At 38.2% G+C, this 288,358-nt stretch overlaps 2 long non-coding RNA genes and 1 pseudogene across 2 annotated transcripts; all 3 read right to left on the reverse strand.

The window, feature by feature from the left end:
- Positions 1-41,213: 41,213 nt before the first annotated feature.
- Positions 41,214-161,840, reverse strand: LOC133229852 (uncharacterized). Its single transcript, XR_009730661.1, has 2 exons — positions 161,722-161,840; positions 41,214-41,617 (listed from the first exon to the last, which is right to left on the reverse strand). It is a non-coding gene; the product is annotated as an uncharacterized LOC133229852 (long non-coding RNA).
- LOC133229901 (flavin reductase (NADPH)-like) lies at positions 125,544-126,195 on the reverse strand (annotated as a pseudogene).
- Positions 148,509-153,549, reverse strand: LOC133229853 (uncharacterized). The gene is made up of 2 exons (XR_009730662.1): positions 153,261-153,549; positions 148,509-148,659 (listed from the first exon to the last, which is right to left on the reverse strand). It is a non-coding gene; the product is annotated as an uncharacterized LOC133229853 (long non-coding RNA).
- Positions 161,841-288,358: the final 126,518 nt, after the last annotated feature.

The raw sequence follows: 288,358 nt of genomic DNA on the forward strand, positions 1-288,358 counted from the left end.
ACAGTTCAGCTGAGTTCATATTAAACAAGTTCATTAAAGACCAACTTGGACATTACTCTCTTCAAACAGAGTACTGGACAAGTTGAAGGTGAATGGAAGTTTCTGTAACCTGTGAGCAGTCATCGGTAAGTGAGGACAAGAGGTTGGGAAAGAATTTAACATTGACAAAGTTTGTTTGATTTCCTTTGGTCACTGTGGGTCTTTGGAATCTCAGATGACTATAATGAGTGAGGACACTGCATCGGGATGGCTTGTGAGAGCATGTTCATCTGAGCAGTGGTTGCCTGAGTGAACCACGCTAGGAAATGCTGGAGTGAGCACTGCCACTTAAAACAGGAGGCCACTGGCGACAAAGGCATCAGAAAAGTGGTTTCTAAAAGAGATATGGTTGCCACTAAGACTGAAATGGTTGCCACGGTAACAGTGGTTTTAGAAGAAACATCATGAAGTTATAGAACTATCAATATTTTAAAAATTTTAATGTAAAAATTACCTGAAAGAGCAGTGCCTTCCCAATACTAGGAATGATGATTGGCCACATTAGTTAACAGCAAAGAAATCATCAAAACACCAGGTTGAAGGAGGATCAAAGATTGGAGCAAAGACTTGGAGGTTGGAGCAAAGATTAACAAAAAAAAGATATTTCTTGGATGGAATAACAATGACTACAATTTATTCTAGTTGCAAGTTAGAGAGTTGTTTGTGGTTGCCTTCAACCATTCATAGACGATATAATAATAATATTAAAGATGATAAACAGACAAAAGAAAACAAACAAACAAAAAACAAATAAGCCATGCTGGGTTTCCCAGAGCTGTGGCATCTTTCTTCTACAAGATTTCTATTCTGAAAATTAAAAGTATTCTTCAACAAATTCCATCAGCATACAAGGGAAATGGAATTATTAAAAACAGATCACATTACATTGTAAAGAAACTATACGCCAATACCAATTAATTTAAAAAGAAAAAACAGATCATATTTATTTATTTATAGCCCTTCTAAATCACTAAAAGATTACTAAGATTTAAGATTTGTTTACTCCACAAGATATAAAGAAAACATGGGTTAATTTAATGGAGAGATAATATATAGTATGATATGATCTTATGGATGAAAAATATTGAATGAGAGGTATACAGAAAAATGATTGTATGCACTGTAAATATAAATGTTTACAGGGAGCACAAATTCTGCACATAATTGATCTAGGAATACAGAGAAAGAGCTTGAGGAAATAGCTCAGGTAGAGTGAAAGCAATCAGAAATGAAAATAGAAAATCAGAAGTTTACTTATTTATTCAGTAAGACTTACTGATTGGAAGGATAGTTAATGGCCAGTCAATATTTATACAGAATGTTTTCATTTCTTACAGAAAAATTAAAATCTATAAACAAAAAAGCATACAGGATATCTGGTAACACAGCTGCCAAAAGACTTATCACACTGATACCTCATAATGAAAATTTTCAAACCATGGTAGAAGAAATACTCTGAAGTCAGTTTATTTCAAAAAATATTATATGTCAAAAAAGAAAAAAAATCTTGCCTTAAATGAGTAACTTTTTTGATTGTTATGATGTGATTTGACCTCAGCCAAATTTTTCATTCACATAGAAGGGCATTACAAAGATATTTCTGAGCCATTCACTAACCTCGAAAATGTGATCAATACATATTTTTTAGAAAAAATAAACTAACATATTTCATCCAGCTAATTGATGATTGAATCAAATTTATTACCCAAGAATAAGGTAGGGAACTTCTGTATGAAAAAGTAACAACCCAGAATGAAGCTGAGTAATAATGGCTATGCAATTCTATCACTGAATATTATTATTATTTTAAAAGATAAAAATATAATTAATAAGATTTGGAAAAAACACACTTTTAGGTACAATAATAGCCCACAATAATAATAGTAGTTGAGACACATTTCTTATTTTCTCTTTCAGATTATAAACATTATGACAACTGTATAGATTTGCAATGTATGGAAATAATAAATCAATACATTGCCCATCAGAAACTAACAAATTTGATCTAACATAACCATAATTTGACCAAACAATATAATTGAATTATATGTGAAAAACAAACCCTTAGGAAAAGAGACAAGATTTGTGGCTACCAGAGAAGGGTTTGGGGAGGAGGTAGTCAAAAGAAATAAATTTATATTATGAGATAAGCAAGTACTAGGAATATAAAATGCAACATGATAAATATAATCAACACTGCGATGTTATATATAAAGTTAAAAGAGTGGATTCTGGGCATTCTCATCATGAGGAAAACTTTTTTTTCCTTTTTATTTGTATCTATATGAGATAATGGATTTCCCATGTGGTGCAATAGTAGAGAATCTGCCTGCAGGAGACGCAAGAGACGTGGGTTCAATCCCTGAATCAAGACGATCCCCTGGAGTAGGAAATGGCAACCCACTCCAGTATTCTTGCCTGGAAAATTTCATGGACAGGGGAGCCTGCTGGGCTACAGTCTGTGAGGTTGCAAAGAGTCAGACATGACTGAGCAACTGAACACGCACATATATGAGACAATGGCAATTCAGTAAACTTATTGTAACCATTTCATGATGTGTGCAAGTCAAATCACACTGTACAGTTTAAACTTATACTTCATAAACCTGGAAGAAAAAAATATGACAAATCTATGAAGATGGAGTTGGCGTGTGGGAAGCTTTTGTTGTTCATCTTTTCCAGGGTCGTATTTTCTTAATTACACCACTATGAAGAAGCAACCTTTAAACACCATTTCAGGAAACTTAGCTTCTTTGAAATCAAGATGTTAAATTTGGCTCTAAATGTTAGAAATTGTTCTAAACCTGATTCTAAGGTCCTATCAGAGTATGCATATCGTGAATAGAAGAAAGACCTAAAAGGTCACTTTAAATCAGTGGAAGATCTGTATATAAGCTGATGCTGGGACTTATAAACAACTTTGACTTCCCTGGTGGCTCAGACGGTAAAGCGTCTGTCTACAATGAGGGAGACCTGGGTTCGAGCCCTGGGTTGGGAAGATCCCCTGGAGAAGGAAATGGCAATCCACTCCAGTACTATTGCCTGGAAAATTCCACGGACAGAAGAGCCTGGTAGGCTACAGTCTATGGTGTCACAAAGAGTTGGACACGACTGAGAGACTTCATTTCACTTCACTTTGCCTAAACTATCGATAATATCTCAGTATTTTATAAAAGACACTTGGAAGTTTTCCCACTGTTGTTGACTAGATATTTTAATTCTATTAACTGAGAAATGTTTTATAATAGAAAAAAATATAAATACCTTAAATTTCAATGGTATGATACTAGGATACTTTTTATAGGATTTTATTGTGTGCAGGGGAAGACAGAGGATGAGATTGTTGGATGGCATCACTGACTTGATGGACATGAGTTTGAATATGTTCTGGAAGTTGTTGCTGGACAGGAAAGCCTGGCATGCTGCAGTCCATGGGGTCACAAAGAGTTGGACACGACTGAGCAACTGAATTGGTTGTGTGCATATGTTGTTATCTCTCTTGGAAGTTACAGTAGGATCTAAAACAATGGATCTGGTCTCTAATATGGTTTGTGTGTGTGTGGAAGGGGGGGAGGGTATAGTAAAAAGAAATTGCATAAAGTTCCACTGAAACGGGGATCTTCATGCAAAGCTCCGATTTGGCCAAAACATAAAAAGGGAAGTAGGCATAAAAGAGAAGCTGGCAAATGTATACATAACTTGGGCTTCACGTTTGAAGGAATAAGAGACAAATTTAAAAGAAAAAATGGGACTGGAGTTTTACAGACTTTAAATACAAGCCATTGAATCTGGATTTTTATCAACTCTATGCCAATGTTCCTACCCACATCTTCCACCTCCACCCTGGAAACATACCTGCTGTATAATGTCCCATGTTTGACTCACTTTTATGAACATACAGTGATATATTTTACATGGGATAAATATTATAATAAATATTTGGTTACTCACACCTTGTTTTCTATCTATAATTCTTTCCTTTTCCTCTTCAACTCATCTTGAAACCTTACATAATCATAGAGAACTGCTGTTGTACTCAAATTAAAACCTTTGCAAAGCAACCCCTTCATAAAAGTCATCATTTTCAGGAAAAAATAAGCTGACTGCATTATTTGAAATGAAATGGGTAAATGGATAGCCAAAATGGTCGTGTTTGGTTTTTCAGTTATTTGCTGTCCCACACTGAGTGGTAGGAACATCACAAAGCAAAGGCCATTGTATGGATTTGTAGGCAAACTTGAAGGTGAGCATTGTTCATAGTTTGCCTGAAACACTTCTGATTCTTTTCTCTTTTTCTAGGATAATTAATGATAGTGCCTGTTTTCACCCTCAAAATTCTGGACTATAAATTATGTAGTCATTCTAGCAAAATCATCTTAATAAAATTTCAGGGTATTTTGATATAGACTCTAAAACTAAAATGCAAAAGCTATGTATATGAACATTTAGGTAAAAATATTAAAGGCCCAAATAAGAGGATTAAATATATGAAGACACAATATATAGAAATCTAACTAATAAGGAATGTTCAGTTTATGGTTATTTTCTTCATTTTAACGTGTCTTTGGAATGACTATTTTTTTTTTTTGGAATGACTTTAAATGATCAACTTACAAATGGCAATACTATTATTGCTGAAAAAAAAAAAAAACCCACCACAACAAAATAATAACAGCCAGTGACAACTCTGTACCTAGAATTTCAACTGAGGGAAAAGAATTGAGTAGCACCCTAAGAATTTTCTGGGAGAAGATGAATCATAGTGAATGTTTTTTAAAAGCAATAAAATGAGAGCTAGAAAAGTTAAAGGAAAGGGGAGAAAATGGGAAAGAGAGAGAGAGAAGAAAGGGAATATGTTGAGATAATTAGTGTGTGTGTGTGTTTAGTCACTAAGTTGTGTCCAACTCTTTGCGACCACATGGACTGCAGCCGCCAGGCTCCTCTCTCCATGGAATTCTCCAGGCAAGAGTACTGGAGAGGGTTGCCATTTCCTCCTCCAGGGGATCTTCCAGACCCAGGGATCAGACCCATGTCTCCAGCATCTCTAGAATTGGCAGGTGGATTCTTTACCAGTGAGCTAACTGGTAAGCCTGAGATAATTAGCAATAACATTAAATGTCTTCAATAGGGACATTTTATTGAATAAATCTTAATTTTATAAGGAATGAGAATATTAAAAACACCACTAATGACATAAATATCTCTGCCTCTGCAAAGTTAATATGAAAATGTAAGTTCACATTGTCTATATACCAACTACCTAAGAATTTTCAAGTCTTCTAAATGAGCATTAACTTCATAGTCAAAATTCTAAATATTATTTACAACATAGGTATATTTCATAATACAACTCTATAAAGAAGTGACATTTTATTGTCCCAGAAATTTATTGTAAACCAGCCTGCCATTTACAACTTAAATGTAGGGAAAATATTCCGTCCTGTTGAGTTCAGCGTGATTGAGTTCACCTGAGTGATATAAAATGCATTTTCTATTAGTCTGTGTGGCTATAAAGTCAATAAAAGGAACAGCAGTCTTCCCCATAGAATGCTCACCTACTGTAGTTTTTAGCTTATTATATAGCAAAGAGGGACAAAATACTCATAGTAACAATGTATTTTTAATAGGTTCTCAAGCTGTCCCTTTCACAAAGAGTTGTGGCTGAATACAGATGTGACTGCTGTGAGGTTTTATATTGGTGGATAGGCTGAACAAAAACCAGGTGGGGAGACATTTATCTAACACAAACGCGTGGGCTTCTCAGGCATAAAGCCTACTGATTTTGCCATGGGGTTACTAGCTCTGCTTTCTCTGAATGTGGCTCAAATTTCAGGGGCAAAATGCTTTCTGGAAAGCAATGCAAAGATTATCAAATCTAAGTATTAGAAATAAAGGAGCTATGTAAGGAGACTGACTAATTCACAAAGAAACAAAACAGAGACAAATGATAAATATCGTGATGAGGTAAGTACTCATCAATTTAAATTTCACATTTAAAGTGTAAATATGAGTTTAATATAAGGCATGAAAAGTGAGAAAGTGAAAGTGCTAGCTGTTCATTTGGGTCCGACTCTTTGTGACCTAATGGACTATAATCTGCCAGGTTCCTCTGTCCATGGAATTTTCCAGGCAAGAATACTGGAGTGGGTTGCCATGCCCTTCTCCAGGGAATCTTCCTGACCCAGGGATCAAACCCACATCTCCTGCATTGACAGGCAGATTCTTTACCCACTGAGCCACCAGATAAGCCCAAAATTAGGCATAATGACACACAGTTACATTTGGAAAGCGTGTTTCCTCCTCCTAGTCCAATGGCACCCCACTCCAGTACTTTTGCCTGGAAAATCCCATGGATGGAGGAGCCTGGTAGGCTGCAGTCCATGGGGTCGCTAGAGTTGGACACGACTGAGCAACTTCACTTTCACTTTTCACTTTCATGCATTGGAGAAGGAAATGGCAACCCACTCCAGTGTTCTTGCCTGGAGAATCCCAGGGACGGGGAAGCCTGGTGGGCTGCCGTCTGTGGGGTCGCACAGAGTCGGACACAACTGAAGCGACTTAGCAGCAGCAGCAGTGGCTGGATATAACTAAAAAATGTCCTTTGTGTCAAACCTGACAATTACAGAACTCATTCTAATATTTTCTATGACTCAAAGATGGTGCAGAGTTCTTAAATCCAATTAAAGAATGGCCTTTAGGTAAAGCAAAAGGTTGCCAACCAAAGTAAATATCTAAGACCATCAGGAAATTGGCAAAATGAAGGAGGAGGACTTAATGTTTGCTGTCCACAGTTTCTAATTTGCTCTGATAAGTGCAGGGGAAAAAAGTCTCTACTATAAGAAAACACAACAGTGTTAGTGAGGTACTTCATGGTTACAGACTGTCTCTTTTAATATATGGCTGACAACAGGAAGTGGCCGGGATTGTGGCAAATTAGAATTTCTATCTAAGGGCAAGTGGGGAGAATACTATTCAGCTTGTTGCTATAAACAAATGAGAGTTCAGTGTCGTCAGAGCTTCAATATTTCAAGAGATTCTCAAATTCTAAGTCTACATTGAGAATCAAGAATTTTACATTGAAATATAACAAAATAGATTTTAGAATTGCAAACAGAGTATCATACATGAAACATCTGTTTGTATTCTCTGGTCTGACACCTAAATATAGAACTTAGCTATGATAGGTTAGAGTCAGTACATGCTATGGTTAAAAGCATAAACTCTGGCACCCAAGTGCTTATGATGGTATTTTAAGTTTGCCAAGTACAACTGGAATGACCTTGGGGATTATAGCAGCATTTATTTCATAAGGTTATTATGAGGATTAAATTAATTAACATATGAAAAGTCCTTAAAAGAGCACGCATAGTCAGTCAGTCGTGTTTGACTCTTTTGTGAACCCATGGACTGTAACCCATTAGGCTCCTCCGTCCCTGGAATTTTCCAGACAAGGATACTGGAGTGGGTTGCCATTTCCTTCTCCAGGAGATCTTCCCGATCCAGGGATCAAACCTGTGTCTCTTCAAGGGGATTCTTTACCACTGAGCCACGTCAGAAGCCCCTTAAAATATCACATAATAAGTATTAGGGATTATTCAATTTCTAACTGATCGGGTAAAGAGGAACCAGCTAATGTTTTAATTCCTCAAGAGCAAAGGAAAACATGATTTCTTTAGTGAAAGTCACTCAGTCACGCCCAACTCTTTGCAACCCCATGGACTGTACAATCTATGGAATTCTCCAGCCCAGAATACGGGAATGGGTATCCTTTCCCTCTCCAGGGGATCTTCCCAAACCAGGGACGAACCCAGGTCTCATGCATTGCAGGCAGATTCTTTACCGATTGAGCTATCAGGGAATCCCTGATACATATTTCTTTAGCATTATAGTAAAAATACTGGTGCTCATAAAGCAATTATTGATTGTGCAATTGTAGAAAAAACCACTTTACAGTTTGAAAGACCTGGGTTCAAATCTTTGCTCTGATGTTTAACAATTCTGTGATCTTGAATCTTAAAATTTCTGAAAACTAGGAATAGTGATACCTAATTTAACAGTGTAGTGATAAGGGACTTCCCTGGTGGTGGAATGGTTAGGAATCTGCCTTCCAGCACAAAGAACGTGGGTTCCATCCCTGGTTGAAGAATGAAGATCCCACATTCCTTGGGAAAACTACTGAACCCACGGGCCACAACTAGAGAGAAGCTGGGATGTTGCAGCAAAGATCCCAAGTGCCACCACTAAATGCAGCCCAAAATGAATAAATAAATCTTTTAAAAGATACTGTAGTAATTAAAATTAGAGCTAAAATACAAGAAATAGGAGTAATCTGTATGGCTTTTACCCTCTGTTATTATATTTGTGATTATGGTACATGTCAAAGGGATTTTGCAGATGCAATTAAGGTTACTAATAAGTTGTTCTTAAAATAGGAAGATCATTAGGGGGTGTCTATTTACCCAAACTCCTTAAAATCAGAGTTTTCTCCTTCTGGTGGCAGGAGAAGTCAGATTTGAAGCATAAGGTGGACTTGACATCCTTTTGCTGGCTTTTAAGACGGCAAGATGAAGGGCTCCTATAGGAAGGAATTCAGGAAGTCTCAAGGAGCTGAGAGTAGCCTCCAGCTATTAATATAAGCTGATAATGAAATGGGGACCTCAGATCTGCAGCCACATGGAAAGAACTGGTTTTGGCCAGTTACCAGAATGAAATCGAAGCACACCTTCCCCTGAGTCTAGATAACTGTGCAGATGGCCTGAGACCTCGACTTCAACCCATGAGAACCCTGAGCAGAGAACTCAGCTGAGTCCATCCAGACTTCTGACATCCAGAACTGTGAGCTGATTATCTGTGTTTTTTAAGCCACTAAGTTTATGGTAATATTTTACACAGATGTAGAAAACTAATATAGCATGTAAATTGTATGACACTTAGTGGCTACATATGAAATGTTAGTTAATGTTAGTTAAATATTTGTTCAGTGAATTATATTTGTTCAGTGAATTAAGATGGAAAGTTTTGTGTTAAAATTCTTCCCCTAGGCAGAATTACCCTAGCTGTAGTCTCATACATTTCTCCTCTTTACCTTCTGAATGGCTGAGATTAAAAATAGATATTTTGCAGAGGCAAGATATCAAGAGTGTGGAAGAAGGAAAGTAAGTAAACTATTCCTGAGACATTAAAAGTTGAACCACTCAAGGCTCATCCCTGTAGATCTTTAGTGGCAGAGCTAATCAATACTTTTGGGGGCTCATTTTTGACACATCTGGTCCTTCCTGAATTGTTTGGAAAGATACCAACTTCAGAATTTTAAGTTGCATTGCTCTTTTGAAAATGAAAATGCTCTTTAAAATTGAAGGTGGTCCACAAGACCTGCTGAAGTAAGAAATGGCAACCCACTTTGGGTTTTTTTCAGTATCCTTGCCTGAAAAATTCCATGGATAGAGACCTGGTGGACGACAGTCCATGGAGTTGCAAAGAGAGTTTGACACAACTGAGCAACTGAGCAAGCACACAGAACACAACTACTCAAGGCAAAGACTGTACACTATGTGCAGATGTGACATTTTTCTACCTTCTCATGCCTAGGACATAGTAGATGCTCATAAATATTCATAAATATTTATGAGTAGGATGCATCCTGTGACTGATATTAGGCTCATGGCTTTGGTAACATTTTTAATGTCTGGTGTCTAGTTTAATGTCTGGTGAAAAAATGTCCTCCAAAATCTTGAATGAATGAGTCAAAGCCTTAAATGAATTAGTGAATAAATGGATGAAAATTTTCTGTGGCTTCTTAAAACCATGATGTTCTCCCATTTTTTCTTTTTTTTTCAGATCCACAACCGATTATCTTCTCCCTTCTGCTATTCATTTTCCAAATAATGTTTCTCTCCATATAGCTGAAAGCAATTGCTTAGAATTGCTTCCTATGGTCATATTTTCTGAGTTTATCTTGTTATTTTTTGTAAGGGTTCTTATACTTTTATGCTAGTTTAAACATGACAGTGTTTTTCATGTCAACAAAACTTACAAGTGTGATACTTGAGCAGAATGTGCGAATGACTGGTATAAACTACCCAAAGCTGTACCATTTCACTAATTTGAAATGAAATAGTAATAATTTGGTAAAATATGTCACCACAAGTTCTAAAATATGTTTCAACTGAATATTTTTCAGAATCTTCAGATAAAGGGAAAATAATGATATAGGAAAAATACTAAGGAGAGGAAATAAAAATTTCATGTGTACATGTCAAATTACTTGCTGAACAATTAATTAAAATAACAGATGTATCAAAAAGACATATTGTTAATATTTTTGAACAAGAAGAACAAATAGTGAGATCTTTGCTTCAAAGAATAGGAGAATATGTTAAAAAAATATAGGGGGCCAAGATTTAGCCAAAACTGTATTTGAAAGATTAAAATATTTGAAAATTATATATGTGCATGGATATTTGTGTGTGTGTGCAGTGAGGTGGGGTGTGTGTGTATGAAAGACCGAAGGAGCAAGATGTGTGTGTGAGTGTATGTGAAGGACAGGAGAGAGAGCTAGGGAGAAGGAGGGAGAGCTTAAGATTGTGTGGATCTTTTCTTTGGTCTTTTAGATAAAATTGGATCAGTAGTTATAAAATCGTGATGTTTACACATTTATTTTCACCTGGCTGTGTTGTAAATGCTGATGGTTTTATAACTATAATTCTATAATTTAACACAGAATTAACTATAACATGATGTAGATGTTGTTTTAAATTCGAATGACAATATTTCTTCAAGGAAAAAACCCCCTCCCCTCATTCCACCTTGGCCAGACCTACCCAGTTCCCAAGCAGCACCTACGCTAATGCTTACTTGGAAGTATTTATCCCAAGAAGCTAGTGTTTAATTGAGTCTTTCTATTTTTTAATAGCTTAATAGCTACTGGATAGCATTTGGAGCAATGTTTTGCAACACTGAGTATACTTTGGAATAACTTGGGAAGGTTAAAAGAAGCAATGCCTGGGTCCCGCATCAGACTGAATACATTAAGATCTCTGTGGGTGGGATTTGAGCATCAGCAACCTTTCATATTGGTGGTTTAATGGGGAGTCAAGTTTGAGAATTGCTGCTTTATAAGCAGTTTACGATGTATCCATCGAAAATCCCACAAAATTGGTATGTTTGGCTTGTATGGATACTTTGCCACTTGAAAACAGTTAAAAGCATTTCAGTACTGATGATGAACTAAAGTTTAAAAATGAAGCCATGAATTCAATTTTTATATCACACATATATGATCTGGAGATAGCATCCAAAGAGGAAACCAAATAACATATTTCTCCTAAAATTTTACTATGAAAAGTATACAGAAATAAAGAAACAATGGTAAATTAAATTCCCATAGGCTATGAATTAAATTCAATAGTTGTTAATATATTATTTGTGCTTTTCTTAATTTATCTATCTATCTAAATAGCTGTTTAGGTACCCAGGTTACTGCACAATAGAATTACATATAAGAGATAATAGGATTATGTAGGAAAATAGCCCTATAAATAAATATATATATATATATATATATATTTGTATTATTTATTTAAAGTTTTAAAGTCATTGTTTTAAAGTCATTCAAATTTAAAACAATGAACATATATATTTATATTTAAAACAAAGAACATATATATATATATGTTCTTTGAAGGAGGCAATATTCATTTGGATGATTATATTGTAATCTATACATGTATACATGTATATTATGGCTTCCCTGATGGTTCAGTGGTAAAAAAATCTGCCTGCCAATGCACGAGACCTGGGTTTGATCCCTGGGTCTGGAAGATCCCCCAGTGAAGGAAATGGCGACCCATCCCAGTATTCTTAAATGGGAAACCTCATGGACAGAACAGCCAGCAGGCTACCTACAGTCTAGAGGTCACAAAAGAGTCAGACATGACTTAAAGACTAAACAACACCAACAAAATATGTGTGTGTGTGTGCGCACACACACACACACATACTCATTCATAAGACACTTGCTCCTTGGAAGAAAAGCTCTGACAAACCTAGACAGTGTGTTCTGAAGCAAAGACGTTACTTTGCCAACAAAGGTCTGTATAGTCAAAGCTATGGTTTTTTCAGTAGTCATGTATGGATGTCAGTTGGACCATAAAGAAGGCTGTATGCTGAAGAAATGATGCTTTTGAACTGTGGTGTTGAGGAAGATTCTTGAGAGTCCCTTGGACTGCAAAGAGATCAAACTAGTCCATCCTAAAGGAAATCAATCCTGAATATTCATTGGAGGGACTGATGCTGAAGCTGAAGCTCCAATACTTTGGTCAACTAATGTGAAGAACTGACTCATTGGAAAAGCCCCTGATGCTGGGAAAGACTGAAGACAAGAGGAGAAGAGGACAACAGAGGAGGAGATGGTTGGATGGCATCACCGACTCAATGGACATGAATTTGAGAAACTCTGGGAGATGGTGAAGGACGGAGAAGCCTGGGGTGCTAAAGACTATGGGGTCCCAAAGAGTCTGACACAACTGAGAAACTAAACAATAGCAATTGTGCACATTATAAAGTATATATGAAATAATATATCAACAGTGCATATATGAAATTACCATTTAGAGAGGTCTGAATTAAGGAATTATGTCTTCGATTCTCACAAATGCCAAAGGAGGTAGTTTTACTTTGCAGATGAGATGAAGGAGTCACAAAATTTGTAGTTATCTTAAGCTCTTTTTTGGACATCCACTGTTGTCCACTCTGTGTATCTGTGGGTTCTGCATTTGCATCCAACCAAACTTGAATCAAAAATGTTTTAAAACATTTTCCAGAAAGTTCCAAAAGCAAAACTTGAATTTGCCACACGCCAGCAACTATTTACATAGCCTTTATATAGCTGTTGTTGTTCAGTCACTCAGTCGTGTCCGACTCTTTGCAACCCCATAGTCTACAGCACGCCAGGCTTCCCTGTCCTTCACTAATTCCTGGAGCTTGCTCAAACTCATGGCCATTGAGTCAGTGATGCCATCCAACGGTCTCATCCATTGTCATCCCCTTCTCCTCCTGCCTTCTTTCCCAGCATCAGGGTCTTCTCCAAGGAGTCAGTTCTTCACATCAGGGGGCCAAAGTATTGGAGTTTCAGCTTTAGCATCAGCCCTTCCAATGAATATTCAGTGATTTCCTTTAGGATGGACTGGTTGGATCTCCTTATAGTCCAAGGGATTCTCAAGAGTCTTCTCCACCTCAGCCCTCTTTATGGTCCAACTCTCACATTTGCATGTGACTACTAGCAGTTACATAGAATTAGGTATTATAAGTAATTTTGAGGTCAATTAATGCATATGAGAGAATGTGCATATGTTATATGCAAATACTATGAAATTTTACATAAGGGACTTGAGCATACCAGGATTTTGGTATCCACTGAGGTTCCTGACTGTATATTAGTGGTTCTCAAACCTAGCCTGTGTCAGAACTTGGAGAAAAAGTTAATGCACACATTGCCGGTCCTTACCCCCATAGTTTTATGAGCCACTAGGTCTGGGGTGGAAACAGACTTAGCATTTGTAATAAGTTATAGTTGATGCTGACACTCCTGGTCCATGTCCACACTCTAGGACTGATTTTACTTGAGGGCCAAGACTCAGCTCAGAAATCTTTGTTCCCCCAAGGTTTTCTGTGCCCCTCAATATCTCTGTGCCTCTAGTTTTCCTCATTGTTTGAGTTGCCTGAAATACCTTTTCCATACTTTATCACTTTTTTAAGGAAATAGGTGATATGTGATTTCTAACTAACTAACATATATATATATATATATATATATATATATATATGTATGTATGTATGTATATATTTTTTCTGGCATAGCGTTCCCAAAGCCCTTGGAATTTTCTAAGTAATGAGAGAGGGAAAGGTGTCTTTTATTACATTAGTGAGGTGATTTTAAGGATGAAAGCTGGTCACCAGTGGAGCTAACTGCCTGGATAGAGGATTAAAGCTTTTCAGCCATGTCCCCCAGTCTCTGGGGAGGGGAGGGTTATCAGTGGCCTACCCTGATTCAATCAACTGTGCCTACATTAATCCCAAACCCCCAATTCCTCCCACCCTCTCTTCCTCCCTTGGTATCCATAAGTTTGTTTTCTATATCTGTGTCTCTCTTTCAATTTAGCAAATAAGGTCATCTATACCATTTTTCCAGATTCCATATATATGTATTAATATACAATACTTGTTTTTCTCTTTCTGACTTACTTCATTCTGTATGACACTCTCTAGGTCCATCCATGTCTCTACAAATGACCCGATATCATTCATTTTTATGGTTGAGTAATATTCCATTGTATGTATGTTTTGTTGTTGTTGTCATTGTTTAGTTTCCCAGTCGTGTCTGACTCTGCAACCCCATGGACTGCAGCACAACAGGCCTCCCTCTCCCTCATCATCTCCTGAATTTTGCCCAAGATCGTGTTCATTGCATGGACAATGCCGTCAGGCATCTCATCCTCTGACATCCTCTTCTCCTTCTGCCCTCAACCTTTCCCAGCACAAGGGACTTTTCCAATGAGTCATCTGAGCACATCACTGGACCACAATACTGGAGCTTCAGTTCAGCATCAGTTCTTCAAGTGAATATTCAGGGTTGATTTCCCTTAAGATTGACTGGTTTGATCTCTTTGAAAGTCCAAGGGACTTTCAGGATTCTTATCCAGCACCTTCTCCAGTTCAAAAGCATAAATTCTTTGGCATTCTGCCTACTTTACAGTCCAGCTCTCACAACTGTAGTGATCCCTGGGAAGACCATAGCCTTGACTATATGGACTTTTGTTGACAGAGTAATGTCACTGCTTTTCAACACACTGTCTAGGTTTGTCATTGCTATCCTGTCAAGATAATCAGAATCATCTTCTGATTTCATGGCTGCAGTCACCATCTGCAGTGACTTTGGAGCCCAAAAAGAGGAAATCTGTCACTACCTCCACCTTTTCCCATTCTATTTGTCATGCAGTAATGGGGCCAGATGCCATGATCTTAGTTTTTTTTTTTTTTAATTTTAGTCTTAAGCCAGCTTTTTTACTTTCCTTCTTCACCCTTATCAAGAGGCTCTTTAGTTCCACTTCACTTTCTGCTATTGGCGTGGTATCATCTGCATATCTGAGGTTGTTGATGTTTCTCCCATCTATCTCAACTCCAGCTTGTAACTCATCCTGTCCAACATTTCTCATGAGGTGCTCAGGGCATAGATTAAACAGGGTGACAGCCAACAACTGTCTCAGGTATAGTGGTTGTTGTTTAGTTAATCCCTATATTGTGTCCAACTCTTTTGTGACCCCATGGACTATGATATAGTCCTCCAGGCTCCTCTGTCCATGGGATTTCCTAGGCAAGAATATTGGAATACTGGAGTGGGTTGCCATTTTCTTCTCCAGAGAATCTTCCCAACTCAGGGATCGAATTGTCATCGTTTGCATTAGCACACAGATTCTTTATCACTGATACACCAAGGAATTATTGACAGTATATAAAAGAGATAACTAATGAGAACATACTGTATAGTACAGGGAACACTACATAATACATTGTGGTGACCCGGAATGGAATGAAGTCCAAAAGGGCGGGGATAGAATACAGAGAACTATACAAACAACTATACAGACAACAATGATGGTGTGATCACACATCTAGAGCCAGACACACTGGAATGCAAAGTCAAGTGGACCTTAGGAAGTATGACTATGAACAAAGCTAGTGGAGGTGATGGAATTCCAGCTGAGCTATTTCAAATCCTAAAAGATGATTTTGTAAAAACGCTGCACTCAATATGCCAGCAAATTTGGAAAACTCAGTAGTGGCCACAGCTCTGGAAAAAGTCAGTTTTCATTCCAATCCCAAAGAAAGGCAATGCCAAAGTGTGTTCAATCTACCTCACAATTGAACTCATCTCACATTAGGCATTAGGAAAGTAATGCCGAATGTTCTCCAAGCAAGATTTCAACAGTATGTGAACCGTGAACTTCCAGATGTTCAAGCTGGATTTAGAAAAGGCAGAGGAACAAGAGACCAAATCTCCAACATCCATTGGGATTATAGAAAGAGCAAGAGAGCTCCAGAAAAACATCTACTTCTGCTTTATTGACTATGCCAAAGCCTTTGACTGCATGGATCACAACAAACTGTGGAAAATTCTTAAAGAGATGGGAATACCAGACCACCTGACCTGTCTCCTGAGAAATCTGCATGCAGGTCAAGAAGCATCAGTTAGAACCAGACATGGAACAACAGACTGGTTCAAAATTGGGGAAGGAGTATGTCAAAGCTGTATATTGTCACCCTGCTTATTTAACTTCTATGCAGAGTACATCATGAGAAATGCTGGGCTGGATGAAGCACAAGCTGGAATCAAGATTGCCGGGAGAAATATCAATAACCTTAGATATGCGGATGACAGCACCCTGATGGCAGAAAGAGAAGAAGACCTAAAGAGTCTCTTGATGACAGTGAAAGAGGAGAGTGAAAAAGCTAGCTTAATACTCAACATTCAAAAAACAAAGATTATGACATCTGACCCCATCACTTCATGGCAAATAGATGGGGAAACAGTGGAAATAGGGACAGACTTTTTTTTTCTTGGGCTCCAAAATCACTGTGGATGGTGACTGCAGCCATGAAATTAAAAGATGCTCACTCCTTGGAAGAAAAGCTATGACCAATCTAGACAGCAGAGACATTGCTTTGCCAACAAAGGTCTGTCTAGTAAAAGCTATGGCTTTTCCAGTAGTCATGTATGGAGAGTTGGACCAGAAAGAAAGCTGAGCGCCAAAGAATTGATGCTTTTGAACTGTGTGGTACTGGAGAAGACTCTTGAAAGTCCTTTGGACTGCAAGGAGATCAAACGAGTTAATCCTAAAGGAAATTAGTCCTGAACATTCATTGGAAGAACTGATGCTGAAGCTGAAAATCCAATTCTTTGGCCACCTGATGTGAAGAACTGACTCACTGGAAAAGCCCTTGATGCAGGGAAAGATTGAAGGCAGGAACAAAGGGGAAGACAGAGGATGAGGTGGTTGGATGGTATCACCGACTCAATGGCCATGAGTTTGAGCAAGCTCCGGGAGTTGGTGATGGACAGGGAAGCCTGGCATGTAACAGTCCATGGGGTTGCAAACAGGCAGACATGACTGAGTGACTGAACTGAACTGATGTCTATACGTATGGTGATTCATTTTGCTATAGAGTGGAAAGCAACTATACTCCAATAGAAATTAATTTTAAAAAGCTATGCCTATATTATGAAGCCTCCATAAAAATCAGAAGGATCGGGTTCAGACAGCTTCTTTACTTGTGAACGTTTGCAGGTGTGGGGTGAGTGGTTCACCTGGAGAGGGCGTGGAAGCCCTGCACCCTTTCCCCAAACCTTGCCTTATGCATCACTTCCATCTGGCCGTTTCTAGGTTGTATTCTTTTCTTAGAAACTAGTAGTCTAGTAAGTAAAATGTTTCTCTAAGTTCTATGAGCCAATCTAGCAAATTAATTGAACCCGAAGAGGAAGTTGTGGGTATTTATAGCCAGTGGGTCAGTATTACACGTAACAGCCTGGGTTTGTACTTGAGATCTGAAATGTGGGGCTGCTGTCTTGTAGGACTGAACCAATTATCTCTGGGAAGATAATGTCAGATTGAGATGAATTCTCAGATACCATGGTGGTAATCAAGAACTACTTGTTGTGTGTGGAAACCCCCACTCACACACACATACACCTTGGGATTAGGCCCAGGAACTCCAAAATAATAGTGCAATATGATATTTCAGTAAAGAACATCTGAAACCTTTTCTTACCACACTACAAATTATATTTCTAGCTCCTCATGGTAGGGGGGAGGAAAACATGTCTGACTACCTTATGCAATCAGTGAGCCTAGTCCCATAATTTTCACCTATGAAACACTCATCAAAATTCTGTGAGTTGAATAAATAAATGGTTTCCTGGAATTACCATGATTTATACACAGATTATTGCTAAAACAGGGGTTCTGAAACCTCAGCTTTTGCTACACTTCAACACGGTGATTGGCATGTAAGGAACATTCAGTAACTATGTTACGGTGGACAGACAAATAAATGGCTGTAATGACTCATCTTCAAATGTGCCTGTCCTTTCAAAACGTCTTTGAAACAGGGTATGATCTCCCAGCACACTTAAGACACATATCCTCAGAAAGCTGTGTTGGAGAAATAAAAATTTTAGACTAGCTTGTAAAGGAAAATAAAGTGTGTAGAAAATACTAACAACATGAAGCACATAGCTATTACTATCTGATGAGATCAAAGTCCATTTACATTCGAGGTGGTCGTGTCCAGCAACTACTCTAGATTCCAAGTATGAACCCCTCTGTAAATTGAGGACAATCAGACCAGCAACCTTGAGAATTTGTTATGAAGGTGAGGAGAGAGAAAAGATCTAAAGTACTTCAAGAATTCTCTGAGATTTTGGAGATGGAGCTGTAATACTCAAAGGATGTAACATTTATCATATACCTAGTAGGGGTCAAATTTTGTTCTATTAAAGACCCCTATTGAAAATGTCTGTGAAGTTGGAAGAGTAAAAACAATTGCCTCTTGTGTTCCTATATTTTTCCTACTCTCCACTTTAATTTTATGAAACAATTGATATGGACAGATGGGCCCATTTATCATCCTTGGAAATCGACACCATTAAGCATATAAACTGTTTCTTGAGTCTAGTGTCAGAGAGGAAAGAATCAGATTTGAGATATATTTTTAAAAGACTGCTTATGGCAGTTTAGAAATGGTTATTACATCCTAACACTTTCAAAAGATAGAAGATTAAAAATGCAAGCATCTATGGACCTATGAAGGGCAGGTAAAACATAGAAACAAAAATTCTAAAATAGAGGCAATCATATCTAAATATCTCTTTCCCATCTCTGGGTACCATGCTGTTATTTATCTTGACTAATGTGCCACCCTTCTTTGTGAAGAAAAGCAAGAATAGATGAATAATTGATGTACATATAACTAGGCAACCTCCTTAACCTTCCTGCTAAATAGAAAAAAAATTGGCTATCAGTACTTAGCATTTAATCAGATAATATACAAAAATTTGCCATATAATCAAGAAACCATTTCTATACCACTCCCGGTATGATTTCATGGCAAAGTCTCAGACATCAAATAAACAAGCACTATTGTTTTCACTGTATCTTTTTTGTAATGAACCCTCTCAGCAGCCTCTAACAGGTCACTTATCCTCTTGGAACCTCAATTTTCTTCATCTGCAAAATGGGGATTATGATCTTGTCCTTCCTCCAAGAGTAATTTCAAGGCTCAAAGCACTTTTTTATTAAAGAGGTATTATATATATGATAGTAATATTCCAGACATCAAAAATATTACAGTGTTAGAAGTCTGCTATCTATTCTCAATTTTTCTTAAATCCCTTGGATCTGAGTGACCATATTCTGAATATTTGACACCAAGGCTGCAATTTCCTTTTAAAAAGAGCTGCAGGGATGCCCACTCCCATCCCAATCAAATTAAAATAAAGTTAATATTGTGTTGAAAGTCTTAGTTACTCAGTCGTGCCCAACTCTTTGTGACCCCATGGACTGTAGCCTGCCAGGCTCCTCTGTCCATGGGATTCTGCAGGCAAGAATACTGGAGTAGTTGTCATTCCCTTCTCCAGGGGAACTTCCTGACCCAGGGATCAAAACCAGGTCTTCTGCATTGAGAGGCAGATTCTTTACCATCTGAGCCACCAGGGAAGCAATGAATATGAAACACAGCATATTGTCCAGATGTCATAATTCTATAGTTAAATGAAGGATAAGACTGAAAGAGCTGGAAACTTACCTGTCAGAGTGAAAAGAGGTCATATTGGGTTTCTGGAGGTCAGGCTGACTGAAAGTTCTTAGAGAAGACTCAAAATTTCTCTTAACCAGAGGCTCTTGATGTCATCTCTTAATCAAGCTCCACGCCAGAGACTATGACATACAAAAAGCAGAGATGTCATGTTTGAGAAAAATAAAGCTGACTACATTTTCTTTCTTTTTTTATCGTCTTTCTTCTCTATTTCATTAGTCCAATTTGGCATTTGTAGCTCTGTCAGCATCTTAAGGTTGCCAAGTGTACCTGCAGGTAGCCTTGGGAATTTCTTCTCCAGGTGACTTGCTTTTGTTTAGATCCTGTGCTTTCTGATGCCTCCGTGCATTGTTCCCAGCCATTTCCTGATGTCCATGTGCACCACAGCTGCCAAGAAGGGACGCTTCACTCAGGCTCCCAGAACCCCATACCAGAAGGGTGGGTGAGATTGCTTGTCCCCAAACCAAGCCATTTAAAGAAGATGATACTGCATTTAGCTGCCTACCTAACTCTATTTTATGGGTCACTATTCTCCTTAGTACCAAGATCCTGGTGATGGTAACAACTCAGCATGAAGGTCCCATGTTTTTATTTATTTTGTTTTGCGGCCACGCATGGCATGTGGGATCTTAGTTCCCTGACCAGAACTGTACTAACTGAACTAACTGTCCTAACTGTAGAACCTGTACTAACTGCAGTGGAAATGCAGTCTTAACTGCTGGACCACCAGGGAAGTCCTGAAGTCACCATGTTTAAATTCTTCTACTACTTACTGTATGAGCAATTATCTTCATCTATGAAATGGAAACATGACATCTCACAGGATTATTTGGAAGTTTAAGTACGGAAAATACATACAGTTCCTTGTAACAATAATAACAGTAATAATAATAACAGCTCACTTTTTAAAATACTTGCTACTACTTCAATGAAAGTGTCATTGGGCAGTTGGCACCTTAAAATATCATCTTTATTGGGCAGACTTTCAAATTCCCTTTTAATGCAAGTAATGCAGCAGTGCAGAGTTTTCTAGGAAAAAAACTAATATGAGTATGGTACATATTTAAAAAAAAAAACCCTTATAATGTATCATGTGATTTTTTATAGCAACTTTAGGTTGTAAGTCTTACTATTCCCATTTTACATAAGGAAACAGATATGAAGAAGATATTTAAAATGTTAAGGCATGAAACAGCACTAGGGTAACAATGACATTAATAACAACAAGCAGTCAGTCAGTTCAGTCTCTCAGTCATGCACAACTCTTTGCGACCCCATGAATTGCAGCACACCAGGCCTCCCTGTCCATCACCAACTCCCGGAGTTCACTCAAACTCACATCCATCGAGTCAGTGATGCCATCCAGCCATCTCATCCTCTGTCGCTCCCTTCTTCTCCTGCCCCCAATCTCTCCCAGCATCAGAGTCTTTCCCAATGAGTCAACGCTTCGCATGAGGTGGCCAAAGTACTGGAGTTTCAGCTTCAGCATCATTCCCTCCAAAGAAATCCCAGGGCTGATCTCCTTCAGAATTTTGGAGCCCCAAAAAATAAAGTCTAACACTGTTTCCACTGTTTCCCCATCTATTTCCCATGAAGTGATGGGACCAGATGCCATGATCTTCGTTTTCTGAATGTTGAGCTTTCAAGCCAAATTTTTCACTCTCCTCTTTCACTTTCATCAAGAGGCTTTTTAGTTCCTCTTCACTTTCTGTCATAAGGGTGGTGTCATCTGCATATCTGAGGTTATTGATATTTCTCCTGGCAATCTTGATTCCAGCTTGTGCTTCTTCCAGGCCAGAGTTTCTCATGATGTACTCTGCATAGAAGTTAAATAAGCAGGGTGACAATATACAGCCTTGACGTACTCCTTTTCCTATTTGGAACCAGTCTGTTGTTCCATGTCCAGTTCTAACTGTTGCTTCCTGACTTGAATATAGGTTTTTCAAAAGGCAGGTCAGGTGGTCTGGAATTCCGATCTCTTTCAGAATTTTCCACAGTTTCTTGTGATCCACACAGTCAAAGGCTTTGGCATAGTCAATAAAGCAGAAATAGATGTTTTTCTGGAACTCTCTTGCTTTTTCGATGATCCAGCAGATGTTGGCAATTTGATCTCTGGTTCCTCTGCCTTTTCTAAAACCAGCTTGAACATCTGGAAGTTCACGGTTCACATATTGCTGAAGCCTGGCTTGGAGAATTTTGAGCATTACTTTACTAGCATGTGAGATGAATGCAATTATGTGGTAGTTTGAGCATTGTTTGGCATTGCCTTTCTTTGGAATTGGAATGAAAACTGACCTTTTCCAGTCCTGTGGCCACTGCTGAGTCTTCCAAATTTACTGGAATATTGAGTGCAGCACTTTCACAGCATCATCTTTCAGGATTTGAAATAGCTCAACTGGAATTCCATCACCTCCACTAATTTTGTTCATAGTGATGCTTCTAAGGCCCACTTGATTTCACATTCCAGGATGTCTGGCTCTAGGTGATTGATCACACCATCATGATTATCTGGGTCATTAAGATCTTTTTTGTACAGTTCTTCTGTATATTCTTGCCATCTCTTCTTAATATCTTCTGCTTCTGTTAGGTCCATATCATTTCTGTCCTTTATTGAGTCCATCTTTGCATGAAATGTTCCCTTCGTATCTCTAATTTTCTTGAAAAGATCTCTAGTCTTTCCCATCCTGTTGTTTTCCTCTATTTCTTTGCATTGATCACTGAGGAGGCTTTCTTATCTCTCCTTGCTATTCCTTGGAAATCAGATTGATTATATTCTTTGCAGCCAAAAATGGAGAAGCTCTGTACAGTCAGCAAAAAGAAGACTGGGAGCTGATTGTGGCTCAGATCACGAACTCATTATTGCCAAATTCAGACTTAAATTGAAGAAAGTAGGGAAAACCACTAGACCATTCAGGTATGACTTAAATCAAATCCCTTATGATTATACGGTGGAAGTGAGAAATAGATTTAAGGGACCTGATCTGATAGATAGAGTGCCTGATGAGCTATAGTCAGAGGTTCATGACATTGTACAGGAGACAGGGATCAAGACTATCCCCATGGAAAAGAAATGCAGAAAAGCAAAATGGCTGTCTGGGGAGGCCTTACAAATAGCTGTGAAAAGAAGAGAAGCAAAAAGCAAAGGAGAAAAGGAAGGATAAAAGCAGCTGAATGCAGAATTCCAAAGAATAGCAAGGAGAGATAAGAAAGTCTTCCTCAGCAATAACAGCAGTAGCAGCATCAATAATGGCAAATCATAATAATAGCATCAACAACCAATATTTAGTGTCCTTACTAAGACCCAAATCTCTTAAATTTTACAGCATTGCCTAATTGTTTATCTGTGTCTTCGTAAGAACAAAAATAACATTTAGAGCAGTGGTTCCCAGCCCTGTGTGCACATTAGAATTACCTTGGAACCTGAAAAGTATATTGATATTGTACACCCATCCCCAGAGACTGTGGTTTAATTGGTCTACAGTGGGGCCCAAATATTGGTATTTATTTTAAAACTTCCCAGGGGATCCTAACTTACATCCAGCATTGAGGACTACTGCCTCTGAGAGTTTAAGTAACCTGCTCAAAGTTACTCAATGTACAGAATTGGAATCCTTCTCTGAAATTGCCACTTGAAAACTCTCAAACTCAGTAATTCTAACTCCATCTCCTCTTCACCGTATCAGTTGCTGTCCCTCTTTCCCAAGCACATATTGTCTTGGCTTTGCTACAGACTTTGGCTTCACACTGAATTCTTTTAACACCTGTTTCCACTCCTGCCCCTCTCCATTGAGCAGAGGGAAAAGGGAGTAACTCTGAGCTTGAGCAGAGTTATTAGCACCTCCCTGTCATACTGTAGCTCACACTTTCTTGCTTATAATGTGTCTCTGCTCCTCAACTGCAGGGTGTGAGTCTAATAGGGAAGCTGGCTGAGAATAAGAGGAGTGACTAAACATAAGCAGGGTAAGTGTTCATAGCCAGAGCTATTATTACGCTGACTTCTCAAACCTTTGCACTCCATAGCCCATAGTATTAGATAGAGCCGAGATATAGCTGGAGGTTTTCTATCTACAGTGGCACCTACGAAACCACTTACATCACAATGACCTGAAGGTGGAAGTGGTTGGAGAATGTAGATTTCTAGGATGAACTCGAGCCTTTAAAATCAGAAACCCTGATGGACTTCTGTGTGGTTAAATTGTGAGATGATTCTGGTAAACATAAAAATTTGAGACTTTTCTTTAAGCAGACCTATGTCTGACTTAGCATGACAAATTAAAATTGTGAGATGACAGCCCCGAGTGACTTGGCAATGACACTTGCTATTTCAGACTGCATAACTTTTTGCCATGAGGGTTGATGCCTACTATGTGTATTGTAGGACAGCTTGCAATGTCCTGGGTCTCTGCTCATTAGAGGTTAAAAGCATCCCATTGGTCAGGACAATCAAAAGTTTCTCTGGACATTGCCAAGTGTCCCCTGGAAGAGAAGGCAAGATTGTTTCCAGCTGAAAACAACTGACATGGATGAAAAGAGGACTACACAGTCTCCCTGAAGATTCGGGCCACTTTTACATGATAATGATTCTTTATAGAACTTTTTTTTTTTTTTTTACTTTTTCATCCATCTCACACAAAGAATACTTTCATTGTTTTTTCTTAAGATTTTGTTTCGTTGTGGACCATTTTTAAAGTCATTATTGAATTTGTTACTTTATTGTTTTTGTTACATGTTTTGGTTGTTTGGCCAAGTGGCATGTGGGATCTTAGCTTCCTGACCAGGGATAGAACCCACACCTCCTGCATTGGAAGGCAAAGTCTTAACCACTGGACCACCAGGGAAGTCCATTCATTGTTAAATATCATACAATTGATGCATGTCCATTACAGGCCAGGAGTGTTACTAGGTAGTCATATCTACTACCTCATTAATCTCCTCTGCTCTGCAGGGCAGTATATTGGCCTACACAGCACAGGCTGTAGCTCCAGTCAGCCAAGGTTCTAATCCTGCCTCCATCACTTTACAACTATATCATCTTGAGAATGCCATTAATCATTAATCATCAGTTTGAAGAACAATGACAACAACAAGGTAGAAGGTAGAAAAAAGTAACATGGTCAATAAGCTAAAAAATAATAACAAAAAATTTAAAGGCTAATAATACCATCTGCCTTGAAGACAGATGTGTAAATTGCAGATAAGGTGCTTCTGCATGTATGTGTGCTCAATTATGTCCAACTCTCTGTGACCCCATGGACTACTGGAGCCCGCCAGGCTCCTCTGTCCATGGATTTCCCAGGAGAGAATACTGGAGTAGGTTGCCAATTCCTTCTCCAGGGCATCTTCCCAACCCAAGGATTGAACATACATCTCCTGCATTAGCAGGCAGATTCTTTTAGCACTGAGCCACCAAGGAAGCCCTAAGGTGCTTCTAGTGGCAGTTAATATTTAAAATAGCTAACATTTACTGACTTACTAGTATGTTCCACACAGTCAAAGAAAATCCTGAAAGAGATAGGAATACCAGACCACTTGACCTGCCTCTTAAGAAATCTGTATGCAGGTCAGGAAGCAACAGTTCAAACTGGACATGGAACAACAGACTGGTTGCAAATAGGAAAAGGAGTTCGTCAAGGCTCTATATGGTCACCCTGCTTATTTAACTTATAAGCAAAGTACATCATGAGAAACGCTGGGCTGGAAGAAGCACAAGCTGGAATCAAGATTGCTGGGAGAAATATCAATAACCTCAGATACAGAGATGACACCACCCTTATGACAGAAAGTGAAGAGGAACTCAAAAGCCTCTTGATGAAAGTGAAAGTGGAGAGTGAAAAAGTTGGCTTAAAGCTCAACATTCAGAAAACAAAGATCATGGCATCTGGTCCCATCACTTCATGGGAAATAGATGGGGAAACAGTGTCAGACTTTATTTTGGGGGCTCCAAAATCACTGCAGATGGTGACTGCAGCCATGAAATTAAAAGACGCTTACTCCTTGGAAGGAAAGTTATGACCAACCTAGATAGCATATTGAAAAGCAGAGACATTGCTTTGCCAACAAAGGTCCGTCTAGTCAAGGCTATGGTTTTTCCAGTGGTCATGTATGGATTTGAGAGTTGGACTGTGAAGAAAGCTGAGCACCGAAGAATTGATGCTTCTGAACTGTGGTGCTGGAGAAGATTCTTGAGAGTCCCTTGGACTGCAAGGAGATCCAACCAGTCCATCCTAAAGGAGACCAGTCCTGGGTGTTCATTGGAAGGACTGATGCTGAAGCTGAAACTCCAAAGTTTGGCTACCTCATGCGAAGAGTTGACTCATTGGAAAAGACTCTGATGCTGGGAGGGATTGGGGGCAGGAGGAGAAAGGGACGATAGAGGATGAGATGGCTGGATGGCATCACCGACTCGATGCACATGAGTTTGGGTGGACTCCAGGAGTTGGTGATGGACAGGGAGGCCTGGCGAGCTGCAATTCATGGGGTCGCAAAGAGTCAGACACGACTGAGTGACTGAACTGAACTGAACTACAGTATGAACCCCATTTTACAGGTGAAGAAACTGGAGCACGTGCATTAAGTAATTTGTTCCAAGTCACAAATTTATCAAATCTCACAGCTTGGATTCAAATTTAGGATTGTCTCTTTTAAGAACCTTATCACTTTTTGCAACATAACGCAGCACTGCCTAAGTTGCCAGACAGCATGGGAGTGCCCTTCTGGAGATCTTTTGTAAACTGTATTCCTTTCAAATCTTCAATCCTTTTTCTTTGGCATTAATGGCCCATTGGTCTTGTCCAGACTGGTATTGCCTGCTTAGATTTTTAATACCCTCAAGAACACAGTACTTAACAAATTATCAAATAAATACATTAAAATCTAATGGAACCTGCCATTTATTAAAATGAAATAATTTAATTCATTTGTGGCAGCCCAAGTTACTAGGGGGAAAATTCTTGAAAACTGGGTTCTACTCTCGACTTGGGTATTAACCATCTTTAAGCCCCAGATATTTGGAGACAACATGATGAAGTTCTCTATCTTTTTTTAGTTCTAGCCCACCTAGTCTCAGTGCATCTTGATTCTCTTGAATGGATACTGTATATGATAGTGAAAGTGAAAGTCGAGCCATGTCCGATTCTTTGCAACCCCATGGACTGTAGCCTCCCAAGCTCCTCTGACCATGGGATTCTCCAGGCAAGAATACAGGAGTGGGGTGCCACTCCTTTCTCGAATCCAGTATACAGTGTGTGCTCAATTAATATCTTTAGAAAGAATGAATAAATGACTTGATTACCAATTCATATTTTCTATAGCTGATCTTGACCTTTTTTTCCTAACTTCAACATGTTTATGCTCAACTACTTTGGCATCTAAACTTAAGTTACTGATAAAAAAGACTGTTTCAATATCCTTGGGCCAAAGTATTCAAATTCTAGTTAGAAAAGGATTTTCTCTCATTGAAAACAGTGATCTGCAATACACTTTATTTTTTCAGGGTTCATTTGGGTTCACTGCAGAAGAGGGAAAAAAACACTTATTACTAGAGATAAATAAATTTGGTGACTTTAAGATTTGGAATGTATTGTTTTACCTCCTGGGGAGCTACAGCAAACAAGAACAGGCATTACTCTGTCTGAATAATTTGTTTGCCCAATGAAATCCCCACCCAACAATTAATATTGCAGGTTCTTTGAGAGTTTAATATATTTATAGATCATCTGTAAGTACTGAATTTCTAAGTGGTTTTAAATATCCAAGTAAGCATTGTGAGCCTGGCATAATCTGCATGTTCATTTGCTAAATAATTTTTGATAAAAATATTGCTACATTCTGATCCCATGTTTTAATTTTATCATTAAGGCTTCTAAACTGCTGTTCAAGATCACAGAGGAATTTCAACCTGTTAGTGTCAGTAAGTCTCTAAAGAATTATAACAATAGTTATCAATTATAGGGAGAAATAATTTCCTGATTAAACAGCACTTGATGAAAAGGATCATTAACTTTTTTAGTATTAACATGACTCCCCATCACTATTACTATAAGTGCCCATGCATGGCCACTGTTTTATTGACGAGAAGAGCTGGGACATACATCAACTGGTATTCTTGAAGGCAAAAGCATTATAGAATTAGAGTCATGATTGCTATCTTAAAGCAACTCTGATTTAGGGAACAGATGGGAATACTGGAATAGATTTGATTAATATTTTTAAATGTTAAAAAAGTTCTGACTCTAAAAAAAAAAAAATAACAAATTGAAAGCATTAACTTATCCAGTCCCCTGTTAAAAATAAGTAGCACTGCAGTTGAATTGGATTTATACAATGGCAAGAAGGTGCTGAAGCTGAAGATCCAATACTTTTGACCACCTGATGCGAAGAGCCGAATCATTAGAAAAGACCCTGATGCTAGGAAAGATTGAGGATAGGAGGAGAAGCGGACGACAGAGAATGAGATGGCTGCATGGCATCACTGACTCAATGGACATGAGTTTAAGCAAACTCTGGGAGATAGTGAAGGACAGGGAAGCCTGGAATGCTGCAGTCCATGGGCTTGCAAAGAGTCACACGTGACTTAGAAACTGGACAACAACAAGAAGGGATATAGTGTTTTTATTAAGACAAATTCTACCTGATAATATATAAGATAAAATATTCCCTTTTGGAATGTATACGATGTAGAGGAACCTTCTAATAATAAGTTATTTGGTAATAATTACTGATAAGACAATAAAAATTGACAGAAGGGTTGGATTAGCAGCAGAATAAGCATGGGTTATGGATATAGATGTTCCTGAGTTTGCTTGCTAACTTTGCCATTTCATTTTGGCATGTCTTTTGACAAGATATTTATTTATTTATTTTTAAATTTATATACAATAAAATTTACTGTTTTTGGTGATCAGTCAGATCTATGAGTTTGGAGAAATCCCAAATGTGGCTCAACAACCACCACAATCCAATCAAGATATGTGAAAGTTGTGTTATGCCAGAACTGTGTTGTTCCCTTTGCAGTCAATGCCTCTCCCATACCCTGGCAACCAGTAATCTGCTTTCCACTGATCTCTGTCATTTTCCCTTTTCCAAAATGTCACTTAAATTAAATCACACATACTTTTTTTCAGTTTGGCTTCTTTGACTTATTAAAATGAATTACCAATAAAAATGAAAACTCATGTTCACACAAAACACTGTAGTTGAATTTATATAGTGGTGGTGCTTCTCTGGTGGCTCAGATGGTAAAAAATCTGTCTGTGATGTGGAAGACTCACGTTCAACCCCTGGGTTGGGAAGATCCCCTGGAGAAGGGAATGGCTACCTACTCCAGTATTCTTGGGGCTTCTTTGGTGGCTTAGATGATAAAGAAAATGCCAGCAATGCAGGAAATCTGGGTTTGATTCCTGGGTCAGGAAGATCCCCTGGAAAAGAGAATGGCTACCTACTCTAGTATTCTTGTTGGGAAAATTCCATGGACTGAGGAGCCTGACTGGCTACAGTCCATGGGGTCTCAAAGAGTTGGGCACAACTGAGTGACTAACAATTTCACTTTCACAACTGCCCCATTTCATAATTGCCCCAAAGCGGGAATCAACTCAAATGTCAACTGAAGGATAAAGGAACTCTAGTACATCCAGTGGAATAATACTCAATGAACAAATATGTAGACTTACCTCAAATGTTTGACAAGTTTTTTAATCTTTGTGATCCTCAGAATTCTTATCTGAGAAATAAAGATAATGCCAATATTGCAAGTTTATTTTGAGAATTGGGATATTTAATGTAGAATGGGTGTTAAGTTGCTTCAGTCATGTCCTAGTCTTTGCTACCCTACGGACTGTTGCCCATCAGACTCCTCTGTTCATGGGATTCTCCACAAGAATACTGGAGTAGGTTGCCATGCACTTCTCCAGAGTATCTTTCCCAGCCAGGAATGGAACCTTATGTCTCCTGCTTTGGCACGCAGATTCTTTACCACTAGCACCACCTCAGAAGACCCTTAATGTAAAATACCTTGTATTAAATTCAGTTCATTGAAGTTGGTTCAACTTTTCAGCATTATTATTATAACTTAACTATGGGGTACTTTGATTAATGAGTATATTAGACAACAATGGCAATAAAAGGAATATAAGTCTAATCAAAGTTATCCCAATGGTATAATTAGAATATGCCCCTGTCCTTCTTATGGCAAGAAGGAATATTATATAACTTCAGGCAATGAATTTTATTTCCCTGGCTCACCCCTCTAGAGGGAGATATTCTCCATAGCCTAAGAAAAAGTCTCTTTTTACCAGCTGTAATTTCTGTGCTTCAAAAATTATAACAGAAATAATAGTAATGAAAAAATCAAAACAATTACTATAAACAATATAACACACACATATAGAACTTACTATCAGCCACCACTTTAGGAAAAAAAAAAAAAAGAACCCATTAGCATATCTCCATACTTTGGTAGTTATCATTTTCATTGTATCTTTGAAAGTTGTTTTAGTAATATCATATGTAAGACAATCATTCTAAACTACTTCTTCATATCATTTTATTTAATACTTACAACAATCTACTAGGCAGATCACTGTATCCCAAGTTTATAGATGAGGAAACTGAGATTAGAGTGATGACACCATTAAAGAACTGAATTTAGAATGCAAGTATTTGGGATCAGAACCCAAGGTTTACATGCAATGCTTCTTGAAATAAATGGCAATGTTTATTAAATACCCAGATTTTAGCATTTTCATATAATAGATTTTGGAAATTATGTAGAAAGAGCATCTCATTTACAGCATATTATTTTACCTTCTACCATCTATTTTCATCCCATCTTTAATTTGAACAGTTGTTGCCAAACACACACTAGAATTTAGATTTACCAGAGCTAGATTATAAATTATGTGAGGGCACAGAATAGATTTCATTAATTTCCAAAAAATAAATTTAATTAAATATGTAACTTTAGTCTATCTCTTTATAAAGTATAGCTGCAAATAAAATTGCCAAGTTTATTTAATTTATAATTACTATATAACTGTATTTGCTTTTACTTCTTAGGAATATGAGTGTAAGGAAGTAGAAATTGGAAGAAATGTAAGGTACAGTTTACTGTATAGTTGCAATTTACTGGTTTAAAATTTACTCTACAATGCTTTTACCTGCCCGCTGCGATACAGCCTTTCCTTAAATACTGAAAGGTGACTTCCAACCAGCTGCCCCTCACTGTATGTTTTTAAGCACATATTTTTCAAGTTCAATTGCAGGAAGACTCCAGTAGCTGATATTTACAGAGTTTTTCCTCAGTCTGTAGGGACACAACCCAGCATGCAATTTTGTAGTTAACCTAGCAAGGGGTACTCCCTCTGAGGCTTAGTCACTGCCAATCAGCAAAGAATAAAGGTGCAAAGGATTTTGGGAAATAAAAGGATATTATTTTAAAACCAAACAAGTGTAATTCAACAAAACACTTTTCATAGTCATATTTTTCTTTTTCAGTCATACCATGCCATCCATACACATTCCATTATTGGGAGAGAGGAAATATTCTTTATGCATACATAAAGCCAGAGCAATAGAACAAGATACTCAATGATGTGGGATGAAATAAGAACCAAAATCTTTCTCAAAGCCTCGAACTATGAACTTGGCCAAGGAAGGAAATGAATTGCATAATGAGAGACAGTATGTTAGAAAAATGCATTATATCCAAAGCAGGAAGGGACAGTTTGAAAATACGGCTTTATACAACAAAGATTAATTCCAAAGAAAGTCATGTACAGTATCTACTAAAATTTAACATATGCTCATTTTGCAATGGGCTTCCCTGGTGACTTAGAGGTAAAGAATGCTACTGCAATGCAGGATACATAAATTTGATCCCTAGGTTGGGAAGATCCTCTGGAGAAAGAATGTCAAACCACTCCACTATACTTGCCTGGGAAATCCCATGGACAGAAGAGCCTGGTGGGTTACAGTCCATGGGGTTGAAAATTGGACATGACTTAGTGACTAAACAACAACATTTTGTGATATAGCAATTCCACTCCTTGATATATACACAGTGAAAATATTAAAATATATTTATTTTAAAAAATGTTCTAGAATGCTTATAACAACTTAATTACAGCCTGTGTGCATGCTCAGTCATGGCAGACTCTTTGTGAACCCGTGGACTGCAGCCTGCCAGGCTCCTCTGTCCATGGAATTTTCCAGGCAAGAATACTGGAGTGGGTTGTCATTTAATAGCTAAAAGTCGGATTATCAAAATGTTCATTATTTATATAGTAGATAGATAAATAGATGCATATCTACGTGAATACAACACAATGAGTAAAAATGTTACACAACTATATAACAAAATGGATGATTATTGGAAATATAAAGCTAAGCAAAAGGGGCCAGACACTATATGATTCCAAGTACATGAGGTATCAAAGCTGGGAAAATAAGGTAAGCTGCAAGAAGTCAGAAAAGGCTTACTCATGTGGGCAGAGTGGGAAAAGTGATGGTAGAGAGCATGAGGAAGGTTTTTGGAAGATCTTTGCTTGATCTGGATGTTACATGATCTGGTGCTTAGGACACACACACCTATTGAATTTATGAAAATTCATCAATTTGTGTATGTCTGACAGATACACTTTTTTATATAAATATTACACTTCAACATAACAGTCAAGCTTAGGTTTTGGTGAAGAAGAGAATACCATATGCTTATGATGTATCTCAGCAGGAAAAAAAAAAATGGAATCTCAACCAGCGGAGACTCAGCAAGAGCAGGAATTGTCTGCTCTAGCCATGTTTGTCAGATGGGTGTCTAGTGCCTAGGTCTCATGGTAAATCTTTCCATTTAAATCGCTTTATTCAAAATGTCTCAGAGTTGTCATACAACAGGGGAATCACAGGCTGTCATACTAAGTCAGAGCTGAAGTTCAATTCCTGTTCTATAATTCTCTAGCCAAGTGAACTTGGGTGAGATTTTGGATGCCATTCAATGCTCAAAGAAACAGTATGAGGCTGTTACTGGCATCATGGATATAAATAGATAAAAATTAACTGTGGCATGTAAAGTATCTGGTGAAAACACAAGTCTCTTCCTCTCCTCATATACACACAAAAATAGGAGGGAGAAGAAGTTATGCTAATATTCATAGTAATGTATATTTTAAAGATGTATAAAATTTTTTACTTAAGTTAGAATTAACCCATCTCGTTGTCCTGGGCTTCAACAAATTACAAGTGCTTTAGAAATAGATAATAGAAAAAAGCAAGTGCAAAAATAGTGTTCAAGCTGTGAGGCTCCAGGCATAAAAGACGTGGAAGTGAATGAGCACCTGGCAAGAATATGATGCAGCTGTCAGTTAGCCAGAGTTTTAAGTCTTATGAGACACTTTTGGGAGATTTTTAAATGCTTCTCCAGAATAATATATCAAAACTCATTAATTGCTATCAGGTAACTAATAGTGACTAGTTAGGAGAGAGTAATTTCTGCCCGCTTTAGGTAGAATGAGTAATAAATATTAAGTAACAAATATTCAGAAACCTTAGCTTCTTTTTGCTACATAAACAAGATACAAAGAGTTGTTTAAAATTTTCAAATATAACTTTCTGTGCACAGGTGTGGTAAATCCCATGAGGGCAAGACTATTATTTGCGTTGACCTTTTAACATTAGCAAAGCTCCTGATTGATATGAGGTGTTTAATATTCACAATAGAAACAAATACATAGATTACACATGAGTCAAATATTCTAAGCAAAGCTTTAAAATGATAAAATAATGCCAAAAAATTACTCTCGTCATGTGCACACTTATCATCAACTGTGATCTGTGCCTCCTCTCCAGCTTCTCCATTGGCCAATCATAGGTCAGTTTCCTAGTTCATAAGTGTATTTCATGCATATTGTATACATAGTAAGATAATATTTTGATAACTGATCACTGATTACCTTTATACCTCTATTTCACAACAGGAAAGGTCATTGTTTCCCTTTACTCACTTGACTTTTCATAGATTTTAAAGCTTTCACTTATTAGAGGACTTTTCCCTTCATTCTCTCTCTTTTCTGGTTAGAACGGTGTGTATGCGTGCGTGCATGCACCATTGTCTGACATACTTAGACGTGAGTATAAAGGAATGAAACAGGTTTTTTCTTTAACCAGTTAGTATCATACTAGAAGGCAATGGCACCCCACTCCAGTACTCTTGCCTGGAAAATCCCATGGATGGAGGAGCCTGGTAGGCTCCAGTCCATGGGGTTGCTAAGAGTCGGGCATGACTGAGCGACTTCACTTTCACTTTTCACTTTAATGCATTGGAGAAGGAAATGGCAACCCACTCCTATATTCTTGCCTGGAGAATCCCAGGGACAGGGGAGCCTGGTGGGCTGCTGTCTATGGGGTCACACAGACTGAAGTGAGTCGGACACGACTGAAGCGACTTAGCAGTAGCAGCAGCAGCAGAAAGGTTCAGAAATTCTGAATATTTTGCACATGCTATGTAAAAACTCATATATTAACTATATGAAATAGACTTTGTCACATGATAGTACCATTGGTCTGGTAAGCAATGGTTCTGTAGTGTCTGCATACTACTTTGCATTAATCCAGTCCACCCCTGACTTATTAAAAGAATTCCTGCCCTTTGACATTCACATTAGATTCACTATTGCGCCTTGTATAACTCACATTTGAAAGATAGTTCTTTATAGAGTAATTTATAGCACCTGGTGAATCACTGTTACTGCTCTAATATAATTTTTGGTATAATCATAGCAATGCCAAAGAATGTTCAAACTACTGCACAATTGCACTAATTTCACATGAGTAAAGTGATGCTCAAAATTCTCCATTCCAGGCTTCAACAGTACATGAACAGAGAACTTCCAGATGTACAAGCTAAAGTTAAAAAAGGCAGACACAGAAAAAGCAAGGGAATTCCAAAAAAACCCATCTACTTCTGTTTCATTGACTAAAGACTTTGACTGTGAGGATCACAGCAAACTGTGGAAAATTCTTAAAGGATGAAAATACCAGATTACCTGACCTGCCTCCTGAGAAACCTTTATGCAGGTCAAGAAGCAACAGTAGGGACGGGACATGGAACAAGAGACTGGTTCCAAGTTGGGAAAGGAGTATATCAAGGCTGTATACTGTCACCCTGCTTATTTAAGTTATATGCAGAGTACATCATGCAAAATGCTGGACTGTATGAAGCACAAGCTGGAATCAAGGTTGCCAGGAGAAATATCAATAACCTCAGATATGCAGATGACACCACCCTTATGGCAGAAAGCAAAGAGGAACTAAAGAGTCTCTTGATGAAGGTGAAAGAGGAGAGTGAAAAAGCTGGCTTAAAACTCAACTTTCAAAAAATGAAGATCATGGCATCTGGTCCCATCACTTCATGGGAAATAGATGGGGAAACAATGGAAACAGTGACAGACTTTATTTTCTTAGGCTCCAAAATCACTGCAGATGGTAACTATAGCCATGCAATTAAAAGACACTTTCTCCTTAGAAGAAAAGCTATGACCAACCTAGAGAACATATTAAAAAACAGAGACATTACCTTGCCGACAAATGTCTGTCTAGTCAAAGCCAAGTTTTTTCCAGTAGTCATATATGGAGAAGGAAATGGCAACCCACTTCAGTATTCTTGCCTAGAGAATCCTGTGGACAGAGGAGCCTTGTGGGCTGCTGTCCATAGGATCACACAGAGTTGGACACGACTGAAGTGACTTAGCATGCATACATGCATTGGAGAAGGAAATGGCAACTCATTTCACTATACTTGCCTGGAGAATCCCAGGGACAGAGGAGCCTGGTGAGCTGCCATCCATGGGGTCGCACAGAGTCAAACACGACTGAAGCGACTTAGCAGCAGCAGTAGCATGCATAGATGTGAGAGCTGGACCAGAAAGATGGCTGAGTGCCAAAGAAATGATGCCTTTGGACGGTGGGGTTGGAGAAAATTTTTGAGAGTTCCCTGAACTGCAAGGAGATCCAACCAGTCCATCCTAAAGGAAATCAATCCTGATTATCCACTGGAAGGACTGATGCTGAAGCTGAAACTCCAATACTTTAGCCACCTGATGTGAAGATCTAATTCATTTGAAAAGACCCTGATGCTGGGAAAGATTGAAGGCAGGAGGAGAAGGGGACAACAGAGCATGAAATGGTTGGATGGCATCACTGATTCAATGGACATGAGTTTGAGCAAACTCCAGAAGATAGTGAAGGACTAGGGAGCCTGGCATGCTGCAGTCCATGGGGTCACAGAGAGTTGGACATGACTGAGTGACTGAACAATAATAACACATTAACTTTCACTGGTTTAGATTTTTTCTTTAATGTCAGATAAACAAAGCAAAGCAGCCACAGCCTCACACTGAAATATGAGTCATTGTTTATCATTAAGTGCAGATATATTCTATAGTTTAGCCTGTTAGAATAGAACATATAGAGCTTACATGCTAATGGATAATTTGGTCCTACCATGAAACTGAAGAAAATAATAAAATTGTAATTCCTGGAAGTAATAATATTCATTTGGTCACACTGAAAGAAAGAAAGTGAGTCATTCAGTTGTGTCTGACTGTTTGTGAGCCCATGAACTATATGGTCCATGGAATTCTCTAGGCCAGAATCCAGGAGTGGGTAGCCTTTTCCCTTCTCAAGGGGATCTTCCCAACACAGGGATCGAACCCAGTCCCCCACATTGCAGGCAGATTCGTCACATTATTGAGAAATAATGTATATTCCTTTCTTTGTGATATTATTATACATATGTGGGAACTTCTTTTAGAAATCTGTGTTTGATTATTCATTGCCATGGCCATAATGCCCTCGAATCTTTAGTATACAGCTGTAACACATTTTGTTTTTACCAGCTGATGACAGCATTTCTTTCATTGGGGAAGCATGCCTTTTTCATTCAATTTCCTCTAATTCCTGAGATAGCTACTGACCTAATTCAGGTTAATTTGAGTCTTAGTACCTTTTGGGAAATAATCTTTTTTATCAGGTATCGTTCAAAGTATCACTAAAGCTAAAGCTACCATTGACTGTAATCTTTCCAAAGAGGAGAGAAGTGTGTTTGAGAATGAGGCACCACAGAGCAAAAGGGCATCAAGAAATTGGAAAACAAAGAGCTACGACCTTGTTAGCTTCTCCTAAACCAATAGTGCTTTAAGCACAGCCAAGTATCATAGTTTCCCTTGACTGTGAATCATGACTTTACTCTTCTCTAAGCTTTTTTTAGGCAGTCATAACTTTCTGGTGCATGTGATAATAAAGCAATACAGTGGGGTGAATGTGTGTTTCTTAGTAAATACTAGAAAAGCATGGAAAATCACTCTAGGGTCTACCTTCCAGGGCTTGACAAAGCCCCCATATAAAGCAGAACTCGTAGAAATGTTTTCTTAATTGGACCCAAACTCCTAATTTAACTGGAGGAAAAACAAATAAATCCCAAAATCTTGGAAGAACTTACACACCACCTTTGAAGTTTAATAATACCCCTTAACAAATAGTCACATTCCAAGAATACACTTTATTGCCTGGATAATTATTTCCAGGTTGGTAAGAGGCAAAACAATCAGTTCAGTTCAGTTCAATCGCTAGGTCACGTTCGACTCTTTGCGACCCCATGAATCACAGCATGCCAGGCCTCCCTGTCTATCACCAACTCCCGGAGTCCACCCAAACCCATGTCCACTGAGTCGGTGATGCCATCCAACCATCTCATCCTCTGTCGTCCCATTCTCCTTCTGCCCTCAGTCTTTCCCAGCATCAGGGTCTTTTCAAATGAGTCAGCTCTTCACATCAGGTGGCCAAAGTATTGGAGTTTCAGCTTCAACATCAGTCCTTCCAATGAACACCCAGGACTGATCTCCTTTAGGATGGACTGGTTGGAACATTCTGTTTAAATGCTTTGGTCACATCCATCTTTTTATTTTTACCAGGCAAGGATAGTGGGTATAGATTTTAATCTATACACAATTATGCCAGAAATATATCTGATTGGCAGAAAATTAAATCCCAAGCATTTTTGTGTCTTCCTGGGTCATTTGAAGGGCCAGTGGGTCTTAAATTGAGTAGACAGGAAATGTCTCAAATCTCTAGTCCATACTAGTCACCACTGATACATGCTTTAATATAAGGAAACCTATTTTTTGATGGTGGAGGTTTCTTCAGATTTTGCTAACTTAAATAATCAGAATCATACAGATTTCTGTAAGACCAATGATCTAAAATTCATCATCTTAAAGTGCACCAAAAGCCATTCCTCTCTAAAATTTTACTTTCCCAGAACTGATAAGTGGGAGAAAGTCATGCGTCCTCTCATTTTGCTTAGCCTCAAAGCATTATTCCTATTACTAAGGGAGAAAACACAAAAGAAAGCAAGATGAGGAAAACAGAATTAACAGGAAAAAAAAAGTAGTAAACTTAAATCCAAACATGTTAATAGTCAAATGCAAGTGGTTTAATTGTTCAATCCAAAGTCAAAGAAACACTGGACAGGTAGAGAGGGACACTGGGTGGTGGTGGTTTAGTCGCTAAGTTGAGTCCGACTGTTTTGCAACCCAGTGGACTGGAGCCTGCCAGGCTCCTCTGTCCCTGGGATTTGCCAGGCAAGAATGTTGGAGTGAGTTGCCATTTCCTTCATCTTCCTGACTCAGAGATCAAACCCGCATTTCCTAAATTACAGGCAGATTCTTTACCACTGAGTCACCAGGGAAGCAGAAAGGGACCTTATATATGTCCCTTTGCCAAGAAAACAAAATAAAAATGAAAAAAATAATTTGAATAGACACCTCAGCAAAAAGCACCTACAGATGGCAAATAAGCATATGAAAAGATGGTCAGTATCATTATCCATTAAAGAAATACAAATTAAAAGCAGGATACTGGCTGCTTGGGGCTGGTGCACTGGGACGACCCAGAGGGATGGTACAGGGAGGGAGGAGGGAGGAGGGTTCAGGATGGGGAACATGTGTATACCTGTGGCGGATTCATGTTGATATATGGCAAAACCAATACAATAATATAAAGTTAAAAAATAAAATTAAATAAAAAAAAAGAAATTAAAGGTTAAAAAAAAAATAAAAGCATGTTTGGTACCACCACATATCCATTAGAAAGGCTGCAAATTAACAAGCAAATCAAGATAAATCTGAAAATACCAAGTCCTAGTGAGGGTGCAGAGCAACTGGAAATCTCACCTGTGGCTGTCAGAAATGCAAAATAGGACTGCCATGCTGGAAAATAGCCTGTCAGAAAATAGTGTCTTAGAAAGGTAAATATACATTTATTATATTGCCTGGCAGTCTTACTTCAGATCATTTATCCTAGAGCAATAGAAATATATTCACACAGGAACTTATAAACAAAACCTACAGCTCTTCTATTCATAACTGCTCCAATCTGGAAACAACTCAAATGTTCTTTGATAGAAGAATAATTCTGGTATGTCCATACAATGGTGTATCATTCAGCAATAAAATGGAACAGATGAAAATAGAACACAAAAACTTATATGAATCTCAAAGGTATTATGATGAGTGAAACAAGCCAGTCTCAAAAGGTTTCATACTTTATGATCCATATACATGACAGTCTTGAAAAGACAAAAGCTGCAGTGATAGAAAAAAAATCAGTGCATGTCACGGGCTAGGGACGAGGGGAGGATGTGGCTGTAAAAGGAGATTTTTAAGGGATCCTTTAGGAATTATCTTGAATCTGGATTTTAATGAGGGTTACATGAATCCATGGCATGTGTTAAAGTTCACAGAGCTATAGTTAATAAAAAGAGTTAATAAAATTTTTAATACTTAAAAATCAATCATGATGCATCAGTGTAGGTTAATTGGGACAAATATACCATTCCAATGCAAGATGCTGAGCAGGTTTATGCCTGTGCAGTGATTCAAGGTTGTATGGAAACTGTACTTTTCTTTTGATTCTACTCTGAACCTAAAACCACTGCAAAAAATTAAGTCCATTTACACCTGGGCTTCCCAGGTGGCACTAGTGGTAAAGAACCCACCTGCCAATGCAGGAGCCATAAGAGATGTGGGTTTGACCCCTGAGTTGGGAAGATCCCCTGAGGGAGGGCATGGCAACCCACTTCAGTATTCTTGCTTGGAGAATTCCATGGACAGAGGAGTCTGGAGGGCTACAGTCCATGAAGTCACAGAGTCGGACTGAAGTGATTTAGCACGCATGCAAGAAGGAGATGAAGAGATACAACCTTATAGTTATAAACTAAATAAGCCATGGGGATGTAATATACAACATAAGGAATGTAGTCAATAATAGTGCAATAATTTTGTATGGTGACAGATGGTTATTAGACTTGTCATGGTGATCATTTTGTAATTTATTTGATTTCAGATTACTATGCTGTACACCTGAAACTAACATAATATTGTATGTCAACTATATCTCTATCAAAAATAAAACTACATTCGAAAAAGATGCAATTAAAAACAAAATGATTACTTTAAAAACCGGTACTTCTTTTACTTTACCACATGGGCTACACCAGCATTAATTTCCTCAAAACAGAACCATTAAGTGACAAATACAGTCCTGTATGAAAGTTTCTTCTATTTTTAAGTCCTAGAACATAAATTCTGCCAGGCACGAGGGCACAAGACATAGCTGCTTATGTGTATTGAGAAAGTAAATATAAATACATTTATACTCAAAACATAATTTGTGGTCTCAGTGAAACATCCTGCCTCTCAAGACTTAGAAGACTTCCCCAAATCACTGTGCTTACAGGCATGTTTTTACAGGAAGCCCTGCCAGTCATTTTTTTTTTTTTTTTTTCTCTACTACAGTCATAGTCATGAAAAAAACCTGGAAGTGGAATTCTGTCTTTTTTTATTTCTTACCACCCCTGCTGTGGATTCAGCCAGCTTCACAGCCCAGGACTTTCTTCAACTAACTTAGTGCCCAAGTTTTCCTTATGTTTCTCAGATTCATTCCTAAAGATAACTGTGCAGTAGCTCAGAATCCCAGGAAAAGAATCAGATTTTGAAAAAGCCTGCAATAGGCCAGGCATCACATAAGGTACTTCATAGTCATCTCTGTTTATCTTTGAATCCATCGAGTGAGTACTTAGGTTTGAAACCACCATGGAAAGCAGGAATTGTGTTGCTGGTGGAATCTTGGTTTAGGATGGTTTAAGTCAGTTGTTTGTGGTCAATGCCTTACTGTAAAATCTTGTAGAATTCCTCTTTCTAGTCTCTGCTGAGATTTTAAAGCACAGGGTAGCAGTGTACAAATAAAGCACAAACAAACCAAAATGATAACCAAAGTTACTTGCCATTTAGAAACATTTCAGTTCAGGTTCATTTCTTTGGTTGATAGTTTTTTCCATCACCATTATAATACAATTACTTCCCCAGTTGGAGGTTAACATCCCATTCACTAGTTAATTTTTTTAAAAACCATAATCTACATTTGTCTCTCTGTCCATGGAATCTTGCCTATAGCTACCCTCTCCTTCCTGAATTAATTTTATCCTCTCCAAATGAGCCAGAGAATCTTTGTTAATATTCTGTTTCACTGCAATAATTTAGCCAATCTTGTTTTTCTTTGCCAAAGTTCAGATACATCGCCACGTTTTCTCCTTTCAATGGTCACTCCTGGTATCATTGGCCATCTGTGAAGAGTAGGCTTGGCAAGATTCAGGTATCCTGGGCAAGATCTGTTAATGATTTTAAGCAAAGAATATTTAGGAAGTGTCATAGTTAGAATTAGAGATTCGACAACGTCATCAACAGATATTACTAAAAAAACTTTTTAAAACATCCATAATCAAGTACAAATCCTCAGATATATTAAGAAAGTAGAAATATTCAATAATTTATTTTAAATTAAGTTATCTCATACTTATTTTAAATTTCTCACGTTTTTCCTGCCAAGAATCCTCAATTAAAACTTTACATTTGTTGTGCTTTCATTTTTCCTTTGCTAACTGGTCTTTGTATATCCAGCTTTACCCTCCTTTAATCTATCCTTCTTCAAATAGTTATCAAAGATTTCTCTAAAATGCTATCTCATGCCATAAACTCTCTTTTAAAAACCTTTGCCATGAATCCCCTTTCTGAAAGGGGGATTTGGCCATTTGGAATTGGTTCTTTGTCCTATATTTCTCAGTTCAGTTCAGTTGCTCAGTCACGTCTGACTCTTTGCAACCCCAAGGACTGCAGCATGTCAGGCTTCCTATCCATCATCAGTTCCCAGAGCTTGCTCAAACTCATGTCCATAGAGTCGGTGATGCCATCCAACCATCTCATCTTCTGTCGTCCCCTTCTCCTCCTACCTTCAATCTTTCCCAGCATCAGAGTCTTTTCCAATGAGTCAGTTCTTCACATCATATGGCCAAAGTGTCAGAGCTTCAGCTTCAGCATCAGTCCTTCCAATGAATATTCAGGACTGATTTCTTTTAGGATGGACTGGTTGGACCTCCTTGCAGCCCAAGGGACTCTCAAGAGTCTTCTCCAACACCACAGTTCAAAAGCATCAATTCTTTGGCCCTCAGCTTTCTTTATGGTCCAATTCTCACATCCATACATGACTACTGGAAAAACCATAGCTTTGACTAGATGGGCCTTTGTCGGCAAGATAATGTCTCTGCTTTTTAATATCCTGTCTAAGTTGGTCATAGCTTTTCTTCTAAGGAGCAAGTGTCTTTTAATTTCATGACTGCAGTCACCATCTGCAGTGATTTTGGCTATATTTCCAGTCTTGTTTATTTCTGGGCTGGATGACACATTTGTTGCCCTCTAATGATATTGAATATTTTGCCAGTCTGCTTCTGCCTTTTTTTTTTTTCAACTTGTGTGCATTTATACACATGCTACTAACTTCCTTTGCTGTGATCTGTCTGGAGATCTACCTCTTACCCTCTCACTTCAGCTCAGTGGTAACCCTACGACTTTTCTCAGCCTCTCCTTATAGAGTTCATAACTCTTTCCTCTGCATTCTCACAAATCAAAAACACCTGTATGTCATAATCCCATAATGTTCCAACATTTCTCCACTGAATTGAATTCAGGAAAAGGATGAAGGTGTGTCAATCTTCTGATAACCATCTGTGCTACAATTTGGCATCCTGACTCTGTCTACAGAGCTAGCAGCATGTCATGCAGTGGAGGATATTAAAAAGCAGTCGAGACCCAGCCTCAGGGGTTGGAGCCTCAGTCAAGTATGTTCCAGTTACATTTCTACTGTGGATGAGAACTGCAAGATAGCAGTAAAATGAGAGCCTCAGTTTCAGGCAGCTAGAAAGGACCTTCTCATGGACACAGACTGGAGAAAAGTGCCTTTGGGCTGGGGCAGTGAGGGCATACATACTCAAGCAAACTGAAACAATGAAAACAACAGGATCCAGCAGGCGGTAAAGACGCCCACTTTAAGGCGTTATTCCAGGTGATAGCAGCCTGTATGTCCAGAACACTCACAAAGCATCCTTCCACATATTTTCCCTATTTTAAAAATTTATTTATTTTTAATTGAGGGATAATTGTGTTACAATATTGCTTTGGATTCTGCCATTCATCAACATGAATCAGCCATAGATATACATGTCCCCTCTTTCTTGAAACTCCCTTCCACCTTCCCCACCCCTGTAGGTGGTTACAGAGCCCAAGTTTGAGTTCCCTGAGTCATGCAGCAAATTTCAGTTGGCTATCTATTTTACATATGGTAATGTATATACTTCCATGCTACTCTCTCCACTTGTGACACTTCTCCTTTGTCCCCCACCTGTGTCCATAAATCTGTTTTCAATGTCTGTGTCTCCATTGATGCCCTGTAGATAGGTCTTTCTAAATTCCATGTATATGCATTAATATATGGTATGTGTCTTTCTCTGACTTACTTCATTCTGTATAATAGGCTCTAGGTTCATCTACTTCATCAGGACTCACATGCATTCCTTTATATGGCTGAAGAGTATTTCATTGCATATATGTACCACAGCTTGTTCATCCATTCATCTGTCTATGGACATCTAGGTTGCTTCCATGTCCTACTGCAAAGAATATTGGGCTACATGTGTCTTTTTCAGTTTTGGTTTCTTCAAGGTATATGCCTAGAAGTGGTAATGCTGGGTTGTATGGTAGTTTTATTTCTTGATTTTTTAAAGGAATCTCCATCCTGCCTTCCACAGTCAACCTTCTATATATGAAAAGATTTTAATTTTTCTTCTTTTGCCCCTTTATCCTATTTTTTTGAGGGGGGAGGTGGGCATGATCTGCCTAAATTTTGATAGTGAGATTAAATATATGAAGAAGATAGTTTCTAATATTGATAGGTATTATACTTTAAAAGATGGAGAAGCTCTATATAGTCTATATAGTCAGCAAAAACAAGACTGGGAGCTCACCATGCCTCAGATCATGAACTCCTTATTGCCAAATTCAGACTCAAATTGAAGAAAGTAGATGACCTAAATCAAATCCCTTACGGTTATACAGTGGAAGTGACAAATATATTCAAGGGATTACATCTGATAGACAGTGCCTGAAGAACTATGGATGGAGGTTCACAACATTGTACAGGAGACAGGGATCAAGACCATCCCCAAGAAAAAGAAATGCAAAAAGGCAAAGCAGTTGTCTGAGGACGCCTTACAAATAGCTATGAAAAGAAGAGAAGTGAAAGGTAAAGGAGAAAAGGAAAGATACACCCATCTGAATGCCAGAGATCCAAAGAATAGCAAGGAGAGATAAGAAAGCCTTCCATAGTGATCAGTGCAAAGAAATAGAGGAAAACAATAGAATGGGAAAGACTAGGGATCTCTTCAAAAAATGAGAGATACCCAGGGAACACTTCATGCAAAGATGGGCAGAAGAAAGAATAGCAATGCCATGCACCTAACAGAAGAAGAAGATATTAAGAAGAGGCGGCAGGAATACACAGAGGACTACACAAAAAAGATCTTCATGACCCAGATATTCACAATGATGTAGTCACTCACCTAGAGCCAGGTATCCTCAAATGCAAAGTCAAGTGGGCCTTCAGTTCAGTTCAGTCCCTCAGTCATGTCCAACTCCTGGCTACCCCAAGAATTGCAGCATGCCAGGCCTCCCTGTCCACCACCAACTCCTGGAGTTCACTCAAACTCACGTCCATCGAGTTGGTGATGCCATCCAGCCATCTCATCCTCTGTCGTCCCCTTCTCCTCCTGCCCCCAATCCCTCCCAGCATCAGAGTCTTTTCCAATGAGTCAACTCATAGCATGAGGTGGCCAAAGTACTGGAGTTTCAGCTTTAGCATCATTCCTTCCAAAGAACACCCAGGGCTTATCTCCTTCAGAATGGACTGGTTGGATCTCCTTGCAGTCCAAGGGACTCTCAAGAGTCTTCTCCAACACCACAGTTCAAAAGCATCAATTCTTCAGCAATCAGCTTTCTTCACAGTCCAACTCTCACATCCATACATGACTACTGGAAAAACCATAGCCTTGACTAGACGGACCTTTGTTGGCAAAGTAATGTCTCTGCTTTTGAATATGCTATCTAGGTTGGTCATAACTTTCCTTCCAAGGAGTAAGTGTCTTATATTTCATGGCTGCAATCACTATTTGTAGTGATTTTGGAACCCAAAAAGATAAAGTCTGACAATGTTTCCACTGTTTCCCCATCTACTTCCCATGAAGTGATGGGACCAGATGCCATGATCTTAGTTTTCTGAATGTTGAGCTTTAAGCCAACTTTTTCACTCTCCTCTTTCACTTTCATCAAGAGGCTTTTTAGTTCCTCTTCACTTTCTGCCATAAGGGTGGTGTCATCTGCATATCTGAGGTTCTTGGTATTTCTCCCGGCAATCTTGATTCCAGCTTGTGCTTCTTCCAGTCCAGCGTTTCTCATGATGTACTCTGCATAGAAGTTAAATAAGCAGGGTGACAATATACAGCCTTGACATACTCCTTTTCCTATTTGGAACCAGTCTGTTGTTCCATGTCCAGTTCTAACTGTTGCTTCCTGACCTGCAAAGAAATTTCTCAAGAAGCAGGTGAGGTGGTCTCATATTCCCATCTCTTTCAGAATTTTCCACAGTTCCTTGTGATCCACACAGTCAAAGGCTTTGGCATAGTCAATGAAGCAGAAATAGATGTTTTTCTGGAACTTGCTTGCTTTTCGATGATCCAGCAGATGTTGGCAATTTGATCTCTGGTTCCTCTGCCTTTTCTAAAACCAGCTTGAACATCTGGAAGTTCATGGTTCACGTATTCCTGAAGCCTGGCTTGGAGAATTTGAGCATTACATTACTAGCGTGTGAGATGAGTGCAATTGTGCGGTAGTTTGAGCATTCTTTGGCATTGCCTTTCTTTGGGATTGGAATGAAAACTGACCTTTTCCAGTCCTAGGAAGCATCACTAAGAGCAAAGTAGTGGAGGTGATGGAACTCCAGATGAGCTATTTCAAATCCTAAAAGATGATGCTGTAAAAGTGCTGCACTCAATATGCCAGCAAACTTGGAAAACTCAGCAGTGGCCACAGGACTGGAAAAGGTCAGTTTTCATTCCAATCCCAAAGAAAGGAAATACTGAAGAATGCTCAAACTATCTCACAATTGCACTCATCTCACACTCTAGCAAAGTAATGCTCAAAATTCTTCAAGCAAAGCTCATAAGTAGGTGAACCATGAACTTCCAGATATTCAAGCTGGATTTAGAAAAGGCAGAGGAATCAGAGATCAAATTGCCAACATCTGCTGGATCATCGTAAAAGCGAGACAGTTCTAGAAAAACATATACTTCTGCTTTATTGACTATGTCAAAGCCTTTGACTGTGTGGATCATAACAAACTAGAAAATTCTTAAAGAGATGGGAATACCAGACTGACTTACCTGTCTACTGAGAAATCTGTATCAGGTCAGGAAGCAACAGTTAGAACTGGACATGGAACAACAGACTGTTTCCATCTTGGGAAAGCAGTACATCAAGGCTGTATATTTTCACCCTGCTTACTTAACTTTTAACTCAACATTCAGAAAACTAAGATCATGGCATCTGATCCCATCATTTCATGGCAAATAGATGGGGAAACAATGGAAACAGTTACAGACTTCATTTTTTGGGGCTCCAAAATCACTGCATATGGTGACTGCACCTATGAAATAAAAAGACATTTGCTCCTTGGAAGAAAAGTTATGACCAACCTAGACAGTGTATTAAAAAGCAGAGACATTACTTTGCCAACTAAGGTCCATCTGGTCAAACGTATGGTTTTTCCAGTGGTCATGCAGGGATGTGAGAGTGGGACTATAAAGAAAGTTGAGCACTGAAGAACTGATGCTTTTGAACTGTGGTGTTGGAGAAGACTCCTGTGAGTCCCTTAGACTGCAAGGAGATCCAACCAGTCCATCCTAGAGAAAATCAGTCCTGAATATTCATTGGAAGGACTGATGCTGAAGCTGACACTCCAATACTTTGGCCACCTGATGTGAAGAGCTGACTCATTTGAAAAAAACCCTGATGCTGGGAAAGATTGAGGGCAGGAGGAGAAGGGGATGACAGAGGATGAGATGGTTGGATGGCATCACTGACTCCATGTACATGAGTTTAAGTAAACTCTGGAAGTTGCTGATGGACAGGGAGGTCTGCTGTGCTGCAGTCCATGGGTTCACAAAGAGTCGGGCATGACTGAGTGACTGAACTGACTGACACTTTTAAATTTTAGTAACTAATTAATATTCTGAATGGAACTAGCCAAGGGCCCTTGACTATGAATATTCTATGATGATGTGAATTTAGATCAGTGCTACATTTCTAGTTATTTCTTCATGGACAAGTAGTAGTCAATCAGAAAAAATAACCCACCAAAGTGATGGAATTAATTCAAATAGGTGATCCAAAGAAATAAGTATGATTCTGTTTCATTTCTGGGTTGATAACAGTGCAACAACATAAGATCAATATATTTTCATTGCAAATACCCCATTAGCTAAAAGATTCCTGTACCTCTAGAACAGCACTTCTCAACCTCAGCAATATTTACATTAGTGCTGGAAAATTCTTTGCCATAGCGGGCACTCCTATTCACCATAGGATATTTAGCAGCCTCCCTGGCTTCTGCTCATAAGATGCTAGTAGCGCCTGCAGTGAGACAACCAAAAATCTCCCCCCAAACTCCCAGGTGTCCCCAGTGGAGCAAACCTGCTTTCACTTGAGAGTTGCTATGCCAGTTCCAAGAATTTTGTGAGAAAAAAGTGAGATAAAGCATTATGTGAGCAAAGTTTTTTCAAACACTAGAATTAGTTGTGATTTCAATTTTTATTCAGAGATAAACTATAAATCTCATTATCCAAATAAGAGTTTTTCTTCTATTTGGAAATTTTTTATTTTGTGCTCAAATACTTTAATGGAATATGCCTATTTTACTCCTATGTCCTGGAAGAAATATCTGAAGGTTTTGAGATGTCAAATAACTTGCCTAATGTCATGGACTTATACGTGCCTATCTGGAATATTAATCCAGGTCACAAGGACTCTGAAGACAATGTAATATGCAGCTACACTATCTTTTACAATCTATATTTCAGGAATGATTATATGCTCTTTTTCTCATCAGTTTCCTTAACTCTTGTATTTATTTATTTGTTGTTTTTATTGAATGAAAGATGCTTTAATGTCTATGCTGCTGCTGCTGCTAAGTCGCTTCAGTCATGTCCGACTCTGTGCGACCCCATAGACGGCAGCCCACCAGGCTCCCCGACCCTGGGATTCTCCAGGCAAGAACACTGGAGTGGGTTGCCATTTCCTTCTCCTTAATGTCTATAGTGCTTTACAATTTTCAGAAGTCTTTCACACGTGATTTCATGTAATCCTATAATAACCTTTTCCCCCCTACCCATTTCTAGTGACCCTCCTCACTTAAATTTCATATTTAAATAAGTTTGTGCTTCTTGTCTTTGTGTGTCTAATGAATACTAAGGCTTGATTGGGAATTTCCTGCTCACTATGAAAGTAGGTATTGGGAATCGTGACTTGTGTGTGCATCTATATATTTTCCCCCCTCCCTTTTCAAATATGGATCAATCATGGGACTAGAGTACTTCCATAACTCTTATTTCTCATCTTCATTCTTTAAAAAAATTAATTTATTTACTTTAATTGGAGGCTGATTACTTTACAATATTGTGATGGTTTCTGCCATACAATGACATGAATCAGCCATGGGTGTGCGTGTGTGCCCCTAGCCTGAACGCCCCTCCCACCTCATCTTCATTCTTTTAAGAAAAGCCAGGATTCATTATTAAAGTGGCTACAGTTTATTGAGTACTTTCATTAAATATTCATTATCATAACCTCCAAACTACCTCATGAGGGCAGTACCCTTAGCATCCCCAGTTCATTGCTGTAAAATCTGAGACGCTGAGAGTGGAATAAAATTTGCACATACAAGCTGGATGCAAACTTAGATCTTTTTGATGGCAAAACGTGTATATGAATATATGTATATGTACAACTGATTTACTTTACTGCACACCTGAAACTAACATGACGTTTGTAAATCAACTGTACTCCAATAAAATATACACAATGGAATATTGCTAAGTCGCTTCAGTCGTGTCCAACTCTGTGCTACCCCATAGATGGCAGCCCAACAGGCTCCCCTGTCCCTGGGATTCTCCAGGCAAGAGTACTGGAGTGGGTTGCCATTTCCTTCTCCTATGCATGAAAGTGAAAAGTGAAGTCACTCAGTCGTGTCCGACTTTTAGCGACCCCATGGACTGCAGCCTACCAGGCTCTTCCGTCCATGGGATTTTCCAGGCAAGAGTACTGGAGTGGGGTGTTATTGCTGCTAAGTCGCTTCAGTCGTGTCCGACTCTGTGCGACACCATAGATGGCAGCCCACTAGGCTCCCCCGTCCCTGGGATTTTCCAGACAAGAACACTGGAGTGGGTTGCCATTTCCTTCTCCAATGCATGAAAGTGAAAAGTGAAAGTGAAGTCACTCAGTCGTGTCTGACTCTTAGCAACCCCATGGACTGCAGCCCACCAGGCTCCTCCATCCATGGGATTTTCCAGGCAAGAGTACTGGAGTGGGGTGCCATTGCCTTCTCAGCTATAAAAAGGAATGCATTTGAGTCAGTTCTAATGAGGTGGATTGACCTAGAGCCTATTATACAGAGTGAAGTAAGTCAGAAAGTGAAAGACAAATATCATATATGAATGTGTATACATGGAACCTAGAAAGATATTATGGATGATTCCATTTGCAGGGCAGCAAAGGAGACACAGACATTTGGACATAGTTAGGGGAGGAGATAGTGGGATGATATGAAAGAATACTATTGAAACATATATATTATCATATGTAAAACAGATAGCCAGTGGGTGCTCTAAGTATGTTGCAAGGGACTCAATGCCAGTGTTCTGTGACACCCTAGAGGGGTGCATTCAAGAGGTAGGGGACATTATGTATACCTAATGCTGATTTATGTTGATGTATGGCAATAACCATCACAATATTGTAAAGTAATAATCCTCTTAATTAAAAATACAATAAAAATTAAGAAACCCAACCTTCAAATTGAGTCCCACAAAAAATAATAATAATAAAATAAGCTTATATAAGAAAACTATATTCTTAAACTCCTGTACTAATTTTTTATATAAAGGTAGTCTACAAAGATAGACCACTGGGGGAAATTCAAATTCATAATAGCCACGCAAAAATGTGCTTCCGGATGCAAATAAGCAAGCAAAGGCACAATAACTTTATTTTTAAAAGGGAGTTAAACAGATATGATGTCATCTATGTCTCTTTTTTGCTTAACATTTGGTAATTCTTATTTATTTGTATCATAGAAATCTTCTTTGGTCAAAGCCCCAGTGAATACTCCCTAAAGTGAGCAATTCTGATAAATACCTTTGCTGGATACAAAAAAAAAAAAAAAAGAAGAAGAAGAAGAAAAGAAAGGAATAGGCTCAAGATGATTGCCAATAAATGTGATTTCATTTATGATCCATAAGAACTGTGGGTCAGAGAACAGCTCCTAAGGAGAAGATATATAGGAGAGATTTTAATATTTTCACTTTTACTTTAGTGAGTATTCAGACAGCATGTTGCTAGGAAGTAGTAAAACATCATACACACGCACATATGTTTTGGGGGAAAAAAATCACCTACTAAAAATAGAATGTGCTTGGTCGCTCAGTCATGTCCAACTCTTTGTGACCCCATGGACTGTAGCCCACCAGGTTCCTCTGTCTATGGGATTATCCAAGCAAGAATACTGGAGTGGGTTGCCATGCCCTCCTCCAGGGAATCTTCCCAACTCAGGAATCGAACTCAGGTCAGGTCTCCCACATTTCAGGTGGATTCTGTAGTTACAATAAATTCATTTATGGATAACCAACAAGGGCTTACTACACAGCACATGGAACTCTGCTCAGTGATATGTGGCAGCCTGGATGGGAGGGGAGTTTGGGGGAGAATGGATACATGTGTATGTATGACTGAGTCCCTCTGCTGTTCATGTGAAACCATCAAAACATTGTTTGTTAATCTGCTGCTGGTGCTAAGTCACGTCAGTCATGTCCGACTCTGTGCGACCCTATAGACGGCAGCCCACCAGGCTCCTCTGTCCATGGGATTCTCCAGGCAAGAACACTGGAGCGGGTTTCCATTTCCTTCTCCAATGCATGAAAGTGAAAAGTGAAAGTGAAGTCGCTCAGCCGTGTCTGACTCTTAGCAACCCCATGGACTGCAGCCTACCAGGCTCCTGCATCACTGGGATTTTCCAGGCAAAAGTACTGGAGTGGGGTGCCACTGCTATACAACATAAAAAATTAAAAGTTAAAAAAATATTATTGAGTTATCTTCTAATTTATCCAACCAACTTGTTTGATCACCTCCTAAATATCAGAATCTGTTTTACAACCCAGGGATTTAAAATAAAGCAGAAGAGTAAGACATTCAAAAGATTAAATTTTATTCTATTCTTTTATTTGTGTTTTAGATTTGAGGGGGTATAGATATTACACACCATGTAACTTTTAGGGTAACTGGGGGAGGGTGAATTTGACTGTCAATTTATGAAGTCACTTTCTACTAATGACTTGTTAGTATATACTCCGTCATACCAATACATTCCTTGCATAATGAAAGCATTTTAGCAAAGTGTTTGAACCAGCAATTTAGGGAACAGGTGGTAGTTGGGAATGGAAAGAGTTAAGTTTTTTAACATAAAAGTGTGATTACTGAAATATGAAAATAAAATAATTTTCTCCTCTTTCCTCTTTAGGAACACAGCATGCAGAAAAAATAAATCATCATCATGAACCCTCCCTCCCTTGGTCAACATTTTATGTTATTTTATCTTTATTTTCACTGTGGATGTGTCTCTTTCTTTTTATATATCATCAGCAGATTGTATATTTGATGAAGAAATCCAAATAAATATGAATGTCAAGTTCTCTGAAACAGGTTTTTTGGCTTCAATTCTTGTTTCCACAGTTGAAAACATTTGCCAAATTTGTGTCACAAATTAGACATCAAGAAGCAGGCAGCAAGTTTGTTAATTATTTGGATAAATTTAATGAACTTATTCTCATTAGGTTTTATGAGCCATGCTGTACACAGTATTGTGTGAAAGTCCACAACCAACACAGTGATGTCAGGAGGTAATTAAGGGCACTGATGAGAATTTTTGCAGAAAAACAAGGTGCAGGAAATGCTTTGTGTATAAGCACATTATTAGACAGAATTAAGGATTGCTAGTTACAAAGAATTAAATAGAGATCATTTCAATTGCAACAAATTAAGAGAGAAGTCAGTTTGGCTCCTAAAACAAATGTTGAATATACACATAAATCATAGTGTTTTGCAGCCGGCACTTCATCCTGGGTGTGATGAGCTATGTAATAGTGTGTTACTGCCACATGATCTGGAAGTAGGCACAGTTTGTCTTCAGAAGGATTTTTAAAGTGTTGATCTTTTAGAAAAAGAATCTCACTTTAGATGGCCTCCTGATGGAAAACGCATGAAACAGACATTCTTTTTTTTTTAGTCTATTGGCACTTTATTGTTATCACTCCTGATAGGAAGAACTCCAAAGATTGACTATAAATAAACTGTGAAAATACATGTGTCAACATATATTCCATTCACCTCCACTTCTCCAAAAAGAGAGACCTGTGGAGGATTATAATGGGTCAGAGTTTAGTAAGAAATCAAAAAAAGAAACTATTTTAAAAGTCAAACATGAGTTAATGATGACCTAGAAAAAAACAACTGTGTCTACTATAAGATCAGATCTATACCAATCTCATTTCTAACCTATTAAAGCTGTCTAAGTAAAATCTGGCATATTTTCCAGTGAATGAGAGCTTAGAAAACAGGAGTTAAAGACAACTTTAAAAGGTCTGAATTGTTCTTAATATTATCCTGTGTATTAAATGTACCATATTAATTCAAGCAATGCCCATATAATTTTTCTGCATCTCAACTTAAAAAATATATTTACAATATAGAAATCTAATATTATTGCCAAGTAAGATCTTAAATATTTAAGTTCTTTTAAACAAATGTAATATAAATCAATGAAGTCACTGATAGTAATGGTGATGATGTTGATGATACTGTGGTTATTATTATTATTTATAATGAAACTCTAAACTGGATACACATTTAAAAAATGGGCCTTACTTTGCCACCATCCATAACCTTGACAATGACCCCTTGATACAGTTGACCTTAAACAACCTCAGGATTAGAAGTGCCAACCCTCCCTATAGTCAAAAATTTGTGTATAACTTATAGTCCGTCCTCCATACCAGGTTGCTCATAGCCATGGTTTCTCATCTGGGGATTTAACTGACATAGTTCGTGTAGTGTTTACTATTTAACAAAAATTGTGTGTTAAGGGAACCATCACAGTTCGAACGTGTTGTTTAAGTGTTAACTATATTAGTAATTTTTGTTTCATTATATTTGTAAGAAAAATAATCTGTCTACTCAATTTTAAGATTACTTTTCTCTTTCCAATGGTTGGATGAGAGAATTTGGCTTGATGTCAGAACTGATTCCTACACAAGGAAAAGTCTTACAGGGTATATGAGAGGGGCAAGTCAGTTTTTGTAGCTGTGGGGATTCTAATATGGCCTGCAGAAGAATCTGTATGTATTTGCATAAATCTAGTCATACAGTGAAGTGTATCTTCCATGTGATTCAACTTTACAATTTAAAATAAATTTAAATATTAAAAGCTTGACTCTCTAATTAGATGTTTCCTGTCATGTGTCTTTTTCCCAGTTCCTCTACATTTGCTAACTTGCTGTTGGATTAGATTATCTCTTGAGGGTGCTCATCTTTGTGTATGTGTATATTTTCTGTGTTTATATTTTTGTCTTCTTTGTTTCACTGGGAGTGAGAATACTCAGAATGGGTTTCTTAATTAAACTTATAGATACTCATATCCTAAGTCTACAGAGATGTGTTCAGCTAATAAATTAGGTATAAATAAATAACAATAAAGAAGCATGGCATTTAAGTAGCAGGCTTATAGATTTCCTGTGAAATAGCTTCAGTGTACAGCTGAAAGTTTCAGTAGGATTAAGGAAATTTGATTAATGCTATTTTGAAATGGAATTTCTAGACCCATGGGACTTCTGTTAATGAAATCTTCTCAGAAATCTAGTTCATTCACAGGTGAAAGGATGAGAAGACAAGAGAGTTCTCCATGATAATCTTAAAGATTGCAAATCTCTGGAAATCAATTCCAATCAAAACAGTCTTATTTCAAGGTGTTTTTGAATATTGAATGAGTAATAGTTATCTTTGACCTTACAAGTACTGAGTTATAGTGATGGGTAAGTGACTCAGAAAGTGTGTACTAGGCCACTGGTTCATAAAGTGGTCACTCTAAATGCTCATGGTTGTGATCCATGTAGTAGAAAGTGTATTTCTTACTAGGTATTCATTCAAATAATTTTTTTTACTGAATTTGTTTCATTTAACTCTGTTTTGTTATGTTTTGTTTTACTCTGTTTTATTCTACTCTATTCAGTTTTATTTTAAACATACTTTAAAACTAGACCTCTATGAAACCTACTTTGACTAACTCTGATCTATTGGGTAGACAAGCATTCAGGCAATAAAATCATGGTAATTATAACAGATATGAACACCATAAATGGAACATGGAGAAAAAAGTTTTGACGCTTTCCCTGGGGACTAAAGGACAGTTTCAGAGAGGAGTTGTACACTGAGATAAATTTTGATGAAAGAGTAATCTTTTATGGTAGAAAATAAAGGTAATGTGGAGTGGGCCATTCTGGAGAGAAAAGTGAACAGAAAATGAGATCTAGAGTTGGGTTGTCTAGTGTTGAGTATCAGTCTCTATACTAACTAGCATTCCTACCTTGGGCAAGTTATTTACATTCTCTTATTCCTACTTACCTTATGTATAAACAGGGATTACAATAGAACTGTGAAAATAATATCAGGAAATCTATATAAAATACTGACCCAGTATCTAATAGTAAATACTCAGTTTGCTGTAATAATATACATTTTTCTCAGTGGTGGGTGTATTAATAGTATATGTATCATCTGATATTAGTGGCATGAGATATGTGAAAAAAATCATTTCACCAGAAATGAGAGATGTGACTGGACAGATGGAGAGTAGACATATAAATGTGTTATATGGAATCTTTTCACTATCTTAAAAACAATGAAAAACCCATTGAAGTGTTTACAAATATTAATAGAATCAAAATATGTTGTTCGTATATGTGGAATCTAGAAAAGTGGTATAGATGATCCTATTTGCAAAGCAGAAATAGGGACACAGACATAGAGAACAAATGTATGGATACCAAGGGAGAAAGAAGAGGATGGAAGGAATTGGGAGATTGGGATGGACACATATACATTATTGATACTATGTATAAAAAATAATTAATGAGAGCCTACTGTATAGCACAGGAAACTCTACTAAATTCACTGTGGTGATCTGAATGGAAAGGAAGTTCATTAGGGAAGGGATATATGAATATGCACAGCTGACTCATTTCACTGTTCACTGAAACTAATACTTGCTACACATGCTAGCAAAGTAATGCTCAAAATCATTTAAGCCAGGCTTCAACAGTATATGAATAGAGAACTCCCAGATATACAAGCTGGAGTTAGAAAAGGCAGAGGAACCAGAGATCAAATTGCCAACATGCATTGGACCATGGAAAAAGCAAGAGAATTCCAGAGAAACATCTACTTCTGCTCCATGGACTATCCTGAAGCCTTTGACTGTGTAGATCACAACAAACTGTGGAAAATTCTTAAAGAGATGGGAATATCAGACCACCTTACCTGCCTCCTGAAAACCCATATGCAGGTCAAGAAGCAACAGTTAGAACTGGACATGAAACAACAGATTGGTTCCAAATAGGAAAAGGAGGACGTCAAAGCTGTATATTGTCACCATGCTTATTTAACCTATATGCAAAACACAACATGCAAAATGCTGGGCTGGATGAAGCTCAGCTGGAATTAAGATTGCAGGGAGATTTGGGGGCACTTTGCTGATGGTGTCAGTGAGCTCATTTCCCTCCTGAGTGAAACTAGGGGTAGGTCGTCTAAATACAACAAATATACAAGCAAAACAAAATTACAAACCCAATCATCAGCAGACAGGATTACCACCTCAATCAGCCTTGCCCATCAGAGGAAAAACAAAACAAAACAAAAACTGAGCACAAATCTCTGGTTACACAAACCACTGGACCAACCTTAGGGCAGAAACCAAAAGGAAGAAAGAATTCAAGCTTGAAGCCTGAGAAGAGGAGACCTCAAACACAATAAGTTTAAAAAAAAAAAAATGAAAAGGCAGAAAAATACTACACAAATGAAGGAACAAACTAGAAACCCAGGAGTCCAAATAAATGAAGAGGAAATAGAACAGGCTTATGGACTCTGTGGGAGAGGGAGAGGGTGGGAAGATTTGGGAGAATGGCATTGAAACATGTGAAATGTCATGTATGAAACAAGATGCCAGTCCAGGTTCAATGCACGATGCTGGATGCTTGGGGCTGGTGCACTGGGACGACCCAGAGGGATGGTATGGGGAGGGAGGAGGGAGGAGGGTTCAGGATGGGGAACACATGCATAATTTTTTTTTAATTAAAAAAATTAAAAAAAAAAAAAACAGATGAAGAGGAAATAGGCAAATTACCTGAAAAAGAGTTCAGAATAATGATAGTAAATATGATCAAAAACCTTGACAACAAAATGGAGAAAATGAAAGAATCAATTAACATTGACCTAGAAGAATTAAAGAATAAATCTACAGAGACAAACAACACAATTGCAGAAATTAAAAACACTCTAGAATAAATCAATAGCAGAATATCTGAAGCAGAGAATGAATCAGTGAGCTGGAAGATAAAATGGTGGAAATTAATTCTGAAGAGCAGAATAAAGTAAAAAGAATGAAAAGAACTGAGGATAGGCTCAGAGATGTCTGAGACAATATCAAATGCATCAACATTTGAATTATAGGGCTCTCAGAAGAAGAAGAGAAAAAGAAAGGGTGTGAGAAAAATTTTGAAAAGATTACAGTTGAAAATTTTCCCAACATGGAAAAAGAAATAGTCAATCAAGTCCAAGAGGCAAGAAGAGTCCCATACAGGAGAAACCCAAGGAGAAACAAACCAAGACACATACTAATCAAACTAACAAAGACTAAACACAAAGAAAGAATATTAAAAGCAGCAAGGGAAAAGCAACAAGTAACATACAAGGGAAACCCCATATGCTTAATGACTGATCTTTCAGCAGAAACTGTAGGCCAGAAGGGAATGGCAGGATATATTTAAAGTACTGAAAGGGAAGAGTCTAGAACCAAGATTACTGTACTTAGCAAGGATCTCATTCAAAATTGATGGAGAAATAGAAAATTTTTCAGACAAGCAAAAGTTAAGAGAATTCAGTACCACCAAACCAGCTTTACAACAAATGTTAAAGGTACCTATATAGTCAATAAATACAACAGAAGAAAAAAGATCTACAAAATCAATCCCAAACAATTAAGAAAATGGCAATAAGAACATATATATCAATAATTACTTTAAATGTATTGGATGAACTGCTCCAACCAAAAGACACAAACTGGCTGAATGGATACAAAAACAAGACCCATATACATGCTGTCTACAAAAAACCCACTTCAGCCCTAAAGACACATATAGACTGAAAGTGAGAGGATGGAAAAATATATCCCATGCAAATGGGAACCAAAGGAAGCTAGAGTAGTAATCCTCATATCAGACAAAATAGACCTTAAAATAAAGAAGATTACAAAAGATAAGGAAGGACACTACATAATGATCAAAGGATCAATCCAAAAGGAAGACATAACAATTGTAAGCATCTATGCACCCAACATAGGAGCATCTCAATACATAAGACAAACATTATCAGACATAAAAGGAGAAATCGACAGTAACACAATAATAGTAGGAGATTTTAACACCCCACTCACACCAATGGACAGATCATCAAAACAGAAAATTAATAAGGAAACACAAGTCTTAAATGATACATTAGATGAGATGGATCTCATTGATATCTTCAGGACATTTCATCCAAATGCAGAAGAATACACCTTCTTCTCATGCACATGGAACATTCTCCAGGATAGAACACATCTTGGGTCACAAATCAAACCTCAGTAAATTTAAGAAAATTGAAACATGTCAAGCATCTTCTCTGACCACATGCTATGAGACTAGATATCAATTACAAGAAAAATACTGTAAAAAACACAAACACATGGAGATTAAACAACGTGTTTCTAAATAAGCAAGGGGTTGCTGCAATCAAAAGCAAAATCAAAAAATTTATAGAAACAAATGACAATGAAAATATGACAACTCAAAATCTATAGGATGCAGCAAAAGCAGTTCTAAAAGGGAAGTTTATAGCAATACAATCCTACCTCAAGAAACAAGAAAAACATCGAATAGACAAACTAACTTTACACCTAAAACAACTGGAAAAAGAAGAAGAAAAAAAAGTCAGTGAAGGAAAGAAATCATAAAGATCTGAGTAGAAATAAATGAAAAGTAAATGAAAGAAAAAATAGTAAAGATTAATAAAACTAAAAGCTGGTTCTTGGAGAAGATAAACAAAATTGACAAGCCTTTAGCCAGACTCATCAAGAAAAAAAGGAGAGAAGAGTCAAATCAACAAAATTAGAAATGAAAAAAGGAGAGGTTACAACAGACAATGCAGAAATATAAAAGATCGTAAGAGACTATTATGAACAACTATATGGCAAAGAAATGTATAACCTGGAAGAAATGGACTGATTCTTAGAAAAGTTCAATCTTTCAAGACTTAACCAGAAAGAAATAGTAACTATGAACAAGCACAGAGATTGAAGCTGTGATCAAAAATCTCCCAAAAAACGAAAGCCCAAGACCAGATGGATTCACAGGAGAATTCTATCCAACATTTAGAGAAGAGCTAATGCCTATCCTTCTAAAACTCTTTCAAAAAATTGCAGAGGAAGGAACACTTCCAAACTCATTCTACAAGGCTGCCATCACCCTTGTAGATAAAGGGTGACAAAGACAACACAAAAAAAGAAAACTACAGGCCAATATCCCTGATGAACATAGATGCAAAAATCCTCAACAAAATTTTAGCAAACAGAATTCAGCAACACATCAAAAAGCTCATCCACCATGATCAAGTTGGGTTTATTCCAGGAATGAAAGGATTCTTCAGTATACACAAATCAATCAATGTGATATACCATATTAACAAATTGAAAGATAAAAACCAGATGGTCATCTCAACAGAGGCAGAAAAAAGCCTTTGACAAAATTCAGCACCCATTATTGATTAAAACTCTTCAAAAAATAGGCCTAGAAAGAACCTACCTCAACATAGTAAAGGACATATGTGATAAGCCTACAGCAAACATTATTCTCAATAGTGAAAAACTGAAAGCATTCACTCTAAGATCAAGAACAAGACAAGGGTATTCACTTTCACCAGTATTATTCAATGCAGTTCTGGAAGTCCTAGCTATAGCAACCAGAGAAGAAAAAGAAATAAAAGGAATCCAGATCAGAAAAGAAGAAGAAAAACTCTCACTGTTTGCACATGACATGATACTGTATATAGAAAACCCTAAAGATAGTCAGAAAATTACCAGAGCTAATCAGTGAATTTAGCAAAGTTACAGGATACAAAATCAATACACAGAAATCACTTGAATTTCTATATACTAACAATGAAAAATCAGAAAGAGAAATTAAGGAATCAATCCCATTCACCACTGCAACAAAATGAATTAAATATCTAAGAATAAACTTACCTAAGGAAACAAAAGAACTGTACACAGAAAATTATGATACTAATGCAATACTGGCTGGGTTCGATTCCTGGGTCAGGAAGATCCCCTGGAGAAGGAAATGGAAACCCACTCCAGTATTCTTGCCTGGAGAATCCCACGGATAGAGGAGCCTGATAGGCTACAGTCCATGGGGTCACAAGAGTTGAACATGACTTAGAGACTAAGGGAGAGAGAGAAAATGAAAGAAATCAAAGATGACATAAAAAGATGGAGAGATATTCTATGTTCCTGGGTAAGAGAATCAATATTGTGACAATAACTATACTACCAAATGCAATATACAGATTCAATGTGATCCCTATTAAACTATCAATGGCATTTTTCACAGAACTAGAACAAAAAATTTCACAATTCATATGCAAACACAAAAGATCCTGAAGAGCAAAAGCAGTGTTAAGAAAGAAAAATGGAACTGGAGGAATCAACCTTCCTGACTTCAGGTTATACTACAAAACTATAGTCATCAAGACAGTGTGGTACTGGCACAAAAGCAAAAATATAGACCAGTGGAACAGGATAGAAAGCCAAGAAATAAACCCATGCACCCAGGGGACCTTATTTTTGACAAAGGGCGCAAGAATATACAATGGGGCAAAGACAGTCTCTTCAATAAACTGTGTTGGGAAAATTGGACACCTACATGTAAAAGAATGAAATTAGAACACTTCCTAACCCCATACACAAAGATAAACTCAAAATGCATTAAAGATCTAAATGTAAGACCAGAAACTATAAAACTCTTAGAGGAGAACATAGTCAGAACACTCAATGACATAAATCAAAGCAAGATCCTCTATGACCCACCTCCTAGAGTAATGGAAATAAAAACAAAAGTAAACAAGTGGGGCTTGATTAAACTTAAAAGCATTTGCACAGCAAAGGAAACTATAAGCAAGGTGAAAAGACAAGCCTCAGAATTGGAAAAAATAATAGCAAATGAAACAACTGACAAAGGATTAATTTCCAACATATACAAGCAGCTTATCCGACTCAATACCAGAAAAACAAATAACCCAATCAAAAAGTGGGAAAAAGACCTAAACAGATACTTCTCCAAAGAAGACATACTGGCTAAAAAAACTCATGAAAAGATGCTCAGCATCACTCAATATTAGAGAAACGCAAATCAAAACTACAGTGAGATATTACCTCACACTGGTCAGAATGGCCATCATTAAAAGGCTGCTGCTGCTGCTAAGTCGCTTCAGGCGTGTCCGACTCTGTTGGACCCCATAGATGGCAGCCCACTAGGCTCCTCTGTCCCTGGGATTCCCCAGGCAAGAATACTGGAGTGGGTTGCCATTTCCTTCTCCAATGCATGAAAGTGAAAAGTGAAAGAGAAGTCGCTCAGTTGTGCCCAACTCTTAGAGACCCCATGGACTACAGCCTACCAGGCTTCTCCGTCCATGGGATTTTCCAGGCAAGAGTACTGGAGTGGGGTGCCATTGCCTTCTCCCATTAAAAGGCTACAAACAATAAATGCTGGAGAGGGTGAGGAGAAAGGGGAATGCTCTTGCACTGTTGGTGGGAATGTAAAATGATACAGCCACTACGGAAGATGGATTCCTTAAAAAAGGAATCACTATGGAGATTCCTTTAAAAATCTATGAATAAAACCACCATTTGACCCATCAATCTCACTCTGAGGCATATACCCTGAGAAACCAAAATTGAATAAGACACATGTATCCCATTGTTCATTACAGCAGTACTTACAATAGCTAGAACATGGAAGAAACCTAGATGTCCATTGACAGATGAATGGATAAAGAAGTTGTGGTACATATACACAATGGAATATTACTCAGCCAAAAAAAGGAATGCATTTGAGTCAGTTCTGATGAGGTGGATGAACCTAGAACCTATTATACAGAGTCAAGTGAGTCAGAAAACAAAAGATAAATATCATATTCTAATCCATATATATGGAATCTAGAAAAATGGTACTGAAGAATTTATTTACAGGGCAGCAATGGAGAAACAGAAATAGAGGATAGCATTATGGACATTGGGAGAAGGGAGGAGAGGATGAAGTGTATGGAAAGAGTAACATGGAAACTTTCATTACCATATGTAAAATAGATAGCCAAGGGGAATTTGCTGTATGGCTCAGGAAACTCAAACAGGGGCTCTGTATCAACCCAGAGGGGTGTGACGGGGCAGCAGATGGGAGGGAGGTTCAAATGGGAGGGGATATATGTATACTTATGGCTGACTCATGCTGAGGTTTGACAGAAAACAACAGAATTCTGCAAACCAATTATACTTCAACAAAAAATAAATTAAAAAGAAAAAATATTGCAGGGAGAAATATCAATAATCTCAGTCAGGCAGATGATACCACCCTTATGGCAGAAAGCCAAGAGGAACTAAAGATGCTCTTGATGAAGGTGAAAGAGGAGAATGCAAAAGTTGACATAATACTCAACATTCAAAAATGAAGATCATGGCATCTGGTCCCACCACTTCATGGCAAATAGATGGGGAAAAAAAGGAAACAGTGACAGACTTTATTTATTTGGACTCCAAAATCACTGTGGATAGTGACTGCAGCCATGAAATTAAGAGATGCTTGCTCCTTGGAAGAAAAGCTATTACCAAACTAGACAGCATATTAAAAAGCAGAGGCATTACTTTGCCTACAAAGGTCTTTATAGTCAAAGCTATGGTTTTTCCATTAGTCGGGTACAGATGTGAGAGCTGGACAATAAAACTGGCTGAGTGCCCCAAAACTGATGCCTTCGAACTGTGGTGCTGGAGAAGACTGTTGAGAGTCCTTGGACTGCAAGGAGATCCAACCAGTCAATCCTAAAGGAAATCAGTCCTGAATATTCATTGGAAGGACTGATGCTGAAGCTCCAATACTTTGGGCATCTGACGCAATGTGCCAACTCCCTGGAAAAGACCCTGATGCTTGGGACGACTGAAAGCAGGAAGAGAAGGGAATGACAGAGGATGAGATGGTGATGGCATCACCAACTCAATGGACATGAGTTTAAGCAAACGCCAGGAGATGGTGAAGGACTCGGAAGTCTGGCGTGCTGCAGTCCATGTGGCAGCAAAGAGTCAGACACAATTGAGTGACTGAACAAAAACAAGAAACTACTGAAACTTTATAAAGCAATTATACTCTAAAAAAATTAATTTAAATGTATGTTGCTCATATCTTCAAACTGATGTGCTAAGAAGTTTAAGAGGGATAATCTGGGTAACATCTGGATAGGTGGTGTTCTTCTGCATGAACAAGAGACTATGAAAGATTAGCTTTATAAGGATAACATAGTGGTTTATGTTAGAATATACACATATGTTAAAGTACAATTAATATATCTGAGGTATTATTATTACTATTATTACTTGCACTTGGTCTTTCATTGTTTAGTCACTAACCACCTGTTTTGTGTCAGAGACAATGGCAAGATCTTTGTTTTGAGTCCCCCAAAACTCAGTTTTTGATCCAGGTGATTCTTAGCATTAGTAAGGTTTAGAAAGCATTGCTCTATGCCATTGAACCTTGGAAATGCAAAGACTTATTTAACTTTTTCTTCTCCTCACCCCATATCCTGTTGATAAATCCTATATGTCTTATATATACGGCCTTTCCTAAGTCACCATTTCCATGTCTCTGAGTTCCCCATCATCTTTCACCTGGACTCATTTGTTTTCTTTTTATCATACACACACACACACACACACGCACTCTTACATATTTATCTATATATATGTATATATATAATATACCCCTGGTTTTACTATATCTGACAGGTTTTTTTCCCTTTATTGCCTCTATTATTTTTTAAAAGCAGATCTGATTTCATCACTCTTTTTGGTTCTAAGAGTAATGAGTATAGAATATTAGCATAGTTTCAAATTTATTTCTCTAGTTTTATTTTGTGCTTTATTCTTTGCAAGTTCTGTATATCATAGCCGTTCAGGAATAAGTTATTCATATGTTCTCCAAATATACAGCCTTATGAATTTCTACTTGATCAATATCTGATACAGCTAAATATAAATCCTCCATTATGAATGTGGATGTCCATTTCCATCTCCTCTGGGATTTTTGTTCTCTTTTGTTTTTGCTTTATATCTTTCTAGTCTCTGTACTGGCTGCATAAAGATTGTTTGCTACATCTTCTTGATATTACTTTGCTTTTATTATGTACTATTGCTTTGAGCTTGCTTTTTTGGTTTTTTAAAATTCTACTTTTTCTGGTAATTGAAATTTCACAATGATAGACCTTCACTAATGCTCTCCCCTCACTCAGAAATCAAACTGGGTCCGGTGAAATTCTACTCCACCTTTGAGTCACACTCTAATTACCACTTCAGTAAAGAAGTCTTTCTTTTCACAAGGAAAATTCAGTCAGTCCCTCTCACATATGCTACATTGTTAAGTCTTCAGTTAGTTGAGGAAATGCCTTTCCTGCATTATATTTTGAGGAAATGAGGACCAGAAAATATTTGATTTCTTCATTCCCTAGAATGCCTGTAACTTAGATGGTTTTAAATAAATATTTATTTGAATTGAAAGATTTATCTGTCATTTTGGCTCCACTGAAGATTCCCTATCCTCTCTATATCTTCAACTCTATAATGGGGATTGATATTTTATACCACAAAATTGCACTCATCTCACACGCTAGTAAAGTAGTCCTCAAAATTCTCCAAGCCAGGCTTCAGCAATATGTGAACCATGAACTTCCAGATGTTCAAGCTGGTTTTAGAAAAGGCAGAGGAACCAGAGATCAAATTGCCAACATCTGCTGGATCATCGAAAAAGCAAGAGAGTCCCACAAAAACATCTATTTCTGCTTTATTGACTATGCCAAAGCTTTTGACTGTGTGGATCACAATAAACTGTGGAAAATTCTGAAAGAGATGGGAATACCAGACCACCTGACCTGATTCTTGAGAAATTTGTATGCAGGTCAGGAAGCAACAGTTAGAACTGGACATGGAAAAACAGACTGGTTCCAAATAGGAAAAGGAGTATGTCAAGGCTGTATATTGTCACTCTGCTTCTTTAACTTATATGCAGAGTACATCATGAGAAACGCTGAGCTGGAAGAAGCACAAGCTGGCATCAAGATTGTTGGGAGAAATATCAATAACCTCAGATATGCAGATGACACCACCCTTATGGCAGAAAGTGAAGAGGGACTAAAAGCCTCTTGATGAAAGTAAAAGAGGAGAGTGAAAAAGTTGGCTTAAAGCTCAACATTCAGAAAATGAAGATCATGGCATCTGGTCCCATCACTTCATGGGAAATAGATGGGGAAACCATGGAAACAGTGTCAGACTTTATTTTTGGGGGGCTCCAAAATCACTGCAGATGGTGATTGCAGCCATGAAATTAAAAGATGCTTACTCCTTGGAAGGAAAGTTATGATCAACCAGAATGCATATTGAAAAGCAGAGACATTACTTTGCCAACAAAGGTCCGTCCAGTCAAGGCTATGGTTTTTCCAGTGGTCATGTATGGAAGTGAGAGTTGGACTGTGAAGAAAGCTGAGCACTGAAGAATTGATGCTTTTGAACTGTGGTGTTGGAGAAGAATCTTGAGAGTCCCTTGGACTGCAAGGAGATACAACCAGTCCATTCTAAGGGAGATCAGCCCTGGGATTTCTCTGGAAGGAATGATTCTAAAGCTGAAACTCCAGTACTTTGGCCACCTCATGCAAAGAGTTGACTCACTGGAAAAGACTTTGATGCTGGGAGGGATTGGGGGCAGGAGGAGAAGGGGACGACAGAGGATGAGATGGTTGGATGGCATCACTGACTCGATGGACGTGAGTTTGACTGAACTCTGGGAGTTGGTGATGGACAGGGAGGCCTGGCTTGCTGCGATTCATGGGGTTGCCAAGAGTCGGACAAGACTGAGAGACTGAACTGAACTGAACTGAATGACTATACATATTAGAGACAAGATAAGTAGGGGTCCTAAGACAAGGCTCAGCTCATAGAAAACAAAATACATAATAGTAGTAGCAACAATAGTAATCATCAATTGAATTATCTGAAATAAAGTGTCTATTATTCTAAAACGCATGTTAATTATGATAAAATGTTAATATTATTTCCCCCAATAATTTATTCTGCTCTATTTTATCTGCTGTTTCTTACAGTTATTCTTATTGGAATGGGAAATTTAATGAATAAAAAATACAACCAATCTATAAGTTACAATAATCATTCTTTCTTTTTTTTTTTTTGCCTTCTGAAACATTGTTTCACTGTTATATTCCAATACTCTTCTTATTTTGAGGATATCAGTTGTGATTTTAAAAAATGTTTTCTTTTTCCCACTTTTCTATTTTCTCCATATTTCCTATTTTACCACATTTCATATTTTCTCTATATTCCCAGTTTTGATATTTGTCTATATTGGTGGCTTTATTTTTAACGGATTTTCTCAGATGTTCAGTGATGATTTGCAGTTCAGTTCTATTAAAAGTGAGGTACTAGAATATTGTTACAAAGATAGAACTTTACAGTGGGCAGGCCACCTATTAGAGTGTTTCAAGACTTGCTGGAGAAGCCCCAGAAAACAGTAGGAGGGGCAAAATTGTGTTTACAATCAAACCCCATACCCACCAGAGACGCTCAAACAAAACCTTGTGTGTACCAGGAGACCCTACAGAGACTGAGCCAGGCCTGCCTTTGAGTGTTTGAGTGTCTCCTGTGGAGGTACAGGTCAGCAGTGGCCTGCCACAGGGGCAGGGGCTCTGGCTACAGCAGACCCAGCTATAGTATAAGCCCTCTTGAAGGAGGTCATCATTAACCCCACCACAGAGCTGCCAAAACTTCCACAGGACTGGGGAAACAGACTCTTGGAGGGCACAAACAAAATCTTGTGTGCACCAGGACACAGGAGAAAGAAGCAGTGACCCCACAAGAGACAGACCCAGACTTACCTGTACGTGTCCAGGAGACTCTGGTGGAGGCATGGGTCAGCAGTGGCCTGCTGCAGGGTCAGGGGCACTGAGGGCAGCAGTACATGCAACAGGACCTTTTGAAGGATGTTGCCATTATTTTCATTACCTCCACCACAGCTTGGTCTCAGGTGGAACACAGCCCCACCCATCACAGAAAACTGGATTAAAGATTTACTGAGCATGGCCCCACCCATCAGACCCAATTTTCCCCTCAGTCAGTGTCACCCATCAGGAAGCTTCCATAAGTCTCTTATCCTTATCCATCAGAGAGCAGACAAAAATGAAAACTGCAATCACAGAAAATTAATCAAACAGATCACATGGATGATAGCCTTTTCCAACTCAATGAAACTATGAGCCATGCTGTGTAGTGCCACCAAAGATGGACAGGTCATGGTGGAGAGTTCTGACAAAACATGGTCCACTGGAGCAGGGAGTCACAAACCACTTCAGTATTCTTGCCTTGAGAACCCCAAGGACAATATGAAGGCAAAAAGATAGGACACTGAAAGATGAACTCCCCAGGTTGGTAGGTGCCCAATATGCAACTGGAGAACAGTGGAGATAAAACTCCAGAAAGAATGAAGAGATGGAGCCAAAGCAAAACCCTGCTGTGCATAGGACTGGTGATGGAAGTAAAGTCCAATGCTACAAAGAACTATACTGCATAGTAGCCTGGAATGTTAGGTGCCGGGGTCCAGCCCCGGCTGATCCAGGGTATTCGAAGGAGAAACAGCGTAGGCGACCTATTTATTTAAATATTTATCAAAGATATAAAGAGTAATAGGATGAGGATAGCTCAGTAGGAAAATTCAGTGAAGAAAAGAGGCTGAGCACTGTAGTGGATGCTTGGGGCTGGTGCACTGGGACGACCCAGAGGGAGGGTAGGGGAGGGAGGAGGGAGGAGGGTTCAGGATGGGGAAAGCGGGTGTACTTGTGGCGGATTCATTTCGATATTTGGCAAAACTAATACAATATTGTAAAGTTTAAAAATAAAATAAAAATTTAAAAAATCTCAAAAAAAATTATGCTTTAAAAATATGGTTTCTAATTGTAAAAATGTGTCTTGTCGCTTGGATGTCCATTATCTTATTCAGTTGTGAGGCTGATATTGATCATTCATATTTTTCTGTCTCTCTTCTGTTGTTAATACTATGAGGACCACCCTTTTGTCCGCAGGGGCGGGGGGTTGTATTCATTTCACTACTCATGTGTTCAACAAATACAGATACACTTATTCCTAGAGACTGTAATTTTTTTCTATTCTATTTATACCTAGGAAACATTCATTGTGCCTCAGGAAAAGTTCAATATTCTGTTATGTTTATAGAAATAATTATTGATTCAAAATATTAAGAATCTCACATTTATAGTACATTGATAACTGTATTAAGGATTCATTCTTATTCAATTTATTAAAATATTATATCTCAGTAAAAGCTTGAATTTTTCCACATGTATAGTTTAATTATTTTTTCTTAATGTTTTAATATTTTTGTCTGCTATAATACACAAGAATAGAGAAGTAGATATCAGTGAAAATAAATTATCATGGATACATCATAGATATATAATTAAATTATTTCCTTTGCATCTTGATTCTTTTATTGGATCTTGTTATTAAAATATTTTATTAATTTAAAATTTTAGACAATTTCCTTATGTTTTCTAAGTCAATAAATATCATTTATAAATTAAAAAAAAAAAGAAAAGAGGCTGAATAATTCAGCCAGAAGGTGAGAGAAAGAATGACATGGGGAGACCAAGTTTCAGTGAACAAGGCCCGCACTTTATTTTCCAAAGTAGTTTTTATACCTTAAGTTATGCATAGAGGATAATGGGGGAAGGGGTAGAGTCATGCAGCAAGCCAGGCTTTCTTCCTGCAAACTTATCATATGCAAAAGCTTAGGTGATTTGCATCATCTTCTGGCCCGGAGGCCTGTTAACATTTTAAGACCCTTTCTTCAGAAAACTTATTTTTCTCTAAAGGTGATTGGTCAGGAGCCACCCTCCAAAAGCATTAGATAAAGTTGCATTCCTACAGAGCAAAGGTGTGGTGGGCTATAACAAGAAAAAGAATTAACTCAAGGGTCCCAGCTTACAAACATTAAAGCTACTATTTACACCAATTATATTAATCAATACACTGCCAGGGACACAGCAGATAAGGGATATGGAGACTTAGCAGCAAACATTGGCCCAACAAGTGAAAAACCCTCCACCAATACAATTTCTAATCAATCTTTTAACTGCTCAAAGGGATCTGTATTTAGACAGTTTAGAACATCTCATGCCTCTCACAGTTGGGAGGCTCTGAGCAATCACATGTGGCCGGAAAAACCTATTCAGGCAGGCTAGAGGACTTCCAAAGGAGTTTGTAGGTTGAAACACTGTCACACCCAGGAATTATTAACTGGAGCTGTAAGCTAACTTTTTTCAGAGAGAGGTAGTGGGGGACAGCCCCCCGTAAAGTCAGAGGTGTAGGTGAAAGCACAAAGCAGAAAGTAGGCAGACTCTGGTTTTGGAGGTAGATGCTTGAGAATTTCCAGGGGGATTCCTGAGGCTCGATCCCGCCTTTGCGTATGCTGAACCTCCTTCCTCATGACCTTTGTCATGGGTGGAGCTCCTCACGCTGGCTCCCGGCAGTGATAGAATTCTAGGTGAGCTATTCCAGATCCTGAAAGATGATGCTGTGGAAAGTGCTGCACTCAATATGCAATATGCACTCAATATGCGGTCCATGAATAAAGGTAAGTTGGAAGTGGTCAAACAGATGTCAAGAGTGAACATCTACATTTTAGGAATCAGCGAACTAAAATGGACTGCAATGGGTGAATTTAGCTCAGATGACCATTATATCTATTACTGTGGGCAAGAATCCCTTGAAAGAAATGGAGTAGCCGTAATAGTCAACAAAAGAGTCTGAAATGTAGTACTTGGATGCAACCTCAACAATGACAGAATGATATCTGTTCCTTTCCAAGGCAAACCATTCAGTATCACGGTAATCCAAGTCTATGCCCCAATCAGTAATGCTGAAGAAGCTGAGTTAAATGGTTCTATAAAGATCTGCAAGATCTGAAGATCTTTGAGAACTAACACCCCAAAAAGATGTCCTTTTCATTATAGGGGAATGGAATGCAAACGTAGGAAGTCAAGAGATACCTGGAGTAACAGGGAAATTTGGCCTTAGAGTACAAATGAAGCAGGGTAAAGGCTAACAGAGTTTTGCCAAGAGAATGCACTGGTCATAGCAAACACCCTCTACATATGGACATCACCAGATGGTCAATATCGAAATCAGACTGATTATATTCTTTGCAGCCAAAATGGAGAAGCTCGATACAGTCAGCAAAAACAAGACTGGGAGCTGACTGTGGCTCAGATCATGAACTCCTTACCAAATTCAGACTTAAATTGAAGAAAGTGGGGAAAACCACTAGACCATTCAGGTATGACCTAAATCAAATACTTTATGATTATCCAGGGGAAGTGACAAATAGATTCAAGGGATTAAGTCTGATAGACAGTGCCTGAAGAACTATGGACAGGGTTCATGACATTGTACAGGAGGCAGTGATCGAGACCATCCCCAAGAAAAAGAAATTCCAAACAGCAAAATGGTTGTCTGAGGAGGCCTCACAAATAGCTGAGAAAAGACGAGAAGCTAAAGGCAAAGGAAAAAAGGAAAAATACACCCATTTGAATGCGGAGTTCCAAAGAATAGCACACAGAGATAAGAAAGCCTTCCTCAATGATCAATGCAAAGAAATAAAGTGAAAAAGTAGAATGGGAAAGTCTAGAGATCTCTTAAAGAAAATTAGAGATACCAGGGGAACATTTCATGCAAAGATGGGCACAAGAAAGGCCAGAAATGCTATGGACCTAACAGAAGGAGAAGATATTAAGACAAGGTAGCAAGAACACACAGAAGAACTAGACAAAAAAGATCTTAATGACCCAGATAACCACGATGGTGTGATAACTAACTTAGAGCCAGACATCCTGGAATGTGAAGTCAAGTGGACTTTAGGAAGCATCACTACAAACAAAGCTAGTGAAGGTGATGGAATTCCAATTGAGCTATTTCAAATTCTAAAGAATGGTGCTGTGAAAGTGCTGCACTCCATTTGCCAGCAAATTTGGAAAACTCAGCAATGGCCACAGGACCAGAAAAGGTCAGTTTTCATTCCAATCCCAAAGAAAGCTCAAACTATTGCACAATTGCACACATCTCACACTCTAGCAAAGTAATTCTTAAAATTCTCCAAACCAGGCTTCAACAGTACCTGAACCATGAACTTCCAGGTGTTCAAGCTGGATTTAGAAAAGGCAAAGGAACCAGAGATTAAATTGCCAACATCCATTGGATCATCAATAAAGCAAGGGAGTTTCAGAAAAACATCTACTTCTGCTTCACTGACTATGCCAAAGCCTTTGACTGTGTGGACCACAACAAACTGTGGAAAATTCTTTAAGAGATGGGAATACCCCACCACCTTACCTGCCTCTTGAGAAATCTGTATGCAGTCAAGAAGCAATAGTTAGATCTGCACATGGAACAACAGACTGCTTCCAAATCAAGAAAGGAGTACATTAAAGCTGTATGTTGTCACCCTACTTATTTAACTTCTATGCAGAGTACATCATGAGAAATGTTGGGCTCGATGAAGCACAAGCTGGAATCAAGATTGCTGGGAGAAATATCAATAACCTCAGATATGTAGTTGACACCACCCTTATGGCAGAAAGGGAAGAAGAACTAAAGAGCCTCTTGATCAAAGTGGAAGAGGAGAGTGAAAAAGCTGGCTTAAAACTCAACATTCAGAAAACTAAGATCATGGTATCCAGTCCCATTACCTCATTGCAAATAGATGGGGAAACAATGGAAATAGAGACTTTATTTGGGGTGGCTCAAATTCACTGCAGATGGTGAACTGCACCCATGAATTAAAAGACACTTGCTCCTTGAAAGAAAAGCTATGACCAACCTAGACAGCATATTAAAAAGCAGAGGCATTACTTTGCCAACAAAGGTCCGTCTGGTCAAGGCTATGGTTTTTCCAGTGGGCATGTATGGATGTGAGAGTTGGACTATAAAGAAAGTTGAGTGCCAAAGAACTGATGCTTTGGACTGTAGTGTTGGAGAAGACTATTGAGAGTCCCTTGGACTACAAGGAGATCAATCCAGTCCATCCTCAAGGAAATCATTCCTGAATATTCATTGGAAGGACTGATGCTGAAGCTGAAACTCCAGTACTTTGGCCACCTGATGCGAAGAGCTGACTCACTGGAAAAGACCCTGATGCCTGGAAAGATTGAAGGTGGGAGGAGAATGGGATGACAGAGAATGAAATGGATGGATGGTGTTATTGACTCGCTGAAAATGAGTTTGAGTAAGCCTTGGGAGTTGGTCATGGACAGGGAAGCCTGGTGTGCTGCAGTCCATGGGGTTGCAAAGAGTCAGACACAACTGAGCAACTGAACTGAACTGAAGACTACAACTGGTGCTTTAAAGAGTGGGCATTTGAATTATCTCTATTTACAGTTATTTTTCTTTTACTGATTATTTCCCAAGAGAAGAAATCTCCAACTGAGGAGTCTGTAGGAGAAGTGGTTTGTAAATCTCTTACATTATTAGGTAAACTTCCCCTTGATCATCCTGTTTTTTTGTTTTGTTGTTTGTTTGTTTTAAGTAGATAAATTTACTCCCATCCTCAGCTATGTTTTAGGTCTCCTGGGGCTGGAGAGACATGCTTATTCTAGAGATTTTCTAGGATATTTTTGTGATAAACTTTGTTTATTGTGTCAGTCTGCATCTTCCAGGAAGCAGACATTCATCTGGAATTAAACATGCAAATATTTTAGAGGAAATATAAAATGGGGAGTTGAAAAGCCTTGGAGAACCATCGAACTGCATTCAAATTCTGTCCCCAGTGAGATCAAGAAAGCTGGGAAATTTTGATGGAAGAATCCTAGACTGCTGCATATTCTGAAAAGATTTGGCCAGGTCATCAGGGTATAATTCAGCCAAATTGAGCCATCAGATGAACTCTGCTTCCCCTCCCACCCCCAATTGATCTACTTTGCATAAACTTGCTTTATTAAAATAAAAGACTTAGGAAAAATATATGCCAAATGGTTTCTCTAGTGGCACAGAAGAATTAGCCCTTCTTTCTAATACCTAATTCTTAGCCTTACTGATAAAGGCTATAAGCATTTTTTTTGCTCTAGGCAGCTGTAAGCAAAAAGACTATCATGTAACTATATTTTCATATTGCTTTTAAGGCAAATTAACTCCCCCCTTCCATCCATCCTTATTTTTTTTTTTCCCTCTAGCATGGGTATGGAAAAAAAAATCAAACAATCTGCTAATGAGCATTTGGTGAAGTGTAATGAATACAGTCTAATTCACTAATTGAGACTCATTCCACAACTCTCCACTAATAAGAGTCTTAATGTGTTTAACTGCAAGTGTCCAAAATAGTTATTGAGATGTGTGGAAATTTCCCATTCTGTATGTGAAAATTTTGATAATGTTGTGGCTTGATTAATTGAGAGAAAATATTTCGCTAAGAAAGAAAAAAATATAAAAGGAATATCATACAATTACATCTAAAATGCACTAAATGGCAAATAACATTATTCAAATAAAACATTTTCTTGAAAACAATTTTTGCTGCAATGGGACACTGATTTCAGTTTCTATGCAATGCCTAGCAAAACTGACATTGAGAAATTGTCTAATTAACTCATTTAAAGACTATAACAAATATATTACTTAATATTTTATCAATTATAGGAGGCAGAAAAAAGCTTATACTTTCTAATTTCAACCAAATTTATTTTCTTCACTTTAAAAATTCATTTATTATGGTTGAAATGTGCTTGGATCATTCATTACAGCAGAACCCTTTAATGTCTGTGTGTCTTGTCTCTTTCCTTCCCAACCAGTATGCTTCCTTTGTTTTAGGTTTCATTTCCATGAAAATAAGAATAATTGATCAAAATAATTCTTCACCACCAGTCACTTGAGAGCCATTTTTCGATCATTCCAGCTTAGGCATGAAAGGTAGATTTTACTGTGGTTCCAGAAAGACTCCTAAGGTTACTTTTAATGACTTCTATTTAGTTGTAATCAGATGATTCCTTAACTAATTATTGTAAATAAGTGAATGCAATACTCTGATTATATAGGCCTAAGTCATAAGCCCATCTCTGCAGCTTGGTATAGACTTCATCACTCAAACTACAAGACTGGGCGTGGGTGGCTCGCACCAGTGGGCATGGCTCCTGAACAGGCATAAATATGGGACATCAATGACAGCCAGTGAAAAGAAAATTTGAGTTAAAAATATTACACTTTGACAAATTTCACTTAGATAATTATCACATTCTCCTTTCAAAGCAAAAGTAAAATTTGAGGGTGGCTAGATGTTGAGTTATATAACATCGTCAAAAAAACATCTCTGGAGCAGTTATCATTCTCTTGGTCTTACCTGTCTATGCCAATTTGAGAAATTAAGTGTACCGTTTCCCCTAGATTATGTGGCATGGCTTTCTTCAACCAAAAAAATGCAAGTAATATTTTCTTTCCAATATATCTGTAAACCATATTGTGATGCTCCAAGGAAAAGTTATTTTAATGTAAATCACAAACGTTTCCACACAATGCTGATATCCTCCTCATGGTGAAGAAATGCAGATTTTTGTATTCATTTTGTTCCCTTTTTAATATAGTTGTTCCTGGAACAACTCAGTCCCTGGCAAAAAAATGAAGGAAACTGGTTTCTGTTTTATTTCCTGTTCTATCTGCCCCAGGATGTTGTTCATCAGCTTTAGTCCAAACCTCCCACTCACAACCTCCAAGAGGGAAGTCAGTGCATTTCAAAAGGTTTAAAACTCCTTTATATCAGTATGCACGATCAGCAAGCCATTTGTAATTGCCAAACAAATTTAACAAGCATAAGTATGTGCATGTATAGACCCATACCTACTGTTGGAATCTATTCTAATCTCCTGTGTATGTGAATGGGAAAGATTGCTTAAAATTATATAAAGGCCACATATGTAATATAAATGGGTGTGACACTGATACAGGGAAATGTCAATTCCAGAATTGAAGAATGAAAGAGACCCATTAGATACTATAAATCAGTGCAGTGTTAGGGGAAGAATACTGATCGGGAGCCAGAAAACCAAATCTGCTTCTTTGTAATACTGATGCTAAGACAAGTCACTTAGTATCTCAGACCTCATTTTGTATTATCTGCAACATAAAAGTTTTTATATTACAGTTCTTTCTCTATTGGCTATAATTGTAATTTTTCTACTCATATCATAGCAGTACCATGGCATGTAGCTTCACAGAAATTCACTATTTCTGAAAATTTTGCCACTTACTTTTCCCCACTTCTTTAAGATTTTTTTTTAATGTGGGCTGTTTTAAAGTCTTTATTTTATTTGTTACAATATTGTTCCTGTCTTCTGTTTTGTTTTTTTTTTTTGGCTGAGAGGCATGTGTAACCTTAGCTCCTCAAGCAGGGATCAAACCTGCATACCCTGCCCTGTAAGGCAGAATCTTAAACCCCAGACAGCCAGGGAAGTCCTTCCCCACTCCTTCTTAACACCGAATTTGAAAATGTTTTCCTCATTCTTTCTAGACATTAGGGCTGAAATATGATGTCAGGAAACAATGTTGTCATGGCAGCATTAATTATGAGAATGGAGAAAATAATCTTGTAGTATTAGCCCAATGCAAAGACACCTTATTATAAGTAAAATCTGGTATACACATTTTGATGCATACACATAAGATGAGCATTCTTGTTTTTCATGTGATAAGGTAGAATTATTAGGGAGAAACAATATTTCTTCTGTAGACCAAAGACATATTGTAAGGAAAAATCATCTTCAAACTGGCAAAGTGATGAAGTAGTATCCGTCCCCATCATATGTCTTCATGGAGGGGAGTCAGATTTGTGAAGAGTCAAGATAATTATCAGACCTTCTCAGTAAATATCAGTAGAGGCCAACCACTGTCTCTGGACAGGCTAGCCAGAAGCTGTTTACAGATGTGGGCAATATCAAGCCCTACTGGTCATGTGATAGACACTGGGCCATGCACACATGAGGACTATTGAGAGTTTCTACAATAGACAAAGTTCTGCCAGGACAAAGTATAAATTTCGCTTTCTAATATTTGTTTCCCAAAAATGACAGCTGAAAGCAAATTCAATGTTACAAGAACACAGATGACTAGGCACCTAAGACTTGACCTGCCCAAGAAATTAAGTTATATTTGTAGAGAAATGGGTTTCTAACCAGAGATGAACCAGCTTTTCTTAGTGGTCCTCAGCGATGTTTCAGCTGTCAAGCAAAAGTCTACCAAGTATTAATCAGGAGGAAAGTAGGAAGTAATGGAGCAAATTTTGGGCATCAGACAATTTGGGTTCAAATCCTGGCATTCATATTTACTATCTGGGTAATCTTGAAGAACTTAGCCTAAGTCCAGATTTCCTTCTCTATATATGCAGGTCAGGAAGCAACAGTTAGAACTGGACATGGAACAACAGACTGGTTCCAAATAGGAAAAGGAGTACGTCAAGCCTGTATATTGTCACCCTGCTTATTTAACTTATATGCAGAGTACATCATGAGAAACGCTGCGCTGGAAGAAGCACAAGCTGGAATCAAGATTGCTGGGAGAAATATCAATAACCTCAGATATACAGATGACACCACCCTTATGGCAGAAAGTGAAGAGGAACTCAAAAGCCTCTTGATGAAAGTGAAAGAGGAGAGTGAAAAAGTGGGCTTAAAGCTCAACATTCAGAAAACGAAGATCATGGCATCTGGTCTCATCACTTCATGGGAAATAGATGGGGAAACAGTGGAAACAGTGTCAGACTTAATTTTTGGGGCTCCAAAATCATTGAAGATGGTGATTGCAGCCATGAAATTAAAAGACACTTGCTCCTTGGAAGGAAAGTTATGACCAACCTAGATAGCTTATTGAAAAGCAGAGATATTACTTTGCCAACAAAGGCCTGTCTAGTCAAGGCTATGGTTTTTCCAGTGGTCATGTATGGATGTGAGAGTTGGGCTGTGAAGAAAGCTGAGCACCAAAGAATTGATGCTTTTGAACTGTGGTGTTGGAGAAGACTCTTGAGAGTCCTTTGGACTGCAAGGAGATCCAAACAGTCCATTCTAAAGGAGATCAGTCCTGGGTGTTCATTGGAAGGACTGATGCTGAAGCTGAAACTCCAATACTTTGGCCACCTCATGCGAAGAGTTGACTCAGTTGAAAAGACCCTAATGCTGAGAGGGATTGGGGGCAGAAGGAGAAGGGGATGACAGAGGATGAGATGGCTGGATGGCATCACCGACTCGATGGACATGCGTTTGAGTGAACTCTGGGAGTTGCTGATGCACAGAGAGACCTGGCATGCTGTGATTCATGGGGTCGCAAAGAGTCAGACACAACTGAGCAACTGAACTGAAGTGAAGATGAAAATAGTAATTATTCATCTCCAGTGTCTTTACAATGAGTAAGTTGAGACTATATAATGTATGGAAAAGCCCTCAGCTTAGAAAAGGCATTCACGTAACCTAAATGTCCACTGACAGAGGAATGGATAAAGAAGAGGTGGTATATATATTCAATGGAATATTACTCAGCCATTAAAAAGAATTAAATAATGCAATTTGCAGCAACATGGACAGACCTAGAGAGTGTCATACTCATGAAATAAGACAGAGAAGGAGAAATTTCATATGACATCCTTTATATATAGAATCTAAAAAGAAATGATACAAATGAAGTTACAAAACAGAAAGAGATTTACAGACTTAGAAAGTGAGTTTATGGTTGCCAGGGAGAAGGGATAGTTAGGGAGTTTGGGAAGGTCATGTACACACTGCTATATTGAAAACAGAACCTGAAGGGAGAGAATTGATATATGTGTATGTATAGCTGAGTCCCTTCACTGTTCACCTGCAACTAGCACTTGGATACTTGCCATTTAAGGAAACCATGGACCTTCTATAAATATTCTTTAGAGTATGTGGACTTTCTGCTTGCCATCACTTACTCTATTTTAATTACTATTTAGGAGATGAAGAAACTGTGGCTCAAAGTGGTGAATAAACTTACATGAAGCCTTCAAGGAAAGTGGGAGGTTTCAGTCCTAGGGGGTGTGACTCTAGAGCCTATATCAAGCATTATTCTCAAGCAGTGGCTTTCAGAGTTGCCCTAAATCAGCAGTCTAGGATTGTTCAGGAATCTGTCAGAAATGCAGATTCTGAGGCCCAGTGTAAGACCTGCTCATGCCTCCAAGTAATTCTGATGATGCTTAAGCCTGAGAACCACAGCTCTATACCTCTATTTCTCTTGCCTATGCTTCCTTCACTTTAGCATGATACACTGAAACTCTCAGAAGTCCACGCATGGGATGACCCATTGTCCCTTGGGGACCTTTTCTTCCTCTCCTTGTTGGTGTGGCTTGTTGGGGAAATCCCATTTTACCAATAAAAACCTAATGATTTCTAATTTGTGTAATGATACCTATCAATCACGCTAACAATCTCAGGAAAAGGTTATCTTTGCAATTTATCTGTATCAGCTGCTTCTCACTGTGACCCAGATATTTAGAGATGTGATTGCAAATGTGAGATTACAACCATTTGGAAGAGAGTGATAACTGAGAGAACACAGTTGTCCTCTGAGCTGAGGATCAGGAAACAGTGTCAGTTGCTGCAGAACTTGGTCTAGAATTTTTTTTTTTTTTTTTTTTGCTACAGAGATACCTGAAATAGCCTCTACCACAAGATATAATCCCATCATCTAAGAGCAGTAGATGTCTGCAGACATTTCACTTATTTAACAAATAGCGATATACGTATATATGTATTTCAAGGAGCTTAAGTACCTCAAGGTGCAGTTGTGATTATGTAAGTGCCAGTCTATGAAAGAGCAGTCCATCAGATCTAGAGAATGACCCCAAGTTCATAATGATTGTCTTCACCACATGTTGTGGTATGGTAGAAAGACAAAGGACTGTCAGAAGCTGAACTTTAATTTTTTCAGTTACTCTCATGTGCTCAAGGCTACACTATTAATACTAAAACTTACACGATCACTGTTGATCAGTTGGGGTATGTACTGCATTGAGGTGCTACTATTATGTATAACATTTGTAGAGCACAGGCTTCAAATGTGTTTGCTTTTTCTTCTCTGTTTTTCTTTCCTGGCTACTAAGATCAGAATAAAATATCTCTAAAATTTGGTCATTATTACTTTTAAAGAAAGGAATGGCAAATGTTATTTGATCCAAATTTGAGGATTATATCCAGGATGAACATCTCAGAAAGCCTGGTCATTAAGACTTAGGACCTCAAGTCTAAGTTAAATATAATATCTAGAGATCTCAAGTGTACATCATGTTTATGCATGGTATTACCAGATACTATGGGAAATGTGATTTTTTGCCAGATTTCAAGTGTACATCATGTTTATGCATGGTATTGCCAGATACTAAGGAAATGTGATTTTTCTATTCAACTACATTTTGTTTAGGATAAAAAAAAAAACTCATATCATAAATAGTCTATAGTTATTATAGAAAAAAATGGAATGGAGAATTAATGATCCAATTGGACTTTGAATATTAGTTCTATATTGAGCTAGAAGCCTGAAACATTGACACTGAATAGACTTGAGAAAATAGTGTAAAACAATGTTGATAGGAGAAGAAACAGAGGGCCTATTTCTATATACTATGTTTAGTATCTTCTAACTCTTTGGGAGTGGAAGGGAGAATCAATAGAATTCAACTCATATCACTAGTGATTAAATCAATGCACAGTGACAGGAACTCGACTCAGTGATGATAAAGTTGGGTAAGAAAACTGCTACCTCTGTGCTCTTGGAGCTCAGAATTTGAGAGGGGAGACAGAGGAAATCGACTAGGAGTAATCGCTAGTTAAGTCATGTTTGGGGAACTTACCTGGATAGAAGTGTGTTCTAGTTAGGCTAATTAGGAATGATAGTCTCTAAGATTTTCAAGTATGTGAGTTATAGCCCCTGGGAGATCATGTTAGTGGCAGACAACTTAACTACTGGAAGTCTTGATGGAATCTTTAAATTGACCTGACCATAATTAATAAACATAAATGTTTTTCAATAATTTTAGAAAACTAACAATGGTTTAGACTTAATTTAAATATCATTATCCATTATTCTTCCTCACTTATAATGTTATTGACATCTTTTTAATTTACTCACTTCTGTCCAGTTCCAACTACATCCCAACATCAGTTTAAAGCCCAGAAGAGTTCTAGTGAATGCACACAAAGACAAGCGGGGATGACATCCTGGTTACTCATTTACAGAGATATTTGCACAAAAGAGATGATATTGTAAATGCTAGGCTGTTCACGATGTCTGCAACTGAATGGGGACAGTCTCAGAAAATCCCTGAAGTGCTGTCATATCTATGAAGGTCCTCTCCCCAAGCAAAAAAGCTGGGTCAGTGTATCCATCTATTGCCTTAGTACTAAACTGTTTGCTCTAGTGTTTTGTCTGTTTTCATTTTTTGGAATGTCAGTTTCATCTCACCTTTTGATACTGTGATTCATTCTTTCTAGCCTTACAATGTTTTTAGATTATATTCTGAGTACTATGTTAATGGTTAAAATCTCAATCATGACTTGAGTTTCCCTCTGGCTAACCAGTCTTAACATATCTTCAGTAAATTCTGTGTATGTTTAGATCTGGACAAATACACATCTTTGTCACTGAGATGAACTGCCACTGAGATCATTCTGTTTGCCAGTGGGAACTAAAAAGCAATCGATGGCTTCAAAATTTATTAAACATTTAGTGAGTACCTGCCATGTAACAAGCAATGTATTAGAGGTAGAGATAGAATGGTGAATTAGAGTGATGTGTGATTGCTCCCTTCACATAGATTTCAGTTTCATTGGATAAAGAATCGAATAAGAAGGTTTTTTCTTTCTTTCTTTCTTTTTTTTTTAAGTAAAAAGAGTAATATAAAGGAAGTCCAGGGCACTAGGACAAAACAAGGATATACACAGTGAGATAAGAAGGGATCTTTGTGTAGTTAGATAGAAATAAATTGAGACCAAAGAATGCACTGAAGTCAGATGGTTAAAGGCTTGGGACTCATCAAGCTGTCTCTGCTCTCTCCAGCTAATTGAGTCACCTCAGCTAAGAGTCCAAGTAATTGCAAAGCAGAGAAAAGTCCATCACCATGTGCCCTATGTAAAATTTCTAATTAAAACAAAATAATGAGCATATGAAAAACGTTGCTGTCATGCACTAAGTCTGGGGCACTTTATAACACAGCAATAGTCACCCACAACAAAATGTGTTATCTGGAAGTGATATGCCACCATAATAAAAATTTCAGACTGGTGGCCTTGACTTTGAAATAGTGAGTAGAAGCCAGATGTTCCTTCAGAAGACTGTTGAGGAGGTCCTGAAGAACAATGAGAGAAATGCTATTGAAGACTTGAGAAAAGGACATACTTGTTACACAGAGGCAAAATATTTAGCAACACTGCTGCACAAAGAAATGTGCAAAAAAGAAAGTGTAGGTTATTGACTCATGGATCTGGCTGGGAAATGGTAGGCAAAACATTAATAACATGGGAATTAGGTTCTTTGAGCTTGCTGCTGCTGCTGCTGCCAAGTCACTTCAGTTGTGTCCGACTCTGTGCGACCCCATAGACCTACCAGGCTCCCTGGTCCCTGGGATTCTCCAGGCAAGAACACTGGAGTGGGTTGCCATTTCCTTCTCCATCTTTGAGCTTATTATGTTAAAATAAGTAACTGTTGAGCTTTGAGAATAATTTAGAGGAATTGTTAAGGAGTAAGGACTTGTTTGGCTCTAAAATGAAACTTCTTTTTACCTCCAGGAAAAGCTCCACAAAATTAAACCAAGTGGTTGAGAGAGAGAGAGAGTCCCAGACATCCCTGTGCATATATTGGTTCTGAGGGCGAAGAAGGCAACTTGGCTATTCCAAACAGCAAATATAACAGGAAGAAGAAGAACCACATAATCCAGCTGACCATCAGAACTGAAGGCCCAAATACATAGACCCAGTTAATTAAACTAAACCACCTATAGAAATTCTGGGCACCATAACTTAGTTCCACTCCATGTGGAGCATAGATGACATACTCTCCTTAGCTCTGCCTGGAATCCTGAAGTTCAAAATCATGAACATACTACAATGGTTGTTTCATGCCAGTAAGTTGTGGGGTGGTCTGCAATGCAGCAACAGGTGACAATATACATTCACATTAAAAATCTCCAAGTAGGTATTGCTTTATGTTGATGGTGAAATGCATAGATCCACTGACTGGGTAAGGGATATCCCGAGTGCTAGTTAAACACCATACTGGGGTCTGTGAGAATGCTTCTGGAAAATATTAGCATTTGACTTGGTGGACTGAGTATAGCAGATGTTTCTCCCTAATGTGGGAGGACATCACTCAATGGATCAAAGGCCTGATAGAACACAAAGGAAGAGGAAGGTTGAGTTTGTTCTCTGCCTGGCCACTGGAGCTGGGACTTCAATCTTCTCTGCTCTAGATGTTCCTAACATTCAGGCATTAAGATTCAGACTGAATATGTTGGCTTTCTGGCTCTCAGGACTTCAATTGTTGTCAGCTCTCTCACATGTGCTGGTTAGACTTTGCACATGAGAAAACTGCAGATACAGAGAGTCAACGGTGCTGACCCATTTTATATATGGGAGTTAAGCATCCATGGATTTTCGTATCCATGAGGTCCAGGGACCAGTCCTTTACAGGTACTGAGGGGTGACTGTATACCAAAATCTTTCCAGGTCTCCAGCTTGCAAGTGGCAGTATAGGACTTTTTGGCCTCTATAAATAGTTTAGTCAATACTTTATAATAAAACTCATGAGTTAGATATGTACGTATACATTGTTCCCCTATTATTCCATTTGTCTGAAAATCCTAATTCACCTTAAGATCTGGAGAAAGTATTATGTTAGAAATATAGATCAAAACATAAATTCATCAAAACATAAATAATAATTAAAGTGCAATGAAGGAAAATCAAGCAACTGGGGGAGAGTGAGAGCAAAAGAATAGAAATGATACCAGAAATGACCATACAAGACAGACAATTAAAATAGTTATGCACAAACATTTTACCTACTCTACTAGGAATATTTACGGATGTTATAGCTATAAGGAAGAGGCAATTTCTTATCTTGTCTGGGCAGATCACAGATGACTATAAAGAGAAATTATGCCTGAACATAGCTTGAAGGCTGAGTGAGAATTCACCAAATGAAATGGCAAAGAGTAATGAAGCAGCATGCTCCATAGGAATCATGTAGAAAGGACAATGGGCTTTGCAAGAAAATGTGTGCTTCCTTTTTCATAATCTGAAATTGTCACTGGGAAGAGGTTGCCCAGCAACAAAGTGTAGTTCCCAGACATGTGTCTTGTGACTTCATTCTTACCAATGGAAAGTGAGCTTAAGTACATATGTCACTGTCAGGCCAGAATTGTAAGTATGCTTCTTGCCCATTGTTTCTGTCTTGGTGAGAAGAGAAATCTGACTCTGGAGACTGGAATCAACTGAGACTTGAATCATCATGTGACGATAAGTCATCTAGTGACCAGGAACATCTTCATTGATAGTTTCATGAATAAAACCAAAAATGAAGTTCTACTTTATTAAGCCACTGAAAGCGTGTGACTTATCTCTAACAGCACCTAACATTAGTCTCTTCTGCAGGTATACTAAACTGTTTTAGGTTAGGGTATTATAAAAACTGTGGGAGAGAGATTAAGAGTTTGTAGGGATCAGATATAGTGGAGGTTATGATATGTTCTTGATCAAATTTAACGTATTTCCTTAAAGGCAAGTAGCAGTAAATGGGCATGATCAAAATTCTCTTTTGAGACATAAGCACAGAAAATCATTTGATTATTTTGATCCCAATTTACCTCCCTCATTAACACAGAGTATCATTAAAGTGGGATCGTCTAGGGTGGAGGGGTGGGACAGTGGGAGGGAAGCTCAAGAGGGAGGGGATATATGTATACTTAGAGCTGATTCATGCTGTTGCACAGCAGAAACTGACACATTGTAAAGCAATTATCCTCCAATTAAAAAATAAAAATAATAAAAGTGGGCTCTTTTGGATGCATTGGCACCTTGTCTATGTTATTTTCATCTCGGTCTATTTCTACTACCCTTCCAGAAAGTGCACACATGAAAGAAAGCAAGAGAGAAGCATCATTTTTAAAATGCAAGAAAACATGCAGTGAACTTCTAATAACCCCCCAAATTCACACACATATGCTGCAGAAGTTGGATTCATTGAATGGTAAAAGAATAGTCCTTTTTCCCCTCACTGAACTTATTAGCACATCTTATACTGTGAAGAAAAAGGTAATGAGTAAAATGTAACCATTTGATGTCTCTATTGTGTGTGAGTTGGTAAGTGTAAAGGAAGAAGGGAGAAGACCTTCAAGTATCTCAGCTGTATTTTTTTTTTTTTTTACAATGAGAACCATTACATAACTGCCTCTTGTTGAACTGTAATTATAACAGAGCCACCTTTATAAACATGAATACCAGGGAAACTAATTAGGCACTGACAATAAGCAAATATTATTCTCTTAATTAGATCTTCTTCTATTGGAAATCCTGCTTTGTTCCTGCTACTCCAGTGTGAATGACATTTGAATCATAACAGTGTCTCACAAAACGGTCTTTCAGGGATGAAAAAGACAGGCACGATGTCACAGTTGATGAATGCCTTTTCAAATCTTTGCTAATCTGAAGTCAATGAAATGCAGTCCCCAAAATAACCTCTTTTGCTGATTTGTATACCTGCATAATTAGAGTTGAAAATGTTCAGTCTGTACATTTTTAGTATTCATATATTTTGATAGTTCTTTTGTCACATATTATTTTTACATAGCTGGTTACTATCTTGTAGTCTGAACACTCAACATTGGGTTAGGATCAGGCATCTAGAGGGCAAATGCAATTCGATGATTTATCAGTGCCAATACTCTCCATCCTTAAAAATCTCCCTTTCTTCCCCCATTCTCCCATCCTTCTCCCTTTCTCTCTCCCTTCCTTTCCTCCCCTCTCCATTGTTTCCATTCAACACATAAATTTTAAAACAAATAAGAAAAAAGCAAGATCTGCTGAGAAGGTCATATTTTGTGTGCTGTGCAGCACTGGGGAGGAAAACTAGGATGTATCTTTAGATAATTCTTTCACCAGAAGCCTTCCTTTAACCCTTGAAACAGCCTTCTGGGACACATGATCCAACAGTTGCAATAGAAGTGTGAAGGCAAGACCATGTCCCTTGCATAATAAATACATACTCCATTATGGGACCAGAAGGCAGAATGATGCTACCCATTCTGATTAAAATTTGATCAAATAGGCATGTATTAACATGCAACCAAGGTCCTATGTGAGTAAATTTAAGATAAATAGTGTTAAAATGAGATTTTCTATCTGAGAGGATAAGGAACAATGGCAGTTTTTACCTGGTACTTGTATATTGGAACTAAATTTGGTATGATTTAACAATCGTGTCTCAGATCTCAGCAAATATAAGTAAAAATGACATTCTGAAGTTCACAAAACAATTTCCACTTTTGCTTTACCTTAATAAGGTTTTGCTTCATTAAATGAGGATGTATCTAGCAAGCTCCAACAGTGGAAATGGAATAAATGTGAGAGTAAGACAAAAGCTAATAGACTTTCAGTAAATATCTAAAACTATATTTTTTATTTCTACCTGAATATCGTGAGCTACACAGTTATTATCTATAAAATTGTTATAATAAAGCACCAGGTAATATATTGATGATAAATGGCATATTGCTTAAAATGTCAGGTGGGTTTCCTGACACAGAGTATGCATTCATTAAACAGATTTTTAAAAAGACATTAGGTATCATTCAGGGTTTGTGATGGATACAAAATTAAGTAGGATATAGAAATATGACCTATTAAAATTTTTATTTCATAATTTTGATGTAAAATTGTCACATTCATATGATTCACCCTAAAATCTATGCTCTAAAAGCTGAAAATCTAATAAACTTAGCAGTAGCATTTATAGATAAAAACATTATTAATATCTAGACGGTAATCATATTATAAAAGGGTAAAATGTACTATAGGACTATAGGGTGGGATAGATTAAATCAATCTGGGATGAGGTTGGATTTGGGATATTTCATATAAAAGGATTTTCTGTTTTGTAAAGAATTTATCATGTTGGGGGGTGTGTATTAAAGAAATGACAACTCTCTGGTATATTTTCATCTAAGAATGCATTTGCTTATCTTATAAAATATTTTCTTCAAAAAATTCAAATAATTCACCTGTGAAATAGGTGGATGTATTTACATCTTACAGCAGTCCAGCATTTAAATATTTGGTTTGGCTGCATGCTTTACAGTATTAACAAAAAATTAGGGTTCAAATGCCGGTGGTGGCACATCCTATCATTTGAATGTGGACACAGATTTAACTTACCTAAGTATGTTCCTTAGTTATTAATTTGTGAATGATCATTTATATTTTACAAGGTTTTTGCAAGAATTAAATGATTTAGTGCCTCAGAACACTTAACTGACTGCCTGGCATCACCTATACATTATAATTCCCCTCTGTCTCACACAGTTAATAGGTAGAAAATCTCTTTCCCTTTGAGACTGAGATATTCAATTTTACAGGTAATATTCAACAAATCACACTTGTTTTAGTGTCAGGATTATTCTTACCATCTTTTAGGAGTACTGCTGTCTTCTTTTGTTATCTTGACCTTTATGTGATTTCACACACACACACACACACAAAATCAGCATTTTCCCATAGCTGCTCCACTGGTGGCCTTAAGAGCAGGAATTATTTGGGGATCTTTATGAAATCTGTGAATAAGTAGTTTTATTATAACCACTTTCAGACTCTTCTTACACTTAGTATGTGTGTATTTTCTAATACTTAAAAAAACCCACCTTGCCTTTTCAAATGTACACATGGAAATGTTTTTCAAAGGATTGAAAGACAGGAGGAGATGGGTTATGAACACATCATGGTGGCAGCTCAGAGCAGATGTTATCAGAGGTCAGATCAGAGAAGTTTTGATTTACTGTGTACCTACAGTGTGCCACAGTAAGATCATGGCATCTGGTCCCATCACTTCATGGCAAATATATGGGGAAACAGTGGAAACAGTGACAAACTTTATTTTTTTGGTCCAAAATTACTGCAGATGGTGAGTGCAGCCATGAAATTAAAAGACACTTGCTTCTTGGAAGAAAAGCTATGACCTACCTAGACAGCATATTAAAAAGCAGAGACTTTACTTTGCCAACAAAGGTCCATCTAGTCAAGGCTACAGTTTTTACAGTCGTCATGTATAGATGTGAGAATTGGACTATAAAGAAAGCTGAGCGCCGAAGGATTGATGCTTTTGAACTGTGGTGTTGGAGAAGACTTTGGAGAGTCCCTTGGACTGCAGGGAGATCCAACCAGTCCATCCTAAAGGAGATCAGTCCTGAATATTCATTGGAAGGATTGATGCTGAAGCTGAAACTCCAATACTTTGGCCACCTGATGCGAAGAGCTGATTCGATAAGAGCCTGATGCTGGGAAAGATTGAAGACAGGAGGAGGAGAAGGGGACAACAGAGGATGAGATGGTTGGATGGCATCACTGACTCAACGGACATGAGATTGGGCAAACTTCAGGAGTTGGTGATGGACAGGGAGGCTTGGCGTGCTACAGTCTATGGGGTTGCAAAGAGTTGGACAGGACTGAGTGGCTGAATCCACTGAACTGACTGTGTGCCAGAACATGTGGCTCATATTGTGAATACTTGTTTCTCATTTGAAGTAGACAAGAGTATTATTTTTATCCCAATTACAGTGATGAGAAGAAGCAGAAGTCAGAGACTGTACAGAGAAAGTTTCCTATTCACATTGGCACTGTGACCAGTGTTCATTCTTCCACTTCTGAAGCTCAGTGGCAACAGGAAAGTTGAGAATTACTGGGAGTACTCCTATCAGTGGAAGAAACTGGGTGGTTTTGGAATTCTGCAAGGACTACAGAACCCGTTGACTGCTGGGTGAGAAACCTCCAAATCTCATCCAGGAATTTAGGGGACTCCTTATATGTTCTGATCTTGAGTCAATTTTGGAAGACACTATCAAAATTGTCAAGATAGACCACCAATGTAAATGATGATATGCATGGACTGCTTTTCTTTCAGTGATAAGTTGTACAACCACTTAGTGTGGGTGTTATTGGGGGTGGGGGGGATAAAAGCATTAAAAATATAATTTCTATCAGCCAAGTCATAAACAATGAGCATATTCATTATTTCAAGTCAAATATATTTATGGAAGAAATGGTAGGAATAGGAGGTCAGAGATAAGATCAGATCAGTCGCTCAGTTGTGTCCGACTCTTCCCGACCCCATGAATTGCAGCATGCCAGGCCTCCCTGTCCATTACCAACTCCCGGAGTTCACTCAGACTCACATCCATCGAGTCAGTGATGCCATCCAGCCATCTCATCCTCTGTCGTCCCCTTCTCCTCTTGCCCCCAATCCCTCCCAGCATCAGAGTCTTTTCCAATGCGTCAACTCTTCACATGAGGTGGCCAAAGTACTGGAGTTTCAGCTTTAGCATCATTCCTTCCAAAGAAATCCCAGGGCTGATCTCCTTCAGAATGGACTGGTTGGATCTCCTTGCAGTTCAAGGGACTCTCAAGAGTCTTCTCCAACACCACAGTTCAAAAGCATCAATTCTTTGGCACTCAGCCTTCTTCACAGTCCAACTCTCACATCCATACATGACCACAGGAAAAACCATAGCCTTGACTAGACGGACCTTTGTTGGCAAAGTAATGTCTCTGCCCTTGAATATGCTATCTAGGTTGGTCATAACTTTCCTTCCAAGGAGTAAGCGTCTTTTAATTTCATGGCTGCAGTCACCATCTGTAGTGATTTTGGAGCCCAGAAAAATAAAGTGTGATACTGTTTCCACTGTTTCCCCATTTATTTCCCATGAAGTGATGGGACCAGATGCCATGATCTTCGTTTTCTGAATGTTGAGCTTTAAGCCAACTTTTTCACTCTCCACTTTCACTTTCCTCAAGAGGCTTTTGAGTTCCTCTTCACTTTCTGCCATAAGGGTGATGTCATCTGCATGTCTGAGGTTATTGATATTTCTCCCAGCAATCTTGATTCCAGCTTGTGTTTCTTCCAGTCCAGCATCTCTCATGATGTACTCCGCATATAAGTTAAATAAATAGGGTGATAATATACAGCCTTGACTTACTTCTTTTCCTATTTGGCACCAGTCTGTTGTTCCATGTCCAGTTCTAACTGTTGCTTCCTGACCTGCATACAAATTTCTCAAGAGGCAGATCAGGTGGTCTGGTATTCCCATCTGTTTCAGAATTTTCCACAGTTTATTGTGATCCACACAGTCAAAGGCTTTGACATAGTCAATCAAGCAGAAATAGATGTTTTTCTGGAACTCTCTTGCTTTTTCCATGATCCAGCAGATGTTGGCTATTTGATCTCTGGTTCCTCTGCCTTTTCTAAAACCAGCTTGAACATCAGGAAGTTCACGGTTCACATATTGCTGAAGCCTGGCTTGGAGAATTTTAAGCATAGGAATAGGAGGTAATGAGTCCTAAATATGTCTAATACACTACATGAGGTGTTTCATGATTTCCTATACAATATAGGTGGTAAAGACTTAGATATTTGGAGAAATTTCCTAAGACCTAAAATAGTAAGAACTGGGCCTTTTGTCTGACTCTAAAATCCCATTCTACTGCTTCAGTGTTGTTGTAATAGGCTTTTCTCTTTCTGTTTTAATATGTCATAAATAGTTTTCTTTCTCTTTCTTTCCTTTCTTCCTCCCTCACTCCCACTGTTTTCCTTTCTTTTTCCACAAATATTTATTCAGCATCCACCCTAAGCCGGGCACTTTCCTAGAATGTGAATAAGTATGTGAATAAACCAGAACCCTTACTTCCTCGGCACTCACAGTCCACCAGGAGTGAGATATGCAAACACACACGTTAAAACTGATGTTGAAACAAAATGGTACACAGGAGCAGGACTGATTAATTTCGGGGTTTCAAGAGATGTGTGAGTCGGTTCGTAGAGGACAGTATGCATATTCCAAGCGACAAGGACATTCCAGACAGAGGGAACACCAGCATGGTAAGGAAGAACACAGAGCCAAAACTGGCCTGGGAGACATAAGGTTGGGATATAAATGCTGCCTGTCTCCACTCTCAGCAGGCCTTCCCACTGCCTCCTGCTGCTCTCATCTATTTTCTTGCTTTGCAATTCCCCTACACTCCCAAACCTGCTATTACCTCCCATTCCCCCTCCTCCACCTCCTCACCTCATGTCCAAAACACATGGGTATCTGAGATAAGCGGGTGAGCAAGTTGCAAATCGGCAAGGGGAGGGGTGCCGTGCGGGAGCGGCCGAGAGGGTGAAGGGCACAGTAATGACAGGCATCGGGGTCTGGAAACCCCATGACTGCCTTCCTTCACCTTGAAACCTCTCTTGCTGTTCCATGGCCAACATCGTGTTTTGCCAAATGATTTTGACTGATAGCGTCCTTAGTGAGGATTCAAAGGAAATACATAAAGCAGACCATTAAGCTTCATAAAGGAGAGAGTGAAAAAAAAAAGTCACAGATTATTTTCAATGGAAAAAGAAAATGTTTGGAAAAAGATCTTGAACAGTCATCCAATCAAGATCTTAATTCATAGGCTCGCCTTAAGCAATCACCACCAGGTGATGCTAATTAGCATGAACAGTTCACAGGTGCTACCCTAAAAGAGGAGGAAATTTTTAAAAAGCAAAATGAACTGCAGTTCCAACATAGCTGCCTGTGTCCCACCTACGTGCCCTCAAATATGCCACTTTTTACTGTGCTTTAATGAATGTCTGGTTTGTTGGATGTGAGACCCATTGTGGTTATCTGGAAAATGCTCTTTCTTCCCTAGATATGAATCCCTAAAGAGACATAGCTCCATCCACTCAATTTATATCCACGTGTGCGTTCATTTCTATCTAATAACTAATGAGCATATGCTAGGCACTGGACACTGTGCCTAGCACTAGGGATGTAGTAGTAGAATTAACAATCCTGGTCTTGCTTCCATGGACTTACAATCTATTAGGAGAAAAACACATTAATTTAAAGTTACACAATTAGTTGATTGCAGCTTTAATGTCCCCAATGGAGGAGATATGCAGAGTGGTATAAAAATATACCAAGGACCTGACTTAGTCTATGCCATCAGAGACTGTTTCCTCCAGGTAGTAATAATTGATAAGTAGAATAAGAAAAGGGTAGTAGCATGAATTCCAGACCAAATAAATTTAAAAAAAAGTTGTGCAGCAAAAAGAAACCCAAATGACAAAAACCTAGGAAGGGTTTGTGTGACTAGAATTCAGAGCAAGCAAATCACAATGCTCTTGGGAGACTAGAGAATAAAAGGGCCTTTAAGTCTGCTAAAGAGTTGATATTTAGATAACAGAAGTAAATTTTTCTAGGAAACAGAAACAGACTCACAAACACAGAGAACAGATTTGTGGTTGCCAAGGGAGAGGTGGGAGTTTGGGGTTAGCAGATGCAGACTATTATATATAGAATGGATAAACAGCAACGTCCCACTGTGTAGGACAGGGAACTATATCCAGTATCCTGTGACCAACTGCATGGAGACAACTGTGAATAAGAATGTATATATGTAGAACGGAATCACTTGGTTGTAGAGCAGAAATTAACACCACACTGTGCATCAATCATACCTCAATAAAATATATTTTTAAAAGAGTTGATCTTTAAATTCTCTCTAAATGTCCTAAAATAAAGCATTTTAAAGCAAGAGTTCATTTTCTAATTCAGGAAGGCTGCTTATTGGACATGAGAGGATTCTTGTCTTAGGTGATATAAGATAAATCCAGAGTGGCCTACTCAGAGACTGTATCAAAATTTGAAGATTTCAACTTTGGTAGATTTGGGGAATGTTCTCTGTAAATGTAAAATCATGTAAAATTAATTAACATATTTTCACATTTATCAAATAATGTAACAAGTGAAATTGCAGGCTGTAGCCTGCATGCATGCTCAGTTGTGCCCAGCTGTTTGAGACCCCATAGACTGTAGCCCCCCAGGCTCCTCTGTCCATGGGATTTCCCAGGCAAGAATACTGAAGAGGGTTGTCACTTCCTCCTCCAGGGGTTCTTTACGGCTCGGCTCAGGGATCTAACCCACCTTTCCTGCATTGTCACACAGATGCTTTACCACTGAGCCACCTGGGAAGCCCAGGCTGTAACTGAGGCTATTGAAATAACGAAGTCAAACTTACTAGGAAGAGAAAAGGAGGATTTACCAAGGAAAATATATCTGACACGTATGAACTATGAGTGGAAGAAAGTTTATGATTCTTGCAACTTTGTCAGAAATGGGTTAAACGCCATCAATGTTCATGCATTGCTGTGTCTATTTTTTTTTTTTTTTATGTCAGTTTAAGAGAAAAACACAATGTCCAGAAGTTGGCTGGTAGTACAAAAACATCAACAATTTGGATGGCAGAATTAGCGAGATGTTTTTTCCTAAATGGAGGTTTTGTGATCTATTCTCTATTTGAATCAAACAATCCTTAGCTCCCCTAAGTGCTTTATTTAAAAGTTAGATGTAAAACTCCCACGTTTTCCAAAGTGTAGGGCCAGAAGTCACAGTTTTTAGATATGAGAGCCCTTTGGCTTATAAATATAGCATTAAGTGATATGAAATCATATAGTGAAATACTCCCATTTCAATTACATTTTATTCTTGATTAGATCATGTCAGTGATGATAACATGTATCTAATATTTCTTAAACTACATTTATACAAGTCTAGACTTTGACAACAGGTGTCAAGTTCAGAGCCTTTCCATAAACATTAATATCCAATAAGAATATAATCACATTATTTTCCTTTTATTGTATTCGTATTTATACTGTTTCTGGCCATTAATATTGATTTTACATCCATGGTGGTAACATAAACATAAATTAAAGTAATTATATAAAATTAATAAAATAATTAATAATCAAACAATGTAGATAAATGATATATATGGTCAGTAAACATGACAAATATAATGAAGAGGTAAAGAGGTGATGATGGTTGAGAAAAATTTGTTTTAGTAGATAAATAATATGACCTTTGGTATTTAAGATGATGTCACTATTTACTGGGCTTCCCAGGTGTTACACTGATAAAGAATCCTCCTGCCAATGCAGGAGACGTAAGAGATGTGTGTTCCATCCTGGGTTGGGATGATCCCCTGGAGAAGGAAATGGCAACCCACTCCAGTACTCTTGCCTGGAGAATCCCATGGACAGAGGAGACTGGTGGGCTACAGTCCATGGGGCCTCAAGAGCTGGCCATGACTGAGTGCACACACACACACACACATTATTTACTATATAATTATATGACCCTGGGTAAATCTCTTAACATGAGTCTCAGTTTCCAATCATGTATTTGGGGAATTATGATTTTGACCTCATTTGAGTATAAGCGTTAAATAAATGTAGTATATAATCAAAACGTACTAAAATCATTACAGTTGAAAACAAATAGATAATAGAGTTATAGAGGGAACATTTACCTACATAACAAAAGATGAAGAACAACAGTGAATCCTTTGGTCTTATCCAAGGCACACAATACATAAAAGAAGAATATTTTGGGAAACAAAACAGAAAACCCAAAACAGAGTCAGCACCAGATGCAACACAATTAAACTGAATAGTCCCTGGTGTTTACAAGAAAATCCTCTCTTGCGATTACCCAAACAATTTTATTCACTTGAAACCCAGAGGACTTTAAAACGAAGCACACATCTCTTTAGGGCCTCCTAGACTATTTTTATTGTCATCTAAATTTTATATACCCAGCAACACCAGTAATACACATCGGCAAGACTGCTACGAGCAGTTTAGAGTGTTCCTACAACCGAACAACTCTTGTACCCAATTCAGCTGGGTTCACTTCATTCTAGCGGTCATTTATGTGGTGACTGCGCCGCATATTGTATGAGATAGTGAAGTTTGGCACAGCCCATATCCTCACAGACATTTATATTTTCTAGCAACATTTATTTGGTTAAGTGCTAAGCATTCCATGCTTTAAAAAAATCCTACTTAATATTCAAAACCATTTAATTTCCCCATTTGTTCACTAAATGGATTAGTGAACAAATTATGCATTTAACAGTAGGTGCAATTCTGTGGCAGACATATTGAAGGTCATTGGGATAAAATTATAGATAAAATGATGACTGGATTCTAGAAAGGAACGTGACTGATTTCTTTTAGAATTATAATGTCATGGGGCAAAGGTGATGGAAGGATCACTTCCCATCTCTTCACCACACATCACTTTTAGAGGGCCAGTGCATGCACTTCTCGGTCTGGCTTCCCTCTCGGATGGAGAACTCTTTTTGACAGGATCTGAGTTAAGCCTTGGGCTCCCCAGGTGGTTCAGTGGGTAAAGAATCTGCCTGAATGCAGGAGATGCAGAAGACAGCGGTTTGATTCCTGGGTTGAGAAGATCCCCTGGAGGAGGGCATGGCAATCCACTCCAGTACTCTTGCCTGGAGGATCCCACGGATGAGACTTGTGGGCTACAGTTCATAGGATTGCACAGAGTTGGACACAACTGAAGCGGCTCAGCACGAGTAAAGCCTTGGGCTTTCACCATTGAATAGAATGCACAAAGGATGCCCTCAAAGAGAGCTTTGACATTTGAGAATGCTTCCCTTCCCCAAATTCCTACTATTATCTTCCTATTGGAGTCATTTCAATGTGCAAACAACTGAGGTGAATGAAAGACAGAAAGAGAGAGAGAGAGAGGAAAAAAAAAAAGGAAACGTGGTGATACATTTCCTTAGTAACAGGAGCCTGAAACATCCAAAAAGTTTACCAAATTTGTAATAAAACACTTCTTCATTTCTAGTTATCTCTCAAAACTGTGGAAACTGTCTCGCTCCTGAAATTGCTGCCAGATAATTTCAGGAAGCTCTAAGTGTGTCGTATATAAATTGGCATTACATTCTTATGGCTATTGTCCCAATCTCTAGAAAAGAAGTGAAATTTTGCTCTCTTCTGGCTTTGGCTGTTGCTTTTACTCCATGTCAGTAATGATTTATGCCTTTTGCTACTGCTGTTGCTATGGGTGCTGATGTTTCTCCATATTAAATAGTTGTGATACTAATCTCCATTCCAGACTAAAAAAGTCTATTCCTATGGAAGTCCTTGACCACCTGAGAGATACTTTCCCTGCTTAAGGAAAAAAAAAAAAATATATATATATATATGCTCCACGCCATTCAGGCTGTGCTCAAGACATTCCCCATTGAATGGTTTTCATTTCATTTTTGCCCAAACAAAAAACTAATATGTTAAATTGTTCCACTAAATGTCTCAACCTTCTAATCGTCTGAGGATTCCAATAGAATGATAAATACAGCACTGGATCTGTATAAGACTCCCTTCCCATCTCTCCCTGACCCAGGAGAGAACCCTGTGTTGGACTTTCAATACTAGCCATTTTGATGTGATAGGAAAATTCTGTAACTGATGCTAAATATAATTTGAACTTGGAAATGTGGACTTCTACTACATTTACAATCATCATTCTTCTATTTTTGTTCTACCTACCTACAGTCACAGCAACTCAATCAAGGGATTTTTTTAATTAAGGAATTAAAAACCAACATGACACATAGAAAATTATTGTAAAATGATAAACTTTAAGTTATCTAAAGATATGTAGGGTTTCCCTGATGCTTCAGATGGTAAAGAATCTGCCTGCAATGCAGGAGACCCGAGTTCGATCCCTGGGTCAGGAAGATCCCCTGGAGAAGGCTACCCATTCCACTTTGTGGCTTCTCTGGCGGCTCAGATGGTAGAGTCTGCCTGCAATGTGGGAGACCTGTGTTCAATCCCTGGATTGGGAAGATTCCCTGGAGAAGGAAATGGCAACCCACTCCAGTATTCTTACATGGAAAATCCCATGGACAGAGGAGACTGGAAGGCTAAAGTCCAAGGGGATCACAAAGAGTCGGACACGACTGAGTGACTCCATTTTCACTTTCAAAGATATGTGAGAAGAATAGGGAAATATTCCTTTTTTCCCTTTCTTTCGAGAAACCATGAGAACAAACTTTGAATTTTCCATTAGGCTTTTGAGTTTATTTCATACCATATTTGCTTTAAAAATGATACGTAGAACTGAAGCTCTCTTCGTGGCACATAATGGGAAGAGAATGTCATCTACCATCATGTGAAACAGGCATTAAACAGCTTTTATTTACATTCAGCCACGGATAGAATGATGCCACTTTTAGGGAATTAAGACAAAGGGAACAGACAGAAACCTCAAATAAGGTAGCAAGATGTCTTCAATGCTAAACACTAGAAATATTTACTTCCTATATGTATTAATATTCTTTCTACAACCTGACTTTATACTAAAAACCAATTTCCCAGATATATCTTCATCATCTTTAGAATCAATTGGTCCAGGTAATTGAGTCTAATTTGAAATTTTTTTTAATTTGCTCCCATTGACTTAAAGTGGTACTGAGTTTTCTTTTACATAGAATCAAATGTTTTCAGGACTTCTTTGGTGGTCTAGTGGTTAAGAATCCACCTGCCAATGTAGGGGATATGGGTTTGATCCCTGGTCCCAGAAGATTCCACATGCCATAATGCAACTAAGCCTGTGTGCCAAACTACTAATCCAGCACTCTAGAGCCCCTGCGCCATAACTACTGAGCCCACAAGCTGCAACTGCTGAAGCCCATATGCTCTAGAGCCCGTACTCTGCCATAAGAGAAGCCACCACGATGAGAAACTTGTATACCACAGTGAGAAGCTTGTATACCACAAGGAAGAGTAGCCCCCGCACACCACAACCAGAGAAAACCCATATGCAACAGCAAAGACTCAGCACAGCCAAAAATTAATACATAATTTTTTTTAAAAAAGTCAAGTATTTTCACCCCAAACATTTACTCTTTTCCATCCTACTGCCGCTAATGAGATCACAGTGTTACTGTATTTATCATGGATGCTTGTAATGATCTCCCAAATGGTATCCTCTTTTCTTTCATTCAAACTTTCTTTTACACCGCCAATGCTATTTTTCTTTCCAAAGCTCAGTTCTTTTGCCATCTAAATACTCAATAAAACCTTATTTTCATTAGAAAATAGACAATCACTTTTAGGGTGGCATTTAAAGCCCTCTGTAATCCAACATCATTTTTCTCTAATGTATTTATCACGTATGAAAAGTCTTACTATGCTTACCTACTTCAGCCTTGCTATAAGCTACTTTTTGAAAGATAATTTCCATGAAAAGTATTTGCTTATACTATTTAACACAAACACAAAATACTAAAGATGTAGATTACTGAGAGGTTTGGCAATCTGCAACTTTTTATGAAATATCTCAGTTTAAATATTATACTGATATAAAATACTTAATATTTATAAAATGGGAGTGTGATGCACAATTTTAGTCAATTTAGAATATTTAAATCAACATACAAAGAATAGAATTTGTAATTAACAGAGGACAAGGGAAGAAATGTTGCATTTTAGAAACAGACCCTGTATATTCCTGCCAAGTCCTTTCCCAAATTTGCTTTTCATTTCTGCCTAGACAGTCAAATAATTCCCTGTATTTATAGGACACTTGTAAAGCAGTTAAAACAGAACAGTATGTAAATTCACACTAAATAATGCATAATGCTTACAGGAATCTGTTTCTCAACTTGCTGTAGCCATCATCACATACAAGGAAAAAGAGAAGGACAACAAGGAGCAAAAAGCAGCTGCATGTTTTTTAAAAGCTGAGACAGAATAATGTGCATTTTTAATGTTGTAGACTTACATACCATAGCTAGAAGCTGTATTTATTTCATTTAACTCACTTAATTCATGTCTATATAGAGGGCAAGGTAAGTTGTAGAAGAATAATTTAATGCTTTTTTGGTTGAAATACTTTTTATGAAAACGTGGAGTGAAACAACTACATATCTTAATGAAATGAGTGGATAAGTTCTTGATACAGGAATACCATGGAAATATTGCAAATTTGGTTCCACAAAATAAGTGAATATTGTAATAAAGCTAGTCACATTTTTTTTGGTTTCCCAGTGCATATAAAAGTTATATTTACACTACAGTATAGCCTATTAAGTGTCATTCTATATAAAAAATGTGCATACCCTAATTTAAAATACTTTATTGCTAAAAAATGCTAAGCATCATCTGAGGTTTCTGCAAGTAGTAATCTTTTTGCAATAGTAACAAAGATGGCAGAAAAGTAACAAAGTAACAAAGAGTGAAAAAGTTGGCTTAAAGCCCAACATTCAGAAAACTAAGATCATGGCATCTGGTCCCATCACTTCATGGCAAATATATGGAGAAACAGTGGAAACAGTGGCAGACTTTATTTTGGGGGGCTCCAGTATCACTGCATATGGTGAGTGCAGCCATGAAATTAAAAGACACTTACTCCTTGGAAGAAAAGTTATGACCAACCTAGACAGCATACTAAAAAAGCAGAGACATTACTTTGCCAACAAAGGTCCCTCTAGTCAAGGCTATGGTTATTCCAGTGGTCATGTATGGATGTGAGAGTTGGACTATAAAGAAAGCTGAGCGCCAAAGTATTGATGCTTTTGAACTGTTGGAGAAGACTCTTGAGAGTCCCAAGGAGATCCAACCAGTCCACCCTAAAGGAGATCAGTCCTGGGTGTTCATTAGAAGGAACCATGCTGAAGCTGAAACTCCAATACTTTGGCCACCTGATGCGAAGAGCTGACTCATTTGAAAAGACCCTGATGCTGGGAAAGATTGAAGGCAGGAGGAGAAGGGGATGACAGAGGATGAGATGGTTGGATCATATCTCCGACTCAACAGACATGAGTTTGAGTAAACTCTAGGAGTTGGTGATGGACAGGGAGGCCTGGTGTGCTGCAATCCATGGGGTCGCAAAGAGTTGGACATGACTGAGCGACTGAACTGAACTGAACTGAACGAAGATGGCTGGTCACAGATCACAACAAATATAATGATAATGAAAAAGTGGGAAATATTGTGAGGATTACCAAAATGTAATACGGAAACATTAAATGGGCAAATGCTTTTATAAAAATGGCATTAATACACTAGCACAGTTGCCACAAATCTCAATTTGTAAAACAAAAAATGCAATATCTTTCAAGCACAATAAAACAAGGAATGTAAGAAGTTGCTTCAGTTGTGTCTTGCTCTTTGCAACCCTGTGGACTGTAGCCTGTCAGGCTCCTCTGTCCATGGGATTCTCCAGGCAATACTGGAATAGGTTGCCATTTCCTACTCCAGTGGATCTTCTTGATCCATGGATTGAACTCATATGTCTTATATCTCCTGCATTGGCAGGCAGGTTCTTTACCACTACTGCCACCTAGGAAGCCCCAATACAAGGTATACCTGCATACAATTTGACAAGAGCTTATGCATAGTTCTTTGTTGCCTTTGAAACTTGACCTCTCACCTCTGGACTGGGGGGAATGGGAATGAGATTTTCCTGAAAGTTAGAGTGCAGTTGTTCTGGGCTCATACATTCAAACAAGGAATAATAACTGAGAACTTATCATGTCCCAGGCACTGTGCATGGAATTTGCAGTGAATAAAACTAAACACATCCATTATCTCCTGAAGCTTATAATCCAGAGAGAGAGAGACATTTGGCCGAGTAGTCACACTTCTCAATGTATAGAAAACTAAGCAGACCCCACTCCAGTACTCTTGCCTGGAAAATCCCATGGATGGAGGAGCCTGGTAGGCTGCAGTCCATGGGGTCGCTAAGAGTTGGACTCAACTGAGTGACTTCACTTTCACCTTTCACTTTCATGCATTGCAGAAGGAAATGGCAACCCACTTCAGTGTTCTTGCCTAGAGAATCCCAGGGATGGGGGAGCCTGGTGGGCTGCCATCTGTGGGGTCGCACAGAGTTGGACATGACGAAGTGACTTAGCAGCAGGAGCAGCATACATGAGAGAAAGGTAGTTTTGGAAGAGTATGTGACAATATCTCTTTGATACCAGAGGTGATGGAAAGCATCTTCCCTGATGTGACACCTGAGCTGAGACCTGTAAAATGAGCAGGAGTTAACATGAAGAAGGGAAGAAGTTAAGAACGCAGTGGTACAGTGAACAATGAACCCACAGGTAGTTGCTTACTAATGACTGGATCTGTAAATATGTTACTATACTTGGCAATAGGATTAAATTAAAGATCTTGAGACTGGGTGATTTTCCTGGATTATCATATTGGATCCAATGTAATCAGAATTCTTATAAGAGGCAGAAAGGTTGGAATCAGAAGAGGCAATGTGATGATGAAAGCAGAAAGAGAGAAGGTCTATGATAACAGAAGCAGACAAGGCCATGTGAAGACTGAGGGAAACACAGTGTTGAGACTGCTGACTTTGACAAGGGAAGAGAGCCATGAACCAAGGAGTGTAAGCAGTCTCTAGAAGCTGGAAAAGGACTCCAGAGGCATCAGAAGAAATGCCCTGCCAATACCTTGATTCTCTGATCTCCAGGTCTGTGAGATAATTCCTTTCTATAGTTCTAAGCCAACAAGTTTGCGATCATTTGTTAGAGCAACAAAAAGAAGCTAATAGAAATGGATTCTAAAAGGCAGATGGATGTTCAGGCAAAAGGAACTCTTTTTTTTTTTTTTTTTTTGTGTAGTAAAGTTTTATTAAAGTATAAAGGAGATAGAGAAAGCTTCTGACATAGGCATCAGAAGGGGGCAGAAAGAGTACCCGCTTGCTAGTGTTAACAATGAGGTTATATACTCTCTAGTGAATCCAAAGAATGTCTGGAGGTTGTAAAGACCTCATCAGACCTACTCCCGTAATTTACATTTTAAGATAACACTGTCCTCAGGCAAGATACATCCTTGTAAAGACCAGGTCTACTTCCATAATTAACATTTTAAAATAACAGAAGGTTGAATCCAAAGACTGTCCTTAGGCAGCATACATTATTGGTATATAATCCTAAGGAATGTGGAGAAAGAAAAAAAGTTTGTCCCTTCTTCCTCCTTGAGAATTCCAGACCCCTCTCTCCTTGGGGACCCCTAGACTTCCTATCAACCTGCCTAGGAAATGACTCTCTCATTCCCCCCTTTTCTTTTAGGAGAATTATGTTGCCTAGGGAAAAGGGGCGTCGTTTTCGTTCCATAACTGCTTCCGAGCTGACAAGGGGCGTTGTCCCTAAATTGGTGAGGCAACATATTCTCCTAATCCTCATATTGAGGATATCTGATCCAGGGGCCCCAAATAGTAGCTGGAGGAAGCTACAGCAGTAGCAAGAGTTTGAGCAACCATTTGTAACTTAAAAGCTTTCATGTGGCTAGAAACAAATCCAGTTATACAATTACAGATGTAGGGAGCAAACAGTAAAAACAAAACACAACTCTTTACAATGAGAGAGAGCTTTGTATATTTGAGAACTTGAGAGAATTAATACTTCTGAAGCACAGAAATCTAGGACAAAAAGGAAATGCAAACCTTAAAACTATACAAGATATTAGAAACCATCTATTTCAAAACCTCATTGTATGAATGAAGATAAAATATAATTTACTTAAGGCCATTGAATCCATTAGCAATTCACTAAATACGTGAAAAAAAATACAAAATTCATCTGAATATGATGCATTTATCCGTTCAATCATTTACAAAGTATTTACGGACTGACTGCTAGGTGGAGGCATGGTGGCTGAGGATCTATAGAATCAGGAAGGAATAAAACATAGCTGCTGACTCACTGTCTTCCTGTCCTCATATCACTGTCCCTCTCTCTCACCTTTTCTACACAAGAAGGACCTTGAAGTCAAGTAGTGTTTCTCAAATGACCTATGTCTGGAACTTGCCAAAATATCCTAAATAAAATTTGTTAAGCAGAATTTATATGATCTGTTTTAGCCTGAACACAGCATGTTTATGTCAGGCTGTGAATGGAAAATGGGGAAGATGAACTTACTATAAGTATGTGTTGTGGTCTAAGTGTGACTATGAGCTCTGGGAACCACATTATAAATATTATATAATGATAGCAACAAGCTTCAAAACACATTATGTCATTTAACCCAGGCAACTTCTCTACTAGGGAGTGGGGGGACATCTTAAAATGTCTCCCTTTCTAGAGCATCATCTAGAATCCTCACTGTTTCTAGCTCTGTGATGAAACCTCAGGACTCTCTGAATTCAGTTTTTGCAAAAATAGAATTAGAATATGAACAGTAACTTCCAGAGTGGTAGTAAGGACTGAATAATATATGTAAAATACACGTAATTTACCTAGCAATCTGACAAACAGTAGGTGCTTGGCAATAATTTGTTGAATGGATAAAGTAATGAATGAAAGAATGGTGTATTTGTGTGTGAATATGAGTGTGTAGACTAGCAGATATAGATGGGACTTACTGTGGGTCTGCTGGAACACAGAAGTTGTGAATTGGGAATCAGTTTTTGCACAACACAAAGTCCTGGATTCCAGACCTGGCTTAATTACCACCTATATGACATGATGCCAACCTTTATAAACTTCAGCTCCTTCATCTGAAAAATAAACTTATAAATCTATATTCTGCCCCCTGACTGGATCATCTCAAGGATTAAGTGACATAGGTGCAATTTTTAAAAGCTCTGTTCTAATAAAACCTTAATAAAATAAGTGGGAATATTATAAAAAGTATTATTAATATAAATATTATTATTAATGAATCTTCTATTTGACTGAATTGTTTTTCCAAAGCTCTAGCATTTCTAGTTTAGACACTGTTCACTTTTTGTTCATATGTTATTATTAAGACTTTCTGTGTCCACCATGAATAATAAGTCCACGCATAGAAAAGTAAAACTACATTTGTTTTTCTCAGAAAAACATGAGCCACACACTTTGGGGATGTGTATTATGCCTACACTATTATTTTCAATTTCTACACTGCCAGTCTCTTTTACTGATATTTCCAATTGCACCCATAGATATTTGTAAGGCCTTTAGGAATGACATAGAATGGGTACCGTCCAAGAAAAGACATCTTGTGCCTATAATTTCCCCTATGTTGTCTGTTGGGAGCTTCGAGTGTTGACATCCGAGAGCTGAAACATGCACTTAGGGAGGTTGTGATGATGCCTTTCAATCCTTCTCATGAGACTCTGCAGAGGCAGGTGGCATAAATCTCTAGTGTCTAAATTGTATTTCACAGCAAATCCATTCTTTGTCAACTGCAAATAAGATGTGCCTGTGTGGCCGCAGGTGGGGAGAGGGCTCACTGCACTTCAAGTAAAAGGAAATCCATTCAATTTTGGGTTTTAAAATTCCTATTTTGGACAAGGGGTAGATAATTTCTCCTTACTGGGTATCAATGTCCTCATTTGTATCATATAATCTGGGAAAGATCCATAGAGTCTACCAGGTTTATGACCTAAAACTCTATGCCTATAAGTTTGTTCCTTTCCAGTGGGAGACATGTAACTATATGAGTAAAAGCCTGAACACTCTGGTCTCGTGGATTAGAGTACCAGTCTCAAATTTGCCACTTTCTCATTGTGATACTTGGAGAAATTATCTTAGTTTTTCTTTTTTTAAACTTTTAATTTTGTACTGAAGTATAACTGATTAACAAAGTTGTGATAGTTTCAGTTCAATTCAGTTCAGCCGCTCAGTTGTGTCCAACTGTTTGCGACCCCATGAATCACAGCACACCAGGCCTCCCTGTCCATCACCAACTCCCGGAGTTCACTCAAACTCATGTCCATCGAGTCGGTGATGCCATCCAGCCATCTCATCCTCTGTCGCAGGAGGTGGCCAAAGTATTGAATTTCAGCTTTAGCATCAGTCCTTCCAATGAACACGTAGGACTGATCTCCTTTAGAATGGACTGGTTGGACCTCCTTGCAGTCCAAGGGACTCTCAAGAGTCCTCTCCAGCACCACAGTTAAAAAGCATCAATTCTTCGGCGCTCAGCCTTCTTCACAGTTGAACTCACATCCATACATGACTTGGAAAAACCATAGCCTTGACTACACAGACCTTTGTTGACAAAGTAATGTCTCTGCTTTTTAATATGCTATCTAGGTTGGTCATAACTTTCCTTCCAAGGAGTAAGCGTTTTTTAAATTCATGGCTGCAATCACCATCTGCAGTGATTTTGGAGCCCCCAAAATTAAATCTGACACTGTTTCCCCATCTAGTCCCCATGAAGTGATGGGACCAGATGCCATGATCTTAGTTTTCTGAATGTTGAGCTTAAGGCCAACTTTTTCACTCTCCTCTTTCACTTACTTTCTGCCTTAAGGGTGGTGTCATCTGCATATCTGAGGTTATTGATATTTCTCCTGGCAATCTTGATTCCAGCTTGTGCTTCTTCCAGCCCAGCGTTTCTCATGATATACTCTGCATATAAGTTAAATAAGCAGGGTGACAATATATAGCCTTGACGTACTCCTTTTCCTAATTGGAACCAGTCTGTTGTTCCATGTCAAGTTCTAACTGTTGCTTCCTGACCTGCATACAGGTTTGTCAAGAGGCAGGTCAGGTGGTCTGGTATTCCCATCTCTCTCAGAATTTTCCACAGTTTATTGTGATCCACACAGTCAAAGGCTTTGGTATAGTCAATAAAGCAGAAATAGATGTTTTTCTGGCACTCTCTTGCTTTTTTGATGATCCAGCAGATGTTGGCAATTTGATCTCTGTGATAGTTTCAAGCAAACAGCAAAGGGACACAGTCATGCATATTCATGTATCTATTCTCCCTTACTCCCCTCCCATCCAGGCTGCCACATCACACTGAGAAGAGTTCCATATGCTGTACAGTAGGTCCTTGTTGATTATCCATTTTACACTTGATCTTAGCCAAAAGGCCAAGAAGTGATGGCTATCCATTTTAAATATTGCAGTATGTACATGTCCATCCTAAACTCTCTAATTATCCCTTCTCCCCATCCTTCCCCCTGACAATCATAAGTTCATTCTCTAAATCTGTGAGTTTGCTTTTGTTCTACTTACTCACATTTATTTTTAGATTAAAAAAATTGAGGAATCAAGTGGAGACAATTTACCTATCTCATAAGATTTTGTAGAGGATTAAATGAAAAATAATATGTCAAATTAATAGCAGAGGAATATGACAAACTAAGTTAATCTAAATCTCTCAAGAAATAAATTCTTAGAAAAGTTAAATAATATGTAGCAGGAGTACAAATGTGAATGCATACAGTGAAAGAATAAACTAAATCTTTTGATGGTAAGAATTAAAGATGAAAAAACAGCATTAATCATATGAATTAGCATAGTATTTGCCCTTGGAGGAAGTCTGCTATTGGAAGAAGAGGAAGAAGAAGAAAGAGGAAAAGGAGGAGAAGAGGGAAAAGAAGAGGAAAAAGGAGGAAGAGGATGGAAAAGTGGAAGCAGACTGATAAAGTCCTGGACCAAGAAGTTTGAAGAAACTGTGACTAAGCCTACACATAATGTTCAGAACTTTCGATCGCTCAATTTGGGAAACTTATCTCTAACATACAGAGAGATGGGAAAGGCAGCTTGTCTGTTTCCATTTGGGTTCTAGGAAAACACACATGTATGGACACACACACACATAAACACATCCCATGTATCTCTCACTTGAGAAATAGAGTGGGCTACGTTTCACACAGGCTAAATGTATACTGCCCATATGGTACAGGATGCAGGAGTTAAGAAATTAGCATAAAACATGGTCATAGATTGGTGATAATTTTAGGATGCCTGATAAAACAAATGTAAACCTCACTTAAAGTTCACTCTTAAAAAGTTTAGGTTGTTCTCACTGAAAAAGCCCTGTATAGATGAGCACACACTCTCTCATTACAAAACAGATGAGATAACCATCTGCCACAAATGAGGATAAACAGATATAACATATGGGAGGATTAGTATCTCAAGAATATTAGATAATACAACTATTTTTTATAGCAACAAAAAGACTGTAGACTAGCATGTTTGACTTAAACTTTTAAAAAAGAAAGAATAAAAACAAACAAAAAAAATTCTATGAAGAAAAGAGGCAAATAAACCAATAAAAACTAAGATTTACAAGCACAAATTAAGCCACAGCATAGATCCAGCAGAAGAGAAGTAGAATAAAATATATTTGAGTAAATTAGATTCGATATATCACAGTGAAATAAAAGGAAGGAGGAAAGATAAAAATTATTATTAAACAAAATGGAGGTGAGAATGAAAGTGTCCAACATAAATGGAAAACAGAATTATAGACAGAGTGAATGCAGAGTTCCAAAGAATAACAAGGAGAGATAAGAAAGCCTTCCTCAGTGACCAGTGCAAAGAAACAGACAAAAAGAGTAAAATGGGAAAGACTAGAGATCTCTTCAAGAAAATTAGAGATACCAAGGGAACATTTCATGCAAAGATGGGCTCAATAAAGGACAGAAACGGTATGGACCTAACAGAAGCAGAAGATATTAAGAACAGGTGGCAAGAATACACAGAAGAACTGTACAAAAAAGATCTTCACGACCAAGATAATCATGATGGTGTGATCACTCACCTAGAGCCAGACATCCTGGAATGTGAAGTCAAGTGGGCCTTAGAAAGCATCACTACGAACAAAGCTAGCGGAGGTGATGGAATTCCAGTGGAGCTATTTCAAATCCTGAAAGATGATGCTGTGAAAGTGCTGCACTCATTATGCCAGCAAATCTGGAAAACTCAGCAGTGGCCACAGGACTGGAAAAGGTCAGTTTTCATTCCAATCCCAAAGAAAGGCAATGCCAAAGAATGCTCAAACTACAGCACAATTGCACTCATCTCACACACTAGTAAAGTAATTCTCAAAATTCTCCAAGCCAGGCTTCAGCAATATGTGAACCGTGAACTTCGAGATGTTCAAACTGGTCTTAGAAAAGGCACAGGAACCAGAGATCAAATTGCCAACATCCACTGGATCATGGAAAAAGCAAGAGAGTTCCAGAAAAACATCTATTTCTGCTTTATTGACTATGCCAAAGCCTTTGACTGTGTGTATCACAATAAACCGTGGAAAATTCTGAAAGAGATGGGAATACCAGACCACCTGACCTGCCTCTTGAGAAAGCTATATGCAGGTCAGGAAGCAACAGTTAGAACTGGACATGGAACAACAGACTGGTTCCAAATAGGAAAAGGAGTACGTCAAGGCTGTATATTGTCACCCTGCTTATTTAATTTATATGCAGAGTACATCATGAGAAACGCTGGGCTGGAGGAAACACAAGCTGAAATAAAGATTGCTGGGAGAAATATCAATAACCTTAAATATGCAGATGACATCACCCTTATGGCAGAAAGTGAAGAGGAACTCAAAAGCCTCTTGATGAAAGTGAAAGAGGAGAGTGAAAAAGGTTGGCTTAAAGCTCAACATTCAGAAAACGAAGATCATGGCACCTGGTCCCATCACTTCATGGGAAATAGATGGGGAAACAGTGGAAACAGTAGCTGTCTTTATTTTTGGGCTCTGCAAAATCACTGCAGATGGTGATTGCAGCCATGAAAATAAAAGATGCTTACTACTTGGAAGGAAAATTATGACCAAACTAGACAGCATATTAAAAGGCAGAGATATTACTTTGCCAATAAAGGTCCATCTGGTCAGTTCAGTTCAGTTCAGTCGCTCAGTCTTGTCTGACTCTTTGCGACCCCATGAATCGCAGCATGCCAGGCCTCCCTGTTCATCACCAACTCCTGGAGTTCACTGAGACTCACGTCCATCAAGTCAGTGATGCCATCCAGCCATCTCATCCTCTGTCATCCCCTTCTCCTCCTGCCCCCAATCCCTCCCAGCATCAGAGTCTTTTCCAATGAGTCAACTCTTTGCATGAGGTGGCCAAAGTACTGGAGTTTCAGCTTTAGCATCATTCCTTCCAAAGAAATCCTGGGGCTGATCTTCAGAATGGACTGGTTGGATCTCCTTGCAGTCCAAGGGACTCTCAAGAGTCTGCTCCAACACCACAGTTCAAAAGCATCAATTCTTCGGCGCTCAGCCTTCTTCACAGGTCTCAGCCTTCTTCACAGTCCAACTCACACATCCATACATGACCACAGGAAAAACCATAGCCTTGACTAGACGGACCTTTGTTGGCAAAGTAATGTCTCTGCTTTTGAATATGCTATCTAGGTTGGTCATAACTTTCCTTCCAAGGGTAAGCGTCTTTAATTTCATGGCTCCAGTCACCATCCGCAGTGATTTTGGAGCCCCCCAAAATAAAGTCTGACACTGTTTCCACTGTTTCCCCATCTATTTCCCATGAAGTGATGGACCGGATGCCATGATCTTCATTTTCTGAATTTTGAGCTTTAAGCCAACTTTTTCACTCTCCTCTTTCACTTTCATCAAGAGGCTTTTGAGTTCCTCTTCACTTTCTGCCATAAGGGTGGTGTCATCTGCATATCTGAGGTTATTGATATTTCTCCCGGCAATCTTGATTCCAGCTTGTGCTTCTTCCAGCACAGTGTTTCTCATGATGTACTCTGCATATAAGTTAAATAAGCAGGGTAACAATATACAGACTTGACTTACTCCTTTTCCTATTTGGAACCAGTCTGTTGTTCCATGTCCAGTTCTAACTGTTGCTTCCTGACCTGCATATAGCTTTCTCAAGAGGCAGGTCAGGTGGTCTGGTATTCCCATCTCTTTCAGAATTTTCCACAGTTTATTGTGATACACACAGTCAAAGGCTTTGGTATAGTCAATAAAGCAGAAATAGATGTTTTTCTGGAACTCACTTGCTTTTCGATGATCCAGTGGATGTTGGCAATTTGATCTCTGGTTCCTCTGCCTTTTCTAAAACCAGCTTGAACATCAGGAAGTTCACAGTTCACATATTGCTGAAGCCTGGCTTGGAGAATTTTCAGCAATTCTTTACTAGTATGCAAGGCTATGGTTTTTCCAGTGGTCATGTATGGATGTGAGAGTTAGACTATAAAGAAAGCTGAGTGCCGAATAATTGATGCTTTGAAGTGTGGTGTTGGAGAAGACTCTTGAGAGTTCCTTGGACTGCAAGGAGATCCAACCAGTCCATCCTAAAAGAAATCAGTCCTAAATATTCATTGGATGGATTGATGCTGAAGCTGAAATTCCAATACTTTGGCCACCTGATGTGAAGAACTGACTCATTGGTAAAGACCCTGATTGCTGGGAAAGATTGAGGGCAGGAGGAGAAGGGGATGACAGAGGATGAGATGGTTGGATGGCATCACTGCCTCAGTGGACATAAATTTGAGTAAACTTCAGGAGTTGGTGATGGACAGGGAGGCCTGGTGTGCTGCAGTCCATGGGGTTGCAAAGAGTCGACACGACTGAGCAACTGAACTAAACTAAGGATGAGGAAATAAATTTTTTTTTGTCAGAATCCTACCATTATTGAGTTCTGGGTTATTAGTTTAATTATAAATATTTATTTGTATAGGAAGCCATTGTACTCTATATAATCCTGATACTTTCATGTGGTTTTTAATAATTCTTGCCAAGCTCCTTCTTGTCTTCCAGTTTTCTGCATTCCAAAGTCAAAAGTCCTGCAATCTACTACTGTAACAAGAATGGGTAAACATTACTGTATAATCAATCTCCATAGGGGCATTACTTCATTTCTCTCATTCACACCTGTATTCCTAACACCTAGCTGACTGCGAAGATTATGATAGGTGTCCAACATTTGTTAAATAAATAGCATGCATATAACTTTATACTTTTGTATATGGGTGGGAACAACACACCATACGAAATAGTCCTGGTGAAGACAGCTAGCCTAAGACCCGGTAATAGAATATTTGTTTCTCAGTGCCACTGTAAAAAAGTACCACAAATGTGGGAGTCACAACACAACAGAAACACAGTCTTTCACAGTTTAGAAGGAAAGAAGCTCGAAATCAAGGTTTGGGTAAGTTTGTTTCCTTCTTCACATGTCAGCGGGGGATCTGCCCATGCTTCTCTTCTAGCTTCCAGTGACTGCTGACAATTCCTAACGCTCCCTGGCATGCAGCTATGTAATTCCAGTCTCTGACTCCACACCAACACGTGAGCCTGTGACTCTTTTACTCTTCTTATAAGTCTTGTTGGATTAAAGGCCCATCCTAGTCCAGTATGACCTCATATTAACTAAATCATATCTACAAACACCCTATTTTCAAATAAGGTTACACTCTGAGGTTTGCAAAAGGACATAAATCTTGGAAGGATGCTATTAACCCTGTGTAGTAGACAATCACCAACACTGAAAATAATTTTACTTATAAGCAATTACATGTAAGTTCATTAAAACAAAACATGATTATACAGTTGACCCTTGCCAGACACGAGGGTTAATCCACATGTAACCCATAGTAGGCCCTCTGTATTCATGCCTCCTCCATATCTGTGGATTCAACCAACCACAGACTGGGCAGTACTGTAACATTTACTATTAAAAAAAAAACCACATCTGTCTATAAGTGGACCTGTACAGTTCTAATTCGCTTTTCTCAAAAGTCAACTTTATGTTGAATTGATAGATATCATACGTTATATGCAACTCTACAAGTGAAAGTAAAAAGAATTCAATAGGAGTTGAATTCCGCAATATAGTCCCACTATATTATCCATGCTGGAAGAGGACATGGCAACCCACTCCAGTATTCTTGCCTGGAGAATCCCCATGGACAGAGGAGCCTGGGCAGCCTGCAGTCCATGGGGTCACAAAGAGTTGGACATGACTGAGTGACTAAGCACAGCACTTAGTATCCATGACCTCTGGTAGAATTCAATATTTCATTTGACTGTATGCTCTAGAAATGGACACAGACCCAGTTCTAACACAGTCCTTTTCCTCTGTCAGAGACCAATCAAGTTCTTCTCACTTGGTTAAGCCCACCAGCACTAAAGCAGTCCAGAACAATGTTCCCTAACTATGTCAGGGGTTGGGGAGAGGAGGGAGGAGGAGAGCCGGTAACCATCCCTACTTCTGAAGAGTACACACTAGATGACCTACATGACAATTCTACTTAAATAAAAGAGAAAATGAAAGCGTATCACTTCAGACTCACACTTTCTCTCTCTTCTCTAAATATCTACCTCCAACTTTATTTATTTCAGTGTTTACCATAAGAAATATTTCTCCAAATAGTTTCATGGCCCACATTCCTCAATTCACTTGGATGTCTGCTCAAATATCACATTATCAGGTCAAACGGCCTTCTATATCATCATATGTCTACATTAATTCTCCATTCATTAATTTTTATTTATTTTAAAATATGAAACATTATTTGTATACTTATTTATGTTATATATTATTCAGTAACTACTTCTTTCCCTACAAAATGCAAATATTCAAACACGCATACATACAAATAAATATTAGGCACTTTCTAGACCTTGCCTTGGAGGTCTAGAATACAAATGAATACAACAGACTTTGTTGCAGCAAATACTGTTTTCTAAATGTTTCTGTGAGTTAAATACTGATTTTTTATAGTTGACAAAATAAAAATACTGGATCTTGTTTACACATTAATTTGGATATTACAGAATTTTCGGAGTTGTGACAGACACTGTTTCATTAAGCCAAAACAATTTCAGAAGAGATAGGTTTGGTTGTGTATTTATTATAAACCTGTAATGTTAATAAGAGGGATTTGCTTATAAAATTCATTTAATCTCTCATAGTAAATGTTTGCCATTGCTAATTAACTGATCAATCTGATACAAATATTGGACACAGTTATGCAGAAACTCTTTTCCTTGGAACAAACATAGGAAATACAATGCATAAAATAGATTGGGGTGTGTGATGAGGGTTGTCTGCTGGATTTTTGTTGTTTAGCTGCTTAGTCATGTCTGACTTGCAGCTCCATGGACTGTAGCACCAGGCTCCTCTGTCCATGGAATTCTCCAGGCAAGAATACTGGAGTGGGTTGCCATTTCCTTCTCCAGGGGATCTTCCTGACCCAGGCATCGAACCCGCATCTCCTACATTGGCAGGTGGATTCTTTACCAGTGAGCCACCAGATAAGCCCTGTCTGCTGAATTATAAATGCTTAAGTGTACTTTCCTCCCTCTCTAAGACTGAAGCTTTAAAATAATATAGGTGTATGAGTTAAAAAAACAAACAAACAAACATTATTTTCATCTCTCTCTACCTGTGATTACCTGCCAGGCACTTAAGAAGACAGTGGAAGGCTCAGCAAGCATCCAGAGAAAATGCAGGCAACTGGGTTGCTGAATTTGGACTATCTGGGGAAGGGATGTTGTGAGAGTAATCAGACTTGGCCCACGATGCCTAAGCATAATGAACATCAATACCTGGGGATATGCAAGAAAGAGGGGAATGCAATTTGAGACACTGACACATATCTGCTATTGTTTCAGGAAGTGGGACCACTTCCAGGGCCCGAAACTGGGCTCTTGTCTAACACTCGGAAATGAGTTGTCCGAGGAGACACATGTGCTGACAAAGCAAGAGATTTTATTGAGAAAGGGCACCAGGGTGGAGAACAGTAGGGTAAGGGAACCCAGGAGAACTGCTCTGCCGCATCTCAGGTTTTATGGTGATGGGCTAGTTTACGGGTGATCTTTGGCCAATCATTCTAATTCAGAGTCTTTCCTGGTGGTGCACGCATCACTCAGCCAAGATGGATGCTGGTGAGAGGGATTCTGGGAAGTGGACAGACACGCAGTGTCTCCTTTAGACCTTTCAAGAACTCTTCCGGTTGGTGGTGGCTTATTAGTTCCCTATTCCTTATCAGGATCTCCTGTCATAAAACAACTCATGCAAATGGTTACTGTGGTGCCTGGTCAGGGTGGGCGGTTTCAATCAGCGTGCTTCCCCTAACACTACCAGTGCCGTGTTTATATGAAGACAGCCTTTTCCCAGGCAGAGGAAGAATGAGATGGAATGATTAGACTAATTCACAGTCACTCATCTTTTCTCAACTTGCCTTGTCTTCTGGTTTACTTAACCATGGGACAAGTCATTGACCTTTACAGGCGTGCAGAAGAACAGCTATTTACCTAATTCAGAGGTAGGTAAATTAGGTCTCAGAGGAGTGTAATGCGGACTGTTTTAAATATTTTAAAAAGAAGATTTAAAAATATATAAATGTATTATACTTAAGTCATGCAATGTGGCTTTTTCAGAAAGATTAGAAGAAAATGGTCAATTGTACAGACTTTGAATTCACAAGACCCAGATCTTCACGACCCAGATAATCACGATGGTGTGATCACTGACCTAGAGCCAGACATCCTGGAATGTGAAGTCAAGTGGGCCTTAGAAAGCATCACTACGAGCAAAGCGAGTGGAGGTGATGGAATTCCAGTGGAGCTGATGATGCTGTGAAAGTGCTGCACTAAATATACCAGCAAATTTGAAAACTCAGCAGTGGCCACAGGACTGGAAAAGGTCAGTTTTCATTCCAATCCCAAAGAAAGGCAATGCCAAAGAATGCTCAAACTACAGCACAATTGCACTCATCTCACATGCTAGTAAAGTAATTCTCAAAATTCTCCAAGCCAGGCTTCAGCAATATGTGAACCGTGAACTTCCAGATGTTCAAGGTGGTTTTAGAAAAGGCAGAGGAACCAGAGATCAAATTGCCAACATCCGCTGGATCATAGAAAAAGTAAGAGAGTTCCAGAAAAACATCTATTTCTGCTTTATTGACTATGCCAAAGCCTTTGACTGTGTGGATCACAATAAACTGTGGAAAATTCTGAAAGAGATGGGAATACCAGACCGCCTGACCTGCCTCTTGAGAAATTTGTATGCAGGTCAGGAAGCAACAGTTAGAACTGGACGTGGAACAACAGACTGGTTCCAAATAGGAAAAGGAGTTCGTCAAGGCTGTATATTGTCACCCTGTTTATTTAACTTATACGCAGAGTACATCATGAGAAACACTGTGCTGGAAGAAGCACAAGCTGGAATCAAGATTGCTGGGAGAAATATCAATAACCTCAGATATGCAGATGACACCACCCTTATGGCAGAAAGTGAAGAGGAACTCAAAAGCCTCTTGATGAAAGTGAAAGAGGAGAGTGAAAAAGTTGGCTTAAAGCTCAACATTCAGAAAACGAAGATCATGGCATCTGGTCCCACCACTTCATGGGAAATAGATGGGGAAACAGTGGAAACAGTATCAGACTTTATTTTTCTGGGCTCCAAAATTACTACAGATGAGTGACTGCAGCCATGAAATTAAAAGACGCTTACCCTTGGAAGGAAAGTTATGACCAACCTAGATAGCATATTCAAAAGCAGAGACATTACTTTGCCAAAAAAAGTTTGTCTAGTCAAGGCTATGGTTTTTCCTGTGGTCATGTATGGATGTGAGAGTTGGACTGTGAAGAAGGCTGAGTGCCGAAGGATTGATGCTTTTGAACTGTGGTGTTGGAGCAGACTCTTGAGAGTCCCTTGGACTGCAAGGAGATCCAACCAGTCCATTCTAAGGGAGATCAGTCTTGGGATTTCTTTGGAAGGAATGATGCTAAAGCTGAAACTCCAGTACTTTGGCCACCTCATGGGAAGAGTTGATTCATTGGAAAAGACCCTGATGCTGGGAGGGATTGGGGGCAGGAGGAGAATGGGACTACAGAGGATGAGATGGCTGGATGGCATCACTGATTCGATGGACGTGAGTCTCAGTGAACTCTGGGTGTTGGTGATGGACAGGGAGGCCTGGCGTGCTGCGATTCATGGGGTCGCAAAGAGTCGGACATGACTGAGCTACTGATCTGATCTGATCTGATCTGATATTTGAATACTGGTCTCACTGCTTACCTCTGTCATTAGCTCCTGTTTTTAAAAACCTCTCTGAAGCTTACTTTATCTTCACAACAACTCCATGGGGTTGGTACTGAGATATTTCTTCTTTCACCAATGAATAAATTAATTTCATTTACAGTATTTAGCATATGGTTTAAAAAATGAGCAAATGCTCATTGAACATATACTATGGGATATATATAATCAGGTAGAGAGGTTACAAAGATTAATAAAACACAACTGTTGTCAGAGAAGTTAACAATCTAGTGAGGAAAACAAGTATGGGCAGGTGATTTGCCAGGTGGCAAATGTACAAAGAATTAGGAACACAATGTGTCATTCTAACCAAGACCTCAAGGCTCCCTGGTGGAGGTGAAAAAGAGCTATGCCTTGAAGAAGAATGCATAGGATTTGGCCATATTGGGTGCTGTCTTGGGCATTATCTTATTTTTAGGGGGGGTAAAGGTAAGTCTGAAGTTCTAAAAAAAAAAAAAAAGTAATAGAAGAAAAACAGTCATAAAGTAGAGCCAAAAGATGACTCTGTATGCGATTAATACATGGAATGCTTGCAAACCGCCAGAGAGGAGAGCTATAAGGCACCCTACACCCTTAACAAGAAGCCACAGGCAAGCTTTCTGTGCAAATCCTCTAATCCTATTGATCCTGCCTGGAAAGCAGTGAGGCTAGTCAGCAGCACAGAAGGGTGGTGATCGGCAGCAAGTGCTCACGGCAGGCGCTGCACGCTTTGGGAAACTTAATCATATAACCTTCTTCATTACTCACGAAATCACCCGCTGTCAATACTCCAGCCCCGGCCTCCCTGACTACTGCTGTTTAAGATCCTGTCAATCTTCACCCGCGATTTTGCCAACCAAATTCACTCAGGGCTATTTACAGGCAGTATTATCTCTACTGATAACATTACACCATTCGTGCTATACAGAAATAGGAAAATAAAAGTCATTCAGCCTTTTCATTCTGGCATTCCCTTTTGCAAAAGGCAAAGGGCCCATCTCTGTGAATGAGGACTGGAATAGAAACGCCCTGCTATGCTGTTGTTAAAAGCCAGAAGAGCTGACTTTTATTATTCCAAAGAAGATTTTGGTCTGAACCACATGATGACATCATTATGATCATGAAATTAATTAAGAATCATTATTGACTATCTCACTCTGCATCAGGCCATATATATGCTATCAGGGTTTCCTGTACCAATACTCTAAATTCATTACTATCTCTCGTGCTAAAATGAAAAAAATACATGCACAGAGGAGTTTAAAAGGAAAAAACAAACAAACCTGTCCAAGAAGATCTATCTAGTGACAGAAAGAGAAGCACAGTTTAAACCCAGGTTTGCCTGTTGCCATAGCCCTTATAATTTCCACTGATAAGTATATTTTTAGTCAATCCTTCATATGATGATTGTTGACGCAGAAATAAAATTCCTACTCAATTACTGACTTTCAGAATTAGAGATAAATTGACCTAACCAGACCTTTTCTAAAATAGTGATAAATTAAGTGATAAGAATCTTTAGGTAATAAGAATGTATTGCCATCATACTTAAGGGACAGTTTGAGATTTAAAGCACCCTGAGAATCTATTTTGTCTTTCAATGGGTAAACTGAATTATCATACTCACTCCAAATTTAATTCCAAATATGAACTCTCTACAGTTTTGATAAATGTATGCCAGTTTCTTTTTAATATCCCAAGGCCACTGGAAAGAGAGCAAGTTTCTACTGAATAATTTCTTTTCCCCAATCCCAATATCTGCTTTCTTTCACTTACTCTAATCCCATGGCTTATGAACTATAATGTCCCAAATGACTACACAATACTCCAGGTAGAATTGTGGTCATCATTATTTTCTTTCACTCCCACAATGTTACCATTTGACATAATATCTACATTCTTAATAAATGAATTCACATTTTCTTATCTCCACCATTCTAGAGTTTTAATTCATTCCCTTGGCATTAGCTTCAAGTACAATTTAAAGAGACTTAAAGTCACCTGTTGCATGTTTACCTTCTAGCAACATACCTCTCCTTGCATGAAGGCATACTAAGTGGCTTCAGTCGTGTTTGACTCTTTGAGACGCTATGGACCATTGCCCACCAGGCTCCTCTATCCATGGGATTCTCCAGGCAAGAATACTGCAATGGGATGCCATGCCCTCCTCCAGGAGATCTTCCCAACCCAGGGATCGAACTCTCATCTCTTATGTCTTCTGCATTGGCAGGTGGGTTCTTAACCACTAGTGCCACCTAGGAAACTCCTCTTACTACTACATCAGTTGTTGTGAAATGCAAGTCTTGTGTTTGTGCTACCTCATTTAAAATGATTCGATGTCTCCCTGTTCTTCTCAGGAGGAAGTCCAGGCTGCTTAGCAAATTGGTGTCGTCATGGTCTTCCCACTGCCTTCTATCCAGCCTCCTTTGTCACTTCCAAACATATAATCACAAGTCCAGGGACACTTGACACCTTGACACACACTGCCTCGTATGTGATGCCTTTGAACATTGTGCTTCTATAGCCTGGAAATACCTCTACTTTGGCCAGTTTCTGGTTTAACATAACTTTTTCTCATGGAAGATGACACTCTTTTGCGTGAGGTCTTCCTTTCTCTCATAGGCAGGATAAGATGCTCCTTTCCCACGTCCTCATTGAATTATTCATTTATTCAAGCCATCCATTCAAGCAACATGTATTTATAGGGAACACATATAAATAAACTGACAAAAAATACATAAACATGACACTTTTTATATTAAATGCTTTGAAAACAAGGAAACCAAGTTTAATGAGAAAAATCAAGGGAAGAGGCAAAGTTTGCTTTGCATTGGCTGGCCAGGAATCTAATCCCTGAGAAGGTAAGATTTGCATTGAGATCTAAATATGAGAGAAGAGCCAATCACATGAAGAGGTGAGGAATGGCAATCCAGATAAGGGGGACAGCAAAAGCCAAGGCTCTGAGGATGAGGATGAATTTGACAAGCGGAAGCTGAAACTCCAATACTTTGGCCACCTCATGCAAAGAGTTGACTCATTGGAAAAGACCCTGATGCTGGGAGGGATTGGGGGCAGGAGGAGAAGGGGACGACAGAGGATGAGATGGCTGGATGGCATCATTGACTCAGTGGACATGAGTTTGGGTGAACTCCGGGAGTTGGTGATGGACAGGGAGGACTGGCGTGCTGCGATTTATGGGGTCACAAAGAATCGGACACGACTGAGCAACTGAACTGAAAGGAGCTGATGGAAAACCACTGTAGACTCCTCATAACATTCCACAAACTGATAGCTTCATTAGGTAGGAATTCATACTCCAAACTCCACGTGCTCTCTTTTGTTCAGAGCTTGTACACTGACCATTTATGATTTATTAGGCACACAAAACTATTTGTGAAAAAATGGATAAATGTTTACTGTGCATAGCCCTTCTATGGTATGAGCTTCTTGAAGCCAGAAACCCTATTTGTTTCTGTGTCCTTCGTGGCTGTTGACCAAACTTGACACAAAGAAGGTGCTCAGTAGATATTTTTTCAAATGACTGAATGGATGAATGAATAAATTAATAAATGATATGGGCCTAATTTAAGCATTAAATCTTATTGGCTGTTATAATTTTAAGTATAACTAATCTCTAAAATGTGTCCTATGTCCTTAACCTGGCTTCACATTAGAACAGCAGGGGAATAAAAGGCGGTCTGCTCATTACCCTCTGTCCTCTTCTCACCTCATTGACCAAGGACATGGTCTCCTACTCTAGGGAGTCTGTGATTATTTGTATTTCCAGGTGGCACTGCCAAGAAGCTTGGGGGCTATACTGTTTACTGGTTAATAGCTAATCCCAAGTTTCTTTTGCTGTCACTGAGATAAATGGTACAGACTGCAGACAAGATCAGAAATGAAGCAAATTTTCAGCAGGGGGCAAGAGCAAACTTGTGTTGTATGGTCTATACTAAATCCCCAGCATTTGTGTGTGGATTTACTTGAAGAAAAAGATAGAAACAGGATTTTAGTTTTCAAAATTCCAACATTAAACTTGTTTTTATACAGGGAACTTACATTTATAACCAATTAATTGCGGGATACAATTATTATATTGAATCATCCATTTCTCTCTTTCCCTTTTCTGCGTGTACTCCTAGTCCTATATTTAGTGATAGATCAGGATGAATACTTTTTTGAGATGTGAATTTTATTTTTCTTCCATTTACAGATGGGAATAATGAAATGCAGAGAGAAAGGGACATAATTACAGGTACATAATGAATAGATGGAACTACGGGATTCTTAAGCCACTGTGTTTCCTTTGGTGTATAAGTCAGTTTCTTTAGCTCTAAAATGGAGATACTCACAGAATTATTGTGCAGACTTAATTAGATATAACGTTTATTCTTCTGAACTGGAATCCAGAGGAATCAATTCTGTATACCAATGTGTTTTGACAGCTTAATTTTATGTTGCTAAAGATTCTCCTGGGCTTCCCTAGTGGCTCAGCTGGTAAAAAATCTGTCTGCAATGCAGGAGACCTGGGTTTGATCCCTGGGTTGGGAAGATCCCCTGGAGAAGGGAACAGCTACCCACTCCAGTATTCTGGCCTGAAGAATTCCATGGACTAATTCCATGGGGTCACAAAGAGTCGGACACAACTAAGTGATTTTCACTTTCAAAGATTCTCCTATTCAAATGTATTTGAGCAAGTGCTAATGAGGTGGATGAAACTAGAGCTTATTACACAGAGTGAAGTAAGTCACAAGGAGAAAAACAAATATTGTATATCTATATCTATATATATATGAAATCTAGAAAGATGATACTGATGAACCTATTTGCAGGGCAGCAATGGAGACACAACATAAAGAATAAACTTATGGACACAAGGGGTGGATAGGAAGGAGGGTGGGATGAATGGGGAGAGGAGTATGGAAACATATATACTAAAATATGTAAAATAAAGAGCCAGTGGGAATTTGCTGTATGACCCAGGGATTCAAATCAGGGCTCTGTAACAACCTAGAAGCATGGGAAAGGGTAGGTGGGAGGGAGGCTCACGAGGGAGGGGACACATGTGTACCTATGGGTGGTCCATGTTGATGTGTGGCGGAAACCAGCACAATACTGTAATCATCCTTCATTTACAAATAAATTTAAAGAGTGACTAAAAAAATACTCCTATTCATAAATTCTTGGACTTGGCCCTTTACATGGCAATCAGGCTCTCTCCTAATTATTTCTAGGAAACCTAATCATAGGGCACTGTATTTTTGCAATTTGGTATGAAATGAATATTTATCTTCTAATCCAATCCTCCAGTGTCAATAACCATAAATTTAGGGTGCTGCTGCTACTGCTAAGTCACTTTAGGTGTGTCCGATTCTGTGCAACCCCATAGACGGCAGCCCACCAGGCTCCACCGTCCCTGGGATTCTCCAGGCAAGAACACTGGAGTGGGTTGCCACAGGACAGGGTACTGCTTCATTTATATACTCAGGTAGGATGCTATATTCCTGTGTAATTTTGGGGACTATCTTCCTCAAGTTTGGAGGTCTGCTTTTGAACTCCACACCTGATCATTATGTTAACATTAACGGTTTCAACCACTTTCCAAGGCATCTACCTGTAACTCCTGAATATCTACATTCTTGAATATCTAAAAAGATGCAGAATACCGACCATAGTTCAGCTGGTAAAGAATCTGCCTGCAGTGGAAGAGACCCCCATTTGATTCCTGGGTTGGGAAGACCCACTGGAGAAGGGATAGGCTATCCATTCCAGTATTCTTGGGCTTCCTTTGTGAGTCAGCTGGTAAAGAATCCACCTGCAGTGAGGGAGACCTGGGTTCAATCCCTGTGTTGGGAAGATTCCTTGGAGAATGGAAAGGCTACCCACTCCAGTATTCTGACTTGGAGAATCCCATGGACTGTACTGTCCCAGGGGCTCACAAAGAGCCAGACATGACTGAGCCACTTTCACTTTCACTGTATTCTAGCCACTGGACAAGGCAATTTATTCGAAGCCTTTTGTGTGTGTTAAAGAAAAATTATTATATATCCCCAGTTATAAGACGTCTTATAAACTGTCAAAGTCACTGTTCCAAGCCACTTCCTTAATACATTTTAAATGCATTAATGGCCCTTGAGATTTTGAAAATAACTGATAATTTTTTTAAATGTGCCCAAGTAATATAGATAAGACTGGCCTTTAAATGTGCCATATTTTTAAATACTTTGGCATCTTTGCAGTTAACATTTGGCATTGGATAATAAGTCACAAGTCTGAGTACTTTGATAACATAATGCTGTGCTTCTCAGCATTTGCCACCATTCATCTTTCACAATCTCCCATTCATTTTGTTAATTTTAATCTTAAAATATTCCTCTGACCATTTGTTTTTGTATTAGTATTTGTATTAGGTTGCCCTGATACATAGACTATGTTAATTTTCTTTATCATTCTCATAATAAAAATAATCCTTTTTACACAAAATTTAAAGAGTAAAATAAGCTTCATGAAAAGGAAATCCTAAAATTATTGAAGTGGTAAAAACTTGAAAGATAATATAAAGAAGGAAATATGGGAGTCTGAAGATGGTTTAATGATGGAATCCAACCATTCATTTATTTCTTATGTAAATTTATCAAACATCTATGAAGCATTTACATGGGAACATAGTAATAGAAATTTAATTCATAGCAATAGAGTTTAAAAGTGGACTAGATATATTAATACCTCTTGCCCTAAAGGAGCTTACCATACAGTAGGAAAAAATGAAAACATACAAGCTCAATAAATACAGTAAGTGACTTACCAAAAGTTTTTCCTTTTGCTTACCACGCTGGCTGCTGTTGCTATATCCTCTTTTGCCACCTACTTAATATTTTGTTCGCCTGACTGGATTTCTTCCCATCACCTACTGCTTCAACTACTCTCAAGCATCTGTCCCACTCCAATAGGTTTTTTTTGTCTCTCATCTCTAACTCTTCCAAATGACCTTTGTCTTGACAGCTTTTTGCTAAGCCTGAACTAAGCTTTGGCAACCCCATATTTTTGCTAAGCACCGCCCTTGGGTTGGGTTTCAGTTCTAGGACCTTATTCCTGAGATTCTGGGTACCCAGAAAACTTCTGGGTTTAAGCCAAACAGAGAAACAAGAGATGAACTAATTTAGCCTTTTGTCACTCAATTGCAGGGACTATTCTGAGCGTGGATTCTATGCAATTCTGCTATAAATTGACCAAGTTTGGTGGTAGTGTTAAGGGCACAGTGAATAGGGAATGAAGCAGAGGGACAGATGGATGCTTTCAGAATCCTTAAGGCAGGAAATGGAGATACGCAGTCACAGTACTTAAGGAGAAAGACTGTTAGCAGAAAAAAAAAAAAAATGTAGCTGCAAGCATGAAGGTCTTCACTTCAGTCATGCTTGACATGAGGGGTGAAGTCAAAAATATCTTTTGGGGCAGCGGTTCTGCCTGCTGTGTCTGCCTTCATGAAAATCTTTCACTGAGGAAATATATGCTTCAAAATTCAAATGAGCAAAGATTTTTCTCTCCTCACATAAATTTAAAGAGTAAATTCAAGCATGCTCCTGCCTTAATGAAAATAAGCTGTTTAAAGAAAGTCATAACTAGATATACCTTTGAGGCAAGAGACTTTTATTGACTTTTGCATGGTGGTAGTGATAAAGAACCCACCTGCCAACGCAAGAGACATAAAAAGATCTGGGTTCGATCACTGGGTCAGGAGGATCCCCTGGAGGAGGGCACGGCAACCCTCCTCCATTATTCTTGTCTGGCGAATCCTCATGGACAGAGGAGCCTGGTGGGCTACAGCCCACAGCGTCACAAAGAGTCAGTCACAACTGAGTAACTTGGCACACACACAACTTAAACACCCATCACAGTGACAAGACAGGTGAAAGACATTTGACGGAATTCATGGCCAACGTTTTTGCGACCCCATGGACAGTAGTCTGCCGGGTTTCTCTGTCCATGAGATTTTCCAGGCAAGAATAATGGGGTGGGTAGTGATTCCCTTCTCCAGGGCATCTTCTCAACCTAGGGATTGAACCTGGGTCTCCTGCTTTGCAAGTAGATTCCTTACTGTCTAAGCCACCAGAGAAGCCCCTTCATATATAATGACAGATTTCAATTAGTAAACAAGCTAAGAGGCAGACATACCTTGAAATCCAGAATGTGAGATTTTGGAAGAGATGTCTAAGGTAGCCAAGTATTGGGTATGTAAATATATGTTATCTAACTTTTCAAGGTCTGTAAAGTAAGAATAACTTCCCAAAGAGCTATGTGTCTTTAAGTACTATTAGGAGAGAAAGAGTGCAGTACATGATTAACAATATCTGCTTTGGGTAAAAGAAGGGAAAACAGAAGTATTAGCTTGATGTTTTGGCTTTTCCTAATTCTTGTCATATATCCCCATTGCAAAGATTTCAAAGTAAAATATGTATTTGTCTGAGCTCACTTAATCATTAAGAGATCAATTAGAATCTAGGGTTTTTTGTTTTTGTTTTTTTTCAATCTCTTTGAAGCTAAATAATGAGACTGAGAGGAAAATAAAATGGAGGTATTAAGAGTGTCTACTTAGTAGATTTCCAGTCACATTTGACATAAAGAATGTTAAAAACCTAGTGTAAAGTTAGAACTCAGTGGTCACTATTACCAAAAATGAAAAATGAACTTGTGTTCAAGGCTTTTCTAAGTCATAGTTGACATGAAATCAAGTGAGATGAACTGTACCAATTTTTTTAAGGGCTATTGAACAAGAACTGCCTGTGTTTCCAGAGTGGAATCTTGGCTAAGATACACTGGAAAAAGTGCCATCTGCTCTTCCATTGTCTGCATATAGAAAAGGGCCCTTAGTTAAAACTCATTTGAAATGAAACAGTTGAGAAAGTGTGTTGCTGGAGCAAGGCAAAATTGAGAACAAAAAACATGTATTGCTTCTTCAAATTTTGCCTGAGGGCTGCATCCTAAATCTAAGTGACCAAGTATGACTATAAAGAGTGGTCACAGCCAGACTTTGTTTTCAGTCCCTTAGTAGTGTCTGACTCTGTGACCCTATGGCCTGCACTATGCCAGGCTTCCCTGTCCTTCACTATCTCCTGGAGTTTTCTCAAATTAATTTCCATTGAATTGGTGATGCCTTCCAACCATCTCATCCTCTGCCACCCTCTTCTCCTTTTGCCTTCAATCTTTCCCAGCATCATGGTCTTTTCCAAATGAGTTGTCTCTTTGCATCAGGTAGCCAATGTATTGGAGCTTCAGCTTCAGCATCAGTCCTTCCAATGAATAGTCAGGATTGATTTCCTTTAGGATTGACTGGTTTGTTCTCCTTGCAGTCCAAGAAACTCTCAAGTGTCTTCTCCAGCACCAGTTAAAGTGTTGCACTCAATATGTCAGCAAATTTGGAAAATTTGGAAAACTCAGCAGTGGCCACAGGAATGGAAAAGATCAGTTTTCATTCCAATCCCAAAAAAGGGAAGTGCCAAAACAATGTTCAAACTACCAGAAATTGTGCTCATTTCACATGCTAGTAAGGCTATGCTCAAAATCCTTCAAGCTAGGCTTCAACAGTACGTGAACCGAGAATATCTAGATGTACAAGCTGGGTTTAAAAAAAGCAGAGGAACCAGAGATCAAATCGCCAACATTCCCTGGATCATAGAGGAAGCAATGGAATTCCAGAAAAAGCATCTACTTCTGCTTTACTAATTACAGGAAAGCCTTTGACTGTGTGGATCAGAGCCAGACTACATGTAAAATTTGGAGAAATCTATTAACTGCTATGAATATTTCTGTCTTGTGGATTCAATGAAAAAGTATTGTACTTGTGCTTCTGAGACTTAATTCTGTAACCAATCCACTGATGTCTATTGCTGGGGAAGAAAGAAAAAAAAAATGTCTAGCTGAACTAAGAACCAAACTGAGCATAAAGAAAGAAAAACAAGTGTTTTGGTGCAGATGAAGCGAAGCCGTGCATGGCAGCAAATACTCTGAAGATATTGATGCCAGCACTGTGTCAGAAAAAGATAACTAATAGAGTGTGTTCCTCCTCCCACAGGCTTCATTCTGATCATCTGGAGGGCTCATTTAATGCATGGGATACCACATTTAATATCATCAATCATGGTGATAAATTGACTGTAATAAATTGGCAAAATCTATTATCAATAGATATTATATTTCTGGGGCTACTGAATAGCATGAGATTTAAGAGTTTGCTTTGTCTAGGTACTAGTTACAAAAGGAAGGTACTAACTGCATTTTGGGTCTCTTCTTTTCTTTTTTTTTAATTTGAAGCTCTTGGTTCAAGACTGATTGGGTGCTGTCCTGCAAGAAAGAGTTGGTACTGGTAGGAGTAGCAGTTGCTGTTCCCATTGTGCTCATTGGCAGTGAGTCAGCACAGCCTGAAATGGCCCAATTCATGTTTGGAGATGACCTTGAGGGCCCTCATTCATCCAGGGTCACTGAGTAGGGGCCCCACTCAGCAGCTGTTCTCCTTCAGGTGGCAGCATCATAGCCATGAAACTCAGGCTGACTCCTGTGGTATCTTGTGCATCCGACTGTGGTCATTGGTCATGTCCTGCAGTCTTGGGGGCACCTTGCATGGGTCCCACAGTAGGAAGGCCAAGGTCCATGTCATGGGCCCTTATGGCCCCACAATGTTCCAGGCACCCTCAGATATCACTGTGGCAGGACCGAGATCACTGCTGGTGCCCAGCGGCGTGATGATGGCGTTCTTTCCAGCCTCAGTCTAGCCATGTCAGCCACCTGCTGGACACCACCCTCTATCACGTGGGCTGGCTGGGACCCTCTGCAGGCAGCCTGGAGGAGGTGTTCCACACCAGCACTATCATCTCAGAGCCTACCTGCACCACCTGACGAGGTGGTGAGCCCGGTCCTCCCATGGCGCCAAAGAGGGCAATCTTCTTAACAGCCATGCTTCAGGGTCATGGGGGTGCGAGGCCTTGGAGTCAAAAGACACACAATAATTGACTTGGACTCTTCTTCAGATTAATTTTCCATTTGGTGTCAGAGAAAATCTGTTGTATATATTGAAAATTGGGGTGATTTTCTTTAATGAAATACCTACAACCTATGTCCATAGTCTTTTGATCCCCTAAATTATTCAGATTTTAGTTTAAATCCAGCTTACTACTCTATACTAGTGGTAGTAGAATTCAGCAAGATACTGCAACTTGCAAGGCTTCAGTTTCTTCATTTGCAAAATGAGGTTAAATTTATTTATCAAGGCTTGTTCACAGGACTGATGCAGAGGCATAATTCATGATTAAAATGTCAACACAAATCCCAATATCAATGAAACAACTAAATTAACTCTTTATACTTCAAGGCTTAGAATGTCAATTTCTTTGCCTATCTGTATCTATATCTTTATTCACATCTGTATCTATATTTAATGCACACCTGTTTCCAGGTGGCGATAGTGGTAAAGAATCTGTCTGCCAACACAGGAATAAGAGACACAGGTTTGATCCCTGAGTTGGGAAGACCCCCTGGAGAAGGGCACAACAACCCACTCCAGTATTCTTACCCGGAGAATCCCATGGACAGAGGAGTCTGACGGACTATGGTCCATAGGTTCGCAAAGCGTCAGACACAACTGAAGTGTCTTACCATGCACGTGTGTTGTATACCTAAAGTAACATAATATAGTTCCATACGAGGTTCTATAACCTCTATACAAAATTTCCTTGATTTCCTAATAATCATCTGAGGTACAACTTTCATTAAAATCAGAATACTTACTTTTAGCTTTTTTGCCCAAGTTAATCTTGATTCAAACCTGTATCTTATAACAGAGAGTCAGCCACATTTCTTTTTCAGGAATTCAGGTTATATTTTATTTGTTGTGGTAACTGATGTCAAAGATTGTAAGTTGGTCAGCCAGTACTGTAGGAATTATGAAGCTACAACTTTCCAACATAAATTTTCATCCTAGAAGTCTTGTCAAAAAACCTTTCTGCACACCTGAGTGGTACTTGGGAGTCAGGCTCTATTTCTAAAAACAAAACTTTAAGAAGAGTGTTCACTGAAGAGCAGACGAGAGATAAAGATGTTTAGGAATAATCGGCTTAGTTGTTACATAAATTCAGTGAACCCAACCGTGTTTCACTGCATTCTTTTTTCCTTCTCTGAGCCAGTGTTTATACACAAAAATCTTGGAATACTCTTGTTTTCATCTACTGCAGCTTTTCTAGGAGCACCACTGCCTTCCAAAAGCAAGTGAAAATGCCTACGATTATATTAATTTGCATTACAACACATAACTTGTTAAGAGGATAGATAATTTTTAGTGACTAGGCAGGTGTTTTCATTCTAACATCTGGAATTACATTTCATCATGCATTTGCTGGTCTACATATCACATTTGAATGATTTTTCAGGAATTGAAATTTTAAGCCACCCAAAGCCCCTGTTTCAAATTCTCAGCCCTACATTCTGGGAGGAGTCTCAGCCCATCTTCACAAGTGGAGCATGTGATTCTTTCCTAGCTAATCAGAACTTTGCAACCTCCTCACCCCAGTCATTTGTTCAGGTGTGGGTATGTGATCTGGCCATTGCCAACCAAACTCAGTAAAATGTTTTCTTTGAATCTGACAGGAATGACTTCATACTGTTGCTGCCAAAATTACCTGAAAGCACTTAGGCTAGTACTTTTTTGGACACACCAACACAGTAAGGAGAGCCCAGAGGGAGAAACTAGGGTGGTAACAATTTCTACAACATTTTGTCATGAAATGTTTTTATATATAAAGAAAAGATGAAGCTATTTTACCAAAATCACCTAATTACCTGCCACCAATGTTCTAAAATTAGCATTATGCCATAGTTGGTTTTTCATACATCCAACCATCTATTCATCCCATTCTCCAATTACCAACCCATTTAAGTTTTTGAATGCCTATCAAAGTAAGTCACAAACTTTGTATAATTTCCTAAGACCCCATATCAATGATGGGAGGCAGAACGTCTGCTGAAATTTCAGTTACAATAACCAATAAATCCCTTTTTCCTTAAGCCAGTTTGATGAAAATGACATAATGAGTTTTTAAATCTAACATACAGAGTTTTAAAAATGACACAGGAGTTTTTAAATAAAGAGTTGTACATAATCCTTTGTTTTTGGATTGCTTTCCTCAGTTTCTCACACATTCATAGAAAGTGTGAGTAATGAAGACTATTGGCCAAGTAGTACTTCAAAATTTTACGGGTCATTGTAATGACCTCAGAACCTATTTCCACAGTCCACTCCTAGAATATATACATTGATTTTCAAAAACCTCTCCATTTGGTTAAATTTATTTTCAAGAGACCATACTTTGTCTTAATGTTATAAGGAATGTTAATGTAAATGCCTTTAGTGAATGTTACTGCAGACATTTTCTAAATTACTGAAAGTATATTTTGGAATTGCAGCAGTTACTAATGAGAATGGAGTTTACAGTAAAATAGTCAAAAGCTACAAATCATAATGGATCATGAAGAGATTGTAAAATATCAAATATTAGTTTAAATGACTTCCAACAATAAAATTACTGCCTAGGGATTTTCCCAGCACAAAACTTTGAAAACTTTTAAATAAAATCCTGGCCAAAGAGCTCCTAGAAATATATTTTAATGTTTGAAGCCAATGTTTTAATGTTTTCAATACTTCTATATTTCTTAATAAACATTTTATGAGCTTTCACCGCTGATGCTATTTAAGCATGTGATAAACCTGCATAATAATTAGCATAGCACTCTCAATGAAAAGATGGAAGGGTTATTTTTAAAACCTGTAGATGTTGCAGAGGAAGTAAAATCAGCATAAACACATGAGTCTTCAATCATGTTCATTAGGCTTACTGACTGTAAATGGCTGAAGTCAGAGGTCATTTTTGCAATCTTTCCCATTTCTTTCTGTATTGCTAACTTAATTTTCACAGAAAAAAATTCAATGGGCCTTTTATAGAAGCTAATAATTTCATACATGATAGTAATTGTCAGTATCACTTGGCATTTTCTATCCATCAGCTGGTTCTTTCCAGGCAGCATAAAGGATGCTTTCTACTGCATTGACAGACATAGTGCATTTTGATATAATTATTATTTAATGTCTACTAACTCTGTATTAGGGATTTCTGTGGTGGCTCAGTGGTATGGGATCCGCCTGTCAGTGATGGAGATGTGGGTTCAATCCCTGGGTCACTAAGATTTCTGGAGAAGGAAATGGCAACCCACTCTAGTATTCTTGCCTAGGAAATGCCATGAACAGAGCCTGGTGGGCTACAGTCTATGGGGTTGCAAAAGAGTCAGACACAACTTAGCAAGTAAATACCAACAACAACTGTATATCAGACAGTATTCTAAGTACATGATATGTCTTAATATATCTAACTAAAACCATTTATTTTATTGTGGAAAGAATAGAAACATGAGATCTGCACTCTTAACATTTTAAGTGCACACTACGGTACGTGGTACAACAGACCTCTAGAGCTTATCTCCCTTAACTGCAACTTTATGTTTATCGACTAGTAATTCCCCATTCACTCTTCTCTCTGGCCCCTAGTAACCTCTATTCCACTCTTTGATTCTATCAAACATTTGACTGTTTTTGATATCTTGTGTTAAGTGGAAACATCCAATATTTGTCTTTCTGTGATTGGCTTATTTTACTTAGCATAATGTCTCCAAGGTTCATCCATGTTGCAGCATATTGGAGACCTTCTTTTTTAAGTTTCTACAGTATTCCTCTATGTGTTTATACCATAATTATTCTGTTCATCTGTCAATGGATTTATAGACTGTTTCCATATTTTGACTATTATGAATACTGCTGCAATAAATATGGACGTGTTAATACATCTTTGAGATTCTGATTTCAAAGTTTTTGAATAAATAATCAGAAGTGTGATTGCATGATCCTATAGCAGTTCCATCTTTAATTTTTGAGTTATCTCCATACTGTTTTCCATAAAATCTATACAATTACTTCTGCACAGTAAAGGAAATAATCAACAAAGCAAAGAAGAAACCTGTGGAATGGGAGAAAATGTTTTTAAACCGTATGTCTGATAAGCAGTTAATTATATAATTTCAAATAATTAATAATATCCAAACTATATAAGGAATTCTACAACTCAACAGAAAAAAAGACCCAATTTAAAAAATGAGCTAAGACCTTGAATAGATATTTCCCCAAGAAGACATACAAATTACTAATAGATACCTGAAGAAACAGTCAATGTCATTAATCCAGGGAAAGTGCAAATCAAAACCTCAATAAGATATCACCTCACCCTTGTCAGGACAGCTATTATAATATATATATATATATATATATATATATATATATATATATATGGAGAAGGCAATGGCACCCCACTCCAGTACTCTTGCCTGGAAAAATCCCATGGATGGAGGAGCCTGGTAGGCTGCAGTCCATGGAGTCGCTTAGAGTCAGACACGACTGAGTGACTTCACTTTCACTTCTCACTTTCATGCATTGGAGAAGGAAATGGCAACCCACTCCAGTGTTCTTGCCTGGAGAATCCCAGGGACGGGGGAGCCTGGTGGGCTGCCGTCTCTGGGGTTGCACAGAGTCAGACACGACTGAAGCAACTTAGCAGATAGATATATATATAAACAAACAAGCATTTGCAAGAATGTGGAAGAAATGGAGCACGTGCACATTGCTGGTGAAAATTATTTATTTTTTACTACAATCTTCAAAGGTAAATGCTAATTCCCCCACTTTATAGATGAGGAAGCAGTGGTAAAAGAGTTTAAATAATTGGTTCAGGATCACATAGATAAAAATTGTGAATTAATTAATTTCAAAAACAATGATCTTTCCAACTATGTTTTTCAAATGGAAAAACATGCGACCATTAAGAAGATATCTGTGAGCACCCTAGATGCCAAAGGCACTTGGTGTGAACCATCATTTATTTGATGTTAAAGCCAGACATTGTCTGCCTATGATCACATCAGTCTCCTGCAGGTGCTGATGTGAATGGCAGAAACTGGTTATAATGGGGTCATCCACAGGATCCTAATAGTTCTTAATGTAAAACTAATGCCCTGTAATAGAAGTCCAGCCATTATATAGAGAACTGGAGGACCCTTTTAAACACAGACACTTAGGAATGTAGACTGAGTTGGAAAATATTCCAGAAAGAACTGTTGTGAAGGTCAGGGTAAAAATGCAAGATTTATGCACATTATAAATCTTCAATAAACAGGAAATGCTCATTTTTTTTTAGTGTTTTAATAATAGCAGCCCAAAACTAGGAATTATTTTTCTTGAGGGTATTTTGAGAGTGGAAAAAAACAAAACTGCTTATGGGCCAATTAAAACTGGACACTCTGTCTTTTGTTCCTTTGAGCTTGATATTCTGACAGGCTGACATGATTACACTATGTCTTTTTCTCTACCTTTATAAGCTTATCTTCCAGATGCACCAGCTTTATGACCCTGAGCTATGAGGAGAGGACTAAAATGATCTGGGAGCTGGTGAGGGAAGACACTGTCTGTTATGAAGTTAGGGTGCTCAGGGAGTGAATGAGCTTGTTAGACACTTGTTTACAAAAGTCCATGCATATGCATGCACACATGTTCAGTTGTATCCTACTCTTTGCAACCCCATAGACTGTAGCCTCCCAGGCTCCTCTGCCCATTGGATTCTCCAGACAAGAACACTGGAGTGGGTTGCCATGCCCTCCTCTAGGGGATCTTTCCAACCCAGGGATCAAACCCGTGTCTCCTGCATTGGCAGGCGGATTCTTTACCTATGCTAAGTTGCTTCAGTTGTGTCCGACTCTGTGTGATCCCATAGACAGCAGCCCACCAGGCTCCCCCATCCCTGGGATTGTCCAGGCAAGAACACTGGAGTGGGTTGCCATTTCCTTCTCCAATGCATGAAAGTGAAAAGTGAAAGTAAAGTCGCTCAGTCATGTCCGACTCCTAGCAACCACATGGACTGCAGCCCACCAGGATCCTCCATCCATGGGATTTTCCAGGCAAGAGTACTGGAGTGGGTTGGCATTGCCTTCTCCTTCTTTACCTAGAGAAGACCCTATACATAGTCGTAGGATTAAAAAAAATAAACATCCCTGGACTCTGTTTCCTTCCCCCTTATTTGTTTTAATGCCATTTATTCCTGATGAATCAACTTTATAATGCATGTTTTGTGTTTTGATTTGTTGATTTTTTTGTCTTGAATACACTCTAGTCTGACAAGTTTAAGAACCACCTCTTTCAGGAGAACCCAGTGTGAGATGGAGTGCAGTATGTGTTTTTCTCAGAAGCAGTACTGCAGAATTCAGTGGTTCGACAATGTGTTTAATGTATACCTACTGTGTGCCAATACTTGGCTAGTCTCTGTGGATTCAATGTAGAACCAAAAGAACATAGTCTTCGCTGCTGTGAAATTTATGGCTAGTGTTAAAAAAAAAAAAAAAGGAGAGAGACAATGCCTAAATATTGCTCCAGCTTTGGCTAAACTTGCTCTCAAATTCTAAAATAAATTACTTTATTCAAGAGCAAGGGAAAGTGAGTCATAGTCATTTAGAATATTCAATCTGGAAGAGAGTGAAGTGTTGGGATGGCAAACATCTATCCAGCAAGATGCTTCTTGGCTGCTCCACCCATGCTCTTGCATCATTAATTGGCCCCTGAAATCTCCCTCATTGCATTTCTGTGTGGGTCAAACTCTGTCATAACATGGCTTTCTAGATAGATGTGCTCAACTATTGCAAAAGATATACAAGATCCATCCTTTGCCACTCTTAATGTGTACTTCACCCCATCCTATTTGCCATCAGTGATAACTGACCTCTGGACTTCCCTGGTGGCTCACATGGTAAAGAATCTGACTGCAATGCAGGAAACCCAGGTTCAATCCCTGGAGAAGGGAATGGCAACCCACTCTAGTATTCTTGCCTGGAGAATTCCATGGACAGAGGAGTCTGATGGACTACAGTCCGTGGGGTTACGATGAGTCAGACACAACTGAGCAATGTGTATACTTTACTCACTTCATAACTGACATTTAGAAAGGTCCAATACACCATGCCAGGTGACTCAGTTTAGCAGGAGCAAAGCTGGAACCTGGGTCTATGTAGCCCGTATCTCAATATAATACTCTCTTCTATTTCATCATTCACTTTGAAATCCCTGCCATGGAGAACCACAAAAATGGAGCATGTCCTACAGAAGATATGTGTTTTGGAGAAGGAGAGGAGATTTTATAACAATTGTATACTGAAGCCAGAGTATGGCTTTCTATTTTTCCTTCTTCTCTTTCTTTTGCCCCTTATTCTTATTCTCTTTTCCTTCTGCCTTTGCCTGGTGTTCTGAGAAAATAAGATCTGCCTCCTTGCCTAGAGGAGAATTCTGAGATCTAATGCTTAGTACCAAGTCTTAGAATCAGGTTTAATCACATTTAATTCTCAAGCTCAGAATTTAATGTGACAGTCAAGTATGGTGAATGAATCTGCCTCTTGTATGACACAGGATATTTTTTATGACCAAAATTGTTCCCATTTTCACTTAGGTCTCCCACTTGAATTTTACATTCTAAGTACAAGTGAAATAAGCCCCATATTCCCGTTGTTGTTGGATAGTTGAAGAAAATAAAATGAATATATTTTTATATTGTGGTTGTACTCTTCAGAAATTCTTCCAAAACATAGTCCCAAACCACACAAATGTCTTAGCAGCTGCAGTTAGAAAGCTCCTTAGAGAGCTGAAGTAATTGTCTTCTGGAACCCAAGAAACCATTGTCAAACATACTGAAAAAAAAAAAAAAAAACCTTGAGTCAAATCATTTAATCTAAAGCCACACTGTGAGTTTCCATCTTCTTCTTAGCAACATTGAATAACTAGTGCTTAATACTTAGTATTAGAGGAATCTCATAATTAAATTTCCCAACAATAATGCCTAGCACATTTCCCCCTATTTTAATACTATGAGTTTTCATGCTCATATCTGTATAATGTGCATGTATAAAATAAGGACACCAAAATAATAAATGCTTAAGATGAGATTAAATCCTAGATGTGTTCCCTCCAAATCTGGATCACACCATTATCTGCTTTGTGTCCAGGAAGAAAGGGTATCTTCCTTATTTCCTTTGCTCGAGTGAACTGATCAGTAAGTGACTGAGTGAGCATGCATGCTCAGTCATGTCCAACTCTTTGTGACCCCATGGGCTATAGGCTCCTCTGACCATGGAATTTTTCAGACAAGAATACTGGAGTGGGTTGCCATTTCCTCCTCCAGGGGATCTTCCTGGCACAGGGATAGAACCTGCATCTCTTGCATCTCCTACATTGGCAGGCAGACTCTACCACAGCACTACCTGTATTCATGAGGCAAGTGCTAGAGGATTTGATGAGTCTGATTTGTTACACAGACTGATAAATATTGTGCTCATTAGTTAAATAAAAGAGACACAAAATAATATATAAATACCAGAGTCAGATTCAAATGGGATCTTCCTCCATCTTGTGTACAAACACCTTGTTAATTTCTAATGCTCTGTGTCCTTATATTCAAAAATTGCTTTTCTTCTTGCCTTTTAAGGCAAATAGATTCCAAGACAGCTCCTATGACCTCCACCTCCTAGTATTCATGACTTGTGTAATCCCCTCCCCAGTGTGTGAGCAAGGTCTATGACTTGCTCCTAACAAATACAATAGGACAAAGACAATGAGATATCACATCCATGATAATATTATATACAGTTTGTTCCCTTGCTGCTGACAGACTCTCTTTTTCTCACTTGGAGGAAGCAAAAAGCTATGCTGGGAGGGCCCCTGTGGCAAGGAACCAGGGTGTATTGCAGTTAACCAGAGTACATGCAGGAGACTGAGTCTCCCAATCCAGCAGCCCACAAGAAGCTGAATGCCGCCCATAACCCCTTGAGCCTGTACATGGATCCTTTCCCAGTCCAGCCTTAGATAAGATTGCATCCATGGCCAAAACCTTGATTTTTAACCTTGAGAAACATGAAAAAGAAGACCTGGCTAAGCTGTGCTTTGACTGCTAGCCCACAAACATGTATAAGATAATTAATATACATTGCTTTAACATGTTAAGTTTTGTTAATAATGTTAGGCAGAGAGAGATAAGTAATATATTTTTCAAAAGTAATTATTTGATAGATGAGGAAAGCAATAAAGAAGCACATGAAGTAGGAAAGATAGCTATGGGGAGAGAGTTTGGGAGACCTTAAACGAAACTCTCTAGGGATCAAAAGATATTACTTTGAGTTAGTCAACGAAGTGCACACTTTCTAAATGCTGTTTTGAGAATTTATAAACAGATACCTTGATTACAGTGATCAAATCTAAATCTCCAATGCTTACTGTAATATTTGGGCCACTCTTGGCCTTACCACAAACACTTGTCTGTGCAGCCTGCCTCCCTGGCTACACTCAATGCCCTTGCCTGCACACTCCAGGCAGCGTGATCTGCTTTATCACATATTGGGGAGCAAGAAAACTCCTCTGGGACTTCCCATCTTCAAAATTTTTTAAAAAAGGAGGAAGCAGAGCACAGAATTTTAAGTTAGATTCACTAGCTATGTGGCCCTAAACCCATGACAGCTCTTCTTGGGACAATTCCACCTTGAAAGTCCCTAGGAAAGCATGGCAAGGTACAGTGTGTGATGGTTCATTGCATGCTTTTGTCATGAAGAACATGGTGAGATAATCAGTGAGACTTGAATGAGACATGGATATGATGGTAGTAATACAGTAAGTCCCCTTTCTATAGAACTTTCAAGTTGCAAACCTTTACAGATGTGAACAGAGGCAGAGAGAGGATATGGATGTTGCCTACCAGAATCCAATGAGTAAGCATGAGAAAGGGAAATCTTACTCAACCCAAGGAATTCCAGGCTTCACATTCTCAACCACAATATTTGATCATAGACTGTGTAGAGGAAACAAGCCCTGTCAGTCCAGTAATGCAGTTATACCTGAAATCCTTGGATCATTCATATTTATAAATAAGACTCTTTTTGTTCTGGTCAGCAAATGTCACCAAATATTGACTTTGTGGTAGGCACTGTCCTTGATGCTAGCTGAGGTGCAAAGAATATTTAAATAAATACATAATATCTAATTACACAAGTGAATAATATAAAGAAAATCATCAGAAACTAGAAAACATAAAAGGAAATGGATGTCATAGATCTGTGTGCATTATAGATGTTACATGTGTGTTGTGAATGAATGGTACAGATCTGTGATCATCTCTGTGTGATAAAATCACAGACACATTTAAGTCAAAGTGATAAGTTAGGTAGACATTCATGCTTTGAGATTTGGAATTATTGGGTTCTTCGTCAAGCTCTACAATTCACTAGTGCAGTCACTGGGAGTAGGTGAAGTCTTCTGCATGTATACCTCTTTGGGAAAATGGGTGATAATGCTAACCCAGAGTGCTACAAGATTAAGGATAAATTCAGCAAGCATGAATACTGACATGTAGTGTGTGCTCATTGAATTCTAATTTGCCTCGATTCACTTTCTTAAGTTTTTCAAGACAGAGTTCTTCCCTGATAGGAAGGAAAAAAGGAAACTGGCCTCGTGATATTCAAAGTTGGGAATTTGTTATTTTTCTAAAGTATCTTATACCCTCCCCTTAACACTTCCCTCTCTGGCACATTCATCTGGAGTCCAGCACAATGACTCTTTAGAATATCATTTGCAAAGATTGATGTGGACAGAAGCATACCAGAATCGTGTATGAGTCTATTAATGAGGGATGAGAATAAGCCCGAGAATAAGCCCAAGAATAATGTGATGACCGATGAGCCTATGTACATGAATGGGCCCTTCTCCTTGGTGTTAGCAGCCTTTGCTCTGCCACAGGTGTTTATTCCTATGGCTATTAGAATTACAAAAGTATATTAAGCCATTCTGCAAATTTCAGCCAGCCTTTGACAGGAGGAGTCCTAAAAAATTCCAAGCCATTTTTTTTTAAGCTGAGTTTAAAAGCCTTTGTAGTCTATTATAATTTATGAATAGATCTACTTCCTTCTTTGGTTACTTCCATCTATGTGTTTCAATGTCATTCCCAGCTCAGAGTATTTAACTCTAATTTTTCACTCAGTGACAAAACTCCAGATTTGTTGGAACAATTTTGGCATTCAAAATGAAACAGGCTCCTTATAGTACTGTGAAGGCAAGGTACCCAGAAGTTCCTATGAATTTCCTATTTCCATATGCACCAGATTTTCACATTCTGAAATGTTTCTTATGGGAACATGAGAAAACAGTTATAATTAAACTTAAGTAGAGAAACTATATTTAACATACTCTCTGGGATGTATTCTGGAGAAGTGGCCTTGAAGGCAAATCCTACATTAGCAGGCACCTGGGGGTCCCAGAGTCAGAGAGGTATCTCTCCCACCCCTATCAACTTGATCTTATATCTTTAATAAGTATATCAAAAAATGCTTATTTGGGACAAGGACGAAGGGAAAAAAAAAAAAAAAAAAAAACCTTTGTTTTGCCCATGTCCACATTTGATTTTCAAGTCATGCATACATTTTCTCTAGGCTGAGACAGAAGTAGATTTGCATTCATTTAAAAAAATGCCACCTTACTCAAGAATTAAAGAGAAGCATGTGCTAAAGAATCATCTGCTACTTGCTTTGTAGAAGAAGGTAAAACAATCATTACATTCTGAGAAAAAAAGACAAGATTTATCTATTGCCCATCCCCTCCACTCTTATTTTCCCCTGGTTTAGGAAAAAAAAGAATTTTGTTAGTCAATTACTCACACCTATTACATTAATTTGCTATTTTGTTGTACCAAATTACCACAAAGTCAGTGACACAAGTTTATTGTCTTATAGATAAAAGAACTCAGAAATCCAAAATTAGGTCACACTGGGCTAAATCAAGGTGCCAGCATGGGTATGTTTCTTCTAGTGGCCTAGGGAGAATACCCATTTTCCTCCCTTTCTCTGTCTTTAAAGCCAGAAGTCTAGCATCTTCAAATATTTCTCTGATTCTAACTTCCTTCTCTGCCTCCCTCTTCCATTTATAAGGGCTACTGTGATTACCTTGGATCTTCTTGAACAATCCAGGGTAATCTTCCTATTTCAAGGTCAGCTGATCATCATCCTTAATTCCATCTGAAAACTTAATCCCCCCAAATGACATACAGCATCTTCACAGCCTCTGAGGATTAGGACATAGTCATATTTTGGTGATCATTATTCAGCCTACCATACTTATCCACCAAAAGTTACATGATTTCAGTTTCATCATTTAGAATTAATGTGGTCAGCAGTGAGCTTAGCACTGTGCTATAAGGAAAGAGTAATATTGGGAAGGAAAATGTGTTTGCCTGCAGTGAATTTAATTTAAACTCATTGAGTTTAATCTATTATATCATTCAGCTTCTATGTGAAATATGAGCATAGATGAGTTTGAATGTCACTGGGGAAAAGCAGCTCAGTGGTAAAGAATCTGCCTGCAATGCAAGAGATGTAGGAAATGTGGGTTCGATCCCTCGGTCGGGAAGATCTCCTATAGGAGGAAATGGCATCCCACTCCAGTACTCTTGCCTGGGAAATCCCATGGATAGAGGAGCCTGGCAGTCTACAGTCCATGGGGTTGCAAAAAAGTCGGACATTACTGAGCGACTAGACATACATGCATGGGGAAAAGCAACTTAGGTTGTCGCCTTATTTTAACCAAGTGATGCCCTTGCAAACAACTAAACCCTTCATTTCATACACTTATCTGAAAATGGAGTGAAACATGTTTGATTGTAAAGGTATTTCATGATCCATTTTAGGTTTTGCTTTATCTAAGAATTCTGCAAGGTAAGTAGAAAAAGTAACTTCTAAAAGTGAAACTGTATTTTTGCAGAAGATGATTTACCTGAAAGGTAGGGAGCCTGGTTGTAGTTTAACTCTATTTCTAAAATTTAGATTTTTTTTTAACTCTTTAATAGTACTATGATCATAAAAACATCATTTTAGTCTCTAATATGTAGGTCATAATTTATAGGAAATAAATGAATTTGCCACAGATTTTATTTTGAATATATTAAAATAATTGAATCACGGCTATGTCAACTGCCATAATGAAAAGTATGACAATGAAAATCAACAATTCATGAGCCCACAGAGACATATAGATGAATCTCACAAAAATAATGTTTGATGAAACCAGACACAAGCAACTATGGCCTAAAGATAATGTATATATGATTCTATTCTTATAAAATGCAAAAGAGGTCAGAATGGTGGTAGCTCTGAAGGGTTTAGAAACGGGAAGCAAGCACACTGGATAATGATTCTAGCATGCAGGCAATATTTGTTTCTTAATGTTAATGCTGTCTGTATGAGTGTGTTTAGTGAAAATGTATGGTGTTGCACATTTATAATATGCATGCTTTTCTGTATATATATTCTACTTTCACAAAATGTTTTAAAAATGGGTTTACCTGAAGATGAGAAAATATATAAATATATATATCATATATATTCAAGACTGCACATATACTTTAGTCATCATAGTCACCAAGAATTTATCATTCACCAACATTTCCCTTAATCATAAAAAAGTATCATGTCACAATTTAAATGAGTTTTTAAATGTGTATTGAGAAATATTTATAAATTTGAGATACTCTTGTGGGAAAATCAGCTATCTCTACAGGTAAAAACAATATCTGAGAACCAGAAGGGCAGACTTGTGATTGTGTTCTTTTAATAAACATTGTTCATTTCTTCTTGTTCTTCTCCTGCTTCTTCCCTTCCTCTTCCCTTTTTCCTTCTTCTTCTTTTCCCCCACCTCCTTCTACTTGTTCTTCTATCATTCCTTTTCAAATTTCTCTCTCAAGCTAAACTTCACTTCACTAAAGCAAGTGAACTTTTTCTCTTGAAATCAATTAAACTGCCATAACAAGCACTGATTTTCAAAAGGGCACATCTATCACAAAGATAATCTCTATGACCCTGCTCTTATGCATGAATAGGCCAGTATGATACCACTGATCTGCTATTCACAGTCCAGTAGATCCCACCATCAGGGTATGTTACCATGGAAGACAAAAACCACTTCCTTTTAAAACAGTCCAAGCCCATGCATGATTAGGTAGACATTCATATAAGTGATCTTCTGTTCTCTCATGAGTATAATAAAACATACATATTTCACCTGGGGATTTTGCTTAAGACTAGTAGACTAGGTTCAAGGAGGCATGGTCATCTCTTGAAGAAAACTAATCCTTTATACCTAAGTGAAAGTCACTCGGTCGTGTCCAACTCTTTGTGATCCAATGGACTACAGAGTCCATGGAATTCACCACGCCAGAATACTGGAGTGGGTAGCTGTTCCCTTCTCCAGGGGATCTTCCCAACCAAGGGATCAAACACAGGTCTCCCACATATAGGTGGATTCTTTGCCAGCTGATCCACAAGGGAAGCCCAAGAATACTGGAGTGGGGAGCCTATCCCTTCTCCAGCAGATTTTCCTGACCCAGGAATCAAAACCATGGTCTCCTGCACTGCAGGAAGATTCTTTACCAACTGAGCTATCAGGAAAGCCCATACCTAAGAATATGAAAAAAGAACTCTTCATGATTTGAGACACAGAAGATGTTTGGTCTGAGTCCTGAACTTAACTATAATGTGAGAAGGCCGGATAACGTGATCTTGGGATCTGCGCATCTTTGTGTGTACATGAATGAAACTACATTGTCTCTTCATACAGTCAACATTACAGAAACAAATCATACATTCTATGTTACCTACAGTGTTCAAGATACTAAAGAATTTCCTGAAATTTGGCTGTTCTTTTCCTGTTAGACCCTACTTTTTCATCAATGAGTGATAAGAATCTTTCATATATTAGGTGCCAAAAATTATTTGTTAAAATAATGAGTAAATGAATGAGGGTATGGATAAAACTGAATTGAAAAAACCATAACTAAGCTGATACCTTCATTGTGGTCCATTAAGGAAAAGCCTGAACTAGCTGCCTCAAAGTCAGAGCTTGGATTCAATGACTAAATTTTTTTAATGTAAGCTAAATCTATTCATGACAGAGACTCCTAGGAGCATCCTTGGAATCAAGTAACCAGCAGGGAGATTGATTTGATGGTCTGAACTATGTCTGATAAGAAACAGGGATCTGAATGCTCGGTTCTCTTGTAGTATATCCATGAACATGTTTGTTTCTGGACATTACAAGCCACACACACACACACACACATGTGTGCATGCTAAGTTGCTTCAGGCATGTCCAACTCTTTGAGACCCTATGGACCATAGCCTTCCATGCTCCTCTGTTCATGGGATTCTCCACTCAAGAATATGGTAGTGGGTTACTGTTTCCTACTCCGGGGAATCTTCCCAATCCAGAGATCGAACCCCAGTTTCTTCTGTTTCTTTCACTGGCAGGTGGGTTCTTTATCACTAGCGCTACCTGGGAAGCCATACATATATATAACCAGAGTCACTGTGGTTATTAACCAATCAGAAAAAATCCAATATATTTGTTAAATCACATTGCAGCCCAATGTTAACATATCCAGGGAGATTCCTAAGGGCACTTATCACCATTTTTCTTTCCAAATCATCCATTTCCCTTTAGTCACAAAACATATGTTGTGGTTCACCATGTTCAAGAAGTATAGATAGCAAAAGGCTGAAGATAACTTACCATGCAGTTTCCCCTTTATAGTCTACAGAATAGTGTTTAATTAAAGCCATCTTCTACTGAGGACCTACTGTGAGTCAGACATTTATATAGATATGAGCATTTAAATACAAATATGCTATAATCCTTCATTAGGACTTCTCTGGTGGCTCAGACGGTAAAGTGTCTGTCTACAATGTGGGAGACGTGGGTTCGATCCCTGGGTCGGGAAGATTCCCTGGAAAAGGAAATGGCTATCCACTCCAGTACTATTGCCTGGAAAATCCCATGGACAGAGGAGCCTGGTAGGCTACAGTCCATGGGGCCGCAAAGAGTCAGACATGACTGAGCGACTTCACTTTCTTTCTATCTTTCTTTCAATTGGAGACATTTCACTTCCCACCATCTGCCTGAAAATCACATGACCACACACTTCCTTCAAACATTGCTGAGTGACTATCCTTCCCAGCAAAAATACCTCAGTTTGGCCTTGAAAACCAGTCATAACTATTCTCAGCTTAAACTTGCCCTCTGTCTTTTGGTGGTCTGGCAGTATATTTAGCAAAAGTAGCCCAATCCAAGGACAACTCTTAATTCTTTGGGAAACCTCCAGTGGTTTCTCAGAAAACATTCTTTGCTTTTCTGTCTGGTCCTTAGCTTATGGAGAAGGCAAGAGGCCTTAATATTTCCTTAAGACAGACTATAGGGAGTCAGAGCAATTGGGTAGGCTAAAATTCTTATTTAAGCCATCAAATAAAGCCAAGTACACCAGGATAGTGGCTGGGAGTTTCCTCTGAAGTTGGTCTAAGTATCAGAGTCCAGAAGAACATACTTGAGAACATACATTAGAATGAAAGCTCAGCATATTCCTCAAAAACAAAGTAAGTTTCTTACTGCTGCTGCTGCTAAGTCGCTTCAGTCATGTCCGACTCTGTGCGACCCCACAGACAGCAGCCCACAAGGCTCCCCCGTCCCTGGGATTCTCCAGGCAAAGAACACTGGAGTGGTTTGCCATTTCCTTCTCCAAGTTTCTTACTAGTTTAGCCAAATACAGACTTCCATGAAAAACACAGATGGGTTCACAATCAGTTTTGAGGCAGGACCTCAATTTTCAGTGAAGAAGACAACTCTGACCTCTAGAAGATAATGCTGTGACGAATTTGTATCTTGATTTTGAAACAATGTCAGATGCTCAGTTCAAATTTTGGAGCAGCAGAAAAGTTGTAGACAGGCTTTACAAGCAGGCATGAGTTTATGTCCTGCTGCCTTTTCCTGGCTATGGGCATCTGAACAGGTGCGCTAAACTGTTTCGAGGTTTCCTCATCTATAAAATTGAGGTGAGAATTCTATGCAATAAGTTTGATGGCTGTGATGATAATGAAAAGCACAGTGTCTCACATATGCAAGACCTTAAAATGCAAATTTATCTGTACTTGTTTTGTTACTGTGTGCACGGTAACTATGTTTTAGATTGGGGAGACCGCATGGAATTTGAAGATGTCATGCCATAGGTGTGAATCTTGGGCGTATTGTCTACTAAGCTATTATCTAAGTCTCAGTTTCTGTATCTGTGTAGCAATTTAAAAATGAGTCATATTTTCCGAGAAATGAAGGATCTGCAATAAAATAATACAAAGTATTTAACACACTGTAGATGTTCAGAATGCCTTGACCATTTTATCCTTATCATGTCTCAAAGTTGCTTCCTCTTCAATTGTTTGCTTTTTAAAATTAAGTTCAGGACTAGTAATATATAAACAACGTGTGCTGTATGATATTTATACTAAGAAACACAATCTTGAGTGAGATGTCTACAGAAGACTTGATTTGATGATTCGGTTTAAACTGTTTGTAAGTACCAAAAGAAAGTGATATTGGCATGTATCCAATACTCTGGTCACAAATACCACACAGACACATTCTCATGGAATTAAGTCTGACAAATTCCATCCTAAAACAATGATATGAGTGTTTTCCAGAGGGATTGCTTGTTAATGAATTAGTAGTCCTTCTCTTAAAGCCTTTATTCTATTTAACACTTGACAACTGGGAATATAATCTTAGGAGAACAGTGGCAGAATGGATAGGTAGAGTCATGTTGATCATTTTTCAGGATAAGAGCTTGTTGAAATGGGTGAGGTAACATAGAACAGCAAAAGATCACAAGTTTTAGAATCATGACGACCTTGACTTGAATCACATTGCACCACTTTGCAGTTTTATGAGCCAGTGATATTCTTAAAGTCTGTTATCATGTCCCTTCTCTTGTACATTTGGGGAGAAGAGAATATATTTCCTCCTGGATGTCAAGGTGTGCTACCAGTGAGGCATATTGTGAAGTAGAGTTTCGAGTTTTCATCTCATTGTCCTGCCTCCCTTAGCTATGATAAAACCCAGTAGAGAGTAGGGAACCAGTATAACCTTGTGGTTCCTGCCTGACCACAGAATAGTGACTGTCACTCCCAAATTTGTGTTTTTAGATATTTAGAAGAAAGTATGATGTTTTCTCAGGACAGATTTTGTCTCATGGCAATGTTAGCCCTTCGTGATTTGATCTGTGATCTATCTCCTATTACATCATCTCCATATTTCTTATAGTCTTTACTTGATAGTCATAAAAAAAATGTATCATTACATTTAAAAATCCCCTTTAGGGCACACACATATGCACACACTCACATAACCTTCCATTTGGACTTGAAGTGCCTGTTCAGTCTTGCCGACCACCTGGGGATTTCTCTAACCCTATAATCCCTAGACATTTTCAGTTCCTTTATCATGGTATACTATCTTTTTTTTTTCCCTGAGCCTTTGAACAGCATAATATTACTGCCTTTCATGTTCTGCCCACAGCAATTTGCCTTACTATCCTTTAACACTCAACTTAAAACATTTCTTCTTCTGGGAGTTCTTTTTTTAAGCCTCCAGACTAGATTAGATTCTCTTCTGTTGATTTATAGAGCATGATGCCCTTCCCTTCTCCACAATAATCCTCACTTTCGCCCTTTTTCTAGAGCTTATATTTCAGGTAAGATGAACATTAAAGGGAAAGAGGACACATATCTCATTTGTGACTCTATCCACAACGCCCAGGACATTTCTGTCACCGCAAGAGAGAGATATCCTTTACACATTTGCTAAAATGAATAAAATGTTCCTTGCTCCCATGGCTGTTTTCCTATCTACTTCATACTAAATCTCATAGTATCAATAATAAAAACTGACATTCGTTGAATAGTTGCTATATTATAGGCATTGAGCTGCTTGTTTTTATATATGATGTCACTTAGTACTAACAAGATTTTCATGAATTAATTTCCCAATTAAGTGACAGTATCTAGTAATTCCTAAGACCTCAAGAAAATAAATATTTCAGGTTCACACAATTAGTGATATTAAACTGTTATTTGAACCCAGGTAAAGTGACGATGGAGACTGCCATTTTAAGATACTACTACAACCCTAAGTGACATTTTGAGGGCAACTGCATGAGAGACACTATACTAGAACCACCCAACCAAACAACTCCTAGAAGATTTAAGAGCTTCAGAAACTAAATGAGAAAATAAATATTTGTTGTTTTAGGCTACTGAGTTTGGGGTAATTTACCACATCAATAGATAACTCATACCCTTTCAAATCGAAATTTTGGCTTTTGATCATCTGTAAAAGAATCCAGCATTAATTTTTTTCTTCTCTATTTTTCCTTTCTTACTCCTTAACTAATTCCATTCTTCCTTCCTTTCTTTCTTCCACATAGAAAAAGAAGGGTTCTTTAACTGTGATAACCATTTTGCAATGCATATATCAAGTCATTATGCTGTACACCTTAAACTTATACAGTGCTGTATGCCAATTATATCTCAATAAAACTGAAAGGAAAAAGTGGTATCACACTCATCAAAACACCAGAACTTTCTGTTTTTTCTATGAACTATGTGGAATTTTAAAATAAGATGGCACCTTGATATGCTGACTATTGTAATAATGCAGTGACCAGAACAGAAATGATGTTGTCTTACAAAGAAGACCTCATTAATAACAAAAGATAAACTGCTTTCTTGATCTTCTATGATTTTTAGTGCAAAGAAAAATATGCAACAAGGGATGGGGGCTAATTTGCTCAGATTAGAAAACTTTAGTGAGATAGGTTATTAAAAGAAACCTCTATCATACACAAATAGATAACCCTTACTTTAAAAAAAAAAGGTTTTGGTTACATTACACAGTTTTGTGTTCATTCAACGTGTAGACCATATAAACTACATAGAAATCTACAAAGAAATAATGTATTATGGGTTTACCTTTATTCTTTCTGTTTTTAAATTTTATTTATTGATATACCATTATATATGTATATTTAAATACACATTGGGTAGATAGCAAAAATGTACATTGACAGATATTTCTTCTCACTTTCTCTTTAACCGATACCATGTGATTTATTTGAGAAGGGAGAACATTAAGGTTAATCTGTAGGAAATTAACTCCTTAAGAGACCACATATCTCCTTTCTGTAATGACAACAAATGATGTCAATATATATTCTATTATTTTCTTATGTATCCTCATAAAAATTGTCATTGTAAAAATTCAAATGAACCTGTGTTAGGTTGCATTAGAGTTCATGCCTTGTTTAGCATCTAAGGCTCCATCATGAGGCAAATCTGTGTTAAATGTCATTGTGTGAATATGGAAAACCTGTAATACCTCTGGGTCTCCATTTTCCCCCAAAGATTAAAGTATCAGGTATTATTTTCCTCACTTTGCAGTTGTTGAAATAATTGAAATGATGTTGTGTAAGGTACTAGTTTATCTCATGTAACAAGATAACTGATAACTAGGAAGCAGAAAATATATATTAACTTTCTATTTATTAAGAAATACATGTATACCTGTGGCGGATTCATTTTGATATTTGGCAAAACTAATACAATTATGTAAAGTTTAAAATAAAATAAAATTGGAAGAATAAAAAAAAAAAAAAAAGAATTCCCATTCAAAAAAAAAAAAAAAAAAAAAAGAAATACAGGGCAAATTATTTGATTTTGGAACTTTCACCAGATTATTTCATTTACTAATTCATACATTCCTACAAACTCCTTGTTACCTGTGATACAATTATTCATCAGTCTCCCCGATAAGAAGAGTTCATGGAGGGCAGTGTGTTTTTCTAAATTACCTTTAGATCCAGAGCATTTTTTTCTAGTACTTGATGTCCAACTATAATGATAAATGATCTGACAGATGTTTGGAAAGCTTCCCATGAATGCTCAAAAATAGAAGCTATTGATTCTACCTGGTGGCTTGGCTGAGATAGTGGAAAGGGAAGATCATCAGAGAAGTATCCCAAAGATGATGACACTCAAGCTGAGTCTAAAGTAGACAGATTGAGGCTCAGCAACATGATGATTCTCAGCTGTGAACTAGTGGCTTTTTTTCTCTTTCTCAGGGTTATGTATTTCTTAGGAATTGATCCTTTAGAATGTTTAATTATATATATTTATATGGCCAAAGATGAATTTATGTGAAGGACAATGTAATAGAGGAGGTAAGAAATTGCAATGTATTGTTCATATTTAGAATATCATTAAATATAGATCTATTAATCTCTTTGATATAAACAGAAGAGGTAAGAGAAACTGAGCCAGGCTGTTCACTCTAAGAAGCAAGAAAGTTCACTTTAAATGTTTCTTCACATGTTTTGAGCCACCTGATTAAGTGGAAAACCAAAGAAGTCTAATTACCAAACTACCTTTGTCCTGCAATTGGAAATATATATTGCTACATGAGGTTATCATTTGAAAATCACACTAGTAAAATTATTAACACTTATGAAGAAAATTGCTAACCAAAGTGCTGTTCAATATTAATGTTAATTACTAAATGTGAATTTATCCTGAAGTAATTCTGCTGAACACAAACACACTTGAACTTTTCCAAGTATGTTATTTATTTCGTATAGGACCCTGGACCAATAGATATGTTTGGAGTCAATTTAATTAATAGTAATATTTAGTGTCAAGGAGTTTAAGGTCCTTGCTCAAGGCAACTGAGATTGGGATTTGAGATCAAAACTGATTTCTCCGCATAGAATGGCAATGGCTACAAGGAGACATCCTTTTCTCGTCATATTCTTTTAATTTCTCTCCTGATTCCCCCCTCCTCCATCCACTCCTCTAACTATCTCTGTGTCCTTATCATCAAGAAGAGGACAAGGAAAGGAGAGGGGGAAAAAAAAAAAAAACAAAAAACACCCTCACAGCCTAGATGTTATGTTTCCCTCCTTACTCCATTGATGCTGATGAGATAGGACAACCAATTATTCCAGAGGCCCTTAGATGGCATGAAACACAAAATCCTGGCTACCCAGCATGTCAATCAGCAGGATTAACCCTCGAGTGTCCAGGCTATCTTTATAGTGACAGCAATAAAAGAAGTAACTCTTCCCCATCAAAATCCTCAGCATGTAAGAAAAACAGTTTAACACTTAAATGTTTAAAAAGATAAAAATATAAGGACAATTAAAAAGGAGAGATGTGATGGTTTTAAAAAAATCATTGAAAAAAATAGAAGTCTTCAAATCTTTATACATTGTAAAGCACAAATAAGAAGCCATGAAATTCTTTTCCCAATTAGTGTTACAAACATAATTCAAACAGTTAGTGGTTTCTCAAAATGTAGTTCAAGGACAGTCTACTTCAAAATCATTCAGAGTGATCTGTAAAAAAATACAGATTCTCATGTTACCATAAGTTCTCTGTTTCAGAAGGTACCTTCTGGGACTATATATGTTTCAAGTTCCCAAGAGGATTACTGACTGCACAAAAGTAAAGGAACCTCAACTGTAGACAGGATGTCATATTTAGAAGTCAAAATTAGAGTGAGGTGTACTAACAAAGTAGGAACTTGGCCAAATGCTATACTTTGCCATCCATCTATACTGAGTTAAGTCTGAATTTGAGAGAACATATGGGGTTGGTAAAATATATTCTCTTTTGAACTTGCACATAAAAATCTGAAGCCAAGTTGGTGTTTGACCACGCCACAGGCCACAGCTGGGTGTCTGCAGTCTGTGTGATGCTTCAGCAAAACTCCACACAAAATATTTGATAAAATTTTATTAAAGTAGTGCAGAGATTAGTGACTTCTCTGCACACAAAGACTGAGAAGTGAGGTTATTCAAGCTTTTGGCTAAATTCTAAAGGTCAAAAACCACTTCCCTGTATAAGTGAATGCAATTCTCTTCTAAATTCTCCATCTTCTTTCAGATAAGGCTTTGGTTCCACATTAGCATTTCACTCAGAAATCATCCTTCCCACTTAAGAATTTGGAAACAATACCCCTGTGAAAATGTGCCAGATGTAGCTTTTATCCCCTCCTATGATTAATTTTGTTGTTGTTTTTTTGTTCCTTGACACAAAAGTTTGGGTGTCTAGAATATAGTATTTTCTTTTTAATGTGTAGGGAAACAACAAAACCCCCAGCTCTCTTTTCAGCCCCAGAAAAAGCACAGCCTGGGATAATACATTCATTGTCTTACAAAGGAAAAGTATTTGATGGTGTCTGAGGAATACAGAGTGCTGGAATGAAAATGAGGCTGCAAAGGAAATGGAATGAAAAATAGGTTTGTTGTGGTCACCCAGAAGCAAAACCTATCACACACAGTCACACAAGCCCACCTGAAACCTAGCAGCCACTTCATACCGATTTCTGACTCCAATAAAAATGGAACTTCAAGGGAATAAGACAAAGAGGAGTGGAAATGAAGCTGCCAAGGAAAATAGAACTGATTTTGCAAAGGTCAGTGCAATATAGGATTAGTTGGGACTAAGTGGATACTCCAGTGTAATTTGCAATATATTTCAACCCTTCAGAACAAGCATTTTAGCTACTTTTAATACCAGCTCTGAGCCATGACTATCTAAATAGACAGTGGGCATTTAAGTTCACAAGACTTGATATTGCTTGTAAAAATGGAGCCCAGCAGAATTTGATTTTATTACCCGGCTTTTATTAGGCCCATAGCCAATGGCGATTTAAGTGTTGTGTCATATCTGCCAGTGTGCATGGAGGCATGGGGATTATTTGTAACAGAATTTAAGTCTAGGGGCCAAGTTCCTCAGCTGTAAGTATAGAATACTAATTCTTTCTTTTTCATTCCCTCTATCAGACCTATGACACTCACAGAGTCATCAGAGGAACTGGGACATGGATTCCAACTTTTTAATATAAAACAATAGAACTAAGGACGATTAAGGGGTCAAACTTGCAGAGGCAGGGACAGGGGACTTCTTGGACATTTGCTGTTTTATTGACCCTTCAGGATTTACCTTATTCTTCCTGCTATTACTCTAACCTCCATTTGGGGAATGACAACATTGAATTTAATCTTGGTTGGAGGTATGTTCAATGCCTCGCTTTAAAATCTCTACATGCCATGCTCTCTTTGAAACTACAACTATAGTTGGGCATGGAGGCACATGTCCAGGCCAAGAACATTGGACAATGTCTTTTGGAACTCTGAATCTTGGACAAGAGACACAGGGGAGACTGGAGTTTGCTGCAGAAGCTTGCACCAGAATGTTCTCACACTCGAGCTTTGAAGCTGTTATTGCTCCCTGGGATCCTACTCGACTGGCCAGCTCTTCAGCTTTGTTTTCTTTCTTTGTCTATTTCTCAGTTTACAGCTGATATTTATCCCCCTGAATCAAGGTTCCCATACCTGTTCCATTCTGATTCGGGGTACTGCTAAGTTGACCAAGACCATTACTGAAACAGACTTTGGAGGCACATTTGTAAATTGTTCAATACCTTACTTAGCCCATTCATTCCTCTTGTCATCAATTCTGATTCCAGTTTCTTGGGACAAGTTGAGTATCTTTCCCAACTTGAACTCTTCTGCTTTCATTGATTTGAATCAAATTCAGTTGGGATTCCAGTCAGCAGCAAGTAGGAAAAAAATAAAAAAAACAACCTACTACAATGATTTTAAAAAAGTAAGGAATCTATGTATTGTCCACAAAAATAAATATTAGAGCAAAAAAGCCTAGAGCTTGCATGGTGATTCACTGATGTCAACAATGGCTGTATTCTTTCTATTTTGTTCTACATCTATAGCACGTAGCTTTCTTCCCACTGCTTACTTGTCAATGGGTAACCCTCCAGGCACCCTGTTTAATTTAAAGGTAAGAAGAAGGAAAAAATGGCTCCCAGCTATATTGAAGTGAGAAGGTATTTTAACCAAGGAACACTCAGTTTAGTTCAGTTGTTCAGTAGTGTCCTACTCTTTGTGACCCCATGAACCCCAGCACGCCAGGCCTCCCTGTCTATCACCAACTGCCAGAGCTTGCTCAAACTCATGTCCATTGAGTCGGTGATGCCATCCAACTGTCTTCTTCTCCATCACCCTCTTCTCCTCCTGCCTTCAATCTTTCACAACATCAGATTATTTTCCAATGAGTCAGTTCTTCACATCAGGTGGCCAAAGTACTGGAGTTTCAGCTTCAGCCTCAGTCCTTCCAATGAATATTCAGGACTGATTTCCTTTAGGATGGACTGGGTGGATTGCCTTGCAGTCCAAAGGACTCTCAAGAATCCTCTCCAACACCACACATTAAAAGCATCAATTCTTTGGCCCTCAGGTTTCTTTATAGTCCAACTCTCACATCCATACATGACTACTGGAAAAAACATAGCTTTGAATGGATGGACCTTTGTTGGCAAAGTAACTTCTCTGCTTTTTAACATGCTATCAAAGTTGGTCATAACTTTTCTTCCAAGGAGGAAGTGTCTTCTAATTTCATGGCTGCAGTCACCATCTGCAGTGATTTTGGAGCTCCAAAAAATAAAGTCTTTCACTGTTTCCATTGTCTCCCCATTTATTTGCTATGAAGTGATGGGACCAGATGCCATGATCATAGTTTTCTGAATGTTGAGCCTCAAGCAAACTTCTTTAACTCTCCTCTTTCACATTCATCCAGAGGCTCTTTAGTTCTTCTTCACTTTCTGCCATAAGTTTGGTATCATCTGCATATCTGAGATGACAGGGTTATCTGAGGTTATTGATATTTCTCCTGGCAATCTTGATTCCAACTTGTGCTTCATCCAGTCCAGCATTTCTCATGATGTACTCTGCATATAAGTTGAATAAGCAGGGTGACAATTTACAGCCTTGACGTACTCCTTTCCCCATTTGAAGCCAGTCTGTTGTTTCATGTCCAGTTCTAACTGTTGCTTCTTGATCTGCATACAGATTTCTCAGGAGGCAGGTCAGGTGGTGTGGTATTGCCATCTCTTGAATTTTCCAGTTTGTTGTAATCCACATGGTCAAAGGCTTTGGCATAGTCAATGAAGCAGAAGTAGATGTTTTTCTGGAACTCTCTTGCTTTTTCCATGATGCAACAGATGTTGGCAATTTGATCTCTGGTTCCTTTGCCTTTTCTAAATCCAGCTTGAACATGTGGAAGTTCATGGTTCATGTACTGTTGAAGCTTGGCTTGGAGAATTTTGAGCATTACTTTATTAGCATGTGAGACAGGTACAATTGTTAGGTAGTTTGAACATTCTTTGGGATTGGACTGAAAACTGACCTTTTCCAGTCCTGTGGCCACTGCTGAGTTTTCCAAATTTGCTGGCATATTGAGTGCAGCACTTTCACAGCATTATATTTTAGGATTTGAAATAGCTCAGCTGGAATTCCATCACCTCCACTAGCTTTGTTTATAGTAATGCTTCCTAAGGCCCACTTGACTTCACATTCCAGGATGTCTGGCTCTAGGTGAGTGATCACAGCATCATGATTATCTGGGTCATGAAGATCTTTTTTGTATAGTTCTTCTGTGTATTCTTAGCACCTCTTCTTAATATCTTCTGCTTCTGTTAGGTCCATACCATTTCTGTCCTTTCTTGTGCCCATCTTTGCATGAACTGTTCCCTTGGTATCTCTAATATCCTTGAAGAGATCTCTAGTTTTTCCCATTCTATTGTTTTCCTCTATTTCTTTGCACTGATCACTGAGGAAGGCTTTCTTATCTCTCCTTGCTATTTTTTTGGAACTCTGCATTCAAAGGGGTATATCTTTCCTTTTCTCCTTTGCCTTTTGCTTCTCTTCTTTTCAGGGCTATTTGTAAGACCTCCTCAGACAACCATTTTGCATTTTTGCATTTTTTTTTCCTGGGGATGGTCTTAATCACTTCCTCCTGTACAATGTCTTGAACCTCTTTCCACAGTTCTTCGGGCACTCTGTCTATCAGATCTAATCCCTTGAATCTATTTGTCACTCCTACTGTATAATCATAAGGGATTTGATTTAGGACATACCTGAATGGTCTAGTCATTTTCCCTACTCTTCAATTTAAGTCTGATTTTGGCAATAAGGAGTTCATGATCTGAGCCACAGTCAGCTCCCAGTCTTGTTTTTAGGAACAAGGAACACCATTGTTTTGAAAAAAAGAAAATGAGTTTTAGTTAGAAGAAGATAACAACAGGTTAGCCTTACAGATTCTGACTGAAAATTTTTACATTGCTCTCGTACTCCCATGCTGCTGTTGCTGCTAAGTCGCATCAGTCGTGTCCGACTCTGTGCAACCCCATAGACGGCAGCCCAACAGGCTCCTCTGACCCTGGGATTCTCCAGGCAAGAATACTGGAGTGGGTTGCCATTTCCTTCTCCAATGCATGAAAGTGAAAAGTGAAAGTGAAGTCGCTTAGTCATGTCCGACCCTTAGCGACCCCATGGACTGTAGCCTACCAGGCTCCTCCATCCATGGGATTTTCCAGGCAAGAGTACTGGAGTGGGGTGCCATTGCCTTCTCCGTCGTTCCCCCATACTACCTATCAAATTGCCAACATCCGTTGGATCATAGAAAAAGCAACAGAATTCCAGAAAAACATCTACTTCTGCTTTACTGATGACGCCAAAGCCTTTGACTATATAGATCACAACAAACTGTGGAAAATTCTTCAAGAGATGGGAATACCAGACTGCCTTACTGCCTCCTGAAAAATCTGTATGCAGGTCAAGAAGCAACAGTTAAAACCGGATATGGAACAACAGACTGGTTCCAAGTCGGGAAAGGAGTATGTCAAGGCTGTATATCATCACCCTGGTTATTTAACTTATGTGCAGAGTATACCATGCAAAATGCCAGGCTGGATGAAGCATAAGCTGGAATCAAGATTGCCGGGAGAAATATCAATAACCTCAGATATGCAGATGACACCACCCTTATGGCAGAAAGGGAAAGAGAACTGTGGAGCCTCTCGATGAAAGTGAAAGAGGAGAGTGAAAAAGTTGGCTTAAAACTCAACATCCAAAAAACAAAGATCATGGCATCTGGTCCCATCCCTTCATGGCAAATAGATGGGGAAACAATGGAAACAGTGAGAGATTTTATTTTCTTGGGCTCCAAAAATCACTGCAGATCATGACTGCAGCCAAGAAATTAAAAGACACTTCCTCCTTGGAAGAAAAGTTATGACCAACCTTTACAGCATATTAAAAAGCAGAGACATAACTTGCCCGACAAAGGTCCATCCAGTCAAAGCTATGGTTTTTCCAGTAGTCATGTATGGATGTGAAAGTTGGACTATACAGAAAGCTAAGGGCCAAAGAATTGATGCTTTTGAAGTGTGGTGTTGGAGAAGACTCTTGAGACTCTGTTGGACTACAATCAACCCAGTCCATTGTAAAGTAAATCAGTCCTGAATATTCATTGGAAGAACTGATGCTAAAGCTGAAACTCCAGTACCCTGGCCACCTGATGTGAAGAACTGACTCATTAGAAAAGACCCTGATGCTGTGAAAGATTGAAGGCAGGAAGAGAAGAGGGCAACAGAGGAGGAGATGGTGGATGGCATCATTAACTTGATGGACATGAGTTTGAGCAAGCTCTGGGAGTTGGTGATGGACAGGGAAGCCGTGCATGCTACAGCCCATGGGGATGCAAAGAGTCAGACATGACTAAGTGATTGAACTGACTCTCTGACTGACTATACTACCTACTTATGAAGTGACAGTCTTGCAAGTAATCTTTCCCTAGCATAGCCCCAATACTGCAAAACCCCGGTTATACACACACACCACACACTTCCTTTCCCGACCTCTTCTGATTTTCGTTCTTGTGTTTCATTCATTAAGAGGCGCAAACAACAGGTCAAGCATTGTATTAACAGAGGCTGATAGCTTCCAGCTTATGTCATATACATACTATGGCAATTGCTTGCTAATATTTCTTCAGTGAGTGTCTTAGTCAACTCAGGCTGCCAAAACAAAACATGAAACTGGGAAGACTATAAACAACAGAAAATTTTTGCTCCAGTTCCAGAGGCTGTGAAGTACAAGGCCAAGGTGCCAGCAGATTTCGTGTCTAGTGACGGCCCTCTTCTTGGTTCATAGATGTCCATATTATCCCTGAGTCATTACTTGGCAGATGGGCAAGGGAGCCCTCATGAGTCCTTTTATAAGGGTTCTAATCCCATTCATGAGCACTCCATCCTCATGACCAATCATCTCCCAAACCCCCCACCTCCAAACCCCGTCACCTTGGGGGTTAGGTTTCAGCATATGAATTTGGAGGGTGAAAGCAAACACTCACTCTTTAGCAGGTGGTAACTATACAGATGCCTTGTATTTTATGTGCTTCAGGCAGCTTCCTACACTGTTAATTATATGGCCTTCAAGAGCTGACCACTATGAGTTTGAATTCCAGGCAGAGTTAAGTGAAGTTAGGTAATTATTGATTTCTTTGAGATGCCATTTCTGTATCTGTAAAATGGGGCAAATACCCCCTACCATCAGGGCTGTTGTCAGCTACAAATATACCTTGGCATATACCAGCACAATGCTGCACACAGATTGGGTTCCAAATACACCAAGACAAAAGTGACCAACTTCCTCAGAAGCTGCACAGTGAGTCATAGAGGCAAGGGCTTTCATCCATTCAAATCAGCTTAATCTGGCTAAATTTTACTAATGTACAGAGATTTAAATCTTCCATCATATTCCACAGAAGCATTTTTTGGCTTCCTGTGGAGCCATTTGTGTCTGCACTTAAAAATAACTCTTTGTATTTCTGTCTCCAGAACAAGGCTTTGAGCCTTGTATGGACTCATTATTTATCCACAGCATGTTACATAATGTCTGGTAAGTCGTAGCTATTCCATGAATGTCTCTTGTGACTGACGTAAATATCCTATTCACAAATATTCTGCTGACAACAATACATTAAGCTTCTGTATATTCATATGTAAACAAATAATAAGAAAAAGGGTTCTATAGTATTGTAGTGAGGACTAAGTGAAAAAAATAAAAAGAGGCAAGTAAAATTCAAAGCATGGATTCTTGAACTAAAGTAATTGCTGCTTTTTCTTAGTTTTATTATTTTTTAAGCCAATACACCAAATGTATTTAATTTATAAATGGACTCTAACCATTTAACCATAATAGTGAAATATTAAAGTTTATCACTTATGCAAAATATTTACTGACCAATGTCAGTTTCTAAAAATATTTAGCATTTATGACTTTAAGGTGTCTCAGATGGGATCACAAATATTTCAAATGTGCCTTCCACATACAACCAAGCATCAAATGACCTGACCACGTATAGGTCCATCTAAGACGCTTACTCCTTGGAAATAAAGTTATGACCAACCTAGATAGCATATTCAAAAGCAGAGACATTACTTTGCTAACAAAGGTCCATCTAGTCAAGGCTATGGTTTTTCCTGTGGTCATGTATGGATGTGAGAGTTGGACTGTGAAGAAGGCTGAGCACCGAAGAATTGATGCTTTTGAACTGTGGTGTTGGAGAAGACTCTTGAGAATCCCTTGGACTGCAAGAACCAGTCCATTCTAAAGGAGATCAGTCCTGGGTGTTCTTTGGAAGGAATGATGCTAAAGCTGAAACTCCAGTACTTTGGCCACCTCATGCGAAGAGTTGACTCATTGGAAAAGACTCTGATGCTGGGAGGGATTGGGGGCAGGAGGAGAAGGGGCCGACAGAGGATGAGATGGCTGGATGGCATCACTGACTCGATGGAAGTGGGTCTGAGTGAACTCCGGGAGTTGGTGATGGACAGGGAGGCCTGGCGTGCTGTGATTCATGGGGTCGGCAAAGAGTCAGACATGACTGAGCGACTGAACTGAAGTGGACTGATTCCTTCTAATGTTCACAAGATCCAAAATCAATGAATACCAGAAGGTGAACTCTATCAAATTCTAGTTCCTTTTTAAGAAATTTAGGCATTTGAAGCATAACAAATCAAAACACATATCAAAAAAACGTGAAATATTTTGAATTACTTTTGCTTCGTATCTCCAGTAAAATTTCAGGGTAGGAAGAAAACTAGAATTTGTGAATTCCTGTGATCGCTTTCCAAAGCATACAATTAATTTAGCTAAGGTTATTTAGTCAACTCCTTTTATCTTTTAAGCTTTTTGGAATTTTATCCCTCTGGCTTGTGTAATCATAAATTCCAGTAGATCATGTGGTTTATTTAGGCAAATTCTGATTATTTCCCACTTTAAAATATTTATATCCTTTAACCCAATATTTCCACTTTTAAGAACTGATCCTGAAATAAATATCAGATATGTATATGCATATTTGTATTTTTAAAAAGTCTTTAAAATTATATTTTGTTTGCATCTATTTCTTCCACTACAATATATATATAATATTTGGAGAATTTTTAAGTAATTTATAGTGAGATCACAAGATGAATCACTATGCAGTAATTTGTGTTAAATATGTTTTTGAGTACTATTTTAATGAATTAGAAAAACCTTTATGATAGATTCAAATAAAAAAAGCAAATGTACATTTTAGTTTCAATTATGCTATATATGTCATTTTCCATTGATTGCATAGGAAAAATACTAAAAGGACATATACTGTAATATTAACTGTGATTATAATTTTTAAATTGATAGAATTATGACTGATATTAATTTTATATGCTTTTTTGCAGTTTTTACAATGAGTAGGTATTACTTTCACAATAAGAGAAGTAAACATTTTTAATGACACTGATTGGTTAGTTTCATAATGAACATATTAAAATAAATTTCCTTTTTTCCCAAAGGCCTTATAGAAAATAGAGTGTATAAAAGGTAGATAGAAGCTTCTATATTATAAACTGATGAAAGTTCAAGTGACAGAAGTTCAAACTATCTCTAGATTAAACATTATTTGACAAAAGTCACATGATTATTTTTCCCAAACAAGACTTGCAAAAAGATCTCTTATCTTTCCTATGATCATGTGTAAGATAAACAATATATTGTCTTGGATATTTTTTACTATATTAAATATTATTTTCTAGAATGTGTAGATTTTGCACTTAGTATCAGAGATTACTGTTTTTGGACATCAATTGCTATTTTTATATCAATACTGAGACAGTGCTCAACCTGCAGGAATCTTTAATTGCTCTTGAGCTTTTTACAACCTTCTCTCTAATACAAGGTCTGGAATTCATTTTCGTGCTGGAGTTTTGTTGTGCAGTCTCGGGTGGCCTTTTGCCACGGCCATTACTTACCACTTTTACTCATCTCTCTATTTCTGATTTTATTCCTTTTGGACTTGATTTCTTGCTGTTCCTGACACCTGCTCCAGCCTGATAAACTGACAGCTCCAATAGTAAATCTTGCCCTGATGCTTTCCTTTCCCAGGGATGGAAAATGGTGTGTGCCAATGCGTTATAACACTTTAGCAAACATCAGGAATCCTGTCCCTTCCACTTTGGAACTCCATTGTTTAGAAATAAACACCCTGTTCCCTTTGTCTGATAAACCTTGCCCCATATGACCCTTCCTCCTCTCAGCTGGCTGACTATCAGCCTTCCAACAAGCTTAATTCAGGTGACATCCTCTCAAGGCAGCCACCCTGACACCCTCCCCAGGAAAATCCAGAGACCTGTCCAAAGCCTAGGTTATATGGTCTGCTCTATGTTTTTATAGCTCTCTGTGCTCCATTTCATCTACTATTGCTACTATAACCACTTCTAAATATTTGTCTGCCTCACACTTAAAAAACTTTTTTATTGGAATGTAGTTGCTTTACAATGTGTTATTTTCTGCTGTACAGCAAAGTGAATTAGCCATATATATACATATATCCCCTCTCTCTTGGATTTTCTTCCCATCTAGGTCACCACAGAGCATTATGTAGATTTTCCTGTGCTATGTAGTAGGTTTTCATTAGTTATCTATTTTATACATAGTAGTGTAAATCCCATGGACAGAGGGGCCTGGTAGGCTGCAGTCCATGGGGTCGCTAAGGGTCGGACATGACTGAGCGACTTCACTTTCACTTTTCACTTTCATGTATTGGAGAAGGAAATGGCAACCCACTCCAGTGTTCTTGCCTGGAGAATCCCAGGGAAGGGGAAGCCTGGTGGGCTGCCGTCTATGGAGTCGCACAGAGTCGGACACGATTGAAACGACTTAGCAGCAGCAGCAGCAGGAGTGTATATTTATCAATCTCAGTATCCCAATTCATACCAGCTCCCTCTTTTCCCCCTTGGTGCCCATGTCTTTGTTCTCTGTGTCTGTGTCTCTATTTCTGCTCTGCAAATATGACTAACGATTGTTTTCTCTTTTTCTCCACTTCATATGCAGCAAATATTCAATGAGCATTTATGGAATAAATGGTCTTTGAATGAAATAAGCAGAATAGACAAAGACCAAGGGATGTCGACCCCAGGAGATTTACTCCCAGAAAAAGTGCAGGTCTCAAATGTGATAAAGCAAACACTAATTCAGAATACTCTAAAAGCAGTGATGCAAATGAAACATCTAAAGCGCGTCTGTGTGTGCAGCTCTCCGTACACTTCCTGTGCACAGTGACACTCTCCTTGGCAGAGGCACCTGCATTGGACTCTGACATTGCCCATGAATATTCTGATTATAAAATCCCGGCTTTTAGGAACCAGATGTCCTTAGCAGATTTTACTCAATTGAAGTTTTCGATTTAGTTCTCCTTTGAAAGTTTCAGTGCTGAATTACCATGGGTATTTCTAGCTGGGGGTATTTGAGGTCTATAATTTAGTTAGAGATGGAGGACACCATTTGGTATAGGTGATAAGTTCCTGATTTCAGGTTTCATAAAACATTGTCACCTGTTTCTTTGTTCCCCTATTTTTCTTTCAAGATCAAGACAAATACATAAATGATTCTGACAGCAATTTTTCCTTATCGCTATAAAATTATTTTACCCCTTTGAACACTGACCAGCTTTCTCTTCAATAATTTGAATGGGGCAGATTCACATTTTAGTAATGTTTTCTACAGGAAATAGTACCAGGATGACTATAACTGGGATAATCTTCCCTAGATCCTACTGAAGATGAGATTTTCATTTGGTATATGCCGCATTTAGAAATATGTGTTTTCAGAATAAAATTAGCATATGGTTATTAAATACAATTCGAATTGTAGAGAAAACTGGGAATAAGTAAAAATATACATTCATAGCCCCACCATGCATATTTCATTGTTATTAATATTTTAAGTTATTTATTCTATTTTTTTAATTCTGGAGATCTTTGTATACATAAAATTTTAATGTATTTACTTAACATTGTATATGCTGGGTGTAAAATCCAACTCAGCTGCCTGCTACCTGCATGACGTTAATTTTCTTAATTGTGTAAACTACCCATGACTCTGTTTCCTTGTCTGTAACACAGGAATCATAGTAATGATGACTTCATAGATTTTTAAATAGTCCATGAGTCAAAATAAGTTGTACACTTGTAATAGACTTTTCTTAAGGAAAATTAGGACAATAATAATAATAATAAGTAAGTATAATAACAATTTAGGTCATTTTGCATGGATGCTAAGTCACTACAGTCATGTCCAACTATAAGTGGCTCTATGGCCTGTAGCCCACCAGGCTCTTCTGTTCATGGGATTCCCCAGTCATGAATACTGGAGTGGGTTGCCATGCCCTCCTCCAGAGGATCTTCCCAACCCAGAGATCGAACCTGCATCTCTTACATCTCCTGCATTGACAGGCGAGTTCTTTACCACGACTGCCACCTGAGAAGCTCCTTAGGTCATTTTAATACTTGTTAATTGCCACACGCTGCTCCAGATACATTTTTCCTCCTCAGGAGAAGAAAGATAGTATAATGTTATGGGAATATTTCATTGTTTTTAAGTAGCAGATTCATGGAGGACCTAACTCCACTATTTTGGAAGTCCTATCTCACCAACAGCATTTAAATGTTTCCAAAATCTTTAATCGCTTCTGTTCCAGCATTAAAGATAGGCTTTTACCAGGACTTCTCACTCTGTTTCCCAAATATATGTTATATCTAACTTACTTTAAAGGGAGGTATTAATTATTTACATGCACAAAAAAATCTGGACTTGGAAATGAGTAACATTGATTTATAAAACTAGTAATTTGATCTATTGGTCATGAGTCACAGATGAGTATGTGAATTGAAGTTTGGCTGATATGTGTGATGATTTGTCATTTTTGTTCTCAGACTTTGAAATATAAGTGCTAGTATTTAGGTAGGTGCTGAAGATTTTGAGTAGATGCTGGTTTTCTATATAGCCAGTGACATCATTGTAATCTCAATATTGGAAAGTTAATGTTGACAAACATTATATGCCTCTTAAACTTTCATCATCTTTCTTATAAAATGGAAATTTGGTAATTGACTTTTTATTAGACATGTATTTTATTTTCTAGGTTATTAATTCCAAGATAACTATTTTTAATAAGCTCTAAAAGTGTGATTCATTAATAATATGGCTTACCTGGTGGCTCAACGGTAAAGAATCCACCTGCAAGCAGGAGACCCCAGTTCGATTTCTGGATCAGGAAGATCCACTGGAGAAGGGAACGGCTACCCACTCCAGTATTCTGGCCTGGAGAATTCCATGGACTGTATAGTCCATGAGGTCACAAAGAGTCGGACATGACTGAGTAACTTTCACTTTCACTTTCAAAAATGTGATTCATTAATAATATACGTAAATACTTGTATGTGATCTAAAATTTACAAAACTACTGACAATTAATCATTTTTGACCAAACTCTTGCCTCCAAAAAAGTACTTTCATATGGTCTGCAACATATGATAAGTTACCAAACCACCAAGGAAAGGATATTGTTCATAGTTTTAACATAAGCTATCAGGCAAAAATACACAGTCTTTATTTCTCAAATACATTTTACACATAATGCTTTTGCAAGGGAGATGTTGATTACATTGCAACTGGAAAGATATAGAAAAAGAAAAATGTATGTAACTGGTTGTTATTCAATATAACCAAATTGAGAGAACTCTGTTTTTGAGACATAGATCTCATACACTATTAAGCAAAAACATGGCAAAAAATTGACCTACAAAATGTAGGTCTCAAAATCCATCCAAGCTTACTTTAATTCATTAATAAATGATATTATCTAAAAAAAGATCAGAGCCATATGCTAAGCCACACAACATAACATGTATAAACCAGGACTATCCTAGGAAAACCAGAAGTTACATTCACTGTACCTAGAAACATTTGAAAAGGTGCCCAACCTCATCCAGGACATGCAAATGAAAATTTTCTTTTGAACAATGATATTGTATATGAATAGATTATGGTTTTTACTACCTAATTGACTTTCTATCTCTGCTCTTGCCTCACAATCATCTCCACAACACAGTATTTTTTGTGGGGAGAATATTATATTTGTTGCTACATTCTTTGAGGATAGAACAAATGTCTGACATATAGTAGCTACTCAATTAATATTTATCAAATTGATAGAGTAAATAAATTAATGCCAAGAAATATAAATAAGTTAAACTGGCAGAATTGTTCAAAATATTCAAGCTCACTTATTTTTGTCTGCATGATTAAACCTAAGTCAAATGCAGTAGTTTTAATAGGCATTCTGAGAGGTTCAGTGGGATGACGTTGAGTTAACCTCTAGAGCACAAGTACCCACCCAGCTAAATTATTTGGGAGACACTGAAATACCTTACATCTCTACTGAAATATGTAAATATAGTTTATATTGACAATGCTTCTTTGCAAACATGAATCTTTTCACTCACAGAAAATTTAGAGCAAAATAAATTTTACTAAATATATCTAGTAAATACCTAGGAGTAAGAAAAATGGGGTGATTGATGATTCACAGCAAAGTGATTTGAAAAATATTAATATCTAGAAATATATTCTAAGAAAAAGACTTTAAAAGCCATTGGGCTAAAAATAAGTATGAGTGTATCACTGACTTGTCCTACCTTAGACAACATGGACAATGGAATTGGATAAATGGCTTGATTTCTCTGGAATTCTTTACAATAATCATTTCTATTAAATGATGGATATTGATTAAATTATCTTAAGGACTTCATCAGAATAAAGAAGCATGACTTTAAAGATTATTTTGAAGCATGAATTTAGATTCTGTCAAAAATTTTAGCCACATGGATATCATATGGGCATGAAAAGTGTATACTTGTTGCTGCCAGAGAATTATGTTGCACCTAAAACGACTATTTACAAGTAAATTAATTAATCCCAACCTGTCTGCTCTGTATAGGAGCTTCCACTCTGGTATTTCTGACATGTCATTTTCCTTCTCAATAACTATGGTCAATGAGGTGTTTGAGAACAAATAAATAGAAATAAATCTTTTAACCTAAAATCATCATACAGTTGGTAAACATGCAGTTAATTAATAGGATGTATTCCAGTGCTCATATTAAACATATCTTTCTGATGTCAGGTTACAAAGTTGATCCTCTTCCAAAAAATTTGTATATGGAATATGGCAACTTCTATATGGAATTGCTCAATGAAGAAAAGAAGACATTTGCATTGGATTTATATTTCAATATTCAATAACAATCAGCTTATGTCTACATTGCTTTTATTTGATTTTTAATGGCTAAGAATTTTTTAATTATTGACAGACGCTAAGGTTTTTACTGAAGTCATCTTGCAGGGATTGTATTTTTAAAGCCTAACTTATATGATTAACATGGCATGGGTCAATGACACACTCTAGTTGATGATCCATTTGTTACTGTAGAGAAGAATCCTCAAATATACTTCAAGAACTACATTTTGTTGTTATTTTCTATTTTTCCATCACATGCTGAAAATAAATTTAAAAAATTGAATCTGTGTTCATTTAAATATATCTCAGATGATTGCTTATCCCATAAGAAGGCAAAGATTATGTTAAAAAAAGTTGGAAAACACAAAAACAAATTCAGAAAGTCATATGAATAATATAACTACATCTGTGTTTTATCAATAAAACCTGATGAGGCAGAAATTGTATTTTCTCCCGGAGGCACTGGAACTAGTGTACTCATAATGCTATGATTGTGTTCCTGGTGTCATGAATGAGGTTAAAAACTATATCTAAAGCATTATTCCCAGCATCCAGAATACTAATGTGCTAGCAGGGGTTTATCTCTTCTGGGCTGGAAGGACTGAATTTGGAAAAATGAGAAGTGGGTAATTAATCTAATTCAGACACCTGAAAACTTTTGAAAAATAAACACTACCTAAGTAATCTTTTTCTTTTCTTCTAGAGAAGTTTACTCTGTTCTGAAACATTGACAAAATAGGATCTGTCTAAGTGAAAGTGAAAGTCAAGTTGCTCAGTCATGTCCAACTCTTTGCAACGCCATGGACTGCAGCATGCCAGACTTCCCTGTCCATCACCAACTTCCAGAGCCTGCTCAAACTCATGTCCATTGAGTCAGTGATGCCATCCAAGCATCTCATCCTCTGTTATTCCCTTTTCCTCCTGCCTTCAATCTTTCCCAGCATCAGGGTCTTTTCAAATGAGTTAGTTCTTCACATCAGATGCCCAAAGTATTGGAGCTTCAGTATCAGTACTTTCAATGAATATTCAGGACTGATTTCCTTTAGGATTGACTGGTTTCATCTCCTTGCAGCCCAAGGGACCCTCAAAAGTTTTCTTCAACACCACAGTTCAAAAGCATCAATTCTTTGGCGCTCAGCTTTTTTTATGTCCAACTCTCATATTCATACATGACTATTGGAAGAACCATAGCTTTGACTGGACAGACCTTTGTAAGCAAAGTAATGTCTGTGCTTTTTAAAATGCTGTCTAGGTTGGTCATAGCTTTTCTTCCAAGGAGCAAGCATCTTTTAATTTCATGGTTGCAGTCATAGATATATATCAACAAGCTATATGAGCATCACTTGAAAAACTAATTAAAATACTGATTTCCTGGCCACACAGTAAAAAGCGATGACTCATAATCTCTGGGAAGGGGCTCGTTGTTGTTGTAAGTCACTAAATTATCTCTGACTTTTTGAGACCACATGGACTGTAGCATGCCAGGCTTCCCTGTCACCAGAATTTGACATGCACCAGAATTCCATGGAGGAGTTATTAAAATACAAGTTGCTGGTCCTACCCCAGAGTTTCTGGTTTGTCACATATGAGTGGAGTTTGCGAACTGGGATTTCTAAGAAATTCTCTGACAAGACTGTCACTAGCCAAAGAACCACAGTTTGCAAACCTCTGCTTCACAACAGTAGTTTTCATACTGAAGGTGCAAAATGAGTCACCTGGACACTTTGTTAAAACAGAGTCCAGGCCCCACCCTCCAGAAATTTTGACTTAGTAGGTCTGCAGTAGAGCCTGATAATGTGTATTTCTAACAGGTTCCTAGATAATGACTTATGCTTCTGGGTTGAGAACCACAAATCTTCAACTTTATTAAACACTTGGACTATAAAATTACATCAATCAATTACTTTCCCCTTGGGTTACGCATCCATTTCCAGTTCACCAAAAAGAAGAAAAATAAGAGAAAAAATGTATTTTGATTCTGCTAGCTGCAGAGTGAAAAGTGAAAGTGTTATTTGCTCAGTTGTGTCCAACTCTTTGAGACCCCATGGATTTTTAGCTCACCTGGCTCTTCTGTCCATGCGATTTTCCAAGCAAGATACTGGAGTGGGTAGCCATTCCCTTCTCCAGGGTTTCTTCCTGACCCAGGATTGAACATAGGTCTCCAGCATTGCAGGCAGATTCTATTAGTAGCAGAGTAATTATGAGCAAATTGGGTTCTAGAGGGAAGTTGTTGGCCAGCTAGGCTGGCCGTTTGGAATCCCCTCTCATCATAAATAAGAGAAACTTAATCTCTTTCAAATCTTCTATGTCACCCTGCAGCCTTATTCTGATTGTGTGATTTTACACTCCACTGGTTGTGACTGAAAAAAATAGATATATCAAGTGCCTATCAGTTTGTTATTATAGATTATGCTTTTTCTGGTTGTGGTGTGGGAAGCTGACCAGTAGGATGCATGAGTTAGAAAATTTAAATCAAAATAAAATGAAATGAAATATATCCAGATGATGATTGCAATGAGTAAGAGATAAATATCTGATTTAAATTTTAAATAAAAATTTAAAACAAAATTTTAAAAAATGTATAATTCAAATTAAACACACTAAGTAGTTTTCATTTTGTTGAAAATAATTTCTGTTGCATTTAAAGTAACAATTAAGAGCAAATTAATGAAAAATAATATATATATTGAGGGAAAACTCATAAATTAGGTAGCTTACAAAATCAAGGAAAGATAGTCTATTTTTTCCACAAATTATTTTTTGCTAGTCATAATCAGTGGTATAAAATGTGAGCAAATATTAGAATATGTGATGAATATCGGAGAAGGCAATGGCACCCCACTGCAGTACTCTTGCCTGGAAAACTCCATGGATGGAGGAGCCTGGTAGGCTGCAGTCCATGGAGTCGCTAAGAGTCGGACAGGACTGAATGACTTCACTTTCACTTTTCACTTTCATGCATTGGAGAAGGAAATGGCAACCCACTCCAGTGTTCTTGCCTGGAGAATCCCAGGGACGGGGGAGCCTGGGGAACTGCCGTCTATGGGGTTGCATAGAGTCGGACACGACTGAAGTGACTTAGCAGCAGCAGCAGTGATGAATATATTGTTTCTGGAATTTCAGCAAATAAAAAAGCCATCATGATAAGAAACTAATGTTGCAGATGATGCATTTATCTATACATAGGTGTAGTAAGTTGACCTCAAAATATATATATATATATATATATATATATATATATATATATTAACATGGTTTAGAGGATCTACCATGGGCCAAAATTAAGTTTAAGTTGTTTGGTAATGTCACTTCTCAAAACTAAGCAAACATGTTTCTGGTCATTAATAAAAAAAATATCAATTGTACTTTTTCTAAAAATTTTCAACTTACAAGGAATGTCTTATTACTACTCCCCAACATACACAGCTCTGGTTCAGCATGAAAATGAAGCTCTGGTTTTATAATGATCCTCAGTGAGGGAACTAGATAGATAGAAATGTATTTATGCAAAGTGAAAGTGAATGAAACATATTTTACCACAGGTTAATCTAGTTTCAGTTACAAACAGAAGACACAACATAAACAGAAAATTATTTACACAAGATACAATTCAAAATCCCATTTAACTGTCAAAATAATTTGCCAGAAATTCATTTTATAAATGAAAACATGTAGAAGAAGGACAGGTTAATATTTGGCTCATCTGGTAGCTTATAGGAATTATGACTAGTTCTTTATGTATGTTACATAATTTCATTTTCAGGATGACAGTCTATGAAATCAACCTCTGGGAGGCTGAAGTACCTCTCTCTCAATTTGGAAAAATACCCACTTCAAAGTTCTGAAGCATATTCAGGGAACTAGCCTGGGAAGCAATTAGCACTGCTCCTGGCATATAAAAGGTGCTCAATATATGCTTCATATTTTTTTTTTTAAAGAAGATTGCTATGACATTTTTTCTTGATTCAATCTCTCTCTCTCTCTGCTTGTGTGCTAAGTTGCTTCAGTTGTGTCAGACTCTTTGTGACCCTATGGACCACAGCCCGCCAGGATCCTGTGTCTTGGCTCCTCTATTCTTTCTATAGGCAAGCATACTGGAGGACGTAGCCATTCCCTTCTCCAGGGTATCTTCCTGATCCAGGGATTGAACCTGCGTCTCTTATGTCTCTTGTGTTGGCAGGGAGTTCTTTACCAGTAGCCCCACCTGATTCATTCTCTCCACATATAATACATGAAGTATTCACATATATTCAGGCATACCCCTTTAATTGTACTTGGCATTGTTACTCTTTACAGATACTGTGTGTTTTTACAAATTGAAGATTTGTGGCAACCCTCCATTGAATAAGTCTGTTAGTGTCATTTTCCCAACAGTATTAACTCACTTCATGTCTCTGTGTCATATATTGGTAATTCTCACAATATTTCAAAGTTATTATGACTGTTGAATTTGGTATAATGATGTATGATTAGCGATCTTTGATGTTACTACTGGAGAAGGGTTATGTATGACTCACTGATGGCTTGGATGATGGCTAGCATTTTTTAGCAATAAAGTAGCTTCTGATTAGTGGCTTCCCTCGTAGCTCAGTCGGTAAAGAATCTGCCTGCAATGCAAGAGACCTGGGTTCAATCCCAGGGTCAGGAAGATCCCCTGGAGAAGGAAATGGCAACCCATTCCAGTATTCTTGCCTGGAGAATCCCATGGACAGAGAAGCCTGGTGGGTTATAGACCATGGGGTTGCAAAGAGTTGGACACGACTTAGTGACTAAACCACCACCAGTTCCTGATTAAGGGATATGCTTTACTTTTTTTTTAAGACTACAGTAGACTGTAAACACAATTCTTATATGCACTAGGAAACAAACAAACAAAAACTGGTGTGATTTGTTTTATTGCACTCGTCTGGAACTGAACCTACATCTCCAAGGTATGCCAATATATACTTTATGTGTATATATACCTTGTATATGTATATGCAGAGGTACCATTTGCTCTGTATGTAATAACAAACTTTTATTTCTGCTATTTTAATAAAAGCAATTCAGTATAGAGGTTGGTGATTTTAAAAAAGTATAATTTACAAACTTTAGAAATTACATTTCAGAACAGATATTTCTGAAATGATGGGGATGGACTTATGTCTTCCTTGCATAAAATACTACACTTAATATCACAATGATCCTTTGTCTGTATCTAAAGTGCTCTCAAATGGTATCTCCCCGGTCACAGGAGGTATAAATTTGTATATACTGATAATGAGGTAAGTAAAAAATCTACTTCTCAAACTTCAAGAGATATAATTGTACGTGGGGAAATTTATCTAGTGCTGCTGCTGCTAAGTCGCTTCAGTCGTGTCCGACTCTGTGCGACCCCATAGACCGCAGCCCACCAGGCTCCCCCGTCCCTGGGATTCTCCAGGCAAGAGTACTGGAGTGGGGTGCCATTGCCTTCTCCGAATTTATCTAGTAGGATACAATAAATATGTTAAAACAGACATCAATGATGGCACTGATTATCTGAATTCAGGTAGACATACTTCAAATAGATACTCAACATTTCTATTTTATTGTTAATTCAGTATATTAGCATGAAATGTATTGGTGTTCAAGGAATTGTCATATTTACGGAATCTTTTTCTGAAATGTATCATGAATCTTTCAAGGGCTGAATAAACTGGAAAAGAAAATCATTAAATCTGGTAACTAAAGATGTACTTCCAAATACCAATAGTCAGAGATAAAAATTTAGGAGATTATGATAATATTGATTAGTTGTTTTGAGATAATGTTCTCTTACATCAATAGCAATAAAAGATGGGTGAGGAACAATTAGATACTCCATGACAGGAAACTGTCTTGGGAAATACTTATACAGATCCATTTTTAATTTTGTAGATTCTATAATCCATTTTCATTTTATCTCACAATACATTGATAGTGGGTTGCAAGAAAAATGCTATTAAGGTTACTTGCTTATACAATTTTCTGCAATAAATGAATTAATCTTTCCACTTATTTGATTTGTGATGATGGCATTTGTCATGTCCTTAGGACTGCAATCCAAATTTTAAGAAACCTGTGGTGTGATGAGTGACAGGAGAAAAAATAAAAGCTTGTTTCTAGTGTACTTTTTGATGGTGTTATCATTATTTCTTTTATTTGCTTTAAAGTTTTATTTAGGCATACTTAAACATTTTTCCACCTAGAGAAAAACATTTTTAAATAACTAAGATATTAAGCAATCTATATTGGGAGGTAGTACTCTCTGCTTTACTTTTCCCCCAATGCTGAAACTTCCAGAAGATACAATGTGACTTATTCATATCAAGAAGGAGCTTTCTTCTCACTGAAGGCTAGGAAAATATAAATGGCTAAAGTAAAATGTGGTAGAGTTTAGGCATGAATGTCCTGGCTGGGGTGGGAATGAGGGGTCAGGAGAAAATATAGTTAAATGCCTTTGAACTATGTATAGCAAACACAAAGGAAAAATAAAACACTTTAAATTCTGGCTACAGGATTGAAGTTTCAGCATCAAGTGTCAGGTAACTAGATCAATAGGAGCCTTTTGGAGTTAACAGAGTGATTATTTTTGAAGGCAGAGTCCTTGGGTACAGTTTTGCACTGTGCCATCTCCTAACTTCCTGACTCTGGATAAGTGATTTAATCTCTCTATGTTTCAAATTAGTGATCTCCAAAATGAGAGTCATAATTGTCCCAAAATACGTTATTTGTTATCAGGATTAGCGAGGATCATAGTGACATGGGTGATCATGATCTCAGAGGCCACGAGTAAGAAAGAGGAGATAATCAACTAACATCATCCTACTATGCCTGATAGTATCTTTTAGCAAATATACTTTTATATCTTATTTTTTTAACTCCAAGTATCTCTCTGAATTCCTCCCAATCCCACCGCTCTACCATGTTAGCTCAGATGGCTACTTCCTATTTCCTGTGACGGGAAGTAGTGTGTTAGTGAACCTTAAACAGTCCTTGGGGGAAGTGGGAGGTGGGCTTGCTTTATAGCAGTTGCCAATTTATGTGGTATAAATACACCCAACATAACCAGTTTCAAGCTGTCATTGGTTTACCAGTCATTTCATAAAATACTTACAGATATAACAAGTGACTTCTACAAGCTAGTATGAGCTGGCTTTACACACCATTATCTTATTTTTAAATTTGTAGTCCTCGCTGACATTACAGACTCCCCTTTCAGAAACCATCTCCATTTCCACAGCAGTGTCTTTGTGATAGCTGTTACTGGTGATTGCACTCAGCTCCCTGGTTACTATATTTCTTCCTCTTCTTTAATTGTTTTAATAACAGCATAGATAACATGTTAGTTACCTAGAAAAATACCATGAAATTAAAAGATTCAAGAAATCATCCATCTATTCAATTTTATTGAGTCACCATTTACTTAGGTGACTCTGGGCATGCAATGGTGAGCAATAACAAAGTCCTTGACTACAATGAGGCTTATATTTTATTAGGAAAAAACTAATAAAAACACAGGAAAATATAAAGTTCAGCTGGATATGTGCTTTGGAATAGATTTATATGGTCAAGTAAGTCAGCAAAAGCCAAGACAGCTGCCTAGAAAGTGAAGCTTAAGCTGAAATGTGAAGAAAGTATAGGAAGTAACCAGGAAAAAGGGAGAGGAAGGAGCACTTTAGGCACAGGAAATGATGTAAATAAATAACTGAGGTATATGGAAGTCTCACCTGGCAGGTGGTAAGGACTATAGAATTTTAGAGGCAGTGACGGAGTAACACGATGTATTTGTTTGTTTTGTTTTAAAATATTTAGCACAACTGGAGAAGGAAATGGCAACCCACTTCAGTCTTCTTGCTGGAAAATCCCATGGACAGGGGAGCTTGGCGGGTGCAGTCCATGGGGTGGCAGGGAGTCGGACACCACTGAGCGACTAAGCAGCAGCAGCGGCAACAGCTTAAGCGTCTTGAATCAGCCACGTGATAGAATGCAATGGAATCTGACCATTTAAGCCTTGCCCGGGGGTACACACTTAATGACAACATTGGAATTAGTCATTTTTTTTTCCTGATTTTCATTTAGCATATGTTTAAAAATTCAATTGTAATATCACTAAAACAAAATACCAATGTGAATCAACTCCAACTTCCAAATATGAAAGTGATTCTAGAGGACTTCCCAGGCAAGAATACTGAAGTGGGTTGCCACTTCCTTCTCCAGGCATCAAACATGGGTCTCCTGCATTGCAAGCAGATTCTTTATCATCTGAGCCAACAGGGAAGCCCAGTAATAGAATATTTTTCATTAAATTTGTAAATAGGGAGTATTTGAGATAAATGTGTTTGATGAAATATTTAAAGTTTTAAGATACATATAAATGTCATATGTGACTATTCTTATTTCTGCTTTACTATATGATTCAGTCTTCCTCAAATTAATGACTAAAGGAAGACATCTATCCCTTTTTGGTAACATTAATTTATGTCATACTGTATTCAGTTCAGTTCAGTCGCTCGGTCATGTCCAACTCTTTGCGACCCCATTAACCGCAGCACGCCAGGCCTCCCTGCCCATCACCAACTTTCAGAGTCCACCCAAACCCATGTCCATTGAGTCGGTGATGCCATCCAACCATCTCATTCTCTGTCGGCCCCTTCTCCTCCTGCCCTCAATTTTTCCCAGCATCAGGGTCTTTTCAAATGAGTCAGCTTTTCACATCAGGTGGCCAAAGTATTGGAGTTTCAGCTTCAACATCAGTCCTTCCAATGAATATTCAGGATGGATTTCTTTTAGGATGGACTGGTTGGATCTCCTTGCAGTCCAAGGGACTCTCAAGAGTATTCTCCTACACTACAGTTCAAAAGCACCAATTCTTCTGCACTCAGCTTTCTTCAAAGTCCAGCTCTCACATCTATACATGACCACTGGAAAAACCATAAGCTTGACTAGACGGACTTTTGTTAACAAAGTAATGTCTCTGCTTTTCAATATGCTGTCTAGATTGGTCATAACTTTCCTTCCAAGGAGTAAGCGTCTTTTAATTTCATGGCTCCAATCACCATCTGCAGCGATTTTGGAGCCCAGAAAAATAAAGCTAATGTAAAAAAAAATCTAATAAGATCTGTTTTACTCTCTTATAGATAATGTGATTAATTATTAAAACAAGAATAAAATTATGCAACTCAATACAGAACAACCCAATGCAAGTCAGGTTTTCTCCAAATCTTATTGTTATTTAGTTTTTCCCTGTGAATCCCTACCCAGACATACACAAACTCCATTTACACAAACACAACCAGAGACATAAATACACTTGCTTGTGTAATGATAGAAACTAACAATAATAGAAACTTGACCATGTGACCAACTCATCACTAAGTATTTGACAGGTAATAGCATGTTTATTCTTTACAAATCTCTAAGGAATACAGAATCTTTAACTCTTTTACAGATGGGGATAAAACACAGAAAGAAAAAAAGAATCATTTGAGAAACTAGGAAGATAGAAAAGAAAGGTTCCCAGTTGTAAAGAGGTATGAAGCAAATCCCCATATTTTATGACCATGATAGACAGCAGGAAAGCATTCTCTGTGTATCCAGTAAAAACAAACAAACAAAAAAAACAAAGAATCAACACACAGCTCATAGATTAGTTGGCAAATAGAAGACACCTTACCAAGGGATTTTTTTTTTTTTTTTACTTTTTCTGTAGATGAGCAAGATAATGAAGTAGTCTGGTCAAGGAAAATTAGGTATTTAAATATACAAGAAAAGATAAAGTCTTAGAATTAAGTTTGTAAATTGAAGATCAAGCAAAAAATTGCAAACGACACTGGTGGTAAACAGATCCTAGTTTGACAGGTCTCAGCAGATATTTTCTCCTAAGACATTCTATAATCAAGAATTACATGCAGTTTCCCTTGCTTGTAAGGGAAATTACATGCAGGCTCTCTTGTTTACATTAACTGCTGGGACTCTTTAGACCTTAAAGACTATAAGGAGACCAGAGTCTTGCTGACTGTACTAACATAGTGCATGCACAGCAACTTTTTAAGAAGAGTAACAGTTTTAGCAAAGGTGCCTTGGGTATATTATCAAGATGTTATTAGAAGCATGCTGCTTTCATAGTTATTGATTCTCACATGTATCTAGCATAGGCTGAACATCCATACATTTGTTTACTGGCATTGTGTCATGAATATCTATGAATTATACACAAGGCCAAAGTCAGTCTTGAAAAACAGAAGGCTAATTCCCCCAAAATGTGACTACTCTTGGATCTACGAAAATGACTAGAAGGTAATAAGACTAGTTCAGTTCAGTTCAGTTTAGTCGCTCAGTCGTGTCCGACTCTTTGCGACCCCATGAATCGCAGCACACTAGGCCTCCCTGTCCATCACCAACTCCCGGAGTTCACTCACACTCACGTCCATCGAGTCAGTGATGCCATCCAGCCATCTCATCCTCTGTCGTCCCTTTCTCCTCCTGCCCCCAGTCCCTCCCAGCATCAGAGTCTTTTCTAATGAGTCCACTCTTCGCATGAGGTGGCCAAAGTACTGGAGTTTCAGCTTTAGCATCATTCCTTCCAAAGAAATCCCAGTGCTGATGTCCTTCAGAAGGGACTAGTTGGATCTCCTTGGAGTCCAAGGGACTCTCAAGAGTCTTCTCCAACACCACAGTTCAAAAGCATCAATTCTTCAGCGCTCAGCCTTCTTCACAGTCCAACTCTCACATCCATACATGACCAGAGGAAAAACCATAGCCTTGACTAGGCAGACCTTTGTTGGCAAAGTAAGGTCTCTGCTTTTGAATATGCTATCTAGGTTGGTCATAACTTTCCTTCCAAGGAGTAAGCGTCTTTTAATTTCATGGCTGCAGTCACCATCTGCAGTGATTTTGGAGCCCCCCAAAATAAAGTCTGACACTGTTTCCACTGTTTCCCCATCTATTTGCCATGAAGTGATGGGACCGGATGCCATGATCTTCGTTCAAGGCTAAATGCTTAGCAAATGTTTGAAGATATGTCATTATCTTCACTTGATTCTTTGGAAATATCCTAAACTTACTTCAATAAGGCTGCTATGCAGAGTAATTTTTGAATATAATATTAAGAAATTACATCACACAATTATGGTGATAAATAAATACATTAATTTGTTCACTCAAAGTAATTTCTTTGTCTTCCTTTGAACCACCCATGGAGGTGGCAGTTATCTCATTTCTGATAACATAGTTAGATTTAAGCTACTTTTGAATCTAAGATCATATTAAAGGACAGAAAATACATTTGGTGTTGGTTAAAACAATGTCATAATTGGACATTAAAAATAGCATGTAGGGGAGAAAATATAAAAAGTCAGATTTTAAAGTCCAATGTCAATTATGAAAGCAACACAGTAACAAAGAATATTTGTCCAGCAGCTCCTAGAAATTGCTAGTAACAAGAATAAATAGCAAGGAATGTGGCTGATATGAAACATTTCTTACTAGACAAAATTGGACACAATTTCCTTTCAGACCAATAAAATCATTTTGGGAAAAGCAGCTTAGTGGGCCATCAGGATTGCCAATCCTGACACTTGAAAGCGAAGCAAAATTAATTTATAAAATTTGTTTTCTAAGAACCTAGCGGATCTTAGATATTATAGACATACAATGTATAATGCCTACAAAGAAGCATAACTCCAAGGAATTATAGTGATAACAGCCAAATACTTCTTATAAGTGGGTTAAATATTGGAATCCACTGAAAAAAATGTATAATTAAAATTATGAAGACTAACTCATTGGGAATTTCTAGATTTGATTGTATAGCTTATAAATTGGTTAGATATTCAATGGCAAAGGAAAATAAATATCATTCAATAATGAAATGAATGCAGAGACAAAGTAATACTGCTACTACTAACATTGTACAGGATAACACTTGGATTTTAAGGAACTTCTCTATGATGAAAAAGAAAAAAATCTACCCAGTAATTATAAAACATAGGACACAGTGTTGCATCCTATATATAAAACATAGCAAATAGTTTCAAATGATTTTATAATAATTGAGTCACAATTAATTCATTAAGGCTTGAGGAAGTTTTGCACACTTAGAATGAATATTTGAGGACCTCTTAAAGGATAAGTAAGTTCTGTCAACATAGAGCATGAAAAAACAGGCAATCTTGGAAAGTATGAAGAAATGGTATGATCAGATCTCTGGACATATGAAAATACATGTTATGATCATGGTGAGAAAAACAATTACATTAACACAAGATATATTAATTTCTTTATGAGAGAAATGGGGATAATCGTGCCACAGCAGAAATTGCTAATATCCATCCCTTCTTCTTTGACTGCACAATAAAAGAATACTCAGACTTCCCTAGTGGTGCAGTGGATAAGAATCTGCCTGCCAACACAGAAGACACGGGTTCAATCCCTGATCCAGGAAGATTCCACATGCTGTGGAGCAACTAAGATCCTGCACCACAACTACTGAGCTAGCACTCGAGAGCCTGTGAGCAAGAAGTACTGAAGCCCATGCACCTAAGAGCCATGTGCTTCACAGCCGGAGATGCCACACGGTGAGAACCCCACACACTCAATGAAGAGTAGCCCTAGCTCTCTGCAATTAGAGACAGCCTGCACAAAGTACTGAAGACCCAGTACAGTTATAAATAAATAAAAAGAATATCCATGTTGCTATGAGTGGTTTTACACCCAGATAAAACTATTTCAGTCTTAAACTTTGCTGGCTGATTGGCTTAGCCAAAAATATATAATAGGAAGTCATTAAGACTTCCACAAAATCTTTTTAAAAGGAACTCAATTGGCAGGTCTTTCTCGCACTTCTATTTTCCTCCTTCTTCCTGTCTTAAACATTATTCGATGATTGGTGTGGTTGCAGCCATATTTCAGCATAAGAACAAGAGTCATAACTGAGGGAAAATAGAGCTTAAGGTTGATCCCAGTGAAACAGAACCCACAGTGTTAGGTTTGGGTCACCTACCTCTGTGCTTTTAATTATGGATGAGAAAAGTCAATCCATGTCTTGTTTAACTCAATATTTATTGTTACAAAAGTTACCTTGAATCTTAGGGCTCATGAATTATACACATGCAAAAGTGAAAGTCATTCAGTCATGTCCTACTCTTTGCGATCCCATGGACTACACAGTCCATGGAATTCTCTGGACCAGAATACTGAAGTGGGTAGCCTTTCCTTTCTGCAGGGGATCTTCCCAACCCAGGGATTAAACCCAGGTCTCCTGCATTGTGGGTGGATTCTACCAGCTGAACCACAAGGGAAGCCCAAGAATACTGAAGTGGGTAGCCTATCCCTTCTCCAGTGGATCTTCCCGACCCAGGAATTGAACCAGGGAATCCTGCATTGCAGACGGATTCTTTCCCAACTGAGCTATGAGGGAAGCATTCCCATGCAGTGATAAACATTATAGAACTTGTACACATGCAATGATAAGTTTAATTCCTGGTACACATGAGGTACTTAATATCTACATCTACCATTATTACTAACAATAAAAACAGATGACTCAAAGCAACAATAAAAATAGATGACTTCAGGAGGATTCCATATTTCTGTGTATTCTCGTGATCTGAGAAAAAATTTCTTAAAAGGCATGTTCAAATATGTGATACATTGACAATATCATCATACAACTTGGGAACTTCATTTGGAGGATTAGGACCAAACGTTCTTTTTAGAGAAGCAAGACTAGTTAATATTCATAGCCATGTCTGTGGAAATCTATGGGGACACTTGTTTGGAAGTAATTCTAAACTTTTTTTATATGTAAGAACTTTGAAAATAACCTCACCTTTAGAAAATGCACACTACAGTCAGTTCAGTTCAGTTCAGTTGCTCAGTCGTGTCCGACTCTTTGCGACCCCATGAATTGCAGCACACCAGGCCTCCCTGTCCATCACCAACTCCCAGAGTTCACCCAAACTCTTGTCCATCGAGTTGGTGATGCCATCCAGCTATCTCATCCTCTGCCGTCCCCTTTCTCCTCCTGCCCCCAATTGCTCCCAGCATCAGAGTCTTTTCCAATGAGTCAACTCTTCGCATGAGGTGGCCAAAGTACTGGAGTTTCAGCTTTAGCATCATTCCTTCCTAAGAACACCCAGGACTGAACTCCTTTAGAATGGACTGGTTGGATCTCCTTTCAGTCCAAGGGACTCTCAAGAGTCTTCTCCGACACCACAATTCAAAAGCATCAACTCTTCGGCGCTCAGCTTTCTTCACAGTCCAACTCTCACACCATACATGACTACTGGAAAAACCATAGCCTTGACTAGATGGACTTTTGTTGGCAAAGTAATGTCTCTGCTTTTTAATATGCTATCTAGGTTGGTCATAACTTTCCTTCCAAGGAGTGAGAATCTTTTAATTTCATGGCTGCAATCACCATCTGCAGTGATTTTGGAGCCCCCCAAAAATAAAGTCTGACACTGTTTCCACTGTTTCCCCATCTATTTGCCATGAAGTGATGGGACCAGATGCCATGATATTAGTTTTCTGAATGTTGAGCTTTAAGCCAACTTTTTCACTCTCCTCTTTCACTTTCATCAAGAGGCTTTTTAGTTCCTCTTCACTTTGGTATCACTAACTAGTTTGTGTGTGTTAGTTACTAAGTCATATCTGACTCTGTGACCCATGGACTGTAGCTCATCAGGCTCTTCAGTCTATGGAATTTACCAGGCAAGAATGTGGTAGTGGGTAGCCATTCCCTTTTCCAGGGGATCTTTCCAACCCTGGGATCAAATCTGGGTCTCCCTCATTGCAAGCAGACTCTTTACCATCTGAGCCACCAGGAAAGCCCTAACTTGGAGATTTCCAAATATCTTTCTTGATAGAGGACCAAACATCACAAAGCCTGTTGAACACAAACCCCCCCTAAGCATCAGCCAAGAGCCTGCTCCCTATTCAAATGCAGTCCAACCACCTGGGTCGGGGCCTCAAGCTGCCCATCCTAAGCCTATTTTCAGCTTTTACTTTCTGTTGCTTAGGACTTGCCAGCTCAGAGTCCTAAGGTCTGGACTTGCAACACAAAGGTTTTCCAAATGAATTGCTAAAATTATTAAAAATCTGCGTGAACATTTGTTGGGACTAGTCACAAGCTACCTATTCAAAGGGGAGACAAAAGAGAGCCCATATTGAGAGAAATTAAACAGATGGTTAAAGACAAGCAATCTGACATTTCTGGACAATTACAATGCTCATATATGACTGAAAGACAGGATACAGTACTTTTTCTCTGTCCTAACAGAATGTCACATTGTAGTTATCAAATAACTTTTTACAGATATCAACTATTTTATCCCAATATTATTTTATTAAAAAAAGGCAGCCCAAATGTTATTTTCAGTTGCTATTTTTAACAAATGAGAAAACTGAGGCTCAAAGTTAAATAACTTGTTTAAATTAATGTAGGTAGCAAAAGCTTTACTTTCTTCCTAGAATTTATTATTACCAAGGAATTAATTTTCAAATGCATATTTATCTCACAGTGAAATATAAACTCAATAAAGTTAGCTTTTAGCTGCTTGAGTTACCTCCATACCACCTGCAACTTAAATATGATTGTCCCTTGGTAGGTTATTAAAACAGCACAAGTGTTTGTGTGTGTGTATATATGTGCATACATACATACAGTATCAGAAAAAAAAGAGTTGATCTGTGTGACTGTAGATCTGTGTGACTTTGAAACAGCCTTATTGACTTCACAGCATTATGGCCTATGAGTTTTTTTTGTTATCATGATGTTATCATTGGAAGAATTAAAACATGCAAATCCTGTCATGAAACTCGGTTCTTTTTCCCATAAAAAGGAAGACATGCCATAAACAGGAGCAGAATGGCAATCATAGTTTCATTTTATCCATAGTTATCTAAGAGGCTAATATTCTAATTCAGACCCCACTTAAAAAGGCTGAGTAGACACACCAGTCAGAATGGCTACTATCAAAAAGTCTACAAACAATAAATGCTGGAGAGGGTGCAGAGTAAAGGGAACCCTCTTACACTGTTGGTTGGAATGCAAACTAGTACAGCCACTATGGAGAACAGTGTGGAGATTCCTTAAAAAATTGGAAATACAACTGCCATACGACCCAGCCATCCCACTGTTGGGCAAACACAACAAGGAAACCAGAATTGAAAGAGACACGTGTACCCCAGTGTTAATTGCAGCACTGTTTATAATAGCTAGGACATGGAAGCAACCTAGATCTCCATCAGCAGACAAATGGATAAAGTTGTGGTACATATACATAATGGAATATTACTCAGCTATTAAAAAGAACACATTTGAATCAGTTCTAATGAGGTGGATGAAACTGGAGACTATTATACAGAGTAAAGTAAGTCAGAAAAGAAAAGCACCAATACAGTATATTAACACATATATATGGAATTTAGAAAGATGGTAAATCATTATGGTAAATGATAGGAAATCACCCTATATGCGAGACAACAAAAGAGATACTGATATAAAGAACAGACTTTTGAAAAAAGTCTGAAGAGACTTTGAACTGAAGAGTCCAAGACTCTTGAACTCTGTAGAAGAAGGCAAGGATGGGATGATTTGAGAGAATAGCATTGAAACATGTATATTACCATATGTGAAATAGATCACCAGTTCAAATTCGATGCATGAAACAGGCACTCAAAGCTGGTGCACTGGGACCACCCTGAGGGATGGGATGGGGAGAGAGGTGGGAGGGGGGTTCAGGATTGGGGGACACATGTACACCCATGGCTGATTCACGTCAATGTACAGCAAAAACCACCACAATATTGTAAAGTAATTAGCCTCCAATTAAAATAAATTAATTGACTAAAACTAAAAAAGAAGTAAGAAGGGGTCTCCAATGTTGAGAAAGAGTGTAGAAACCTCTTATTTATCTTTTTTTTCTTAACAATTTTTTTTCTCATTTCTCTCATGCCCTAGGCGGGGGAAAAGGCTGAGTAAAAACCCTAATTAGAAACAAAGCCTAATTAGTACCTTTTTCCTCCCCTCAGTCTATATAACTGAGAGTAATACAGGTAATAGCTTAGATATAGGTGAGGGAGAATGAGAAACAGGAGGAGAAGGAAGAACAGAAGGTGAAGAGACTGGCTCAGCCTAGAAAAAGCCTGATCTCAAATACACATTCAGTCATTTAAATTGTAGAAAAGGAAATTTGGCCAGTGTACTCTGTCAGAACAAGACCTAAGATGATTGCTTACCAAATAGATGAAACAGGAAGGATGTACAGGAAAGGATGAAAAACGAATCTGGGATTTTATACTTTTGAAACAGTAATCCACACATGATTAACTGTGGCCAAATCCCAATTGTTTCTGACTAATCTCATTACCAGTGTGTTTCTCAGAGGATAAGGGTAGAAGGGGAGGTTGCTGAAGGATTTGAAGAGCTGGTAAAGGCAATTCTATATTGTGCAAAGGAGGGAACATTTTAATTATTTCTCTATATCAGTTCCCCTTATTAATTCCATAACCAAAATCCTGTAAGTGAATTTCCTCTGGTTTACTGGTCTCAGGCACAGGAAGGATAAAAGGAGGTATTGCTATTTCAGACAAAAATAAAAGCTATCAATATCTAAAATATGTATCAAAAATATTCTCACAGCACTCCCATATAAAACATTGTATTTTGGCATGCTAGATGCTAAATTAACATAACAGCATCTTTCCCTACTAGAAACTTAAACAGTGGTATTAAAACAATATCAATGGCAATATGAGAGGATATTGTAGAATTGAGCCAGTAAATATACTCTTCATTCAGTCTAATAGTTTAGACAGTAAACATGCCTTTTTCAACAATGAAAGTGATGTATGTTTAATATGTGCTTTTGATTGCCTCCAGTCTTCATTTCCGTTTATGGAACTGAAAGACTTGGTAAGTGTTGGCAAGGACCTTGGAAGTTTTCATAAAATGTAGAATTGATGAAATTTTACCAAGTACATTTTTACCAAGCCATCATTTTTATATGTACAGAATATGCGGATAAAAAATAAAGAATCTGTTATCCAGGGTCACACTTACTTAATAGGAAAGATGTTCTGCAATATGGATGAAGTGAATCCTAGATTTTTCATTTTGCCTTTCGTTATGTTTACACAATTAAACCACATCCAGTTCAATGAGTTTGAATTATCATGTTTTATCCATGTGTAAGCACATGCACACTGCTTTACTTCCTTGACTGTCTCCAAAGGGCTGCAACCCAAAATGTACATACTTCAAGTGTAATGAAAGAAACCAAAAAGTAACATTTACTATTTTAAGAACTATAGCTAAATGTTCCTCCAGGCTGGTTCTGGTCCAATACATGATTTGACTATCTTTCAAATATGACAAGACAGTTATAATTCAAAAGTAACCTGGGTCTGTTTCTCTATCCTCTTTCAGGCACTTTGTTATCTCTACTCACTGTCTTAAGTTAAAATCTTAAAGAAAATAAACAAGATAGGAAAGAGAGAAAAAAATACGTTTCTAGATTTTGTTTTCCAAAGCCACAGCTCTCATGAAAACTATGAATATTTGGGCATAGACAAAATGATTGGAAGAAAATACACCAAAGGACAAAAAAACAAATGGATAAAGAGCAAGTCTCCTCTACCCACCCTCCCTCCATTCTTCTTGCCTGAACTGTTGTAGAGAGCAGTGTTTCTCTGCTAAGGCTGTATGGAGAAGCAGATTAGAGGAGAGTCATCAATACATTCTTCACAGAGACACACACACCCAAAATTTCCCTTACTGGTTCCCCCAGTGGAATCTTGAGATGAAAGTGAAACATCAGGGCAGGAAAGCATGCTTCGCCAAGGCACACCAACTGAACAAAGCTCCCCAGGTGGAAATGCTCCTGTCCCAGGTGGGCACAGGATCTATGTGGTATTCTAGTGCCTCCACGGGGTAGACTCAGATAGTGAAGAAAGCATCCAAAACCAAAAGGTAACAAAGATTCTGGCATATCTGAATGAGAATCTATGTGCACAAACTGGAGCATAAGAGCTATCTTCCCTCCCAACCCTAAATTAATGTCCAGCCTTCTAGAAAGGAGACACAGACATCGGTTTCCAGTCAACACAAAAAGTCCAAAATAGTCTGAGATTAAGTTTCGGACACCACGGTGTTAATACTGAAGATTTACAATGAAAGCAAACTTGATTTAATTCATCGAGAAAAGAAAATTATAAGTTTCTGAAATGGGATTCTTACCTGCCACAGAAGCAAATCTTCTCTCAAGATCCAACTCTCTCCGACAAATTTGTCAGTTCTCCTGATGAATTCTGCAATAAAAAAAAGTTACCAATCATCTACCGTGAAATATTTTCTGAATGTCCTAGAAGCAAATTGTTTTACTATCAGACAGATTGACACTGATGTTGTTGATGATGATCTCTTAATAAATACATGCACAACATTAGTGTCTGCCATAAAAGGATATAGGATTTATAGCCTGAGGCTCCTGTGAAGAAAGAAACTACAAGCACCCATATTTTGTATACTTTTCATGCCCCTAGTGTATTAAATGCTTTACATCAATATTATTCAATGTTTTTATGAACCGAGTGGACCTGCTTTTACCAAGCACGTAGAGTTTTCTAAGCTTCTCAGGCTCCCAAGTGACCCCAGATGCTCACATCAGTCAACATCTCTTCTTCTTGAAGAGGATGACAGAAAGGAGAAATCTATGAATCAGAACATTCCTTGTATCAGTAAACACTGTGTGTGCAGTCATGTGTTTATTGCAAAGGTTGACAGATATGAACTCCAAATAGGCAATGAAGAGAAAGAAAGAGAGTAAGAAGCCATCATTAAATTTCTTGGTAGAATTAACAAGATGGAGAGCAAAATACATTTTTCTTTACTCCTTTTTCCAAGCAAGATTACCCACTCTTATATAATCTGAGGATATCCTTTCAGGGAATGCAATATACTTTTCCATTTCATTTGTAATTTTTTTTATTGAAGAATAGTTAAATTACAATATTGTGTTAGTATACAGCAAAGTGATTTAGTTATATCTTTTTCAGATTATTTTACTTTATACATTATTTTAAATTATTGAATAAAATTCCCTATGCTGTACACAAAATCCTTGTTGTTCTATTTGTATTTTTATGGTGTAATGTTTTTCAACGTTTGATCTACTAAATAGAAAATTCTACAAAAACAATGACTGTACCTATTTTCTCTGCCTTATAATCCCAGAAATTACGATGGTCTACATAACACAAGTCTGACTCTGCGCGACGCCATAGACGGCAGCCCTCCAGGCTCCCCCATCCCTGGGATTCTCCAGGCAAGAACACTGGAGTGGTTTGCCATTTCCTTCTTCAATGCATGAAAGTGAAAAGTGAAAAGTGAAAGTGAAGTCGCTCAATAGTGTCTGACTCTTCAGTGACCCCATGGCCTGCAGCCTACCAGACTCCTCAACCCATGGGATTTTCCAGGCAAGAGTACTGGAGTGGGGTGCCATTGCCTTCTCCGACATAACACATGGAAATGCTAACTAAATAATTTTGAATAGAATTGAAAAATTTTTGTCTTCTAAGTTACAACTGTTTAACTGAATTGATAAGCTGTTTGGAAAATGATCAAGGAAATGGCAACCCACTCCAGTACTCTTGCCTGGAAAATTCCATGGACGAAGGAGCCTGATAGGCTATAGTCCTTGGGGTTGCAAAGAGTCGGATATGACTGAGAGACTTCACTTTTTTTTTTTTTTTGGGAAATGATCCGTTAAGGATCCATATCATAATATATGGGCTTCCCTGGTGGCTCAATGGGAAAGAATCCCCCTGCAATGCAAAAGACAGAGGAGACACGAGTTCCACCCCTGAGTCAGGAAGATCCCCTGGAGGAGGGCATGGCAACCCACTCCAGGATTCTTGTCTGGAGAAACCCATGGACAGAGCAGCCTCGTGGCCTACAGTCCTTAGGGTTGCAAAGAGTTGACACATTGTTCCAAGACACATAGAACAATCTGAACAGGACTCGCTGTTTCCCCCACTTCATGGCACTTAGCTCATATCCTTTTCATCTTTTCACATTTTCCCACAATTCTCCACTTTTAATTAAACTTAGCATTGAAACACTCAATTTAAGTGCTTCTTTGCACTTTTCATTTCTTTCTGTAGGTTCTTCTGTCAAGAAAAACTGGTATTAAATAAATATGCATGTTTTTCCTTACTTTTGTTAAACTACTTCATGTTACAGGGTTTTCAGGCAAGAATTTAGAAAGATAGAGGATAAGATAGCCTGTTTTCATACAGGCAGTCCACAAATGAAGATAAATGATTGGACAGTAAGGGCAAAATAAGATGCTCCACATCATTACACATCAGGAAAATAAAAATTAAAACTACAATGGTAGGATACCCTATCTATTCGAAGGGCTGAAATTAAAGGGACTGATGGTACCAACTGTTAGCAAAAATATTGAAAAGAATTCTCGTTAATGTTGTAGAAATATAGAACAATAAAAATCACTTTTAAAAAATCATTTGGAATTTCCTTTAAAAAGTTAAGCATATATTCACAATATAACTCATACTTACCAAAGAGAAATGAAAGTGTTACATCCATATGAAGTCTTGTATAAGATGATCGCAGCAGCTTTATCTTTAATAACCAAAAACTCTGAACACCACAAATGTCCTTCAGTTAATGGACAGACAATATGTGGTCTGTTCTTTCAGGAAAAATAAAGAAAGAATGAAAGAAAGAAGGAAGGAAGGAAAAAAAGGATGGAGGGAGGAAAGGACTAATAACTTGGGTGCATCTTAGAAACACTATGCATTTCCCTGGTGGCTCAGACAGTAAAGAATCCACCTGCAATGCAGGAGATCTGGGTTCAACTCCTGAGTTAGGAAGATCTCCTAGAGAAGGGAGTGGCTACCCACTCCAGTATTCTTGCCTGGAGAAACCCCTGGACAGAGGAACCTAGCGTGCTACAGATCATGGGGTTGTGAAGAGCCAAACAAGACTGAGCCACTAATACTTTCACTTCATTTTTAGAAACATTATTCAGAGTGACAAATTATATACAAAAGAGTGCATGTCCTGTGCAAATATAAAGTCACATACAATGACTGAAAGTTTACAGTGATGGATAGACCACAAAGTGTACAAAGAAACTTTTAGGAGTGATGCAAATACTCTATCATAATCATGGTGGTGATTCCATATCCTTATTGTTGTTGCTGTTGTTCAGTTGCTAAGTTGTGTCTGACTCTTTGCAATCTCATGAACTGAAAGCATACCAAGCTTCCCTGTCCTTCCTTATCTCCTGTGGTTTGCTCAAACTCATGTCCATTGAGCTAGTCATGCTGTCTAACCATCTCATCCTCTATTTCCCTCTTCTCCTTTGCTTTCAGTCTTTCCCAGCATCAGGATCTTTTCCAATGAGTCAGCTCGTCACATCAGGTGGTCAAAGTATTGGAGCTTCAGTTTCAGCACAGTCCTTCCAATGAATATTCAGAGTTGATTTCCTTTAGGATTAACTGATTTGATTGCCTTGCTGTCCAAGGGACTCTCAAGAGTCTTCTCCATTCTCCAGTACCACAATTCAAAAGCATCAATTCTTTGGCACTCAGCCTTCTTTGTAATTGAACTCTCACATCGGTAAAATAGGACTACTGGAAAAACCATAGCTTTGACTATATGGACCTTTGTCGGCAAAGTGATGTCTCTGCTTTACAATATGCTGTCTAGGTTTATCATATCTTTCCTTCCTAGGAATAAGAATCTTTTAATTTCATGGCTGTAGTAACCATGTGCCGTGATCTGGGAGACCAAGAAAATAAAATCTGTCACTGTTTCCACTTTTCCCCCTTCTATTTGCCATGAAGTGATGGGACCAGATGCCATGATCTTAGTTTTTGAATACTGAGGGATTTTTAAATTTATTTATTTTTAATTGAAGGATATTTACAATATTGTATTGATTTATGCCATACATCAACATGGTTCAGCCAAAGTTATACACAATGAATGTTGAGTTTTAAGTCAGCTTTTCACTCTCCTCTTTAACTCTCATGAAGAGGTTCTTTAGTTCCTCTTTACTTTCTAAAGTGGTATCACTTTAGAAAGTGATATTTGAGTGGTGTCATCTGCATATCTGAGGTTGTTGATATTTCTCCCAGCAATCTTGATTCCAGCTTGTGATTCATCTAGTCCAGAATTTCATATTATGTACTCTGCATATGTAAGTTAAATAAGCAGGGTGATAATATATAGCCTTGTCATACTCCTTTCCCAATTTTGAACCAGTCCATCGTTCCATGTCCGATTCTAACTGCTGCTTCTTGAGCTGCATACAGGTTTCTCATGAGACAAGTAAGGCAGCCTGGTATTTCTGTCTTTTGAAGAATTTTCCAGTCTTTTGTGATCCACAGTCAAAGGCTTTAACATAATCAATGAAGCAGAAGTAGATGTTTTTCTGGAGCTCCCTTCCATTTTCTATGAACCAATGAATGTTGGCAATTTGCTCTCTGGTTCCTCTGCCTTTTCTAAATGCTGGTTTTACACCTGGAAGTTCTCATCCATGTACTGCTGAAGCCTAGCTTGAAGGATCTGGAGCATAACCCTGCTTGCATGTGAAATGAGCACAATTGTGTAGCAGTTTGAACATTTTTTTGGCATTGCCTTTCTTTGGGATTGGAATGAAAACTGACCTTTTCATTAGGCTTATTATATCTGCCAAAATTCAACATTTGTACAATTTAAATGGATTCAGCTTATTCATACATTTTTTCATAATAACATTGATTACAGAAAAGAATTCCCATGACCAAACATGGAGCTCTGGGTACAGAACCTAATTGAATTACTTTATTCCAATTTCTTCTGTAACAGGATTCCCATCTACAGTATTCTAGAATGAAGGATGCATACAAAAATACAAAGTGAGTGATTAAAATATATAATAGGATTTCTGATACATAAGTTCTGGACATAATACCCATTTTCAAAATAAGGGAAAATAAACCCAACTTCTAGAAGGAAGAGAAAGAAAGAGGAGGAAAGTAAATGACTGAGAAATGAGAAACTGTGATTACAAATGCATTCCAAGTCTCATTGTTTGCTTTCAAACTTCTACCTCTTCCAGTGATGTGAGTCAGTGAATCTAAAATGATTGAGCTACCTTGAATTGAATTTCTCTTATAATAAATGATCCATAACTAAAGATATATAAATATATGTGTGTGTGTGTGTGTGTGTGTGTGTGTGTGTGTGTGTGTGTGTATTGGTTTTCTGGAATGTCTTTAAAAGTTTTCAAATTTCTGAATATAGCTTATTTGATATTTTCGATAAATGGTGCTCAATCAATTGGATTTCCATATAAGAAAAACATATCTTACCCTCACCTGTTATTATATACAAAATCAATCCCTGGGATTGCAGACCTAAACATGAAAGGTAAAACAGTAAAGCTTCTAAAGAAAAATACAGAAGAACATCTTTATGAAATGAGGCAGTCATATACATACATGGATATAACACAGTCACCATAAGACACACACTAAATATAGTAACACAATTTGTATTAACCAAGAAAGTGGAACTTATGGGGTGGGAGAATAATCTGGTTCTTGGTCTGCATCCTGGTTACGAGGATATGCCCAATTGAAAAAATTTCATCACTTTGATTATGTATTGTATATGCATTTTTCTCATATAAAACATAGTTCAGTAGAAAGGGAAAAAAAAAAAAAACTAGATGCACAGTAACTAGTCAATGAATACTATGTATCATCATTATTGTTGTTACTACAATTACCTACATCTTCATCACAAATAGGGCTTCTCTGATAGCTGAGTTGGTAAAGAATCCGCCTGCATGCAGGAGACCCGGTTCAATTCCTGGGTTGGGACTATCACCTGGAGAAGGGATAGGCTACTCATTCTACTATTCTTGGGCTTCCCTTGTGGCTCAGCTGGTATAGAATCTGCCTGCAATGCAGAGACCTAGATTTAATCCCTGGGTTGGGAAGATCTCCTGAAGAAGGGAAAGGCTACACAGTCCAGTATTCTGGCCTGGAGAATTCCATGGACTGTCTGTCCATGGGGTTGCAAAGAGTCAGACACGACTGAGCGACTTTCACTTTCCCTTTCATCACAAATGATGGCCTGAAAAATGTTTAGTAGTCTCTGGTTACTTAATAATTTATGTTTGATAAGCATGTATTTCAAACATTGTCAAGTATTTAATGTTTCTTTACTGTGAGTTCTTTAAGGCAAGAATTATGACTTATTCTGTTTTTTAATTTATCTATTACCCTAAAAACAAAAAAGATCATAATGACCCAGATAACCATGATGGTGTGATCACTCACCTAGAGCCAGACATCCTGGAATGTGAAGTCAAGTAGGCCTTAGGAAGCATCACTAGGAACAAAGGTAGTGGAGGTGATGGATATCCAGCTAAGCTATTTCAGATCCTAAAAGATGATGTTGTTAAAGTACTACACTTAATATGCCAGCAAAATTATAAAACTAAGCAGTGGCCACAGGACTGGAAAAGGTCAGTTTTCATTCCAATCCCAAAGAAAGGCAATGTCAAAGAATGCTCAAACTACTGCACAATTGCACTCATCTCACATGCTAGCAAAGTAATGCTCAAAATTCTTCAAGTGGGGCTTCAACAGTACATGAACCAAGAACTTCCAGATGTTCAAACTGGATTTAGAAAAGGCAGAGGAACCAGAGGTCAAATTGCCAATATCCACTGGATCATCATAAAAGCAAGATTTCCAGAAAAACATCTACTTCTGCTTCATTGACTATGCTAAAGCCTTTGACTGTGGATCACAACAAACTGTGGAAAATTCTTCAAGAGATGGGAATATCAGACCACCTTACCTGCCTCCTAAGAAACCTGTATGCAGGTCAAGAAGCAACAGTTAGAACTGAACACGGAACAATGGACTGGTTCCAAATTAAGAAAGGAGCACATCAAGGCTGTATATTGTCACCCTGCTTATTTAACTTCTATGCACAGTACATATGCAAAATGCTGGGCTGGATGAAGCACAAGCTGGAATCAAGATTGCTGGGAGAAATATCAATAACCTCAGATATGCAGATGACACCACCCTTATAGCAGAAAGAAAAAAGGATCTAAGGAACCTCTTGATGAGGGTTAAAGAGGAGAGTGAAAAAGCTGGCTTAAAATTGAACATTCAAAAAATGAAGATCATGGCATCTAGTTCCATCATTTCATGGCAAATAGATGGGAAAGCAATGGAAACAGTGACAGACTGTATTTTCTTGGGTTCCAAAATCACTGCATATGGTGACTGCAGCCATGAAATTAAAAGATGCTTGCTCATTGGGAGAAAAGCTATGACCAACCTAGACAGCATTTTAAAAAGCAGGGACATTATTTTTCTGACAAAGGTCTGTCTAGTCACGGTTATGGTTTTTCTAGTAGTCATGTATGGATATGAGAGTTGGACCACAAAGAAAGCTGAATGCCAAAGAATTGATGCTTTTAAACTGTGGTATTGGAGAAGACTCCTCAGAGTCCCTTGGACAGCGAGGAAATGAAACCAGTCAATCCTAACGGAAATCAGTCCTGAATATTCACTGGAAGGACTGATGCTGAAGCTGAAGCTCCAATACATTGGAAGGATTGATGCTGAAGCTGAAGCTCCAGGCCATCTGATGGGAAGACGGGACTCAGTAGAAAAGACCCAGATGCTGGGAAAGATTGAAGGCTGGAGAAGAAGTGGACAACAGAGGATAAGATGGTTGGATGGTATCACCAACTCAATGGACATGAGTTTGAGCAAGCTCCAGTAGTTGGTGACAGACAGAGAAGCCTGGCATGCTGCAGTCATGGGGTTGCAAAAGTGACTGAACTGAACTGAACTGAAAAACATTTTGAAAGAATCTGTATGCATGCCTTCATGTTTGTGTCTGTACCCACATACACACACAAAAGAATACTCAAACAGAGCCCCTCCCATTCCCTTAAATTCTAAATGTAGGTATGGAAATTTAAAAGTATATAGTAGAAATGATCATCACTTTCTTCTGCAGGGCTCTGATGTTTATGTGACACTAATATTGTAAAAAATAGTAGCTATTATTGAATCATTATTGGTTTATTCATTTTATTGCTCATTGGTTGAAATTTGCTTTATGTGCACTTTAGAGACTTAAGTGCACAACACTTTATTCCCAGAAGTAAAACAGAAGCAGAGAAGCTAGAATATTTACTGAATATATTCAAAGTGCATGTGTGTAAGCACTAATGTTCCTCTGATTTTCTTATTATGTGATTTAGCCTTGTTTCTTTCCTTTTTTTTTTTTTTTTAGTTTCCAAACGAGTAAGGAGTATTTCTGTGCTGAATGCAAAAGGTAGAACATAGCATACAGATAGAATTCAAGTACTGTAAAAGGTATTTTTACCCTTGTTTAGTATTAATAATAATGATAAAAATACAATTTATTGATCACCAAACCTATAGCCACTATTATGGTAAGAGTTTTATATTAAGCATATTCTTATTCTGATATATAAATATTTTTTTATTTCTAGAGATGCAGAAACAGATGTCCAAGGTAACACTAAACTTATTCAAGGTCACACAGTAAATAAGTGGCAGTACTGAGATTTAAACACTGACTGTATGGACTTGCTCTTCATTTCAAAGCAAAGAATCTAATTCCAGAATATTTAACAAATAATTTCTTTTTTTTTCTTCCACCAGTTCTTCATCCCTGTCCCTCTCTCTTTCTTCCTTCCGTTCCCCTCTTTCTCATCCAAGTCTCTTCCATGCTGGTGATCAAAGAAAGAGTTTATACTGTGGTTTTAATAAATGCTCTTCCAAGAAAATACGGATTTTCTGTGGGCTGTCAAGAGGAAACAGTCTAAGCTGAGAGGAAAAAAAGAGCAGAGCACAGAGATGAACATGAATGGTGATGAATGAATGAATCAATACAGAAAATGAGATCAGTGAAAGTTAAGAAGAGAGAACAATCAATTTGGCCTGAGTATAAAACTGATTAGAGTTTGTGGAGGAAGATGGGAATATCTTGAAAAGAGCCCATCACAAACTTGACCTGAAGGCTTGGTTTGTACAAAGTTTATGGGTATATCCCTACTCCTGCTCCTCTTGGAAGTAAGAACGATGAAGTGAATTGGACTATTCATTTGATAAATGATATCCTTGTGACCAAAAAAAAAAAAACAAAACAGTAAAAGAATTTGTTTTACAGAGGACTCTGCACACTTCCCTCCAAGTGAGTCCAAACATCACCGTCTCCTCCCACCTGCTGATTGTAGTCAAAGTGTGGCTCTCCAGGGAGGTGGGATAAGAATGGGAACATTTATAGCAAGTGCCTTGTAGTAATGAGAGAAATGTAGTAAAAGGAACGGGAACAGTTTTCACCAGCTCCTTTGTATGTGTGAAATTTCTGGAGAATGGAAACTGATTAGTGAACATGTCTAGAGATCTTTCTGAGGACTACATGCATAAACCTCGAGTCCTTCTTTTGAAGGGAAAAGGACCCTCCAATTAATGTTGATATTAATTTTCCATCAATTGTTCAATCAACTCCATCAATAGGACCTGAAAAGTCCCATATTTGAACCCTTGGAATATGAATTTGTTAACAGCTCAAGCCACATGGAGTCTGAAAATTTTCAGAGTTCGTTACATGAATATTTTTGCAATTTTTTATTCTTTCTTCCATTCTCCTTGCCTCTTTCCCTCTCTCCCTCCCTTCCCTCCCTTCTTTCCTTCCTCCCTTTGTTCTTTCTTGTTTTCTTATATATATATCTTGACAGTGACTCTAGGAATGAGACCAGGAAGATGATATAGTAAACTTACATGTAAATAACAGCAATTCTGGTTTAAAGTTTCAAATACTCTGCCCAAATTATTTGCACAATATACCTGAAATTCAGCATGGCTCAGTGTCCTTTATTAATGAAGGTAAATGAGTTCCTACTATCTTCCTCTCATGGTGCAATACCTCAATTCTCAATAAAATTTTATTTGGTCAGTACCATTATTTCCCCTATCTTACTGAAAGCAAAACTGAATCAGAGTGAGGTCACAATTGCCCAAAGGGTCAGATTCAGGATGGTAAGCAAGATCACTGTCTTAAATTTATTCCGATCAGAAAGTCAGAATAATGTATTGATAAAAAGAGTTAGTTGTCTTTGGTATCACACAGACTTGGTATTAACGAGACTAATATCCAGAGTACATTTTAAAAAAGATGCAACCCTGATTATTTCCAACCCATTAAATGATATATTTAAGGAAAATATTCTATAATTTGTCAGCCACTGTGATAAATAAAAATGTAAAACTCCAGTTGTCCCCCAAGTGCTTTACAGTCTCCAAGAGTTCATATGATTAAAGCAGTTGGGAGAAAAAAATTAAATAAACTGGTAGATGTTTCCTTATTCTCTTGACCCTGCTCAGATGTAAATGATCATTTTCCACCAAGTGATCAACAAACTTTTTAGTTGTGCACTTAAAAAGCTCTCTGTCTTGTAGACAAGGTAGGCTAAACCAGAGATTGGCTAAACCAAGCTTTGAGCTGTCTTCTCTGGTTATCAATGTTTTTAACACCAGTCATTTCAAAAGAAATCTGCACAGTGATTTAAATCTGCACATAAGAAAATGCCTGTTGGGAAGCCAGAGGCAAAAACCACCTCTACTTAAATGAGAAAATATGTGACAAATACACTGCTTAAAATTATAAATTAAATGCCGCTGGCAAGTCTGGAAGTAAAGTAGCAAAACCGTATTTTTAACACTGAGTATACTATTTATTTAGTGCTCCCAGGTAAAGCTAGTGTAAAGAATCTGTCTGCCAATGCTGGAGATGCAAGAGATGTGGGTTCAAACCCTGGGTCAGGAAGATCCCCTGGAGGAGGAAATGACAATCCACTCCAGTATTCTTGCCTGGAAAATTCCATGGGCAGAGGATATAGTCCATGGTGCCACAAAAAGTCAGACATGACTGATCACACCTAGCACAGAAGCATTGCATGTGTACAACGAAGATGATAATGGAAAGTTGTTGGGAACAAACGATGCACGGAATGGTGAAATGAGTTAAACTTTATTGATACTTATCAGGTCCTGTTTATTTCTATATTTTCTAATGTTACCTTCATAACATCCTTATGAGGAAGTGGCCTGTGTAATATCCATTTTACAGAGGATGTAGAGCAGTGGTCCTCAACCTTTTTGGCACCAGGGACCAGTTTCATGGAAGACTATTTTTCCATGGACTTGGAGGTGGGGAGTAGAGAGGAGTGGTGATGGTTTCAGGATGATTCAAGTGCATTACATTTATTGTGCACTTTATCTTTATTGTTATTACATCAGCTCCACCTCAGATCATCACGCATTAGATTTGGAGGTGGGCACCCTTGATGTAGAGGATCTTTAATTTGGTCTTTGGAGAAACACAAGAATCAAGTCCAGGTGGTGTCACCTGGAGCCTATGCAGTTAGAACCTCTCAGATGAGGGACACTCTCAAATGAGGTCATTACCTCATTTAGTATCCATAATAATATTATGAAATATGCATGATCAATATTACTTATAAGGAAGTAACATTTCAGAAGAATTAGCTTTCCCAAGTGGCAAAGCTAGTAAGTCAGAGAAACATACTGACCCAGGAGGTAATTTTTTCCTCCACTAATATTGATTATTCTGAATCACTATTTTTGTCTTGTTAGGAAATAATTATTTCTTCCTGAAATCAATGCTCTGAAAACCTATGCTTAGTCATTCATGGAAGGGTGGTAGGTAAGATGTTTAGGCTAGTACAAAGTTTAATTTGTCAGTTTCCAAATACCTTAAAAATTTCAAAGCCTTACCCAAGTAATTTTCTACTGTATTTGCATTCTCTTTCAAAGAAACCTCTCATGTGATTACTGCTTTGTCCCCAAATGACAAGTTGCAAATGAGGCATTTTCTTTAAAATGTTTTCAACTTGGGGAAATCATTTATCCAAGCAGGGGATCCTCCTCACTGACCCCAACACCTGGGAACTAGGGAACTTTGATCACCAAACTATATACTTTCTTGCATTTCAAAGAAATACCACAAAGAAAAATTAGCACTGCAAGATGTGTACTTGCAGTACAGGGGAAGAATATTATTATCTAAACTTTAGTATCTGGCAGAGTAAATAATCACAGGTGACTCAATGCCTCTGGCATTTACATCCCCTAGATTTATACGCCAACCTTGAACTAAAAATTGTGTCCCTATTATTTATTTGAATCTTAGCGTAATGAAAATGTTTGGCAATGATGGGCATTGATGATGAAATGGATGCATTCTTGCCACATGGTTAATTGAACATCACATTTCAAATTAATTTGTGACCTACAGAACCCTTTTTCTGGTGACGGTGATGGTTATAAGTATGCACATCACCTATAAACCCTGAGCAGACAATTTTCACTTTCTAGAAGCTGAGCTTTGGTTTGCATCACCTCCCAACAAATGCATGCACAAATAAAAAGTCCATTTTTATCCTAAGGTTTAAGTTTTTTCTTTGCTCTTTGGAAGATTTAAAATTCTAGTAGATATCTCTAAGTTATTGCAAAATTTCTGTCTGATGAAACTAGCACTGATATAATTCTTGACGCTGAGTATAAGCCAGACAATCACCATTCCAAGCATCATGGAACCCCCAGACAATTAGTTCTAGTATTTCTTCTTTTTGAAGAAATTTAATAAGTTGATACTCACATCAGCCACTTTTACTCTTAAGACTAAGCACAGGAAGCGTGTGTGCTTGCATGAGTGCTCATTCATGTCTGACTCTTCTCGACCCCATGGACTTACCCGGCTCCTCTGTGCATGGGAATTTTCAGGCAAGAATACTGGAGTGCCATTTCCTCCTCCAGGGGATCTTCCCAACCCAGGGATTGAACCTGCGTCTCCTGCATTGGCAGGCAGATTTTTTACCACTGAGCCAAGCCACAGGAAGCCCTGCATAGTAGGTGACTCTTCCCACATATACTTTCACAAAAAATTTGTGCTATTTCTATTAACTGGTATATCCTTTCTATTTCAAAAATGGTCTTTAATTATGCCTTCCTCTGGCTGATTTCCAAATTGCTCCAATCTCTTGGAAAGAAACTTGACCTGGAAAACCTGGGCACTTTCTAAGTTCAAAAACAATTGCTTTTTACCTGAATGTAGCATGTCTACTCTCTTGTCCCCAGCTGCTGTGGCAAGAATACTGATGGTGATTTGGCATCTGCAGATTGTTAATGAAAACCTTATTCACAATATTTGCTGAAGATTACAAGACTTCACTTAAGGGGGGGGCATCATAAGAGGTAGTTGTAGGGACCACTGAAATGGGGTACATAGTTCAAATACTGTGTGAGCAATTGGTAATTTATTGCCAAAATGCAAGTGTGGAGATCAGCAGATGGAAAATTACTAAGAGGAAACAAAGGGTAAAGGGAAATTCTGGCTAAACCAACCTAACAGAATTCTTGCTGAAAGCAGGTCAGGGTGATCAGAAATCACCTAAGGGATTTTGGAGGATAAGAAATCCAACCAGATACAGAGGATGATCAGATATGAGGATGAGAGATCCTGATTAAATTGACCTAGAAGGATTCTTGCTAAAATTGGACAATGCAGAGACAAACAAAAAAATCCAAAAGTCCAAGCCTAGATGGAAAAAAAAGCTCAGAGGAAGCTGAATCAGAAAGAGAACCTTGTCAAGATATAAACCATTTCTTCCCAGTATTTTTACAGATTTAAAATGTTGAAAAACTGTGATTTTTTCCCTAAGAAATGATGAGTTCTTAATAATTATACTACAAAGACTGAGAACTATTGACCTTTTTCTTTTTGCCTCTCAACAGAATATTTTTATTGTTCTTTTATGTAAATACAAAAGGCTATGAATTTTGTCCAAACTACCACCTTTCACTGTATCCCAAACATTTTGGTTTGTGTTATTTTCCTCATTCATCTAGGTATTTTTTAAAATACCATTTAAATTTTTAAAAATTTCTTTAAAGCTGATTTTGTCCCTTTTGCTACTGTATTTCATTTATGTTACTGCTACTTATATTTTTTAATGCATATTCTCCAATTCAACTACATAAATAAAAACGTTTAAAACAGCAGCAGAAATGGAGGGTGACCTTGATTTCTCTTAATCTTAAAAAATTGAGCTCCTGATCCACCTAATCCTAACTGGTCCATTTCTGCCCCCCACCTCCTCAAAGCCAACATGACAGATGCGCTATTCCAAGTCACTAGTGTCACTGAGCATGGCCACTTACAATGACTTGTTTAATTCATCATTTTAATAAATGAACTCACTTGTTTTATAAGGCTGCTGAAAGAGCCTGAGGTCTAGACATAGGAACATAGCCTGAGAGTATACTACAGTTTAGATGGAGAGAGTCTAATTCAATAGTTCAGTTCAGTTCAGTTCAGTAGCTCAGTCGTGTCCAACTCTTTGCGACCCCATGAATCGCAGCACGCCAGGCCTCCCTGTCCATCACCAACTCCCGGAGTTCACTCAGACTCACGTCCATCGAGTCAGTGATGCCATCCAGCCATCTCATCCTCTGTCGTCCCCTTCTCCTCCTGCCCCTAATCCCTCCCAGCATCAAAGCCTTTTCCAATGAGTCAACTCTTCGCATGAGGTGGCCAAAGTACTGGAGTTTCAGCTTTAGCATTATTCCTTCCAAAGAAATCCCAGGGCTGATCTCCTTTAGAATGGACTGGTTGGATCTCCTTTCAGTCCAAGGGACTCTCAAGAGTCTTCTCCAATACCACAGTTCAAAAGCATCAATTCTTTGGTGCTCAGCCTTCTTCACAGTCCAACTCTCACATCCATACATGACCACAGGAAAAACCATAGCCTTGACTAGACGGACCTTTGTCGGCAAAGTAATGTCTCTGCTTTTGAATATGCTATCTAGGTTGGTCATAACTTTCCTTCCAAGGAGTAAGCGTCTTTTAATTTCATGGCTGCAGTCACCATCTGCAGTGATTTTGAAGCCCCAAAAATAAAGTCTGACACCGTTTCCACTGTTTTCCCATCTACTTCCCAATTCAATAGTAGCTTAGTATTATTCCAGCTGAAGGCAGAGTCATGATAAGTAAAATGGCCCATAAATATCTCTAATTATTCAAGGTATTTCCACTTTGATAATATACAGGCTTTTATTTAATAAAAAGGAAAAGACCTGTAATAATGTGCCTTGTATAATTTTAACCTGCGATTAGTCCCTTACTGAGGTCGTTAATGTGTATTACTTATTTGTGTATTCTCTAAATTATCAAAAGTGATGCTAACCATTCCCCCTATTTCTTGTAAGTAGGAGAGAACAAGAACAATGTTTGGAGAGGGAAGATGAAGTAAGAAAAATATAAGTAAACAACACAAAAAAAATTCCACAGAACCAAAATGGAAGGGACTATTATTTAAGTCCCCAAACAGATGCCTCCCTTAAAATATGAGACTCTTAATCTAGATATGTATTCCTGAAGAGGGCAGAACCAGTGAATAAAGATAGGGATAAGTACCCCACATATCTTCATGTGTGTATATATGTGCATGTGTGCTCAGTAGCTAAGTCGTGACTGATTCTTTTGCTACCCATGTTCTATAACCCACCAGGCTCCTCTGTCCATAGGATTTCCCATGCAAGAATAGTGGAGTGGGTAGTCATTCCCTTCTTCAGGGGATCTTCCTGACCCAGGGATTGAACTCACGTCTCCTACATTGGCAGGTGGATTCTTTACCACTGAGTCACCTGGGAAGCCCTGTGTGTGTTGAAAAGTATAAAATGTACATATAGAGCACACAAAAATTCATACACATCAGTGCACACAGCCTGGATAATAAGCTTTTCTGGGAGATTTAATTTTACTTTATTATAACTTCATAAATATGCATGTCAAAAACATCCAAGAATGAACATGAACTACTTTATTACTCATTTCCCATTTTATAAACACGTGCTGAGTGCAAAGTGCTAAAGGACAGAGTCTACTTCTACCAGGAACAAAATGAGATTACAGAGTTGAAATCTATACTTGAGTCAAAAATATGTTCAAAAGTTCTCCCCCAGCATCCGTGCAAGTCTTAGCATAAATGCTGACTGCATCTCCAAGTGCTGTCGATTTTTACCTTAAAAATAGATTTGAATTCATTTACCACAGGGCACAGAGGAAAGGAGAATGAATCAAGAGGATCTCAAACTGAAGATGCTTAGACACAAGAGACAGGAGACATGCAGGAGGTGAAATGCAATTTTGAAGGAAAAAATCATAAGATAAGATTGGATTTTTTGGTATAATTTTTCTGAAAATGCAATTTGTAACAAGTTATATTGTCTGTAAAAGAATCCCTACTGCACTTCTAATGTGCTTTTTTAGTATCTGAAACATAAAAGCGCATCAGAATACATCATGTGCAAACCATGGCATTAAACAGATTAGAAAAACTAAATGTCATACAGGAACATGGTCGGTTCTTGTGCAGTTAATTTAGTAGAAAGGCAGAGACACGCTGCAGGGAGCACTTTCTCTAGCTATGCACCCTGCAGCTAAAATACCTTGTATACCTTTTTTTGAAGGAACAATAACTTTGCTGAAGTGATAAATTTAAAGCTTATGTGGTTTTAGGATGGCACCTCAGCTAAATTATTCCTGAATTGGATTGTGCATTGAGAGACACAGATGTTAGACTGGTTAAGCAAGGTCCCCATCCACCTCTGTCTTCCCAAGTCCTCCAGCCCTAAGACCATCTTTGTTACGCTCACTGGGTGTTATCTATTCAAGAAATGAATATCTTGAATATAACTCCCTTTTTGTCATTGACTTACCGCTCTGCTTAGTGTATCTTTTTAAGGTTCTTCGTTTTTACACAGCTTTATGGTTAATGCAACACACACAAATACACACAAAGGGATATTTTTCTACCCTTACTTAAAAAAAAAATGCATTGAGACTTGACATTATCTGGCTACTAGGTCAGGGAATTTAAATTGACCATCATGTGTTCTCCAGTGGTCTCAAAGCAAAGTCCATCACTCCTGTTAATTAGAGCTTTTCAGGTGGGTTCTGACTGAAATCGCTGTGGTTGCTTTCTCCAGCTCTCACCTGATTCTAATTAGTCCCCTTGGACTATTAACCCAGCTCCCTCCTCCCATCACTATCTCCACTTCATGATTCATTTCATTAGAAAAACTGATAAGTGGGCTCCTAATATCTGCAAGGTAAGATGTACAATTGTGAGCTCACCACTAAGCAGTCTGCTAATGATAAAGGATGGCCTTCCTTATGGCAGGCATTACAGAGTATCATTGCCTAATGCCCTTTCTACTGGGTAATTAAGCACATCAATGGTAGAGATCATTTTTTCACAGTGGGGGTTAAGAGGAAACTGGAACAAAAAATATACCTTGCCCAGGCATAGTGGACATCTCTATAAAGCACTTAAACAGACTTAATGAAGCTGCTTTACCCATGGGTGACCAAGCGCTAAGTACTCCCCTTGTTTCCTGAGTTCAGAACAAAATTCACTTCCAAACATTTTTAAACTTGAGCAATAATAGTTGGGGTATCAGAATAATGGCTCCCTTCCAAAGATGCCCACTCTCTAATCTCTGGAACACGTGAATGTTATTACTTTAAGTGGCCAAAGTGATTTTGCAGATATGATTAAGGTTTTTGATCTTGAGATTGGGGAGATTATCTCTGCATGAGCCAAACAAGATCTGTAAAGGAGATGTGATAATAAAAGGATGGTCAGAAAGATGAAAAGTTGCTGGCTTTGGAGATGGAGAAAAGAGAACATGAGGTGAGAAATGAAGGGATCTCTAGAGAAGGTGGAAAAGACAAAGAATCAGAACCTCTCCTAGAACCTTCAGAAGAAATGTAGCCTGGTTAACTCTTAATTCTAGCTCAGTGAGACCCCATGCTGGGCTTCTGATATCCAGAACTATACTATTAAAAAATCTGTGTTGTTTTAAGCCATCATGTTTGTGACAATTTGTTGCAGCACCAATAGAAAACTAATACAGAGAGGGATTGAGGAGAAAAATTCCCTCAGTAGAAGAACCATGAGAAGCTTGTTCAAGGTTGTACTCATGGAACCTATCAGTGTCTGGTGCAAAATAAAAGCTAAACAATGATTTTTGAATCAATAAACATGTATTTATATCTACTAGGTATTAGTTAATTTATGTATCTACTATGGTAAGAGCATTGCTTTTTGGTTAGAAAACCGAAGCTCATTTAGATAGATGACTAATTTAGGCCACAAAGCTACATGAAAGAAACTTAAAATTCAAATCAGAGCTTGTTTGACATGCTGAGGTCTCTGGCCATGCAACATTCCTAATTTCTGTAACTATCACTTAGCCCCCTAAATAAATCTTTCAAAACCTTTGTTCTAGTTACTTGTGCATCCTCAAAATTCTTGAAAGTGGTAGGTGAACCTCTTTTCTCTCTTAGAAGTAGGAAAGAAAATCAGCAATGGTATAAAAGGGATACCTGGAGTTCTTTAAAGGGTATGCTAGATAAAAAGAAGAGGTTGGGTAGAATAATGAGAGCTAACATCTACTCAACACTTCCTATTTGCTAGCTGTGGTTAAAACGGCTTCACTGCTTTAACACATTCATTCTTCAAATAACCCTGAGAATACTACTGGGCACCTCACCAGGATAAAGAGTGTGAGGTTTTGTTTAAAAAAAAAAAAAAAGACAGGGAGGTGGTCCTAAGATGGCAGAGGAATAGGATGGGGAGACCACTTTCTCCCCCACAAATTCATCAAAAGATCATTTGAATGCTGAGCAACTTCCACAAAACAATTTCTGAATGATAGCAGAAGACACCAGGCACCCAGAAAGGCAGCCCATTCTCTTAGATAGGAGGTAGGACAAAATATAAAAGACAAAAAGAGAGACAAAAGAGTTAGGGATGGAGACCAGACCTGGGGAGGGAGTCATGAAGGAGGAGAAGTTTCCAAACAGTAGGAAACCCTCTCACAACTGGGTCTGTGGGGAGTTTGGGGATCTCAGAGGCAACATAACTGGCAGGAAAAGCAGAACAAAACAAAACACAGAATAGGCGCCTAACTGCAACTGCCATTGGAGAAGTAACCCAGATGCTCGCATCCGCCACCAGCGAGAGGGGGCTGGACTGGGAGGCACAGGTGGCATCATAGGTCCTTAGGGTAAGGACCGGGTCTGAATGCCCTGAGGACAATCTGAGGGAGCTAAAATGAGATAGCAACCCAAACTGTGGGATTGCCAGAGAGGGGGAAAAAAAGAGGGAGGGAGAACTTTCCTGTGAAAGGCTCTAACTCATAGCCTGGCATGCTCACAGAACAAAGGATTGAGTGAAAACCAAAAGAGAGCTAGCCGGCTGTGTACAGGCTCCTCCCCCTGCCAGAGGCAGAGAGGCAGGTACGTGCCAGCCAGAGCCGGAAGGCAAGGGGCAATCTCCGCCCCAGAGACTGGCATCCTCCACCACACTGTGAGCAGGCTCCCAGTTGCTAACAATGTCTTCCTGGGATCCTGGACGGTTGATATCTGCCAGGAGGGTCACAACCTGAGATCAGCTCCCCAGAGGAGACACACAGCACACCTGAGACAGTGCTCTTGTGGCGCACCAGTAAACTGAACAGCCAGGACCAGCAGACGCACAGCCAATCTGGGACTGTGCAGTTGCCAAGCACCTGGTCACCTGACCTGCTCGGACCTGGGAAAGGCACAAAACACGACCAACCAAGTCTGTGCCCTTGCAGAGTACCTAAGAACCTGAACCTGAGTGGCTTAGACCTGGGAACTTCACAAAATGCAGGGCCCACTTTGGACAGTGCCCCTGTAGAGCTCCCTGGAGCCTGAGCAGCATAGACCCAGAAAGCATGTACTGCTGTGAGTGGGGGCAAAACCAGTGTGGTCCATACACTGCGAGTACTCCCTACACACTCCAGTGATATTTGTCTGCAGTGTCCTTCTCTCCCCACAGTACAACTGAACAAGTAAGCCTAAATAAGTGACCACCTTCACCCTCTTGTGTCAGGGCGGAAAGTAGACACCAAAGAGACTTGCAAACAGAGGAAGCCAAAATAAACAAAGAAGAGGGAACTGCTCTGGAAGTGACAGGAGCAATAGATAAAAACTCTGTCGTTAACATTGACTAAGCACTGGAGGAGGCCTATTAGACCTTGAGAACAAATACAAGTTGGAACAAGGAACTATCTGAAACTGAACTGACCCCACACTACCTACAACAGCTCCAGAGAAATTCGCAGATATATTTCTACTATTATCACTTTTTAATCTTTTCTTAAGTTCTTTACTACTCCTTTAATTTTCATTTTTATAACCTACTATTACCTTGCAAAAAAAAATAGAAAAGGACCCTATTTTTAAAGCAAATTTCATATATATATTTTATAATTTTTGTGATTGATTTTGTATTGTATTTTTAAATATTGTATTTTTGAGAGTCTAACCTCTACTCTAGATTTTTGATCTTTGCTTTTTGGTATTTATTATCAATTCTGTACCTTTAAGAATCTAATCTTCAGTATACATTTCACTTAGGGGTGTGATTACTGGCTTGATTGCTCTCTCCCCTTTTGACTCTCCCTTTTCTCCCCCAGGTCACCTCTATCTCCTTCCCTCTTCTCTTCTCTACTTAACTCTGTGAATCTCTCTGGGTGTTCTGGGCTGTGGAGAACACTTAGGGAACTGATTACTGGCTAGATTGGTCTCTCCCCTTTTGACTCCTCCTGGTCACCTTTATCTCCCTCCTCCCTCTTCTCTTCTCTATGTAACTCCGTGAACCTCTCTGGGAGTTCCAGGCTGTGGAGAGCTCATACAGAATTGATTACTGGCTAGATTGCTCTTTCCCCTTTTGACTCTCCCTTTTCTCCTCCTGGTAACCTCCATTTCCCTCCTCCCTCTTTTCTTCTCCATGTAACTCTGTGAACCCCTCAGGGTGTCCCTTGCTATGGAGCATTGTTTCACCATTAACCTAGATGTTTTATCATCTGTGCTTTATGGATGGAAAAGTCTTGAGGCTACTGTAAGAAGAAGACTGAAAGCCAGAGGCAGGAGGCTTAACTCCAAAACTTGAGGACATTGAAGAACTCCTGATTCCAAGGAACATTAACAGACAAGAGCTCATCCAAAAGCCTCCATATCTACACTGAAACCAAGCTCCACCCAAGAGCCAATAAGTTCCAGAGCAAGACATGCCATGCTAATTGTCCAGCAAAGCAGGAACACAGCTCTAAGCATTAAAAGACAGGCTGTTTAAAGCCACACCAAACCCATAGACACGCCAAAACTCACTAATGGACACTTCATTGTACTCCAGAGAGAAGAAATCCAGCTCCACCCACCAGAACACAGATCAAGCTTCCCTAACCAGGAAACCTTGACAAGTGACTAATCCAACCCCACCCACAGGAAGTAGGCTCCACAACTAAAGAGGAGCCACAAACTTCCAGCTTACAGAAAGGGCACCCAAAACACAGCAATCTAGACAAAACAAAAAGGCAGAGAAATATTCAGCAGGTAATGGAACACAATAAATGCCCACCAAACCAAACAAAAGGGGAGGAGATAGGGAGTCTATATGAAAAATAATTCAGAATAATGATAGTAAAGATGATCCAAAATCTTGGAAATGAAATGGAGTTACAGATAAATAGATTAGAGGCAAGGATTGAGAAGATGCAAGAAATGTTTAGCAAGGACCTAGAAGAAAAAACTCTTGCCTGGAAAATCCCATGGGTGAAGGAGCCTGGTAGCCTGCAGTCCATGGGGTCGCTGAGGGTCGGACACGACTGAGCGACTTCACTTTCACTTTTCACTTTCATGCATTGGAGAAGGAAATGGCAACCCACTCCAGTGTTCTTGCCTGGAGAATCTCAGGGACGGGGCAGCCTGGTGGGCTGCCGTCTATGGGGTCACACAGAGTCGGACATGACTGAAGCAACTTAGCAGCAGCAGCAGCAGAAGAAAAAAAGAAGAGTCAATCAATAATGAATAATGCAATAACTGAGATCAAAATCACTCTGCAGGGAACCAACAGTAGAATAACTGAGGCAGAAGATAGGATAAATGAGGTGGAAGATAGAATGGTGAAAATAAATGAAGCAGAGAGGAAAAGAGAAAAAAAGAATTAAAAGAAATGAGGACAACCTCAGAGACCTCTGGGACAATGTCAAATGTCCCAACATTCGAATCATAGGAGTCCCAGAAGATGAAGACAAAAAGAAAGGCTATGAGAAAATACTTGAGAAGATAATAGTTGAAAACTTCCCTAAAATGGGGAAGGAAATAGCCACCCAAGTCCAAGAAACCCCAAGAGTCCCAAACAGGACAAACCCAAGGTAAAACATCCCAAGATACATATTAAACTAACAAAGATCAAACACAAAGAGCAAATATTAAAACCAGCAAGGGAGAAGCAATAAACAACACACAAAGGGATCCCCATAAGGATAATGGCTGATCTTTCAATAGAAACTCTTCAGGCAAGAAGGGAACGGCAGGACATACTTAAAGTGATGAAAGAGAACAACCTACAACCCAGCTTACTATACCCAGCAAGGATCTCATTCAAATATCAAGGAGAAATCAAAAGCTTTACAGACAAGAAAAGCTGAGAGAGAATTCAGTACCACCAAACCATCAACAAATGCTAAAGGATCTTCTCTAGACAGGAAACACAGAAAAGATTTATAAACTCAAACCCTAAACAACAAAGTAAATAGCAACAGGATCATACTTATCAATAATTACCTTAAATGTAAATGGGTTGAATGCTCCAACCAAAAGATAAAGACTGGCTGAATGGATATAAAAACAAGATCCCTATATATGCTGTCTACAAGAGACCCACCTCAAAACAAGGGACACATACAGACTGAAAGTGAAGGGGTGGAAAAATACATGCAAATGGAGACCAAAAGGAAGCAGGAGTAGAAATACTCATATCAGATAAAATAGACGTTGAAATAAAGGCCATGAAAAGAGACAAAGGACAGTACATAATGATCAAAGGATCAATCCAAGAAGATATAACAATTATAAATATATATGCACCCAACATAGGAGCACTGCAATATGTAAGGCAAATGCTAACAAGTATGAAAGGTGAAAGTAACAGTAACACAATAATAGTGGGAGACTTTAATACCCCACTCACACCTATGGATAGATCAACCAAACAGAAAATTAGCAAGGAAACACTAACTTTAAATGATAAATGGATCAGTTAGACCTAATTGATATCTATAGGACATTTCACCCCAAAACAATGAATTTCACCTTTTTCTCAAGTGCACAGGGAACATTCTCCAGGATAGATCACATCCTGGGCCATAAATCTAGCCTTAGTAAGTTGAAAAAACTGAAATCACTTCAAGCCTCTTTTCTGATCACAATGTGGTAAAATTAGATGTCAACTACAGGTAAAAAAAACTTTTAAAAATACAAACATATGGAGGCTGAATAACCAACAAAGCATGAAATAAATAAAAAGGGAAATCAAAATATGCACAGAAACAAATGAAAATGAAAACATGACAAACCAAAACCTATGGGATTCAGTAAAAGCAGGGATAAGGGGAAGATTCATAGCATTACAAGCTTACCTCAAGAAACAAGAAAAAAATCAAATAAATAACCTAACTTTACACCTAAAGCAACTAGAAAATAGAACATAGAAAAAGAAGAAAGGAAGAACCTCAGTGTTAGTAGAAGGAAAGAAATCATAAAAATTAGGGCAGAAATAAAAAGTAACAAAGGAGACTATAGCAAAAATCAACAAAACTAAAAGTTGGTTCTTTGAGAAGATAAATAAAATAGACAAATCATTAGCCAGACTCATCAAGAAAAAAAGGGAGAAGATTCAAAAACAAAATTAGAAATGAAAATGGAGAAATCACAACAGACAACACAGAAATACAAAGGGTCATAAGAGACTACTATCAGCATCTATATGCCAATAAAATGGACAACTTGGAAGAAATGGATGAATTCTTAGAAAAGTATAACCATCCAAAACTGAACCAGGAAGAAATAGAAAATCTTAACAGACCATCACAAGCACAGAAATAGAAACTGTAACCAAAATCTTCCAAAAAACAAAAGCCCAGGACCAGATGGCTTCACAGGTGAATTCTTCCAAAAATCTAGAAAAGATCTAACACCTATCCTACTCAAACTCTTCCAGAAAATTGCAGAGGAAGGTAAATTCCCAAACGCATTCTATGAGGCCACCATCACCCTAATACCAAAACCAAAGATGCCACACAAAAAGAAAACTACAGGCTAATATCACTGATGAACATAGATGCAAAACTATTTAACAAAATTCTAGCAAACAGAATCCAACAACATATTCAAAAGATCGTACATCATGAACCAGAGGGCTTTATCACAGGGATGCATGGATTCTTCAATATTCACAAATCAATCAATGTGATACACCACATTAACAAATTGAAGGATAAAAGCCACATGATTATCTCAACAGATGCAGAGGAAGCCTTTGACAAAATTCAACACCCATTTATGATTTAAAAAACCCTCCAGAAAGCAAGCATAGAAGAACATACCTCAACATAATAAAAGCCATATATGATAAACTACAGCAAACATCCTCAATGGTGAAAAATTGAAAGCATTTCCTCTATAGCCTGGAACAAAACATGGGTGCCCACTCTCATCACTGCTATTCAACATAGTTTTGGAAGCTTTAGCCACAGCAATCAGAGAAGAAGAAGAAATAAAAGGAATCCATATTGGAAAAGAAGTAAAACTCTCACTGTTTGCAGATGACATGATGCTCTACATAGAAAACCCTAAAGACAACACCAGAAAATTAATAGAGCTAATAAATGAATATCAGGATATAAAATTAATACACAGAAATCCCTTTCATTCCTATACACTAACAATGAGAAAACAGAAAGAGAAATTAAGGAAACAATCCCATTCACCATTGCAACGAAAAGAATAAAATACTTAGAAATAAATCTACCTAAAGAAACAAAAGACCTACATATAGAAAACTATAGGACACTGATGAAAGAAATCAAAGATGACACAAATAGATGGAGAAATATGCCATGTTCATGGATCAGAAGAATCAATATAGTGAAAATGAGTATACTTCCCAAAGCAATCTATAGATTCAGTGCAATTCCTATCAAACTACCAGTGGCATTTTTCACAGAAATAGACCAAATAATTTCAAAATTTGTAAGGAAATACAAAAAAACCATAGCCAAAGCAATAGCCAAAGCAGTCTTGAGAAAGAAGAATGGAACTGGAGGAATCAACCTGCCTGATTTCAGACTATACTACAAAGTTACACTCATCAAGACAGTTTGGTACTGGAACAAAGACAGAAATATAGATCAATGAAACAAAATAAAAAGCCCAGAGATAAATCCATGCACCTATGGACATTTTATCTTTGACAAAGGAGGCAAAAATATATAATGGAGAAAAGAGAATCTCTTTAACAAGTGGTTCTGGGAAAACTGGTCAACTACCTGTAAAAGAATGAAACTAGAACACTTTGTAACATGATACACAAAAATAAACTCAAAATGGTTAAAGCTCTAGATCTAAGACCAAAAACTATAAAACTCCTAGAACACCACATAGGCAAAACACTCTCTGACATAAATCACAGCAGGATCCTCTATGACCCACCTCCCAGAGTAACGGAAATAAAAGCAAAAATAAAGAAATGGAATCTAATTAAACTTAAAAGCTTTTGCATAACAAAGGAAACTATAAGCAAGGTGAAAAGACAGCTTTCAAGGTGGGAGAAAATAATACCAAATGAAGCAACTGACAAAGAATTAATCTCACAAATAAACAAGCAGCTCATGCAGCTCAATACCAGAAAAATAAACAACCAAATTAAAAAAGGGCCAAAGAACTAAACAGACGTTTCTCCGAAGACAAACAGATGGCTGACAAACACATGAAAACATGCTCAACATCACTCATTATCAGAGAAATGCAAATCAAAACCACAATGAGGTAGCATCTCATGCAGGTCAAAAACTGCTATCAAAAAGTCTACAAAAAATAAAAGCTGGAGAAGGTGTGGAGAAAAAGGGAACCCTCTTACACTGTTGGTGGGAATGCAAACTAGTACAGCCATTATGGAGAACAGTGTGGAGATTCCTTAAAACACTGGAAATAGAACTGCCATACAACCCAGAAATCCCACTGCCGGGCATAACACACCAAGGAAATCAGAATTGAAAGAGACACGTGTACCCCAATGTTCATCGCAGCACTGTTTACAATAGCTAGGACATGCAAGCAACCTAGATGTCCATCAGATGAATGGATAAGAAAGCTATGGTACATAAACACAATGGAATATTACTCAGCTATTAAAAAGAACACATTTGAATCAGTTCTAAAGAGTGGAAGAAACTGGAACCCATTAAACAGAGTGAAGTAAGTGAAAGAAAAACACCAATACAGTATAATAACGCATATGTACAGAATTTAGAAAGACGGTAACAATGACATATATCCTCTTGCCAGTATCCTGAGGTTTCTTTGTAAAATATCTCTTTGTGAATATGATAAAAGGTATGGATTAACTTCTGCAACATATGCAGTGTACATTTTTATAGAGTGTATTTTAGGAATCAAAGACGTAAGATTAGGTGTGACCACACTGGAAGCATACATGGTAGAAAATAAATTGGGAATCTTAAATGCAGAATCATAATCAAATTTACTTTCCTTGAATTTTTATTTGATATAGAGAGATGGATGACTTATCAAAGAGTCAGTTAAATGTCTTATCTTCTTCTTTCATTCACTTCTTTACCTTTGGTATAAAGTTACAAATGGTTTTCCTCTCCATTTAAATCTCAAACATTAAAGAGATTCTGTGTGTCTCAAAATGTTATTGGCAAAGCAACACCAATGAAAGGTCATAAAATGCATACTACTCCGAGAACATTTGTAGGTGGGGTTCAATTCAGGAGTATATACTAGAAAGGGCTGATTATGCTATTGTCATGTTAAAGAATTTTGAAACACTATGAGTTTCTGAGAAAAAGTGATTCATCAGACAGGGTCTGCACATATTTGGATAAAATGACACGGTATTACAAAGCCATAGGTTTCAGCAGCATTACACCTACATTATAATAATGTATTTGAATACTGATTTCATAATACAGTTGCTGGCAGGGGTCTTATCATTCTTGTACATTGTTTATCCAACAACTAACTATACAAGCCTTATTTGCTTCTATGAGTGGATAAGTACTTTGTTTCCAGATGGATCCTAGGTTATAAAAAATGAAAATACAGATTTGCATGGCAAGTGATTTCAAATATAACATTGTACATGAAACGATGAACTGATCATTTATCTGTGTCTGCTTCTCCCTTTCCATATGCCCTCTCACTTCACTTACATAATAATACAGTATATAAATGTAACTTTTTAACTCTGGTTTCTAATATTGATGAAAGAGAAATCTTAGCAAAGAGTGCTACTCCTCTGAAGAAAGAAATCACTAATTCACAAGCATCAACAGCAGAGAAAGCATTAATTGCCTATCTTAATAAGGAACTGAAAAAAGAGATAACCACAGATATGTACTGGCAGAGGTATTTATAAATCTAAAAAGAAAGAAAATGTGTGATTTCAGTTTAGTTCAGTTACTCAGTCCTGTCCAACTCTTTGCGACCCCATGAACTGCAGCGTGCCAGGCCTCTCTGTCCATCACCAACTCCTGGAGTCCACCCAAACCCATGTCCATTGAGTCGGTGATGCCATTCAACCATCTCACTCTCTGTTGTCCCCTTCTCCTCCTACCCTCACTCTTTCCCAGGATTAGGGTCTTTTCAAATGAGTCAGCTCTTTGCATCAGGTGGCCAAAGTATTGGAGTTTCAGCTTCAGCATCAGTCCTTCCAATGAACACCCAGGACTGATCTCCTTTAGGATGGACTGGTTGGATCTCCTTGCAGTCCAAGGGACTCTCAAGAGTCTTCTCCAATACCACACTTCAAAAGCATCAATTCCTCGGCACTCAGCTTTCTTTATAGTCCAACTCTCACATCCATACATGACCACTGGAAAAACCATAGCCTTGACTAGACGGACCTTTGTTGACAAAGTAATGTCTCTGCTTTTTAATATGCTAAGGAGATCAGCCCTGGGATTTCTTTGGAAGGAATGATGCTAAAGCTGAAACTCCAGTACTTTGGCCACCGTATGTGAAGTGCTGACTCACTGGAAAAGGCTCTGATGCTGGGAGGGATTGGGGGCAGGAGGAGAAGGGGACGACAGAGGATGAGATGGCTGGATGGCATCACTGACTCGATGGACGTGAGTCTGAGTGAACTCCAGGAGTTGGTGATGGACAAGGAGGTCTGGCGTGCTGCGATTCATGGGGTCACAAAGAGTCGGACATGACTAAGCGACTGAACTGACTGAACTGAACTGAGGTTGGTCATAACTTTCCTTCCAAGGAGTAAGCGTCTTTTAATTTCATGGCTGCAGTCACCATCTGCAGTGATTCTGGAGCCCAGAAAAATAAAGTCAGCCACTGTTTCCCCATCTATTTCCCATGAAGTGATGGGACCAGATGCCATGATCTTAGTTTTCTGAATGTTGAGCTTTAAGCCAACTTTTTCACTCCCTCTTTCACTTTCATCAAGAGGTTCTTTAGTTCCTCCTCACTTTCTGCCATAAGGGTGGTGTCATCTGCATATCTGTGGTTATCGATATTTCTCCCAGCAATCTTGATTCCAGCTTGTGCTTCCTCCAGCCCAGAGTTTCTCATGATGCACTCTGCATAAAAGTTAAATAAGCAGGGTGACAATATACATCCTTGACGTACTCCTTTTCCTATTTGGAACCAGTCTGTTGTTCCATATCCAGTTCTAACTGTTGCTTCCTGACCTGCATACGGGTTTCTCAAGAGGCAGGTCAGGTGGTCTGGTATTCCCATCTCTTTCAGAATTTTCCATAGTTTATTGTGATCCACACAGCTTTGGCATAGTGAATAATACGTGTGGTTTAAGAATGCTAAATAAATGCATTTAAAATTCCTAAAGAGAGTTTTTGTCTATCAATATATGAACAAACTGTGTTCACAGTGAGCGCTCAGCTATCAGTGTTTATCCATGGTCACTGCAGGCTGCACTCAGGAGTGAAGTAAAAAACATATTTTTGGTCAGGATATTTATTATTGAAGAAATTGCATTAGCACAAAGGCTAGGTTACTGACTATGAATATTCTACTTGTTATTTAAAAAAGAAAAAAAATAGAAACTCTTCATAATTCTTCATAGGACATCATAGTAGGAACTGCACTTATCCAAGAAACTGTATTATAAACACACAAATCGAGAATTCCGTTATGAGAACAATTTTACTACAAAGTCCAAAAACACAATGAAAAAAAAAAAATTAGGTGTATTATCCACAAGGGAAACTACGAGGAGTTTCTGGAGGCCGTGGCAAACTCACCATTTCTCAGTGCCCCTCTTTGTTTATTTATGAATGGGCATAGTTTAGACATCCAGAAGGGAAATCTGATTTTACTGTGCTCTTAGCATTTGTGGAGAAAAACTATATAGAAGCAGATTTTTTTCTCATGCAGGGAGTTGACATATATCCCTGGCTTTGGCTTAAAATAATTTTCTTTTCTGAAAAACCCATATGCAACAGTCATAGACATTTTGAGGGGTCCAGGATGGAGATGGGCATGGGGCAGGTAACTCTCTACATAGATTTCAAATACGTGCATAAGTGAGAGAGGGAAAGTCAACTGGAGAGAGCTGATCACTGGTATTCACGGCTGTGAGCACTGAACAAGAGCTGTCATGCTCCTAACCTAATCTACAAAATAAAATACAAAGGTATACACACACACACACACACACGTATACAGATGAGGAAGAGATGGGAATGGAGTTGAATGTAGGACCAGCTTCATCTCTTCCTTTTTGCTTTTTAACAAATTAACTTTGGCCAGCTTACTTGTTGCTTGTGCTGTTACGTGTTTTCCTGCCCTTAGAATGGTATACTGAGTTTGGGGGAGATTCTTGCATCCCCCATCTCCCTTGGGGGATGATGTGCTTAGACATCTGTTTATGGGGCTGTCTGATAGGGCCTTTGAGAGTTCTTGTTGAAATACACTGGGAGGAAGTAAAAGCTAATCTAAGTTTATCCTGGGAGACTATAAGAAATTCAGAAGCACAAAGTTCCTTCTAGCTCAAATGAAACTGATCATCTTTATGCAAGTAAGGACTTGATTTTATATTGCATGTGTACATACAGAAGCATGGTAGCTGATGGCAAAAACTTTGTGAGTAGTCAGCTGAGTTTAATTAAACTGAAGAGGAGAGTGTCTTGGAAGTGGATAGCCTGATGCTTTCTTTATAATATGGTAATATGCCTTTGAATCATTTAAATCCAGCTTCCCATCATGTTTAGGACAAAACAAGGCTTTGTTTCAGAAGGATGGCTAGGATCCACCTCCTAGAGAATGACTTTGCTTTTAAGTTCCATATTCTCATGTCCTAATTCTTAAGAATTCTAAGTCTATAACTGGACTTTTAAATTTTATTCTTACATTCTACCCTATCTTGACACTCCTCATTTCAGCCAAACAAGCCTTATTCCACTGTTTGGCCCACTAAGAACAACTTCCCCCTGGGTTTTCAAACCATGCAGGCTCTATTATTGTCTGGGTACCACTTCCATCATAGAGGAAAACCTTACCAACTTCTAGATACAACACAGAGTAAAGAAAAGGAGTTGGAACATTTCCTCCACAATGGATAAAAGTTGATCATGTTAGAATGATGAATGGATGGCAATTATATGTGGGAGTGGGGCAATCTAATCTCTATTACATAAGAATGATGATTTTTCATAGTAGTGTTGCCTATAGTCAAGACTGTGGGGATTTGACTCATTACCTGTGTGGCTTTTAAAAAAGCACTAATTTTCTGTGGCCTTCTTTTTCTTTAATCTGTGTAATGAAGATAATAGTATCTAACTCATATCACTATTATAAGAATTAAATCAGATGATTCATATAAATGTTTTAGCCCTGTGCACAATAAATTCTATTTATTATTTTGGTTATCTATTGCTCATAATAAATAATCTAATATTTAGTGGCTTTGTACAACAATTTTTTACTTCTAACCGTCCTGAGAAATGCTTTCTCAACTGGGAATGCTTTTGGAATCTCTCTTGGAAGTTCAGTTACATGGCAGCTCTGGATAGAACCATCTCAAGGCTTGCCTGGGCTGAGCATCCAAGAGACTTTTTCCCTTGGGTGCTAGGTAGCTTATGATGACAGTACGCTGGGAAGTCAGCTCATGTTGTCAACCAAAGTGCCCCTGCCTAGTCTCTCAATGTGGCTTAGATTTCTCCCTGCATGACAGCTAGTTTCTAAGAGGCAATATGCAAAATTTGAAACAGGCAAAAGGCACACATTATTTTAAAGACCTAGCCTCAGAATTTCCAAAACAACATGTCTGTAGTATTTTATTTGATAAGTAAGCTATTAAAGCCAGTCCGTATTCAAAGAGAGGAAAATTAGACTCTGTATCTTAAAATGAAAAGCAAATATACATCTGGGGAAGGAAGGTATTGACAGCCACCATTTTTTGGATAGTATCTATAAAATCAATAATATGTTAATAATAATAAAAAATTGTTCCTGTTAATAAAAATACTGGTAATAGTTATTAACTTCGGAACCTCAATTTTTTAATATGTAAAATGAAATTTTCATGAGATCATATATGTAAAGTTCTTGGGACATTTCCAAGAGTTTAATATAAAAGTGTTCCATAAATGATATTTGTTACTTTAAGAAGTATTCTTACTTGGATATTAATAATCACAAGTATCTAAGAAATGAGGATTTTAGGAATTTTTTTCTGTTTTTAATGGAACTTATTTCCTTGTAGCATATTTATTACTGGACTTAGAAAATAAATTGATTTAATACATCAATCTTAACTTGTTGAATGTGACAAACCACAACAAGATAAATTTTAGATATTAAAACAAGCTGACTTCTATATTTCATCAGAAAAATGCTTTCTAAAAATTTTAAAAGTAATATTTCACATAATTAAATATTTTTAAATCTCATTTTTAAATACAGTGATAATATACCACATTCCAGTATAGAATTAAAAAAATAAACATAAAATATGGAAAATATCAGAGAAGGCAATGGCACCCCACTCCAGTACTCTTGTCTGGAAAATCCCATGGATGGAGGAGCCTGGTAGGCTGCGGTCCATGGGGTCGCTAAGAGAGCGACTTCACTTTCAGTTTTCATTTTCAAGCATTGGAGAAGGAAATGGCAACCCACTCCAGTGTTCTTGCCTGGAGAATCTCAGGGGTGGGGGAGTCTGGTGGGCTGATGTCTATGGGATCACACAGAGTCAGACACGACTGAAGCGACTTAGCAGCAGCAGCAGCACCATGGAAAATATGCATTATGATGTTTTACAATAATTTGCCTAGTCATTACATTAGACATTTTCAAGAATCAATATTTTATTTCTTTGTATTTTAAAATACTGTTTAAAATGAGCCATGAGTTTTCCAGGCACAGTATTTTTTAATTTTGAGGACGCAATTATTATTTTGTTCATCTCTTAGGTTTTGTTTGATCAAAAACCCTTCCCTTCAACTATCCTCTTACATAGAATCTTGTTATTACTACATATAGATGTAATGTCACTGTGAACACCCACTACTACCCCAAGGAAGGGAATGGAAAAGATGTTGCCTAAGCTGACAGAGGTTTCCTAGACCCTCTTTGAGGAACTGCCTGGAGGACATCAATAAACAGAAGAAGAGGCAGCCCTATTACCTCTGGCCATTCAGTGCAGAGTCAACCTTTAACCAGACTAGCAGGCTTTTAGTTGATTAATATTTTAATTCTGCAGCACAGAAATTACAAATTGAAAATATCTATTAGGTCATCTGGCTTGGCACTTCCGCAATTACAATATGCATTATGACATGTAATTATCATCAGTGAGAGGAGAGGTAAAATATCTGACCTCTGCCATCTACCATGACATGTTCTAATTTTCCTTGGTCGGTAAAACCATCACTATATGTGTATACATATATACATATATGTGTGTGTGTGTGTGTGTGTGTGTGTATGTATGTGTGTATATGTGTGTGTATATATATATATATATATATATATATCTTACTTCTCTTTTCCCCTTATCCTATATTATTTCCCCATAATTCTTGGCTCATAAATTTAAGTAGGGAATAGGTCTCAAAATGTAAGAAACATTCATCTGAGATTGTCAGCCTTTTGTAACTCGGGTCCACCCACACATTAAGCAATCTAATTATGACTCCTTTCCATATCCTGGGTTTTACTTAGCCAGTTTTCCTGCTAAGATGGTTTACTTCTCTTAACCCAAACAATTTGTTCTAGTCCAGGTCCATATCCCACGTAAGAACGACTGCAATAGCACCTAACTGATCTTCCTTTTAGTGGTATCAGTTTAATTGAATCTAAAGGTGTCTAAAATATAAACACAAAAGCAGGTATGCTAAAGAATCACAATGAGTGTTATCTGTGACTCATTTTCCATTTCCTTTTGCACATATTCAGCTCCAAGCTCTCTAACTTCGTTTGTCCTTTTTCGGGGAAGCATTTTGCTTTTGTGGCTGGCCCCTTGCCATCATTCTGATGTCCATAGCATCATTAAAATGCCACTTCCTTAAAGTGGACTTCCTTGGCCTTCCCTGGTTGACTCAGATGGTAAAGAATCTGCCTGCCAACGCAGGAGATCTGGGTTCGATCGCTGGGTTGGGAAGATCACCTGGAGAATGACTATCCTCTCCAGTATTCTTGCCTGGAAAATCCCATGGACTGACGAGCCTGGTGAGCTACAGTCCATCGGGTTGCAAAGAGCTGAACAGGACCAAGTGACTAACTTTGTCACACTGTCCTTGGCCTATAGCAGTGTCCTTTACCTATAGCAATGTTCAGTCATTTTTATGACATGTAACTTATTCTTCATTATATCATTGAATCATTATATTTATTTATTTGATTACTGTTGACTCTCCAAATAGAATGTAGTATACTCCAAAGTGTTGGTACCTTTTCTTAGCTTTTTTTTTTTTTTTTAACCACCAGTTCCTAGGTCTCTACCAGACATAATTCAATGTGTGTATAATGAACATATGAATCAATGGACAAAATAACATAGTTTGAGATTACACCTACAAGAGTTTCAAGATTCACCCCCTTAGATAAAGTAGATACTGTGGTTCTCACATGGGCTATGGACCCTGAGGCCATGATAAGTAACCACATGCTGTGGATTTCTTGAGCCTCAGCAAATTTTACAGTGAGATATGCAGTCCATTGCCAAATAAAAGAGTAAAAACGTGCTTCCCAGATAAGTTTTTAAATGGCTAATAAAACTAAAAACCATTTTCTTATTAACTTGAATCAATAAAACAGAACCTTGAAATGGAAAAATGCATACTATATCATGGTGTTCTAAAGACACCACCATGCTGGAGCAGGGATAGGCTACCCACTCCAATATTCTTGGGCTTCCCTGGTGGTTCAGATGGTAAAGAACCCGGGGGACCTGGGTTTGATCCCTGGATTGGGGAGATCCCTGGAGGAGGGCATGGCAACCCACTCCAGTACTCTTGCCTGGAGAATCCCCAAGGATAGAGGAGCCTGGCAGGCTACAGCCCACAGGGTCGCAAAGAGTCGGACATGGCTGAGCAACTAAGCACAGCATAGCACATGCTGGGGAGAGTATGAGAAAAGGCCAAGAAGAGGATCAAGTTAGTGTTTGGATCCCAGTTTTTCCCTTTAAAGTGACTGACGTTGGGTTACTACTATCTATAGTTTACTATAGATATCTATCTATACTACTATCTATAGTTACTACTGTCTATACTTTCCCCACGTACATTCTCAAAGGATTTTTTGGTAAGGATTGTATGAAACAGGTTAAGCTGGTTCCAAGAAGGGACTAAATTATCAATTCCTTTCTTTGTACCTTCAATACTCAGTGTTATGGGCTGAATTATGTCCCCCAAAGATATGTTGATGCTGTCAGCCTCAGTACCTAAGAATGTGACCTTCTTTGGAACTAGAGTCATTGCAGATGTAATTAGCTATGATTAGGTCATGCGTCCATGCTCAGTGGCTCAGTTGGGTCTGACTCCTTGCAAGCCTGGACTGTAGATTCCAGGCTCCTCTGTCCGTGGTATTTCCTAGGCAAGAATACTGGAGTAGGTTGCCATTTCCTCCTTCAGGGTATCTTCCCGACCCAAGGATCAAAACTGCGTCTCTTGCACTTCCTGCATTGGCAGGTGGATTCTTTACCACTATACTACCTGGGAAGCAAAGGATGAGATCATGCTGGGCAACAGTAAGCCTTTTATCAATATGCCCAGTGTCCTTATAAAATGATATGAGGACACACACACACAGAATGCCATGTCAAGATAGATGCAAAGGTTGGCATTATGTAGCTGCAAGCTAAGAAATGCCAAATATTGCTGGTAACAAGAGAAGGTAAGTAAAAGACATGGATAGATTCTAGTCTAGAGTCTTTCCCTAGAGAATGTGGCCCTGCTGACACCTTGATTCTGGATTTCTAGATTCTATAAATGTGATAAAATAAATTTTGTTCTTTTAAGCTGCTCAGTTTGGTGTACTTGGTTATCACAGTCCTAGGAAAAAATACAACCAGGAAGACAGTTGCTGGACTATGTTTCCAGGTAGAAACATCTCTAATCTCTCAGTTTCATCTCATGACTCTTCATCACAACCTTTTTATCATCTCAAACATTTATTTCATTTTTATAGTATTTATAACCCTCAGACATTAGACAGTTATGAGTCTTGGTTTTTTTCATAGCACATATTTAATTGCTATAATATCACACCATAAATCAATATCTCAAGTCCCTGAAACATTTCTAATGCCAGTTGTGCAAAGTTTCTGTATGGCAGGGAAGTAGTAATGAATTGCCTCCAACAGAAAAATGTCACCAAGCTCTAGTCTCTGATATATTTAAACAGATATGACTGCCTCCTTGCCATACATCATAAAGCATACCTGAAAAAGATATGTCACGTGTCTTCTTCTTTTTTTTCTTACCAGTTTGAGGCTTTAGACATGTTTCTCATGGACTGGAATCCAGCTTATAGACAATGTGATTTGCAATGTATTTATCTTTATGGGGACACACGTTTTGCTTCCAATAGTACTACACATTGATTTGTTATTTTTAGTTCTCGAAGGCTGTTTGGAAAAGTAGTTGAGGATCATTTTTTAAAATAGTTTCTGGATAGTCTTTCACTTGATTTTCTTTTGCTACCATTTGGTGTCAGAAATTTCCATAAGATGATGCTTTATTGCTCTTTCACTGAAAAAGTCAGACAGATTCATATTTTAGACTGATTTATCCTGGACTTCAAACCAGCAATGCCTGAAAGAGAATTATTCTTCCCTTCTGACAATGTGGCATGCCCACCAAATGGTTTCTAGGAACAGTCATCAGCAATAAATGATTCAAGTGCCAGGCACTGTGCTAGGAGCCAGCATCCTATCAGAAAACAAGCAGGAACCTTCCTTGACAGAGCTTCACTGTCTAACCAGAAACAGAGACAGGAAGTACCTAATCACTAGTGTGTGAAACTTCGCGGCAGGAATAATGATAGAGAAAATATAAATGTATTCACGAAATAGAAAACACTGGTCAAAGATTTGTTTGAATAAATGATGTTTAAGCTAAGGTTTCAAGGTAAATAAGTATTAATTGGGTAATAGATTTTCATAACTTATGTACTGGTGATTTTTACCATTATTTTCAAGTGAGAAAAAACATGTCATATAAATTTTCTAAGATAGTGGCAAAATTAGGGCTCCTAGGAGACCTTCACAGCACAAAATCTTGACCACTCCATCACCCTCATATGCTGTCTACTACTGGAAAGGTTTTCTTAATTTTTACTAAAGGCTCATCTCAAGAGACACAATTAGAAAAGCCTTCCAGATCATGACTGAACTCCCTTCTGCAAATCTCTTAGCTCTTTTTCATGGGTTGTATCCTTCATATGTATGTGTGTGTGCTCAGTAACTACATTGTGTCCTACTCTTTGCGACCTCATGGACTATAGATTACCAAGCTCCTCTGTCCATGGAATTCTCCAGGCAAGAATACTGGAGTGGGTTGCCATTTCCTCCTCCAGGGGATCTTCCCGACCCAGGGATGGAACCTGCATCTCCTGCATTGCAGGTGGATTCTTTACCACTGAGCCACCGGGAAGCCCATAAATATATATATATACACACACATATATACATATATCATATCATACATGTATATCACTCATATATATATATATATATATATATATACACACATATACACATACATACAGTAGAGGCAGTACTAGCACTGCATCATGTCTGAGAAGAGATTGAACTGAGATCCAGGATTATTCCAGGGTACACAGCCAAGACTGAGACCTGTCGATCTCTTCTGGAGGCAGGGGTGGGTGTGTCTCCTATAGTATCCTGGTCAGAGTAGCCTGCTGACTGTGGCTAGAGGGGTTGAAAACACCTGTAGGTTGTTCCAGGATTTTCTGAGATGGGCAGGGGAATCTCCTACTAGATCCCTGGTCTTACAGTACCCCTGTGGACTGTGCCTGGGAGGAGCTGGAATCAAGTGTGGGGCCCTTTCGAGGATCTCTGTGAGTGCAGATGGACTGTCTCTTGCAAAAATTCTCACTTACATTTTTTGGCTAGAATGTGCTCATTACTGAAAACAAAACACAACTTGTTTCTCTAAACTTAGTAACTTTTTTCAGTGAAATTTCACATAATCTTCATCCTGATTACTCTTCAATGCTATTAATTTGAGCTACAAAGATATCACCTTAAGAATTTTTCATTTCAAAGAGAGAAAGGAACCTGTTCAAAAAGTTAGTGCATACAGATGAGAAAAGAAAAAACAACAACAACAACAAACAGATATCTAGGGGCAGCAATAACTGGCTCTGTAAGAACAAAGTTAAAAAAAAAAAAAGATAAGACAATGTTCCCCCAACCCAATAACACAACACTTGCTGGTAGCATCACTTTACTCTCGCATTTAATGAAAAATGTGCATTTACCATAGCAGCCCCTGCAAGACATGTTACATTTTGCACTTCAGAGACATGAAGAGATAAATGCAGATAAGGTCTCTTACAACAAACAATTTATTTTTATGAAGCATTTTCCCATATGGAAGACTAAAATTTGACATCTCTCAAGAGTACCTTTCCCAGCAATGTTGACACCATGTAGAAAAGGAACAAATGATTCCCTGGGGTGACTTTGCCAATATAAATGCTTTTCTGTTTTTATAAAGTGTTTTACTTTATAGTGTTGCATAAAGAAACTTGGCCAGAATATATCTTAGAACCACAAAGAACTACATCATCTATTTCCTTCCATCTCTTGGACCTTGTTGGGTGCTACCTTTCCTGCTGCTGTCCCCCCTTCTACATCTAGAAGAATATCAAACCTTGACCTTGTCATTTCCTTTGGGCTGGAAAACTCTTGGTCTGGCATGTGGCTCTTTATATTCTCTATTGTCAACCCTCTTTGTTTCATTCATAGCATTATACATATCTGAACTTTATTTGTTCCTTTAACAATAGCATCTTTCTACAAGGACAGGGTAATACCTTGCTTTTGTGCCATTATTTGGCACAATACTGAGCACATTTTAAGCATTCATTATGTAGAGTATTTATTAAATTAAGACAATTTCTTAATTCATTTTTCTGTTGAATTATCAAATACATAACTCCCTAATACCTTTTCTGATCACTCTTTCTCTCTCTGTAGAATCATCTTTCAAAAATCACCAATTCCCACCTTATGTTCCAGGTGGACAATGCATCATTGCTACCAACATGACAAGTTCTCTTTTTCTTTCTACATTTCTACAAAAGCTGTTCCATCTCCTGGGAAGTCTCTTGACATTTCTTGAACAAGCTAACTGGTACTCATCCATCATGTGTTAACTCAATAGTTACTTTTTCTTCCTCACTGTTCCTTTAACTTCTCTGAGTTATGAGCCACATAACCATTTTCCCCTAGGAAAATCCAAGTCTATTTTGATAAGGTGTGGGTGGGTACATGCTAAGTCGTTTCAGTCTTGTCTAACTCTTTGTGATGGTATGGGCAGTAGCCTGCAAGGTACCTCTGTCCATGGGATTCTCCAGGCAAGAATACTGGAGTGGTTTGCCATTTCTTCCTCCAGAGTATCTTTCTTACCCTGGGATCAAATCCAGATATCCTGTATTACAGATGGATTCTTTACCATCTGAGCCATTAGGGAAGACTCCCTTTAATTAAACCTTTATAATAAATCTTCAGAGAGTGAGTGTAGGCATGCACAGTGATGGGAACATGCACGCCAGCCACACAGAGGATGTTGGACTCCAGCTACTGTGGTGGGCCACAGATCCATGCTTGGGCTCCCTGCCTTAGAAGTTTGGAGTTGAATTCCAGGAAGTGGGAGCTGCAGGCTCACTCCATGTGGCCTATGCCCTGTTTTGGGTACAAGATGGTGGAGTAGAAGGATGTGTACTCACCTTCTCCTGTGAGAACTCCAAAACTGCAACCAACCACTGAACAACCATTGACAGGAGAATGTTGGATCCCACCAAAAAATGATACTGCACACCCAAGAGCAAAGGAGAAGCCCCAACAAGACAGTAGGAGGGACAAAATCCAATTTAGAACAAAACCCCATACCCAACAGAGACACTCAGAGGGCTCAAACAAACCTTATGCATATCAGGACCCAGGGACCCCCACAAACGACTGAGCCAGAACTGCCTTTGACTGTTTGAATGTCTCCTGTGGAGGCACGGGTCAGCAGTGGCCTGCCATGGAGACAGGGGCTCTGGCTATAGCAGACCTGGGAGGGACAGTGTGTGAGCCCCACCATAGAGCCACCAAGCAGACAACCCACAAACTGGCAAACAATTATACCAAAGAAGTTCTCACACTCTTGCCAAAGTTTTAGGGTCGAGAACAGATTTCCCAACCTGGGAAGTGCTACACTCAATATGCCAGCAAATTTGGAAAACTCACCAATGATCACAGGACTGGAAAAGGTCAGTGTTCATTCCAATTCCAAAGAAAGGCAATGCCAATGAATGTTCAAACTACCACACAGTTGCCCTCACCTCACATGTTAGCAGAGTAATGCTCAAAATTCTCCAAGTAAGGCTTCAAGAGTACGAGAACCGAGAACTTAAAGATGTTCAAGCTGGATTTAGAAAAGGTAGAGGAACCAGAGATCAAATTGCCAATATCTGTTGAATCAGAGAAAAGGCAAGAGAATTCCAGAAAAACATCTGTTTCTGCTTCATTGACTATGTATGCTAAAGCCTTTGACCGTGTGGATGACAACAAACTGGGGAAAATTCTTCAAGAGATGAGAATACCAGACCGCCATATCTGCCTCCTGAGAAATCTATATGCAGCTCAAGAAGCAACAGTTAGTACTGGACATGGAACAACAGACTGGTTCCAAATTGGGAAAGGAGTACGTCAAGGCTGATTATTGTCACCCTGCTTATTTAACGTATATACAGAGTACATGATGCAAAATGCTGGGCTGTATAAAGCACAAGCTGGAATCAAGGTTGCAGACAGAAATATCAATAACCTCAGATATGCAGATGACACCACCCTTATGGCTGAAAGTGAAGAAGAACTAAAGAGCCTCTTGATGAAAGTCAAAGAGGAGACTGAAAAAAAAAAGGGCTTAAAACTCAACATTCAAACAATGAAGATTATGGCATTCAGTCCCATCACTTCATGACAAATAGATGGGGAAACAATGGAAACAGTGATAAATTTATTTTCATGGGCTCCAAAATTACTGCAGATTGAGACTGCAGTCATGAAATTAAAAGACACTTGCTCCTTGGAATAAAAGCTATGACCAACCTAGACAGAATATTAAAAAGCAGAGACATTATTTTAGTGACAAATTTCCATACAGTCAAAACACTGGTTTTTTTAGTAGTCATGTGTGGATGTGAGAGTTGGACCATAAATCTGACCACTGAAGAACTGATGCTTTTGACCTGTGTTGTTGGAGACGACTGTTGAGAGTCCCTTAGACTGCGAGGAGATCAAACCAGTCAATCCTAAAGGAAATCAGTCCTAAATATTCATTGGAAGGACTGATGCTGAAGCTGAAACTCCAGTACTTTGGCTACCTGATGTGAAGAATTGACATTAAAAAAGACCCTAATCCTGAGAAAGATTGAAGGCAAGAGAAGGGGACAACAGAAAATGAGATGGTTGGATGACATCACCGACTCAATGGACATGAGTCTGAGCAAGATCTGGGAGATGGTGATGGACAGGGAAGCCTGGCATGCTGCAGTCCATGGGGTTGCAAAGAGTTGGACATGACTGAGGGACTGAATTGAATTGAAAAATAAAACTTCATTCCTTTAAAACATGCTTGCTGCTGCTGCTGCTAAGTCACTTCAGTCGTGTCCGACTCTGTGCGACCCCATAGACCGCAGCCCACCAGGCTCCGCCATTCCTGGGATTCTCCAGGCAAGAACACTGGAGTAGGTTGCCATTTCCTTCTCCAATGCATGAAACTGAAAAGTGAAAGTGAAGTCGCTCAATAGTGTCTGACTCTTAGTGACCCCATGGACTGTAGCCCACCAGGCTCCATCTATGGGATTTTCCAGGCAAGAGTACTGGAGTGGAGTGCATTGCCTTCTCCATAAAACATGCTTGCTGCTGCTGCTGCTAAGTCACTTCAGTCATGTCCGACTCTGTGTGACCCCATAGACAGCAGCCCATCAGGCTCCTCCATCCCTGGGATTCTCCAGGCAAGAACACTGGAGTGGGTTGCCATTTCCTTCTCCAATGCATGAAAGTGAAAAGTGAAAGTGAAGTCGCTCAGTCATGTCCGACTCTTAGCGACCCCATGGACTGCAGCCTACGAGGTTCCTCCGTCCATGGGATTTTCCAGGCAAGAGTCCTGGAGTGGGGTGCCAATGCCTTCTTCAAAACATGCTTACACCTTGTCATATCACACTTCCTGCATTAAGATAATTGAACTACACATTCTGTGTCTGTCTTTTCCCTTTTCATATTTTTAAAACTTTGATCCTTAAAAACAACATGGAGGACTTATATAAGTACTCAGATTTCTAGATTCTAATGTGATAGAATAAATTATAGAATCTATTTTGATAATAAGAAAGATTTATCCTCAAAATTAACGAGTTGTATAAGATAATGATATTTAAAAGTTCTTCTGTGTATTATAGTATTACTTTATTTTCCTAAGAACCAAACTGTCATCTCCATCTTGCCATAGCAGCACAATACCATGTATTTAAGAATGGAGGTCTTAAGCATATGGCCTTCCCATGTGGCCCTAGTGGTAAAGAACCTGCCTGCCAACGCAGGAGACGTAAGAGACAGGGTTTAATCCCTGGGTTGGGAAGATCCCCTAGAGAAGGATGTGGCAACTGAATCCAGTATTCTTGCCTGGAGAATCCCGTGGACAGAGGAACCTGGCGGGCTATGGTCTATAGGGTGGCAAGGAGTTGGACGTGACTGAAGCTACTTAGCATGCACGTATGCACGTCTTCAGCTTATACTTAAAACTGGTAACAGGAATGATTTTTTTTTTTTACAACAGTTGAAAGAAATAGTCATTTTCTTAACCACTGAGCTAACGAGCTCATTAGCTAATCTGAATGAGTTAGCTAGGTCACACGTGTCTCCCTTTCCTCCTTCCCTGCTGCTGCTGCTGCTGCTAAGTCGCTTCAGTCGTGTCTGACTCTGTGCGACCCCATAGACGGCAGCCCACCAGGCTCTGCCATCCCTGGGATTCTCCAGGCAAGAACACTGGAGTGGATTGCCATTTCCTTCTCCAATGCATGAAAGTGAAAAGTGAAAGTGAAGTCGCTCAATCGTGTCCGACTCCTAGCGACACCATGGACTGCAGCCTACCAGGCTCCTCTGTCCATGGGATTTTCCAGGCAAGAGTGCTGGAGTGGGGTGCCATTGCCTTCTCCGTCCTCCCTCCCTACCTCATCGTAAAAGAGGACTTGTGGCTTCTCTTTCTTACTCCTGTTACTACTACCACTGCCACTCACCAGAACCACTTTTTTCTTCTTTATCACTGGAGGTATAATTTATTTATTAAATCTTGTGCTTCCAAAATATTATCACATCTAGTTCCCATAGGAAAAGTTTTATTATCAGGAAATTTTTATTATCTAAAAAATGGTGCTTTGAAGTGAAATGTACTCAATTCATGTTATTTACAATTGTTACGTGCTTTAACATCTGTGTGAACCCTGAATTAGCAAACTAAACCACTGCTCCTAGGAGAATTACAGAATTAGCTTCCTCTGAGCCCCTGGCAACAATAATTCTGTACACCAATTAGTAAATAACCTTGTTTATGTGTATATGTTTAAAGACACCATATTTAATATATATATTGCTCAGTCATGTCCAACTGTTTGTGACCCCAAGGACTATAGCCCTCCAGGCTCCTCTGTCTATGGAATTTTCCAGGCAAGAATACAGGAGTACGTTGTTGTTCCCTATTCCAGGGGATCTTCTCCACCCAGAAATCAAACCTGTGTCTCCTGCATTGGCAGGTGATGTACCATTTGAACATCTTTTCATGGTATATGTTGTAAGTGTATGAGCTATCATAGATGGTCATGTAGAAAAGAATGATTATAAATACATCTTAAAATGGTAATACTGTACATATTATTTTGTTTTTTGAAATTTTACTTGCAATGTGTCCTGATATTCCACATCAGCAACAGGAAACAGCTATATATATTATATATAAACACATACTCTTATTTTGATGCCTATATTTTATTCCACTTTACAAATGCATTTGATTAATTTTGTCCAGTCCCTATTTTTGAACTTTCAAAGATTTTCCTATTTATCCTATTAGAATGCACACTTTTACTAATCGATTAAAAAAAAAAAATTTATACCTGATTTTTCCTTCAGTGGATCTGCTGGGTCCAAATATCTATACAGTTTAGAATTATGATGTGCATTCTTGTACTGTCCCATTTAAGTACTTTAATAAATATATGCTCTTTATAGAATTATGAAAACATATATTTTACAGAACATGAAACAGATTCTACAGTAAGCTATATCAGATATACCATTTCAAGTTTTAGGCTTATCCAGTTACTACTGAAGGTGAACATTTTTTCATTTGACCATTTAATTATTCTTTTGCGAAATGCTTGTTTATGCCCTTTGACATGTGGCATGCTCTTTTTATCTAATATGCCAGATAATTTTAATTTTTTAACTGTTTTAAGTCAAGTTATTTACATAAGGACTGTCCTGTTGCTCAGTGATAAAGAATCCACCTGTAATTCAGAAGATGCATGCAGGAGATGTGGGCTCAATTTCCAGTTTGGGAAGATTCCCTGGAGAAGGAAATAGCAACCCACTCCAGTATTCTTGTCTGGAGAATCCCATGGATGGAGGAGCCTGGTGGGCTGTAGACCACAGGGCCAGAAAGAGTCAGACATGACTGGGCGACTAAACAACAACAATTTGAATTATAATTTATACTCAGTAAAATTCACTCTATTTAAAGTTGTATGAGTTTTGACAGACTTATATAGTTCTATAAACATTACCACAGTCAAGGTATAGAACAGTCCATCATTTTGAAAAATCCCTTCTGCTAAGTCGCTTCAGTCGTGTCTGACTCTGTGCGACCCCATAGATGGCAGCCCACTAGGCTCCTCTGTCCCTGGGATTCTCCAGGCAAGAATACTGGAGTGGGTTGCCATTTCCTTCTCCAATGCATGAAAGTGAAAAGTGAAAGTGAAGTTGCTCAGTCATGTCTGACTCTTAGCGACCCCATGGGCTGCAGCCCACCAGGCTCCTCTGACCATGGGATTTTCCAGGCAAGAGTACTGGAGTGGGTTGCCATTGCCTTCTCCGGAAAAATCCCTTATGTCCAATTTTAATCAACCTCTCCTCCCATCGCTAACGTCTGCAAACAGGAATTTGTTATCCATATAGTTTTGTCCTAACAAGAAGGTCATATGAAGAGAGTCACAGAATCTGTTTTTAGAATCCACCTTCTTTTCCTTAACATAATTCATCTGAAATTCATCCACGTTATTCTGTACATCAGTAATTCTGTCCTTATTGATTGACTGATCACTTGGTGGTTTTCCACTGAATGCTATTCTATGGATTTCGTTTTTATACTTTTATCAGTTGGAAGACACTTGAGTTTTATCCAGTTTCTGATAATTATGATAAAGCTCTAGAAACATTTACATGCAGGTTTCTATGTGAACATATGTTTTCATTTCACTTGGTTAAATAATTAGGAATGGAATTGCTCAGTAATATGTGTATGCATCACTTAATATTTTGCTGCTATCAATTTTTAAGTAAAATATAGTTGACATCAATTCTACGTTAGTTTCAGGTATACTACATAGTAATTTTTTAATGCATTTCTACTTTACTGAAAATCAAGATTTGGGGTTTTGCAAAATCTGCAGCTTGAAGATAACAATTTTCCTTTTTAAAAAATTAAAGCATAGTCAATTTACAATAATGTGTTAGTTTCTGGTGTATAGCAAAGTGGTTCGGTTTTACATATATATATATGCATAGTCTTTTTTCATATTCTTTTTCATTATAGTTTATTACAGTATAATGAATACAGTTCCATGTGCTATACAGTAGGACCTTGTTGTTTATTTTATATCTAGTAGTTTGTCTCTGCTAATCCCAAACTCCTAATTTTATCCTTCCAATTCCCTTTCCCCTTCAGTAACCATATGTTTGTTTTCTATATCTGTAAGTCTGCACTTCTGAAATATTAGAGAGAGGAGGTAACCTGTATTTAGTGTTTTGACAGGGATAAATGTGCTTAATAGTTCCCTACTTGTGGCTCAGATGGTATAGAATCTGCCTGAAAAGTGGGAGACCTGGGTTTAATTCCTGGGATAGGAAGATTCCCTTGAGTAGGAAATGGCAACCCATCCCAGTATTCTTGCCTGGAGAATCCCATGTGCAGAGGAGCCTGGCAGGCTACAGTCCATGGGATCACAAAGAGTCGGAAACAACTGAAAGACTAAGCACAAATGTGTTTTATGTTTACTTAATGCTTACCTAATAATTTTAAATAAAATTCTATTTAAATTTATGTAAAACAAAATTTTGTTTATCACTACCTGTTCTGGGCTGAGTTGTGTTCCCTACAAAAATTCGGAGGTTGAAATCCTAAGCCCTAGGATGTCAGAATGGGACCTATTGGGATGATTAAGATGGGTCCTAATTGAATGATTCTTGTACCTCATGCGAAGAGTTGACTCATTGGAAAAGACTCTGATGCTGGGAGGGATTGGGGGCGGGAGGAGAAGGGGACAACAGAGGATGAGATGGCTGGATGGCATCACCAACTTGATGGACATGAGTTTGGGTAAATTCTGGGAGTTGGTGATAGACAGGGAGGCCTGGAGTGCTGCGATTCATGGGGTCGCAAAGAGTCGGACACGACTGAGCAACTGAACTGAACTGAACTGTCCTTATAAGAAATGGAAATTTGGACGCAGACCTGTACAGAGGGAAGCAATGTGAAGACAAAGGGAGAGGCTATCTATAAGCCAAGGAGAAACAGAACATTCCCTCATGACCCTCATTAGGAACCAATTCTGCTGACACCTTGATCCTGGATTCCAGCCTCCAGAACTGTGAGAATATAAATCTTCCCTGCTGTTTAAGCTACCACATCTGTTGCGCTTTGTCACAATAGCCTTCACAAACAAAACCTCTACTCTAATTGCAAAAGCATTTTCACTTGCCATATAGAAAACAATTACTAAAAATAAATATAAACCTACTAAAATGTTGAGTAGTACCTTGAAGGAGTTAAAAAAAAAAATCCTTGTCTCTCAGACTTTGACAATTCACACTGGGTAAAAGGACTTTGGAACATCCTCTAAGAAAATAAGTGTTTACACCTAGTTGGAACACACACACCAGGGCACAATGCCTTTTCCCAAGCAGCTGCTTCTTCCTTTGACACTGCATTCATTCAACTCAGTACACTTGGAACTGTGTCAGGCTCTGCATTCATTGTGCGAGGGACTGAAATGCCAAGGCCTAGACAGCATTTACAACTGGCACAGAACGACTCTCTCCAAGGACTTTTCTGTCAGCCCTAAGGGCTGCTTCCATCCAAGCAGCACTGAGCTGAAGTAGGTTTGGAGTCCCTGCCCACGCCCCTCACTCTTGACTGCCTCCAGCTTGGGCCCCTGCCTAGACACTCCCAAGGTTGCTATTGGGCCCCTGGATCCAATTTGGGAAATTGGCTTGAAGCAATAAGTGTGGGACAGAAAGAAGAGACTATATGGTGGAAAATGATACGTAGAGGAACAAGGACAGCATGTGGTAACATGGGAGGCATTAAGAGCAGAGAAAATGGAATAGGTAAAGGACAGAGGATGAATAGAAAGGGGGTTGTGAAAATGGAATTTGAATGAGAATAGCCAGAGAAAAAACAGAAGCATATTCCTCACCTTTTAAATTTATTTTTTCCCCCTCTGATTCACATGCTGATCTTTCTTGCCCTCTGCAACTTTTAAAGTCCAAGGATGCTATTTCAGCCTTTGCTAACCAGGCACAACACATTCTTATCTTTTTACTTGCTCACCCCTTGCTTACTGTTCTCTCTGGTGTTACAATAAAAAGAAAAAAAAAAAGGAGTGGATTCTGATGGCCTTATTTCAAATGCCATGAAGAATAACTACCATTTATGATACTCTCAATGGCTAAATATTTTAAAAGCATTGATTGGCTAAGGCCCATGTAGGGTTTCCACATGTGTAAACAATTGTGTAAAAAAGTGCTTCATTCAGAAAGAAGGTGGGTGAAGTTGACTTAATTTCATATAATGATGAGAGTGTATGCAGTGTCAACATCTTAATGCCTTTTGGTATTCTTTATTAAAATGTCCCATCATCTAACACTCAGTACTGTTTGCTATCTTTTCCTTCCAGTAATGGTTAACCTTCATGAAGTACATTCCATCAAAGAATCTTAGTCTTATCAGTAAAAAAGTGTCATCATTTTAAGGAAGCAATGAAAACTTTTTTTATAAAACAAAGGTTTCTTATGTTGCCATCTTGACTACAAAACAATAAACCATTTCTTAAAATGAGCATGATCCACACTCAGAAAAGCTATTACAAACATATTCTCAATATGATTTAATTATCCAACATCTCCCCACTAAAGTACACTAAAAAGTTATTTGCATGTAAATTCTGTTGATAATGTATTATTCTTACTATAGAAGAGTGCAAAAGGAAGGATACTTCTAATCACTTGCAGAAACATAAATAATATTTTCAAATGCATTTACTTAAGTATTGGTAGGAGATATATTTCTATAGCGATCATGGTAGATTCACTCTGTGCTGTGCTTAGTCTCTCAGTCATGTCTGACTTTTTGTGACCCCATGCACTGTAGCCCGCCAGGCTCCTCTGTCCGTGGGGATTCTCCAGGCAAGAATACTGAAGCGAGTTGCCATGCCCTCCTCCAGGGGATATTCCCAACCCAGGGATCAAATCCAGGTTTCCTACTTTGCAGGTGGATTCTTTACCAGCTGAGCTACCAGGGAAGTCATAGATTCATTCTATCCACAGTTACATATTTGTAAGCATGCAGTGGCACATCACAGGGGGTTAGCTTGGTTTTTCTTTTTTCATTTATTTCTTTCTAAAGAAATTGTCTCTGTCATAACTATATTTACTAATTAGTTAACATCAACTCTGGGTCAGTCAGTAAGGTATTCTCACACGTTGTTTATCTGCATAATGAACCTGTGAGTGGGTATTATGTTGAAGAGTTATAAAATGTGGAGAATGAGGCAGAGAGGTGATGAAGTTGGTGCTAATGGTAAAAAGGAGATCTGGGATTCAAACTCATGTCTGTTAGCCTCAAATTATGCTTTCTCAGCAACAAACAAGCCTGGCTCTTCCTCTTCCTCTCTCATCCTCATTCCTTTTCAACATTTTTGTCATTGAGATAAAAAAGCACACACAATATAAAATTCACTATTTTAAAGGATACAATGCATTGTTTTTAGTGTATTCATTATGCTATACAATCTTCCCTATTGTCTAATTCCAGAATATTTCCATCAACCCAAAAAGAACCACAGTACCTATGAGCCATGAGTCCTGATTTCCTCCCCTCAACCGCGGCCTCACGTAATCTATTAAAAACCACTAATCTACTTCCCTGGGTCTTTCCAGGTGGCTCAGTGGTAAAGAATCCACCTGTCAATGCAGGAGACACAAGAGATGCAGGTTTGATCCCTGGGTTGCAAAGATCCCCTGGCAGAAATGGCAACCCACTCCAGTATTCTTGCCTGGGAAATTCCATGAACAAAGGAGCCTGCTGGGCTACAGTCCACGGGGTTGCAAAGAGTTGGACACAACTGAGCACACTAATCTACTTTCTGGCTCTATGGATTCCCTTATTCTGGGCATTTCATATAAATAGAATCATAAAAAATGTGTCTGTTTTCTTTTAATAACAAAGTTTTCAAGGTTCATTCATGTTATAGCATATAGCATTGCTTCATTATCTTATGGCTGAATAATATTTATTACCTGGGTACATCACATTTATTTAACTATTCACCAGTTGATGGATATTTAGGCTGTTTTCTCTAACTTACTTTTAAGAACATAATCATAATTATATTGAGGTGTCCCAAGACTAGTAAAAGGTCTGGAGATTTCATTTACTTATCAGCTAACAATTTTACCTATCGTACATTTATGGATGCTGGCAGAAGACATGAGACCCTTGGATCACAGACACAGGACTTCATTCCTTATGGTACAGCAATCAGCATGAATGAAAAGTTTGCAGTTTTCCTTTCCCTCCAAGTCTCATGAAGGCAAAACAGAGGGTTCCAGGTGGAGCTATGCATGGAGTAGATTTGAATCATAGCTGAAGACTCTCAAGCTTAGGGAATGCAAATCTTTTATAATGAACTCCAAATAAGCCTACCCAAACTTTGCTCTGAAAGGGAAATGTTACCTTTGTTATAATGCATAGTAAACAAACCTGCCCTTTGCTTTGGAGGCAGACATTATCTATATCTCCAAAGACTATTTACTGTACAAAGTCCTTGAATGGATAGCCTAAAACAAAAGGGTAATTAATGACAATACACAAGAGATGTTGAAAAACACAGGAGACACATGGAAAACTGTCTCCCAATGTGTTCCATGTGCTTTTCTAATTTAATGGATAAAATATCTACCAACACATGGTCTTTGATACTTCACTGGATATGGCATTTTGCCTTTTCTATCAAGAAATATTTTCTTTGATAACTATAATACCATACAGTTGACTTTTGAGAAAAAACAGTGTTAAAAATATTATTGGTACATTGTGGTGAGAAATTATACTGAATCATTCAAATACATTGTTTTGTTTAACTCTTAGAATAACAAATGCAATTATTTGTACTTTTTTAATATCACAAATGAGAAAATTGTAGCTCATGAGAGGTTAGGTGACTTGCAGAAGGAAATGGCAACCCACTCCAGTATTCTGGCCTGGAGAATCCCAGTGACGGAGGAGCCTGGTGGGCTGCCATCTATGGGGTCGCAGAGTTGGATACGACTGAAGTGACTTAGCAGCATCAACATAGCTAGCTATTCATAGCTAGTAAAGTGTGGAATCATGAGTCAACATCGGGACTAAGCTAATTCCAAAGAATTTTTCTTTCTCTAATATTCTAAAATCCAAGGCAGATTGTGGGTACACCAAAACAAAGCCTTATAAAAAAATCTACAGTAGTCAGACTTATTGAGGCAGAGAGTAGAAAGATGGTTACCTGGGGCAAGATGGAAGGGAGTGGAGCAATGTTGGTGAAAGGACAAAAAGTTTCAGTTATATAAAAGGAATAAGTCCTGAAGATGTAATGTACATTATGGTGATAATGATTGATAGTACTGTGCTATGTACTTGAAATATGCTCAGAGTGTAGATCTTAAGCATTATCACCACAGAACAAAAGAAGGAAAATTTACAATGAAAAGTGGTGTATACATTAACTAAATTGACTGTGATGCTCATTTCACAACAGATACACACATACACACACACACGCACACACAAACACACACACACGAGGTGATACACCTTCAATAGATATCATTTCAGTCTGTTAATTAATAGTCAATAAAGGTTGGGGGGAAAGTTCATGTTGTCCTATCAAAAGAGGTAGTTTCCTCTAGAGAAACAAAAACTTTCCACTCAAAAGATTATAGCAACTGCTCAAAAAGTGTGTTGCTAGTCCAATAGATATTCAATGTGGGAAATATAATGGATAGCTTACAGGATGATGCTAAACAATCATAAATGACCATGATGAACCTAAGAGTAAATTCATTTTGTTCTCAAAATTTTTATAATAAGAAATTTTGTCAAAACATTGAACTTTACTACATAAAGCAAATTATTGCTCAAAACTACAGAGGTGACCAAAATCCCAAATTGCAAAGCCACTCTACTCTTACTTCACATTGGATCCTGAAGTAGTTTCCAGGAATGCTAAATCTCTGTACATTGAGGTTAGAAAGCCAATCTATACTTAGTCTCCAGGCTTCCCTGTCCATCACAAACTTCCAGAGCTTACTCAATAAAGGACAGAAATTGTATAGACCTAACAAAATCAGAAGATATTAATAAGAGGTGGGAAGAATACACAGAAGAGCTATACAAAAAAGATCTTCATGACCCAGATAGCCACAGTGACATGATCACTCATCTAGAGCCAGACATCCTGGAATGCAAAGTCAAGTGGGCTTTAGGAAGTATCACTATGATCAAAGCTAGTGGAGGTGACAGAATTTCAGTTGAGCTATTTCAAATCCTGAAAGATGATGCTGTGAAAATGCTGCACTCAGTATTCCAGCAAAGTTGGAAAACTCAGCAGTGGCCATAGGACTGGAAAAGGTCCGTTTTCATTCTAATCCCAAAGAAAGGCAATGCCAAAGAATGCTCAAACTACTGCACAATTGCACTCATCTCACATGCTAGTAAAGTAATGCTCAAAATTCTCCAAGCTAGGCTTCAACAGTACATGAACCATGAACTTCCAGATGTTCAAGCTGGATTTAGAAAAGGCAGAGGAACCAGAGATCAAATTGCCAACATCTGTTGGATCAGAGAGAAAGCAAGAGAATTCCAGAAAAACATCTACTTCTGCTTTATTGACTACACCAAAGCCTTTAGCTGTATAGATCACAACAGCCTGTGGAAAATCCTTCAAGAGATGGGAATACCAGACCACTTTACTTTCCTCCTGAGAAATCTGTATGCAGGTCAAGAAGCAGTATTTACAACTTGACATGGAACAACAGACTGGTTCCAAATTGGGAGAGAAGTATATCAAGGCTGTATATTGTCACCTTGCTTACTTAACTTTTATGCAGAGTAAATCATGCAAAATGCCAGGCTGGATGAAGCACAAGCTGGAGTCAAGATTGCTGGGAGAAATATCAGTAACCTCAGATATGCTGATGATACCACCCTTATGGCTGAAAGTGAAGAACTAAAGAGCCTCTTGATGAAAGTGAAAGAGGAAAATGAAAAAGATGGCTTAAAACTCAGCATTCAGAAAACTAAGATCATGGCATCTGGTCCCCTCACTTCATGGCAAATAGATGGGAAAACAATGGAAAGAGTGATGGACTTTATTTTTGGGGGCTCCAAAATCACTGCAGATGGTGACTGCAGCCATGAAGTTAAAAGACACTTACTCCTTGGAAGGTAAACTATGATCAACTTAGACAGCATATTAAAAAGCAGAGACATTACTTTGCCAACAAAGGCCTGTCTAATCAAAGCTATGGTTTTTCCAGTAGCCATATATGGATGTGAGAGTTGGACTATAAAGAAAGCTTGAACACCTAAGATTTGATGGTTTTGAACTGTGGTGTTGGAGAAGACTCTTGAGAATCCCTTGAATAGCAAGAAGATCCAACCAGTCCATCCTAAAGGAAATCAGTCCTGAATATTCATTGGAAGGACTGATGCTGAAGCTGAAACTCCAATACTTTGGCTACTTGATGCAAAGAACTGACTCATTAGAAAAGACTCTGATGCTGGGAAAGATTGAAGGCAGGGGAAGGGGATGACAGAGGATGAGATAGTTGGATGGCATCACTGACTTGATGGACATGGAATTGGTCATGGACAGGGAGGCCTGGTATACTGCAGTCCATCAGGTCACAAAGAGTCAGACATGACTGAGTAACTGAACTGAACTTAGTTGCTCAGTCTTGTCTAATTCTTTGTGACTGTAACCCACCAGGTTCCTCTGTCTATGGGGATTCTCCAAACAAGAATACAGGAGAAGGTTGCCATGTCCTCTTCCTGGTGATCTTCCCATTCCAGGGATCAAAGCCAGTTCTTCTGCATTGCAGGCAGATTATTTACCATCTGAGCCACAAGGGAAGCCCAAGAATACTGGAGTGGGTGGGTAGCCTATTCCTCTTCCAGGGAATCTTCCCAAACCAGGAATCGAACTGGGGTCTCCTGCACTACAGGTGGATTCTTTACCAGCTGAGCTACCAGAGAAGTCCAGAAAGCTACTCACTTAACTCAAAAACCTATTTTGCTTGTGAAACAACTGAGGCTTGGAGAGCTGAAGCATCTTGCCAGCAAGTTGATGATAGAAATGGGAGTTACTCATATATGTTTGCTTACTACTCCAGAAAAATGGAGAATTGAGGAAATTTGGGGGTGAATAGTTTCAAATAAATGTCTATTAAAGACATTACTTTGCCAAGAAGAAAAAATAATGTAATATTTTATTTATACATGTCTATTTGTTTATTTCTTAGTTATATCCATGTGTGTAGGTGTTAGAACTGGAGATTTTTACTTTCTATTTTAATTTTAATTATTTTATTAGAATATAATTATTAGATTAGATTAATTAGAATTAAAATAGAACTTTTAATATTCTACTATAATTGATATAAATAATTTTATTAAATTAATAATATATAATTTTATTATGATTTAATAAATCAATGATAATTTTAACAGTTTTAAATTATATTTTAATATAATTTTTAATTCTATTTTAATAACAATTTTAATTTTATTAATTAAAATAAAGCTATTTTAATTTTCTATTTTTTTCCCAGAGAATATCTGAGACACTCAATAAATATTTTACATAAGTGAATGTATTTTGAAGTGAAAAAAATGCCCTGCTTCATATCCCACTGCTATCACTTGAATAATTTACTTAATCATTTTGATTATATTCACTTACTCATTTACTTACTTTTCTTTCTGTAAAGTGAAGATGATAATAATAATACTTGGCTCATTGTAATTATCCAATGATGTAACACATGGAGGGTGTCTATACCCTAGAATGTTAATCGGGAGATGCAGGTTCAAGTTATCCATTTGCCACTTACTGACTTTGCTACCTCTGACAAGCCACTAAACTGCTCTAGCCTAGCTGGCAAACCCAGAAGAGTCTGAGTCTCTGTTTCTTCCAGGGCACTATCAGCACATAAAATTCTACGGCATTTTATGAACTTCTACCAAATAAGAACTGGCATCCATTGTACGTTTAAAGATGTCCTCTGTACAAGTGTTTCAACAGAAACCATTCTTTTGATGATTAAAAATTTGGAGGAAATCCTTTTCACTCATAAAATCTATGAGACTTAAGATTATTAGCATATATTTTACATCTACCAACCACATTAGTAGCTTTACTATTTAGTACAAAAATACACTAAGCAGTCAAATCTATATTTATAAAGATATATAATGCAAAATCTGAAAGAGACCTTTGCTGACATCTTGTTGCCCCATTTCTGGATGGCAAAAATGAAGAATTTAATGAAGACAATTGGGGAAATTTGAGCTGAATACAAACCTATTTGAAGTAAACTCATTCAGTGCATGGCGACTGTTTCCTTTGGCTGAATCCAGTGACGGCGGGTAGAGGAAGAAGCAGGAGTGTCCTAGTCAGGTTTTGCAATTGATCACACCAGTCTTAGTGTCAAGGCCCTCCTCATTTATAGCAACAGTATCTGTAGATGCACAACTGGTACTCTGCCAGCACACACACGTTACTTTAAGCCAAAGCCAAAAAGGTTACAGGCCAAAAACAAAAATCATAAGGAGGTAATAGAAGTAATGAGGATTGAATTAAAATCAGTCTATCAGTATTAACAGGGGCTTCCCTGGTGGCTCATTAATAATGAATCCAAGGAAGGAGATACAGGTTTGATCCCTTGGTCAGGAAGATCCTGCAGAGAAAGAAATGGTAACTCACTCCAGTATTCTTGCCTGGGAAATCCCATGGACAGAGGAGCCTGGTGGGCTCCAGGGGGTTGCAAAGAGTCAGACACAACTTAGCAACTAAACAATAGCAGTATCAGTACTAACATACATGTACTTTGCTCCAATCATTTATTTGTTACCCCATCCTGTTTTTTTCTCTAACATTTCTTTTTGCTTGCTGCTGCTGCTGCTGCTAAGTTGCTTCAGTCGTGTCCGACTCTGTGCGACCCCATAGATGGCAGCCCACCAGGCTCCCCCGTCCCTGGCATTCTCCAGGAAAGAACACTGGAGTGGGTTGCCATTTCCTTCTCCAATGCATGAAAGTGAAAAAGTGAAAGTGAAGTTGTTCAGTCGTGTCTGACTCTTAGCGACCCCATGGACTGCAGCCCACCAGGCTCCTCCATCCATGGGATTTTCCAGGCAAGAGTACTGGAGTGGGGTGCCATTGCCTTCTCCTCTTTTTGCTTATGAGGCCTTAAAAAATTTTCAATGTAGGTATCATATAACTGATTCATACCTACGAAAAAATAATTCAAGCTTTGTGGCTTCATATTTTACATTTTTCCTCTAAAAGACTTCACATTTACATTGAGAAGTATGCAGAAACTCAGAAAAGCCTTTGGAGTAAGTACCAGCAGTATGAAATCTGCAATAAATTCATCTTCCACGGGTGCCATCTTCTGTTGCTAAAGATCATCTGGGACTATTCTCCGCAGGAAGGCTATACACTGCCAAAGACAGTTCTTAAAAAAGGACAGTAGTGCTCATGTCCATCACTAGTGTATGCTGGCACATGTCTTTATTGACTTAAAAAAAATCTATAAAATGAGCATCTATTCAATTTACCTCAGAGTATGTTGAAAATTAATAATTGAAATAATGCATACAAAGGCAACAAAAACAAAAATAAAAAAGTGGGACTATGTCAAACTAACAAAAAATCTGTACAGCAAAGAAAACCATCAACAAATTGAAAATGAAACTTCCAGAATGAGAGAAAATAATCACAAATCATAATTCTGATAAGAGGTGAATAATATCCAAAATATGTAAAGAATTCATACAACTCAGCAAAAAAGAAGTCTAATTAAAAAATGGTAGAGGCTCTGAATAGACATTTGTCCAGAGATATACAGATGGCCAAAACACACAGGCAAAGACATTCTAATTATTAGGGAAATGCAAATCATGATGAGATAGAACATCTCTTAGAAAGGTTGAAAAGACAAGAAACAGGTATTGGTGATGTTATGGAGAAAAAGAAACTCTCTGGACTGTTGGTGGGTAAACTGTGGTGGCCACTAAGGAAAACTATATGGAGATTCCTCAAAAAACTCTAAAATTACCATATGATACAGCAATTCCATTTTGGGGCATTTATTGGAAGAAAATAAAAACACTAACTTGCAATGATATATGTACCCCTATGTTCATCGCAGCATGATTTACAATAGCCACGATATGGAAAAAACCTGAGTCTATCAACCGATGACTGGATAAATGTAGTGCACAGGTATACCATGGAATATTATTCAGCAATAAAAAAGAAGAAATTATTGCCTTTCCAACTACATGGATGGAGTTTTAAGGCATTATGTTAAGTGAAATAAGTCAGAAAGTGAAAGACATATACTGTATGATTTCCCTTACAGGTAGATAATCTAAAAAAAAATAAATAACAAGTTCCTAGACTGGTGGTTGCCAGACGTAGGGGGTTGACAGTGGGCCAAATGAGTAAGGAAACTCACAAGGTACAAAATTCCAATTATGTGATAGTAAGTCATGGGGATGTAACGTACAGCATCGTAACTGTAGTTAACATTATATTGCATATTGGAAAGTTGCTAAGAAAGTAGATCCTGGAAGTTCCCATCACAAGGAAAGTAACTCTGTAACTATGTATGGTGATATTAGATATTAATTAGACTTACTTCACAATATATACAAATATAGAATCATTATGTTGTATACCTGAAATGAATGTTGTTATGTCAGTTACCCCTCAGTAAAAAATACAGGACAGGGAAGCCTAGTGTGCTGCAGTCCATGGGGTTGCAGAGTCAGATGTGACTAAGCAACTGAACAACAGAAAAATACATTTGTTCATATACACATATTTTTGATTGAGAACAAATATACGGATACTAAGGAGGAAAGTGGAGGTGGGAGGAATCGAGATTTGGGGATTGACACCTATACAGTACTGATGCCAATGTAAAAAAGAGAAAACTAACGAGAACATACTATATAGCTCAGGGAACTCTACCAAAAGCACAGTAGTGGTCTGAATGGGAAGAAAATCCAAGAGGGAGGGGATATATGTATATCTACGGCTGATACATTTTGCTGTACAGTAGAAACTAATACAACATTGTAAAGCAACTATATTCTAATAAAATTAATTTAAAAAACAAAAAATACAAACAAAATATTATAAAAAGGGAAATACATGGATTTACAAAATAGCTTTGTCATAATAACTATTATTTTTCAAATTTACCATATTTAATATTACACCTTCTTTAACAATAGCATCTAGAGGTGATCATCTGCTGCCTTATGCTGATAAGCATTTCTGAAAAGCCACTAATACACTTTCTCTTAGCTGGAATTCCACTGTTACTTCTCCAGAAATGACTGTCTCTGCTTAGTACTCTGGGTACCAAAGGCTTGCCCCTAGATTTATATTTTTGCTCAAATACCACTGTTATATCCTGAAATTCATGAGTGGACATCTTTGTTTCTTTAAATTCCCAAGCTTCTACTTCCTATCTTAGCTAATCTTTTAGACTAAGTTTTACTGTTGTTGTTGCTTGGTTTTAACAAAGAAGCAAAACCAAACACAGAGAGACATTTATAAACATCAGAGAATGTTCATAAACTAAACATAAACTAAACATAAACCTGGGCTTATTTACTCCCTGACAGCTCACTGATTGCCTTGCCAATGGATAATAATAATAATCTTTATCTTCAAAATAAATTTTTCTCTTTGGCCATCAGATACCCACAGGTTCTGTTTTGTACAAGTTAATTCTCTGGCTTGTCCTGCATGCCCCCATCACCTGACTTTCCCTGTTCTGATTTCTGTCTTATGGTGGATTGGTTGTCTTTCCTCCTGGGAATAATTCTGCTGCCAGCTCTTAACACATTTGGCTTGTAGCACCCAAAAGCAGCTTTATTTGTGGTTAACTGGCTTTGCTCCAAAGAAAGCTGACTGGAACTAAAATCCATTCCTCCTATTCCATTTCACCCTGCCATACAACCAACTTTGAAGCCCCTGCATAAAACTTCCCCTAAGTCTTTCAACAATCACCATCAGTGTCCAAACCTATCCATCATTTTCTCCTTCATCTTAATCATACAATTAGAAGCAGAGGTTTGAAGCCACCCACAATAAGTGGCACACCTGGTTTGGATTTGGGGGTAAACTAATTTCAATCCCCATGCCTTTGATTCTGAAGAAAAGTGGTCATATAGCCTAATTAATGATGTATGTAAATATATGTAAATAAGCAGCATCGAACAACCTTCAACAAATGGTAACTGGCTATCATCATCATCATTCTCATTTTTTCATCCTTTCCAAACTTATATTTCTTACTCAACTTGAATACTACATAATTCCAATTCAGGACCAGATCTGTAAGATTCCACTTGGCTGCAGTTAGAAAGAAGAGTGTGTAAGGCCCAAAGCTGTAGAGCAGTACTTCCCAAGGACTGCTTCCCATTTGAATCATCTGCAGACATTTTAAAAGTTCTTTAGCCCAGATGAGACAAATTAAATCAACCCCTGGCAGTGGAGCCCAAACACCACTATTAAAGTTCCCAAGGTGATTCCTCTCGGCAGCCAAGGTTGAGGACCACTGTTCTCAAAGAGCCAGTGAGACTTCTAGGTCTAACTAGAAGCAAGTTGAGAGCTCTCTTAGACAAGCTAAAAACAGTGATTTGCTTTACGGCAGCAGTTTTCCTCAGTAGACCATCTGAGAGAACGAAGCAGCTGGTAGACTGCCTGGGACAGAAGGTTGATTAGGTATATAGAGAGTGCCTGAGTTTGACTCTTCACTGAGGAATTTAATAATTTCTATGTACCTTTGGCCAAGTTAATGTCTATAAGCTTTCTGGCTCAGATGGCAAAGAATCCGCCTGCAGTGCAAGAGACCGGGTTTATCCCCGGGTTGGGAAGAGCCCCTGGAGAAGGGACGGGTTACCCACTCCAGTATTCTTGCCTGGAGAATCCTATGGACAGAAGAGGCTGGTGGGCTACAGTCCATGGGGCCACAAAGAGTCAGACATGACTGAGAAATTAAGCAGACAGACACATACACACAGGTTTTTGTAAAGTGAGGATAAAAACAGCAATGATGTCACGGATATTGTGAGGATTAAATGAAATACCACAGATATCAGTTAACACGGGCCACATACTATGTACTCCATAAAATGTAGAATTGCCATTATTCTTGTTATTATTAAGAAAATGGGGGACTAGTCTTACTTCTGAGTTCTCATGAAAACTACGCAAAACTGTAAAGTAGCATTTTTAACTTAACTTGATTCGAATCACAAGCCAGCAAGTTGGAAAAAAGTAAATTGAAATCATGACTCAGGAATGAAGGAATATACTCTTTCAGAAGTATATTATCCCAGGGCCCATGCAACAATCAAGTTTCTGTCAAAATGTCTTCCTATCATGCTTCTCAAGTCATATCCCTTTAGAAATAGAAGATGTTTATAAAACATTCATTGCTTTTCAGGGGGGAACATCTTTCATCAGATTAGGGGGTCTGTGTGCCTGCAGCTACGTGTCTGGCATTGTACTAGTTTTCCCAGATTTCCAGAGCATGTAATTCTCATCTTTCATGAGCTGAGAGATATTAAATAATATGGTCAAGGATGGACTCTAGTCAGGAACAGATAATGGCACCTGAGCCCAGGCGGGGAGGATCCAATGTCATGATCTTTCCAACAGAATGCAAAGACAGGGTCTGGAAAAAGGTCAGTTGGACTACAGAAATGGAGAGAAGGTGAGGGGTGACAGTACCATCCTCCCCCTGGCAGCTTTATACTTTTCTTATCATCTCTCTTGCACCAAAGCGCCCTCCTGCTCTCTGTCCCAGCTACTCCTCTGGTATTGGCAGTGCCATTCAATCTCCCTGTCAATGTCTCTTTCTCTCTTCTGTAAGGGAAAAAGATAAGCACATTTTCAAAAAGAAGCACAAAGGGAGCTTATATATGTTAGTTGAATAATTATTAGAACTCCTAGGCTGTATTTAAAGATTTGGATAAGAGCCCTACACATGGGACTGAAGATAGAAGAGTGGCTTGAAACCCTGTCTTCTGCAATGCCACTATTTGCATAACCAACAGGACACTGTGTCAGTTTTGGATGAAAGATTTTTCACAGAGAAGGTTAAGATGAGAACAAGGGATTATGGTATATTCTAATGAAGTGCTGGACCCAGTAATTCTGCATCAATGTAGTTGAATAATTGCCTGCTTGTGGGGGTTTAGATGATTTGCTCAATTATATATGCTTTGGAAAAAACTAGAGAGTGTATCAGTGGCGACTGCTATAAAGCAGTGAGTGAGAAATCATTCATTAAAGCTGCACATTTTGATAGCTTCTGGCTCTCTGAAGTTTTCTGATTTGAAGCTCTAATCACTCCTGCTTATTCTCAACCATGAGTAAATTACTTGAGAAGCTTCAGACATGTTTTACTCATCATGAAAATGCTCATTTTCCTCCCAAATAAAAGGAAAATAAAATATTACTTTCAACTGGTGATAAAAAGCTTTAAAATAAAACAACTTGTGCCTGAAACTAGTTTGGAGCTCTGTACTAAATAGGAGAAACTTGACAAAATAAAAGGAAACAAAAACTATCAAAGTCTTATGTTTGTACTAGCTTATAAATAATTAAAATATAGACCCCACATGTAGCCCACATCCAGGGATTCTAATGTTAATATTTTGTTGCTGTCATATAAACAGAGTCTGAATCAGCCAAGGTTAAATATCATGAATTAGAGAGTGTGTGTGTGATCATAAAGCATCGTCACGACCACTATAATTATCAATACAGTTTAGTGAGTTTCACTTATTCTTGTATCACCAGCGTTTCAGGTGCTGGTGGTACAAGAATAAATAAGAGAGTGCACAACTCTAAAGAATTCACTTTCTGATCCATTTGGGAATACTTTCAGAATTGTGTACTATTTTGGAGAACAGGTGCTCCAATATGATTCAGAAGTTAAGGTTTGGTTTAGAAAAAGATATCTCAACATTCATGGTTGAAGTGTGTAATATTTATAATTCTTTGCACAATTAAAACAATTAAAGCCTTAAAGAACTTTCAAATAATGGAAATAAAAATAATTTTATGAGTAAAATTTCATTTGAACTTGAAAACATTTCAGAAATCAGATCAGCTATTTTGTTGTTGTTTGCCTTTTACAAAACTGAAGGCCAAACATTTCAAGTGATTTTACAAACTTGAGCATCATCTGTTTATAAACCTGTTTATTCTATTTCTAAATGTTCATTCAAAAATTATTTATTTTGTGACTTCTAGATGCTCATCATCACCTATATTGAGGAAAGCAATAAAAAAAAAAAAACTCCATCCCCTCTTGGGGTATGCATTGCAATTGCAACAAAGTGATATTAATATTAGTGAGCAGCCCTAAAGATGTGATATTAATAGGTTTATTTTCTGGAATTATATTTCCTATCATTTATGAATTTGATCCTCACATCCTGCACGTTTTGCGCTGTGTCATGTGGCTATACTTGGATAAAGAATCAGTAATCCTGGGTTCTTGTTTTGAGAGGTTTGGAGCCTCTCGCTTTTACTGCGAACACCAGGATCCCTACAAATAACACATGAACAACGCCACTAGTCAGGAGCTATCTCAAATTCCTGTCGCAAGGATCCAGGGAACAGAGATTTCTCGAAGCACTTTTTGACCAGTAAAGCATTGCATTTATTTGCTGTGCATCCTCCTACTTCCTATGTTCTTAGCTCTTTAATCATAAGCTTCCTTTTTTTTTGACCCTCTCTTTTTTTTTCCTGCTTTTTCTTTCTTATCTAACCTAGTGTCAGACAAGAACACAGAGATGCAATGGAGACTGATTACATCTCTCCCATGTTAGATTTGGCTTTATGGACATATATCAAATATCTGAAGTGTTGTGGGAATCACCGTTTTGGTTCCACATACTCCAGATTGATAATCTAGCCATTTAGATTTGGTAACCATTATGCATTATGCATCAGAACACAACACATCCCATTTTAGCATCGCTTTATGACAGAAAAATGAAGGAGGTAGGGTGGAGAGGCATATCTATAGGAGGAAGGTGTGTTTTGAGAAAAAGCTTATATATATATATATATATATATATATATATATATATATATAGTTGTTGTTGTTAACTTCATATTACCTAGGTTATCCAACCAAAGGTGAAAATTTTTCACTAACCAGTGTTTGTTGGTTTTGATTCTTAGGATCAGGAGTATTTGGATATATAACTTCTCTAAAGGCTCTGTGATTCTTAGTTGTTCTTCTACTGTGTCTCATTGGCAAAGGTTCATAAATCCTATCTTTTTTTTACATTTGATATGTTATCAGTTTTTATCAGCATGTCGTAAGTTATGCTGGGGCTTTTGGAATTTCCATTTGGTAAAATATTTCAGGGGTAAAGCTCTTAACAGCCTGCAATTTGATCTAAATGGAGACTAATGGATCAGGCAGAATAAATTCTCCCTAGAGATGGAATAGGCAAGACATCCCACTGGTTCGGTTTACAGGAGTCTTCCAGTGTCTCCAATATCTGCCAGAATGACAGGGCAGAGTAATCTATTTGACTTTGCATAGCTCTTCTTACTAACACATTTACTTAAAGACAGACAAACATCTAACTGATTTAAGCCTCAGTCTCTTTCGGAACATACTTGAGAGAAGGGAACTATTTAATTCCCTGGCTGGAACCAATCAAAACGAGAAGCATAAATTGAATTAATACCCACAGTCTCCTGGACAGCATGAAGGCTTGACTGGCACTGTCCAAACTTAGCTCTTTTCACACAGTCTGGCTGCATAGTGCAGCTTCGCTCCTAGAGGAGAGACGGTCCTCTCCAAGCAGGGATCCTTCCATAGTACCTTCCCATGCTGATCAACCAGAACCCAAGGCATTCTCAGGGGCTGGATCATTTAAGGAGAACAAAGTATCAATTTGTACACAAAAGCAAGCCACTGAGATGAGGGCTGGCACTGGGGACTATTTCTGCAGCAAGAAGGCAGTTGACAGGGCTGTCTTCTCAACAGGGAAACTGGAAAAGTGGCCACTAATTGCTCTGTTCGAATAAGTATCCCACAGTTGTGCATCCTGAATCTCCTTGCCAAGGTTTTTCTTGGTGTCCCTCAGTAATTTTCCAGAGACTTTATTTCCAACTGGGAGATGCTGATTTGAACATGTCCCCACATTCTAGATGACACTGGAGAAAATTAAATGTCTTTACTTCTCATTTTTATTTTGAATAACCAGAATAGTACTACATTTTAAGACAAAAGTTTAATCTGCCCATGTTGGATTTTTTTTTTATTCTGAAGATTTTACGTATAACATTATATGGAGCTCGTGCTGAGAAATGGTCAAACTATCTGGGGAGAAACAGCAATGTGTTTCATTTCCTTCTACATCTTTTGAAAAATAAACTGATAAGAATGAGAGTTTTTCAGTTATTAGTCCTCCCAAAGTTTCTTTCCCTAACACTTTGTAAAATGCTGATAGAAAACAACTGTGTCCTTACACTATCCCCAGCAGCTACTGTTTTTAAAGTAAATTTTAAATAGAATGCTTCATAAGTTTGAATAGACCTCTTAAGAAAACAGTGAAAGGCACTGTCTCCACTTAACCAGTATATAGACTGAATTCTCAGGAAAGAATCCTTACCCAGGTCTGCTTGAGCCATGACAACAATTAGCAGTAAATCTAGAGAGTTCTAAGTTCAGTGCTAGGTGCAAGGGATAATGAGATGATAAAAGTGTGTCTCTTGCTCTCACGAAGCCAGAGCACAAGTGCAACAAGACAGGGTAAGACATGATTAAGAGGTAGGCCAGGATGGACAGATGTCATCAGGAACAGTCATCTTTGTTCCTCATTCATCAAACATCTAAGTGATGTAGTCAAACAATTTAGGTCTGAGTACTAGCTAGGCAACTTACTTCTCCTTGCCCCTGGAAAAAGTACCTAATCTATGTATACTGCAATTTTTCACCTTTTAAACAGGGATAGCAATAATAGCTACTTCATTTGGTCTTTGTTAGAATTAAATTAATTAATACATATACATTACTTAGAAGAGTGGTTAGTACACAGTAAGTGTTGAGCAAGTGTCTGGCATACACAAATGTCACTACAACTGTGGATAGGTTTATAGTAAAAGGTACAACCTAGTTACTAGTAATACCTAGACACCCATATACAGTAGTAGTAGTGGCATAGAGCTTTTGCACTGCAGTGTTAAACTGTATGATCCGCTTGTGGGTGAAAATGGCAAGCAAAGTACATGTGTAGACCCTCTGATCCAACACTTAGCAATGATGGGTGACATGTCCAATGAGGAAGCCAATATAATGGAACTTCACTAAATGTAAGTAAAGTATGTTTTTACCAGACACTAAACAAACAAACAAAAACTGTAGTCTTTCTGATCGCTGTATCTGCAACCATGCAGGCCTGGAGAGTTTGGGTCCTACAGGGGAAAGGAGAAAGGAAATTGTTCAATTCGCTTCAAGTCATGGTCAGAGATGGGAGTTTTCTGACTTCAGAGATAAGGCTAAAATAAAGAAACCAATATGTTCATAGCATTTATCAACTCAGCTTCAGCATCAGGAGCTAGACCCATGAGAGAGTGCAAACTAAAGATATTTTCAGCCATTTACAAACAAAGTTTTTCTACCCATAGAAGTTCAAGAGGAGGGAAAAAACCCATGAAGGATATATTTTAATATGAATAAAAGTAAACTCAATGGAAAGCATAAGAGCTGGAAATGGTGAGGAAAACTTAATTGACTTTTAATTATAATACATATGTAATTGTTTGTGATAAAAACAAAAAAAAACCCAAAAAGCCCAGATGTCTTTAATGGAGAATTACATCAAACATTTAAGGAAAAAATAATATCAAGCCATAAAATTCTTGCAGAATATAGAAGTAGGAATACTTCCAGGCTCATTTTATGATAACTACATTACACTCACAAAACCAGGACAAGTCTTTAAAAGGAAAGCAAATTACAAACTAACCATCCTCATGAGCATAGTTCCAAATTATTTTGATGAAAATTGTAAAATAAATCCAGCAATGTATAAAAGTTTAACACATCATGATCAAGTAGAATTTTTGCAGAAATGCAGGTTAGTTTAATGTTTTAAAAAACCAACTAAGGTAATTCACAATGTTATTTGAGTATTTGGAAGAAACATATCATTTCAACATATGAAGGAAATGCATTTGGCAAACTAGGAATAGAATGAAATCTGAAATTCTCTTATTATAAAGGGCATCTACAATCAACATACCTCACTCAATGGCAAAAGAATAAATATTTTCTTTTTAAGATTGAGACTATGCAAGAATATAGAGTCACACAAATTTTATCCATCATGTATTGGAGAGCTTATACAGTGCATGGATACTAGGAAATAGAAGTCACTGGGGCCTGTTTTAGTAACTGCCCACCACTGCAGCTAAAAGGCAAATACAATCACTTCAATGCATGTGTTCAGAAGTCTTCAGAACGCTCTACTCACTTATGATTTACAAAGAACAAATGTTCTTACAGTCTGAAAATATAATGTGGGAGAGAAATGTCTTAAATCATCAAGGCATATATTAACTCAACTGCTACTTAATGGCGAAAATTTAAAAGCACTCTCAATAATTCAAAAATATAGGAAGTTTGACTTTCCTTATTATTTCTGTTTAACATTTGCTAAACGGACAATAGAATAAGAAATCACAGTTATATAAGTTAGGGAAAAAAATTAAAAGCCCTTTCCGTTTTTAGAATGTATGATTATCTACATATATTCAGACATTTACTTCATAATGAAAATGTAACATGGAGACAAAAACTTAGTGTGTGTAGATGTCAGTATGAAGAAATTAGAAAATATATTCATAATATAACAGCATATAAGAATATATGTAAAACTTCTAAGAGAGAAGAAGAACTATTCATGAAGTAAAGAATTGACTGAATGGGCTGATACACCATGCTCTTGGATGGGAACACTGATGTTAAGATAACAGTTCTTTCTAAATTATTCTATTAATTGAATATGGTTTGAATCCAAACCACATTTAAATACAACTGAATCAATGTAGCACTAAATTTAAACAGAAGAGCAAAGGGTCACAAATAGCAAGACTATTGAAAAAGAACAATTGAAATCACTTGTTCTACCAGATATTATGTCTAATTTAAAACTAAAATAATTGAGAGAAATTAGTTCGGGTGAGAGAAAATAGAAGTTACAACACAGACTAACTGCACTAAATGCAGAAACAATAAATTAAAGTAAAATATATTAAAAAATAGATTTGGCACATAAATAATACTATAAATCAGTGATTAAAAAACAGACTTTAATATATAGTGTTTTAATGGTTCATTATTTATATGCAGAAAAGTAAAATTGACTCTTTACTTCACATATAACTCTAGGTATACCGAAGATATAATGTCAAAAGTAAAATTCTAAAATGTTAGGAAAAAATCTGTAAATTAATGTTATTACCAGAGTATACAGAAAGGATTCTTAGATTAAGTACCAAAAAAAAAAGCACAAAACATACAAGATTAAAAATTTGATGTTGTGAAAGATGAAATTTGTACAAAATAAAGAAAAGGGTAAAAGCAAGCCAGCATAGACTTCCATGAAATACTTGTAATGTATGAATGATAAATGGATTTTTATGATTTTTAATGCTGAAAATTCATAAAAACTCAAGTATCTATATGAAAGAATAAGTATTCTCTTATAAAAAAGGATAAAAAGGAGTAAATTTAAAGGACTAATAGATATAAAAAAGCAATCAATCATCCTTTTGATCAAAAAATACAATATAAAACAAATACTAGTTACTATTTTTATCCCTTCCCTTTGACCAAAAATTATTGTTTTAAAAAAGTGGGACAATACTAATGTTTTGGGGTATGTGAAACTATCCACTCTTATTAGGATAATCAACTGTGCCAGTCTGCCAAGATGCCTCTGCTAACACTGAGGAAGTTCCAGGCAAATCAGAGCCAGATAGTCACGGCAATGGGACTATTGGTATAACAATTGGTATAACAACTCTAAAGGGCAATATTGCATTACTTAGCATTTCGTGTGGTATTTTACTTGCAAAAGCAAAATCTAATAATAACATAAAACATTCATCCAAGAGAGAATAAATAAACTGTGGTGTATTTATGCAATGAAACACAATAGAATGCAAATAAAACAAACTAGAATACTGGTTCTCATACTTTGGCATGTATCAGAATCATCTCTTGGGCACCTATGATAAACAATTCAGAGACTCACGCTTGTTGCAATAGAAACAGACTTAGACTTTTTGATTTTGATATGCATTAAAGTATGAGAACAACTGAATGAGAGATATATCTATTAGCAAAGATAAAGTTCCACACCTAATAGGCAGGAGAAGCAAGTTGCAGAGTGCCACATAAAGTACAATTTAATTTAAACTTTTCTCCAACACAAGACTATATTATGTTTAGGAATATGTAAATATATATTACATATTAAAATATGCATGAGAATGATAAACAGTAAATTCATGTTTAGGATTACCTTGGTAGAGGGTAATAGGATCAGAAGGTTTTTTTCTCCCAGGGGGCTTTAACTGTGTCTCAGTTATCATATATTTTCTAAAACAATGAAACTGTAGTAAACATAGCATAATGTTAAGATTCAATTTAGTGAGAAAGTGAATACTTGTATATTTCAGATATTTCACAAAATAATTTTAAGATTATAAGACTATGTATATGTTATGACTCTTATTTTGTGAAAACATATTCAATAATTTATATGGTTACAGAAGGAATGACATGGCCATAGATTTTAATTATCTACAGCTACATTTATGTATATTAATTACTGAAAAATCTCCTTGGGCTGTGATTAGTCAGGGTGATATAATTAGAGGTGATTTTTAGTACTTTCTGTTTTATACACACACACATGCACACATATATAAATATATATATATATATTAATCAGGGATACCATTAACACAATAAGTTAATAGCATATGATTAGCTAGAATTTGCAGGTACACTTTTCAAATTGGTTTAAGTGACTATGAATGACTTATTTGGCTATTTCTTGCTTTGTTGTATATAGTATGATAAATACTGATCATAGAATATACTAATTTTTGTATTTATGCTTCATAACTAGACCATCATTAAATGCATGCTATAAATGCACATTATCTTCACACATGAAAGACTGTGAAAATTCTGACTTTTAAATTATCATTTGTCTTTGATTAGTATTCTTCTAACCTGTAGGAAAGGGCAAATTGACCCATATATACTGACTTTCATCATCTGTTATACAGCACATTGGACAGTGTTCAACCAATGGGCTTATTTGTAAATTAAGTGAAACAGATTATGTCCGAAAACTACTTCATCTATTCTGGCTTTAGAAGAGTTTCCTAACAAATGTCACCACTTAGAGAAAAGCTGACAGAAATAGTTGCAAATTAGGCTTTGCACAGTCCATTGGAGTACTATGGCTACAGTGTGGTGTGCACACCTTAGAAAGTTGCAACAAAGACAAAAAGCCCTCATAAATTATTCAGAAAGGTCATTTTAGATGAATTTTTGTAGGGTGATATAAAAGAATGCTTTCTTTCAACTGTCAGTTTGATATGAATTGAAGTTTCAATAATAGGGAGCTGTATAATTTGCTGCAATTTACACTGTTTTTAATCCTTTAAAACTGTCAATAAGCATAAAAATTATATTATAGCAATTTGATGGTCAAAGCAGAAAAATTGTTAACAATATCAGAGAGAGAAAGGAAGTCTATGTCTGATTCATTTTTGGTTTAACTTGAGTTTGGGATGGTTTGCTTGATTGTTTTGCAGACATCAAGGTTTACCTATATAGGAATATTTATGACATCTCACCTAGCTTAGGTCCTGGGCTTTTGTAAAAGAGAAATTTTAGCCTAGTTACAAAGAAGCAGGGGTGGAAGAGCAAAACAAAATTTGGAAAAATGAAGAAATAAAAGCCCTTAGAAATAGTTTTGTGATCAAAATTTCTTATTTCACCTCTCACCCACTTTAATTCTTGAAGAGGACAGAGAGCAGAGAGGATTTCCAATTCATTCATAGAACAATGTTTCTAAGCAAATAACCTGAAAGGAATTCTGAAAGAAATTCGTAGGTAATGGTGCTACATAATGAAGAAGAGAGCAAAATTAGGTCTTTTAGAATTTACTAATGAATTGCTTAAGGTCTTGGATGAACTCCATGAAAAGGAACATTATGTTAAAGATACAGAAATACATGCTTGAATAATAATGCTTCTAAGATATCAGCACCAAAACTTTATCTAAGCTTTCATTTATCTTAAAATTAAACAGAAAAATAAGACTACTTATTAAATTCAATGCAACACTGCCAATAGTTAATGCGATACTTTTTCCAAAGAACTTCCCAGAAAAGTAGGGTTACTGGATCCAAAGGATGGAATCTGAAGTTATGAAGTCTGCTTGTAGTTGGGAAAGTTATACGTAGGAAAAGAATTGGAATTTAAAAACCAGAGTGTCCTGGAGGCCACATGTGGATTCAGAATAGTCTGGAATTGAAGGGAGGTGTCCTGCTTGATTTTTGCAAACAATCTATTTATATTCATGTATAGTCCATTATTTGGGTAAATGTTTCCTGAATCTCTTCTACATGCCAGATTATTCCAGCACTTCAGATATTTCTAGTAACATGGGGCATGCATGCTTACTCAATTGTATCTGACTCTTGCAAGCCCATGGGCCTATAGCCCACCAGGTTCCTCTGTCCATTGGATTTTTCAGGCAAGAATACTGAAATGTGATGCCACTTTCTTCTCCAAGGAATATTCCTGATCTAAGGATTGAATCCACATCTCCTGTATCTCCTGCTTGGCAGGCAAGTTCCTTACCACTGAATTACCTGGGAAGCCCAAATTAAAGATAAGTCCAAGTTAATACCTATATTGCCTTCTTTAGTTTGGCAGAAGTGTCAGCTGGAAGGAATCACAAAAACCTCATAGGAAATCTGGATTTGGTAAGAGTATCAGGGCTGGAGTTATACTCAAATACCACATGGAAATCTTCTCAATGGCAACAAAGAAAGTGCACTTCTTCCTATACTCTCTGTCTTAACTGTGTAGTCTAATAAACCTACGTGTGTGTCAAGAGTTAAAATTGCCTGTCATTTCCCTAGACTTATCTAGAAATAAATGTAAGTTGTTTCAGTTCAACAATTTAGGCTGAATTGCTTCACCTTTTAATGGGCTTGAGTCACAGTTTCTTTTACTAGTGGTATTAGAATTACAGTCCTTTTCAAATGCATGTATATTTAAATGTTTTGACCTTAATTAGTAACACAAGGATGGAGATCTGAACTGAATGAAGAAGACTCTGATGTTAAATGGTTTTTCACTGGTGTTTAAACTATACCTCAGTTAAAATTAACTCCTTAGGGAGATGAGCTGCCCTAATGGATTCTTCAGTTCAGTTCAGTTCAGTCGCTCAGTTGTGTCCAACTCTTCACAACCCCATAAATCGCAGCACACCAGGCCTCCCTGTCCATCACCAACTCCTGGAGTTTACTCAGACTCACGTCCATCGAGTCAGTGATGCCATCCAGCCATCTCATCCTCTGTCGGCCCCTTCTCCTCCTGCCCCCAATCCCTCCCAGTATCAGACTCTTTTCCATTGAGTCAAGTCTTCGCATGAAGTGGCCAAAGTACTGGAGTTTCAGCTTCAGCATCATTCCTTCCAAAGAAATCCCAGGGCTGATCTCCTTCAGAATGGACTGGTTGGATCTCCTTGCAGTCCAAGGGACTCTCAAGAGTCTTCTCCAACACCACAGTTCAAAAGCATCAATTCTTCGGCACTCAGCCTTCTTCACAGTCCAACTCTCACATCCATGCATGACCACAGGAAAAACCATAGCCTTAACTAGACAGACCTTTGTTGGCAAAGTAATGTCTCTGCTTTTGAATATGCTATCTAGGTTGGTCATAACTTTCCTTCCAAGTAGTAAGCATCTTTTAATTTCATGGCTGCAGTCACCATCTGCAGTGGTTTTAGAGCCCCAAAAAATAAAGTCTGACACTGTTTCCACTGTTTCCCCATCTATTTCCCATGAAGTGATGGGACCGGATGCCATGATCTTCATTTTCTGAATGTTGAGCTTTAAGCCAACGTTTTTACTCTCCTCTTTCACTTTCATCAAGAGGCTTTTTAGTTCCTCTTCACTTTCTGCCATAAAGGTGGTGTCATCTGCATGTCTGAGGTTATTGATATTTCTCCCAGCAATCTTGATTCCAGCTTGTGTTTCTTCAGTCCAGAGTTTCTCTTGATGTATTCTGCATATAAGTTAAATAAACAGGGTGATAAAATACAGCCTTGACATACTCCTTTTCCTATTAGGAACCAGTCTGTTGTTCCATGTCCAGTTCTAACTGTTGCTTCCTGATCTGTATATAGGTTTCTCAAGAGGCAGATCAGGTGGTCTGGTATTTCCATCTCTTTCAGAATTTTCCACAGTTTCTTGTGATCCACACAGTCAAAGGCTTTGGCATAGTCAATAAAGCAGAAATAGATGTTTTTCTGGAACTCTCTTGCTTTTTCCATGATCCAGCAGATGTTGGCTCTTAGAGCTAATAGACTCTTAGAGCTAATCAATTAATCTGTAAGTAGCATGAGAACAATGGTTTTCAACAATGGCTGCACATTACAGTCACCATGCAAGTATTTTAACTTCTGACTTTGAGCTCCACTACAGAGCATTTAAATCAGGATGTCCGTAAGTGGACCCTATGCATCAGTGCATCTACAGGGATTCTGACACCCCACCCATATTAAGAATCACTGTTAAGGAACAGTATTTTTAAATATGTGTTCTTCATATCTTCTACATCAATATCATCTGGGATGCTGGTGCCAACTGAATATCTGAACCAAATTTGGGTGCTCAGGAATGATGTCACTAAGATGATGAAAATAAGAAGCCCTGGTTAGAGATTCCCTTATGGAAAAGAGACTTTTTTAAGGTGGACCAAAGTACCTTAGTGAGAACCCCCAAAACCAGTTAAGAAATTGTAGCATCCAAAGCAATACAAAATCAAGAATAACTACATCAAAGTGGGTAAGAAACTTCATTGCTTGTATAGACCTTCCCCTAGCCGTTACTGTGGCATAATCATAAGAAAGTTCCCAAAACATGGCTACTCTCTTAGGAATGAAAGACAAGAGTGGAATGTTCATACACTATTTTGGCATTTTGAGGGACTGCCCAAGGATCTGTTTTCTATCTTACTTGATTTGGAAAACTAAAGGAAACTTAGTTTGAAATGCTGAGCTGGATGAAGCACAAGCTGGAATCAAGATTGCAGGGTATCAATACCTCAGATACGAAGATGACACTACCCTTATGACAGAAAGTGAAGAGAAATTAAAGAGCCTCTTAATGAACATGAAAGAGGAGAGTGAAAAAGTTGGCTTAAAGCTCAGCATTCGGAAAATGAAGATCATGGCATCCGGCCCCATCACTTCATGGGAAATAGATGGGGAAAGAATGGAAACAGTGACAGACTTTATTTTCTTGGGCTCCAAAATCACTGCAGATGGTGACTGCAGCCATGAAATTAAAAGACACTTGCCCCTTGGAAGAAAAGCTATGACAAACCTAGAAAACATATTAGAAAGCAGTGACATTACTTTGCTGGCACAGGTCCATATAGTCAAAGCTGTGGTTTTTCCAGTATGGATGTGAGAGTTGGACTATAAAGAAGGCTGAATGCCCAATAATTGATGCTTTTGAACTGTGGTCCTGGAGAAGACTCTTGAGAGTCTCTTGGACTGAAAGGAGATCAAACCAGTCAATTCTAAAGGAAATCAATCCTGAATATTCATTGGAAGGACTGATGCTAAAGCAGAAGCTCCAATACTTTGGCCACCTGATGCAAAGATCTTACTCTTTTCACTCACTGGAAAAGACCCTGATGCTGGGAAAGATTGAAGGCAAGAGGACAAGGGGATTACAGAGGACATGATGGCTGGATGGCATCACTGATGAATGGACAAGAGTTTGAGCAAACTCCGGGACACGGTGAAGGACAGGGAAGCCTGATGTGCTACAGTCCATGGGGCAGCAAACAGTCAGATACAATGAGCAACTGAACAACAACAACAAAGGAAACCTGCATAGTTTGAGTGCCCAGGGGGCTACTGAGAACAAAATTGAGCACAGTGGATTAATGAGGCACCAGAAGAGACTGTATAAGTGCAGAAAGATGCTGGGGAGAACAAAAGATCATGAACTCCTGAAAAATAAATGACAGAACAATTTAGCTGGGGAATTATACACATGAGCTCAGAGAAGGCATATTCCTAAAAAAGGTTTAAAAGGCCCCCAGGATTTCTAGGTGGGATGATTGGTAAAAAGTCTCTCCTGGTACAAAATCAGTAAAGAATGGCTGCTGCTGCTGCTGCTGCTAAGTCGCTTCAGTCACGTCTGACTCTGTGTGACCCCATAGACGGCAGCCCACCAGGCTCCCCCGTCCCTGGGATTCTCCAGGCAAGAACACTGGAGTGGGTTGCCATTTCCTTTTCCAATGCATGAAAGTGAAAAGTGAACGTGAAGTTGCTCAGTCGTGTCCGACTCTTCTCGACCCCATGGACTGCAGCCTACCAGGCTCCTTCATCCATGGGATTTTCAGGCAAGAGTACTGGAGTGGGGTGCCATCGCCTTCTCCGAAAGAATGGCAGAGGTATCTATTTTTCAACTACCCAACTTTCAACAAATGATAGCAAGGCATACAGAGAAACAGGAAAATATGGCCCAGACAAAGGAAGAAAATAAATCTCCAGAAACTAACACTGAAGATTCATATATCTATACATCTCCTAATACAGAATTCAACGTTACATTTTTATTTTATTTTATTTTATTTTTAAACTTTACAATATTGTATTAGTTTTGCCAAATATCTAAATGAATCTGCCCCAGACATTTTTAAAAGTTGCTCAGTGAACTAAGACAACACAAACAGACAACAAAATTAAAATAGGAAAACTATACAAGAATAAAATGAGAATATCAAAAAGAATATAGAAACTATATATATATATAAAAAATATATATATATATATAAATATATATAATAACAAACCAAAGTTTAGAGCTAAAGAATATGATAACTGAATTGAAAAATCTGCTAAAAGTTCAAATCAGACTTGATCAAAGAAAAGAAAGAAGTAGCAAACTTGAAGAGACATTATTTAAAATTACTGAGGTAGATGAAAAAAAGAATTAAGAATGAAGAGAAGTGAACAGAGCCACAAGGGATTTATAAGATACCAAGAAGTAACCAATATACAGGAATCTCAGGAAGAGAAAGAGAAAAGTGCAGAGTGCCTATTTAAAGAAATAATTGCCAAAAATGACCCAAATTTGAGGAAGAATGTATGTATAAAATTTCAAATATCTCAATAAGTTCCAACTAGGAAAAACCTAAAGAAGCCCACACTGGGACATGTTATGATAAAATCATAATAATAAGAAGCCAAAGTCACAAAGAGAGACTCTTGAAAACAGCAGAAAAAGTGGTTAGTCACACATAAGAGATAAGGATGAGATTATCAGTACATTTCTCAACATAAACCTTGCAGGCTGCAAGGAAGAGAAATGATATATTCAAAGAAATAAAAAAGTAAAAATAAAATTGCCAACCAAAAATATTATATCTGGCAAAGCTGTCCTTCCAAAATAATGACAAACTTAAGACTTCTTCACATAAACAAAAGCTGAGAGTTCATCACCAACACGAGTCCTGTAAGAAATGAAAAAGGGAGTCCTTCAAGTTGCAACAGTATTATGCTAAACACCAACAGAAAAAGAATAAGAAAATACGGACTCTGGTAAAGAAAATATAGAGACAAATATATAGAGAGGAAACTCAACTAAAATCAGAAATTAAGGAGACATTATAACTGCTACCACAGAAATAAAAATTATAAGCATACTTATGAACAATTATACAACAATAAATTGGATAAAAATTTTTAAATACTAGAAACATAAAATTTACTGAGACAGAATCATGAAAAAATTAGAAACCTATAAACAAATAAACCTATAAACAAATCTATAGCCTATATGGAGACTGAATTGGTAATCAAAAAACATTCCAGTAAAGAAAAGCCCAGGACCAATTCACTTCACTAGATAACTGTAACACACACTGAAAAAATTAACACAGTTTATTCTTATATTATTCCAAAAACCAGAAAAGGAGAAAACACCTTCAAACTTATTTTATGAGACCAGCATAACTCTGATACCAAAGATAGACAAAAGAAAAGTAGGGACCGATATCCCTGATGAACATGGATTCAAAAATCCTCAATAATACACTAGCAAGACAAATTTCACAGCACACTGAAGAATACAGACCTGCCCAAATGGGGTTTATTCCTGGATTGCAAGGATGGTTAAACACACAAAATTCAATGTAATACACCACAGTAATACATCACGAAATGAAGAACAAACTACATGACCATCTCAAGTGTTGCAGGAAAAGCAACTGAAAAGATGCAACATGCTTTTTAACATAAAAACAAAAGTGAAGCCAAGACATAAAACAAAAGCAATAACAGTAACCCCTGAAAACTGTTAAGGCTACTCTTCAGTTTATAATGCATAAAGAAGAGATATCATTTACAGCCTGCCCACACACACACCATCCAAAAGTAGAGTATTCCTATGAAATCTTTCCTAAGTGTAAATTGAAGCAATTACTTTGGAGCACATTTTGCTAATAATGCACAAAATAAGTGAAGATAAAATACAGATGCTTACAGACACAGTTCAGAGATATAGCAGCTTGATGCTGAGATGCTGGGTTGGTAGTCTCTAAGCCTGGGGTGCCTGCTGCCACTATAATGGTTCACTACAAAACAAATGTCAAAACCTAACCTGTTTTAATTTTTTTCCCCTTTTTTCGCACAAAAATTTTTTTTCTTCAAATTTCTTTCAGTTAGCAAAAAGAGATACTACTGTATGTCCCTCAAAAAAGTCAAATTTTTGAAAAGTGAGAGTATCTATATGCCCCCAAGTTTCCATGTAACAAATGTGGGGAAGGATATCTGTCCTCTTTTGGATATCACCTTAAGACTGAGCATTGCATACAGGTAGATAAATTATCTTGATTTGCTCATGAAACATGATGGGTTAAAGAATCCACCTGCCAATGCAGAAGACACAAGAGTCCGGGTTTGATCCCTGGGTCTGGAAGATCCCCTGGAGGAGTATATGGCAACCCATTTCCTCATTCTTGTATATAAAGTATTCTTGCTTGGGAAATCTCATGGACAGAGAAGCCTGGAAGGCTATAGTCCATGGGGTCCCAAAAGAGTCGGACACGACTGAGCATGCATGATGGATTGAACTCTATTGCTGAAAGGGGAACATATTGCTATCTCCACTACAACCACCTTTAATGAGAAAGATGCTTCTACCAAAGCAATTTTATGGGTAAAGAAATATAACATGTCATTCACTCCTGGCCTCTTTTGCTTTTGATGCTGGGATCTAGTCTGTTCTCCCATTACAAAGATCTACACAATGTGTGTTTATACTGAAGGAGTAAAGAAAGCACAGAAATAAAAGAGACTCTACCCATCACAAGCAGAAGCATTGAAAGATCATTTGAAAAACTAAGCTAGGGATAATATATCAAACCTGTGATTTGTCGAGCTTTGCCACTGTGGTTCAAACCACAATATGCTTGGCATGTGTAAAAATCACTCTCAGATTACTCAGACATTTGTCTTCCTTTCCCTTGCCCCCAGTGACATGGACCTGAAAAATCTTTATTTTTACTTTCTAATTGATCAGCTGTATTTTATTTTCTGAAGACCCCCATGTCAACATTCAAGAGAATGAAATGCCAGTGCCACTGCAAATGGAGGAATAAATGCATAACTTGGACATTTTTATAATGATCACATTAGACAAAAACCTCATTCCAGGGAGTTTTTAATGGGTCTAATAGAGGCCCAGAGACTCAGGGGAACAGAAGGCTATAGGCCAAAGAATTTCAACCACCCAAGAAGAAAACTAATGGCCCATTAAAGCACACCCCGGAGTGCTTTATCATTGTCATTAGAATTAGAATATACATCTTTGTTTTAAAATAGAATGCTGCTTTGATGACATTTTAACATGTTGCCTGTCTTTTCCTCCATTGACTATCAGTACCTTAAAAAGTCAAGCATAAACTAAGACACAACAGAAGCAAATTAAACCTTTGATTTCACAAACTAGAGGCATTATAAAAATTATTTTACAGGGCTATGAAATTATGCCATAATACAATTATTTAACAAAAGAATTTGGAGAGTCGGTGTTTGGGTTGTGGGTGAGAGTTCAGTGATAATTCAATCCTAAAAATACTATGCCTGGAATAACTTTCTGTTGATTGACTTCAGATGTTTAAATTTATATATATTCCAGTATCTCTGAATTCCTTTTTATTAGGAATGCTTTAGAATCTAAAATGATCCACAGAATGTGTGTGTTGGTAACATATATATGAAAATCACAAACTGGTAACAGGTTTTGAAGAAACTTTTCCTTGGAAACTTATTTTTAAAGAAAATTTTTGTTCAGTTTTCATGAACCTTTGATGATGAAAAATCAGTCTTTGCCTTGAATGAATAACCTTTGAAAAACAATGGTCCATCCCATTGCACCTAATAACCATAGGATCCCTCTAAATCAAATAAGTTTCAATACTGCTGCTTCTGCTTATTAGCATAGACACAGATTTCATGAAAGTCTAGAGACAAGATCTCGTCATCAACTCATATTTAATCATATTTCATGTTGATAAAAAGCTCAGAAGACTATAAAAAAAAAATGACTCCTGAAAAAGATACTTCAAAAATGAGGCTAAAGTAATACTGAAAACTGATCATCTTGGATGGTGGGTTCAAATGTCATTATATGATTTTATATTTAACTATAATGAAGTGATGAAAGTAAAAGAAGAGAGTGAAAAAGTTGGCTTAAAGCTCAACATTCAGAAAACGAAGATCATGGCATCTGGTCCCATCATTTCATGGGAAATAGATGGGGAAACAGTGGAAACAGTGTCAGACTTTATTTTGGGGGGCTCCAAAATCACTGCAGAGGGTGATTGCAGCCATGAAATTAAAAGATGCTTACTCCTTGGAAGGAAAATTATGACCAACCTAGATAGCATATTCAAAAGCAGAGACATTACTTTGCCAACAAAGGTCCGTCTAGTCAAGGCTATGGTTTTTCTAGTGGTCATGTATGGATACGAGAGTTGGACTGTGAAGAAAGCCTAGCGCCGAAGAATTGATGCTTTTGAACTGTGATGTTGGAGAAGACTCTTGAGAGTCCCTTGGACTGCAAGGAGATCCAACCAGTCCATCCTAAAGGAGATCAGTCCTGGGTGTTCATTGGAAGGACTGATGCTAAAGCTGAAACTCCAGCACTTTGGCCACCTCATGCGAAGAGTTGACTCATTGGAAAAGACTCTGATGCTGGGAGGGATTGGGGGCAGGAGGAGAAGGGGATGACAGAGGATGAGATGGCTGGATGGCATCACCGACTCGATGGACATGAGTTTGAGTGAACTCCGGGAGTTGGTGATGGACAGGGAGGCCTGGTGTGCTACGATTCATGGGGTCACAAAGAATCAGACACAACTGAGAGACTGAACTGATCTGAACTGATAATGAAGTGAAAGTGAAAGTTGCTCAGTCGTGTCTGACTCTTTGCGACCCTATGGACTATACAGTCCATGGAATTCTCCAGGCTGGAATACAGGAGTGGGTAGCTTTTCCCTTCTTCAGGGGATCTTCCCAACCCAGGGATCAAACCCAGGTCTCCTGCATTGCAGGCAGATTCTTTACCAGCTGAGCCACAAGGGAAGCCCAAGAATACTGGAGTGGGTAGCCTATCCCTTCTCCAGGGGATCTTCTGGACTCAGGAATCAAACCGGGGTCTCCTGCATTGCAGACAGACTCTTTACTGAGCTATCAGGAAAGCCATTATATAATCTGTGACCAATTACTAGACATATCATCCAGAAGAAATGCCTCAAAATGCCACAATAGAAAATGAGTGTGACTGAAAATTAAATTCTTAATAATGTGTATATTAATTAGCCAATCTTAATAGAAAGAATACTGACGATTAAATAGGTAACCTTGTGTATGATATAGGATAAATCTTACATTTGAGTATCAATGTTGAAACAGAGCAGGATCATATGTCCTTTGCCCCCCATATTCTCAGCCTGCCTTTTGTCTGCAGGAAAGCTTTGTTTTAGCCAAAGAATAAGTTTAATCAGAAAAGTTAGAAAATGCAGAAACAAAGAAAGACAGTCAGAGGAGACCAAATAATACTTGCTTAGTCATTAAGGAAAATCAAGGACCTTTAGTTCCTACTCAAGGGCTATAGATAATATTCTGAGCCATATCCTGTGAGCTGTCTTATATTTGATAGCTACTGAAACTTCTACCGGGTGGAAGAAGTTAACTACACGCAGACCAAACTGTAGCCATGACTTAAGCTGCCACAATTTGGAGAACTGGCCTCAAAGAAATGAAAAGAAACTGAACTTGGAAGTGACTATTAGCTATACTTAAAATAATCAAAATGATGCTGGTCAGACTACAGATGACCAAGTTCAAGATGACTGTCTGAGCTGACTGTGCTGTTTCTGCATGTAGGCCCCTCCCTCAGCCTATAAAACCTCTTTTCCACAGGTTATTAGGTTGAGGAGGATGGTCAGGCCTTGGAGAGAGATTTGCTTTCCCCCATTCCAGTTGTCAACATCCAAAATAAAGCCAACTTTCCTTTCCATCAACCTTGTCTCTTTATTGGCTTTTGAGTGGCAAGCAGCCAAACCTCACTTTCAGTTTCAGTGTATTTTCGCTGTATTCATGGCCTCCACTGGTTCTTACTGGGCAATATATGTATATGTATGCATGAATGTATGTATGTGTGTGTTTAAATCATTAAAAACAAAATATAATCTCTGACCAATTGGAGGTCAACCTCACACACTTGCACATAGACCTGATAGCCAGAATCCGCATGCTTTAAGCTCAAACATACACACTCCTCAGGAAAATGTTGCTGTGAGCTATGTGTGTTGATTGGTTATATATCCTCCAGGTATCAATGTTTACAGCATATACATATCAAGTGCATTTTCTCTTTCATACAATACTCAACAACTAGAACTCTCTAGCCATAAATATATACTTGGAAAAGGAAGAAAAATAAAGAAAGATCACCCAACTGCTTAGTAGAAACAGTTCAACATTCTCCTGCTATGTTCTTTTCAAAGCAACATGTCCTAAGTCAGACTGTGCTTCCACATTACATATTTCCTGGAATATTTTGTTAAATCAAATTCTTAATTTATTCATATATGGGTCCTCTGGATGACAAAGTAATTTCAGTTTGTGTTATAAATCCCAGATATGGATAGGGTAGCTTTGAAGAATATGAAAAGGTGAAATTGACAGAATAAGAAAGAAAAAAGAAACTTTGCAACTATAGCTAATATAAAAACATGGGTGATTGACAGCTCCAAGTAACCTTTCCTGATCTTTGAACAGCACCAAATACTGAGATTTTCCTTAGGCAAAAGTTGGTCCTCTTAAAACAATTGCACTTTTAAGTCTAGATATAATACACACATTTAAATTATAAAAAAGTGATCCAATAGTCAAATAAAGATGAATGGCCATTAAAAATGAGAATTTTGGAGAAGTAATGCATAATAACACTTTCAACCTATAAATTAATCTTATTCAGATTTCTAATTAGACATTGTTAACTGTGCCAAGAGCTATTTTTACTGAACAAAATTAGCTCTTGTTCAGTAAATTTGAGTTTTACTTTACCTCAACTCAGGAGAAGAAATGGAGGAAAAAAGACCCTTTTATTCATATTTTTTTAGATATTTGTATGTTTGATTAGTTTTTCTTTGGCAATAATCTGAAGTTTATGCAAATAAATTAGTGAGGAAAGGAAAAATTGGTAAGCTTATAATACAGATATATTACTAAAATAAATATGCTTCATGTAGCTCTCATTTGATAATTAAACTTTTAGTAGGTATAAGTAATGGAATTTTTTTGGTATACAACTTGTAACTAAACCCATTTGTTATTTTTGTTTATGTCAAATAACTTATAAGAATGCAATTAAATGTGGGCTCTCAAATGCATTCCCTTATAATTGGTGATTTGACATTATTAATTGTCCTCATGCATAAGAAGAGACTGCTCTTTAACATCAATTTCATAAATTTTTAGAATATAAAGAACAGCCTAACAAAATATTTCCCTGCTTAATAATTTTTGATAATGTCCTTCTACTCTTCATGATATATGTGTGCAGAAAACAGACAACGGGGGAATAGCACAGTGATTAGAAGAATCTGTGCAAGCCTAAACTGATATTTCAAAGTCAAGGCACCCAACTCCAGTAATTTTGCCTAGAAAATCCCATGGACGGGGGAGCCTGGTGGGCTGCAGTCCATGGGGTCGCTGGAGTCGGACACGACTGAGCAACTTCACTTTCACTTTTCACTTTCATGCAGTGGAGAAAGAAATGGCAACCCACTCCAGTGTTCTTGCCTGGAGAATCCCAGGGACGGGGGAGCCTGGTGGGCTGCCGTCTATGGGGTCGCACAGAGTCGGACACGACTGAAGTGATGTAGCAGCAATGTCATGGTCATCAGTGTAAGGAGTGAGAGTGGAACGAGCCCTAAGATCAGTTGCCATTAGGTATCTGGTGATTGGTGTCCACTTGGAAAATGACTAAAGAATTTTCAAGACTGATGAAATGCCAACAGTATTAAATTTGTAATGCAAGGACACTAATGCTATTTTCAAATCTGTCATCCATACACCACATTGTCTAAACTCTTCTCTGTGACATGGCAAGTTTGACCCTCTCTCTGCAGTATTTTCTAAGTGTTCAGCATATAATAAGTTGCCTTTAGAGAGGGAGGGGATGTATGAATAATTATGGCTGATTTGTTCTGTTGTATGGCAGAAACCAACACAACATTGCAAAAATATTTTTTAGTATTTAAATAAAAATTATATTTAAATATATGGATTTGCATATCTCCAGAAAGTTGCTCTCAAATATAAGTCTAGATCTTCAAAAAGAGCATATGGGACTTTCCCTGGTGGTGCCGTGGATAAGAATCCACCAGCCAATGCACAGGACATAGGTTAAATCCCTATCCAGGAAGATTCCACACACAGCTGAGCAACTAAGTCCATGTGCCACAGCTACTGAAATGGAGCTCTAGAGCCCACAAACCTCAGCTGTATCACACCCGCGTGCAGCAGCTACTGTGTGCCACAACTATTGAGATCTGCAGGCCTAGAGCCTGTGCTTTGCAACAAAACAAGTTGCTCACCACAGTGAGAAGCCCAAGCACTGCAACAGAGTAGCCCCCACTAGCCCCAACTAGAGAAAGACCAAGCAAAACAACGTAGACCCAGCACAGCCCAAAAATAAAATAAAAAATATATATATATATTTTTTAAAAAAAGCATATGAACCAACTTTTAAAAAAGTACAGATGGGAGGAGTGGTGGGAGAGAGAAGTTAGGAGTGTAGAAAAACCCTGCACTTACCTCCTCCTACAGACACCCCAACTCTATATCAATATATAGAGCAGTTTCTCCTGAAGACCTCAGGATTGACTTAACAGCTACTGCACATAGAAGGACCATGTACAAATGGGGTGGAGACACTGTATCCATGGGACTCCAACCCTGCCATGGTGACCTGAAGCAGGGAGAAATATAGCTTAGAGTCCTGAGTGAGGACTTATCTACCTTGGGATTGGGACACAGAAAAACAAAAACAAAACCAGCAGTTTAAAGGGCACTTAGACTTTACAGGGAAGAAACTCCATTTACTCACCTTAGAGCTTCTGCCAAACTAGCAGGGAACTGCTAGAGCCCCTCAGGGAATGAGAGACTTTCCTCCAGGTCTCCCTGCTCCAGCCACAGTAGTCCTGCCAAAGGAGCTTATGGTGCAGTGCTTCCAAGGGCCAACCCACTCCTCACAACTGATCCAGCTTTAAGTGCACAGCCAAGGGGGTCCCCAGCATAGCACTCTTAGGGACCATCCCCAGTCCAGACCATTCAAGCTCCAGGCAGCCTACCAAAGCCACCAGGCATGTTTTATTTCTATTTTCTCAGTAGGTGATGATTTAAATCATAAACTGGGAGTGAGAATGAGAAGACTGGTATAGGAGTCTTGAGTAGAGATGAGGAGGTGTGGAAGATTAATTGTGGGGAGTGGGAAGACAAAAAAAAAGGAATGTATAATTATATAGTCAGCAATACTGTATTCATTGGGATTTGGGTTTTTGTTGTTGTTGTTGAGAACATCCTCCATTTATTTTATTGAACCAATATAAACGTACCAAAAGTACAAAATGACACTGTGGAAAAATAATTGTAGGGAAATCCCTGGTGGCTCAGAGGTTAAAGCGTCTGCCTGGAATTCAGAAGACCTGGGTTCAATCCCTGGATCAGGAAGATCCCCTAGAGAAGGAAATGGCAACCCACTCCAGTACTCTTGCTTGGAGAATCCCATGGAGGGAAGAGCCTGGTGGGCTACAGTCCCTGGGGTTGCAAAGAGTCAGCCACGACTGAGTGACTTTACTTTCACTTTCACCAGTAAGTTAAAACCAGTGATGTGAAAATAAAATATCAATAGGTATATTTAAATTCCAGGATTAAAAGGTTGAATTAGCATTTAAATATATGCTCACTAATGTCCAATTCTTTGTGGTCCCATAGCCTATAGTCTGCTAGGCTCCTCTACCCATGTAATTTTCCAGGCAAGAATACTGAAGTGGGTTGTCATTCCCTTCTCCAGGGGATCTTCCCGATTCAGGGATGGAACTGTCTTCTCTTGTGTTTTCTGCATTGGCAGGTGGATTCTTTACCACTAGTGCCATCTGGGAAGCCCTAAGAGTTGACTCATTGGAAAAGATTCTGATGCTGGGAGGGATTAGGGGCAGGAGGAAAAGGGGATGACAGAAGATGAGATGGCTGGATGGCATCACTGACTTGATGGACGTGAGTTTGAGCGAACTCCAGGAGTTGGTGATGGACAGGGAGGCCTGGTGTGCTGCAATTCATGGGGTCGCAAAGAGTCGGATATGACTGAGCGATTGAACTGAACTGAACATTTAAATATAAACTACTTAAATGCAGTGGGAAAATAAATTGACCACATTAGTAGGAAAGGGGTAAAAAATCATGTAATCTTTAAAAATGCAAAAATGATCCCATTCAAAACACGTTCATAATAAAAAATTATTCTTAGCAAAGCAGAAATAGAAAAATGGTTTCTTAATATGATAAAATTAAAAGGAATCTTGCATCAGACATAGGTTTCCATAGGGTTAATTTTTAATTATATTTTTCTATTACCTTCTGAATAGAACCCTCATTGGGCATTTGAGACCACAATTTTAAGTGAGATTATTCAGCACAATTTTGCGTTTTTCTGCCACAAAGCTTACCTGCTTAGTGCAGTTGTGACATTTATTCTAGGTAGGAGTATTTACCAGAGAAGCAGAGCACGGTCGAGGGAGAGAGAAGGTGTGAATACAAGGACAGGTCTTATTGAGCTACTCGCTATTCTATCAACACCTCATCTTTTCTGGGCTTGGTAGCTTTAAAATCGCTGTTTCTTCTCCTGCAATAATTGTTTGTTTCTTTGGAAAAGTCATGCCTGAAGGTTCCCGTTAAATGTCACAATCTCTTTGCTTCTTTTTCTATATTCCCAAGGAGACATGTCCCTCTAGCTCAACATTTTGTAAGATTAAAGCATTGCAATTATCACATATATATTTCTCATAATTAGTTCATATTAGTTTCATTGTGTTATTATCAAAACAAACCATTGTCATTCGGTATGTGAAAGGCACCTTGACTTTATCAGTTTATTGTATAATCTATTTAAAATCCTCTTCATTAGAGCCTAAGCTCCATTTGCACGAATACTTTTTCCTGCTCATCAAGACAGTTTTCACCTCACACATTAGCAGTCCTCACTCAAAAAAAAAAAAAAAATTGTAATGGATTAATATATGAGAATGTGAAATAGTATCTGAAGGGTACAGGTGTCTATCTTACCGTTTGTGAACTCCTGAGATCCTTTCATTCCAAAGGAGTTTCATTTTGCCCGAAGCACAGATACCAAAATGTTGAGACACCAAGGTTTGCAGCAAAGAGGGGGTTCATTCACAAGCCAGCTTCAGCGACGAAGGAACCAGTCTCCAATTTGCCTCCTTCTGAAGGCAAGGGTTCAGGGTAGTTGGGGGATTAAAGAATAAAAAAGCACAGTGGCCTGAGGTGTGGGGACTCTGAGGAGCCGAGTGACTGGAAAATGGTGCAGAAATTGTCCTTCCATGCTGGTATAACTAAACTCCTGGCTCCTACACGTTCCAAAGCGTGCAAGCGCTATCCACGAGTCTCCCCGCCCACCTCAAAAGTTCACCAATCAGACATTCCCGCTTGTGATTAGTGGGCAGTGGTCCAACCTGGTCTTAACCTGCTCAGTTCCAACTAGTCACAGCTGACTCTTGAGTGTCTTGACAACAACTCCCGCAATCATCTCATTGTATAGACCACGTGCAACTTGGACGACATGCAAGTCCTTGATTAGTGAAAAGTAGGTGAAATAGATTTGACTCATGATTACACATAGTTTCAGGAGCTCCCTCTCTGTTATTTTACAGATTCAAAATAAATGTTGGCTTAATAAGGAAATGAATTTCTGAATCCTGTACTGTATTTTAAGCTTGATATTGAAGATACCTATCAATTTACTCAGTGAGCCTTTCCTGTGTGTACCTACAATGACTTTCTTTGCTAGTAGTTTGTTCAATGTGATCCAATAGGTTTGACTCAATATAATAGACTGTTGCCTTTTTTGGAAAGAGCTTTATGGAATTCTTGACAACTGTTTGTGTTCTCAAGTACAATACTTTGGGATATTCACAGGTTAAATATGACTCTCCATGTAGTGTCTCTTTAGGAAGGCTTCTTCTTGGTTTGCTGAAAAACCCCTGAAAGTGTGAAAGTGTTAGTCACTCAGTCATGTCCAACTCTTTGCGACCCCATGGACTGTAGCCTGTCAGACTCTTCTGAGCATGTAATTCTCCCTGCAAGAATAATGGAGTAGGTTGCTATTCCCTTCTCTAGGAGATCTTTCCAACCCAGGGATCAAACCCAGATCTCCTGAGTTGCAGGCAGATTCTTTACCTTCTGAGCCATTAGAGGAGCCCTGAAAAACCCATAGTGAGGGCAATTACAACATTCCTTGATTTTCATGATAAAAGTATTAAATCCTCCTTTAGATTAACATAAGTACAGTCCAAATTCTAGTTGTCATCTTAGTCGTTTTCCTGAGCAGGTAGGCATGCCTTAGAGACCGTGTGCAGCATAAAAATATAAGAATGGGAACTATCACAAAGAGATTAGCAGCACAATCAGCTCTCTATACACATGAGTTCCACATCCATGGATTGAACTAACCACAAACAGAAAAGTTCTTTTTTTTTTAAGTTCCAGAAAGTTCCTGAAAGCAAAACTCAAATTTGCCATGCATTGGCAAATATTCACATAGCATTTACATTGTATTTTCAAGTATTTGACAACATTGACAGTGTATTAGGTATTATAAGTAATATAGAGACAATTTAAAGTATAAAGGAGGATGTTCACAGGTTATATGCAAATACCATGCCATTTTATATAAGGCATTTGAACATCCAAGGATTTGTATATCCTATCCCCCACAGATAACAAGGGGTGATTGTAGTTACAAACCAGACCCCTTTATTGAATGACCAACTTTTATCATCTCTTGCAAGACTGGATCAAAAGAAGTTCAGATTTGGTATACAATTTTTCATCTGCTTTTTTTTCTTTCTTTCTTTTCTTGAGGGATAGAGGTGATACAGAATTGTATCTCACTAAGAATAACCTGCAGTGGGAATGACCTTCGCATTACCTTGAACTCATCTCATGGATAATTGTCTTAATTCTGTCAGAAAGTACATTTCTACTGTTTGCCACAGCTACCCCTGTAGATGTGAAAGTGCCTTTATCAGTAATCTCCAGTATTGTGAGTACCTCACAGGCAGTGCAGAAAAGCTTTGAAAGCCTGATGAGACTTCTTGACAGTAAGCATTTAACAATGATGTGTGCTTAATAAGAAAGTAAGAACTCCCTGCAAATTGGATTCTGGTTTCTGCAGTCAATCAGTGGAGACTACAACACTTGTACCTTGAGACCTGAGAGAAACATATTCTACAGACTGATCGACATTTTCAATAGAGAGAGATAAAGAATTGATGTGAAGAAGATTTTGTGAAGTTTGTGATCAACTAAAGATTCAAGATTCTCGTGTGTACAAAAATTTAGAGATTCATCTGATACATCTTCATATTTCTCCCCTCATTCGTTTCTTTTTTATTTCTCTATAATTTCTATTCCTCTCTTCCTCTCCCCAGTCTCTGTAGTAAATAGACCTGGGTTTGAACAGCTACTCCTTCATTACCAAGTATGTGACTTCGCACATGCATGCACATGCTCAGTTGCTTGAGTCGTCTCCGACACTTTGCGACCCCATGGGCTGTAGCCCACCAGTTTCCTCTATCCATGGGATTCTCGAGGCAAGAATACTGGTGAGTTGCCATTCCCTACTCCAGGAGATCTTCCCAATCTAGGGATCAAACCTACGTCTCCTGTGTCTCCTGCACTGTAGGCGAATTCTTTACCCACTGAGCCACCTGGGAAGCCCTTGTGACCTTAAGGAAGCTATTTAATCTTCTTGGAACTTAGTTTCCTTATTTCTAATGCCAGGATTTTCTATTGAATTTCATAATTTATCTAAACCAACTAGTGCCTGGGACCTATTAGCTTCTCTCCATCTCTTCCCAATTGCAACCCTGCTTTTGTCCTAGCATATTTGTTTGCCCAAACACATGTGTGTGTGTGTGTCTTCACAGGATAGCTTCTGTTTGTGAAAGGCTAGTAATGCTTCTGGCACCCTGTTACCATTTTCACAAGGATGATCTTACACAATTGTTATGAGAATTAAACAACTTTAAGCCTTCTTAAGCAACCAATGCAAAGAAATAGAGGAAAACAACAGAATGGGAAAGACTAGAGATCACTTCAAGAAAATTAAAGATACCAAGGGAACATTTCATGCAAAGATGGGCTCGATAAAGGACAGAAATGGTACGGACCTAACAGAAGCAGAAGATATTAAGAAGAGGTGGCAAGAATACACAGAAGATCTGTACAAAAAAGATCTTCAAGACAAGATAATCATGATGGTGTGATCACTGACCTAGAGCCAGACATCCTGGAATGTGAAGTCCAGTGGGCCTTAGAAAGCATCACTATGAACAAAGCTAGTGGAGGTGATGGAATTCCAGTGGAGCTATTTCAAATCCTGAAAGATGATGCTGTGAAAGGGCTGCACTCAATATGCCAGCAAATTTGGAAACATCAGCAGTGGCCATAGGACTGGAAAAGGTCAGTTTTCATTCCAATCCGAAAGAAAGGCAATGCCAAAGAATGCTCAAACTACTGCAAAATTGCACTCATCTCACACACTAGTAAAGTAATGCTCAAAATTCTCCAAGCCAGGCTTCAGCAATACGTGAACCGTGAACTTACAGATGTTCAAGCTGGTTTTAGAAAAGACAGAAGAACCAGAGATCAAATTGCCAACATCCACTGGATCATGGAAAAAGCAAGAGAGTTCCAGAAAAACATCTATTTCTGCTTTATTGACTATGCCAAAGCCTTTGACTGTGTGGATCACAAGAAACTGTGGAAAATTCTGAAAGAGATGGAAATACCAAACCATCTGATCTGCCTCTTGAGAAATTTGTATGCAGGTCAGGAAGCAACAGTTAGAACTGGACATGGAACAACAGACTGGTTCCAAATAGGAAAAGGAGTACATCAAGGCTGTATACTGTCACCCTGCTTATTTAACTTATATGCAGAGTACATCATGAGAAACGCTGGGCCGGAAGAAGCACAAGCTGGAATCAAGATTGCCAGGAGAAATATCAATAACCTCAGATATACAGATGACACCACCCTTATGGCAGAAAGTAAAGAGGAACTAAAAAGCCTCTTGATGAAAGTGAAAGAGGAGAGTGAAAAAGTTGAATTAAAGCTCAACATTCAGAAAACAAAGATCATGGCATCTGGTCCCATCACTTCATGGGAAATAGATGGGGAAACAGTGTCAGACTTTATTTTTTGGAGCTCTAAAATCACTGCAGATGGTGACTGCAGCCATGAAATTAGAAGATGCTTACTTCTTGGAAGAAAAGTTCTGACCAACCTAGATAGCATATTCAAAAGCAGAGACATTACTTTGCCAAAAAAAGTTTGTCTAGTCAAGGCTATGGTTTTTCCTGTGGTCATGTATGGATGTGAGAGTTGGACTGTGAAGAAGGCTGAGTGCTGAAGAATTGATGCTTTTGAACTGTGGTGTTGGAGAAGACTCTTGAGAGTCCCTTGGACTGCAAGGAGATCCAACCAGTCCATTGTAAAGGAGATCAGCCCTGGGATTTCTTTGGAAGGAATGATGCTGAAGCTGAAACTCCAGTACTTTGGCCACCTCATACAAAGAGTTGACTCATTGGAAAAGACTCTGACGCTGGGAGGGATTGGGGGCAGGAGGAGAAGGGGACGACAGAGGATGAGATGGCTGGATGGCATCACTGACTCGATGGACGTGAGTCTGGGTGAACTCTGGGAGTTGGTGATGGACAGGGAAGCCTGGCGTTCTGCGATTCATGGGGTCGCAAAGACTCGGACACAACTGAGCGACTGAACTGAACTGATGGCTGATTAATTTTACTTTTAGAGACTTCATAAAAGCTGCCTGAAACTGGGGATGAAATAAGTCTCAGAGTTTTAACTAGAAACTAGAGTTACCTGATACTGCAATACTCATGTTGTTAATCCCTGCTCTATGCCTAGGGGTTTCCCAAGTGTCACAAGTGGTAAAGAACCCGGCTGCCAGTGTAGGAGATCCTGGAGACAAGGGTTCAATCCCTGGGTGGGGAAGATCTTCTCCAGGAGGGCATGGGAACCCACTGCAGTTTTCTTGCTTGGAGAATCCCATGGATGAGAAGCCTGGCAGACTATTCTCATAGGATTGCAAAGAGTTGGACATGACTGAAGCGACTTTGCATGCACACACATACACACTGTACCTAACTTCCCATAATATTAGCTAGCCTAATGGAGAACTTAGGGAGCAAAATCCAACTGAATGCTGTACCTTTTACATAATTTATCTTGCTTTTATTTACACTATTAATCCATTTTAACAATGAAGAAACTACAGATTAACAAAGTTATTCATATTTCCAAATTCTCAAAACTTGTAAATATAGGGCTAGACACTGCACTCAGCTAGTGGATGTAAAAGGATGAAGAAGGTTTGGTGTTCCTAATGGGAGAAGTATAATTAAATAAGGTCAATTATTATGAGAATGAATGTTTTTATTGTGCTAAAAATATATTATCCAGGTTTTAATTCTACTAGCGTACAAGCTGTGAACTTCTTCTAAGCTTCATTTGGCATAGGAGGAGAATAATGCATACCTCAAAGAACCATCCGGAGAAGGCAACGGACGGCAGAGCCTGGTAGGCTGCGGTCCATGGGGTCGCTAAGAGTTGGACACGACTGAGCGACTGCACTTTCACTTTTCACTTTCATGCATTGGAGAAGGCAATGGCAACCCACTCCATGTTCTTGCCTGGAGAATCCCAGGGACGGGGGAGCCTGGTGGGCTGCCGTCTCTGGGGTCGCACAGAGTCGGACACGACTGAAGCGACTTAGCAGCAGCAGCAACATAGAGCCATCAAAAAAGTAAATAAGCAAACATATAAGAAAACATAAACTATTATAAAAAATTGGTGGATTTTTGAAATAGAGAAACTAATATATCTAAAAATTGTGTGGTGGCACGAAGAAGGTGTTGCAGTTTGAGTCCCTCCAGAGCCATTCCAAAACATGAAAATTGGTACTCAAAATAGTTACTAAAGGAATGTTTTGAGGATTTACATCTGTGGAATAGAAGAAACAAACACAGGATCAGACAGAATTCATGAAGCAATGCAGACTGAACCCATAAAGAACTCTGGATCCACAATGTTCCTTCAGTGTTGGGATGAAGGAGCCAGTTTTTTATACTCCCATATTCATCAGGCATGTAGACTGCCTCTGAAAGCAGGCATGAATTTGGGCGAGGAGATTTTTTTTTAATTAAGTCAATCCCCCAGTGAGTGCTGACAGCTGACAGACATCTTCATTTAGCATCTTTAGAAGCCGGGAAAAGAATTCTTAATTCCAAACAGCAAATCTGGAGTATGCATCATGGAAGAGAAGTTACATTAGTGCCCTGGTTAACAGAGAGAGGTTGTAAAAACCTACACTGAAGACAGGATATTTGGTTTTGGTCTTAGACATGATAACCCCTGAAATGTCCATTTATACACATACACACATGCACACACATATGGTCATTCCCGTAAATAGTAAACATTTTATATTTGATATAATATTGTTTAAAAAGGAGGAGGAGAGAGCTCAGTGATGAATGGTTGCATTTGAGTAGTTTTTCTTTCCTGTAGAGGTTATTTCACCCGATAGGATATAGCCTTTTATGATATATTTGTATTGCTTCTTTGACATCATTTAGACTTTGCAAGTGTCAAGTGTATTCTGAAGGAAAGCTCTATTAGCTCATAGACATACCCAGAGGTCATTGATAAATACTGAACATAACCATTTTTAGAAGAGTTGGCACAATAGTCTATGTTTTTATTCAAGGGCAATTGCAGAAATTTAGTTGATTTAACTACTCTTTGATGTCTTCTTTTTTCTTCCCAATGACCCTTAATAGATGATGTAAAAGTCCTGTCAAACTTGTGGTTTGCAGAAAATAAGCTTCTGAAAGCACCTTCTAATGCAAGCTCCCATCACAAACATCTTTCCAGACTATAGGACCACGTGAGCTTATGACCTCCTGCTTTATGTGAAACTAAATTCTCAGGAAGGCATCCATTCAACCTAACTTATTGATGGCATTCTATGTTCATTTAAGACCTCTCTGTTTTTCCCTGACATGCCTACATTATTAGCACATAGGTGATACTCTGGAACTACTTCATTAACTTGAGGTTAGCCAACAGCCATTTCACTTGGCACTTAATGCACAAGAGAAACAGTTCCACTTCATTAAGAAACCTACACTTAACTGCTGTTAGACCATAATTGGTCCTAACTGACACTGAGATGTCTTGTTTGAGTCACCGGAAATGTTCACTTGCATGAGAAGTACCAGGACGCAAACCTGATTCAATGCATTTAGGAAATGCAGAAAGGAAATGCATTTAAGATGTGCCATCTAAGAAGAACCCAAAGGATTAAGCCCCTCTTTTAAAAGAAAAGATTTATATAAAAGTAAGTTTCCCATAAATTGGAGTAAATAATATCAACTCAGTTGTATTCACAGATTGGTGTATCCTATGATCCTATCCAGGCTGGGGTAGGTAGAGTGGGACAAGGATTCTAACCTTTCTCTAGTTTATCCCAGTGCTATAAGACATACATATTGAAACTACCAACTATTATATTTGAAGACCTAGCACATAAAGCACACAGCACAGAGGCTGACAATTCATCCTCTCTGGTGCCCAATGCGTCTGAGCTGATAAGACTAAGACAGAGTAGTTTGGAAACTTTTCTACGTATCCAGTAAGTATGGTATGAGTTTTAAAGTCAAATACACATAAGTGTGGGCTTCTCAGATGGCAGTAGTGGTAAAGAATCTGCCTGCCAATGCAGGAAACATAAGAGATGAGGGTTTGATCCCTGGGTTGGAAAGATCCCCTGGAGGAGGGCATGGCAACCCACTCCAGTATTCTCGCTTGGCAAATCCCATAAACAGAAGAGCCTGGTGGGTTACAGCCCATGGATCACAAGAGTCAGATAAGACTTATCAACTAAACCACCACCACCACCACCACACATAAGTATGAGTCTCAGCTCTACAGTTTCTGTTTCTGCACACAGCCTGTTCCTTTTAGCTAACCTGTTTCTAATTGGTGTTCTGATTCCTTGCAATGACATTTTTGTCACTGTCAGTGCTAAACACAGAAGCTATGGCTCCGATGCAATTTGAAGGCACCACTGCAGCTGGGACCCATCAATGTTGTCACCACCACGGATGCCTGGGGTCACTGGGCACTGGTGTTAGTAAGAATGTCATCATTTAATTCCCGGAAGAAGTCATTGACTCTGTCCCACAGAGACGGTGTGTGCTTTTGCTGCTCAGAATGGTTAAAAATATGTTTTCTATTTGAGTTTCATCTTGTAAGAAACTAAGCATGAGGTCTCAAGAGAAGATATGGGAAGCAGAATGGTAGTTGTTATTTGCATGTAACTTCTCACCAAAACACCAACCTGGAATTAAGCTGAACCTGGAAGAAGAGAGAACTTAGATAAATCAAGGCAGTCTTGATTTGTCCTGAAAATTCTGTCTCCAACAACCTGTTCCAACCATCATCTCAACCTCAGACAAACCACATTAGGTTTTCAACAATGTAGTCTGTAGCAGTGGCCAGATATGAGGTGGATACACTCACAGGTATTCAGTCAACTGGACTAGATGATATTTTCTTATTTTTACAACCAAGGTTTAATCGGGACAAAGCTAAAGAATCTGTGAATTTATGGCTGAGGATCCAACACTATAGAAATTTGTCTCTAGGTCTATGAAGTATAAAATATAGAAGTTAGCTTAGTGATTCCTTACAGGTTTTATGCTTATTGGACCAACTATGTATTTATGACTCAACTGTCAAATAATAAATCTATTTTTCTAATAGTACTGTCTCCCCCTTGACTAAAGAGAAAAATGGTTCATCTATGATTATTGATCTTTTGAGTAATGCATTGTGGAGTGTGTGTGTGTGTGTGTGTGTGTTTGAGGAAGAGACAGGAAAGAAAGGTAAATTTTGAAAAGATTTCTTAAATATGGACTTTGAAGTTAGACCTGTTTTCACTGCATTATGAATATGGTAGGACATAGGTTTTAATATTTATAGAGAGAAGCCTAAAAACCTGCATTCTTGCCTAGGTATCTATCACCACCTAGCTCTATGATTTGGGGGAAATTATATTACATTTCCAAGCATCATCTGTAATACTGATATAATAATCATACCTAGCTTATATGGTTATTATGAGATCAGAGGGTTAATCAAAATAAATCACTTAGCATCTAGCATTTACACATGCTCAATAAATAGTTGCCATGGATGTCTCCACAGTTTCTTAAGAAAGACAGAAGAGCTGACTCTCTGCTGACTATCTGACCTTATTTTGTAATATCTATTTGGAGTTTCTTTTATGTTAAGCTGTACTGAACCAAACTTGAACATTATTATTTTTTTCCTTCTTGTCCAAACGCTGATGCTGAATTACCAAACCAGTACAATAAGTGCACATAAGATACCTGAAAGTAGATAAGAGAAGCATCCAGAGAGCTGACAGGAACTCATTAACCCATCATATCTTCTTCATGACTCTACTCATTAAACTGCAAGGCAACAACACCAGGGAAGCATAGATCTCCCCAGAGAAAGTGTGGATCTCCATCCCAGGTCAGGAAAGAGATATAATCAGACGGAGAACCTGTTAGCGTATTTTTTTTTTCAAATTCTCTCTCTCAATTTTTTTTTTCTTTCTTTTTTTTTTTTTTTATTAGAGACACTCTAGCTCTGGTAAAATGACTATCCTAGGTGTGGCAGGATTAGAAAACTCATCATAGAGCTTCTCTGTGCCCTACTAGATACCTGCAGGGGAAAGGACATAGAGAAAAAATTACATATGGGGAGTATAGATAAGACTATTATGCTTTGACTTTGGGAAAATTAAAATCCAATCATAGCTAACAGATAATTATGGTACCATTAAGGTAATGAGTTAATTATTATATTAATTGGCAGGTTAATAGAACTCCAATATGGATTTTAAAATCTGAATTTAAATAACAGGGAAATAACGTATTCTATTAAGTATTTCTTTCCAGAAAATATATCTTTACAAAAATGCAATTTTCTCCATGAATTCTTGATTGTATGTTTACTCCCCTTCAGCTAATACTTTTAAAAACACTTCCATGAGGAAGCGTAGCAGACACCAGTAATTTCTAATGATCACAGAACCTTTTTAAAGATTGACCATGATTTGAGACAGGATGCCAGGTTTGTTTTAACTTGATTTTTACTTATTAACAGAAATACTTTAAGCACAGATGTCCTATTTCTCTTACTTAACATTTGTGGCCTTTTGCATTGCTTGGTTGAATCACCCTCAGTTCTGCATGAAGTCAGTTACTTTAATACTCATTCATGCTTGTTCTCCTTTCAGCTGGCCTATGAGAAACTGTAACCTTGAATAAATAAATCTGGGGCTAACTCTGTGTTGGAAGACTGCATGATTATTAGAGAGATTCATGGGCTTGTTGTTTCAAAGCCTAAATTTTCATGTAGTCTTCAGTTGGAGAATTTTTTTTAAATGAACGAATTATTTTTTATTTTTGGCTGCACTGGGTCTTTGTAGCTGTCCTCCAGCTTTCTATAGTTGCAGCGAGCAGGGGCTTAGTTGCCCTGAAGCATCTGGGATCTTCCTGGACCAGGAATTGAACTTGCGTCCCCTGAATTGGCAAGCAGACTCATAACTACTGGGCCACCAGGGAAGTCCAGAATGTTTGAAAAGTATTCTAACTTTCTCAAATTTGTCCCCTCATATATATATATAATAATCTCTGATGCTGATGCCAACAGAAACTTTAACATCGTTATGACCATTCAGGGTCATAGATTCCTAAGAAGAAAAGATTTGGTTTGCTAAGTGAACCGATAGATAGATAGATAAACAAAAATTTCCTTTCTGAATACAATTAGGAATAACAATAGACATATTCAAACTTGTTTTTTTAAAAGGGATTTTTTGAATAAGAAGGAAAAGAATTCTTACTGTAATATTCCTTTATCCTCTGTGATACAATAATATCTAGATAGCTAGCTAGTTGGAGAAGGAAATGGCAACCCACTCCAGTGTTCTTTCCTGGAGAATCCCAGGGAAGGGGGAGCCTGGTAGGCTGCTGTCTCTGGGGTCGCACAGAGTCGGACACGACTGAAGCGACTTAGCAGCAGCAGCAGCTAGCTAGTTGGTTTTTGTCCAGGGCCAGAATTACAAAATCTTTTGGGATTTCCTGTGTGATAGGATTGTTTTTGTTATTTTAACTTGGTGACTTCTGTCAGGGTCCCTGGAAAAGTTCAGGATGAGGGCTGGTTGACAAACAAACAAGCAATTGAACTTTCAGTGTGAGGTATTGAGACTTGAGTTCAATCATGCGTCCAGTGATTTAATCAAGGATGTCTATGTAACAAACCACTGAGCAATGATGCTCAGGGATCTTCGTGGTTGGAGAAGATACTGACGTATAGGCATGGTGATGGTTGTGCACCCGGACTCCATGGGGACAGAAACCCCTGCAACAGGACATTTCCACGCTCTGTCATTCTGTGTATTTCTTTCTCTGGCTATTCACTTGTATTCTTTATAATAAAGTGGTAGTCTTAAGCATAGCAGTCTCCTGAGATCTGTGACTTATTGTAACTAACTATCAAATCTGAAAGATTTACAGGAATCCCTGAATTTGTAGCTAAGCTGGGCAAGAGTGTAGGTGGCTTGGGGGTCACAGAAGAGTTAAAGTGGGTCTGTGAAATGGACACCTCCTTGTGAGACGGAGTCCAGAACCTGTGAGGTCAGTGCTAATTATGTTTGGTTAGTGCCAGAATTGAATTATACTGTAGGACACCTAGTTGGTGTCAGAGCATTGGTGATGCAATCACACTTCTATCATTTTCAGTTCATTCTTACTGAAGGAGAAGGGGAAAATCCTACATCACAGATCTTGGAAACCTCACCAAGTTCCACTATCAATAAATGCACTAGTTCACAGAAATAGTGACTGTATCTCAATAAAGGGAAGGGTGAACTATTTGAAAACACTGATAGTTACCAGTTAAAGACATGCTGAATGGGTGGCTGTAATATTAACTTCAGAGCCTCACTGATTCCACTCCTCATTCATTCAAGTTTGGAGTTGGAAACAGGCCCCTAAATTCTAACAAAGCCAACTTCAGTAATTCTGACTTGACACATGGAAAGTACAGCCAGTATCTGCCACATATTAGATTCTTAAATCAGAGAAGGCAATGGCAACCCACTCCAGTACTCTTGCCTGGAAAGTCCCATGGACAGAGGAGCCTGGTAGGCTGCAGTCCATGGGGTTGCACAGAGTCGAACACGACTGAAGTGACTTAGCAGCAGCCCCAGATTCTTAAATGGTTTTTCTCTCTCTCTCTCTCTTTTTTTTTTTTTTTGTCTAGTTGTAATATTTGAATTTCTATTGTCTTGATGTTTTCCAGTGTTTTAAGAATACTATGTTTCAGGCAACTATATTCAGTGTCCTGCAACAATACATAATGGAAAAGAATATCAAAAAGAATGTGTGTGTGTGTGTGTGTTTATAATTGAGTCACTTTGCTGAACAGCAGAAATAAACAGAAGGTTATAAACCAACTATACTTCAATTTAAAAAAAAGAAAATTGTGTTTGATATCACCAGGCGATCAATTCATATTCTCAGCACTGAGAGGCACTATTCTTTGCCAACATTCTAATCCAGTCTTCAAAAGAGTGGAAGCCACTGAAAAAGCATTTATCACATCTTTTTCTCATAGACCTTCATGTCCAACATCTGCTGAGCAATAGAGTTGCTGAGATATGGAACATTTCATTAGGTGACAAAAACTGAAATCTTTGTGATGACAGAAGAATGCTTTCTTTCTTCAGAAGCTCATCAATTACAAATGTGCCTACCAAAGAAATACAAGCTTGAGTTGGAAGATATGCAAATATCACATAACAGACTCTTACTAGATGGGAGCAAAGTGGTTTTCTCAAAGTTCACTGACTCCTACCCAAAGTGTCCAGAGGAATTTCTGCAAAGGAAACTCATTGTCACAAAGAAGCAGAAGTCCGTCCAAGATCTTATAGGAGTTTCTTGGTGCAGCTTGTTCAGAAGAAATACTTTAAATATGAATCTTGAATCTATCACTAAACTGGGTGCTTTGTGACAATTGGTTTTTGTGTTGTTAGTAGTTTTATGTGATGATATTATTTCAGAACTCAACAGTTAGGTTTTTAAAAATCATGCTAACTCAAGATCAAACACAATAGATAGATTTAAAGCATTTTAAAATATTTTTATCATAATGTTTTAGAAATACTAGTTATTTCTCATTGTATGCCTAAATTGGTGACTTAACTTTTCAGTTTTACAAGGTAAAATTAGAGGAAAATAAGTGGTTACTCTGATGTTCACACCTGTATATACATAGCTGCAGGAAGAATTGAGAAAAGAGAGTGATGTGGGTGACATGTACAATGCAGAGATATAGAACAAAGGCCGGTATCTCGTGGCCTGAAACTTTGTACATGACTCTTCCTGAAAAATAGCATCATTGCAAGATCAGACATATCTGTCTACTATCTCTTATTTGCACCCAAGAGATACTGTCATTGGTATATGACAAGAGGTTGACAGTAAGAAGGGAAATGTCATTCTGGAGCAGAGAGGTGTCCAGTACATCAGATCATGAACATTAAAATCCACAAGAAGGCATACAGGCATAAAATGTTCTTGCAATAGTCGGTCAACCCAGGCATAACTGGAATACCACCCTGCAGTGTTGATTTTTTGTAAAGTTGTGTTTTTTATCTCTATTGCCATAGTGAATTCCTCTCCAGAACTTTCTTTTAGTTCCAGTTTTTATCAGAGGAGAAGGAAATGTGAACTGCTTGGAGGTTACTTGAGAAATGTTTTATATAAATGTTGAACATTGTGAATTTTGTATCACTTTCAAGATCACCGCCCCTCCACTTTCTCTGACATCTTTCTGAGTAGTATCACCAATTTCCTCAGAATTTAGGATGCTCTGTGACTTCTCACACTGAATAAGCTACCGAAAATGGGCACCAAGAGGTTTGACAACCTTCCTGGAAGTCAGACCCACGGAAATAAATTGGAAGGCAGGCAATTCTTCTTTAAACTATTCCGCAAGCAGCAGCAGCAGTCAATTCTTTTTTTCTTCTTCTTCTTATTTTGCAGCATCTCCAAGAAACTTAAGAAAGAGAGGTGGCCTAAAGAACCCTCACTGCCACAGGCACCGAGAAAGAGACACAAAGATAATAGTTTCTGTCACAGAACAGAACAGTCTGTGATGGCTTTTCTGCGGGAGTTCTAAGACTGAGGCTAACACTCTGTGTGAGCTCTCTCCTTCCTCTGCCTCTGAGATGCAGAGAGGCTCATGAATACTTACTTCCAGCCACTGCCACAGCTGCCAGACTCCCCAGGGAGGAGGTGCCACATGTGTCTTCAGTGTACCCAGAGGGAACAGCAAAACAGGAGAGATGTCCTTGCCCCCGCTGGCCTTGGGACTCCAGGTGGCCCTCCGAGGCACACATGGTCAGCATCAGTGAGAGCAAGTGGATTCACCCACTCCTGGCTTCTGCTCTTGTTTCTATCATTGATTGTTTTTTTTAGTTGATTTTAATTTCTTCTTTCTGTCTATATTATATTTTATTAATGTATTTAAATACACTTTTTAAAAAGCAGAGTTATTTCTAAGTAATTGTCTAAAAATAAAAGTAAACTCTAAAAATGCAAGTCCTGATGATCAACTTCTCTATACCCGCACTCCATACTCCACTTAACAGACCACTCACTGCTGCATTTACCACTTATTTCTGGCTTTTAACTTTTCATGAGATGTGGCAACTGATCTGCATCTAAATTTTAGACCCTTGACTTACCTCCTAGAATGCAGTTATTTACTCAGAACTTGACCAGACAGAATACAGGCAGGTATCACTACTTTGGGAGAGATGGTCATGATCACATAACAAAGAAAAACACATACAGAATGATCTTTAATTAGAAACTATATACATCATAGCAGGTAGAAATCATGGCCTCAATCCAACTAATGGATTTATTTTATTCAGAGGATTGTATGTTCCTGTATTGGGGTTTGAAATAAAAAGACAATAGGAAGGAAGGAAGGGGGAAGGCAGGGAGGAAGAAATGGAGGGAGGGAGAGAAGAAGGGGGTGGGGGCGGAAAGGTAAGGAGAAAAGGAGGAGAAACAGAGGAGAGAGGAAGGAGCAAAGTCAAAAGATTAGGGACAGGATGAAGAATATGTGGACTAACAGCAATTTGATTTAATAAGACATGAGGTCCGATTGACTTCAAGGACAATCCTGTGAAGAAAGGTATAAGTTTTCTGATTCTTCCAACACAAGGAATAGCATCTTAAGACTGTTTATTAGTAGAAAAATTAGGGTTGCTACTTTGATGTTCCTAATCACAATTTAAGATCAGTGGTTGAAAATTATAAGGATGCAATTTCCAGCACATTCTAAAAGAAGTTGTAATCTCATCCAAGAAAAAAAATTCAGCTGCTTGATATGATTAGGAGTGATCTGTCACTAGAACTATTCAAAGAACAGTTAAAAACACTCATGGATATATTAGGGTGTACTTGGAAACAAGAATGTAGTGGGGGTGTTCCATTCCAATTTTAAGTAGAATTTCATTTTAAGACAAAATAATTCAGCATTTAAGAAATATGGAAAACAGTCATCTCAGTAAAATAATTTTAATTATTTTTTTAAAAACTGGGAGTCCATGCACTTGTACTTGTAAAACAAGAGTTAGAAATTGCCTGACACTGGTGAATAAGTTCACTTTTCTACGTGGTTCTTTTTCATTTGTACCCAGAGCATGCCAGTATAATCAGAAGAATCTGAAACATGGAAAACCTAAAGGGATCATTGTTCTGAGAGACAACTGTATTGATGAAGGTGGCAGAGGAAGACAGTGCCAAGAGAAATGAATTATGAAGAGAAAGATATTAAGAAGGGAGGAAAATGAGAGGGAGAGTAAATTAGAGCAAAGCTCTAAGTCCTGACCTTTCACCCTGATCATAGCCCAACTAGTAGCTGCATAATTAACTGGGTCACTTAGCACCAATGTAGACACAGCAGTACAAAGGAAATGGCCTTCGTCCCCTCCCATGCCCAAGTCAGAGAGTTGGTAACCCAAAGCGACAACATAACAGCTATGAATTTGGATATCATATGAATAGTCTCTAATTATGACAAAATAATTAATGTGTGTCTCAAGCTCTTTCCATTTGCCATCATTGGTATTGTGAAAAACAGAAAGCAGAAAATGCTCACTCCATGAACTTAAGAAGGCCAATGGGGAAAGATGAGGGGAAGGGATAGTTTGGGAGTTTGAGATCGACATATACACACTGCTATATTTAAAATAGAAAATCAACATGGACCTACTGTATAATATAGGAAACTCTGCTTAACATTATGTTGCAGTCTGGAGGGAAGGGGAGTTCTGGGAAGAATGGATACATGTATATGTATGGGTGAGTCCATTCACTGTTCACCTGAAACAAGTACAACATTGTTAATCAGTTACACGCCAATAAAAAATTCTAAGTAAAAAAGAAAGAAAGAAAGAAAGAAAAGTTTCTCTCCAAAGTTATCTTGAGAATCCAGATTTTCATAGGACTTTAGCAATGCAGTAGAAATAAAACGGATTTGGGATCCAAAGAGATATGATCAAAGCACAATTCTTCTAACCAAATCATTGTGTGACAAAAAGTTCTTTTACCCATTTTAGCCATGATCTATTCATCTTCAAAATGGGCTAACAGCTTCTATAAGAGGAAATAGGGATGCATCTAGTTAGAGTGGGGCTAACTAGAACCCTCCCCAAAGGGAGAGAATTTGTGGGATTTGCTGCTTTCCAGAGGCATCTGACCTGAAACATTTCTGGCTCAGAAACATTTCAGTAGTGTCTCAGAGCAGGGGGGTTTAGTGTTTCTCGCTAAAGAAGAAATTAATATGTAGAACTGAATCAATTCAGTTCAGTCGCTCATTCAAGTCCAACTCTTTGTGACTCCATGGACTGCCGTATGCCAGGCCTCCCTGTCCATCACCAACTCCCGGAGTTTACTCAAATTCATGTCCATTGAGTTGGTGACGCCATCCAACTATCTTATCCTCTGTCATCCGCTTCTCCTCCCACCTTCAATCTTTCCCAGCATCAGGGTCTTTTCCAATGAATCAGTTCTTCACATCAGGTGGCCAACGTATTGGAGTTTCAGCTTCAGCATCAGTCCTTCCAGTGAATATTCAGGACTGATTTCCTTTAGGAAGGACTGAATGGATCTCTTTCCAGTCAAAGGGACTTTCAAGAGTCTTCTCCAACACTACAGTTTAAAAGCATCAATTCTTCAGCTCTTAGCTTTCTTTATAGTCCAATTCTCACATCCATACATGACTACTGGAAAAACCATAGCTTTGACTAGATGGACCTTTGTTGGCAAAATAATGTCTCTGCTTTTTAATATGCTGTCTAGGTTGGTCATAACTTTTCTTTCAAGGAGGAAGCATCTTTTAATTTCATGGCTGCAGTCACCATCAGCAGGATTTTGGAGCCCCCTAAAATAAATTCTGTCACTGTTTCCATTGTTTTTCCATCTGTTTGCAATGAAGTGATGGGACCAGATGCCATGATCTTAGGTTTCTGAATGTTTTCACTCTCCTCTTTCACTTTCATCAAGAGGCTCTTTAGTTCTTCACTTTCTACCATAAGGGTGGTGTCATCTGCATATCTGAGGTTATTGATATTTCTCCTGGCAATCTTGATTCCAGCTTGTGCTTCATCTAGCCCAGTGTTTCTCATGATGTACTCTGAATATAAGTTAAAAAAGCAGAGTGATAATATACAGCCTTGACATACTCCTTTTCCTATTTGGAACCAGTCTGTTGTTCCATGTCCAGTTCTAACTATTGCTTCATGACCTGCATACAGATTTCTCAAGAGGCAGGTCAGGTTGTCTGGTATTCCCATCTCTTTAAGAATTTTCCACAGTTTGTTGTGATCCATTCAGTCAAAGGCTTTGGCATAGTCAATAAAGCAGAAGTAGATGTTTTTCTGGAACTCCCTTGTTTTTTTGATGATCCAATGTATGTTAGCAATTTGATCTCTGGTTCCTCTGCCTTTTCTAAGTCCAGCTTGAACATCTGGAAGTTCATGGTTCATGTACTGTTAAAGCCTGGCTTAGAAAAATTTGAGCATTACTTTGCTTGCATGTGAGATGAGAACAATTGTGTGGTAGTTTGAGCATTCTTTGGCATTGCCTTTCTTTGGGATTGGAATGAAAACTGACCTTTTCCCTTTCGGTGGCCACTGCTGAGTTTTCCAAATTTGTTGACATATTGAGGGCAACACTTTCACAGCATCATCTTTCAGGATTTGAAATAGCTCAACAGGGACTCCATCACCTCTATTAGCTTTGTTCATTGTCATGCTTCCTAAGGCCCACTTGACTCACATTCCCAGGATGTCTGGCTCTAGGTGAGTGATCACTCCATCATGATTATCTGGGTTGTGAAGATGTATTTTGTATAGTTCTTCTGTGTATACTTTCAGTCTTATATAGGCTTTGACATAATTACCTAGAAAACTCAATTCAGCTCTACATTAGCAAGCTTTTTTAAAAGTAGAATTATGATCAGAATGGGGTTTGGTGGACAAGAAATTAAGGGCAGGGAAAGGTTGTGTTATGTGTTCCTATTCTCAAGTTTCAAGACATCTGGCTAAAAAACCCAGTTCAACTTCTTCTGCACAGAAATTGAAATGTGACTATTATATTTGCATTGCTTTGTCCCTGGCACTCCCTTCCCACTGTGGCCTTTGAATGAGTATCATCTTCTTTGATATCCATGACTCTTCTTTATTCTTTGTTCCTTTTCTTTAGCAATCCTTTTCTAACTGATGCTGTCTTTATTTAAAATAGGAAATATTTAATATATTCAGTTAATAAGTGAAATTTGAAATTAAGGTAGACATAGTTTCACATCCCAGCTCTGCTAACTACAAGTTTGCAACTTTGAAAACATAATAACTCTTCATATCTGAGTTTTTTATATGTAAAATGTCCTTCACAACCAACCATATCTGCAATAACCACCATAGGTTATTTGGAAGGAATGATGCTAAAGCTGGAACTCCAGTACTTTAGCCACCTCATGCGAAGAGTTGACTCATTGGAAAAGACTCTGATGCTGGCAGGGATTGGGGGCAGGAGGAGAAGGGGACGACAGAGGATGAGATGGCTGGATGGCATCACAGACTCGATGGACAAGAGTTTGGGTGAACTCCAGGAGTTGGTGATGGACAGGGAGGCCTGGCGTGCTGTGATTCACTGGGTCACCAAGAGTCGGACACGACTGAGTGACTGAACTGATCTGAACTGAAATTTTTTT

Source organism: Bos javanicus, chromosome 18, assembly GCF_032452875.1.
Source record: "Bos javanicus breed banteng chromosome 18, ARS-OSU_banteng_1.0, whole genome shotgun sequence".
Lineage (NCBI taxonomy): Eukaryota > Metazoa > Chordata > Mammalia > Artiodactyla > Bovidae > Bos > Bos javanicus.